The sequence below is a fragment of the Astatotilapia calliptera genome, chromosome 2 (assembly GCF_900246225.1).
Source record: "Astatotilapia calliptera chromosome 2, fAstCal1.2, whole genome shotgun sequence".
NCBI lineage: Eukaryota > Metazoa > Chordata > Actinopteri > Cichliformes > Cichlidae > Astatotilapia > Astatotilapia calliptera.
Genome location: NC_039303.1, coordinates 25,555,288 through 25,839,669, shown reverse-complemented (window position 1 = coordinate 25,839,669; position 284,382 = coordinate 25,555,288). Strand labels below are relative to the sequence as shown.

Here is a 284,382-nt window from a genome sequence, read left to right as displayed (position 1 = left end):
TGGAAACCATGACCATGAGCCTCCAACGTGTTTTACAGATGAATCTAGACCCTCATGTTGTGTCTCTTTTCTGACCTCCTTTGGATTCCATAAGACTCGTTGATACTGATTTTCCCAGTCCAGTTCTTGTGTAATTTGGCATACCTCAACCTTTTCTCCTTGCTTTCCTTCATTATGAATGGCTTCTTGACAGCCACCCTTCCACTGAGACCAATTCTGATGAGATTTTGGTGAACAGCAGTTGGATCACCTTAATGGTCAGAGGCATTCTTAGTCTTGTGTCAGGGTTTTGCTGGATTTTTCCTTTTCTTAAATATATGTTTTATAGATCATTTATATAGTTTTATAGTGCTGATAATTCTTCATTTGGTCCAGTCAATTGGTCCAGTTTCCTTTTTAAAGATAGTTTTTAGTTCTTCGAGCATCACCTTGTTGGTGCAAAAATACTATTTTATACCTGTGAAACTGGTATTTTTCATGGATTCAACTAAAGAAATTTGTACAAAAACAATAATATTTTGAGAAAGGCTGCTAGTTAGAAAGTATCTAAAGATACCATTTAACCTCCTAAGACCCGAACTCTTCCACGACATGCATTTTTAATTTCTCTTTATATTTGGGCATATTGGGGCCCGATGAATGTAAAAACAAAGAATTACCTGATTTTTTTTTTTTTACCTTATTTTGTTTTTAAGAAAAATAAGAGCCACATATGAGGATATTCGTTTGAAATTTTGATAGAACAGTGGCAGTATAATGTCCTCGTAAGTGGATATCAGGCCCATGTAGAACAAAATTGAGTATTTTAGTCTAAATAACCCAAAATGTGATGTCCACATATGTGGACGTCAGGTCCTAGGAGGTTAAAATTGGTTATTTGATAAGTTTTCTGGCAAGGTTAGACACACCACTGGCTCATTCCTTACGTTATGTGCCTCTTTTATGCTTAATGATTCATGATTCTGTGTTATGTAGTTTAAAAAACATTTATCTGAAAATGGTCAGATACAAGGACTGGACTAAAAATGAGTGGAAATGTCAAAAAAAGACAAAACAAACTTTTGCCACTGAACTATTCCTCAATACCACTAAAGATTAAAAATCCTCTGAAGCAAAATATAAAGAAACGGGGGGTGACTCAATACTTTTGCACAGTAGTGTACATAGATTATATGAAGTATTTTTTAAATAGTTTCTTTTTATGCTGTTCTCATCTTCTTTTTCAAAAATACTGTTTAAGATCATGTTTGATATCAAACAGCATATAAAACTACATCATGAATTGCTATAAAAAGACTAATCAACCAATGATGATTGGTTAATGTATAAGAATTTCTAATAATTTAATATTCTAGGAGAGTTGGATTGCATATCCTAATCTTCATTTTTTATTTGTAAAAGTCTATTTTTAGGGAGAGTGCAGCATTTTTAGAATGTTTTTAGATTTTAATGTGATATCTTTTACTGTACAGTTTATGGGTTTTTTTGTTGTTGTTGTTGTTGTCTGGATTACTTCATATGTAATAAATATCTATTAAAAGAGTTAGTGAATTTCTGTTAATACTACTACTTTGCTGTATATGTCCTTTGTTGCATGCCATACTCTCCTTTCTCAGTCTGTGTTTCCTGTCTTTATCTACTCTGTCCACATTTAATAAAGGTGAAATGCTACGAAACAATAAAAAAACAAGTCCTGTTAATGAATAAGTCCAAATAGCATTGTTTCCCCTGAACACCATTGCCTTCAGAAAAGACACAAAACAGCATTTTGCATGCTAAAAAGGCAACTAAACTCAAGCGATTCTTTGTGGAATAAAAAAAAAAATCAATTAAGTTACTCACACCGGATTGGTACTGAACTGCACACAGCAGTCAGCAAACAGAAAGAAAAGGAAAAAGAGAGAAAGGTAAAGGAACAAAAGCAGCACAGTACAAAAAGACCAGAGAGCAGGAGAGAGAGAGAGAGCTCCAATCTTGATAAGGACTCTTAAGATAGACACCCACAATGCGAGTGGATGAATCATTGTCCGGGGAAATGGCAGAGATGGTCCAATTTACTGGAGATTTATAGGTAGGAAATCAAATGTCACAGTATATCAATTAGTCAAGGTTACACCTCTCCAATTCAATGTGCAGAAACAGCAAGTCCTTCCTGAGAAGGTGATGTACGTGGTGCAGAGGTCCAAAACAATTTACGCGTGTAGTGGCATTATACTGCTGGGTTTGAATCGTTTTAGCTCAAATTTGAGTCCTCCTAATAGCAAATGAAAGTTGATTTGAATTTGCGTTCTTATCAGAGGACTAGAGAGGAACTCTTCAGCCAAGAGCATCTTCCAGCAGCCTCCCAGAGCCACAGCCCAACTGCTCAACTCTCCGTGGCAAAATATAAGAGCGCCTATTCCTTCTGTAAAACTCTATCATCTGGCAGGGAAAGCCTCTAAATCTTGTTATAAGCTCAGAGAGGATAGAGTGGCACACCATTTATGAATGCCGCATTGAAGCCCGGGGGACGTTATACGAATTACTCCTGCTCTTTTCAATGCCAAAAAACCCAATCACGATAAAACTGGTTTCATTTGTCACAGGCTTTAATGTTGAGTTGTGTTGTCTGAAACAAGGCAGGGGATAGAAGATAGGCGCATTGAGTTGAGTTTGACCTTTAGCTAAGGCCTCCTCAAAAGCAAATAAGTTTTTTTGTTTAGTTTTTAAATAATGCAATAAATAACCTAGGGGAATCCTTCATATACATTTATATAGAATAAAAAAACATTTTAAAATGTGACCATTTGTCTGAAAATACAGGAAGTGCGTGCCCTTAACTATTCCAGTCCTAAATCATCTGCTTCTAAAAGTCATTGTGCGTGCTGCTTGGATGAGAAGCGTGGCAAACGTGCTTAGGCTGAGCCCTCAGTCACAGCTCCTATGAGGGTTACTTTGAAAATCTTTCTCTCTTCAATTTCACTATCGTATGCTAACAATGAGGAAATGACTTCTCAGGAGAGAAAGGGGATGATGCTGAGGACACAATCTCAGAGATGCTATATGAGGCTATGCAAGATGTATTTACATGTTAATATGCAACTTGCATGGCGCTGGGTTTTTTTTGTTTGTTTGTTTCTTGTTTTGTTTTTTTTAGTTCAACTTTATGAGGGCACTGGAATGCAGCGTTATTGATTTATGGCTTGGCAATGCTGCCCTTCAGTGGCAGCTGACTAGAATCACTTTTTTTTCTCCTCTAGATGAGCTGGTGAAAGGAAACTAATTGTGCATGGGGGGGAAAACGTGATGATATAGTGGCAGTGGGAATTGGCTGAACCAAAAGAAATACAATAACAGATTCTTATATTTGTACAGTGGTAAACTTCACAGTAATATATATAGAGAGAGTACACAGTGATGAAATACCATTCATTGAAATTCCAAAAGCCACTTTTCATCATTATTTAGCCTGTAATATCGAGTGAGACCTAGTATGAGTCTCCCAGCCTGAAAATGTTTACCTCCATATAGGTCAAGTGCACACAAATGTCAGGGTTTGCCCCAGTGAAATAAAGACAGATGTTTGGCAGCAGTTGCCCGGAAAACTAATCTAACGAGGTGATCTATCAGCCCTCCGAGTCTCTGCCCTGCTTAGGTTTCATCATCCTGGGGCCCGAAGACGGCCAGATTCACAGGCTACCTCTGGTTCTTGGAGATCAAAGTGTCGAGTTTGGATTTTGAAAATGTGCAAACCACAAAGCCCACATTCAGCCTAGTTAAAGCATTGTTCTCAGCGGGCATTTTTGTAACACAAATGTCAAACCGTTCCCTGGATCCAGCCGAATGACACATGTTTAGATTATTTGATGGTGTTGTACACAAAGTGACGCTGACCTCACCGTGACACCGACTCCCTTCCAGGCCCACTATCATAATGTTGAGCCTGACAGAGTTCAGATGCACTAACCTATAATCAGATAATTTGTAGAATGTTTAAGAACATAATTTGTACTACTTTTCCACTCTTTGATGATTGCAGTGTAACCATCAACCGCTTGTTCTCTTTCAATAACAATACCGGGCAGTATTTTCTGAATCAGTTCTTCACACAGGACCACCACTTCATGTGCCACCCACATAACAAAACCAAGTGCCAAACAAAGCAGGCCAGTGAAAAATTGCATGTCCAAACCCCTAAAACACATTTTTAAAAAAGCACACATATAAACATTATACATTACACCGGTGACAACCCCCCTTTTCCTATTCACACTCGGGTAAGATATAATAAATCACTGAAAGAAGTCCATGAAATAATCACACAACACTGAACAACAAACATAAGAAAAGAGCGGGGGAAGAAATTCTCACATCTTTGTCTCAGAGGCGTTGCAGTAGCTCCTTCTCTCCATCGGGTGTCGCTCAACCACTGCACCTACTGCATCCACCCCCCCCCAACCTCTGGGCTGCTAATTGCGCCGGACCAATCACAGGAGAGGTGGGCGGGTTTCCATTGTTACTACAGATACTCCGAGAAGTTTGCACCGACCTGCTGCAGCTGCACCTATGAGTCTCCATGTAAATGAATAGCCGCGGCCCGCGCGAGACAGACGAGCCGATTATGCCGAGATAAGGAGCATATGACTCGCCCCTCCGTCCGATAATGGCACGCGATGGTTCATCCGCGGAGGATTTCCCGGACAAAGTGATGCCCATAGCGGCTCCGTGCACGTGCAGCAAGAAGTGCAGGAGTCGGAGCAGCAGCGTTGTGTTCCTGGGATTATTCCTGCTGTCGCTGACCCTTCACGCTGTCACCCTCGTCTGCTATTTGGACCTTCGGTCCCAGGTCAAAAGGGAAATTATTCACCAGAAGCGGGACTCAGTGATGACACTGGCGGGGAGTGACCTGGCTGACCCGGCGGAGGTGCTCTCGCTCAGCCACCCAGTCCGACTGGACTCCGGCAGCAGCCGCGGAGGAGAGAGTCGTGAGGTAAAAAAAAAACAAAGACTTAATGAAGAGACACCGGAGCTTCTTTAAGGCGACATTGTTGTCATTCCTCACGCGGAGGCTGTTCGTGTTCATTCACCTCCGCTCGGTCCTCCTGTTCCCGGTATCACGGTGTCAGGTTTTGTGTCTGCGCTGTTACGGCATGTTTCTGGGCAACTTCTTTTACAGTAGCCTGTCACGGCGTTTTATCAGCTCAGTTTCCAGACAAGTATGTTTTTTGGGGGTTTTGTTTTTGAAAGGATGGATTTGCGCCCCCGTGTGCGTCATTCCGCCTTTCTGGACTGAGACGCGCTGAAAGGTGTAGGCTTTAAATCTTGTCACCTAGCCAGTGTCTCTGGTTCAGGTAAACACATCCAGGGTGGGCATAAGTTGAACAAGAATTAGGGCAGTTGTGGTTCCGATTTTTGCCTTTGTTGAGTAAAGAAAATCCGTTCTTTCATTTATTTATTTTTTGTGGGGGGAAAATAACTTTCAGTAAACTCATTGATTAATATAATGGGCGAATTATTTATTAAGTAAAACCACATTTTAACCCACTTTGACTCGGTCCCAGAGCAGACAGAAGTCCAGTACTCAGAACTTAGGCAACCTGCCCAGCTGGAATCGCAGAGGCAGGTCAGGCTATGTGCTGGAGCAGGTGGACAGAAAATTAACTGGATCACCAGCAGGTGCAAAGCCCAAGGGCTGATGTAAATTCATCAGGACTTTAGATGAGGGTACTTGGTACTTGGAGCAAAGCCAGCCCCACTTCTTGTGTGTTTTCTTCCTTGGCAGCAGGGCTGACTGAACGGTCATTTGTGTTGTCTGTGGCTTTTGGCAACAACCCACTAACCACTAAGACCACCACAACACCACAACACCACCACACACACACACACACACTACCTCCCTAATTTCATCAGCACAAAAGGCCCGAGTGCACCTCTCAACTTTGCATTGCTTGCTCAATTAGCTCATATGTCAGCAGTTGTGTAACCTTTTAACAGAGAAAATTATATTCTGTGTGTGGGGGGGGCATTGGCTGGACATTTAGTTGTGCAGAGCTGTCAGCTGGATAACCACCCAGAGGAATTCAAGTTATCCAGGATGGGCGCATTTATTCCTCAGTAGGAAAGATTAATGAGATCCATTGCTCATATTTGGATTTGCTCCGTTAACATTTTCCTTTCATGAGCTCAGCCTATTAATTTAGTCCTCTGTGTGTCCTCTTTGCTAAGCTTATTTTAGATAGTAGTGGTTTCCTCCAGTTAAAGCCGAGTGAGATGGGCCTGGTATTTGGCCCAGATGGTGACGCTTCATGAGGTGAAAGACTGTGGCCCAGCTGTAAATATTTAACAGTGCTGTGATGCTGTCCTTGCCAGATGTCTGCATTAAACAACTCTGATTACACATCCCACAGTTTACATAGTTGGAGAAACAGGAGCATGTGGCATTTAGACGCAGCAGCCACACTTGTTAGCTTTTCTGGCATTTCCTTTGAAGGATCTTTCTTCTTCTTCTTTTTTTTTGGGGGGGGGGTTAAAATTGTTTATTGGATTTTTCACACAGCTCTTCATCAAAGGCACTTCAGGAGCATTGGGGAAATTTCACGTGATGGCCAGGTATATACAGACAAGTATAACCAAAAACATGAGATGCCTTGAGAAAGCTAAAGCAAAGTACAGTAACGTCAGGTCCATACCAACACAGGCCAGCTTTCCAACAGCATATATGATACAGCGAGGCTCTGTTGTCACGTAAGTGCAGTGCTGCAGCCTCCGTTCAGATGGACCTGTTTTGTGGTCGAATTGTGTCTTGAAAAACCCAAGCGGTGTGGTCTGTCGGCATGTAAAAGCAACCTTAACATCCGGCCATTCAGCAGGGCTGGTCAGTGTCAAACAAAACTAGAGAGCGCCAACGCATTGGCATCACACCAACCGTGACGCCCAGGTACAGAGTGGTTGCGGCGTTAGTACGTAATACTTCATACATATGAGCATAACCACACCTGTCTTTGAAGTCAGCCTTAATGTTGATGTCAGCTACACACCTGTGGGATAGCGACAGAGAGTCTTTCTGATAGGTCCCACTGCAGTTGTTGTGTCAGGAGCAAATTTTGCCACAATGAATTAATGAAAAGATGATTTTATTTTTTACATTTTTTTTGGTTAGTTGAAGTCATGATATCAAGGAAGAATAAAGTTGTTTGAAGTGAAAATCAGCTGTCTTAGCACTAAACTAGTTTTAAATGATATAAATATATTTATTCTTTTCTTTTTCCTTCTACTCTTAAGTTAGTTTTTTTTTTCTTGAATGTTTAATCTTGCCAACACTTGTCATTTTTTCCACTGAAAGAAAACACAAGTAGAGTTATTACTGAGGCTTGGCCTTCTCTTTGCAGTTTCTTTTTGCAGATGCACACCTGATCTGAAGGTCATGATCGTGGCTAAAACTTCCAGATAAGAATCTTGGCTGTACAAGCCGTGATACTACAAGTGTGTAATCGGTTTCCAGAATCTCTCCCTGAACAGGGGAGGAAAGGCCCGTGAGGTGATGCGAGGCGAAAAAAGAAAATAACCAAAAGCTATCAAACTGAGTTCAGACTCTGTGTGGGACCATTTGTGTCTCCTTGGATGTTTTACAAAAAAAAACATTTTATAATCTTCATTTTCTCAGATGTAAGCACAGTATTGGAAACAATATTGTTTTGCAGACAAAGCTGGCACTGTTTATAGGTCTTAAGAGATCTAAACTATGCAGTCAAACCACAAGTGGAAATATGAAATGTTTGGTAACAGAAATTCATTTAGTTTCTTTGGAAACAGTTAAATTTTGAGCACTAATTTAAAAGCTCTCACTTTTTTCAGATCTTTCTAGCTGCTTCTTAATGAGTCGATGATCTGTTCATTTATGATCTGGGCCCACAAAGTGAACAAACAGTCGTCACCTCACCAGTCGCAGTGGGTATGCCCGTGAGCAAGGCAGTAAATCCCAGCTGTCCAGCAGACCCCGCATAGTTCCCAACAGTAAAAAATCCCCTTCCCAGGTGTGTGTGTGTGTGTGTGTGGGGGGGGGGGGGGGGGGGCTAAAATCTGTGCCACAAATGTGATGTAAGGCGAGCGAGAGCAAGTGTCTCCCTCAGTCAGCCTGACCCTCGTTCACCTTACAGCAGCGAGTGAAATGTAATAAACGTCCACAGAAACATTTCAAAATGTAAGCTCAGAGAGCGTTTTACTCTTGAGCCTAACACTTTTCTTATAGCTATTATATGAAATAATTTTCCTCTCTGATGTATGCCTTTAAAGTCCCCCCGAAGAACAGATGCTAAAACATCTGGAGTCTAGTTAACGGCTATTAAAAAAGTCAGTTTGATGGGACGCAAAGTCCTCAGCAGCGTACAAGCTCTGGGGCGCCCGGGTGGGCTGTCACCCACATCTACTTTAATTGTGACCGCTGCATAATTGGTTAAAACAGCAGTATCGTACATGCGCTGAGAGCAGGTCGACATATCAGGGATCAATCAGCGCAGACATAAAAGCACAAGTCGTGAGAGCAGAAACATCAGAAATGGCGAGGCTGCGAGCGTTTGCTCCGTATAAGCTTGAATCGTCTTGACAGACAGATGGCGTAGACGCCCAGTAAAGATTGAGTCCAGAGTTGCAAACATCCACCATAATAATAAATTCTCAAGGCCTTCTCAGCACTCAACAAGGAGTAGGTTTGCCAGCGAGTGTTGCAACAATTTGAAAAGTGATTGGCTGCTGACAGGCTACATTTCCCTTAGGTTGAGCTCCACAGATTTTTCAGATGACAATCTATGCATAGCGTTATTAAATTACCCAAGTTATGGTTAAAAACACATGGCCTTTCAAAGAGCGGGCTCTGATACGGGCTATGGGGAGGATCCTTTTCTTTAAGTGATATTTAAGAAGAAAACGCAAAGTCGCTGTCGGACCCAGGAGTGCACATCACAGGAATATTAGGTGTAATCAGCTCTCAGGAGTATGCATGCCACTGAACTTGGTAATGCCCATTCAGCCAGTGATGGGCATGTAAATCGCAACCACACCCAAACAGCCCTCAGTTTCACCGTCTCAAGCTTTGCAACATCAAATTTTCAACTACAACTTAGCGGCCACTAACTGTTATTGACTTTGCAAGATTTACAGACAACGCTGCAGCCAGAAAGTCTGTATTTGTGGAAAACTGTGAGTAAAAAATGCTACTGGAGACCTGCAGCATTTTATTTCTTGCATTACACTTGAAATGCTGCAAATGTCAAGGACCTTTTGAGGCTAACTGGTAAGAATATATGCAGTTTGTAATAGTAAGTGTTAATAAGGCAAAAAAAGGAGTCTTGTTATCCCAAAATTACACATCCCTGGGGTGATTGAATTTTAGTCATATCCTCACGAAGCAACAGGGAATCTGCGCGCAACAGCAACCCCCACTCTTTGAAGATTTGAAAGCCCTCTAATTAATAGCATTTTTTTCTCCCCATGCGCTGAAAAAGAATGGTTTACTCAATAGTTGGCACTTGGCATACATACCAACACATTGTCATCCTGATTTACTGTAACTCTGCGTGCCTTTGAAGGGTACGAAGGCTGTAAATGTTGTAATGAAGTGAAATGAAGCAAAAAAGGGCGAAAAACCATTTCTCATAGTCATATAATGGAAGGAGAAGAAGAAAAAAAAATCACTTTGTTGCCTTCATCTAAAGTACGATGCGCACCAGTTTGGTAGTAGCCCCGTAGACTGCTTGTTTGTCTTCTGTCGTTCTGCAGGGGCTTAATCTCGGGCCAGAAATTGGCTGTTGAATCGTGTTTGGCTGTCAGAACAGAAGAAAGTGTAACGCCATATGGCTGAATATACACCACAAATCCTTTGAGAGGTAAAAGCTAGCCCCCCCCCCCCCCCCCCCCCCGGGTATGCCAACAGCTGGAGAGGAGATGTGGAGGCACCTGCGCACCAAATGAACAGCAAACGTTGCCGCTCGCAGGAACATCTGGAGGTCTGCGCGCCGATAATCTGTTCCAACACACAGTCCTCCATCAAGCTGGAATTCCCGTGCTCGTAAGGTCAGACACAGCTGGCAGCTGGTCAGGGATGTAGACGCTAACTGCGTCGAACTTGCCTAACACAGTCGGCGTCAGGTGTTTGACATGATACATCTCATCCCCCATCCAGAGGGGGGGAAAAAAGGAGGGTTCCCACATCTGAGACGAGGTATAGAAGAAATTCGAACCATAACTTCTTTTCGTGTTTTGCAGCGGCTCCGCCTTGTAAAGGCCCACAAAAAGACCCTGGGAGTTCACGCTGCTTTCAGGAGAAGGAGCTTACTTGTCATCGCGACTTAATAACGATGTTTACTCGAGTGTCACAGATGGAAACAGGGAATATATCATCCTGGGCACTACTGGGGTAGGCCCCCCAAGGAAGGCCAAAGTGTCTGTCGGTAAGCTTGTCTGCTTTGTTTCTAAGCAGTAAGGCGAGCCGATACGTGGTTATTTATTATCTTTTGATCCGTGCTAAGGTGCCGCATGCGTCACTGCTTTGGTAGATGTCAGTTATCCAAACACCGAGCAGATGTCCAGCTCTCTACAAGCTGTCTGGTTGTCAGCAATGGAGGGCCTTAATGTCTCGGGCTATTACCTTTTATTTATGCTGACACCCCAAAGTGTGACCAAAAAGCTGTCTCGTTTACTGCGAGGCCTGATGAAAAGAGTTGGCTTTGGGTGGTCTCGTTTGTGTTTTCAGTGCCAGTTTTTGAGTTTTTTTTTTTTGGGGGGTTTTTTTTGGTTTTTTTGTTGTTGTTTTTTGTTTTCTGGGAATCCTCCAAAGATGTGATCACAAACTGGCTGTTCAAACAGAAAGCGACTTGGAGCAATCCATATTTTAAACTCTAAATCCTTAGCACGAAACATTGCCTTGTCAGCACCAGACACGTCTCGAATGTCTTACAGTCGGGTCAGTGCGTCCTACCGAGTTCATGTGAATGTAGGTCGACCAGAACCAGTCCCAGATGAACAAACGTGCGGTTTGTCCCGCCGCTCACTTGCCCATGGGAACAATCCGCCGCTGTAGTGCAACTTCCCCTGTTTTTAGGGATGAGCTCAGACCAGACCAGCTACATCAGATCCTTTTCCTTTGACAATTTATTTTGTAGCTTATTCATGCCAACACTGAATGGGGCTGGGACCAGGTGCCATATGAATGGGTATTGCTCTCAGATTAACCGCAGTTCATGTCCTCCTTTTGTATAAAAAGGTGAATTTTAGAAGCAGTCGTGTCCAGGTGACTGTCTCAAACGTCAGAAACTCAGACAAAAGTGACTTGGGTTACAGGATGCGTTACAGCCCAAATGGGACAGACAATGACTTGGCCGCATGTGAATGTGCTGGCTGACAGTCTCGCATCTTTTCAACTGCCCCAAGTTGTGTCTGTGCAAACATTATACCCCCCAAGAATAGAAAAGGCCACTTGTAGCAAGAGTTTCGCTCTCAAAAACTTTGTAGCATTCAGCCCTTTTGTGTTGGGTTCACCGAATTCATCTAAGGTGGCAGCAGCTGGTAACAATAGGCGCAGCGTGCTCAAAAGATGTGGCACCTTTTTCCATGCGTAATTTTCCGTCTTTAATGATATTTTCCTTTGTGTCCCACCAGGAGAAGTTACTGTACAGAAAAGCTGACTTCCACGGCACAGAGGATAACAGGGGCATAACTCAGCGAGCGAAAAGAAGCCCCGGCAAGGAGCCAGAAACAGGTGCAGCCCTTTTTTTGCGTGTGTTATGAGCATTTGACATCCTTTAATACTATTGTCTCTTTGATCTTTACGCCTTGATACACAAGACTGTTTTTTGCCTCCTAAGTTGGTCTTCTGTTTTGTTTTTTGTTTTTGTTGGGGGGGTTTTCAAGCACATCATCTATTTTCCATTAATCATTAAAAAAAGAAACTAACTTTAGCTCTCTGGTTGCACCTGCATCAGTTTGTTTTCTGGATATGTACTTGGCAACTAGCGAGTCAACTGTTGAGCAATGTTTTCTGTAACACGCATTTGCTTGAACAGGACTCAATTAAGTGTAATTAACTGGCTTATGAGGTCTTAAATTTTGCAAACTGTTTGCTGATGGTTTCTCACTTTCTTTCTTTGTGTGTGTGTGTGTGTGTGTGTGTGTGTGGAATTGATGTTTTATTGATTTGTGCTTACTTAACAAAGCAGCGCCACCGCATAATGTTGCCGTGTTTATAGAGCGAGAGATTCAATGGAATGGGATTGATTATTACTTGGATGGCAAACAAGGACAACAAGGAGTTTGGGAGGGCTGCACCAATTTGAAACAGACAACGAAGCCCGGGTCCCCCCCAATCCCCTGCCCCTCCACTAAAAATAACATTACGTCCACCAATTTTTTTTTTTTTTTATTTAAAGTAATTATTTTTTATTTTTCTTATTGTTTGAAGCTGTCAGCAAAGCAGTTATGTACTTTGGAGTCCAGCTGTGTTATCAGTGACATTAATATCGCAGAAGATGACAAAAAGCATACTGACTTTGTGAGTCATTTTCGAGAACCCGGCAACCATGCGTGAGCATAGCTTTCATTAATTCTGCTGAATTGATTTATGCTAATCAATAGCTCCGTGGTAAACCATGTGGCCGGTATGTCTGAATTTGCTTTTGTAGTTTGTTTTTTTTTTTCTTTTTGTTTAGAATCTGCACTATGCAAATAAAAAAAAAGGAGAAAGAAAAGGGAGGGAAGCCTTTGAAGTTTCACGTCTGAGTGCAACAAGTGCAGCACGATCACAAGGCATTCCAATGTCTGTCTCGTGACACTGAATACTTGGGGGCAAGTTTAGTGATTGTGTTTAAATTAGAAGAAAAAAACTCACCTTCGAGACTTTATACATAAATCAGTAAAGTCCTGAGCCTCTAAACACTAATCATTCCCAGGTCTCTCCTCTGCTCTTAGCGCACAGACAAAGGCTTTTGTAATCTCAGCCTTAGATGTGTGTGTGTGTGTGTGTGTGTCCTGTGTTTGCACATGTGCGCACGTGTGTGCGTCCTCGGCACTCCTAACGGGCACCAGATTCCAGATAGGGCTGCTCGTTAAGAGAAATCTATGCGGATGCATCCAGTCATTTAGCCAGAGGAGAAACACTGGCCATATGTTTGAGGGGGGACTCAAACTGTGAGGGTTTAAGGTTAAATGGCCTTTGTAGTTATAATGACATGGTAAACACAAGAGCAACCGAGACAGCTTTTTGAAAAGGATTCTTCAGCTGTGCGCGGCACATATACGTGCGCGCGCACACACACCCTCTTGCAGATGCAAACACTGAGAGTGCTTTCAAGCACTGACATAGATGCCCCACCAACATCCGTGCATGCACATCCATACACATGGTTGTAAAGGAGGAGACACGCACACACACAAACACACATGCACACACACACACTTTCATCTGCATTCTCCATCTGGGCTTAATTCAAAGAAAAGGATTTTGGCAGGATAAAGTATCTCTCTAATGATCTTCTCCAGTTCCACTGCCTGTGAATGCTTAAGGCACTTGTTCATACAGAGGAGGTGAAACCACACTTACAAATTACTACACTACAAGATACCACAGACTGACATACCTCCACTCTAGTGTTCAGTGCACACCATCTCAATCTGTTATTTCAGCCTATTTAGGATACCTACATGGAATGATCTGGATGCTCGATGTGTCATTTGAGATGATAATTGTTGAAGAGGGCATTTGAAGCTTAATCACGCTGCTTCGGTTTCTTTCAGAATCAACTGGAAAGGAAAAAAGGAAAGAGAAAAAAAGAGGTATGACAAAATCCGGCATACGTTTCTGTTATTATGGTCATTCATTTGACTGTTATCTGCTGCACGTTTCTACAAATGCACTTGAGAAGTCATCCAAAAACCGCCTTAACTCAAAGTGGGCGACAAGCTTTCAGTATCTATGTAAATGTAATACTTGCCGGCAAATTAGTGATTTGTGGTGATTTATAATTAAAACTAACTTGAGTGCTAACCGTTTATTCCATCTTTCTCCACAGTGAAAAAAAGGCCTGTGCCAGGACCACCTGGCCCTCCTGGTCCCCCAGGTCCACAGGGGCCACCGGGTATCCCTGGAATCCCAGGTATTCCAGGAAGCAATGTTGTGGGACCTGCAGGGCCTCCAGGACCTCCTGGGCCACAAGGACCACCAGGCGCTCAAGGTCCAGCAGGTATATAACTTGCATCGAATCCTCCTCAATAAGCAATACTCGAGCCAGAGAGCTTGAAAACGAGTTATTTCCTGTATCCAGACACTTTCCCACAGCAGAATGGGGCTCAAGTTGTCAAAATTGATTCACTCATTGCTCGCACTGTGAGAGTTTCTGGTGCAGGATGTCAAACATTGTGTGGAGCAGAAATGATCTATCTTTAAACTATGCCAGAGTTTGTTTTCTTTTAATCATCCTCTCACCTCGGCAGTGCAGAGGCCAGAATTTGAACACGTCTCCCTCTTGCTCTTGCAGGGGTTCCTGACAAGGGCAAAACAAAGGAATTCCAGGTAAGAGTATGTCACCGTTTTAAAATTTTGCATACAATTTTCTCCCAGTCGCAGCTTCTGGTGAAACAGCTGTTCTCCTGTTTTACGTGAATTTGGATTAGTCACCAGAGATCTTTTGTCTTCCAGCCAGCAGTGGTTCACTTGCAGGGGCAGGAAACTACGATCCAAGTCAGAGAAGGTGGGTGCTCAGTCTACGCTCATTTAGTCACAAAGAACAAAAAAGCATGCATAATCCCTGCCATTGGTTAAACACAGTTCTGGATGTGTGCTAATAGACGTGCCTGCTAAACCTCAGAATTACAAGAGAAAAAATATAAACACAGTAGATTGTTGACATGCAGTGAATGTTTATACTTGAGATCCAGCATGCCAGATTTGGTCATTTTTAAGTATTTCTGTGCTCACCAAGGATTTTCTATCCAGGGTAAATGTTACTGCCAGTTTTTACCCATAGCACTGTGTAGGATTATAGACATCCTAAAGTTATCCTATAGCCGTTTTACAATCTGGAATGGTAACTCATACTCATGTTGCATGCTAACTGATTCTGATTATCCTTCATCACATCACAGGTAAGCATCATTAGCAGGTTTATACTGTGTGTCAATGCTGAGCTCTGGTTGCAGTTAAGCTCTGCTGAAAGCTGTTTATGTTGACCCTCTTTGTGTGTTTGTTGTGACATGTTTAGATCTGTCTCAAGGCATCCTTAAGAATTGGAAGATGGTGTCCATCCATCACCGCGTGTTTAAAATGCACTCTCGCACTGGGCAGCTAGAGGTGCTGTTGGACGGTGTCTACTTCATATATAGTCAGGTAGAAGTGAGTACGGTCCTTGACGTAACTCTTTAAATTTACAGTTGATAGTCAAAAGAGCTGGCAGTCGTTCTAAAGCTAAGCTCAAGAATGACAGAGTTGACCTGTCTGCTTTGTTTAAGCATATACATGTTACCTTTTTAATGTAAGATGTATTTCTTTTGCCCTTTCCCTGTGGCTAAATGTGAAGCTTCATAACTCATATTCATGCTGGCTTCTTTAATATTGCAGCTGTTTCAGCTTTAAATAACCCCTGAAATTATCATGTGGAGTCGTACACACTTTAAAGTCTTGTGATTTGTATGCCCCCCTCCTCCGCCCCCTCCCCGCCCCATTTACCAGGTGTACTACCTCAACTTCACTGACATTGCCAGCTATGATGTGATGGTGGACTCCAGCCCATTCCTCCGCTGTACTTGCAGCATTGAGACGGGCCAGCGCAAATTCAACACCTGCTACACGGCTGGTGTGAGCCCACTCCGCGCTGGCCAAAAGATCTATATACGCATAGCTCATGAGTACACACTCATCAATATGACCAACCACACCACTTTCCTGGGAAGTGTCAGACTTGGAGAGGCTCCATCTGCTGGACAGAACGGATAACTGCACAGTCACCAGCACCCACCCCCAACCCCCCCCCGATGCGTAACCAAAAAGCAGCAGTCACGTTAGCCCAGAATCACACTGCCTGTTCATCCTGCCTGACGTGGGATTGACACAGTAATTTAAAAGCCTATGTTTTGCCTCTGTTTAGAGGGCTGGTAAAAATTGAGGACGCCCCTTTAGTGACTTTTGTTCACTTTCACAGATGTCTGTATTCAAATGAACCAAATAAGACAACTTCTGCTGCCCTTTACTTTAATTCTGCGCAGAGATCGATGAACCAAATGTTCTCATCAGAGAAGAGTTTCTATTTGTAGTCGCCATTTTGTACCGGCAAAGACGGGATCTCTCTTTAAAGTGAGGAAGGACACTGTGTTGATGTATACTAAGTGCTGTTGAATGATAATCTTGTATCTCCAAAAAAACAAAAAACGCTAAAAATAGCTAAAATAGCTATTTGAAATGTTTTGTTCTGGGGCTTTGTTGGCCTTTTTTAATTCATTTGAATATATTAACATTTTTAAGAAAATGAAAGATGATGCAAATGTTCAACACAAGTATAAAAGTATCTATGCAAAGTAAAGAAAATCCACTAAAACTGGAGTTATAAGGTGTTCACAGAGCAACAGCACTATATATTTTGCGCGCATTTGCACTACAACATCCCTGCAGAATATCAGTGATATGTTTTGTTACAGTGCTATTGTTTAGTTACCTTATGAATGAATCCATGTAGAGAAATGATAGTTGTTAATACATGTCTGTACATACTGTATATAAAATGGGATATACTTTTGTAAATGGAGTTGATTGATGGATTAAAATGTTTCATTTTCTGTCTAAACCATTCGTCTCTTGTGTTTGTGCAGCCAGTGGTATTAATTTAAAAGGTTACAACTTCTCTTTCATATCGGACTGAGCTGGCACGAGTACTGACAAGAACAAATGATGCTCTGCGAGCGAGGCCTTTGTCTTTATTAAAATGTGGCTTTTTACTTCAACTGCGAGTTTCACAATACATCTCAGAGTTTGGCTGTAATTTTCATGCAGTCCAAATGAGTTCCATCTTGAGAGGCAGGGCAAAGATAGTTCCTCATTTTAAAAACTAATTTTGAAACTGAACGTTTAGGTTTCCGGAGTGTACTGATGTGTGACTTCACTCGTTTGAGTAACTTGGGGACTGGGGGGGGACAGCTTGTTAGTCTCAAAATGCTCTATAATGCGTTATTATCACTCACAGCGTTCATGTTTTGTCTCAGTCTTTTCCTGGTGCACAGAGCCAGGGTTTTAGAAAATGATTTTCGCAAACTCCAAGGAGACATAATTCTACAATTAAATCAACCATGTTCTGAGGGAGTCGATGGGAAATTGGCCAAGATGCTTAAAACAAGCGAGGTATGTCACTGATTATACAGGATGGAGTCATCTTGGACATTGTACTACTGAGATTTATACCATTAGTGAGTTGTTCAGATAGCGCTGCAATAATAAATTTTATCGCAAGGCTTTGTTTTTCTCATAGGACATTAAGTCAAGAGTCTTCCAGGAAGCTCACAGTTCTCTGAAGATATCTTCTAGGAGAGTCAAAAGGGACCCAGGCAGTTCTAGAGGTGGGTCAGAGCTGAGAACTGAAAATATCTTGTTAGTTCCAGTCTAATCTGGTAATGACAGCACAAACAGTATATGCTAAGTTAATAAAAAAATGAAAGTCGAGTGTTTATTTCCTTCTCTTGCCAGCTTCAACAGCATTTCTGCAGTTAAGGGCTGACACTAACAAACGGCCAGACATAAGAGGTAAAACTAAATCCAAGTCGTTGGCTGTACCGTCTGCCATTATTTTGATGAAGCGTATCTTGCCTTTTTCTCACAGGAAATATAACTGTGATCTCTTGGATTGTTTCTGCACAGCGAGGAAATGCAATTTCACAAAAGGAAAACAGAATTGTTGTCCAAGAAGACGGTTATTACTTGGTGTTTGGACAAGTATTGTGTCACTCTAACTCGAGCAGAACTAAATTGATCATGCATATGATTTGTTCCAACCAGTTAGGTAATGTTCTGCTTAATTTGCAGGTTTTGTTTGAAAGCCCAAGCATAGTTATGGGTCATGTCGTTCGAAGTAGGGCCTCAGCTGAAGCCGAGCTGTTGCGCTGCCTGCAAGCGATGCCCGATAGATATCCTGCCAACACATGCTACACTGCAGGTCAGTGAGAGACTGCTGCTGTGGAGGTTTTTTTGCTTTTGGATACAGGCGCTCTCTGTAATACACAGCGCTGTTCCTTCCTCTACTTATCGAGGTCAAATAGGCATATTTTTGAAAATGTTACACTGTTCCTTGAAAGTGGATCTCTCGTGCTGATTTCTAGTTCCACATTTTTATTCTTAGACACTATACTAAAGTAGCTTTGCAATAATTTACAGTTCAAAATAATCCCTGTTCATCTTATATCGGGGCCTTTGTGCAGCTACACAGTTTATTCCAGGTTTTAAGCCTGTGTCGGCCAATAGTTTGAAGCATTTTGAGAGCTGCTATTTTGCACTTTTGGAACCAGACATAACCATAACTGGAGCTTGCTTAGCTTTCTGCAAAGGGTATCTACTTACTGGTGGTAAATAAGAGGCTAATGAATCTCAGGAACTGTAGTAATTCAAACAAGTCAGCAAATTATACTTTTTCATATAATTCAGTTTATAAACGCTCCAAAAGGCCCTAACACCGCAAGTGCAGTCAACTGTAACTTCCTGTGTTGGGACACCTGTCAAGCTGGGCACACCCTGAGTTTTAAATATCACCAGCCTCCATTTAAAAAAGAAAATTCAGCTACCATGCACTAGCTTATCGATAAATTCCCAAATCTTTCTTTTGTGCCAGGCTATAAACATGCTTGTTAATGCTGCACAGGCCTTTTAACTGTAGTACTATACTGTACTATAGAGTATTTGACCTGGTTTTGGTGCCAGCCTCAAGCATCCATTAGACAAACTGCAGTTTTTGGTATTTCTGCACTGGCTCCATTTTTCTGCCCTGGGCAGTGCCCCTCATCTGAAACAAACCCATCAAGCCAACTTCCTAGTGGGGGGGCCACCCCTCATAAAAACCATGAGATGGCCATAATATCCAGGATATCCGACAACATACAAGTCCATTAGCAGAAAAAACAATCCAAAAGTAGCACCAATAGTAAAAAGGCTTTTGTGTATAGCAAACATGTACTGTACGTTTAAATACATTTACACTTTCTGACAGCGTTTGTCCTCTGTTGCAGGCACAGTGCAGTTGCTTCAGGATGACGAGCTAGAACTGGTGATCCCAGACAGGCCCACAGCCCTGATATCTACAGATGAAGACTCAACCTTCTTTGGTGTCATACAGCTGAACTGAGACAAGACAGTAGGAGGATGATAAGGATGCAGCTGACTGTTGCTGGAAGTGGGAAACTGACACTGAGCAGCGTGAGGGCTGTGCAGATATAAAGCAGAGTGGCAGCAGCAGGAAAACTATTTTTCCTGCCAGGCAAATACATTTTTTTCAAATATATATTAGCTTTAAAATGTAGAATTTGGGTGCATGTCCTGGGCTGACTCCCAAAAGTTTGTACTCATGTGCCAGCACCTCCTTTCATCAGTCTATTTTAGGCATGTTCCTTTATACCTTGCTGGGGGCTTCCCTCCTGTTCCACCTACGCGCTGTCTGCTTATTTGTTCCTCTTGTCTATTTTAAAACGCTTTCCGTTTCCAGAGACTTTGTCAGGAACAAACAAATGTATAAATTTATCTCCCAGGAAGTTTCTTGAATACCACAATAAATAATGTATCATCATCTAATTAAAGTTGTTATAAATGGGATAATGTGTCGGTGCAAATTATTTCTCAACTTGTATTTAAAGTGCTAGCAAATTCTAAATGCATTTATCTCTAAAAGTGGCTTCACTTAGCACTAAAAACACAATATGTTAGTCTACAAACCTTTTTTTTTGTTTGTTTTTTTACAAATTATAAGGTTTTCGCTTACATGTGACCTAAGCTTGACAGAAAGAGGCGGTCTACGTGGTCATGTCTTTATTGTCTAAATATAGTATCCACCTTCCCTATCTGGTGGCCACAGCTGTTTTCTCTCTCCCTTTTTTTTTGATGAAGCATGGCTATAAGAGGGTGTTGGTGTGTGTGTGTGTGTGTGAGTGCATACGAGCTCTGACAACAGCAGTGGTACAGTTTAGCAGCAGCAGCAGCAGAGGGAGAATGGTCAGACATATGTTCTCCAACTTCCTACTACTCTGGTCACTCAGCCATGACCTTTGCGTAACAGGACTGACGTATTATGCTTCGAGGGTAGGTTCAACATGATCAATATAAATGCTAAATGTTTTTAAATTTGCACTATTTATTTATTTCTTAAGCCTACAGAATTGCTGGTTTTGATATTTTTTAAAAGTGCCCCATCTCTGAGGCTCACACTGTGTTCCTTTAATTTCAAGGAGCAGTCCTGGAACAATCGGAATCTCTCTTCTATCCCTGTGGATTTGGATATAAGGATCAGAAGACTGGACCTGTCCAATAACTTCATCAGACAGCTGCACAAGCTTGAGCTGCCTTGCTTGGAGCAGCTGGACTTGAGCAACAACCAGCTGGATCTCATCTCCGAGGGGCTGTTTGAAAACCTGGTTCGACTTGAGCAGTTGAATTTGTCCAGAAACGAACTAAACAACAACCTTGGCAATAACAGCAAAGCCCTCCAATCCCTCAGCGGGCTGAAGGATTTGGACATATCAATGAACGGCCTGAGTGACTTTGCAGCCGAGCACTACCTTAGAAACAAATCCGCCCTCGATCAGCTCAAGATGACCGGTAATGCTTTAACAAGACTTTCACACAAATTATTCACAGAGAGTAAAAGCCTGAGGGCCATTGCTATTGACGACAATCTGATATCTGAGATCGAAGAAGGGACGTTCGAATCACTGATCCAATTAGAGGTGTTAAACTTGGCTAAAAACAATCTTGCGCACATTTGTGATTTTAAATTGCGTCAAGTGAAATTTCTAAATCTGAGCAGAAACTCTGTAGAGTTTTTTGTCACACATGAGGACAGCAGGCTGTACAGGCTTGAAGTTCTTGATCTCAGCCACAACAAACTTCTTTATTTTCCAATCGTTCCGAAAACGAACCGTTTGCGGTATCTTTATTTACAGAATAACATGATCGGTTCCTATTCAGAGGCTGCTTTGGTGTCAGAGACAAATTCTCTTTATAGTGAGATTGTAGGTGAAAAAATTGCAATAAAAAACAACCTACACTCAAACTGGAGGCCCATGCCACTGATTTATATTGACCTGAGCTACAACCACTTCAGGTCTTTCCCAATCGAGACTTTAAGCCTATTGCTGTCTTTAGAAACTCTGAATCTCAGCTATAACTGTCTACAAAGCATCATCTGGGATGTGAGAAATGACTCTGACTCAGGACCCCTTCGCCAGCTTTTCTTCCGCTCCCTAAAGCACCTTGACCTGCAAAGCAACAGGCTGGTATATATTTCCCCACCTTTTCTCAGTGCACTCGCACAAATAGAAAGACTAAATCTGCAAGACAACTCAGTCCAACCTTGCACTTCTGCTGATCACTTAGGAAGCATTAACTCAACACAGCAAACAAATCTTGATGACCTTTGTGTTGAATTCGCCTACTTAGGGACTCTAAAACACCTCAATCTTAAAGGAAATGGCATAAAAATGCTTCAGCCTAACACATTTCAGGGGACTTCTTTGGTTTCCCTCAGCCTTGCAAAAAATCCATCACTGGTCATGCAAGAGGGGGCGCTAGAAGGTGTGCAAACAACTCTTCAGTCCTTAATTATCAGTGAGATCAACTTAAACAGCTCTCGTCTGTTGTCTCTACCGTGCATGCCGGCATTAACCCACCTGAACGTATCGAACAACCTGCTGGATACAATTCCCAGAAGTTTAAGTTGTTCTCCCCTGAGAGAAATTGACATAAGACATAATGTTTTTATAACTTTAAACCCTTCGTTGATTCGTGCTTTATCCACAAACCTTACCGTCATGCATATAAGCGGGAATCCTTTCAACTGCTGTGACAACAGATGGTTGATGGTCTTAAATGAGACGGAGATTACAGTGCCCGATATCAGTGAGGCAGAATGCTTTACGAGAGTTAGAAACCTTACGGTGACAGAATATCTGATGAACCCTTCATTGTACTGTTCATTGCGCACAAAGGCACAGGAAGTTCATTTTGGACAAATGATGATAATTGTCTTATTTGCAATTGTTTTGTTAGCACTTTTCATCATGTTCAGCAGGAAGCTGTGCTGCACACAGAGATCTGTTATGGTGTGAAGTCTCAAATCAGTCTTTTACAGTTTTTTTTTAGATAATTTTAGACATGCACATGGGCTATGTAAAGTAAGCATACCATAAACTTGGTGGAAAAGTGAAGATTGTGGTTATTGCACATTACAGTCTTACAGGACATACCTGCAAACTTTTCGTGACCTCTGAAGCTAAAATCTTAAACTGGAAATTGGCATTACTGATTCCCAAGTGGTTTGGTTACAGTGCACGTCAAATCAAGAATCACAAGAGTTCGTATCCATTCTTCATCGTGAATGTTTGTTTTGAAACTAAAAGCTTTAGCCAATGGATTACATTTTTATGACGTCTATGAAGCCTTGCAGAACATTCCAAGAGTCACGACTGGACTCCTGAATAATTCAACACAATTGCCATATAGACCCTTGTAAGAGAGCTTTTGTTTAAACATATTGATTTGTATATATTTTTAAATAAGAATGGCTTATTTTGTCTTTATACAAGAAATGTCATTATACCAGCCTGTTCTGTAATATATAATGTGTGGCTCTGACCCTGGAGACTGTGGTCAGATGTTGCAACGGTGTATGGTTTACATAATAAACATGTCGCACTGAATAACCACGATATCGTGCAGTTCTTTATTTAAGAATACCATTCCCCGCATTTCAGTATCTACAAAATAAATCAATGAGGTGGGAAGGTGAACAATTATAGTTGAAATGCCACCAAGTCATAGAATCCTAACTGTAAGGTCATGATCAGAGAAGGTCATCCATTAAGATTGTGAAACTAAGCAACACAACATTAAACTTTGACTTGCATCCTACAATTCTGATCCACTGGCAATGGCATGAAAAGATATTTGAAATTGTAAGCAAGTACCTCTGGATGTACACCAAAAGAAAAAAAAGATATGCCATTGAGCAATCTTTCTTGCTGTCTTCCTATTGGCAAATCCCTCTTCTTGAAACTGATGCAAAGTGCCGTTTTGCAACTGGAACCAGTATATGTGATGTCAGCATTATCACGGGTACAGCAAAACTGCCTATCAATCTAACTCTTGAGCAATATTAACTTTAGTAAAATGTCTGTATTGCCCCACCCACACGTTTCAGCTTCTAGATCAAGTAGCAGCTTGACAAGTTCAAGCAAAGAGCACTTGAAGAAAAGAACACTGTGTGGATAGCATTAGGTGTCAAACCATAGGAATGCAACAAGTAAATTGTATTCATTCTTCTTCTTGGTGTTGATAGTTACTGGCATTTAGACATTAGCAACAGCTTGCATGCAAAGTTGCACGACTTTCTGTTTCTACCTCTACACCAGGGGTGCCAAAGACATGGCCCCTGGGCCAGAATCAGACCGCCAAAGACTCCATTCTGTCCAACTAGACAGACTTGGAAAAAAATTGAGAAAAAGGGCATAAATTTGGGACTTTTAACTGTATTTTCTATAAGGTTGACAGCTTTTTCTACTGATAAGGACCTCCTTCGTAACCATTCATAACACACCAAAGTAACTAAATAATAGATAAACAGTTAAATGCAATATCTACAACTGAAACTTCTATCTTTTTAAAGAGGGTCCACAGTTAGAAAGTCATAGTCTGTTACATCCAGTACTTACAATATGGACAGATTTCTTCCATTTAATACAGCAGCATTTCTTTATCGTGTAGAAAAACTGAGACATTCTGCTTAAAATGTACTTCTTTTTTGTTATATGAAGATATCTGAGAAATTCAATGGATGGTTAAACTTCTTATGGATCAAAGTGGGCTCTATGCAGCCCACTATGTCAAATGAGCTTGACATCCTTGCTCTAGACTGTCAAATGCTGTCTGATAAAAAAAAAAAAAAAGAAGTTCTAAATTCTTTTAATTGTTAATTTAATTGGAAATGAAAATAAAAATCAAACATGCACTATGAAAGATGTCTGAAATCTATTTTTTTTAAAAATCATTTTAAAAACAGATGTAGACGCAAAGTACTTTAGAGACAGGCACATTTAGCAAAAAAAAAAAAAAAATCAACATTCACATTTCCCTCATTCACAGTAATGCTGTTCCATACTACAAATATTGGTATCGATCCAATACCAAGTAAATGCAGGGCCAGGATTGGTTACTATTTGTTATTCGGGTAGCTAATTGGGGGAGAGTAGTATGCCATGAATTATCGTTTTAATCACTACTATATCAATGATTACTTTCCACAATAATCAGTTAACGCAACAAAACACCACTTTCAGCTTTTCAGGTCTTTTGAAACGGAGTCTTTGGAGACCTGGAATGCAAGTTTTTCTGTCTCTAAACCACACAAAAAGGTTTGGACTTTCTTCATAGTGCAGGTTAGTGAGGTTTATTTTTCGATCCATTCCGCCCACCTCTACTGGCTCGGGCCTCTTCTCAAGATGGCGGCCTGGCATTGGTGGAAAAAGGAGTGGGATACATTTTTATGACAACCGGGTTTTTAAAGAAGAAACCGAGGTCAAAAAGTAGACTAAAAGGAATCGTTCCACTATGGTAATTTGCGGAACCCCCAAGAAAATCTATGAAAAGAAAAGGACCGTCAAAGTCAGGAATAATAACGCTAATTGGCTAGCTAACTAGCCGCTAACTAGCCACCAGTCATACTGGCAGGGGTCACGCACGCCATGGCTCCTCACCAGCTGGCTGTCACCCTCCAGTCGGCGCCCTCCATGATTTCCCAGAAAGTGCAGTTAACTTACCAGCTGTTCTTGCTGGAAAATGCCCGGAATAAACTTGAACAAGACCTTCGCAACTTCACCATCAAGGTAAAGCTAGCTGGCAAGCGAGCGACTAATTAATGCATTTACTTACATTAGCTGATATTGCTAAGACCAATGGAAAAAGGTACAGTGTGTTCGTCATTACAAAAACGTGAAATATCAGCTGACTGCCAAAATTGGTTTCCTCTGAACTAATAAACACAATGTATGTGTATTTTTAAATAAACCACACAAATTTCCCCCTTTTTTACAACCAGGCCTATAAAGATGTCCAAGGTTACCTGAATTCATCTTGTCCCAGGAACTTGTTCAGCGATCTCTCAAAAGCTTTAGATGTGAAATGTCAAACAGTCGCAAAGCTTTCAGCTTCATTAAAGGACCTCACAGCTGGTAAGTTATAAATTAATCGTATAGCTACAGATGGATAAGTAACTGTATTAATAAACCTCTGCTGCCTGCTTTCCCTGTCAGACCCGCAGGTTTGTCTTCTTCCTAAGGTTAAAAATGGAGTCAGCGGAAATCAGATACAGCAGCTTGGCATCAAAGAGATTCAGATTACAGATGTTTTTAAGTTTGGGCCCATGTTAAAGAACTCGCTGATGGCGAGCTCAATAGCAAAAGCAATCCAGGTACTGGGAGCCACGGTGTCTCTTCAGCAGCTACAACGCTTCCTCACCTCGAAGCCTGCGGCAGGCTATCAGGACAACATGATATGCAGGCGTTCTTCAAGCCTCACCAGCACTGTTTTGACTTCAAGTTGTGATTTTAAGGTTGAAGAAAAGCAGGTTGATTTTGAGGAGAAGAGCCAAGTGGATGCTGGGATTTTTCCACCTGTCACTGATGAGAGCCGTGACAGAAGTGCAGAGAGGCCTCAAATACTTTTACCTCCCTTAAAAGCTGTTTTCCCCGAGCTCAGTAACCCAAAACCCATGAACACCACACCACTATTACACTGGGGATGTGAAGATGATGTCAAGGTGCAACACCAAAAACAAACATCCTCCCAGCTGCTGCACTTCCTCAGAGCAAAAGTTAAAAACATGGGTTCACTGGAGGTCACGGCCATGGAGTGGGCTAAACGTGCATACAGTTCAGATTTACAGCAGCCTGTGTCACCTACCATTACACCACAAAAAGACCAGTTTAGTCACGTTGTCACCGATCTGGTAGAAGTTCTTGCTCCAAAAACTTTGAATGCAAAGTTTGAAACCCGAGCCCCAGTCTTCAGAGTGAAAAAAGCCGAGTCAAGTGGCTCTCTCATCTATAGTTGCGTGATTGCAACACAAACTGAACTCTGGGATATTGGAGACATCTTCGCAGAGGTAGTGGAGAGGGTCTCTGATCCTGGTCCCTTGGGAAGTGAAGACTGCCAAAATATAACTACTCAGCCAGAGATCGTGGGTGTGAATATCCCCTGGAAACCCAAAAGTCCCAAGTGCGCAGAGCCTGAACGTGATAACAGTTCTGATGGTGCGAAAATGGCAACAACCAACAGTTTAAAGATTCCCGATTTCCAAATCCGAAGATTTGAAGAGACTGAGGTTGTGGTGTCTCACATTGTGAGTCCGAGCAACTTCTACATCCAGCAGGCAGACTCCCATGAGAAGCTACAGGCCTTTGCCACAGAGTAAGTCATTCATTGCTGAGGCTAAACTTAAGTCTGCTTTTTCTCAGATTTTCCCGCTGATTCACTGATGACATTTTCAGAACTTAAAGAGCCATTTATGCCTTTTATTCATAACCGTTTTCTTTGTAGATTTTTTTTTTCTTTTTTAATAACCCACATGTTTCTGGTCATCATCATTATTATTTTCATTTGGCACAGCTGGAAAGCCAGTAGTTCAAATGCTGAGCAGAACTGCATTCCAGATATTGGAACCGTAGTAATGGGTTGGGTCGCCGAGCGAGAACAATGGTGCAGGAGCCAGGTGATAAAGATATGTGGCGTGAGCAGAGGTGGGTTCTGTCCTTGTGTTGAAATGTTTTTGCAGATGTATGCCTCTAGATGGTAGCAGTGTCACTTTGTTTTCCTGGTAGCCACTTGGGAATATCACACTGGATTTTTAGTCTTGCTTTGTATGCTCTCTGTCTTTTGGATGTAAGATGGTGCTGGGACAGAGACATCCATCAAGGTGGAAGTGAAAAGGTTGGACTATGGTGACACTGCCTGTCTGTCACTGTCAAATATAAAGGAGCTGACCCCTGAAATGGCTACTATACCACTTCAGGCTGTGCAGGTTTCACTGACTAATGTAAGTGGATTTACAGTACACCTGCATGGACATGTAAAAATATTCAGAGAGAGTCATATGGACTGTCCCTGCCAGAGTTTGCATACATGGAAATGTTAAAAAGCTGTGCTGTGAGAGTGTGGGCTTAATTATTTGCATTTGTCCACTATTAGTCACAGCGTTATCTGTTACTTGGTGAGAAAAGGAAATGAATTATCTCAGTTCATGGTATTTTGTGTGTATTTCCTACCCCTTAGGTGATGCCTCTGAATGGGAGAGATTGGTCTGAGGAGGCAGTCGGCTGGTTCAAAGCGACTGTACACAACAGGACCCTCTATGCTAGGCTGTACCCACAGGAAGGCAAAGTTACAGTCGAGCTGTTCATGGAGAAGGGAAAGCTCGGAGCCATGAGGTATCGAAACATAAAACACAGTCAATTAATTGTGGCGTAAAAAGTTTCAGTGGACAGAATTTTAACAGTAAAAAAATTATTACGTCACCATTAAACAATGTAAATTGTTAAATTAAGAAGTAGCATGGTGACTGTATAGTAATGTGAAAAAGTCTTGAGCCACAACCCATTTCTTTTTCCTTTCCTTTCATGTATTTTGCTAGGAAAACAAGTGCAGCAGTTTGTTGAAACATATGCAAACATACCTGGAAATGCAGGAAATAAGGCAAAAACAGAGTTCGCACAATTCTTACAAATTTCAAAATCAATATTTGGAAAGACCACTTATTTTGAATGCAGCGTGAACTCTTAGGCAGCTTCCTTGTCACTTCTTTAAATGGTCTTCAGGAATAGTTCTCCGGGCTTCTTGAAGGTCATTCAGCACTCTTCTTGGGAAGTTTGCTGTCCTTTTGTTCTGTCGAGATGATCCCACACTGCTTCAGTAATCTGCTTTGAGGCAGCCAGTTCATTACTGACTGCGGTTTTCTATCCAGGTATCCTTTTACTGTATTAGCAGTGACATTGGGATTATTGTCATGCTGATTGGCCATCTTCAGTTGGATGCCTTGCAGATGGCATTGCATGGTGGTGGATCAAAATCTTAACAGTACTCATCAGTCATGACAAGATCCCCAGTACCTCTGGCTGAAACTCATTTTTCCGTTTCCTCTGTTAAGCTTTGTTTATTTATTTATTTATTTATTTTTAATATAAGTTGGCTTGGCTTGAAATGGAACCTCAAACCATGACGGCACCAGAAGTTTCATCCTCATAAGACCTTGTCGCCACAGATTTTGCCTGCTACTTCTTTTGTACTCTTCTTGTCCAGTTTGCCCAAAGTCTTTTGAGGACACACTGCACTCCATGCTGAAATATGCTAAGTGTTAAGTTCATAGCTCTTTAGGAATCACCTTGTTGATGCAAAAATATTATTATGCCTGTTAAACTGTTATCTTTGGCATTTTTCATAGATTCAGCAAAAGAAATGGGAAAACATAAACAGGCAACAGGCTGTAGTTTACTTTTTCTTTTCTTAATGCTCAAATCATTTAAAGGCCACAGTGTTGGGTGGCTTAACAAATGTTCCTCTTAAAATGAGCAAAAAAGCAGCAAGGGTTCAAAGCAACACTTTGTTGTCCAGGCTTTCAGAAAGACTTTTGCACAGCACTGTTTCTGTTTGTGCCACAAATAGGCAAAATACAATCATCTACTCTACATTCAAAAAGGACCAATAAGTAATGAACACACTTAACACATCATTTCAGGAGGGGTGCTTCATTGTCTTTGAGACTGGCCCAGAATGGACACGCCATCCACAGCAAACTTAAGAAGACCAGTCTCATCAAAAGAAGTAAGTTACATTATATTTTAAAAATGCATTTTCTCTAAGAGTCCACACTACACTAATATACTTCAATGCGATGTGTTTATTCCTCATTGTCACCGCTCTATGTTGATATTCACAATTTTCCGTTTTGTTTTGTAGACAGTGTTCAGCTTAAAGCCCAGAAACAGGACTCTGACTGGGAGAAGTATCTCATATCATGCTACACTCAAAGGAAGTAGTTCGTGTGTGTGTGTGTGTGTGTGTGTGAGAAAGAAATTAAAAGTAGATTTATAAAGGATTAACTGGACTAGTACACATTAAGTCATGTTTTTCTTTTGTATCTCGAGCTTTTATTCTTTATGTACAGGGAAAGCATACAAAGCTAGTTTTGCTTGTTTTATTTTGACTGTATAATTTAAAGATATTGGTTAACCTGTTCCATTTTGCTGTGTTTAAGAACAGAACTGTATTTCAAGTCCTGATTATTTTTAGCCACTAGACAGTGCCTGCTCAGTCTGATTACCCGCTTTCTATTAAGTTGTATTCATATCTATATTATTACCTTATCTGCATGGTACAACAGGTCTTTTTTGGTTTTGTTTTTTAAATGTATAATTTTTCTTTGATCACAGAAAAGCTTTGCTGACTTAATAATATTGTTCTTATGCAATGGCAAACCTATCATTATTTGTGCAGATTTGACTTTGAAATAAAGATGTGTTTGCTACAATTGCACATTTGTGTCTCTTCCTTGTGTAGAGAGAATGTAAATGAGGTGCAGTTCATTCAGATTATTAGCAGGCCACCCAAACCCTCCCACTACGGCCTGCGAGTGATGCAGGAAAACCCATGGCACAGTGAGCCACTGTGTGTCATCTGATTGTACATGACAAACGACCACGTTGTGTTGCCGTAAATCATGGTTTCTACTGTTACGTGGAAGGGGGTGTGACCACAACTAACCTGTTGACGGTGCTATGTAAATAATAACTTTTAATATGAACCATTTGGTAACATGTTATATTGGACCTAACTGGACTAACCTGTGTGACTGGGTTAATATATTCTTGTGCTAGTATTGTTGGAATTAAAAAGTCTAGGTAACATCAAAAATTAAAGCTGTATTTTATTTTTAAAGTGCAAATGACAATTTAATCAAATCAATCTTTTAAAGTGCTGTAGCATTCAAATTAGCCACTCCATTAGACTATGCAGTAGTTCCCTAGTTCATATATAATCTGTGTGAATTCGTAAACCTGTTAATGTCGCAGCAGCAGTGACTCGGGTCAACAGCGTCCTTCACTTCCCTGCCCTGCCAAGCACAATAAATAATGTGGCAGGCTGAGGCCTTTTGTGTCCACACAGATTCTTTCTTTTGCCCCGGGGTAGGCGGAAATCGAGGCGTTTGATCTGAATTCTGAAAGAGTCTTGTTGCAGCCCCATAAAGGGTGCCATTGTATGTAAATAGTTTATATAAGAGCATATGACCGCTACGGTGCAGGGCAGTGGCTAGTGGCGGAGGAATGATTAGCATTTTCCAAACGCATGGTGTTCTCAATCCAGCCTTTTGGCTCGCTAAAAAACACAAATTTGAATTTATTTCTTCCCATTTTGTACACATTTTTGTGTACCACCAGCAGCTGAAGGTAAAAATTCATGTTATCTCCTTTCTAATTGTTTTATACTAACATTCAGTGAGAGGTTGGATTTGGGGTGAGTGATGACTGACATGCCCCAGTGACTTGACTTGGCAAATACTTGGCATGCTTACGGTCTCATCATCATTCCCTTTATGGTAGCAATGTTTTACTGAATATGCTTTAAAAGTCACATAATTTTAAGATCTGTTAAAGGAAAACCTTAAAGAACATAGCTATTCTCAAACAATAGAGATCTCTCAAGGGGAAAAAAAAAAGGAAAGCCTCAATGAGATGCATGTCTTGCTGCTCCCTTGGAGAAATTTGCTGGCAGTCTGTCAGTCTGTCTGCAGTTGGGCTGTAAGCCAGCCTGGGAGTAGAGTATTAATACGGGATGAGCATATCACGTGGTTCTGCAAATGTTTTGCAATTGGTTTCAACCTGTTGCGTCTTCTGACGGTGCATGATGGCAGGCCATCGCCCCTGTTTTTATACAGCCGGCAGGCTACTTGGCAATTCTTGTCTGTTGTTCCTGACTGCCAAATCCGGCTTGATGCTCAGGTCATACTTCAAGATGGTCATCTTTGGACCCGGTGCTGCTTACGCCGCTTGCACCGCCGGCTGAGCCTGGTAAACCTCTAACTACTCATGTTACACCGGTTCGATTTTTTCTGAAATGCTAAGTTTTGTGTGCAGTTATAGTCTAAAGACCTTATTTAACTGGCAAGCCATTGTGACTTCATGCCAGTAATAAAAAAGGGAGTAAATTTTCTTAGTAATTAGAATTTTGGGTGATTTTTAGATGCAAAGCATCCCACACATGTAACTGCCTACACCTGTAAAAACTTATATTAATCCCCTTTTCCCCAGACCTGGAGTCGAAAATGAACTGGGGGTCCTTTTATGCCGTGATCAGCGGTGTAAACAGGCACTCTACTGGCATCGGACGCGTCTGGCTGTCTGTCATCTTCATCTTCCGCATCCTGGTCCTGGTGGTTGCTGCGGAGAGCGTCTGGGGCGATGAAAAGTCCGGCTTCACCTGCAACACCCAGCAGCCCGGCTGCAATAGCGTCTGCTACGACCAGTTCTTCCCAATTTCACACATCCGTCTGTGGGCACTCCAGCTCATCCTGGTCTCCACCCCTGCACTCTTAGTGGCCATGCACGTAGCCCACCGAAGGCACATCGACAAGAAGATCCTGAAGAGGGCAGGCCGCAGTAGTCCCAAAGAGCTGGAACACATCAAGAACCAGAAGTTTCAGATCACGGGCGCTCTGTGGTGGACATACATGATCAGTATCATCTTTAGAATAATTTTCGAAGTGGCTTTTCTCTACATCTTTTACTTGATCTATCCTGACTTTAAGATGGTGCGTTTGGTGAAATGTGACTCATTCCCTTGCCCCAATACGGTGGACTGCTTTGTCTCCAGACCGACAGAAAAGACCATATTCACTGTGTTCATGCTGGCAGTGTCTGCGGTGTGTGTGCTGCTCAACCTGGCAGAGGTGGTGTACCTCATAGGCAGGGCCTGCAAACGGTCCTTCCGCAGCTCTGAAGACGAGTCAAAGTTACCATGGATAAGCCAAAGATTGTCCACTTACAAGCAAAATGAAATCAATCAGCTGATAGCAGATCATTCTCTCAAGTCTAAGTTCACTGTGACCAAAAAGAGCCCAGCCGAGAGGGGTGAGAGGTGTTCTGCTTTCTGAGACTCTCTTGAACTAATAAGCAGTAACCTCACCTGACCACGTAGTATCTCATGCATTAAAGTCACATATATACTGTGTATTAGGTCAATTTCAGCTTTTTGGCTATTTATTTATACATAATTCAGTCAGTGGATCTTAGATACTTGTTTTTATCTGTTCATTTTTACTCACAAATATTGGCTGCCGTTCTCGCCTAAACTAGAGTCTGTAGTGAAGGTTTAAAGACCAAACTGGTGCTTAAGAACATTTTAACTCAAATCCAAGGTGGCTGTTGTTACAGTAAAACCAAGCTTACCTTGATTAGATCTTTAGGGTTTTTTTTCTTTGTTTTTCTTTTTTCTGGATTCCACAATGCTTCTGAAGGCTTCCATTATATTATTATTTTTTTAGTGTAAATAGCAGTTTGTCAAGTTGTTGACAAGCTTAGGCTGACTATTAGTGTGATGCCTTGTTTTTGTAACAGCCGTATTGTTGTTGCAGCTCAGTATTCTTAGAAGAATAAAACAGGTGTACAGAATTGTTGTTGAATATGAGCAATTTAAAACATACCAGTTATAATTGGTGCAAAAAGTCTGTAAAGATTGCTGTTTGGAAAAGGGTTTGTAATCTGTACATAAGTCCACACCATAGCAGATCATTCGATACTGAAATTTAAGAAAATTGTGGACGCCACGATTCCAAACTAAACAAACGAAAACACGTAATGGTAAAAGTCAACCGAAATGCTCTGAAACATCACTTTGGTCCTTTAAAAATCAGAGGTTATTGAAGGAGTTGAAATGCTGGATGAGAAATTCAAAAAATGAAACCATTAGAAGCTAGTGGATGTATAGGAAAGCACATATAAATGGGTAAAATGACTTGAACAGCTGTTAACAGTATGGTGGTTAGATTTTATTTGATGGTCACTGATTTTTTCTGAACTTAATGTAGACCGCTTGTTGCTACAGTTGGTGCTAGAAAATAAATTTTCAATTCAAAACAAAACAATGTAATACTGTCCAAACATGATTGCCATGTCATCACCGGTGCCTGTAAGCCACAGTGTTGAAACCAGCTGCCTAATATCATGCCATCAAAAGAGCTCAAATGCACTGAAGCATGAAACTTCGACTTTTTGAAGTTGTGTGTCTGGAGAGTTTGGAGGCCAGGTTACTACCTTGATCTGTTGTGTTCAGATGGTAGCACTCTCACGCATGGAAAGAAGTTTCCACAGAGAACACTGTTTTGTAAGGATGTTCAACCATCAGCGGTTTTAATATTGTGGCTTCTACATGTGTGTTCACTTTGACTTGTCGGTAAACCTTCATCAATTTTCAGCTCATAATCCCCAAAAAGTTAAAAATGTCGGTGTTAGTCTTTTCCGCTTGTCTGCAGAGGTACCTCAGCTTAGAACTTGTCCAGTCTCATTACTGCAGATATATCCTTGAGTTAGAATACCTTTCCTTACTTTTCATCTTTGTAAAATTTTCTTCCAGTGGGCTTAAATAAATGTTTGCAGCTGACGTACTGTTTAACAGACCCTAGTATTAACCATGACGATATATTAGTGAACATCTCACTTGTCCTGTAAATGTAAATAAAATGTAAAGTAGCTGTTTATACAAATCGTTTGCCATGTGTGCGTGTAACATACAAAAAACCCTTTCTAAATGCACATGTAGCATTTTACATCCAGGTAATCAATCCAGATAAACTATACAATGGGTTGAAACAGTGTACATTGTGGATTATGAAGAAATAAACTGGCAGATAATATGAGATTATTTAGCAAACATGCAGTGTGTTGTTTCTTTGAGTACCTGATGAAATAATGAAATATGTCTGAAGTGAGTTGTTGTGTTTAGTAGCTAGGATTTTAACTCATTGAAACTCAGCTTTTTTAATAAATAAATACATTTACCCCTTTCCTGTCACTGTGATTTGGAACTTCAGGATGCCAGTAGTTGTTCATCTCCAAATCATTCCTGCACCACCACCATCCCATCTCCACCCCCATGATAGGAAAAGAGACCCTTGTGATATATTTAGATCTCGGGAACACTTGTGGCCAGACAGACTTAGCAGACAAGATCATTGGCCAGCTGCCCTGTCACTCGCCGTAGCATGCGAGCAGGGGTTTGTTTAATAGTTTACACTGGACAGTGCACACCGTGCCAAATTTAACCGAGGGGGGAGGGAGGGTCAAGGGAGAGCAGGTTTGTTGGTTGGTTCTTTGGTTGAGTGTGTGTGCATATGTGTGCTGTGGCCGGCTAAAGACCCCTGGGCCTGGATTCTGATTTCTGCGAGAGTTGTATTTGAAGACAGAAGACTGAGTCACTGAGCTTGTCGGCGTGGAACTAAGTTTGTGGCTCGCAAGAGTCTGCTTTTCCTGTCCATTCAAGGGCATTGTTGGGGGTCCTAAGATTAGTGTTGCACTGAGGCCAGTCGGTAAAGCAGTGAGGCCTCATGGACCCTGCCAGACGTGGGAAGCTTTGCCACAGAGGATGTATGAGCTGACACGGTGACTTTCTCCAGTAAATGTAAGTTTTCTGTGATTTTTTTTTTTAACTTTATGCTTTATAGACTGAAATATTTGTTTCTTCAGGAGTTTAAATTATAGTCCTAAACCTAAAGTTAACTTATTAATGGTTCATGCTGTGGCCAAATGCTGTAAGTGCAGGTTAACAGCTGTCTTATGTGAGAACAGAAGTTGAAGTTGTTTCACTTCTTTTTCCTCGAATGATGGCATTATTCTTCATTGTAATGTGGGATCTCACACCGTGGAGTGCGGGTCCCATATTTAAATTGCTGTCCAATCTGCGATAGCTGGTGCTGGCTCCCTCAGCGTCAGCCCACCTGCCACATTTCAACACTTGAATTCATCCTCCAGAGCAGCATACCTTCTACTTCCACTCTTACTACTGTATAGACCATTCATCAGAAGCAGAATCTATTTAAAACCTAATGTGTCACAGGAGCTGACAGCTCTAACATTACTCAACTGTTTCTAATTCACACTCCCACCACATCTGCCCAGTGTTTGATTTCACTTCGTGTGGCTCGTGTTGCCATGGCGTGGGTCATGAAGGCCAGGAGCCGCAGAATCATGTCTGAAACCTGCTTTCCTCCTGTCCACACTTGCCAAATATATACCCTCCCAAAGTAAATATAATCCTGTTTGCACCCACGCGGATAAGACCACTACCTGCTCAGTGGCGGCCGCCCAGTTGGACGCTCAGTTAGCAGCTTGGCTCCCAAAAGACTTGGTTGTTCTGATCTCTGCTGAACTTGGTAAGAGAATTTTTAGTCGTCAGGAAGGATGAGGCGTACGCTCAGGATTAGTTTTACTGTAGTCATTTAATCTCTGTTGCTGTGTACAACAGTCTATAGATGAAATAACTTTTTCTATTTTCAAATCCTCTGTAGTCCTAGATCTGACCTCTCACAGCCATGGGGGATTGGAACCTGCTGGGAAAGCTCCTGGAAAAAGCCCAGGAGCACTCCACCGTCGTGGGGAAGGTGTGGCTCACTGTCCTGTTCATCTTCCGCATCCTGATCCTGAGTGCTGCGACAGAGAAGGTGTGGGGCGACGAGCAGTCGGGCTTCACCTGCGACACCAAGCAGCCCGGTTGCGAGAACGTATGCTATGACATCACTTTCCCCATATCTCACGTCCGGTTCTGGGTGCTGCAGATAATCTTTGTATCCACACCGACTCTGATATACCTGGGGCACATTCTCCATCTAGTCCGGATGGAGGAAAAGCAGAAGGAGAAAGAAAAGGAGAGAGAAAAGGAGCACAGTCATCAATCAGACAAACAGACTCTCATTGTGGATGTGAAGCACAAGAAGGCTCTGATAAGAGACAATAAGGGACGAGTCCGCCTGCAGGGGGAGCTTTTGCGGACATATGTCTTCAATGTGATCTTCAAGACGCTGTTTGAGGTGGGCTTCATCGTGGCCCAGTACTTTTTGTACGGCTTTGAGCTCAAACCCATGTACACATGTGACAGACCCCCCTGCCCCAATGTGGTTAACTGCTACATATCCCGCCCCACAGAGAAAACCATCTTCATCATCTTTATGCTTGGAGTGGCCTCTGTGTCTCTGTTCCTCAACCTCATAGAGATCTACCATCTGGGTTTCACCAAGTGCAGCCAGGGCATCACCTTCAGGAGGCGCAACCAGTCCAATGGGAGTATCTCCAAGGAGCCTGGCGAGACTGCAGTGCCATTTGCCCCAAGTTACGATGACTACTTCCACGAGCACCGCCAAGTCCAGCCAGCTTACCCACCAGTGCCGTGCTACACCGCGGCCACAGACTCGTCCTTCCACCCCTACCACAGCAAGGCAGCCTACAAACAGAACAAGGACAACTTGGCGGTGGAGAGGAGCAGCACCAGCAAGCCAGAGGAATGTGACCTGAAAGGAAAGAAGGGAGCAGGATCTGCCCCTGGGTCACCTACGCAGGCCAGGCCTGGCCACAGTGCCAAACACAGCAACAACAAGACTAGAATAGACGATCTGAAGATATGAGGAGGTTTATGTTTCTCTGAGGGGTCTTAAAATGTGCAAGGGGATCATATGTTGCTTGGAAGTGTTCATACATGCCAAACTGACTCCCCTCTTCAAGATGGCACTGCTTTGACTCATTCCAGCTTAGAGGGGAGTAGTATTTACAGGGCACAGAGAGAAGCCTGAAATGGAACCACAAAAAAACAGCAACAACATTTCTGATAAACTTTCACAATAAAAGAAATTCTGCTTCTTTATATGTGGAGAAACAAAGTTGGATCTCACTTCAGACTGTAGCATTAAATGTTAGATACTAGTCTGTCGCTGCGGCAACAGACTAGTATTTGTATCTGTGTTTTCTAAGTTGTGTTGACTGGTATGAATCTTTCCACCATTCAGAGAGGGTCTGCTCAGGTTTACAGTGAGCTCGTCTTTATTTTTCTCAATGTGTGAAACATCTAGAATTCAGGGCTGGAACTTGCACAGCACTGACCTGACCTCATTCGTGGAAATCAGATAGGGAGAAAAGTTAAATTTAACTCCCTTTAAATGTTTTGAGGTCATCATCTAGCATAGTTCACTTGCTTAGACTTGAAGTAAAGAGTTGTGCAATACCTGACAATTTATTGGAGGCTTGAACTGCTGTTACTAATTCCACAGTGCGCCTCAAAAACAGATATTGCACGGGTCTCAGGAGTTCCCACATTTTTACTGTCTCTTTCCTTTTTTTTTTTTATTGAGGCAGCCAGAAAGTAGGTAATGAAAAGCATGTCGATTGGTTTATTCTTGTTCATGTCTGGATTTGTGGCGTTTGTTTGCTTTGAAGCACTTGATGACAACCTTGTTTGCAAATCTGCTTGAAATAAATTGTCTTAAATTTGCACTTCAATTTGTGATTTTGAGTCTTTATCACACTGCAACTATTCATATGTCATAACCCTGGTGATAATACATGAAAACCAGCTGTAATATTGGCCCACACAGAAGCTGAAATGCAGCGCAGCTCTGAAGGCTTCTCTTTTGAAAACGATCACACTGTTAACGAACACGGGGTCTCTGAAATGAGGACATGCCACGTGATGTTTGACTCATCATTTTAACGTGTTTAAAACAGACATGTTGAAGCGAGAATAAACACGTGGAAAGTCTTTGCTGTCTGCGTGTCCCTCGCATGCATATCTTATACTCATCTGTGCCAAGAAGGCACACATCGCTGGCATGGAAACCTTGAAACTCATAGCATGTACATCATGAGGAAGCACCCTTGTGACTCTATGCTTGATGCCTCAAGGGGTTCATCCATCCATTTTCTTAGCTTATCCATCCGGGTGTCATTGTAGTATTTTCTAGATTCATCTAAATATCGATAGTACTGATACCAATACTGATATCGGTATGAGATCAATACGAGCATGATAGGATCTTTACTGTGTTTCTATCCTCAAAGTTCAGTATGTAGCCCACTAAAGTGTGTTGAATAATTATCTTTTTTTATACCTCAAACATGCGCTATAAAAAATATCTGAACCTTTTTTGTCTTGACTGTCACGTCTGTTTCATTTATAGCCTACACCACGTTTAAACAAAAGTCAACCCAAAGGGCACATTTACATTTTAGGTGTCCATAGAAAAAATTTAAAATCTTTTCAAAATAAAATAAAAGTTGAAAGGTGTGATTTGTTGTGTCAAATAACTTTTGTGGAAATTAAATCATTAAAATATGTTCCGAATTTGCAAATTAATGATGATTCATGATGGAGTCATGACATATTATTCTCCTCTACATAACCTGCCATTATATCATATATATATATATATATATATATATATATATATATATATATATATATATATATATATATATATATATATATCAGAGGGCTACAGTTTCTCAGTTTCTATCTGCAATGAGCAAAAACTGGACGTACTAGACTATTCTTGCGTCTGTTGTGGTGCCAAGCACAATATGCTTTACATCCCTCGTGTGTTACTTGTGAAAACACATAATAGCGCAACAGACTAAAGAGTCAGCTTCATCAATCAATAAGTCAGTCTTTAAAAAACATTCCACCCATCTTTGGAAATGAAGATAAAAAATGGAGGCGATATTGAAATAAAAATGTGACCATATTTGAGAGAGAAGAAAAAAGATGACAGATGAAGAGAAATGAGTGCGCTTTGAAATGAAATCCTTCTGCAGGGCTTCACTTTCACCATCAGATTGTTGGACTGTGATAGAAGATGTCCAGCGTAGCACATTTTTGGACATATTCAGCACATTCTGATAAATTATCTACAGCCATAAAAAGTTCCGTCTGTTACATAAAGCATAAATAACCTAAGAGTGGCGCTTTTATCTGTTTCCTGCTTCACAAAAATAAAAGCATCCATGAAACACATTTCTTGGACAAAACTGCGTTTTTTCTAATGTCCCGGGAGGTTTTGATAAATGTAGCATGACCACCAAGGACGACAAAAAATATTGTTATTTTAATTGGGGTGATGGACCAAAAATATTATGCTACTGATGCCTCATGTCTGTCATTATATGTGTGTTATTAATACTTTCTTTGCTTCACATGATCTCTGTTTAATATAACAAAAAAAAATTAATGACTAAAAGTATACAGAGGTGTGCTGTGATTGTAAATTGAAAGAATTGCTATATATGACAGCTGGGATAGGCTCCAGCTCAACTCCTTTCCCTGAATTAGAGATGGATGGATGGATGGATGGATGGATGGATGGATGGATGGACAACTGACTGACTGACTTATTTCACTTGAAGGTTTAGCCATTTTCAAATCCCCCAAACACTACAGCAGGATCTTGTTTTTGACTCAGTTCCAGGTTTCAGAGACATCCATTGATAGATTTCCTTGTGCACTTAGCATTATCATCCTTTTTAAAGGTGCACTTCCTGTTAAGATTTGGCTCATGGACAAATGGCTTTGCATTATATTCAAGCACTCTTTAATGTGATGCAGAATGTACACAGGTGAATCAGTAAATGCTCTATGTCCTGTCCCTGAGTTAGCAAAGCCACCCTGAATCACATTTTCACCGCCATTTTTCACAGCTGGTTTGCAGTTCCGCTACTGCAAAGACAACTTTGGCCTTTGTCAAGGATACTGTTACAGTTAGAGAGCATAATAGTTATTATACCTCTATGTTAGCTGTAAAAGTGGCTCTGTTTGAGTTTTCCTGAAAGACTTCATATTCTGGTCATCTATTTCTGATTGTAGCTACATGCACTATGACACTACAGCTTGCAAGAGTTACCTACATGAATTTTATGGCTTCATGGAGTCTTCTTGGGGTGTATTTAGTGGAAAAATCAATTGTTGTTATTTTCCTTACTATGCAATATTTTATTTGAAGATCTTTGTGGTTTCTCTCTGACCTTAAAGGTATCTAAAATAATAATGATAATGATAAATAATAGAAACTCGTTCTGAAGGACTTTAGGCAGGTCTTTGGATCTTACCCTGATGTCACAACACGTGTCACATCAGAGAGGACACCAGAGCATAAACAGGATAGGTTTTTCACTCCTTGATGAGCGTCTGGTCATTAGCACCTAATCTAAAAGCGCCTGATGATGAAACTTTAGTCAGTGATTTGAAAGTATGATAGATGTAGAAATCTATGTGACATATCAGTTGTTTCTGGTAAACCTAACATGTAGCTCTATGTACTGAGAATTAAATTGTCTTGAATTCTAAGTTTTAAACACCTACACAGATGAAACTGTGAAATAAAACCTTCTAAAGTGTTGAAACATATCCTGCTGTCTTCTCAAAAGCGCCTGAGCTGAATTTCATGGGAAATAACAACGCAGACTAACACAATAAAGTGCCTCCTTCGTTGTGTTTAATGGTGGATATGATCTCAAGTGTCCAGATGAGTTATTCTCCTGTCTTACTCTGTTTGCTCCCCGAGGTTTCAGTGTGGTGGACTTTATTTTCCACCAGCTGTAGCGTGGTACTCTACTGCCCTCTTTCTTTACTTTCACTTAAACACCAACACAGCTGCTTGTTTGAGCTTTGCATCTGTTGGGCACGCCATCTGCTGGGCAGGGAAATCTAAGTGAGGGAGGCATCTGATACACTCAGCAGCCACTTCATTAGGTACATGTTCCTGGTATTGGGCTGAACTCCCCTTTTTGCCTTCAGAGCTGCCTTAATTCTTTGTGACAGAGATTCAACAAGGTGCTGGAAACAGCCCTCAGAGATTGTGGTCCATATTGACACAACAGCATCAGACAAGCTGCGTCCATGATGTGAATCTCCCGCTCCACCACATCACAAAGGCGCTCTACAGTGGGGCCATTCTCCTCTGACCTCCGGCCACAACAGAGCTGCCGCTCACTGGGCATTTTCTCTTTTTCAGACTGTTGTCCGTAAACCCTAGAGATGGTTGTGTGGAAAATATTCAGATCAGCCCATCTGATGCCCACAACTGTGCAAGGGTCAAATGAGCTAAATCGCTTTCTTTCCCCATCCTGATGCTCGGTTTGAACCTATGCTTGGCTAACATTTGTGTTAATGAGCAGCTGAACAGGTGTGCTTAATGAAGGCTGGTGAGTGTATGTTCTACTACATGCAGTATGAGCCGATGTAAAGTGCACCAAGAACATTTGTGCTATACATGAGTTATCTGAACTCTGTTACAGGACAGAGTATACAAAAGAAAATCATCAAGGAGTGCTGACGTGTATCGCTTGTAACCCTTCATTTAGGTAGACGCTCAGCTCTCTCTGGCCTGCTTTTCATGTCACTGACACTATGCATTCAACCTGCTAATGTGTGCTAAATGACAAAGAGCCAAAAGCAAAGCCTGCCCTTGCCCCATCTTTCTGTTGTTGCAAGGGTAAGCGTATGAAATATCAGCCAAAGGAAGGGGGGGAGACATCTGATGTTTGCTGACTGAATCAGTCTGATTGCTCGCAGGCCTGTCACCTCATCACCAACACCAGCCTGTTAAACTCACTGCAGGCAGGCTGCACAGCTCCGACTCTGGAGTACAGTGTGGGAGCTACACACACATAAAGCGGTGCTGGTGAGAAGAGGCTCTCATAGTGTGAAGGGAAAAAACGAAGAGAAATCAGCTGCTGACATGGTTTCCGAGGCAGAAAACGTTGTTACGGCCAGGCAGCTGCCGGGTCTTATCCCTGCTTCTTTTACCGCGCTGTCTGTGGGAACTGGCTGACCATTTACTGCCACCATGTGACAATTCAGACTCCCTGCAGAGGTCAATAAGGTATCTTCCCAGACATGTGAGACAAAGCTTGTTTTATTTTGGCAACCAAATTCTAATGGTTTTCACTACAGTCTTTATCAGGCCTGGGAAAAATCTGGGTCATGTTAATGAGGTTTGCAAATGTTTTCTTTATTTCATTAAGATATTTTTATGAATTAAATAATCAGTTTTGACAGTTTTCCACACTGAATGTTAGGATCGGAACTGTTGTGACAATGTGTAAATGTGCTTCTGGGGTGGACTATTAAAAATAAGTTTGTTTACGAGGATGTTTGATCTCTGTGCGCACATTTTTTGGTTAGTTATGGCAACAAATAGTAGGGGAAGTCATGACCTCTTGTGTTATAAGGCTCACTCATCACATGCAGGCCTTATTCATAAAAATACAACAAAAAACAAACAGTTCATCCAAGATTTAATCAGAGGATTGCAAAAGATAATACTTTAAATGTGTTTTTTAATATCACATTTATAGTAGTCGGTTTGTTGTTCTGGTATTAGACCATGTAAAAAAACAGGACGCACACTAGAAACCTGAAAACAAAACTCTGCACTTTATTAAAAATAAAAGATGATTTTGTAGAGAATCAGTTTAATTCTTTAACCAAGCACAAATCGTTTCCTTTCATCTTTGTATTTTTAGAAAATACCACTAGAAACAACAAAAATGTACACTTTCCAGTTTATTTGAACAAGTCGGCACTCACATCTGCATGACGACCAACGTCACTGGCTACATCATCGACACAAAACACACAAATTTAAATACAGTGTGAATTAGGAACTCACTGCAACACCAAAGTTTCATAATGTCGCCACGCTACGGCACACAAACGCACATCAACTGAAAGAAAACCAAATTTAAACACTATTTAAAAGGGTTAACAGATGACTCGAATGATATGGTTTGCGTGAGATTTAAGCACATTATGGGTTTATAATGATGCTGAGAGACATCCTCAAATGTACAACAACTGAAATGTGATTAAAATAACATGACTTCGAGCTAATTGAAGCATTTTGGAAGCAAATCTTTCATATGCATTAAACATGAGGCAAAGTGTGTGTGCGTGCACACCTGCACACATCAGTCAAAACCCAAGATGCTTTCCTACAAGACAAACTCTTTGCTGAGAAGGGACTTAGAGCACTTAGCCAAATGGCAGCTTATGACAAAGCCTCTTAAAAACCACGGCTGTCCTCTGTTGACAAAAGTAATATTTTCAGAGAAAAAAAGAAAGTCAAGAAGGCGGGCCCGCTGAGGCTGGTGAGCAAGCACACTCAGCAAGCTCCACTCCCCCCCGCCATTGCCGGGGAACACAGAGTAGTTTCAGGCTTTAACCTCGGAGCTCTAATGCAGCTCATTGTAGATGGTCTTACAATGCCCATGACCTGGGAGGGGGTGTGAGGGGAGGGGGGTGGGCTTGGATCCCTCCCCACGTCGGTCGGTCTGTCTCCTCTGGTCTTCTAAGCTGATAAGGATATGCCTTAATCATGTTTGCCCTTGCCTTTAGGCGCGCCTTCGTTCCAGGCCACATAAACAAACAAAGCCAGAACCACATGCACAGCGAGCACCGCAACAATGGCTGCGTAGAAATAACTGTCAGAGCTTGACATCTTCATCGAACCTACGAAACAGAAGCAGAGCGTTAATGGCGACGACCAGCAGCTGCATCACGGAGTTTAAAGTGTCACAAGTCAGGTTTATATTGAGGTGCTAAACACAACTTTCTCTGGCACAGAATGAAACCCAGAAAAATAAAAGCTGCAGTGGCTTGTTATGTCTTTCCATATAAACCTACAGCATCTCTGGTTGTATTCGATTATTGTGGGTGATATAAACCAGTATATTTGTCATTGTGGGTACTGAGGAGGTCGTCAAATGTGATAATTATGGGGGAAAGAGTTCCGATAAATCCCTAGATCCAGAATAAATGCACATTCTCATCTGGATTAGCTTTATTATATCATCTAAAATGGAAATGTTGGTATGGAATGACAAATACTATGCTAAAAGACTCTTACTATTAGAGCTTAAAGATAAACTGACTGCTCTATTAACCTGTCAGCAGATGACCACTGATCAATAGATTTTAAAATCTGGATGATGTGCTACGTTTACAAAATAAAGTAAAAACCCCAAGAAAATGTGAAAGCAGGAACAGAGTGGAGGTAAGTCCACAATCATCCGGACACACTTCACCTTCAAAGATGTACGCCTTTGATGCGAAATACAGTCCAATGGGCACCGTGACCATGAGGATGGTGAAGAACAGCAGAGTCTTGAGGGCTGAAACCAGGGAGCTTTCATTTCTGCAAAGGAGCACAAGTTCATGAGTCAGCCGGGATCAAACCACACAGCGACGGGGGCTCTGACACGCTGACTACGGATGTGGATGTGTACCCTGGTGAAAATTACATCTATGTTCCCGGATTGTGCCACATAAAAGATATGTCTCTATGGCAATGAACGGCACCGCAGAGCTCGGGTTTTCAGGTCACTAGGTATACAAGCTAGCCGTTAGCTTAGCTAGTTCGTTATACTATTTTCTCACCCTCTGAAATACTGCGGCGGTGGGGCGGAAGCGTCCAGAGATGCTTTCATAGATCCGTCCATTGCTGTACTGTAAATGAAGCGACACAACGACGAAACTTGTGCGCGAATATTCTCGCGTTTATTCTCTGTAAGCGTTGTGTTGACAGCGCTAAAATCGCTTCTTCCGGGATGGTCACGAGACTGGTCACATGATGAGATTAGACGCCAGATAGTCTCGCGATGACAGAATGTATTTGCCCGAGTAATCTGAGGATATAAAGGCTGGCTTTATCTTTCAGCAACATAAAGCATCGGACTGTTGACTGCTGTAGAATCATGAGGGTAATTTGCAGCCCAGATGTTGGTAAAAGTAGACTATTCACCACTTTCTGTTTGGGAAAGCCTTAAAAGATTCAAGTTCATGACAGTACAAGTATGACTTGTTTTTCCCAGAGCTATTGGTGGTGGTGGAAGGTGATGATTTGAGCTTGTTTTGCATCCACAGGACCTGGGCACCAGTCATGAACTCCTCTGTATACCAAAGTATTCTACAGTTTAATGTGAGGACAGCTATGTGAGGGCAGGGATAGCTCAGTAGGTAGAGTGGTGGCCCCATGATCGGAAGGTCGGGGGTTCGATTCCTCTGAACAGCTACCCTGAGGTACCCCTGAGCAAGGTACCGTCCCTACACACTGCTCCCCGGGCGCCCAATGGCTGCCCACTGCTTCACTGAGTGAATGGGTTAAATGCAGAGAGGGATTTTCCCCACGGGGACCAATAAAGTACACTTTCTAAAACTTGGTCAAAATTGTAATATACAGCAGAACAATGAGCCAAAACACAGCATTGAATCTACTGCTGCATGGCTTGAAAAGAATCAAGGTGTTGCCCACTCAAAGTCCAGACCCAACTATAATGCTGTGGAAGCATCTTTAGAGAGCTGTGCATATGTATAGAAGAGTGGGCCAAAATTCCTCCACAATAATGTGAGAGACTTATATAGTCGTACAGAAAATGATTCATTCAAGTTATTGCCAATAAAAGTGGTTCTGCAAGCTGTTATGTGAAATCTTAAAATTGCTAATTAAAATGGTTATTGCAATTGGATTAGTTTTAAAAAATAAATGTTTTCCTAGCAGGGAGCTAGATAAATACAGTCATATAAACAGCACTTCACTGCCCTTCCATTCCCAAAGATATTCTCTGAAAATAAAAGTGGGTGGATTTTAATACGTCAACTATCATTACTTCATTCTTAAATGGAAAAAAATAACATGACATAACATAGCCTCAGTGTCCTCAGTGGCTGTGCATGCACAGTTCACATGGTCGGCATGTGTTTGTACACACACTCCTGAATAACACTGCTACACTGTTATCTCCTGTTTAATTGCTGATGTAACAGAAAGCCATTTAGTCCATTATGAGCAATTTGTGTGGATTTAGTATTGGTGCATTACCTACGTTTCTGGTCAAAGCGTTCCTCTCTGAGTCTCAGGGAGTGGCACTTTCTGCTCCAGTTGGCTTTTGTTGTTACCAGTTTCACGCTCAGCAGGCTCCCGAAAAACACATTCAGTTTGAAAAGACTCAAAAGAGACGAAAGAGAAGCTCTAAGAAGAATCTAGGGACCCATGTTCTAAATAATCGTTTCGCTTTCAGTGGCAATTTCACTCTCAAGTAGTTATCCGAGGGGAGGAAAAAGAAAAGAAAAAAAAAACTCGCTAAAGACGTCAGTGAGTGTGAAGATGCAGCCGATTGTCATGGTGATTCATATTAATTTCAAATCTTCTTGCAGATGAACCAACATGAGCAATTTTAAAAACTGTTTTCTGCCTCTTTTGTTTTATTAGATTTTGCCCTTTGGGAGACAGAGAGGAAGCACAGGAGAGCGGTTTCTGAATCGATCGTGCGTTCTTGTGTGTAAACTTGTGAAACCAAGTGTATTTCTCGTGAGGTGAACGGGTAAGCCTTGACCTTTATATGTGGAGGAAGGAGGGCGGAGGAATTAGCAGTTTGATGAGATGGCACTGAGGTGTGGCCCTTTTCCCTGTGTGGCATGAATATTACTGCTCACCTGTGTGGGATGATGATCTCCTGCTGTCTCTCTGTTAATGTCCTGTGTAGTTTATACATCGCTTGCTTATATATAGCGCTTCACCAATTCACCTTTATTCCTTCAGTATCTTATATGATGAGCTTAATTATGATTCTGGTGATTGTAGCGATGACTCACATGGATCAGGTGGCTCGGTTTCGTTCTCATTTTAAAAGCTGTCAATCAACAGCCATCATCCCCAATGTTGAACCGTGCAATAAACCTGTCAGTGTAGTTCGTTCACCTCCTGTGCCTTTATTGTGTGTCTAACCATACATCCGGTTTTTATCTTCACCTAAAAAACTACTACAAATCAGCCACTTAATATTTTTTCATTCAGTTTTTCATGTCATTCAGCCTGAAATGTAATTTCACCTCACAAATAATAAACTCTTGCTAAAGATTCTGCTTTTCTTTTCTTCCTTTCTTCCTTTTTCAGCAAAATGGATTCAGTCTGTTGCTTATTTTCAAGAGACTTCACATTTTCTGCAATCTTTTAAGAGTGCTTTTTTTACGTTTAAATTTCTTCACTTTTCACTTCCATAATGTGTGTTTCGTCCTTGTCTCTCTGTATTTTCTTGGTTCCTCTTCTACTTCCCTTCAACCATTTGAGGTAGAAGGCTGCCCGTCCCTGAGCTTGGTTTTCCCAGAGATTTCTTCCTGTTAAAAGGGAGTTCTTCCTTCCCACTGTTGCTAAGTGTCTGTTTGCTCTGTAATATTTTATGATATTTATCTTATGATAGAAAAGTGCCTGTTTAAAGCAGTTGCTGTTGCAAATTTGCACTGTATAAAAAATTGAATGATTGCATTAAAAATTCAGTATCAGTATTTGTACACGTTATTGATGTAGGGGTTTGAATAAAAGCATTTGAAAGGGGCTTCTCTGGTGTCGTGGCTCAAAGAGTCGGCAGTTCGTCTTGTAACCAGAAGGTTGCCGGTTCAAGCCCCAGCTCGGACAGTCTCGGTCATTGTGTCCTTGGGCAAGACACTTCGCCTACTGGTGATGGCCAGAGGGGCCGATGGTGCGATATGGCAGCCTCGCTTCTGTCAGTCTGCCCCAGGGCAGCTGTGGCTACAACTGTAGCTGCCTCCACCAGTGTGTGAGAGTGAATGAATAGTGGAATTGTAAAGCACTTTGAGGGCCTCGAAAAGCGTTATATAAATGCAATCCATTATTATTTTAATCACATGTCATTCAAATATTTATTCTATTATTTTTTAATTTACAGTTTTTCATTAATTATTTTAAATGTGAAAAACTGGCGACATGTCTGCTCTATCATGGCTGGGATAAAGTCCAGCTGTGATGACCCTGAGTGGTGGATGGATGGATGGATTTTTTACCCACAGTCTGAGCCCACTCCAAAGGGGTAGAAGATAAATCTGAAGGGTTATGAGGCAACTGATTAAAAAAGAATAGAATAAAAGCCCTTAGTTTTTTTTCTCTATTCTTTCCATTGTAATTTTATACTTTCGTGCTTTTTATTATGACACATTCTGAGAAGCTGAGATGATACATCCCGTATTGATGGAACGGCAGGACATCACATGCTAATCATTACAGTTAGGACCAACTATAAAATAAACAGTGACCTCTTCTGATAAACAATAATCCACATCAAAATTCCTTCATCTAAACATGTTGGACTTATATTTTCCCTGGAAGCACATGAAAAACTGGAAATTAATTAGATGGTTTATTGCAGTGAGCTTTGGGAATAGACCATAAACCACACAAGACGGAGTCAGTACAGTCACTAGACGCACATGTTCACCCCGTCATGGTGGGATTACGAATTTTAATAAAACAACCAGCTCTAAAATAGAAGTCTGACAAAACTCGTGTTCTCAGTGGAATGCGAGCCTGTAGATTTGGTCTGTAGGCGTCTTTAATTGGAAGTTCATTTGAAGGTTGCCCTTCAAATGAATCTTGACCTCCGACCTTCTGGAAGTATTTCTCATGGACCCCTGTGTCTGGACTCCCCAGGCTTTTTGGAGTTCACATCTCACCGACAGTCAATGCCAAACATGAGGTCCCGTAAATTCCACACCTGTTGTTTAGACCAAGCTACTCAGTCTCCTTAACAACAAGTAAGAATGAAACAGCTTTCCTGTTTGTGCAGCTCCTGATGTGGTTTAGGATTGTTGTTGGAACACAGTCATGTCAGCAAGCACTAGGAATTTATTTCACTTATTATTTCACATGATGTGCCAAACAGTGGAATCCTGGTTACTTTATAACTGAATATTTTACATAAAAAATAAATGACAGTGTGTTTTATTAAATATAGTAGCTTCTTTTTTCTGGCTTGGAACCACTTAAAAAACAAACAGATAACCTTTAAAGGAAATGATCAGGCTCTTTTAAAACAAAGGAAAATGTAAACAAAGACTTTTAGAACAGTTTCACCCAGACTCAGCTCTATATAGATCTGCTCTATATGGACAAAAGTATTGGGTCACCTACACATTACACCTGCAGGACCTTTTATGGTGTCCAATCCCTCAACCATATGCATAAACATGGAGTCTGCAGAGTCTCAGTTTTTACCCAGTGCATCTGAAGGGATGGCTCAGATGAAGGTTCACACCGAACGCGATGGACGCGAATAGAACGTCAGGTTTACATGTAAAGTCAATGGAAAGGCACGATGACGCGCGATTGCGGGTCCCGCGAAAATTCGGAAGCAGATTTGCGTCGCGAAAACGCCAAAACGCGTGAAACGCGCGTCAGTGTAGCGCGTCTGGCGCGTTTGACTCGCGAATAAAACCACGCGCGTGAGTTTTTGTGTTGCATTTTGTGCATACGCGCGTTTCGCGTCTACCGCTCGAGTTGGAAAAATCTGAACTCCAGCGTCAAATCGCGCCGCGACAACCAATCAGGAGCCTGGTGACGTGGCTGTTACCTAGGTCAAAGGGGCAGATCCAGCCAAAGCCTTTCATACTTCAATGGAGGGGAAGGCTAATCAATGCGGTAGCAAACAACTCGGAGCTGTACAACACCAGCTGCTTTCAGTACCGAGACAGGAATAAAAAGGACCGAGCTTGGAGGAAGATATGTGAAGAGATCGGGCAACCTGGTAAGTTCATTCATTTCTCTTTTGAAAGTTTTCACTGACCCGGGGAAGCCGCACAAAAGCTAGCAAGCCACCGCTATTTTCCCACTGACGTACAAATACCGTTCTGCTTTTATGCATGTTGTCATTTAGGAATATATTTTATTGTTTATTAATAAACAGCACACAGTGGTCCCGCTGTTCATCCGTCACTGCTTTGCTTTTTCGCTGATTTTTTATTGCACAGTACAGCATTGCATTCTGCAGCCTGATTGACAAATCTCCTGCGCTTGCCAAATTTATCACGTTTGGTTTTGATAACCATCGCGTCCAATAGAAAAAACAGCACAAAAACACCCATAACTATGAGCCTCATTCGGAAATAGACACCTGCACCGTGAGGGAAAAAGGCGCACGAAAGTGGCGGGCAGATGAAGACAAACCGCGGCATAATAATACTTTTACGTTTTGCAATCTACAAAGGTTTGCACTTTGAGAATCAATTGTGAGAACTGTGACCAGGGGCTAGTTATTCTGAGAACCCCTGCAATAAATGAGGGACCACTGTCTACTCTACGATTATTATATCCAACCTGTTAACATTTAATACTGTATTGATAGAACCAACTGATTCTGCAGCAGAGCATCCCCAGTCCCTGAGCTCCTGCTGCTGCACCCACAGATATGTACAGCAAGCACTGATACCTTTTTAGTCGGTGGGATCACCTTTACTAAATATCTACAACCAATCTGATTATATCCTGTTATTGTTTTTTTTTTTTTCAATGTTGAAATTAAAATCTAGTAGCAGCCTTCTCATTTCTTTGTGTTTTGTGCTGTTTTACAGGCCCACAGAGGAGGACGGCTCCGAGGCAGATGAGGGACGGGTCCCAGGACGGTCCATCGGTGGTGGAGCTGGCCATCCTGGAGTCCCTGAAGAGGCCACACCAGTCTCCAATGGAGCATTTCCTCCTCAGCCTTGTTCCTGCTCTGGAGAGCAGCTGGTCCTTTTTATTCCTGTCTCTCTGTAAATTCTTATATTTTATATATTTATGTTTAATGTTTTTCTGTTTGAGACTTTTAATATTATTTCAAATAAATGTTTATAATGACTAATGTCTCAGTTCTACTACACAGCAAATGTTGGCACACGACTTGACACATGTAGAATTTATTTCATATTATACTAATGACAAAATATACTGATACAGTGGGATGCAGAAGTTTGGGCAACCTTGTTAATAGACATTATTTTCCTGTATAAATCGTTGGTTGTTACAATAAAAAATGTCAGTTAAATATCATACAGGAGACACACACAGTGATATTTGAGAAGTGAAAAGAAGTTTACTGGATTTACAGAAAGTGTGCAATAATTGTTTAAACAAAATCAAGCAGGTGCATCAATTTGGGCACCACAAAAAAGAAATGAAATGAATATTTAGTGTATATCAATGTGTGTGTCTCCTATATGATATATGGGGTGCCTTTGTCTGGATGTGCTTCCCATCCAGAGCTGCACAGCACAGAGGAAAGTTCCAGCGCTCCTGGAATCCCTCTGTGATGGACCGCCAGTCTCCAGGTGAAGGCACAGCCATGAAGTCGTCCACTAGACAGTCCCAGATGGACGTCGCTGCCTGGGGGGTGATCTGGCTCACCGTGGACACACCGACTCTGAAACTGAACGCGATGGTCCTGAAGGAGTCCCCGGTGACAAGGAACCTGGACAAAATTGTTCAAAATCAGTATTATGTGTACTGCAGTTACAAAATACATTATTCAAATTCCAAAATACTTTTGTGATGTCAGATTTAAATCACAAAACATGAATCTTACATAAAACATTTTGTAATTATAAGGATAATGCTCTGCTCTCCACAGTACATAGAGAAGGGAGACTCCCTTCTCTATGTACTGTGGAGAGCAAAGCAGCAGCGGGAGTCTCCCTTCTCTATGTACTGTGGAGAGCAGAGCAGCAGCGTAAAAGACGTCCTCGCCGTACCTGGGTCCATCAGGTCCTCCAGAGGCGTGAGCAGTTTGGTGAGTTTCACCACTTGCTCCAGGAGCTGCGCCTGGATGACGGCCGATTCCAGCGCTATCACCGTCGGCCAGTTTGAGGACCTGCTTTCCCTCGTCGGTCCCAGCATCGCCCGCCTAGACACCAACTACAGACGCTCAATCCCACCTGCAGAGCGCCTGTCCGTCTGCCTGAGGTTAGTAAAAGTATTTAATACGGTAGTCCTTTATTGATATCTGTGCTAATATGCTAATCCATCCAGTTATACACTGCTAACATGGATGTGCTATGCTAACAGTGAATGCTGTCGGTGTTTACTGAAAGCAAACTGTGGTACAGAGACGACTCTATAATATTTCTAGTGATACTCAGAAGGTTTCATCAAGTCCCGATTTAATTCGATTTATGCTGTTATCAGTGTTTGCATGATAGCATGGCTGTGGTGTCACATCAATGTATGCGCTCGGTGTTTGCTGATATCAAACTGTAGCATTAGGACCACTGAGTTAACCTTTGTAGTGATACTCACTCCTTTTTATTTAGACCTGGTTTAATTCTGGGATAGTTGAATATTTGTATATAATCCCTGCAGCTGTCAGACTCTATAGCAGGGGTCACAGCCTTTATTAAAACAGAGTTAGATAAAACTGTGAACAGTTTGGTTCATCTCTAGTTACATGGTTCTATCTTGATAAGCTGTCTTATCACAGATTAATTTTTCAAAAATATTAATGATTTAAGCAAGGAAAGGGCTACATGTCAACATACAACTCTTTTTCTATTAATGTCTCACTTCATTCCTACCTGATTGACATGTTTAGGAATTATGAGTGATTGGCTCACTGTAGTTGTGAAAGTTGCTACCAATCAAATTATGATATGTTAAAGTTAAAACAAAACACAACTGTTTTAGATATTATCTAATATACATTTTGTAATTATCCTTATAATTACAAAATGTTTTATGTAAGATTCATGTTTTGTGATTTAAATCTGACATCACAAAAGTATTTTGGAATTTGAATAATGTATTTTGTAACTGCAGTACACATAATACTGATTTTGAACAATTTTGTCCAGGTTCCTTGTCAGCGGGGACTCCTTCAGGACCATCGCGTTCAGTTTCAGAGTCGGTGTGTCCACAGTGAGCCAGATCACCCCCCAGGCAGCGACGTCCATCTGGGACTGTCTAGTGGACGACTTCATGGCTGTGCCTTCACCTGGAGACTGGCGGTCCATCACAGAGGGATTCCAGGAGCGCTGGAACTTTCCTCTGTGCTGTGCAGCTCTGGATGGGAAGCACATCCAGACAAAGGCACCCCATATATCATATAGGAGACACACACATTGATATACACTAAATATTCATTTCATTTCTTTTTTGTGGTGCCCAAATTGATGCACCTGCTTGATTTTGTTTAAACAATTATTGCACACTTTCTGTAAATCCAGTAAACTTCTTTTCACTTCTCAAATATCACTGTGTGTGTCTCCTGTATGATATTTAACTGACATTTTTTATTGTAACAACCAACGATTTATACAGGAAAATAATGTCTATTAACAAGGTTGCCCAAACTTCTGCATCCCACTGTATCAGTATATTTTGTCATTAGTATAATATGAAATAAATTCTACATGTGTCAAGTCGTGTGCCAACATTTGCTGTGTAGTAGAACTGAGACATTAGTCATTATAAACATTTATTTGAAATAATATTAAAAGTCTCAAACAGAAAAACATTAAACATAAATATATAAAATATAAGAATTTACAGAGAGACAGGAATAAAAAGGACCAGCTGCTCTCCAGAGCAGGAACAAGGCTGAGGAGAAAATGCTCCATTGGAGACTGGTGTGGCCTCTTCAGGGACTCCAGGATGGCCAGCTCCACCGCCGATGGACCGTCCTGGGACCCGTCCCTCATCTGCCTCGGAGCCGTCCTCCTCTGTGGGCCTGTAAAACAGCACAAAACACAAAGAAATGAGAAGGCTGCTACTAGATTTTAATTTCAATATTGAAAAACAAAAAACAATAACAGGATATAATCAGATTGGTTGTAGATATTTAGTAAAGGTGATCACAAGGGAATCCCACCGACTAAAAAGGTATCAGTGCTTGCTGTACATATCTGTGGGTGCAGCAGCAGGAGCTCAGGGACTGGGGATGCTCTGCTGCAGAATCAGTTGGTTCTATCAATACAGTATTAAATGTTAACAGGTTGGATATAATAATCGTAGAGTAGACAGTGGTCCCTCATTTATTGCAGGGGTTCTCAGAATAACTAGCCCCTGGTCACAGTTCTCACAATTGATTCTCAAAGTGCAAACCTTTGTAGATTGCAAAACGTAAAAGTATTATTATGCCGCGGTTTGTCTTCATCTGCCCGCCACTTTCGTGCGCCTTTTTCCCTCACGGTGCAGGTGTCTATTTCCGAATGAGGCTCATAGTTATGGGTGTTTTTGTGCTGTTTTTTCTATTGGACGCGATGGTTATCAAAACCAAACGTGATAAATTTGGCAAGCGCAGGAGATTTGTCAATCAGGCTGCAGAATGCAATGCTGTACTGTGCAATAAAAAATCAGCGAAAAAGCAAAGCAGTGACGGATGAACAGCGGGACCACTGTGTGCTGTTTATTAATAAACAATAAAATATATTCCTAAATGACAACATGCATAAAAGCAGAACGGTATTTGTACGTCAGTGGGAAAATAGCGGTGGCTTGCTAGCTTTTGTGCGGCTTCCCCGGGTCAGTGAAAACTTTCAAAAGAGAAATGAATGAACTTACCAGGTTGCCCGATCTCTTCACATATCTTCCTCCAAGCTCGGTCCTTTTTATTCCTGTCTCGGTACTGAAAGCAGCTGGTGTTGTACAGCTCCGAGTTGTTTGCTACCGCATTGATTAGCCTTCCCCTCCATTGAAGTATGAAAGGCTTTGGCTGGATCTGCCCCTTTGACCTAGGTAACAGCCACGTCACCAGGCTCCTGATTGGTTGTCGCGGCGCGATTTGATGCTGGAGTTCAGATTTTTCCAACTCGAGCGGTAGACGCGAAACGCGCGTATGCACAAAATGCAACACAAAAACTCACGCGCGTGGTTTTATTCGCGAGTCAAACGCGCCAGACGCGCTACACTGACGCGCGTTTCACGCGTTTTGGCGTTTTCGCGACGCAAATCTGCTTCCGAATTTTCGCGGGACCCGCAATCGCGCGTCATCGCGCCTTTCCATTGACTTTACATGTAAACCTGACGCTCTATTCGCGTCCATCACGTTCGGTGTGAACACACCGTAATTCCCATCAGCAAAAGCTACAAGGTACCAAAAAGTCACAAGCTTTGATTATGATGAAAATTACCAAAAAAAAGTGAAGTGGCCAAAAAAACCCTGAGAAATCAGTTTTTATTTCTCTATTCTCTTTTTTTGTTTTAATTTTGCATGGGAGTCAACAGTATGTCAGTGTTATAACTGGCTAAAAGTTGGTAAAACTGTCAGACAGAGATGGGCGTTACTGTAATCTGATTACTTTTTTCAGGTAACGAGTCAAGTAAGGGATTACTATTGCAAAAACGGGAATTAGATTACCGTTACTTTCCCGTAGGAACGCTGCGTTACTGCGTTACTAAAACCGTGATTTTTTTGCCAGAATGTCTCATGACAGTGACGTAAGCAAGTGCGACGTTCGTGACAAAAGCTGTGTGCAGATCAACAGTGGATCATATATGAATGCAGGAGAGAGTGTTTAAAGCGTGGAAGTACTGACCTTATTTTGAGTTTAATTCCATAAAAAGTGACAAAAACATTAGTGTCCGTTGTGCCTGGGAAGAAAACTTCTTTTTACAGCGAAAAAAAACCCCTAAACTTCCAAGCAAGCACCAAGTGCGCTGAGAAACTCGCGGATTCTTCAACTGACCGCCGCGGCACACCTGCACCAGGGCAAACCTCCGCCTACGCTACTCCTGCTTTACAGGTGAAAATAGAGCAACAGGACCGCTAGTCTTTGATGTTATTTATTTTCTGTGTTTTACTTGCATCTATTTGAAAGACTGAGTGAAACACACAAAAAAAAAATTGTATGTGCTGGAATGTGCAGAAAATAAGTTTAAATGTTAAGCAAATTTCTTCAAGTCAGAGAATGTTGCATATAATTAAATTTTTGCTTGATGCATAAAGTTAAAAGATTAAAACTAATAAAACAAGTTTTAAAAAGAGAGACTTTTCCATTTGATTACATTTTGTATGATGGATTATACAGAAAAAGTAGAATTGGGCTGAAAGATCTATCGGTTTATCACCTATTCAGGTTGTAAATTGTGTTTTTAAAAAGTAACTAAGTAATTAATTACTTTTGAAAATAAGTAATCAGTAAAGTAACGGGATTACTTTTTTGGGGAAGTAATCAGTAATTAGTTACTGATTACTTTTTTCAAGTAACTTGACCAACACTGCTGTCAGATGTAGTTGAAAAAGGTATTCCAGTCTATAGATGCATCAATACTGAACTAGAAAATAGCTCTTAAATAACAGAAAATAAAGGAGTATATAAAGACTGCATAAGCCCATAAGAACATTCCTTTTATCCTTTTTGTATTACGGTTGGAAAAGTTCCAAGATTTTGTCCTGGTCAAAAGCTGTGTTTGTACCACATTTACTTTATTAGGATCTGGTCACCACATGATTGGAAAGAAAAGGGCCTTTCCCAAACTGTTCCCACAGAGCTCAAAAGATTAAGATTTCCTTTCACCGGAACTAAGGTCAATCCCAAAAAAGCAATATACTACTGTCATTGAATTCAGTCATTAAAAGGTGTGGCTCAGTAGTTTTTACCATGTAGGGTACTTCCCAAACACGACATTTATGATTGACATAAATGTCAATCAAGTTGTAATCTTCTACTTTAAAAATGTATTAAATTTTGGTAATTTAATTAAATATTAAGTATGACGAGCTACATATATTTTCGGCACAATGGTCTAATAGACCTGCTGTCAATAGTGAGCATGGGAACATTTTCTCAACCAGAAATAACTGAATTAAATTAAGTTAAGTCCAATCCCCAGTGTAGACTAATAAAGTCACATCAAATCATTGTCATCTTCCCCATTTCTTGCTCTCGTTGGCCTCTTTGGATGTACGACACCTAAAACCTCCTGATACTACTGTGACCCACAGCCCATCGGGATATGTAGGAACACATCATATGCATGATAAGGCAGGCAGCGCTAAACCCGATGGACAAATGCATTAGGAGAATTGCCATTGTAGCAGCAGGCCCAAAGTGAGACTCCCCCGCTGTAAAAGGCAATGATGCGCAAGCGCTGTAGAAATTCCTCTGTGCAGAGAGCGACGTTACGTGCGGCTTCATCCAGCGGGCCAAAAAACCATCCTGTCACGCAAGAGCTGTGCCATATAATGCCTCATTGCTCATCCATTTTGTGTCAGCCGTGTTTGCGACAGAGTTCTGCTGCCGTAGAAATAATCGCCCACAAACGATTTGTTTCTTTAACACTTCTCATGTGCACGTTAAACTGAAGAGGGAAGAAAATAGGTAAGTAAATGAACAGCTGTTTCATGTCAGCAGATGAATTTGAGTTTATGCCTTGCTCCACTTGGTGCAGTTGCACAGAGCTCTGAGAGATCCGCTAAAAACAAGGCAAGAAAACCGGTAAAAAAAACAAAAAAAACAAGTTATTTACATATTATCTCAATATTTTACGCTGTAACTTAGCTCTAAGCTTACCAGACCGCTGATATCGAGCTGAAACTGAGCGCTGCTCAGAAAGCCCACGTGACTCATGCGGGACAGAATCACATACGTATGTGAAATTGACAAAATAGAGTCATGAGTTATGATGGATCGTGTAGCATAAAGCGGGGTGGGTAGACCATGCTGTCCTTGAACATAACAGAAAGAAAAATGTCTTCAAGCTTTTGCCCTTCATATTAAATCACAAAGTGACAGGCACAGCGGGGGGATCACTTCAGCCATTCATCCCAGATTCTGGATTCTATTACGGACGTTTCTGCTGAGTAACATGAGTTATGACACAGTCTTTTCAATCAGTCCACTTAGTTTAAGCACAATTATTATTTTACAAAGACGCTCTATTTTAAAATGATCTAAGATGGTTAGACATATTAAAGTAGTAAATCAAATATCAAAGAGACTGTGTAAGTGATTGATATGATATGATTATTACCAGCAGTGACATACAGAATTGATAGCTGTACATGGTGTATATAGATGAATAAATCCATATGTATTTATAAATGACTTACTAAGGAGGATTAATGATATATAAAGGATTATTTAAGCACTCGCTACCTTACTAATGCTTAATAGTGTTACATTATTATAAAGTCATACCATTATTTTTATTATTAGCGGAAGCTCGACCTGCATGCAGTTTTTGCCAGATTTGCGTCAGATTCGTTACAGTTGAGAATTCTAAAGAAAACATGTAATTGCTAATAATTTGGAACCATTCAAAATGTAGGATTTTTAACTTGTAAAGTGTAAAGTGTAAAATGTAACAGTAACAGTCCATCAGCCGTTGTACAGCGATTTACCTTGACCATTGTAGACATCCTTTCTGTTATTTATAACTTGATTTAGCTGTAAATCATAAGCCTACATCGCTAAATTACTGCTAAATTTGATTTTGAGAACTGTTTAAAGCTGTGCATTTCATATGTGCAGCTATATATATACATATTATAGTCATTATAGTATGATTTAGAAATAATATTTAAATGGTGCTTTAACCCTCTGGATTCAACGAACACACCAGTGCATCCAAATCACATCACTGATTTAAGACAAGCGTGTTGAAAGCGTAGGCTTCAAACTATATATGTCACAAACAAGGATGCGGTGGACTCAAAAGCAGACTCAATTGCTCGAACTATGTATAATTTATTAGAAGGAACAAAAACGTGAACAGAACTGGGTTTAACAGAAACCATTCGCAGAAACTAAGGGAAATCCGTGGGCGGGGAAACAGGCGTAGAGCACAGGGAGAACTCGAACGGGAACTTTCTGTAAACACAGGAGAAAGGTGTTACTGAGTGACAAACGAGTAAGGGACAGAGGTATGGAGTGCCAGTGGATAGTCTTGGGCTTACTTGGAGACCCTGGTTATTAAGCGGGGGAAAAGGCTGCCATGGGAGCATTCCAGAGAGGATCGAGAGTGGGGAGAGTCCGGTCCAGATTCCAAGGAGGTGGAGAGTATGGACTGAAGGGCAGGCAGAAGAAGTTGTGTATGTGGTCCTTGGGTTCCGAGCAGACGGAAAAACAGGATGGAGACGGAACCAGCACTACTGGTGAGTGCGACGGGTGATGAATCACAGATGGTAGCAGGACGAACTGGCGAGGAGTGGCAGGCAGTGCTGGCTTAAAAACCCTCTAGGTGGAGCCCCGGAGATTGAAAACAGGTGATGAGCTGGCCAACTCCACCCCAAAGGACGGATGACAGGAACCTGGACCATGCCCAACCAGACACTCCCACAGCATATGACAATATATCAATGTCTATGCATATTGATATATGCATAGACATTGATATATGTATATTTTGTGTGACGGTGGTACTGTTAAACTATAAAATAATCTATACAAAAGCAAAAATATTCAGAATCACATTCTGTGTGTGTACATATTAAAGAACATGCCACTAGATATTTAGGATTGAGGTATTCATTTTAGTTTGATATTGCAAAGCCCCATTTGCTGACAACGGTTGGTGTAGGTCCCCCACAGTGCGGAGTAGGATTAGGATTAATCATCAGAATCAGAACCAGAATACTTTCATAATCCCTAAGGAAATTATGTGGGTTACAGTTGCTCCAAAACAGTAACGGTAACAGACTAAACTAATTAAATAATACAATATATTACAAAGTTTACAAATGTAAGAAAAAGCAGTAATGTATACAAATTGCTTAATTATAAATCTCAAGAATATTACAGAGGAGAAATATATATATATATATATGCCATTTAACTCTAACCTGTGAAACATTTGTTATTTTACTGTTGGGCGAGTGCAAAAGGGTGTAACAATTGCAGTGGATTGGCATGTGGACCTCAGAGGGTTAAAACGAAACCAAATTAGAATAGATGTAACTCACTAGATGAGTGATTTTTTCAAAATAATTTCCATGCATGCTTGCACACCTGTAAACAGATCGCATTGTTTGGTCAAAAGGAAACCACAGGTTTGGTTGCTTATGGAAACCGTTAGGTTTTTCTTTCTTTGTTTAGAAAACTGCTAAGCTGGGTTATGTTAGAGCAGTACCTGCAGCATCGCTCCTCATGTAAAGAAGAAGCTATAGCGATGGGGAAAGATTACCCATAAAAGAAGGACAACAGGTAAATAGGATCTATAGCTTAAATGTTTTGGCTAATGTCTTTTTGACTGATAAGAGCTAATCAGCAAGCAAACATGTTTCCAGAGTGTCAGCAGCATTTTGCGTCATATTTGTGGATGTACCCAGTGTACTCTCTGCTCCACTCAGTATGTGTCACAATAAAACAGATGCAGACACGTGGACTGTAGGAGAAAAGAGACAGGTAAAATGAATATAACTCGACTTGACAATCAATTGTGACATTGCTGTAAGTGTAATAAAAACTTACTGAAAGAGTGTTAGTGTGCGTTGATGCTTGGCTTATAAAGACAGGTTTCTTTTTTAGGTTTTTTTTACAACTATCATCTTGCTGGCCAGTGCACACCAGGCACTGAGGTTTTAATGTCCACTGACTTTTTTTCTCTTGTGATCTGCTGCAATAGGACTCTCTCTGTTTGAGACCTGCATTATAGTTTAAGTACTTTCCTCAGCACTGTGGATGAGTGCTGTGTCGCTACATGTAACAATAAAACTTAAAGGGGAACAGTAGAGTGGGCTGAGAAAGAATTGGTAAAGCAGGGGAAGCTTGGCATAATTATGCATATATAATCATAAAGTGAGGTAAATGTGCAATGGGAGTGCAAACTTTTAGCTTTATTTCAAGGCGTTTAACAAAAGCTTTGCCTAAATGGTTAGGAGTTACACCCATTTTCATGTTTAGTCCTCAAAGACTCAAAAGTAACTGGACAACTGACTGACAAGCATTTTCCTGGCTGGCCAAAGCTTGTTACCTCATTATTCCAGAATAAATTGAGTAGATAAAAGATCTGGAGGAGATTCCAAGTGGTGAACTTACCTTTAGTAGCTGTTCCTGGAGCTCTCAATGCTATCAATGCCAAGTCCAGAGGGATGTCAAAACAACTAGTGCATGATACTAGAATTGTTTCTCTGGTTAAGAAAAACAACTTCACTGCATCTAGCCAAGTGAAGAACACACTCTAGGAAATGGTAAGAAGAGAAAAGTATGGGGAAAAAGAAACAGCTCATACTTATCTGCCAATCATGCCGGAGTCAGTTTTATGGCATGGACATGTATGGCTTCCTGTGGAAGTGGGCCACTGGTGTTTATCGATGCTGTGATTGCTGATAGAAGCATCAGGATGAATTGTGAAGTGTACAGAGCTGTACTCTCTGCTCAGATTCAGCCAAATGCTCCAAATCAAATCAGACAGCACTTCACAGTGAAAATTGATAATGACCCAAAGCATACTGCAAAAGTAACCCAAGGGTTTCTTAAGGCAAAGAAATGGGAAAGTTTTTTAATAGGCCAGCCAGTCACCTGATCTCAACCCAACAGAGCATGTTTTCAGTTATTGAAAACAAAAATGACGTCATAGTGACTCACAAACAGCCGCAACTGACGGCAGCTCCATAAAGGTCTGGCAGACTCCAGACAGTCATTGACTGGAAAAGACTTTTTTCAAGTATCCAAGTATCAAAAAACATCCTTAGATTTTAAATTATCTTAGTTTGTCAAATTAGTTTTGAGTCTCTGGAAATCAAATCTTGATAGATTGGAAATCCACCGTGGTTGTGTACCAGTGTTGTGTCCGCACGCAACAGACAACTTAGAGAAGAGCAAAATTCATTTTGTATAATAAATTACATTTTGTATCTTTGTTACTAGCAGCCTTTTGGAAGAATGCATCATTTGTCCCAATTTCTTTACTTGAATCTATGAAAAGTCTCAAAGATAACCCAGCTTGACAGTAACAAAACAATGTTTTTGCACCAACAAGGTGATTCCCAAAGAGCTATTAGCCAAAAACTGTGGCATATCTCAGCATGTGTGAAGTGTGTGCTTAAAAGATTTGAGGAAACTGGACAAGTGGAGGATGAAAGAAGTGTCAGGAAAAAAAAACCTACATCCAGCAGATGAGCAGTATCTGAAAGTCATGTCTTTCACAAATACGAAAAATCCTGCAAAGGACCCTTCAGCTGATCCACCTACTGTTCGCTGAAGCCTCATCAGAAATGGTCTCAAGGGAAAGGCGTCTGTCCAGATGCCAGTCTTCAATAAGAGGGGCAGGGAGAAAAGGCTGAGGCATGCCAAATTACACAAGAACTGGACTGAAAATCAGTGATAAGAGGCCATGGATTGGCCTCCCCAGAGCCTGGACCTCAACATTAATGAAGCAGTGTAGGATCATCCTGACAGAGAACAGAACAAAGGTCAGCCAACACCCAAAGAAGAGCTTTGAATGTCCTTCAAGAAGCCTGGAGAACTATTCCTGGAGACTATTTCAAGAAATTACAAGAGAGATTGCCTAAGAGAGTTCAGGCGGTGTTGAAGAATAAAGATGGTCATACCAGTACTGACTTTCAAGTTTGTTAAATTGTATAAACGCTACTTTTGTCTTATGTACTGTATTTCCATGTACCTGTTTCACATGTTTCTCATAAAATGAAAACAAATGACTCAAGACTGTGTCTCATTTTGATGGACAGAGATTGCCTGGTGATGCACTTTGTTTATGTCACAGTGAGCAAAATCTGCAAATTGATTTAAACAAAAAAATCTTGGGTATTTGCCTTGCTCTTTAACAGTGATGTGATGCATAATTGGCTAACCAGTGTGACGCAGTGATCAACCTTTCTTCTTTAAGCTCTCTCTCTTTATTAACCTTTTGTTTCAAACAAAATGTGACACTATTATAAGACGCCTTAGGGGACAAGAAGAGAAAATAAACAGCACAGGTTCAAAGGAGCAGAAAAAGCAGAGAATGAAAAGTAGAAGGTGAAAGCAGAGGGAAGAAGGGTGACCAAGCCATCCGTCTGTGACTCTTTGGTTCCGTAGTGAATGCTGTCATTTCCCCTCAAGCCCCTTTAATCACTCATCTGTGGCCGACCTTGCGCTGCCATGTGGCCTGCTTCTTTTCTTCCACATCACACACACTGATTTGTTAGAAGCAGAATTGAACGAGTTGACGCCGCCTGGCTCTGTCATAAGACAGCTTGAGTGCTGAGCCAACATCCCTCGTGAATTCAGATTCCTATTTCTGCATCTGTAATCCTCCACTGACGATTTAAATTAGTCAGACATCAGGAAAACTATTCAAGGTTAGCTGCCTCAAAGCACAGCAGAATGCAAAAGCTGGACAGTCGACCTGTAGATAAATGTGAAACATGCCGGTGATATTTACAAATACCGAGCTACACATGTGTAATTTCTTTAATATTCCAGTAACAGTGCATCATATCAAAAATGTGTCACATTGACATCTCGGAGCCTCCCTGTGAGGTGAACTGCTCAGAGTTTGTTTGCTGGGTGGAAGTTGTGCTGGGAGGCTGTCAGAGCTCATCTTGGCTGGGGTGACATGTGCTCAGGCACCCTTGCACTATCACGAACTACATCTCCTCTTTCCTGATGCTTATCAGGTCCCCCAGGCGTTTTATAAAGAAGAAGCCTAGCTTTGTTTACCATTTGTTCTTCCTCATTGCACAGTCTCCCCAATCTTTAAATCATTTAGGGTCTAAAGGGCGATGCCCAGAGCTTTAAATGTCCTAGTCTGAGAGGCATATGAATGCAATGGTTAGAAATAGTTAATAAACAGTCGTGTTTGACAAAGATCTGCCAAAAAGCTATGAGAGAATGTTTTTCAAACAACAAGACATGCTTTGTTGCATTAACAAATAAAAACCCATTGTGATATACTTGCTTTCCCCCCTCATTTCTTCAATTATAACCGGAAGAAAAGCTTCCAAAATTTGTTCCACCGCGTCATTGCTCAGAAGATGAACCCAAGGGTGAAACAGCATCACGGTGAATTAATAAGCCAGTGAAACTGAGGCTGAGATGCTCACTCAGGCTGAAGAAGAAATACGAGGTTTGAGTTAGACTGAAACTGAAATGTGTTTTGGAATTGGCACCTGCCCCAGTTTTAATACTCTTGAGTCACTACCATCCAAATAAGAGCATTAAGTCTTTGGTAATTGATCCATAAAACAGCTTCTGTTTAAACCTAAAATTAGATTAAGGATTCTATTGAATGAAAATAAAACCTTGAGGCTTTTCTATAATTATTACTGTATTTAAGACCCCAAAGACACTGTGGCCATAGAAAATACATTTATTTCATTATCACCATGGTGCTGACATACTCGTAATTGTTCTGTGCAAATAGGCAGTGAGTCATTCTCGTACACGTGATATACACATGCTGGGACTTGGCTTTAAAAGTAGGTCCCTCACCCAAAGAGTATCGGACCTTAAGTGTTCGTGAAAGATTTTGAGAATTTAAGAAAATAATTTTCACAGCTGGCCACTATATACAATCTGAATGTTCCCAGTAATTTGTTCTTTCTGCACTTTTTCCTCCCAGTTTGTTAATCTGTCTTGAAACTCACTATTGAACACAAAATACTTATAATTATACAATCGATGTTTGTTCTCAACAGGAGTGCAAAGTGTCCAGCAAGCTGGAAGGAATATGATGGCAGCAGTGTCCTCACCAAACACAAATGCATCTTTACAACATGAAAAAGAAACAGATCCTGAAAAGGCACTCTGTGAATCACAGGACACACCCACGTTCCCGGTAAAAGTTCATACATCTATCTCCGCCACATTATTGTTTGTTATAGCTGGTGAAGGCTTGCTCTTCAGTCCCTCTGTGGCACATCTTGAAGTTTCCGTGAGGAGCAAACGAGGAACGCAAAGAGCGAGGAGAATGGTCTTGTACTCTTTGCGGAAATTTTGGTTGAGCAGTCCATATATGATGGCATTGAGGCAGCTGTTGAAGTACGCCATAAAGTAGCTTGTGACAAAAAGCCACTCGGGTATGTTGGGTGCAACCTTCGGAGGATTTATGGCTACAGCCAGGCCTATGAGGTTCAGGGGGGCCCAGCACACGGCAAACAAGACAAACACCATAAACATAGTCAGGAAGTTCCTCACATCACTAGGTTTCAGTTTGGTCCTTTGCTCCGGTTTAACTCGGTGTTTCACCTGAATGACGAGCACCCATATCCTCATGTAGCAGTAGGACACCACCAGCAGAGGGATCAGAAAATGAATAATCACCACGGAGATAGTATAGTATGAGCTAACGGTCTGAGCAAAGGTGCAGGAGTAGATGCGAGGGTCGTACTGCAGTGAGCCGACGAAGAAGTTGGGAATAGTGGCAATGGCGGTGAGTAGCCAAGTAAGACCCAGGTAGCAGAGCGTGTTCCTCAGGCTATACAGACGATCGTAGTGGAGACTGTGGCAGATGTAGCAGTAGCGATTGATGGCGATAGCCGTGATGTTGAAAATGGAGCCGATAACACTGAGGCCCATGATGAAGCCGCTGACCTGGCAGTGCAGGTCACCCATAGTCCAGTCATTGTGAAAGATGGCTGTCAGGACCAGTGGATAGGGGTACAGCGCCACCACCAGGTCTGCCACAGACAAACTCACCACAAAGATGTTGCCTAAAGAAAAAGAAAAAAAAGGAGGTTATGAAAACTGACAAAATGTGACCAAAAGAGAAGGTAAAATATGCAGGATCATGTTTGTAACTTTGCTTATTGGGACAGTGGAGGCTTGACTGTGACTTTCCCTTGATTAATAATGTGTTTCATCAGTAAACAGGGTTTTTCTCCTTAATCTAACCATGTAGTTTTAGCATTTTAGCCAAACAAAGAGTGATAGAAAAGGTCAAATTCACAACCAAAGTCAAATAAAAGTGCATAAAAGCAGCGATACATGCATCTGGTTTTTGCACATTCCCCATGTTAGGAAACCTAGCTGGAGAGGTATCCAGGTGCACTGGGAGTTAATGCTTAAGGGGTATAACCCTTCATGCATGAAAACATGATCCTGATGTTAGTATTTCATGAGCTGGGAGCAAGAATCTCTACATCCTTTTCATACTACATTATTTTTTATTGCCCCAATCTGGATCCAGGCCCATACTGAATTCTCTGTGTATGCTAATGCTGCTAGGTGTAGACGAGCGGTCTAAATGGGTCCAGCTGGAAAAATATTTTAACTACTAGGAAGCTGATTGCTGTGAAATTTGTCACACTGCAATATTTCCTAATTGGCACTTATTGGTCATTATATTAGGCACACCTGTTCATATGCTCATAAATATAAATATATGGTCAATGGCAGCAACTACATCTACACATTTAGACATGGTCAAGAAAGCTGCTGACGTTCAAGCATCAGAATGGTAAAGATAGGCAATTTTAATGATTTTGATGGTGTTGGTGTAGTGGTGTGGGGAATTATTTCTTGACACACTTAGTGCCCTTTAGTGCCAACTGAAAATCATCAAAATACCACAGCCTACCTGATTATCGTTGCTAGCCATGTCTTTCTCGTTATGAGCACAGTGTGCCATCTTCCAAAGGCTGCTCCCAGCCGCAACGTTCCATGTCACAAAGCTCAAGTCATCTCAACTGGTCACTAGAGCTCAATCCAGCAAAGCACCTTTGTGGAACAGGGGATTTCTATCCTGAATCTGTGGCGCTATCATGTCAATATGAACTAAAATCTCTAAAACTAAAATGTTCCAGAACCTTGTTGAATCTATGCCACAAAGCATTAAAACAATTCTTAAGACAAAATAGGGTCCAAAGCTGTACTAGCAAGACATTCCCTAGTATATATAGTTTTTATTTTAACAAATATTCGGTGAATTCTCTGGATACTCATGTCCCTTGCAAAGACAAATTATAACTGACTTTTCATGGAGCCCCATCATCAGCTCAACCTATTTTGTCCTGTACTTTGATTAAGCCCAGATTTAGTCAATTTAGCTAGTGTGAGCAAAATTATCTCCCTATGGGCAGGTCCATCCCAATAATATGCTCTTCGCAGTATAATAATGCTTCCTCGCTCCTGGGAAAATGCAGTCACATACTTAGAACGCAGTTAAAGTACATATCAACAAGGACGCGGGTGGTTTCGGGGTCCGATTACATCCAAACAAGCCCCCATCCTCCCGAGGTCAGAGCTGATTCTGGTGTGACACTGGATCTCCTCAGATGACATGAGTTATAGAAAATGACATGTGATGTTGTTACAGTGCAGCTGTTCTGGGTGGGGAAGAATAAAACAATAAATCAAATTGTAAAGTCAGATAAGAAGACAGATAAGAACAAGATACGCTGGCGCCATAACGCAATTGTGTTGGTTTTGCAAAATAGGGATTAACCTTGTGTGAGGTTAGAGTAAATGTGCAATATGTTAAGGACAACATAAAGCTGTTGTTTTGCAGCCAATAGATCGAGTTGGTCCATCTTTTTTAGAGATTAAGCGCTTTAGTGTATGTTAAAATGCTGAGTGACAACTTATGAAGCCAGAATGTAAAAGGAGCAAAGCTCTTGCTTGCTCAGGCAACAGCTGAAACAACAGCGCTGGAAGTGGATTTGAAACATATGTGGCCATCAATCCGCATTCAGGTCCTGTTGTAATCTCTGCACGCCAACATGGCTGCGTTATGTTGTTTAGCAACCGGTCTAATTTCATTTCACTCCTGGAACTTTATTCAAACGGTGTGCTAACGAAGCAGACAAAACAAACAGGGGCACAGAATATTTAAAGTTTCATGAAGAAGAAAATCAGATGGTTGATTTCACCATTTCCCGCCGATCTGGAGTTTTTACAGACAAGTCAATTTTCCAAGTCACTAAAACGGCACCAGCCGTCGCTCAAGCCTGCTGGGACAAAAATAAAACGCATTTGTTCTTCATCCTTGAGTCAGCTCAGTGGGCAAATCTGTCAGATTGCATTTGTGATGCTCCCAGTGCTCGCTCTGTGCTCTTGTCATTGTGCAGAGGTTTGATTCCTCGTTGACGTGTGTGTGTGTGTGTGTGTGTGTGTGTGTGTGTGTGTGTGTGTGTGTGTGTGTGTGTGTGGGTGTGTGTGTGTGCGCGCCGGCTGGACGGGGCACGGTCCGGCCAGCTCACTCTGGCTGAACCCTCTTACTCGCTTATCATCAGGAGGATGAGGTAAGTGCTAAAACACCGCTGAGAGGATCGCTGTGGAGCGGCCAGATGACTGTCTCTGTTTTGTTGGCATCGATTATTCAAACCCTGGACGAACCATTACCTCTCTACCTCGGTTTAATTAACCGACTTGGCCGGCGATGATGCTCATGACACCCAAACTCACAGCACTCAAGACCGCTCTGTCAAACAGAGATGTTCACACACGGATACGAGAACGGAGTCGACGTCTTTGGGAGCTATAATTACCAAGTGTTGAATAGACCTTAACCTGAATGCTGATTGGTTACAGGCCATTAGGGACAGCTGACACGCAGCCTTCGACTTGTCCTACACCGCTCGCTCTGCAGTGATCTGATTTTGCACTATGCGCGCACAAAAAACTTGTGAAACAAGCGAAATGTTGCATCAGATTAACTGAGACTTCTGTCCCGAGAAAGCCGCGCAACCGCCCAGTGAATTTCCCCAGTGTGAGACTCTGTCATATTTTTCTGGTGAATGAAACATAAATTGAAACAGCGCATCACAGGGCACAGTGTCAGAGAGAAACTGGATATTTGTCATCGCTTCGTTCCAACCTGGCGGTTCAGAGTAGTAAAACAACGTGGGAAATAAAACAAAATATATATATATTTTTATTTTTTTTTAAAAAGAGAGTGTGTGTATGTGTCTGGGGGGGGGGGGGGGGGGGGGGTGAAGCTGGAGCAATACAGAGTTACATTATGAAGATGCGGGCAAACGCAAGCAAACAAACCCCAAGACAAAACAAAAAAGGGCTGCCGGTGTTGTGCCAAAAAGTGATTGTCTGCCAAAAACTGATTTCCAGTGTTTCTGTGTATTTTTTATGTGTAATATCTTTACGTATGTTCGTAAATAGACTTCGGTGAACAGGGGATACAAAGGGGTTACATAAAGAATTAAAAAATTATCTGTTTTTTAAGTATCTTTACAACTTGTACTTACATTATAACCAATCCGGTCCTTTATCCCCACTTAAAATATTTTTACAGAACTATTGTAATATTTGCTGCCATTTCTGCTGTCCTGTTGGGCAACTTACTCTTACAAAATACATTTTTAATGTTAATGAGATTTTTTTTACTGCATAAATAAAGGTTATATAAAAGTCGCTGCCAAAAACTGATTGCGGCTTGTATCTTGTTACACGAATGTTGTTTGTGGCTCAAGATGACTTTATGTCATCCATAAGGGATGCATTTGACATATGTTTAACATATTATAGCCCAACAAGTTACTTATAGCACTTTAAATATGAGCAATCGCTTTTTGGCAAATACCGGAAATCAGTTTTTGGCAGACAATCACTTTTTGGCACAACACCGGTCGATTTGGTTTTCAATCTCACTGCTACGCATGTGAATCTCTGGGGTGCGTGTTCCTATTTCAAATCCACCATCTGTACCCCATCACTCTCACTGCTCATACTGGAAACTTGATTTACTAAGCTTTAATTCACCCGACTATATTTATACACCTTCTGAGGAATTCACCAAGACATGCAGAAGGGTTTGGCAGTGCCTGAATCCATCTGAACGTCAGCAACGCAAGGCTTATTACTGCCAGAGCATACCCCGAATATAATTGCATTCAACTTAGTAAGTCGTAATCATAAATAAGCAAGAATAACCTTTTGGCAAGGACACGGGCGCTGATGAATTAGTAGTGGCGACTTCGTGACCTCGTTTTCGTGAGGCTTTTCTGGCCAGAGAGGCCCCAGAATGAAACTTAACATTAAACTGACATGAGCTGCCTTTTGGTGATACAGCCCGCTATGAGCCTGGTCAAAACCATCATCATCATCATCATCATCATCATCATCGCCAGAGCCCATCTACCAATCACAGGCCGTATGTCTGAGATAGGAAAAAACGCAGCAGCCTGGAGTTGAAAAGGGCATAAAAGAGGATCACTGGTACACAAACATCGTCCAGTGCAACAGGATTTCAAGGTAGGGTGAAAAGTGGTCATTTTAAAGAAGCCTCTTCCTGTCCGAGATGGATGAGCTGCAAATATGAGATTACATTTCCAGGTGTGGCTTAGCAAGATGATTAAAATAATCTAACAATGCCCCACGACCATGCTGGAAAACTTAATATCATCTGCTCGGGGGGCATGTTTAATGGAGCGTGCTAAGTGATATTCTCCGTGGATCTGTGCTGTCAATTTGAATTGGGTTCTGGTTTGAGTCACTCAAGTCCACTGACTCAATTAAACCCACCCACCCCTACTCCTGTGGACGCTGAAGTGTCTAGGTTTTATTCATGACTGTGGAGCAGCTGAGGAGGGTGCAATGCATGATTTAACAAAAACTCAAGTCCATCTTCAACTCTCACTACCCCCCCCCCCCCACACACACACACACACACGACCTAGAGTTCGCACGGCACGGCAGGGCGCAAACTACACGCGCATGCGCAGCGTGGGATCTCTTCCTCCATCTACTTCCCTCTCATCCTTTTCTTTTTCCAACCCTCTTTCTCTCTCGCTCTCGCTCTCTCTCTTTCTGTCTGTGCCGCACTACTCTTTCTCTCTCCCGAAAGCATTTTGTGAGTGTATTTTTAGTATGGTTAACCCCCAGTGGAGAAGCGTAGTGTTAACACCCCATTGGCAGTCCTATAAGTGCCATGCTGTACACTTTGAGGATCTGGTGGATACGCCCTGTTACATTTGCGCACTTTGAAAGACCCCCTGGAAACCTGATACAAATGAAACATAAGGTACCAGATCTCGCCCCCAAGATGTTTCAGCACTTAGAATGTGAACCTCGTGCTTCCATGTACATGACTGTTTGTTTTTTGTTTTTGGGTGTGTGTTGAGGGGTTAAATGGTGGAGTGTGTGTGTGTGTGTGGGGGGGGGGGGGTATATCGAGGAAGCGTGCAAAGCGAGTGTGTTGAAATGAAACAGAGCGGAAAGGTCCTGCTGCTGCTGTGTGAGGAAGCGAACCAGCTGTCTGAATAATGTGTAATGGAGAGATAGGATGTTTTCAGCACCCCGCCTGACACATCTATATCTGAGTGCGTGCTTTTATATATGTATGTAAACCTTAAACTTAGACTCCTTGCGAGGCCTAAAGAGTGACGCTGCATGAAATCGTATATGCAGGCCCTGCGCAAACAAGCAAACAAGAAGGGGCCCGTGTATAAAGCTACAGCTGTTCTTTAGCTGTATCCATGCTTCCCTTTTGGAAACTGTACAATTAAACATTCATACAAAGCGAGCCAAACCTATAAATAGCTTGTTAAGAACAGAGAGGAGATTGTTGATAGGCTAACGGCAGCAACAATTTCAGTCACTTAAGGACACACGTGGAAAAAAAAAAAGCAAAGCGATAGCAGGATGGGCTCTGAGCTTCCACTGGAGTTTCAGGTTTCTATTCATACATGCGAACAAACCGAGCAGCACAACTGTGGGGAGGACTCGCGTGTGACTAGATATGTCAGCAAGCCCAATTAGAGCAGGGGAACACCGGCGCGAGGTCTGTAATCAGTGCAGTGCGCATGGTCCACCAGCCCAAGGTGGACTCTTGAACAGGCCATTTAGTCCTGGCCTGTTGTTTGAGATCAGTGGACTGTGCCATTATTTATTTATTTGTCTTTGCCAAGCAGATAATCAAATTATTCTCTGGGATCCTCAACTTCTTGCCAAAATGGCTTTGGGCTGCTGTAAAACGGGTATGTTATGTAATGTATTTGAAATTGTAATTAAAGCCTTGTTATCCCCAACACTGACCTAATCCCGCTGCCTCATTAGCATGCTCCATTAGCATTTTGTTGTGATCGCAAGGTTTACTGTGTTTTTTCGCTCGGGCTCAGAGGGCGTCCTTCGCTTTACTTTGAGCCGCGGAGCTGCTGGGTATAATTGCCTGGGTGCACGCTGCTTTCTCCTCCAGACCTTTAAGTTCAAAAACAGCAGAGTATCAGATGCACCGCGTGCGTTGCTCTCTGATATGTAGTCAGCCTCTGCAGGACATCTCGATGTTCTATTCTGCACTTTTTTTTAATTTTTAGTAGGGAAAAAAATCACGAGATCCGGTCAATCAAAGCAAAATAGGCTCCTTTGTCCACGCATCTGTTGCACAGCTGCCTCTCATGCCATAAACTCTGTAGGGTTTCAGGATCTTTACTGCTCAGTCTGTCCTGTGGCTGAGGAGGTGGGTCGATTACTGCTCATGTGTTTCTATGCCACACAATATTGGCTACTATACAGCTTTTACAAGTTTATTTACAGAGAGACACGACAAACTAGTAATGACTGCCAACATTTACTAACAAGAGACTATTATTTGTCATCCAAGAAAAAAGTGGGAGCAAATCATGAGAATATCTCTGCATATCATCTTTTCCTTTCCAAGAAGAAGGATGTACTAGTTTTTTGAAAAGTTTCTTATTCTGGCTGATTAATGACGGGGGAACTAAACCCTGCTCCTCCAGTGCTTAGATGAAAAGGCACCTTGAAGAATATTGGTGCGCAAAACATAAAATGCAACTCATTTATGAAAACAGATAGTAGGAGACAAACAGCACCAGTCACTGGAAATGACAGTGGCTTCTCAGTGGCCATTAGAAACTGCAGGCTACAAGATAAAAGGGACAGCTGAAAGATAATGCTACTATTGCCAATGAGGAGAAGGGACACAAAGGTAGCCATGATAAATGTTAGCTTTACCTTCTCTCTGCTGTCTGAACATTTCAAATGTAGCCCACAAAGGATGAGGAGGAGGGTTGTGTGTGGCATGAACTGTGTGCAAAGCAACAAAGAAACCATACAACGGCGTCTCTCACCTTGGCTGCTCATCGACACCTGATATAAGGAGGGATGTGATTTATCAGGGATGGAGAAACCAGCAAGGTTACAGCCAAATGGAGGGGAGAGTGTGTGCCATTATTTATGAAGAGATATGAAGGCAGGCAGGCAGGCATGCAAGGCTGTGGAAACTCTGTCACAGTGAGGCTGGAGGTCCACTTCAGATAGCAGTTTGATTGTCATACAAGAGGGAGGGGGTGTCACAGGCCACACAGTGCATTACATAATTTTAGTTATGAGTGAAGGCAGGAAAGAAAGCTCACTGAGAGAGAAGTTGTTTTGCCTTGCTTGATAAATTCAGCTGGTAAAGAATTCACACGGGTTCTTTTATTTTGAATAGTTAGCATCAATATAAGGAATAACTTCCTGCAATCCTCTGTGCGTCTCACCTGGGTTCCGTAGCTTTTTGTTCCTGTACACGGACAGGATGACGAGGACGTTTCCCAGGATGTCTACCACGATGGTGAAGATCAGCACGCTGGCCAGCGCAGTGGACACTCCAGCCGAGGTAGCGCTCAGCCCGCAGTCGCTCTCATTCCGCAAACAGCTCGAACCGTTCACATCCTTCTCCTCTACATCCATCTCCTCCACCACCTCCTCAGGATGCAGCTGCCATGGTGGGCTTACAAGTGTTCAGATGAAAATTTGAAATTAAGAAGAAGAAGAAGAAGCACAAACCAAAAAGGCAAAATGACTTCACGGGAGGGAGTCTTGAACTTATTTGCGCATGAAACCACACTCCTCTGACTGTGGAATACTAGGAGGCTCAGAGGACGCGAGTCCTGACATGATCTTTAGAATAGTCACACGCTTTGCCCATCCTAGGGGAAGTATGAGGTGAGAAAGGTTGGGAAAGCTCGAGTTTCACGGCGGCTCTGAGTGCGGTCAGTCACACAGGCTCCTGCTGCGCGCCGCTCCAATCTGACAGGGTAGCTCTTCCAGGAGGCATGTGAGCGCTGTCCTGTGCGTAATGGAAATCCGAGGATGCAAAAGCGTGCGCGCACAGAGCAACACGGAGTCTGATGGCTCTGAGAGCACTGTGAGCAACACAACCTGCGTTCAACTTAAATACTGAAGCTCACCACTTAAAAAAAATAAAAATAAAAAAGCTGCCAGAATAAAGACTGGGGTCTGTTTCAAAATCTATAAATATACTCTGCCTCCTTAACCGCTGTGGTGTGCCATTCTTGCTGAATAACAACTCGTGTGATCCAAATGGAGACGCGGGCTGTGGAGAATCGTGGCCAGGGAAGTGCTGCTTATTTTCTAATCTGAAAACACGAGGAACTGTGACTAGCATATTCATCGTGGAGCCAATGTGACACATGATTTGTAAGAGCCTTTATTTTGAGAGCATCCAGAGGATCGAGAGAACATCCATGTGCATGGAAATGGCGCCTTCATGTGTCCAGAAGACATTCTTACAGTCAGATGCATACAGAGAAACAGAAGCTAATGATTTCATTATATATATATATATATATATATATATATATATATATATATATATATATATATATATATATATATATATATATATATATATATATATGCATGCAGCCCTTAGTTGCCCAAATCGATTTGTGACATCCATTTGTGCATTGACGTAGCCTACCTATGTTATAGTCTAAGAGCTCTATAGAATGTTCTGAAGAGTATCATAAAAGTGGAATGAATATATATAATGTATACAAAGTCTCACATTTGGTCACATTTCCCCTGCAGTGCACTTGAATTTGTGTCCCTTTAGATGTGGAGAGAACGGGTGCAGTTTGCGATCAGTGTGTCTGTACGCATGAGGTGATCACAGGATGCCAGAGGGTGCAGAGTGGAGGTTTGAGCAGCTGAGGCTGAGCTCTGTCCTGACCATACGCTGACCACACAATGGCAACTCTTCTTGTTTTTTCCAGCTAAGGAAATATACATGATGTCATGTTTTTCATATTTGCATTGTATTATTTTGCTTTTAAACCTGTGTTATTGTTTACGCTGATGCATTTTACTGCCTAACTAAGCACTGGAAGCCCCCTTACAAATTCTGTCACCGCTATTGGTCCTCTACAAAACCAGTAGCAGAGGCATTTAGTTCATGCACACACAGAGACCTGCAGCACCAAATGTTTTTATCACAGAACAGTCTGTCCCACCTCAAGATTATAATTAAACTAATCAGTAGCTTTTGGCTGTGGAGCTCCCCTCACTCTCCTCAGCTCATTCTTATTCAAGGTGTGTCGCTTCCTTCTCAAAACCATATCGAAAAAAAGACCTCAGATATGTCATTGCTGCGTGACTGGCCTGGGGAAAACCGTATAGCTCATATAAAATGCTGTGTGACTCGCCGCACATGTCCCCAATCTGCTGCCAGATGCGAATCAGAGTTCAAAGTGATGGATTTATGAGCAATGCCCAAAACAGCACAAAAGTTCACTCAGCAGCTACAAACCTACTGAACAGTAAAAGGACAACAAACAAACAAAAAAACTTTATAAGCCAAGTTCCTCAACCAAAAAAAACTTCTCACCTCTGCTAAACCACTATGAGATGCTCCGTATTTACAGTGTACTGCTACACAAAGCTAAAGTCTCGACTACCAATCAAATCCACATTTTGCATAGTTTCCCTGCTCGTGACAGAAAATCTCTCATGACAGTGAACTCAACTAACTGCTGGCTTAATGGTGGGAGTGGCAGGGATGAGGAGAGGGGCTGCGGTGGAAGTCAGCTTGAGTTAAAAAGGCTGCTGTCCTACATTTCTTCAATCCACAGGCAGCTAGCTCTTCAAAATGGAACAATCACAGCGCCCCACCTGCTTCAGCATCAGACACACAAACACCCACACACTCTCAGCGAGAAGGCGAGAGAGATCTACGCAGATATAAAATCACAGCATCTCCACACCTGAGAAATGTCAGTCAGTAAGGGTTGAACAGATTGTCAGTCTTTTTTAAACCCTTTCCTATAAGTGAAATTCCTGAAGCGACAAGCAGATGAGGTGTTCAGCATCTGAGTCAGTAACACAAAAGGAGTTTCCACTTGGGGTGGATGGGGACAAGATTGGACCCAAGGTGCACTTGGAAACATTGCAATCTCAGTAAGGCCGAGGCCTCTTTCTCAGTCCAACTGGAGCGTATATCCAATATCCACTACTGAACCATCAACCTTCTGTGCAATGCCTGTACTGGCTAGTTTTGCACTGAACTGAATGTGTCAGCTTGATGCAGCGGCAGACTGAAAGTACTTCTGAACTGACAGTTTGCATCAGCGTGAATGTTGCGGGTATGAATGGTGATGCTTTTAAGCCAACTGTGAAGCATTTACTTAAAAGAAACAGACCAAAAATGCAGACTCAGTGGAGGGATTTATACTACCCACTTTTATGACAACATTTTAATAATGCTTTATATCCATAGATGTGAATAAATCTAGGATTCATAGCTGAAAGTATTTCAAATTCCTAAACATAGAGGCTTTGTGTCTCACTTGCACTGACGTGAGAAGCTCCCAATATGATGCTGCTGAAATTAACAATGATGTCTCAGTATGGAGACTCTGAGTTATAAGCCTGAACTATATCTGCGTGACTGCAGAAAAAATTGCCCTAAAAGTGAAAGAAAGAAAAACATGTTCTCCAGTGGTCACTTAAATATTTGCTGCACTTAGAGACAGTGCACAAGAGAGGTGAAGAAGAGAGTGTAGGCAGGGTGGAGTAGGTGGAAACAAGTGTCAGGGGTGATCTGGAACAGCAAGAGCGATAGGGAAGGTTTACAAGACTTTACTGAGACCTGCTGTGATGAAAAAGAGGAGCTGGAGGTGGCAGAGTTGATGATGTTAAGGTTTTTATTGGAAGGGGTTATTAGTGCTGTGCCATACTGCAAATTATGATATCAATCAGATAGCAAGTAAATACAGGGCCAGTATTGCTCATAACACTACAGATTCTTTTGACTTATAAAGGCAGCTCATGTAGGGGACAGCATGTGTCATGACTTAAGAGATGAATAATCATTTTTTATTTGCAAATTAATGACGATTCATCAATTCTGAACACATTTTAATGACCACTAAATAACTGTAATGTTACTTTCCACAATAATTAGCTAACACAACAAAACACACCGTTCTGCTTTTTGTGTATTTTTAAACTGTCTTTTTTGGACTTTTTTTTGAGACCTGGAAATGTACCTGTCTCTAAAGGACTTTGGATACCAAACCTAGAGGATAGAAAGAAACTATCAAGTCTATCATGCCAGTACCAGCTTTGGTATTGATACTATCAATCCGCCCTCCTCTAATGGACAAGATTAGAAATGAGTACATCATAGGGACAGGTCAGGTCTAGGGCAGTTGGAGGCAAAGTTTGAGAGACATAATATTGACATCAAATATGGAGCTTCCAGCCAGGAGGACATGAAGGCCAAAGAGAAGACTCCTGTATGTAGAGAAGGAAGACATCCGGAGTGTTGATGAGTCAGAGGAGGATGCTGGAAATAGGATGAGATTAAGGCAGATGATCTATGATGACCCCTAAAAAAGCAGCTGAAAGTGGAAGAATAAGAGAGTGGCTGTAGGGTCAGGTAAAATGTAATAAAAATGTCAGGTCTGCGGGGGGTAAAGAGAGGGAATGTGACTATAATATGCACCATGGAGCCAATGTGACACACAAAATAATATTGGCATCAACTCCCCAAATAAAAGTCAGAGAAGCTGACACTGTGGACTTTCAGGAGTCAGACTTGTTTTCATCCCCAAAAACGCTTCAGGCTCTGCAGCAGGTCTGATCAAAGCAAGTTTTTGGTAGTCTGTTTTGCTTGACTGTAAAAGTCATCACATATTTTAATATTCTACAGTGTCATTCATTATAGAGGAGGAAGCCAAAATTCAGCCTGGAATAAAAGGCTCCCACTACCATTAAGAGAGGCCAGGCTTTAAAAAGACAAATACCTCTTTACAGTCTCTCTTTCTCTCCACACACACACACACACACACACACACACACACACACACACACACACACACACACACACACACACACACACACACACACACACACACACACACGTTGGGGGGTCATTGTCCTGATGAAAAATAAATGATGGTCCAAGTATATGAGATGGGATGGCATGTCGCTGCAGCATGATGTGGTAGCCATGCTGGTTCACTGTGCCTTCAATTTTGAATAAATCCCCAACAGTGTCGCCAGCAAAGCACCCCCACACCCTTACACCTCCTCCTCCACGCTTCACTGTGGGAACCATGCATGTAGAGACCATCCGTTCACCTTTTCTGCGTCACACAAAGATACGCCAGGAGGAACCAAAGATCTCAAATCTGGGTTCATCAGACCAAAGCTCAGATTTCCACTGGTTTAATATCCATTCTTTGTGTTTCTTGGCCCAAACAAATCTCTTCTGCTTGTTGCTTTTCCTTAGTAGTGGTTTCTTAGTAGCTATTTGACCATAAAGGCCAAATAGATGTGTCTGCTACTGGAACTCTGTGTGACATTTATCTGGGCTCTAATCTGAGGTGCTGTTAACTTGCGATTTCTGAGGTTGGTGATGAATTAATCCTTAGCAGCAGAGGTGACTCCTTAGCCTCTTTTCCATTAGTACCGACTCAGGTCGACTTGGCACCATTCACCACAGTTTTTAGGGTTTTCCTTTAGGTTATAGTACCTAGAACTTAGGGTGACCAAATTTGATTTCCAAAAAAAGAGGACACTTGGCCCAGTCATGAAGAACTTAAAGTTTTCTTTAAACAAACAGTTAAACACATTTAAACGACATCTTCTCTGTGCGGTTAATGAATGGTGAAATAAAAAATGTCATATAGGCTTTTACAAGTCAAGAAGTGCAAAAAAAAAAAAGAGGACCGTTAGTCACCCTACTAGTACCAAGAAAGTTTTTTAGTACCTGCTCACCGCTGCTCGGTTCTAAGTGATATGGGCAGGTACTAAAGTGTGACATCATCAGACTGCATGCCACCGATTGGCTGATCAGTGGCATCACTCGATGAGTCATGAGAAGGTCTTGTTCACAAAAATTAAAACCCCCACTTTTTAAAACCCAGCAACAGGAGAAATGGCTACAAAAACAAAACAAAAGAGTGTCTTGGTCTTCCTTTCCTGGGCCGTCCTCATGTGAGCACATTTCAGCATAGTTCTTGATGGTTTTTTCAACTGCACTTGTGGACACAGTCAAAGTTTTAGCAATTTTCCAGGCTGACCAACCTTCACTTCTTAAAGTAATGATGGACTGTCGTTTCTCTTTACTTAGCTGTTTGGTTCATGCCATAAAATAAATCCTACAATTGTCAAATAGGGCTGTGAGCTGTGTACCAACCTGACTTCTGCACAACACAGCTGATGGTCCCAACCCCATTAAGGAGAAATTCCACAAATGAACCCTGACAAGGCACACCTGTGAAGTGAAAACCATTTCAGGTGACTACATAATGAAGCTCATTGAGAGAAGGCCGAGGGTTTCCACCACTGTCAACAAAGCAAAGGGTGGCTACTTTGAGGAATCTAATATATAAATATATTTAAAGTTATTGTTATTTCCATATATCTTGTTTCATATTATCTATCTATCTATAAATGTAGATATTTTGTGTATTCTAAAATGCCTTTATACTTTGAATATACCCTAACCATAGCTTCTCTGTCTGGTTTGATCACTGGTTAACATATAGTTGCAGCAACATTAGCTTTTATTTGATGTGAGCTGCTTGACTGTAACTACATTCTCTGGCAACTTCTGAGAAAATCATGAACATTTGGCCCAACTTACAGCATTTGATTTTCAGCCACTCCAAAACAAACCCACAACCATAAACCCATAAACTTGTGATTTTTAAACTATGAGCTTCTGGCTAACCACTTACCAACAAGGTTCATATTTATATACCCATGACAGAGCTGGAGAGTAATTAGCATCTCACTGATGTCATGTCCACAGTATAACCACAGCATTACACATGTGCTGTTCTCCAGGCTTTCTGAAGTTTTTCAAAGTTTTTCTTTGGTTCCTTTTTCGCTCGTTTTCTGTCCAGTCCTTCTACCTGACCATTTCAGAGGAATGTTTGGTTTGGTTTCTTAAGGCACCACACACTGACCTGTGGATCAGTCATGAAAAAAGATGCAATAAACTCAATGGATGAACCAGTGTTGTGTCACTCAAAGAACCAATTTTAAATAATATAATTTGGCCTTTGGCAGCACGGTAGAGCAGTGGTTAGCACTATTGCTTCGTAGCAAGAATGTCCTGGGTTCATATCCACCATCTGGCCTGGGCCTTTCTGTGTGGAGTGTGCATGCTTTTGCGTTTACGTGGGTTCTGGCTTCCTACCAAGACATGCGGTGAGCGCGGTTAGGTTAATTCTAAATTGTTTATAAGTGTGAATGGTTGGCCCTAGCGATCTGTTCAGGGTGTACCCTAGATGGGACAGGATAGATAGATAGATAGCTTTACAGGCACTTTGTTGTTAACAGTCTGTCGCAAAAAACACAGTTTGTTCCAATTTGTTTAGTTGAAGGTACAAAAACTGCCAAAGACAGTTTGACAGACATAAAACTGTACTTTTACACCAACAAGGTGTTTCCCAAATCTCTGCATTGTGTCCAGTATGTCATTAAAAAAAACTTGGAGGAAACTGTACAAGTAGAAGTGACGGACATAAAAACTACGCAGATGAACAGTATCTGAAAGTCATGACTTTAAGAAAACAGCAAAATCCAGCAAAGGCCTGGATTTGCTGGACCTGCGAGATCCAGCTGACCCATCCAAGTAATCCATCTACTGTTCACGAAGCCTCATCAGAAATGGTCACAGTGGAAGGGTGGCTGTCAAGAAACCATTCACAAGGAAGAGAAACAGGGAGAAAGGGGTGAGGTATGCCAAGTTTACAAGAACTGGACTGATATCGGTGGCAACAGGTCTGATGGAATGAAGACTACTCAGAGAAATTACAAGAAAGCTTGTCTAAGAGTTTAGACTGGGTTAAAGAATAAAGGTTGTCACACCAAATAATAACTTTCAAGCCTGTTAGAACTGTACAAGCTCTGTTTTTGCCTTCTGTACTGTGTTGCCATGCATGTTTAAATCAATAGATTTATAGCAATAAATGACTGCACCTACTTCCCATTTTCCTAGCAAAATATAAAGAAATTAGGGGTGTCTCAAGACCTTTTGTACAACAATTTGTAAAATCATAAAAATTTCTATATACTATAAACGTTTCTGCAATATTAAACAATAAAAAGTATAATGTAATGCTATACGAAACTACATTTCTACAAACTGAACTCTGATTACACAACCTCATCAGATGATGGGTGCTTTTTAAAGTTCTGTATAAGTGTTAATAAGAAAGGCGACACACTTAAACACACTTAAATCATTTTATTAATCTCACGTTGTGCAAAGCCGGGTCCTTTCTATTACACTTTTCAAACATTCAAATCCAACACACTCATATATACTAGAACCTTCTTTCTAGCTACTACTACAACTTTTATTGCATAAATTCTGTGCCCTTTCCCACCACAAACTTTTAGTACTGTACATTGGAAATATGGCTAGGATTGTTAGTATAATTACTTGGACACATTATGTGACAAAAATCTAAGGCACTAGAAGTCATAGACGATGGTCCGCATATTCTGCTAAAGCACACATAATTCTAGGACGATGACGATGACAAACGAGAAATTCAGGAGAGGCTTTTTCTGCTCAACGAATAGATGTGACATCACATGGGAAATACAAAACGGGAGCACGGGTTTCATCTCTTCTTTCATAGCCAGAACCCAGGTGCTCATGTATGGATACTGTGTATTAAAAATGAGCCTCAACACAGTTCAGTCTGTCTCAAGATATAAAATCTGATAGGCACAGTTATGTCCTAGTGTGGCTAATCTCCAGTTGAGATCAAGATCCATGTACACGTGTACAGCAAAGCCTGAGAAGGAGCAACAGGTGGTATCCCACAGCGGAAGTCACCTCACCTGTTTGAACTTTTGAGCCATCACGGCCGATATGTTTTGATAACATCTTTGATAGGCCTCCGGCATATCGGACAGCAGGCATTAATCTGTCTTTTCAACTTGAGCCCGCAGTCGTTGCACAGGCACATATGTCCGCAGGTGTAGATAACTGTGTCGACCTCTTGGTCAAAGCAAACGGTGCATTCTCCGTTTTTTCCTGCAGAGGGCAGTTCTGAGGCAGTGAGAGCCGGAGAGGTGGGAGGACTGAGAGGCGAGCTGGGAGCAGTCACTGGAGAAAAAAGCAAGAAAACATATGTGGGTATTTTAAAAAAGAGCAGACATGGGTGCATGCAGACAGATACCTTTAGGTCATGTTGTTATAGGAAGAAAATTCCAGGTTCAGATCAGCACTACTACTACTTTTATTCATTTGTGAATGAGTTAGTTTTATGTCTACTTTTACATGCCTTTTTAATTTATGAGCCAGTCTTAATCTGAGACCAAAATATTTGCTAAATTATCAATGCTTAATACAGCAGCAGAGTTTACTGGGGCTTAATCAACTGATTGTTGGTCATACATAATACAAGAACCCACACAAACCCTTATTACAGTGATCTTGAGAGGGTTTCTATATACATTGTAGCCTTGGGTATGTTGTCAACATTTGGCAACTTACCCAGAGAGGATTCAGAGGCAGAGGAGGATCTGTTGACACTGAATGCCAGGTCTGAGTCACTGTCATCTGGGCTGCTGCTCTGTGAAGTGGTGGGGGATGTAGAAGGAGGACTGGACTGCAATGTTCCTGTGTCGCAAATATAAATACACATGAACAAACTCCATATAATGTAGTGGCTTTTAAAGGTGAGCTGTGTAGCTGGTATGTTCTGGGGCAATGTGCCCTTGAAATGTTTGACAGTAACACTAGAGATTTGGGATTTATTCTGACCATGTCTAACCAGTCAGATTAGATATGCACGTGTCCTTTGTGGACTGATTTTACTTTTTCTTTTAGGAGAAAATCGGGGGATCAGAAACCGTTAAAAATGAGACTAGGAAAGAGAGGTCACAGCTCAAGGCTGAACAAGCTCACATAGACGTAAACTATTCAAATGCCTTCAAATTCCTTCAGCCTGGGAAAAAATGAATTGTAGGGGGTAGAATAGACTTTCATTATTTTAGTACTAGAGGAAAACATTTTACGGAAATATGCTCATTTGTTTTGTGTCAAAGAGATGAATATGAAGATTGATGTCACTCTTGTTCTGTACATTACATAAGCTTGTCTCCACATATACAGAACTGCATGCCACAGACAGTATCACTGTGCACAGAAGAAGGTATCACATAGTTTGTTTTTTTTTACTCTCCCACACTCATTTTGTTTGGAGATTATAGGGCAGGAACTATAGACTTAGATTCACTTCCCTCTCTGCATGGATTTGTTCATTAGTCTGCTTGTTTCAAGAGACATGTGACTTTAAAAGTTGTTTCCTTTTTAAACTTTAAACATTGAGAGTCAGTGAAACAAGTAAGGGCATGCTGTTGGGGGATTAGCTGGAAATCCACTCAGGCCAAATGAATACGCTTACAAAAAAACAAAACACGGGAAATGACACATGCCCAGGCTAAAGGCGTAACCTATTTACTGAGTGGGAAAACAACAGGCAACTTCTCAGTCATGACTGAACAAGAGGAATTTTGATCACATGATATCTCAGTTATTTTTGTGCCTTCTCTTTAATGCAGTTTTTTTAAACACAATGTAAACAAGTTTATAAAAGAATCAAACCAAAAATTCTTAGGTAAAGTAATTCAAAGCTAGAGTGTACCAAAGAGTCTTCTTGTCTTTGATTACAATAGATGTGTCTTTTGCTAGTAGCAGCTAATATAAAACTGACAAGCTTAGCAGGTGGCTATCTGCTACACTGCACTTGTAAATGGAGGCCTTAACCATTTTTTGGAGTTGCTGTTGATGTTTTGTGACACAGTTTTAATGCAAATTCCTCACTGACAATATGCCCAGCTGTGGAGTTATTTGTGCATGTGAACAAGACTTCAAAGGTAATTATGGAGTTCCACAGGGTTGTGTGCTGGGACCACTACTTTTTATGTTATGAGTGCTTCCTTGAGGCAATATTATTAGAATATATGGTATATATTTTCTTTGCTTAATGGACGATACCTGGTTTTATTTATGTGTGACGTCAGATGACGAATCAAAGAAATTAGTTAATCAACAGGCGCATTTTAAATACGTAAAGGGCTGGATGTCATGTAATTTTCTTCTCCTAGATTCAGACAAAATTAAGTCCATCTTTGTCCTTCTGCGTGCGCATTAAACAAATAAAATGACTGCTTTCATTCAAATGCACAATATCTCTAAAATTAGAAACACCGTCTCTTAGAGTGATGCTGAAAAACCTAATTCTTGCACTCATTACTTCAAGGCTGAATTGTTATATTTCATTATAAGAGAGATCATATTTCTCCAATATTGGTTTCTCTTCGCTTGCTAAACTGAGAACTGAAGTTAAAACTCATCCCCTTACATACAAAACTTTTAAAAATCAGGCCTCATCATATGTTGAAGACCTCATGATACCCTAATAGACCAGTTCATTCTCAGAGGGAAGGCTTATTTATGGTTCCTAGAGCTTCTAAAAGTATTTTCAGCTATCAGGCCCCTGTCCTGTGGTACCAGCTCCTAATTTGGACTCAGGCAACAGGCAGTTTTAAGATTAGGCTTAAAGCTTTCGTTTATAATAAAGCTTTGAGTTTGGGCTGAATCAGGTGACTCTGAATCATCCCTTAGTTATGCTGCTATAAGCTCAGGATGTTGGAGCTATTCTCCTCCACTTCCCATGTGTTTATACACCAGTGCTGTATGTCATTAAATCTTGTCTTCTCTCTCCAAAGTGTGTTTTTAGTCCTGTCTCCCTATGCTGTCTTTTTTTTTTTCAACTCAACCCCAACGAGGCATGGCAGATAGCTGCCACTGCCTAAGCTTGGTTCTTCCTGTCAAAAGAGAGTTTTTTCCTTCCCACTGTTGCCAACAGCCGACTGATTATTAGAATTCTGCCTCTAATATTGTAGGGTCTTTACCTTACAATAGTGCCTTAAGGTGACTGTTGTTAAGATCCATAGACATATGGATACCATAGACGTATACCTTGCTCACCAAGCTTGCTAATATTAGCTGATAACTTCTAACTTAAAATAATGTATTTCGTCTAACCCTGGGTACTGCTAAAGTCAGGGCTGCAAATGCATGCTGGCAAACAAACTGGTAAAGTTGTGGTGGGCAAGTCCCTACAGTCTATGGTAATGTAGTCTGAAACTGGCAGCCTCAAAGAGATGAGGAGTAAGCTACAGAGGTCTGGCAACTTCTTTCAAACTCCTTACCCTTAGATATTTATTTCATCTGCATGCTAGTAGTCCTTAGCCTTGAATGACACTGACTCAAGTGACATCAATTGAGGCACATTACGAAACACTGCAATCTGTTTTATGTAATGCAGTGATATTACCTAAGACCTGTAACTTTTTTATTTAGTACTTTTTGTTTTTCTTTCTGGTTTTCCTTCTGATCTAATTGGACTAATTACCTTAATAAAATTCAAGGACATTGGGAATTACAGTGAAAAAGGAATAATAAATATCGGGGTTTGATTCTTGATATTGATTGTGTGCTGCTTTAAATACACGTACCAAGTATCCTGAGTCTGTTAACAGCCCCATGCAGGGTGAAAAAGGCCCACAGGACCTGAGAGGAGTCCACACAGATCAGCCTGCCACGTCCCACTCCGTTCACCCCGTGGTGCACCTCTCCACTGGGCAGCAGACTGAAGCTGAGCACGTCTCCAGAGCAAGGCATCGGGAAGACCCGGTGCACCACCCAATACTCTTTGCGGTCCAGAAGAACTTCAGGGTCTGCTGGAAGGTCCCCAGCATGTAGATTAGCTGGGTCGCAGGATGTTAAACCAAATGACAACGCCCCAAAGTATGGCAGGCCCAGGTGGCCAACCTCCACGTACAAAGTCTCACCCACGTGAAAGGGCCTGTCAGTGAACACCAGAGTCCGACTGCTGTCCAGAAAATGAATGCAAGCAGCTGAACGGTCTGCAGAGAGTATTACATCAGAGCCACGGATGAGGTGAAAGTGCAAATCATTGTCCAGAGGAGAAGAGAGACCCCGGACCACCCTTGGGACAATGAATCCAGTGGAAGCAGATGAGGATGATGTGGAGGAGGAAGAGGTGGAGGAGCAGCAGGGGATGAGCTGAGTGTAGTTATTGAGCTGGAGGTTGGCCATCTTGGCAGCAGCCGCCTGGTTGTTTTCCAACTGATTGTTGCTGTAATTGGCTGAGTCGTGGCTACTCTGGGGGAGATAGGCACTCAGACGGGCCGCACTCAGGCAGCTGGATCCCACACTCTCAGCAAACGTGCTGTCTGTGGTGGAAAATATGGAAAAGCAAGTACGTGACTTGGACATAGAATTACATGATTCTTCCCAGATAAGCTCAGGTCACTTCCTTTCTTGGTGTTCCTTTTCTCTTTGTTCTAGGAATGCCTTTTCATAGTAAAACTATGACATGAAAGCAGTAAGCCCTGGGATCCTATTTGTGTTGCTGCAGACTTTTGGTGAGGTAAGCACCCAATAATTGATCTGATTATCACATACTGTGGGAATTCTTATAGGAAAACAATGGTAACAAGGCCCTTAATACAAGTTTGACTTTTTCAGTTGTTTTCTTTCAAGCAATAAATGCTTCAAAATAAAACAACAGAAAATAATTAGATTTAAGATTTCGAAATCATGCTATAATTGGTATTTTTTAGCTATAAAGAGAACAAACAAAAAATAATAACAAATAAATGGACCTGTTTCAGACACATTGCTCATTAATAAACAACTATGAAAAGTAGTACATTAAGGTTTTTGAGGATTTCCTGTATTTTTTAGCAGTGCAAAGCAATTCTCGCCTTGAGCATTGTGTTAAAAAAAGACAGAGAAAAAAAGACATGTTGGCATCTATGACATTTCTGCAAAAGCACTTCTGTCTATCCGTGTTGGTATTTAATGCTTATTCTTACCGTTGCTGACAGCAAGCAGCTTTGAAATAAGAAATCAAACATGACTTTCACACAGTAAGCAACAACAGTTTGCTGACATCCTTTCTGATAAATCCTCTTGACGGACACTCCAAAGAGAGCTAGACTAAGCATCTGTGCTTAGAGCCCTTCATACGCCGCTCTTGTTATGATGTTTGTTGTGCTGTTAAATAAACCTTCCCTCTCAGAACAAATAAGCTCTGTTGGTCCTGAGCTCGTGTGTCATTCAATATTTTATTTGCCTCCCTATTTCATTTCCTTTCTTTGCCATTGTGTGCTCTCTAAACGGCCGTAGTCCATGCAGAGAATCCACAGCACAGCTGAAATTGTCTGTTTTAGAGACTGATATAAACAAGTCTGCCGCTAGTAGTCCTCCTTTGACTTATGATGCATTCCTTTATTACTATTTCTAGTGATGCAGGAACAGTTGAGCACACTGGCCCCTTACCAAAGCTCCTGGGATCTGCCGACTTGACCAAACAAGGCCAGAGCTCCTGTCAGACTGAAGATAAACACACCCAGTACATATGAGAGGGAAGCGCAGGGGAAAGGGTGATGGGAATGATGGCAGAGTCAAGGGAGAATGTAATAAAGTGCAGGAAACTGATAGTAAGAAAGTTTGAAAGGAGGAGAAGAAGAGTGGTTTGAAGTGCTCAGGCTGAACCGACTACTCACTACAAACTGACTACTCCTACAAACTCATCCTGTGGTGCTGCAGGGCTTTGTAGAACTCCCAAGAAGCTGCTTGAATTTGCTGTGAATGTGTTAAAACCATAAAAATATGTCACTGCAGTTAAAGCGTTCTAGCTGACTGATGAAGCTGAGTAAAGTTATTTTCATCCTTTTCCAAAAAGTTCGCGGCTCGCCTCACTCAGCTGCAGTCCCAACAGAAAACATAAGCATTTGATTAGGGTGAGAATACAACAACATAAGAAGATGCTTACCAAGCAGTGTGACCTCCTGAGTGATGCCGTAGATATCTATGATGGCCCACAGTGGACAGCCGATGCTGAGTCCACAGTGAAAGAGGATGGGCTCGCCTTCGTTGATGCTATAGAAAACTCTTCCATGGCGATCAGCCCAGAAAGCCAAAATGTTGTCCTTCAGGGCCAGTCTCTCGGGCAGAGCCTTGGCCCAGTAACCGGGCCGAGTCACCAGGTCTGGGCAAGCATACTTGGGGATATCAGCAGCAGCTAATTCACTGGGATCCAAGCTAGTAAAACCAAAACGTAAAGCTCCACTCCATCCAGTGTGCACACCAGTCAAGCGAAGACGCACCTGAATGACACAGTGAAATAACCTTTTACTTTGATTCTTTAAATGAATACCTCCTTAAAAAGTCTCAAAACTAATTAAGGAAAGTAAACAAACCTTTTCATAAAGGTGCACAGGCCGATGGCTGAAAGTGATGCCGTTGCAGAAACTGTTCTTACGGGTGGCACGCCGAAGCTGCCCATCCAGCCTGATGTTCTTGCCTTTAGCATGTGGGTGAAAGCGAGGTGACTCCATGTTGATACTGACTGGGGGAGCAGACGTTCTTCTCTCAACAGCTGCCCCATTGTTAGGCAGGGTGTAGTACTGCCGAGTAGCCACCGGGCGGGGTTGCAGAGTTGTATCTACTAGTAGAGAAAAGAGGTACAATAGAGAAAAAAGGCAATAAAGAGCCTGCTAATTATATGTATATAGCTGGTTTAGAGGTCAGAGGTAAGCCCAAAGTTGCATACTTTATTCCCCATAATAAGTTTTTTAAAACTCTGCTCTTCCCAACAAGGAGTTTCTTTTAGCATGTAGTCCATATTTACAGTATAAAAAGGCAAACTGTCCCAAATCAGTCATCTCACCACATCCGTAAGGGGTATTTATATCTCAAAATGAAATACTGTAAATTTAGTCAAAACCATGTCCACGCAACACCGGGAAACATAAAAAGTAGTGGGCTTGGCTAAAAGTAACATAAACACACACACACACACACATATCTATATCGATATCTATATATATATATATATATATATATATATATATATATATATATATATATATATATATATATATATATGTATGTATGTAGAGAGAGAGAGAGAGAGAGAGAGAGAGAGAGAGAGAGAGAATAATAATAATCATTTTAACATTTCCTCCTATTTATGAGATACACACATCCGTGGCCTAAAATCCCTGAATAACGCATTTGATTCTTCCACAGTTATCTTCAGAAGTGGTGGATGAATCACACAGTGCCTAGTCAGTATAGAAATACCCAAATAAAAAAAGCTTAATCTTTGATCTCATCTTCATAGGAGTCAATGCCCTTCTGGGGAAAGGAATTTCTTTATGAGCAAAACAAATTAACAATGTTCAGGAATCAAACAGGACAAACCATAAAGTATCTCAAGAGAGAGCTGGGGTGGGGGGGCTTGGGTTAACTATTAAATGGCATTAAAGCTTTAGACTATTGTTTAAGGTATAGATTGGCTCAGATTCAATTTTCAAAGGGATGCTGGGTTTCTACACTCCACCGGGGCCGCAGAGTGATTACATTTGTTTAAAATTCACAGCGAAAAAGACAATAACTCAGTGAAATGTTCCACAGTACATTTCCTAAATTAGACATTATCACTGATTATATTCTAAACTATGAAGCAGCAGCAAGAACATCTGTAACATCTCAAATGATGTGCTGGTGCCCCTTCCCTTTCCACTCTAGGAATTTAGCTTTTGAAAGAGTAAAATATACTTTGGTCAAATGGAGTTGGCCAGACTATGTTGGGGCTTAGCCTATAGGCCTTCAGCTCATCTGCCTTGCTGACAGAGTGACATAGTGGGAGTCTGCAGTTAAAGGACCAAGCCTGATATAGACACTTGTTTGCCATTATTAGATGAAAGGCATAGCACAACAGGTCATGCAGCAAGGGACAGCTCACAGCAAGGTCTGTGTTAGCCCTAGCTGGTTTCTCTCATGAATACACATTACATTGGCGCCACAGAGATCACTGGGTACTTATTTCTGAAAAATAAGTACCCAGTGATCTTTCAAAATGTCCGTATGCCATTTAGTAAACCTGCCACCATTTGGCAGAGTCATCTTTGAAACATCTTTTAACAAGCGAATCCTCTGCTGAGCATTCACTCTAGTTGTTCATTCCTACCATCTGAAACAATCCACACCAAAACTACTTTGCTAGTGTGAGAATGAGGTCATAGCTTTGAGCCATTGGATCAGTGTTTGAGCCATTGGATCAGTGCATGGTATTCTATGGCCTTCATAGTCGCCAGATTTCAACCCAACTGAGCAGCTGTAAGACCTTTTGGACCAGGATGTTAAATAACGCAGTCCACTGTCCTAATCACGACACCATGTGGGGGAATATATTTAAAAAATGGTCATCAGTCCCTCTAGAAGACAGGCACAATGGGTCACTGCGAGGTATTCTATGGCCTTCATAGCTGCCAGAAATAAACCCAAGAGAACAGCTATAGGACCTTTTGGACCAGCGCATTAAAAAATGCCATCCACTTTCCTGTTCTGACTGATTCTGTCCACTGGTTATTCCTTCAATCTGTCACTCATTTCTAAGTCATCTGCAGCTTTCTGGAAAGAAGCTTAAATTAAGATTCAAAATCAGAAATCTGTGCAATCTAATCTGAGCTGGAGCCATTTTACAGTGAACAAAGTCCAGGCAGCTGATCAGAAATTGTTTGTTTTTTTTAGTTCAGCTAATGTGGTGGTGGAGGTTATTGCCGTCAGACAAATTCCTTGCATACAGCATATTCAGTATCTGCTACCGTACATGAATCAGTTGGCTTTGGAGAAGAGTTGGGGCATGGGAACGTTGTCTTGCTCTTGATGAATAGAAAAAAGCGCAAATAAATGCAATCATAAGACTTCACAAGACAAACTGCCGTGCCAAAGAGAGCTTTTTGATAGTAAATTTGATTATGTGCATTCATCAGAGTTATCTTTGGCCACGAGATGATCAGGCTCTTTAGTCACTCATATGTCTCAGACGTATGTGTTCATCACATTGTAAATGATTCAGTGAGCAAGACAATGTGGATTTTAAGGGAATTTCCTGGTAATCACCTCTAAAGCCAACAAAATAACTCTGTGCGATGAGAAGATATACTCTGTGATATGGATTGCATAAATGCAGATATTTGATTAAAACATTAATAGGATCCAGGCTGCTCCTGTTTTTCTATGACTAAACATTCTCAGGCCAAACCCCACTTCAGCTGCTCTGGCAGCAACCACATCGTTTAGCCAGTGAGTGGGTCTGTTGGGGGCGTGAGAGGGTGACAGACATTAAATCAAAGTGATATGTGGAACTGATTATCAAGTAATGTGCTCTAGGTGTCACCATAAAGTGGCTCAGAAGGAGGCATTCTGAGAGCTCATTACAGCAGCTTTATTCAAAAACTAGGGGCTGACAATCAACCCACATGCAAATCACTGGCAATCACTTGAGACTGTACTTTACATAAAACACCTCTGATACTCGGAGATACTGGAAGCGATCAGCAGCAAATATAGTTGCATATATTAAGAATGTGGCCTAGTTTCATATTTGTTCAGTTACTGTTTGTGGTGATTTTTCTTGTTTTGCTTCTTGATGTGTCCTTGTAGTGCGTGCCCTTGGTGATTTAGTCTGTAATCATACCAGAATCTAAGGCAAATAAACAGCCAGATATTTGCTGTTAGTGCCACACATAAAGAGAAAAAAAGGAAGCGGGAAGTAAAAAGGGGGGGAAAAAGCTAAATCCTTGTTTATCATAGCAATGATGACACTAAAAAAATGAAAATAAATAAATAAAATGCTTAAAATTTAAATCAATTTAATGTAAGTGTTGTATGTTCAACTAATTTGCAAACAGAAATATAACTGAGGGCAGGTTACCCACTTCCTCACTGTATGTTCTGTAGTTATTTATGAGCTAAATAACTGCCATATTATTTATGTAGCTACAGTTTATTAATGCCCAAGCATCAGATCCCCAGCATTAGCTTAAATAGTCACTTTTCTGACTATTTTCGATGCTAATGCTCTCAAAATTTTGAGGCCACATCCCTTTGTATAAACCTCGTAAATGATGCTTTCAAAGTGATTATGAGGAGAAACGCGACTGCTGCTGCTGCTGGAGCGCTCGCTTGGACTCGCTCCCTGAGAATCACGCTCTGCGCCCCCGTGATGGGAAGCGCGTCTGTACGCAGAGCGAACACAAGTAGGACAAGCCATGTGTATCACTGGGTATCAAACCGTTCCGCACAGACACCCTATCTTGTGTAAACATTACCAGCCTCGTTAATGATAAATCAGTAATGAGCCTCACCTATCAAAGGTTTAGGTGTTGAATTTCCCATTATATCCAGAAATTTCTCGCGCCGGCTGACAACTTAATCCCGATTGCAGTGCTTCTCTGTCCATCCATGTATCACGGGTCTGCTGAATATTTGCCTGGACCTGCTTCAGTCTTTAGTATCAGTGCCTTCCGATCGCTCTGTACCTCCCCGCTGGACCACCGACACGCTCTTCTTAATGTCAACAGCAAGCGCTGCGACAGGCAGATACCTCCAACTGGCGCACAGCAGCCCCCTCCTTTCTTTAGTACGGGCTCCCCTCTGCACGACTTTAAAGACACAGCGAGCATAGACACCCCCCCCCCCCCCACCCCCACCTCTTCAAAAACATCTCAGAGCCTCTTAATAATTAATCGTGATTTAATCACCGCTATAATGAAGCCCCGTGGGCGTGTAGCCTTTAAGACAAACAGTATGTTTGATAGAGATGCAAAAGGAGAGTCTGTTGAGATATTTGCATATAATAACTGCATGCTGGAAAGTTTGGCAACAATAAAATGACTCCATCATGGCTGTTTAACGGATGTGGCGGTAGTAGTGGCAGGGGGTGGGGGTGAATTAATCTACATAAAGTTAACAGATAGATTGATAGATAGCAAAACTGTAAATCACAGAACCCTAAAGCAATATACACACCAATGGCAAGGGGAGCGACCCAGATTTTATCACTCACTCATAGAGTGCACGGCAGATAAGGATTCCACACTTTTGATAAAAGTCCAAGCATTGTATGAGGAAATCCCCTTTTTCCCCACCCTATCCTCTGTCCTCCCACAGCCTTGACTGCTGTGCTTCTCTCAAGCTGTTTCCTGTCTTCTGGACCGCACTGCTCTCTGAGGAGCCATGGCCTGCAGGGCTTGTAGGAGTCAGAACATCAGTGAAGGGGGAGCTAGGAAAGCATGAGCATTACAGAAGCCCGAGGTGCAGCAGCAGCAGCAGCAGCAGTGTGACAAATATCATGAACAGAATCTGTTCTTGAAGAAATGGAAATGCATGAATATTTATGCTCGCAAATGATACGTCCTAGACGTCACCATCATGGCAGTGACTAATTGGAAAGCATGGCAGAATTAGGTGGTTCGTGTGTGCGGGTTGACTGTCAGCACAGTCAACCCGCCAATTTGCAAAGGGATGGGGGGGAGAAGTGCCGCTGGTTTCTGGTAGATGACAACATGGTCATATTTGATCTAACTCAATCTGAGGGCAAGCAAGCCTTGTGTGAGATGGTGTTTGGGTGAAGGCAGACTGTAACTAAATATAACTCAAAGACAAAAGCGTTTGTTTCTTGCTCCTCAATGCTGTTTGTTTTAGCAGGATATGGTGGCTCCTTATAAGCGCCTTGGTGAATGGTGTAGGGGGTGAAGCGAAGCAGAAGCGAAATTCCCCCTGCCCTCACCCTTGCCTCCAAAAAAAGAGTTGCTACTGCAAAGGGATTAACAAAGGAAGTGAATATGAGGCTGCAATGAGTTCTGCAATCAAGTTTAACTGTAAACACAACAGAGCTGCAGGAACAAGTGCTGCTACTTCCCCCTGATGCTTGATGTACTGTGTGAGTGCAGACTACAGGGTGTTAATGAAACCATCATGATTACTAGGCTCACTTTGCTCCAAAGAAAAAGAACTGTACTTTTTAGGATCGTTTTTTGCACAATCATTGCAGAAACAGTGGGGCATCTGCACAAATATCCACTGTGCGATACTTGGGGAAATACACTTTCTAGAAACTGCCTTCCTAAAAAATGACATCATCAATCTTTCCACACAGGGCCCTAATACAAATGGATGATAAATTACAGGGAAAAAACAACAAAGTGTCTTAGTAGGTGCTGAGCCACCACATCCTGCCAGGATAACTTCAATGAGCCTTGGCACCGACTCTCAACTGGAGGGATTAAACACCGCTCTTGCAAAAGATATTTCCTCATTTGGTGTTTGGATGAGAACGTCATCTGACACATCAGTCTAAAATCTGCCACAGGTGTCCAATTTTGGGTTGACATCTGGTAATTTTGAAGGCCATAAGAGATAATTTACATAACTTTAATGCTCATTAAGTCATGCAGCGACTCCTCGTGTCCTTTTAATGGAAGCATTGTCATCCTCAAAGAGACCACTGGCACTGGATAATTAGCCACTGAATAACTGAGAAATGGACCCAAAGCATATCAGCAAACTGCTTCCCAGAGTATAACAGAGCCATCAGGTCACTGTTTTAACTTGTCACATGCCCCTTCTCAATGTCATATACACCAATGAGGCATAATATAAGGATGTAAATTAGTTAGCTGTAGACCAGTCAGGGTTCCCATGCTGATCTCCATCCAATTATGATGCATGTGAGCATCATAATTGGACCATGGAGCAATCGAAGGTGGCCTGGTCTGATGGATGACTGTTTCTTTTACATCATGTGGATGGATGGGTGTTTGTACTTACCTGGGGAACACCTGGCACCAGGATGCATTATGGGAAGAAGACAAGCCAGCAGAGGCAGTGTGATGCCTTGGGTCCTGCCATCCATGTGGATGTTACTTATGTCATATGGCAGGATGAATGTTATTTCTCGGTTCAACCCACCTTCGGCCTGACGCATTAGGGGGGCGCTACTATAAATAGCGGCCATTTGAGCGTTCCTGGATCGCTTACCTGTGATCTCCTTTTTGGTCACCTGACTTCCCTTGGTGTTGCAGAGATCATTTGCGGGTTACCCTTCTGAAGCCTCCATCGCGGCTGGAAGGTGTTTTGTCATTGTAGTGCGTACATTACCTTACTTGGTGGTAAACAGGTATTGTTTTTAGGTCGTAGCTGTAGAAGCCTCCTATGAGCCACTCTGCTCATGATTCGTGACGCTGTTTACTCAGTTTTGTTACGATCTCTGCCTTTTATTGTTCTTTTATAGTAAATACTTACTATGCTTTGCAGGAAGTGTGGGCCTTAGTTTTACAGAACGCTAAGCTAACTGAAGTGCTGCTGCTTTGCTTTTACTGTCTGTTCCTGTCGCGAGGTTTCTTTTCCTGCTGCTGCCAGCCTTTTAAAGTGGAAGTCAGCGTGGACAGCGGCCATATGCATGCTGCTTATTAATAAATTGTCAAACTGTTTTTATCATCGAACCTCGTCTCTGTGCTGAGTATAACAAACCTAAGTGCCTTCTTGGTGATCAGTATTACTTCCAGTATTCTTCTGGGTGAAATTCCCAGGGTGGCGTTGTCTTTTAAACTGTGAAGAGTATTTACTTTATTCCCACCTCGTGCTGCTACACTTATATACTATGTACCTAATCATTGTTTCAGACCATGTACACCCTTTCATGGATGGCTGTGGCCTCTTTCAGCAGAAATGGTTCAGCAAAGGTTCGAAAAGCACAGGGATGAGTTTGAGGTGCTGAATTGTTCTCTAAATTCCCCAGATCTCAATCCAATCCTTCATCTCTCTAGGATGACAAACAAGTCCAATCAACGGAGGCCCAACCTCGCAAGTTGCAGGACTTGCAGGATCTATTGCTAACATGTTGGTGACAGATACCCCAGCACACCTTCAGGAGTCTAGTGGAGTTCATGTCTCAATGGGTCAGGGCGGTAAATCAAAAGTGAGACCAGGACCATATCAGGCGGGATGTCATAATTTTATGCCCGAGTGGTGTATTTGTATTTAGCGATATACATATTACTTGATTTTGCATACAAGTAAACACACTGTGTATTCCCACAGTGTAGTTTTTAGTGTACCAGTTACACTCTAACTAAACTATGACCTTCTCCTAATTCTAAAAAAAAAAAGATGTGGCTTCTAAAATCAATGAAGCAACATATTTTTGTTAAAGAGCTAAAAAAAAATAATCTAAACCAAATCAATGTAGTGAAAAAACTGTGGTCCCAAAAGGGGCATAAATCACATTCTCCTTGGTAACAGTGTTAGAATTTGACAAAACAGCACTATTGCATTTGAAAATGGTTTGGTTTAACTATAAGTGACAAAGTCCTCTAAGGGGTGTAATAATTATAACATGGGGCAAAGAAGGAACTGAGGTGGCATTAACCGAACATCAGATATTAACACGTAAGACTGTTGTTCATTTCCCTATTAACTCAAAGACCACTGTCTAACCTTAATCACGCACACCTGGCATAAACCACAATTTGGCCCATCAAACAGAAGTGCTTTAACTGGGGGGAGGTGATGTGCTGTTTCACATCAAATTTATTTTAAGCTCTGACTTTCAATTTACACTTTCCTGTGGCACTAAGGAGCCATGTACACTGGCAAGCTTTTGAGATTTTGGTGTGATTAGTGAGTGCGAGGTGCGAACGTGGATTAATCCAGAGCGGAAAACACCAGCAAAGCCAGCTGAAGCGACATACAGTCCAGAGGAAAAGCTGCATCTTTAGAGCAACGGTGTGCTCTAAAATACATAATAATGCATACGGTCCCCCTTTGGGATATTAAGCATGTGTAATGCAGTGATATCAATGGCTCCTACAGCGAATCAAGTTGTTTCCAGAGGAGGAGGGCAGACATGCCTCGTTTGCTCAAGGAAACTTGGCCCGCGGCAGCGCGACTGCTGCCATGCAGAGCAGCGCAGTGACTGGTCCTTGGACAGCAAAGTGTTACGTTTGCAGTATTTTAAATCTCTTTAAAGATTCAAAGGCATGTGTAGAAATGCTGAGCAGATGGCTGTTTGGGAAGGTTTGTGTGTGGTGGTCTCAGTATCAGGGGGAGGGCTGCTGTCCAAACCCCAGCCACTGATCTAATGGATGAAGTGAGTCATACCCACCTTCAATGTGAACACAACCATCTCCATCAAACACACATGGGCCAGCACAATAAGCCGCATTCATACAACAATGTTTTTCTGGTCACCTTTTTTGTTTTTGTGCACTGTTTTCTACTACGGTGCATTCACATCTGTTTCCAATGTGTCCTCCTGTCTTTTCATTAGGTCGACTCTTAACGGGCCACTGGAGTCAAGCACCTGCTTTTCAAAAAACGCAGTAAGAGTTCAACTATTGCCAAGGCCATTGTGTCAGTAAAAAGCCTCTCACGTAGATGATGAAACACTCAACGTTTAAAAAAAAAAGAAAGATACAGTTTTTTGTTTTGTTTTATAAATCAAAGCAACTGTGCAGCATTTGCCTTTAATTGGAGCCATTTTAGGAGGAGTTCTTGCCATGTGCTTGGTGCCCTCACAGACTGTTTTAATTTGCAAAATCCTCAGATCATAGGACTGAATGCTGTGGTAGTTTCAAGAAGACAAAATGCTTGGTTTCACTTTTGCAATTTCACATTTCAGTAAATTAAAAACACCACTGGTAGTGAATCACTGACGAGTGGTGTAAATTGAGAAGATGATGCAGTGTAATGCAGTCGTTTGACAATCTGAGCTTTTTAAAAATGATGTTATCTATACATAATTTAAAAAAACTAAAACCTAATTATACATATATATGAAGAAAGGGGTGAAAGATGACAGTTAAAGGAATGCAAATCTTGAAAGGTGGGCTACACATGGCTGAAATCCACAGCTGGAAGCGAAGAGTGGATGACACAGTAATGTTAATAATGGTAAAGGACATAGTAACTGTGGTATGGGGGGGATTTCCTGATTCAATTTCCATTGAGGGAGTCTAAATCATGACATTATGTAACATGTCAGGCCCTAGCTTTAAATGACCTCTGCTACTCTGACAATGGAAGCAGAAGCAAGGCGGCACTGAGAGAAAAACAAAATCTGATGTTATTCAGCATTTTAGATGCACAAAAATTTGCTACATCTTACTAAATTTTAATTTCTGGTAGTGAAACATGAAGCTGTGTCATGGCTCCTCCATGTTGTTTCAGGCCTCACTGTCAGTGGGAGGCTTGCTAAAAATGTCCTTTCAATGCATTTAACCAGATGCACAGACAGTCTTCTTCCTCCATCTGTTCTATTGTCTCGATGTTCTCTGGGATGAGGAGCGGATGCACCACCAGAGGAGATGCAGGAAATACTCTTGGCCGAGAACGTCTTCTAGCCTCTCGCACACTGTCTTCAGATTCAGGTGTGGCTCAAGACGGTGGTCGAATTAAGGTATTGCCTAATGCGAAATTCATACCCTTACAAAAAATTTCCATTACGGTATGAGTTGGAGAAGTCTTCAAAAGCACACACACTGTGTTGCGTAGACATATAATCTTAATGTGTTCCTTATGCATTCATCTTTTAATCTACTAGACTGTAGCTTATTTGATGTAGTGGAAAACTACAGTTGTCAGAGGGCTCATCGGATCTCAGACTGGTCTCCAGTCTAAAGAGGAATAGGAAGGCTTATTGATGCCCGGGTCAAGGTCTTTGTCATCTTTAACATGACTCCACACAAACAGCCACAGGCTCACTCCACACAGTCTGTCAGGCATGCTCCAGAAAGAGATGTTTTTGTCGAGCACTAAAATTTACGAGCTAAAGCCATATATTTTTAATCATCATTGAAGAACAGTGAAAAATAAAAGGGGATCTCGTGAAGATTAAAAGTAAATAATGCCCCAATAAACAGAGGTCTGTGTAAATATGTGCGTTTATAACCAACCCGGTCTCACCGCAGTGTAAATATATTTTTAAGGGATCATATTTTGAAAGGCCGGGTAGATGTTGTCAACCCGCAGCCTTCCACTGCTGCACCGCAGTTGTGTAAAGTCCCGTGCCATATTCACATTAATCCTGTGAGGGCTACAAAAGTGAGGCAGTGAATTCTTGTGGTCTGTATTAAACAACAAAGCTATATTTAAGAAAATTCCAATTAAGCCTCTTAACATCATTAGAGTTTATGACACCGTTCAAAAGCAAACTACCTCCCAAGCAATTTAAGGCTTGTCAGAATTTGCCTTCCGGGTCCCAAATTCGAACCTCTAAATTGATTCACTCTCAACTATTCAGCGGAAAAGAATTCACAATCTCATTAGAGAAACTCAAGTGGTTTGAGGGGAACTAAACTGCTGAGCAGCCAAGTTTAGGGACTTTTCAGCTACAACCATTTTGCCATTTTAATCCATGCCTTTATGTAGTTTCCCTTTCATGTGTTCATCACGTAATATAATGTCTCGCTAAAGCCGGAGCAGCATTTTATTAAAGTTAATGTTCCTGAAAAGTGGAGCGTTCAGTTTGTGAAGCATTGAAGTGTGCTGGTAAGCTTTAAATGACATGACAGAATAATGTGGACTTTATAGGAGACATACAGGCTTGTGTGTTACAGTTAGAGCTGGATATTTCCTTTCATTTGTTTGCAAACCGCTCCCCCAGTAACCTTGACCACAAAGGGCTCGATGACCGAGGGCAGACCCTGAGGTTATGACACAAAATACTTTTGCTATTATTACCATGTCGGTCACAGTGTACATGAGATCTAAGCCCAGGTTCAGCAACAAACCTGGCTAAGCTCTCAGTTCGAGAAAAAAAGTTTCTATGAAGTCAAAAACAAAACAAAAGACACAGGAACAACAGCCAGCAGCCGTCAAACCCAATCCTGAAAATGGTGGGATACTGGGTAAGACGCAAATAAAAACAGAATGCAATGATCTGCAAACCTCATAAACTCTCAATTTATTCATAACAGAAAATAGAAAAGATATCAAATGTTAAAACTGATAAAAAGATGAAGGGGCTAAGGTTGTGGACATGAGGTCGACCAGAGCACCAGTGACCCCTATATCCATCCATGGAGTCTCTACAAGAAAGGCCAAAGCTGCCTCTACTTTCTGAGACGACTGAGGTCCTTTGCCATCTGCTCAGGATTTCTTGTGGTGTCCAGTGCCATCCTATGTGCTTTGGTGCGCTGGGGCAGCAGATTGACAGTAGTGCATATCAACAGACTCAATAAACTGATCTGCAAGGCCAGTAACGTTGTGGCTGTGAAGTCTGACTCTCTGGTAGAGGTTACTGTCGATACTGGAACATCTCACGCTGGACAGCCACAGGAGGACATTCACCAGAAGCTACGTCCAAACTGTGGCTGGACTATTTTCACTTACATTATCTTGTTTATACTGTTGTACATTGTATTCTTTAACTTTGGAATATCTAATCTAAAACTATGCTTTGAGTGCCTTAGTTGGACTTATGAGTCTGCATTTTCTATCTTTTGTGTTTACATTTTTATGCCTGCAACAAAACAATTTACCCCCGGTGGGATTAATAAACTGCTATGCTATTTCGTTTTAAGAAAAATAAGAAAAATTTCATGTCTGGTAGAATCTGATGCCAGCAACACGTCTCAGAAAACTTGGGACAAGGCAACGAAAGGCTGTAAAAGTAAGTGGTACTAAAAACAAACAGCTGGAGAACATTTTTACAACTAATTAGGTTAATTGGCAACAGGTCAGTGACACAATTAGGTATAAAAAAGAGTGTTAGTGAGGCAGATGTGCAGATGTTCACCAATTTGCAAAGAACAAAATGTCCAACAGTTTCAGAATAATGTCCCAGAACATAAAATTGCAAAGAATATTTCATCGTGTATTGTCAAATATCTTCAAAAGATTCAGAAAATCTGGAGAAATCTCTGTGCGGAATGGACAAGACTGAAAATCGGTACTGGGTGCCCGTGATCTTCGGGACCTCAGATGGCACTGCATTGAAAAGAGCGATGAAAGCACTCCGTCATGGAAGTCACTGCCTGTGAACCCAGTTTTCCAGGCAATGCAAAGAAATACATACGAAGCCGTACGTAAACGAAGTCAAAATGGACTGAGGCAAACTGGAAAACCGATCCGTGGTTAGAAGACTCGAATTTGAAATTGTTGTTATCAGTGCTCAGTTCAAACGCCTGTATCTCTGCTATAAAGGGAAATCAGTGCCTATGGAATTGGCAGCTGGCACATCTGGAAAGGCACCATCAATGCTGAAAGGCACAAGTACAAGTCATAGAGCAACATATGCTTCCATCTTTTTCAGGGAAGTCCTTACATATTTCAGCAAGACAATGCCATACCTCACACTGCCCCTATTCCAACAGCATGGCTTTGTAGTAGAAGAGTCCGGGTACTGAAGTGGCCTGCCAACAGTCCAGACCTTTCACCAGCTGAAAACATTTGACCCATCATGAAACAAAAAATACGACCAACAAGACCCAGGAGCAGCGAGCAGCTAGAATCCTATGTTAGACAAGAATGGGACAACATTCCTCTCACAAAAGTCGAGCAGCTGATCTCCTCACTTCCCAGATGACAGACAGTTATTAAAAGAAGAGGAGATCCTATACAGTTGTAAACATGGCCCTCTCCCAACTTGTTTGAGACATATTGCTGCCATGAATAGAAAATGACCTTGTTGTTTTCTTAAAATAGTAACTGTTCTAAGTTTAAACATTTTATAAGTGTTTTATTGTGAATTTTAAAAGTGGGCTTATGTTTTTTTTCCCTTGGAAATCACTGCATTCTTTTTTTATTGACATTTGGCACTGCATCTCAGCTTACTGGAATTGCGTTTCTTTGACCATTAAGGTCCACCTGATTTGTCTCACAGTCCAAAAGGAGAGGGGCATATGGAGGAGCAGACAGCTACTGCATTACATAAATGCATATTTCCATTCAGCACTCATCTCTTTCCATTGCTCTGCAGTTTGTAGCCAGAGACAGTATGACAGACATAAGCTGCATGTAGGGTAACCTCCCTGTAACTCTAGCTTTCCTGTTTTTCTACTAATTGCCCCTTCTCTGGCCCTCTCTTGGGGGTTAGGAGTGATACGCAGGACTGTTCTGCTGAAAATTTCCCATACAAGGCAGAAAAAATACAGTGTTCTGCACATGTCAAAAGTCGTAGAAGCTACTTTGTTGCTCCGGTCAATGCCTAATTTATCGGCGCCTGAGCTTTAAATGTTATCAAAATAGTAAAACTCCCTCTGGGTTCACCTTATGGCTGATGATAGATGCCTATTATTTTTGTGATTTCACCACAGTTTGTGTATTCTAACCACCTCCCAAAAAAAATTATCCCCCGATCAAAAACATCTGAGCAAACTAAAACAGAGGCTCTAACACAAAGCAGTTTTTGTTCTCCACTGGACTGTGCACCATGAAGGACATATAAATGAAACTCCAGGGGGCACATAAGTCAGGCCTCTCCTTCCCTAGTTCTGGGTGCATGAGTCACTTGTGTCAACTGTCATAAAAGAAATTCAAGCCACTAGCAGCACCAGAGGTTCAGTAATAACGTGCTGTTCTTTTTGGTATCTAGGCCAGTTTGAAGGCCCGCAGCTCTGCTCACTGACCCTTAAATGAAGAGGCTCGAGTTTGTCTTATAACACATATCATGCCAACTAGCACATCTTTACTTTAACGGTAAAGTTTAATTAGCAAATTTAATATCATTAAAATGTTTAGCGGATGGCAGCATCAAGCAGAGACCTCTGGTGAGGAAAACTGGAAACCAGTGCCAAAAATTGCAGTTCCTGAAATTGCCACTTGAGGCTTACTCCAAAACTGAGTCAATCTCCATAAAGTATAAATAAACATGCTTACAGTTACAAGACCAAAGCATGATTTAAAGGAATCATCTGATAAGATGAACAGAGAGTCCAATTTTATTTTCATTTTACTTGTATGTTACTTATCTAGCACATCTCTTTGTCTATGTGAGGCTAATGCTATCAGGCTAATACTTTTGCTAGCATTAAAGAGCAAATAACTTAGAAGTCCACATTCCTGTCCAAATATGGTCACATTTGGCTCTATAACAACAAAATATTGACAGTCTTCAAATGACTCATGATAAAGTCTTCAAACTACGACATTGCAACCATTTGGTCACATTGCAGTTGCTGTGTTTAACGTCTATATACAGTCCATGACAAGTCTTTGTTTAAAGTCCAACGGAGAATCACATCATTCTGCTTTCAATAAAAGTAACAATTTTAGTACATTTTTATATATTTTACCTGTAATCTTAGCTGCCCATTTTGCTTCCTTTCCTGCTGCTATGTCCTTGTCTTTTACCCTATTGCCTCGTTGCATGTTTTTTTCCCCCCCACTATTTTAAAACAAAGCAGCAACATGTAGTCAGAGAAACATCTTGAGCTGAGGCATGCTCCCTGCCTCGCTGCTGACTCGGGTGGGTGTAGCTAATTACAGAGCAGGTCCCGTATTGTCCAGGTCTCCAGGGAAACAGCTTTCATCCATCCCTAGTTCCCATGGTGCAGCTTGAAGCTAAGGTGTGCGTACTGACTCTTCTGCTAGCGACCATGCTGTTTGGGACGGATGCACTTCACTGAGCACATTTAGGCTGTTTTCTTTCCTGCTGCTTGAGATATAACTTCAAGATCAACGAGTGAGATGCACAGCATAACAGATCAGTGATGGTGAGTCCATAAAAAATGATCAAATCAGTCAGCAAACGACACAAAAATCATGGCACCCCTCTTGTTATGTGATTCAGGTGTTTATACAGAGGTTTCTCTTACAACTATATATTTGATACTCTACAAACAGAGAGAATTTTTCAGGAAATATGAAGACAGAAAATTATACTGGCTAGCCGGGTATCTGCATCTTATCACTGTCTCTCCAGACAAAGCAGAAGAAAAATAAACGATGTATGTGGTGAAACATTGCTCCTCGACAGATTTGCAAAACTGTGACTGTAGTTCAAACATGACGCTAAGACAAATAGGCAGCCAAAGTTTTCCTGCGATTCAGATCATTTTGTTTTGGTTGACCCAATCAGACTTCAATGCCAAAATAAACACCTTTCTCACATAGAAGTGCAAGAATGATTATTTTTTTTGTGAGAATTACTTTTTTGTTTGTTTCTAATCGCAAAATAAGACAGATGAATGATGAACTTTCTAAACTTCAGAGTGAAAGCAAAGGACCGCTTTGATTTATTCAAAGTAAACTCATGGTTTTGAACAAAAATATTTGGAGAAACTGATGAAATCTTGATATATACAATTTAGCTACTCATATCTTGTGTTTTTGTAGATTTCATGACTAACATGTTGATTTTTTTTCCCCTGTACAAAATATTTTCGATTTTCTTTTCTCTAAATCATATAAAGGTGGCCAGCATCTGACATTCAAATGTAGCTGTTAATTCAACTGTCATAAAAATCTAGCAAAGCTGGAATGTGCTGAACTGGACACAAGCTGCTATCCGCAAGCCCAACTCCAAAGACAAACTGCATGTCGGACATCAAAGACAACTGCCGTGGAAAGGCACGCACCAGCGGGAACTCTGTAAGAGGATATCATGTCCAGGACCTTGTGAGATGTTACAATGTACAGTATGCAGTTAAAATTTTCAGGTAAACAACAGGGCCCAGTAACAGGTAAAGACTGCAGCTCTGGAATTTGTTCTTATTTTATCCAGGAGAGGAAAGACGAAGTTGTGGGTGCCAGAAAACCCCAATGCGTAAACTTTTATTTGAAGCAGGAAAACCGAGTCAATTTCACAGACGCTCTGTTCCCCTATAACACTTCTACACTGCTGAGTGCTTCCGCCCATCTGTTCCCCTTTTCCTGTTCTCTCTCTGCAGCCAATGGGTCAATCACCAGCCACACCCTTTATCGTAACCCCCCTCCCCTTCTAGCATCATTTGGTGGGCTTTTTTGGACTTGTTATTTTTCTTATCTCTCCTTAAAGCAACCCCTCTTTCCTTTCCTACTCCATGACCCTCTTTTTCTCTCCCTCGCTCTCTCGTCATGACATCGTTCATGTGACACGTGTGGGAAACTTCTGCAGGGCCCCTGCTTCAGACAGGACACTGATATACTGAGAGTGCTGGATGACAGGGCTATTTTTGGAGCTTGTAAATATGAGAACTTCCTTTCCTAAAGTATATCTAATATCCCAGGGGATTAGCAACAACAAGAGACATAATTACTGTGTGTCTGTTATCAATTAGAGTGCAGCTTCTTCTGCTTTTCTCTATGTTTTATTGATAAGACAGAGATCCACAGTACCAGCCCTTTTCCAAGGCTAGCCTACAAGTTGCACAACAAAATCCTTTTGTCTGTATGATAGCATTTTCAGGCACTTCCACGTATTATGCAGTGTTACACTTAGGTCATAGAGAGACATAGAGTCCATCATCACAGTGTGAAAGTGAGGCTCAAGTCCTGTTGATGTTTTTGTGACTGCCAAGACTCATCCATGAGACATTACACTACAATGCACCAACAACAAATGCATACTTCAGGGTGAAAGGCAGAATTATAGCGTGCTGGTGGGCAGACAGCTGTGGACATCAAGGACAAGCAATCCTTATTATACTTTTTTTTAAGTCTGCTTGGACTCCGCCTCGACGAGGTATGCATCCATGTTGGTGCATTGTTGTGTAGCGCTTTGCAAAAAAAGCAGATCTATGATGTTTTTCTCCTTTCTGCAGCTCTCACAATCCAAGTTTAGACTCAATCATTTTTTACGTTTTGCCAACACCTTGACTCATAAGCGTGCAAGTATAAATGCAAACCCCTTCTACAGTGTAGGCCCTTTAACGCAGTACTTGAAATTAGGCTTTCACCCCAAGATTTATGGAGCCATCCCAGCACACGGTTCAGAAGGTAGTCAAACCTTCTCCCCTGTTTGGAAGTGAAGAGACAAGACAAGGAGCAAAATAAAGTGGAAAGATAATTGAATTTGACCTTTGGAGGAGGAAGCTGAGGCTGCGATAAGGGAGATCTGGGGTTTGTTGCCAGTGTTTTAACAGAAAACAGACCACACAGCATGAGAGCCGGGAACTGCTCTGAACAGCCGCAAACGGATTAGCTTTAACCAACTGACTGGACCTATTTATAAAATTGAAATCAGTATTAAAAATGTATGGCGACTGCTTACAGCGTGACTTCCCATCAATGAAGATGATTAATAGGTGATATATATGCACCGAATATTACTGCCGAAATGATAATGTCTTTCATATTCTTTCTTCTTTTGCCTCTCTCTGTCACAGGCGCACGCACAGCCGAGTGGTCATAAATAAAGTCAGCGCTGCTTAATGTTTAACTGAATCCCTCTTTGCCACCCAAGAGCTTTGTTATGAATGAGGGAAATGAACAAGTTCACACAAAGGACATTCTTATTTTGATATTCATATAAAATGCAGGCAATCTGTAACACATACAGCATGCAACCTAAACATGCATGAGATCTGAAGACAACAAATCAAATTCTGCTCTTTTTTTTCTACAACCACTTCTCTCCTCCGCCTCATTGTAATTTGAAACACCAGCCTGGCAGATGCTATCAGGTCTTCTGCTGATTTAAATGCTTTAAAAGTACCATTAGTCCTATAAAGAGAAACCCTCTTGTTCTGTGAAGCTTTTAAATATAGGAAAAACCCAATGAGCGGTCACTAGACAGTCACATTTGTTGCCTGAAGCAAAAAGACATAAGGATCTACTTGCACTTCATTGCAGAATAAGCATGCAGCTGCTTCACAGAATGAACAATGGATGCTTAAATAGAAACAAGTGTTTCTGTCCAGTGCTGCGACTTAATCCAGGGAAAGACTCCGATGAAAGATGTAGTTCAGCTTGTCCACAAAAGTCCAATGAAGTCATACTTCGCCTTGCCAGTTCAATCCTGAAGTGCTGATCCCTCTAATAGGGTCCCTCCATAGAGCGATATCAATATGATACAATGGCACCACCTAGCGGCGCATATGCGCATTTCTAAAACGCATTCCTCTGCGATCATAGCAAGTACAGAATGTTTATATGTACGTGATTAAAGAGAAAAAAGATGCCAATGTCTATTGAAAATAAAATAAATAAAAAAACTGTGTAGATGTATAGAGGCATAAATAAATACAGGAAAAAGAAAGAAACAATAGTGGGACCAAAAATTTGAAAACACAGTCAGTTTGTATATTTTCCTTGCTTCGAGATTACATTAGTTCTCCACCAGTCACTTCCTTGTCTGTTCTCACAAGCTTTTTTGTGTGTTTCTCATCAGCCCCTCGGGGGTGTTGGGGAAGCTATGAAGTGGCCTCTTTTAACCTCTCTCAGCCCACATGGACCTCAATATAGCAACAATATGAGCAACAGGCATTTCCTGTCTGTCTGAAAAAGCAAATACAGAAGTTTAGTTTGATTAGGGTGTGGGGAAAACGTGAAGACACTGGAGAAGGGTTTCAGCTACAAAATGTGTTGTTTTTTTGTTTTATGTGAAAGTACAAAGTTTAATGTTAAAAGTATATGAAAAAGAGCCAGAAAACATGACTGGAATTCATATTATTGTGGGACAATTGCGTGTGGTGCTATGAATAACCCTGCATTCATTAAGGCTCCATTGTACGGTGGCTTATACATTCACCTAACACATGAAACATTCCTAGTACGATCCCAGTAGGAGACACAAATGGTTGTGTCAGGAAGGTCATGTGGTCTAAAGACCTGCCAAATCAAAACATGCTGGTGAACAGAGGCGTGTCCAAAAGAGAGGCGTGGGGAGGACCAGTGCCACCTAACCCATAACTGATGCCCCCCACTAAAGATATGATATATGAACTAAAGCACTACTTATATCTAAAGTACTGCTATTATATCTTACAATTAAACACCATTAGATGAGCACATGGATAGGGCTAGTAGGGATGTAACTGAGTGCATTTATTCAGGTTGAATATTCTTCTACTTTAACTAAGTAGTTCCATGTTATTCTGCTTTCTGCTTTTACTCCATTATATTTCAGATGCAGTTTTTACTCATTGTACTCAATATTGTTTAGTTTAACATTTTAGTTGCCTATTATTTTGTAAAGTAATTGTATTATTATAGCTAAAGCTACAACAATTATATAATAACAGCAATAATAACGATCCAGTTATATCATGAATAAGATTATGAAAAGTATTTCAACATAAGGAGTACTTAGGCCCACCTAAAAACTCTAATCAAAATTCAAGAGAAAGTGATACATTTCCTTGAAATTTTTGTTGAATATACATATAAAACAACAGGTTTTTGAATGCAAATTTTTAATGCTATCCAGTCATACACAAACAGATAAGGCCAACGTGTGACCCACCTTCCACTGGGACACAAACTTCATTATGGTTCAGTAAATTTAGGTCAGAGTACTATCACAACCTTACTTCCTCCTATTATGGGTTTAAATTTACTTTTTTATATAAATAAATGTATATAAATATGCAACTGTACAAACTTGTCAGTAACTTCAAACTGAATTTTTGTTACTACTGTTGCCCACCTGCAGTACCCACACAACCCACCAGGGGGCACTGGCCCACACTTTGGCAGTACTAATAATAATCATCACATTGTCACATAATAACCACTTTGTCCTGGTTCTGTAACAAGAACCAGAGCCATAGATGAGTCTGTAAGTCATGTCTTTTTAAGCCAGTTTCTACATCAAATTCCTTTGCAGTACCTCTGCTGTGCTCTTGATCTCCCCTGTGACACCCCATTCCAAAAATCCTGAAAACGCCCCTACTCATGGCTAAGGGAGCAGCCACAGATGTTTTTTGTTTTTGTTTTGTTTTTTTAACTAAGATTTAACAGATTGAAATGATACACACAGAGAAATAAAGTGTAAGGCTTACCCTCTGTGCTGCAGCTCAGCTTCTTTTCTCTGCTGGAGAGGGGCAAACCAAACAAGCCAGAGGGAATGCTCAAGTTTGAAGAGTGGTTATTTCCCATGTTGTCTCCCCCAGAAAACAACACTTCACATTTATCACTACAGAGCTTCTCTTGTCGTGTACAGTCTCTGCAGACTGGCGGGATAGTGAAAGTCTGCTTCTTTTATTGCTAAAACCATCCCGCCAGAAATTTGAAGGGAGTAAACACAGCCACGTGGCTTTAGCTGTCTCTTTATTTGGTCCAATAAAATCCCAGCCGGGAAGGGAAGGACGTTAGCACGTGCGGAAGGTGTGTGAGTATGCGCGCGCGGACCGTTAGCTATACACACGTGGTAGGGAGGCTTTTTTTTCTTCTTCTGTTTTTTTTTTTTCTTTTGCAGCCCAAACGGCAGTTTCTAAAAGAGGGAAGTGGGCGTGCGCAGTAACCCCGACCTTGAAAGGTGGGAAATTATTTGTTTTCAAAAGCAGCTCTGCCAAAGGGCAAATAATGGAAAACTAGATTCAGTGGATTTATAACATGTTAGAAGTGTTCTCTGGTTTTGCTATGATACTGGACTTCAAGTTTGTTTAATACTTTGTTAAACACAGCTGCCATGGTGAGGGATTTTTAAATATGTAAAAGCAGAAGAAATGAGGAGTAAATGCTAAAATTTGAGCTTAATTGTCAATGTTGTCTGGAACTCCTGCCAAGGTAAAGAAGGCCTAGTAAGTAGGTAAAGGCTACAAGAACCCCAGCAGCATTTATCGTCAAACCTGAAAGCCATGTATGAAAGCTGAAAGCTCAAGGGTTTCTGTTAGCTAAGCGAACTGTTTTTCCTGTATTACATTTTTTTTGGGGGGGGGGGGGGGGGGGGGGGCTTTCCACTAACTGGAAGGTTGGTGGTTTTATTCCTGGCTGCTGCAGTCTGCATGCCAAAGTATCCTTGGGCAAGATACTGACTAACTGAGTGAAGGAGGCATGTTTTATAAAAGGCTTTAAGTGCTCAAGTAAAAAGTGCTATATAAGAATAAGTCAATTTACAATTTACTTTTTTCATCAATAAATCAGTGAGCCGATAGTCAATACATTATTTTTTCCATCAAACTTTGTTTATATATCATACGAACAAGCTGCTGAGCTCCAGTAATGTCACTGCTGACCTCTCACTTTGAAGAACACCAGCTGACCTACTTCTTCTCCAAAGAGTCCTTACATAGTTTGAAGTTGTGCTTTGGGCTGGTGTCCTGCTATGGAAATAAACTGGGTCCTATCAAGCGACAGACACATGGTATGACACTGTGCCGCGAAATGGACTGACTGCCTTCTGTTGTGTATCATTCTGCATCCTGTTATTGTTTTGCCAGTGTGTTTTTCTTTTCTTTCTATTAGGGGAAGTTCACTGACATCTGGGTGAGGTCATCTGTGTGAAGTTGTGGGTCTAAATAAGTGGGGCTCTATTTGGTCCAAACTTCCTTATTCCTATCTTAACTGTTTCCATTTTTTTGTTGGTTTTATATTGATTTTGTTTTTATAATATATAGTATTTTATTAGAGTTAAAAATTATTTTTAATTATTTTTGTTAAACTGTTAGCAAAACAGAAAATGATGACTTTAAGTCAGGGTGGTAAAACACAAGGCCCGGGGGCCAGAATAGACCCAGCATAGACAGCTTTGGAAAACGTGAATGAGTGCACAGATGTTTTACCTTTAACTGTATTTCCATGGGTTTTACAGCTTTTCCTATTGAGAACGATCTTGTCATTCATACTACACCAAAGTACCCAATAGATAAACAACAGTTTACTTATTTGCTATAGCAGTATTTATCTATCCTGTAGAAAAACTGAAAAGTAGGGGAGAGCGGGGTAAGTTGTCACACTTTTCACACTGACTAACTTTTACTGAGCACCATACATTACAACGTAATAAATGTTTCACCAAATGAAAGAAGGAAGTCTCGGGCACATATGATGTATTCATTACATTTTCATATCTTATCTCATTACGGAGTTGTAGACTGTTGAATGGAGAATGTGCACTTGTGACAATTTGCCCCATCGGCAGGGAAGTTGTCACACTAGATTATCTTAAAATAAGAACACAAATACTTAATTGTGATCATTGATTTTAATTGTTAAATTCAAACCAAAACTGGAAATTTGAACAATTATGCCAAGAGAATTTGGAAAAAAAACAATTATTTCAATCCAATACACATTTTAATCAAAACATTAAGTAGAAAGAAAACTTTAGTTTGAACTTTAAACTCAAATGTTCTCTGGCTTGCACATAAATCCATCATAACTGAATGGAATGCTGCAAATAACTTGCTTTACTTAACATGTTTATCCTCTGAACAAAACAGATGCCCTATTTCTGATTAATCAGACTCAACTTCAGAGTCACAATTCTGGCACACATAAATTGCCTGGCCTGAGGTGCAAGCATCATGGGCCCATTTGTTGCATTTTACGCATTTTACCCAGGTCTCTTTTGGACGACTGTTTGAAAATGGCTCCACACAGACAAGGCAGAAGCACTCTTCATCATCTGATGATGACTCTTGAATTATTTTTCTTCTTTTAGCTGCGTTGTGTCGGTTAGAATTGCTGATTTGCGTCGTTTTCTTCCTTTGCTGGATGGTTTTCGGCGGCCAGCTTTTGGATATGACCGGATGTCCTCTGGAGTTGGTAGTCCCCTGTCAGTAATTGCAGTGCTGGGTAAGGGTGAGCTCGTGATAGAGATGGTGCTGGAGCTTGGCAGTTCAGAGTTGGTGCTGGGGCCTAGCAGTGCAGAGTTGGTGCTGGGGCCTGGCAGGGCAGGGTCCGGAATAGGGCGATCTGTGACGTAGGATGGTGCAAACTCGGCTTCCAGAAATACATTTCTGTTGTAAGGTTGAATCCCAGCCACCCTAAAACCAGCCTGAATGTTCAATGGGGTTGTAGCCAGAGGATATGCAATTGCCACAATCCCAGGAATGTCATAAATAGACATTGTCTTCCCAGGGTTGTTCCTCATCCAGGCATCACATGTGCTGTTGATGTGCCTCTTTAGTGGCCCGTAGACAGACCTGTCTAATGGTTGGAGCCGATGTGAGCAGTGGGATGGGAATGACAGCATGATTATGCCATTTGCTTTGGCATAATTGAGTCCATCAATGGACAGATGAAACTCGTGGTTGTCCAAAAGGAGTAAACAGGGCTTCTCCTTTGAAGACTTTGTATGTTCATTGAAATGTTGCAGGAATTCAACAAAGTGTGTGTCTTTCATCCATCCAGAGGAATTTGCCAGTCCTTTGCTGCCGGGTGGCCCGTTGATCAGGAAATGGTCACGGAAGTGGACACGCGGGAAAATAAAGTATGGAGGTAAACTATTCCCTATGGCTGAGACAGCACAGGCCAGTGTGACAAGGGTTCCCCTTTCAGCAGAGGTCAATGACCCTACTTGTTTGAATCCACGTCTGGCCAACACTTTGTCTGGTTTATGTACAGTGGTGACCCCAGTTTCATCAACATTCCAAATGTCTCCTGGTCCAAACTCATATTTGCATAACACTTTCTCTAAGTTGTCAAAGAAAGCATTGACATTCTCTCTGTTGAAGCTACTTGCCCTGGCAAGGCTAGTTGCTTCTGGCTTTCTCAGTGACAATGTTGTATGCCGCTTTAAAAAGCCTGTAAACCACTCATTGCTGGCCTTTTCTTTTTCTGCCCACAAAGGCACAAATTTCAGTTCGTGTGCCACAGCAAACTGGTAGGCAAGCTTTCTGACCTCACTTGGTGACAGACCAAAATAAATGTCAGCTGACCTAGTAATATACTCAACAAGCTGCTTTTCCAAATCAGGGGAAAAAATCTTCCTTGGCGTTGTATAACCAACCATTGTTGTTGGCATGGCTGTCTGACTTTCAATTTCTTCTCTGGTAATCTTTTGACAATACCGAGTTAGAGTACAGTAATTTATGTCAAAATCCTTTGCTGTACTTCTGATTGATTTGTTCTGCATCTTTACCTGCCTGACTGCCTTTAACATAATGTCAGGTGGTGTTCTGCCACGCTCTGTCTTTCGTTGATAATTTCGAACCATCTTACTTTCTTCCTTCCTTCCTTAATTCCTGCATCTCCTTCCTTTCTTCAAAAACCTTATTACAAATACAAATGAATTACAATATCACAATTTTTTGGAGCATTTATTTGTACTGGGGCAAGTTGTCACATGTGACGACTTGCCCCAAAGTTAATGAGACAACTTGCCCCAAACTGACATTTATGCTAATTTTGGCTAAATGTCAGGGTTAGCTCAACATAGCACATCAGCTGAAGTATCAAAAGACACGTTAATGTCTCCTCTATTTTGTGTAAAATAATAATTTGTAACATCTATACCTAACAAAGTTGTACTGAAGAAAATTTAAAGTGATTTATTTTTCCTTTTAGGTCAAAAAAATAAAAAAGATGTGCTCACCTCAGATTAGAGCAGTCTTGACCACATGTGAACAGGAGGTTGACTATAGAAGAAGAAGTCACACAAAGTGGCTATTTCATTTTTGAGATAGAGCCTCTAGTGTTGGAGTTATGAACAGTGTGACAACTTACCCGTGTGACAACTTACCCCGCTCTCCCCTACTATTAAAACTAATTTTTTATATAATAAAGAGGAATAAATGTGTAATTAAACAACTTTACACTGACAGAAAGAGGATTTTTGCTGGTTTGGCCCACTCAAGATTAAAGTGGGCTGTATGCAGCTCACAATGTAACATTACACCCCTGATGTTACTGAAAAACATCAAAAACTTAGCTTTGCCTTTCTGCCTTTCAATTCAGTTCAGTTCAGTCCAATTCAGTGTTATTTATAATGCCCCATCACAACTGCAGTAGCCTCAAGGCGCTTTGTATTGTAAGGTAACGTTCCTACAATAATACAGAGAAAACCCCAACAATCAGACAATCCCCTAAAGTGTGAGAGTGGTGAAGAAAAACTTTCCTTTAACAGGAAGAAATCTCCCGCAGAACCAGGCTCGTGGAGGGGCAGCCATCTGCCGTATCTGGTTGGTAGTGAGGGCAGGAAGACGGGACAAAATCTATCATTAAGGTAGGGTTATCACTTGAGTTAGACTTCCAAGGGCTTATGAATGTGCCAGCTGTTCCACATCTCATGTGGCAAATATCATTTCTCAAACTAAAGATTCTGATATATTTTTCCTATTAATCAGTTTTCCACCAGACTCTCTGATATTTTTTTCTATTGTAGTTAAACAAAGATTTCTCCGTTCTATTTCCCGTTATAAAGTATTATACATCACTCTGTTATATCTTTATATTTTGGTAGATTTTTGTATTGGATTGCCTATAGTAATACTTATAACAAACATATAACTTGCTAAACTTGCCATTAGGACACAGGAGTGATTCCTACTAAAAGTATATACATGTGTAAATGATACCAATTATAAATAATCCATGTTTTCAAAATTCCTAATCAATTTGGTGTGTTTTTTATTTAAAAAATGTTACTATTCCAAACATTGGAATAGTAGCATATTAGGCTTCTGTTTAATCTTCTGTGTTGTTACCCTTTCCTATTTTAACCTTAAGATATCAATGTTTCATTTCTAGTTGATCATTAACTCTACCCAATACAGATTACTGAAGTGGTCACATTGCCCTTCATCAGCAGCCTTACAGCACAGTTACTCATTAACTGCTCAAAAGTCTACAGTTTGAACGGAAATGTCTTGAGTTGGACCTATAGCAGTTCAGTCTGTCTCTTGCTTTATCCAGCTTACTTCAACACTTTCTGTCTGTGGGGCTCAGGGGTATTTTCCGAATTTTAACTTCAATTTGAATAATGAAAGTAAAAATTAAAAAAATTGCATAATGACAATGATGTCATGTTAGTGTGAATCCCCAGGTTAGACTCATGAATGCCACATCTGTGTTAGACAGTGGGTTATTGATTTTCTACACCCACACTGATCATTTTAAAACCTCTGTGGTCCCTTGGAAACCTCAACCTTTCAGATCATGTGGGATGATTAAGTCAAAATGAAAATATGACTTTTATGCTGAAGGCAAAAACTCGTACGCTCCTACGTTCTGTTTAGTCCAGTTACAGGTTGCGTGTCTTAGTGGTGAAACATGCAGTGTTTTCCTCAAGATGGCGCTCACACCCAATGAGCACACACTCAGTGAGAATCAGAACTCCTTTTGAGTATCCTTTCATTTCATTTGTGTGACAAGCCCCTCTGCATCTTCTCTGGACTTGTGTTTTAACATACTTTTTGTTCACTTCCTTTAGTCAACTATCACAGACTAATTCCTGAATACACAAATTCACGAACGTCGTTGAACAGACGATCCCACCGATGACAAAAGACAGCTTTTAACAGGTCATCAGTGAATAAGAGGACATGTTAATACAACGCAAAGATCATGTGTCCATCTGCAACCACTTTCAAACATGCTCGTGTGATGTGGGAACACGTGATTGGGAAAAAAAAGCTTAACAATGACTGGAAAGCATAACTGTAACTGCAAATAATGTATAGGAAGAAAGCTGATATTTGGATTTATAGGAATTGCTGTACTGCTCCTACACAATACCGTCACACACAGGTTGCCTTTAAAGTTGGGATGCTTCTTGTTGTGTCTGAACTTTTAGGTTGCTCATTAAAAGACTAAGATCAACTATTAGGACAAAACTGAACACATTTTGACCCATTTACAGCACTCTGTATGACCTCACATGAAGTATTGTCACTTGACTTGGAACTGAAAATCAGTTTCTTATTCCTCCACCAAACTGCATCATCAGTTAAGTTTTCATAGTTCAGTCACGTGGGACCTTCTACAGCTTTTGTATGCATGAGAGGGCCACGGTTTAGATTCAGTGAGTACCATATTCTGCCCAAATGCTCAAAGCTTTATTTATCTTTCCAATACTTGCACACGTTTTTAAGCAAAGACTTGTTTTCATCAGATTTCTCATTGTTCGCAAATGGGCAAAGACTCAACCGGCCTCAAAATTCTCTTAAGTCTCATCTGAAATATGGGCATACTTTTAACAGGCAAACACATCTGCGTGCACCTCTGAGATCCTTATCTACACCTACATGTTCTTTGGGTGTGACATCATCCACCCAGAGTGCAGTCAGCGTAGAAGACAGGATGCCGAGCATTCCTTGAATAACCAACACAGGATCTCATTTCTGCTTGTGAACACAGACCTGACGACGCTTCAGTGAGTGGAAAAATACAGCCTCTGTTCAGTGCCTGTGGGGTGAATGAGGGTGGAATGATGGGTGCCTTCCTCCTGCCTGCGTTTGATGAGTTTTTGTGCTAATAAGTGCTTAAAAGTTGGCAGATATGCAGATTTGGTTTTCTTTATTTATTTTTCTGGATGGGGGACTTTAAAATGAGGCAATGTTTTGACCCTCGTTTATTCCATATAATTGTTTTATTATAATAAAAAATCCCGCATACATCTTTTACTTCTCTTATCTGACATTCTAGGAGGGGCAGTTAAAGGAAGGGGAGTCCTGCTGGCTTCAGTGCAGCTATACATAATGTCCTTAAATTCTTTGAGTTAGTGTTTGGTTATCATGCCAGGAATCTGACCTTATCTCCTCTCCTGTCACGCAACAGCCGCTTGTCTGACCTCTATGATGTGGAATGTCACGGATGCTGGAAGTTTAAAAAAGCATAGCAGCTTTTACAACATAAATCTCCCTCTTGCTGGGTCTTTCTGTCCATTAAGTGGCTATTGAAGCAGTTTCTTATTTTTTTTAATGTTTGGCACATTGGCCTCTTTTATGCGGCCTTTCCTCGACAGTGTCTCGGTAAAAGATTTGACCCAGCAGATGGGGCCTGTGGGCGCTGACGTAAAGATTAGAGCAAGGCATTACAATGCCTCAGACACAGGATGTTTCAGAGGCCGCCCCGTCATAGTCGCAATCCTCTTACTGATTTACTGCAGGTGCATACTATGCAGTGACATCAATGTGTGGAGTAAATCTTCTCACTTGGGATTTTGTGAGCGTGCCGGCTGTTACAAAGACACACAAACCCAGTTTAAAGGTGTGATGAAGAGTGAGAAGTGTAATTACTCTGTAATTACTCACGTTACAGACTCCTGACACACTAAAAGTCACTTCTAAAGATGTGGGTAAGGTTGTGGTTTCCAGTATCTTCACTCTGTGGCATGTCTGTGTCCCCAAACATGAAAAATGGTGATTAGATGAATAATATTATTTTTGTCATAGCAGTTTGATTGGTCTTAATACATGTATTTACTTCCTTTTAACACAAGTTACAATGTTCTTTACAAAGCACTAAAAAACAGCAGGGTAGCTGGTGGACTCCAAAGAGAAGTGCTCTAATGGATATCTCAAAGTCCCCCTAATGTTCCAGCATTTCTCTGTTCCTCCTTTTGCTCTTGGGCTTCCTCTGTGGTCACCTTCTCTTCAACAAAGCACGTCACAGCAATATTCAATCCAGTTCAGTTCAGTATTATTAATGACACAACAAATCTCAAATCACAACAACAGTCACCTCAAGGCGTTTTATATTGTAAGGGAAAGGCCGAACAATAATACAGAGAAAACACCAACAATCAGACAACCCCATATGAGCAAACATTTGGTGAGAGTGGGAAGGGAAAACTTCCCTTTAACAGGAAAAAGCTCTCTGAAATCTGCTGTGACTGGTGGGGGGTGAGGGGAGGAAGAAAGGACAAAAGACACACTGTGGAAGAGAGCCACGGTTTAATAATAGCTAATGACTCAATGCAGAGTGGTGTATAAACGCAGAGAGTGAAAAAAGGTGAGTGAAGAAGAAACGCTTGGCGGAAAGCCCCTAGCAGTTTAGAGCTATTGCAGTGTAACTAAGGCAGGGTTCAGGATCACCTGACCCAGCCCTAACTATAAGCGTTATCAGAAAGGGAAGTTGTAAGCCTGATCTTAGAAGTAGAGAGTGTCTGTCTGCTGAATCCAAACTAGCTGGTTCCAAAGAAAGGGGTCCTGAGGGTTGAAGGCTCTGCCTCGTATTTTACTTTTAAATATCCTAAGAACCACAAAATAAGTCTTAAATAAGTCTGAGAACAATGTGCTCTATGTGGGAGATATGGTACTATGAGGTCTCTAAAATGGTTTAATATATTCAGCACAAATTTGGTATATATTCAGATTTAATGGGTAGCAAATGAAGAGAAGCTAATATCAAGAACCTTAATTTTCTTTTATATGTCTTCAACACAAGATCGGTGATTGGGACGTCTGAGTTATTTAGTTACCTTATGGATTATTCTTGAAATTACAAGACAAATGTGTGCTTTGTGGTCAAGCAAAACCTTATGTAGAGCAAATGGTAAACCTTCTCATTCTCCAGTACCAGCTATCAATGAACAACATTTCCCAGTGACATTAACATGACAGTTAACCTGTATGTCACCAAAATAAACTTTAATTTCTTCGGTTGGCTTCTATAGAAGCAGCCCAGCAAACCAGCAAATGATGCTGTGAGGGTAGAGGGTACTACTTGACTGAATCTCTAAAAGTTGATTCTGTTCATCTGGACGTAGCGTTTTGTGGGAGAAACGTTTCATCACTCATCCAAGTGACTTCTTCAGTCTCAGCTCACTGCAGGTTTCCCCAGTCTTACAGCAGCACATCAAGAAGGCCCAGTTGGACTTTTGTCAAAGCTGGGAAGGCACCTAAAGAAAGCTCCAGCCGATCCAAAAGAGAAGGAAACCTGTAGTGATCCCGTATGTGTCAGGAGTATCGGAGCAGTTGAGACGCATTTTTTCTAAACACCGGGTCTCTGTGGCTTTTAAACCCCAAAACATGCTGTGCCAAAAATTGGTCCACCCCAAGGATCGGGTCCCCCGACACAAACAGAGTAAGATTGTGTACGCCGTTAAGTGCCAGGAGGATTGCCAGGATTTATACATCGGGGAAACCAAACAATCCTGGGCGAAGTGGATGGCACATCACAGAAAAGCCACCTCGTCAGGCCAGGACTCTGCAGTCTATTTACACCTACAGGCCAGTGGACACTCTTTCAAGGATGAGGATGTCCACATCCTGGACAGGGAGGAACGCTGGTTTGAGCGAAGAGTCAAGGAGGCCATTTACATGAAAAGGGAAAGACCGTCTCTGAATCGAGGAGGGGGCCTAAGGTACATCTGTCACCATTTTACAATGCTGTGATTGCAGAACTGACCTCCCAGCCCATTGTTTCTTCAGTGGGCTGGTTTCAGTCATTATGCAAATGTACTGTTTATAAGATTTGGGGAAACCTGCAGTCAGCGGAGACTGAAGAAGTCACTTGGATAAGTGACGAAACGTTTCTCCCACAAAACGTTACGTCCAGATGAACAGAATCAACTTTTGGAGATTTACTTACCTGCATGATTGAGCATGCATCAAGACGATACTTGACTGAATTTAAAGGTTTGTATGATAAGACATTAACCAATAGGTTACTCACTCGGATAGGCTTTCTGCAAAGACTTCACTGTCATTTATTAAAGGTATGAATACACTCATACGCTCTCAAGTGGTGTGGAAGCAACAGTCAAGTCTCACTGATGTGATCTGCTCTGACTGATGTAATAGGGAGGGCTGGGATTCTGTGTCTTCTTGAACATGGCAGCTGTGTCTGACAAATTACATAACTACTTTTTTCTCTTTTTTTCTTGGGATTGTGATCATTAAAACGACTTTGAAGGTGAGTCAGAGCCCAGCTGCTAAATGGGAGAGTCAACTGGCAAGTTAGTGGAAATGGCAAATGACGTTATGGCCGGTTCTGTCCGACTGATGCCGAGCTAAAACCAGAGGGTGTGAAAAGACAATGAAGACGATAGTCAAGGTGGCGCTTTCTATTCTTATACGAATTGTGTCGTTTTGAAAGCTCTTTTAAATTGTCTCGCTCTCACATTTGAATCATCGCTCTCACCCACACTCAAAAGTCACAGCGCTTTAATGTCCCTGACCTTGCAGTTGACTGGGGCCTTGCTTCCCCCACTCTCCAGAGATCTGCATCAGATCACACACAACGACTCACACACATGCAAAAATACACGCTCCTGCCTTCCTCCCACATTACAATGGCAACTCTAACGATGCAAAAGCGGGGGGTGGGGGGCTTGTTGGAGGAGATGTGCGTGTGTGTGTGTGGTGTGGAGGTGATTGTGGGAATGGGGGGAGAGGGCAGGGGGCTCACATATGTCTCCCCCCTCTCAAAAAAAACCCCAACGCTTTCCTGATGGTGGTGGTGTGGTAATGAATGAGCCTTTGATCGCAGAGCCATCACGTCACTGGTAATGGTTGTTGTCAGAGACTACATTTGCATTGCTGTTAGATAAGACATCAGTGCACACTCCCCCGAAACCTGGGCTTCAATGAATACAGACAGTGAGTTTGTATCGAAGGCTTCAGGGGGCTCGTCGTTATCGTCATCATCACCATCACCATCACCATCACCATCATCACCTCCACAGGAAGTTTGTCTCCTTTTTCTCACACCCCAGCCGTGGGTTACAGCCAATGTTTTGGCTAATTTGCAAACCAAACATATTCCTTTCTCTTTCATGGCTATCTTAGTCCCCACCTCCTCATTTGAGTTTGAGGCAGGGGATACAAGGGCTGTGCTTGACTGAGCCCTGAATGCTCTTTAGTTGTCACACTTTTCCCAAACGCCTTGCAGCTGCTCCTATTGTGGCAGCAGAGGGAGGTGCTCCTTAGCTGATTCTTTGAGCCTCCTGCTGTTGCCCCGGCCTCAGAGGGGTTCATAGACGGGGAGCGTGGCCTGAACAATGGCTGACGCCATGACATCATGCTTCTTATTTTGGTCGAATCCTTATGCAGATATAAGATAGAGGATTCCATCATATGGAACAAAACAGGGAAGGGTGGTAGAAAAATAATTTGAACACGGCAGTTGACCACTTCCCATCAGCTTTGTTTAGGTGGAATATAAATGTTCCTCTTCTACTGTTCTTTTCATCCAAAATAAAGTAGTTTCACACTATGAAAAACAAACTTATGTACAGCTAAAAAAGTCACTTTATAATGACACTTTTTATTTTAGGTTAGGTTTATTAACGCAAAGATATTTAACTCTTGATTTGTTGAAATTTTAATGGACTAAATGATTTGAGAGAAATAAATGAAAACGATAACACACAAACGCACGTGTAGAGTTTGATTTTCTAGAATGGGAAACTGGCTCTTTCATACATAAGCAAACATGTTTATAAATGAGTTATAGAGTCATTGGATACTTTATGAGGTACACACTGCTAGTAGTGGGTTTGACATCCTTTTTGTCTTCAGAACTGCCTTCATTTTTCTTGGCATAGATTTATCAAAGTGCAGGAAGCATTCCTCTGAGATTTTGCTCCATACAGGCATGATAGCATCACACAGTTTGTATCTATGATACAAATCTCTTGTTCCACCATCATTCCAAAGGTGCTTTATTGGACTCTGTGAATGTGGAGGGCATTTGAGTGCAGTAAACTCTGTGTCATGAGTTGAACTTGTTTACATGGCTGTAGAAGCCATCAGAAGATGTGTGGATGGCTCCCTGTATAGATAGTCATAACCCGTTGCCTACTGGTGGTGGTCAGAGGGCCCGGTGGCGCCAGTGTCCGGCAGCCTCGCCTCTGTCAGTGCGCCCCAGGGTGGCTGTGGCTACAATGTAGCTTGCCATCACCAGTGTGTGAATGTGTGTGTGAATGGGTGGATGACAGGTTGTGTAAAGCGCTTTGGGGTCCTTAGGGACTAGAAAAGCGCTATACAAATACAGGCCATTTATAACCATAAATAACTAAAAAAAATAGGGATTTTAAATAATATGATGAAAAGGTTTTGTCAGAGGGCCAAAGATGAGTGCACTGTGATCATTATGGGATGGGGATGGTCAGTACTTAGGTAGGCTGGGAGCCCAAAGTGGGCCGAGAAAATCTCTGCAACACCCCGAAACCACCAAGGCAGGATGGATCCATGTCTTCATGTTGTTTACTACCAACTGAGTTGCTGCCATGTGTTTAGCTGATGAGATATTTGCATTAGGCAGTTCAGGTGTACATAACATAGAGGCCGGGGAGTGTGTATTTTTCTGTTGAATTGATATTCCCTGCGTTAGTGACCTGGAAATCTTTGATTATTGTTATGATTCACATTATGGAAGAGATGAGTGTTAAATGGTGGTGTGGGGGGGGGGGGGGGGGGGAGAAAATGCAACACTGCAACCATGTTTAAAAAAAGTCAAATGAGATTTATTCATTTGTATAAAAACAACATTAAAACAAACATTTCCAAAAATAGATAGAGATATATTACTTTAGTTAATAAATACGTCATAATGCAGTCAAAGAGGACTATGTGGCCCCATTTTAGTAGTCTTACGGGGCTCCGTCCATCTTCGTGCTGCAGCACACAGTACACATACATGAGGTATTTCACGGTCAGCTTCCCCAAAATGTCAGGATCGCCATGGCTTCATGATGTCTCGTGAGGCAAGTATTTGCATTTGAAACGGCCCCCTGTTCAACTCTAAATCTAACTATGAAGATTTCTGGCACATCTACTCCTAGAAAGAAGGGGATACATTCATTGTTCAAAGGAAGGAGAGACTTCCATGCCATGTTGGGGAGTAGATCAATATTGCTTTCTTTGACCAGTATAGAAAGCAAATGAACATATGAGAGGGTAAATGAACATTCCTGAGACAACTGTTACAGCCCTCTGTCTCTTAATGATTATGATTATCAGAAGCAGTTGCCTCATGGAGGAGAAAAAAAAAGGATTTCCCATATAAGACTAAACACAACTATCCTGTCAGTTGTTTCCCCAAGTAATTCAGGTTAAAAAGTGTGGTTAATTTTCACATTTCTCAGTTTAAACATCAATACTCAAATGGTGGTTCTCAAACATCCCTTTGAAATGATGAAAAGCCAGGCTACAGAGATTTGACCAGCAGATCACATAGCCAAATGATCTGACCCTGAAAACAATAGGTGCCCATTCTGTAAGGCGATACCAGCATCACCATAAATGGATAATAATCAGAAGCGCAGTTTTGTGAAGTCACGCTCGAGTTGCCGTTCAAGTCCAAACAAAGTGTCTGCTGACAAACCCTTTCTTCAGCAGCTGGGAGACGTGGTGATGGGACTGTGGAGGAATGAGAGCTGACCGGCAGAAGTGTGCACGGGGATGGAGACGGGGAAGTTGAATACTGTGCTGCTGCCGCCGATAGCTGGACTGCCAGCCTCTGACGAGCACGTCGACGAGGCCAGGACCTGGGACTCGAACTGCAGGAGCTGACCCATGAAGCTGAAGTTTGGGGAGATGATGCTGCGGCGCTGCTTGACAAACTCAAAGGCCTCGTCCAGCTTCACGCGGTTGGTCCGCATGAGGTAGGCGAGGCAAATGGTGGCGGAGCGGGAGATGCCGGCTTGACAGTGAACAAACACCCGGCCTCCTTTGTTTCTCACAGAGTCTGAAGATGAGAAAGAGAAAGGGAAAGAAAAGTTAGTGGAGTGTAAACACCTGCGAGGTTGTATCAGGGCTGAACTCCTGGCTGTGACAGGAAACCACAAGCACCAAAGTCTTTGCAACACTTTGATATTCTATTAAAATTTGCCAGTGCTCATTACGACACAGGAACACAATAAATGGCGGAGCAGGGTGCGAGCCAGTGGGGGCCGCTACCAAAGGAGGCAGACTGAATGCACAAAAGAAGGGGGATAAACCCCTGCTGGCTGTATTGATCTGGGAGGAAAACTGACATTGAGTGAGGAGAAACTGCCTTTTGTTTGGCCAGAACAAAGAGCAGTGTGGAGGGAGCTATTCAAGCAGCCAGTCTACCCACCACAAACTAGCTTGGAGCTGCTGCTTCGCAATTGATCAAAAAAAAAAAAAAAAAAAAAAAGGAGGGGGGGCATCCTATTTTCTATGGCTGGGAGGTGGCAATGATGTAACCGCATTGTGCCTGAGCAGGGAGCCTGTGCCGAGCCAGCTGGTCGATTTTGGAGGGAACTTTTTTTTTTTAAAATCTGGGGGAAGGGGTTTGGTGTTTGTGTTTCTCCTCATCAACAACTATGCTAGGTGCTTTGATTTAGCAGAAAGGGCGTGCGAAGAGAATAAACGTGATGATGTACTCACCGATAAATTCGATCGCCTCATTGAAAAAGGAGCTGATATCAGCTTTGTGGTTGTCCTCGACAGGGATGCTCTTGTAGAGGAAGGAGTCCTCAAAGTGGTTGGGGCAGTTGGCAGACACATTGATTAGAGCGGTGATGCCAAGCATGTCCAGCATGTCTTTTCTAGAGGCATGGTAAGCACTACCAAGGTAAAGGAAAGGCAAGATCTCCACTGGACCGCCCTAGACAACCACAACAAAAACAAAAAAATCAGTCATAAATATAAAAGTCCAACAGACAGAAAGTGACAGAAACTGGGATTATTTTTGCTTTTTAATCTTTGACTACAATAAAATACCAACCTGGTCATATAGCGGTGTATTGCAAGGGCTACTGTTGGTACCAGCACTGTCAGGATGGTTGGAGCTTAGAGGCAAACTAAGTCCCTGTGGAGGGGAGGGTTTGGTACACATTTCTGGATACTCTGTAGAAAATGTTTCAAATCCGCCTAAAAAGGACAGAAAAGAAACCACCAAGGTTAGATCACACATCTCAACAAAGACGTTTTTAAATACAGCTCTCCAAAAAGGTGACAGCTGCTCATGGTGCTATTTTGGAACATCGTTTACTCCAAGCACCAGCTGTTATGGTGACAGGTGTAATCGTCATTTATTGACCTCGTTGTCAGGAAACAGTAAAACAACTCTTTAAACTACTTAAAACTCGGAGTTTTCTTACCTTTCAGAATAAAAACACTGGCACCGCAGGCGTGACGACACAGGGCTGTAGCAGCAAGCATCATTGTGCCGTCTTTCTTCACTTGGCTTAAGTCCAAACTGCGATCGTCGAGCAGTACCACGGACTGGTACTCCCCGGAAAGGAGCCGGTTCCTGATATCCTCGTTGGGGACGATGTGTTCAAGTCCCAGACCGCCCCTGGCCCTCCTGCGCACTATGGTGCTGAAGCGCACGTTGGTGGAGCCCGAAATGTGAGAGGAGTTGAAGGATAGAAAAGAGCGACAGTCCAGCACTAGGCAGCCCAGGACTTCACCCTCCAGCAAACCACGGAGGGAAGCGCAGTCGATAGTGGGAACCTCCATTATGACCATAGTAGTACGGCGGGGGAGAAATGTTAAATCCAAAAACATAAAGTTACGACGGAAGACAAAACTTAGGTTTGAGCCGACTTGACAAACGTTGTTCGTCCAAGTGTTATTTGAAGCGCGGAGTCCTTTGTTCCGGTTAGCTTGTTTAAAAAGAAAAAATCAAAAACATAAAAAAGTTTTAAGACGATCTTAAAACTGGTCCTTTCTTCTTCTTTAGAGTAGCCTATTCGGCAGCCCCAGACTTTTATTTGTCTTCTTAAGTTAAAAAAAAAAATTAAATGTTATAGTGAGCGCGTCTGCTTGCGAGTGCCTTTCAGCCCGCTTTTATAAACCCGTGGTTGTGAATGAGAGCTCAATGACGTCAAGGGGACCGCCCTCTTGGATGTCTGCCAATTCTGCGAACGTCATCGCCGACCGTACCGCGTGCACGAGAGCAAAAGAAGGCTCGCGCACAAGCAGGACATTTCTGTACATGCGTCCTGCACGTACGCGGGCACGCGATGTTGACCAACTTTAATCATTAGCGGCTAATGTGTTTTCTTTCTTCAGTGTGTCAACGTTAAACTGTTATAAAGCTATTCTACTTTAATACATTAGGCTGCTAATTCACCAAATTAAAAGTACAATCAACACCAATTTACAGCCTTCTAAGTGTTTACACATCTATTTGTCCTATGCAGTAATTTATAATAGGTGCTTTATGATTGTTTATTTCAGTGCACGCTGCCAGTGTCTTAAAGGTTTTTAATTGTTTAATTCTGGTTCATGTAAAGTCCTAATTTGAAGATCTGCATGTCAGGAAAAAGAGGAATTTGCCAAACCTTTCCATGATGTTAGTGCTTAATTAGATTTTAAATTCGCCTCTTCATCTGAGAGTTGACAAATAACAAGATAATAAATAGATATCTGCCACGGGTGCCATAAAAGTTTACACATTGTTTTTATTAGTCAGCGGTACATAGTGTTCAATGCCCCGAGAGCAACGGCTAACCATAAAAGTTAATCACTATATAGAAATCTGAAGTCCAGTAAATTTCCACATGCTTAGAAACAAAACAGTGGATTGCCAGGAAGGCAACAGCAGATGGAGATCTCTTGACCAGCTACTTTTGTTTCATCCGTGATCTAACTGGAAAAGATGGGTGACATGATGAACTGTTTAAGTCAAAATGAGAGTATGTTTTTAAAAAAACAAAACAAACAAAAAGCTCTGGGAAACCCTTTTCATTTGTTGTTGTGGTTTGCTGACTCAGTACGGACAACACTTCTCTTTCATAATAAGGAAGCTGGAAGATCACTGTTGTTAGAGACCGTGTGTCTGTTGACTAGCCCTACTGTCTTGAAACTGAACAGCAGACACACGTCACGGTTGTTTGGTTGTGAAACAAACATTTACCAAGCAGAGGTGAACGTGTGATATTACAACACTGGACTTTAGGATACCATAACAGTCGCTTATTAAAAAAATTAGGTCACCTAACATATTTACATTTTTTCTTTAATTGTCACACTGTTTTATCAAATAGGTCATGATGTCATTATGACTTTAACCTGACTGAGTGTGGACTTTCAGGCTTGGTGAGTTTACACCTGTCCTGTTCCTGAGCGTCTCTTTGACTTCAAGCAAGGAGGGGTGAAAAAATGAATTTGTTATCTAAGAACGGAAGGAGGCAGAGGAAGGTAACCAGTCACGGTTGAGTGCAGAAAAACTCTCCAGCCGGTTTAACCTCACACTCATGTGAGATGAGTCACATCTCACACGAGTGTGAGCCTGTGAGGAGCTTGCAACAAAGCAGGAATGTTACACACAACACAAGGACGTAGGGTCAAACAGTCTCCAAAAACAGTCTGTACCCAAACATTTTGTCCTTGCAGCAAATCCGCCTTCCTTCCACTTATGAAGCAACAGGCGTTATAGTTAAGGCAGAAACGGGACACCTGACTAAGAGGTTAAGACAGACAGCCAGAACAAAACAAAAGCAACCCTGTGAATCAGTTTTGTACTTTCTTGAAGTAAGAGGTGCCCCCCCCCCCCCCCCCCCCCCAAAAAAAAAACCAACAACCAAAAACCCCCCAAAAAACAAAACACACCATCACTTATATCTGGTGTGATACTGGCTTACAAAATATTCTCGGATATTAATTCAAGTTTTACTGGCAAAAGCCAAGTATCATATTTCACCATCTGCAACAGTGAAGCTGGTATAGTTTTCTCCTTTTGAAGCTGCATGAGTGGCTGTATTATGCGTCATCACTGCAAAACGAGACCCAAAGGATACAGTGGGAAATACTACAAAGTCAGGTGTTTTTTTTATGTATGTCAGGATGTGAATGTTTTTCTTTTTTTGCCTTTTGTGTTGCAGCCATGCTAGATCAGGAAATGAAGCGTGGGTGTGGTTGTCACTTGGGTACAAAGTAAAGATATTCAGTTAGGGGATGAATAAGAGCCCATGACTCAGGGGACCTTTGAACAAGTAGCTGAGATTGAAACAGAAACCAGGAGATGATGGGTTTAGGACTGGTGTGAATATGCCTAATTTCTCTGCGGTCATCATGACCAGAAAGCTGGACTTTGCTGTGAGCACGGCTTGATGTATGTGTGAAACTGAATATTAAAAGTGAGCACTGTAAGTAGTTGAAACCATTGCTTTGTTTTCATTCCCATAATAACAGCCTGTAACCAACCAGCGTTCCCATGCAGAAAGGGAAGTGAAACAGAGGATGACAAAGTGGCATTTCCTGTGGTCAGACCGCTCTGTCACTTGCTGACATCTGTGCCTGATTACTGTCATTGTCACTACGGGCTGCACTGAGACATCACTGGGAAAACACAGGGCCTATCCTGTCTTCTAGTGTCTCAACAACAGACCACTTTTCTTTGAGCCAAAAATATTCTGTTTCTTGATATGAGAGTATATGTGTGTGTGTTAAGGAAAGAAAACGAAAATACCTACAGTGGAAAAAACGTTAACTGATAGATTTGATGGATTTTTGGTAGGAGAGCAGCAGATGCATTTCTCAACCATACCAGCCTGACGTATAGGTCTCAGTTTCAGTTTTGTGGTGTTATTTTAGTCCCCTAGAAATTTGTACATGATCGCAATGGATGTGAACCAAACTCATAAGTAATGTTACTGTAAAAACTCACATATTCTCCATTCATTTGTCAGACTTGGAAAAGCTTAGCCGAGGGCTGTTTTGCTTGAAAAATCTATTTTTACTACACATCAGCTGATTTTCTTTCATGGTGACCTTTTTTTCATTTTTGCACGTGAAGGGTAATCTGTGTTGGTCAGATAATGTGCAGGCTTTTGTTTACTTGCCAAAAGGCACAGCTGATGTACTTGGAGTCAACGTGGGAGATTAGATGTTAGCACAGTAATACCTCTATTAGTTTTATTAGAATGGCAATATGATTTATATCACATAGACGCCTCGAGCAAAGTAGTAGTTAACACATGCTGCTTGGCAAGCGTAAAGGTTGTTGATTTGATTCCAGCTAAAGACATAAAACCCTCTCTGGATTGCGTCAAGAAGAGCATCTGATGTAAAACTGCCAGATCAAATGTGCGTAGTTACTCGCCATGGCGGGAGGGGGGGGGGGAGAAGGGCAAAGTGTCTTACTTACTTTTAGAAGTAAGAACAACATGAATAACAGTAATGATAAAAACCCATGTTCTTTTATTAAATAACACCTTTCTTTAAAACAATCTATTGTTTGGACTCCTAAAAAGTTACTCAAAACTACCTTTACCTGTCATATGTACAATTGTATAATAGTTTTCTATTCATAATTTATGGACTGGTACTTTTAAAACACTTTTCTACTCAAGTTTAGCACTACAAGCACTTCCTAGTCTCACTCACCAAATCACATTCATACAGCTGTTGTTTCAGCATTCACACACACACACACACACACACACACACACACACACACACACACACACACACACACACACACACACACACACACACACACACACACACACACACACAAATGCATTGGGGGCGTCTTGGTGTTGTGGATCTTGCCCAAGGATTCTTTCATAAGGATACTTTGAGAATGTAGGGATTCATCCACCAACCTTCTGATAGAGTCCTCCTTAGATACAGCCACTGAGGTGGCAGAGTTTTATGTTTATAAATTTTCATTTCTTGGTAAGAAGGAGTTGTTAGCATTATTTTAAAAAAAGGGGAAGAGAACCTTTTCCTCTATGGCAATTTGGCAAAGGTGGTAGAGCTGGTTGGCCACTAATCAGAAGGTTGGTGGGTTAATTCCTGGCTTGCTATGTTCTCATGATGACATAATGCTTGTATGAATTTGTATATTGAGGCATGTTGTAAGAAAATGAGCAGAAAAGTGCTACACAAGTATCAGTGCAGACCAACTGGGAAAATCAAAGAATGAACTAAAGTTTTATTGGGCAAGATGCTGAACCCTGAGTTACCCACAATTCATCCATCACTGCAGTGAGGGTGTATGTGAATGTCAGCTAAATATTTACTTTTAAAATGTGTAGGTGAATGAGACTTGGAGTAGTACATACTTTTTTTTTTAAACATTTTTAAAATATTTTTGTTCTCTTGCTGCACATATTAAAAAAGAAAGCGAAAAATAAGAGTAAGAGCATAACACATGGATAATACTGGATTAAATTTGAGTTTTGAGCAGTTTGTATTGCCCATTTTTGTCATAAAATTCATAATTCCTTTTCCTCTTAAAATTCACGTTACTAAATAAATAAAAAAAACACTATAGTTTTCAGTCAATAAAATTATTTTTAAAAATGTGATCGTATTGCACAAGTTCATCTTTTGTTAATCTTAATGTTAATTTTTAATTATTTCTTAATTTAAAAAACGTTTTCCCATTCATGTTTCGGCCCATTATAATACGGCTGCATCACTCGGAGGAAGAAGAATCATAGTGAACAGGAAGTACATCTTAGCCAATCAGCTTCTGCAAAGCGTCCTAAGCTGACGTCAGCCCGGTACCCATGAACAACCGGTAGCGTTGAAGATAGTATGGTCTCCTGTTGTTTGTAGTTTTCTTCTTTTTAACGCCCCTGTCCAACGTGCAAACATCATGACTTTCGATGTTAGGAGGTGAGTACGGGGGGCTTCCGGTTCTTTGTGGCGGGATATGAAGTGGAAAGTGGTGGTCTGCTGTCTGTGAGCTCTAGATGAATTAACAGTTGGCTCAGCATCACATGCTACTGAGGCAGCCAAAGTTATCACAATGATGTGTTGCGTTTGACATGAGCGAGCTCAGTTTTTTTTTTAAAAAGAAACATTTTTTTTATGCACGGGTTTTTCGTTAAGTCGCCGCAGTGATGCTCGGGTTTTTGTGTGGGTTCGTTTTTTTGCGCATGTGCAAATGTCCTCGACCAGCTTTGCCAGACGTGAGCCCGATTACAATCAGCAGGGTTGGTTTGGTTTACAAAAGAAACTGTGTAGCACGTTCAGTACACAAACATCAAAACATTCAGTCATTAGCCACCAATAAACAGTGAAACCGGAACACAGCCATTGCAGAGCCATTCAAGCTATTAATCTGCAACTTAAACTTGTTTGCCACACTTTCTCTACAGGGCTGTTAAACCTATCAATAGAGTACGGCCAGTTAGAATAAAAAACAGGATGTTTGCATTGCCCATTTGCATAATGCTCACTTCATCCTGTTTGCCAGTGCCAAGACAAATTTAGTAAGAACACATTTTGAGCCAGCCTTTAGATTTTGAATGGAAATCTGCCATATCCACAGTCACAACTGTTAAGTTCACAGAGATGAAACTTCACACATTTATACAGAGTCTAAAATGGTATCTGATAAACTCAACTGCAGCGTGTTCTGGAAACTAATTAAACACATACAAAACGTATCTCTTCAGAGGCTCTGAATAAGTAATGTATTACTTTTGCAGTTATCCTGTTGCTCACCAGACCCAACAAAAGTCATTTCCTAACAGTATTTTAACAACGCAGCTGCTATATTGAAGAAAAACATTTAGCAAAGTCATAAACAAAATATCTTCTATGCATTTTATTTTGACAGCAAATTAAGTTGTAAAGTGCTTGTACTTGTTAATAATATTTATGTTTCCTGCCTGTGGATTGCATTGTTACATTTTGGGCTTATTCAAGTGCCTTTTAGTTGTTTGTCTGTTGGTTTCTTACCATCTAAATTTAAAAAAAATTCTCAAAACACTATCTTTGACACACACAATTAATGTAGCACAATATTTGAGTATGGACTGGTTCTAACCGAGCACTCAAAGTGCCTTTTATTGTAAATGGTAAATGGCCTGTATTTGTATATAGCTTTACTTAGTCCCTATGGACCCCAAAGCGCTTTACACTACATTCAGTCATCCACCCATTCACACACTGGTGATGGCAAGCTACATTGTAGCCACAGCTGCCCTGGGGCGCACTGACAGAGGCGAGGCTCCCAGACACTCTGACCACCACCAGTCTCTTGAGCCACGATCGTCCCTTACTACAAGCTTTAGTCACCCATTCACACAGTGCTTTGTTCTATACCATCTGGAGGAGTATGGGGTTCACTCCCTTGCCCAAGGACGTTTTCGCAACTTTACCATGACCTTCCGAATAGCAGATGACCCGCTCTGTCTCTTGTGCAGAGCTTGTGCAGTTAATCTTACCAGGGAGTCACATTTAGGGCCTAATTGTAACATTAATTCTTACTGGTAGCAGTTTATAAAGAGAGAAAGTTCATATTGAGCAGAATTGAGTTTGGCTTACTAGCGCAACAGTTACAGTTTCTCACATGGACCCTAGGAAAAATCAATTGCCCATCCCAGGTCCTGAGCCACAGCTTCCATTAGTAAATGTGATGTCATTTGCTGATAGGTCAATAGGAACCAACAAGGCTCATATGTGACAATGTTTCAGATAATCCTCCAGCTCTATTTAATGTGAAGTAATCACAGTTTTCAGATAGCTGTATAGCTGTGCTGAATGTTAACGCAGAAAAATCGGACAGATTGATGAAAATGATCAACAGCACGGTCAAACTGGAAATCAGTGTCTGTCATCTTTTTCCAAAGATTACAGCTGTGTTGTGCTGACAGAATGATTTTACTACAGAAGAAAAAACACTCTGGATGAACTGTGTGTCACAAGAGGTCAGATTCTCATCGTTGGATGCTTTGCTTGATGCCTCGATCATACAAAACCCGCATTGCAACAGCTAGAAAAGGCTTGAGTAACTGTTTCGAGGTGTTGTCCTTTCAAAAATACTGCAGGGTTAGTCACCAGCGTGAGGGTGTGTAACACTTTTTGGCTACCATAGATTGCACCATCCACAAAAGTAGGATGTATTCCCAGAATGTGCATGTTATTTATTTCAAAGCGCACAACAAATAAGCTAAAGTGCGAAGCTGGTGTTTTTCTGCCTTTATGTTCATAAATCTGATGAGCAAAAATAATAAGGTGCTAATTTAAAATTTAAAACCTAATTGCATGTACACATTTTCATTTCTTTAAAAAAAAAAGACACACAGCTTTCCTCAAAGAGTTACTTGTGTATTTGTTAGGGACTATTTTAAGCTCTGGATTAATGTACAGTTGGTGTTCTAGGTTTTGTTTTTTTTGTTTTTTCCCCAGCAGCAGGATGGTGTACACATATACGGTCTTGTGTTCCCCTTCTAATATGTGGTAGTAAATTTCTAGGTTTGGTCTTTTCTAGAAATGCGTATCTTTCTCAGCTGCTGTAGATTGACATTTCAACAGTAATAAAGTTCTTCCACAAATGCCAACTTCCAACAATGAGGATCATCTCATTCAGGATGACCGAACAGCGTCACTGAAGGAACGAGTGAATCACCGAAAGGCTTTTATGCCCAAGTTTAATGTCCTTTAGATTATGTCATTTATTGGCACAAGGACATTTTGTGTTAGCCAACCCGATGATCTGCTGTGTTTATTACATGGTCACTTTAGAGGCTTAATATGGATTCTCCCTGTTTTTTCAATAATTGCAGTAATGACTTTATCGTAACAGCAGTTGGGTTACCTACGTAAAGAGAGAAGTATTGCTTATATTCTGTGGTGTAAGGTGTGAAAAGAAGAACCTTGATCGTCTGTAATGTGGGTTTACTCGGCTATACATGGAACAAACTACTGACTCACCGTGAGTCATTGCCGAGATTCGGCTTATTTATTTAAGACCCTTGAAAAGTAGGCTTGTGTTTCCGTGTCATGGTGTTAACAGCTAGATGCTGGTACATCATGTCCTCCCTAATCACATAACATCTGAGCAGTGAGATGTGACGGAAGGAGATGTGTTGACTGTAATTCAGGAAATTACGAATGTAAGTGGTACACTGAGATGTGAACCCTTGAACCTCATCATAAATATTCATGAAGTGTTCTGAGTAGAGATAGTTTGATAAAACCACAGTGTCGCACAGGTTAAAAATACATATAGTGAAAGTTTATGTCAGTCTTTTTTTTTTTTTTTTTTTTTTTTTTACACTTCAGTAGGTGTATAGTCATGTTTTTCTTTAAAGTATATTTTCTTTAATTTAAATAACTCCTGGATCTTTTAAATATTTTTTTTAAATTGCTGACTTTAAAAGGTTTAACTTTATAAATTGTACTTTATTATAATAAAGTTACTGACTACATTTTGAAGCTGCGATCAAGGAAATAAGAAACTTTTTAACCAGTTACTTTAAAAGTCGAAAAGCCTGCAGCTCTGCTCTGCTCTGGATTCCACTCTTTATGTTCTCGGATTAGTTCTCCACACTCTGGACTCTCTACTCAGTTCAGCTACGGTTCCCCCGCTGCTCTGCGCAGCAGGCGACCCACCTGTTTCCATGTGTCCACAACCTGCTCTGTCACTACTCAATATTCCATCCAGTCAGCCGGCAGTAATTACTTCTGCTAGCCACTACGATGATGATAACAGACGGCTAGTGTAGCTAATTACAAATCATTAAACTGCTTAAGTTAACATGTGTGACAACCAGGTTAACATTTATGCTAACTATTTAATACTTGTTGAAGCTTTACTAGTGTCTGACATTTCTCCTAAACTGTTGTTTAGTGTAATGAACATATTAATTTTACTAATGAATTCATTAACCTTTGTCACCTCAGAGTGAACACATTGTAGGACTGTTTAAAAATGTTACAATAAGTCTCTTTAAAAAAAAAAAAAAGGAAATAGTTTAGCTGTGAGGCAGTAAACACAACTCATTTTGGTTACTGTCAAGTGAAAGTTGTGTGTTGTGGCCTTGTCTATTATTGTCCTTTTGTGGTATAATCTTAAATCAGACCTTTATTTACCTACCCCTGGTTTGAAGTGCGGGACACTGTTTGTGAAACAGCGGTGTTATTCCAGTAGGATGACATGATCACAGTATGTTTTTACTTTAATGTCAAAGCAAAATGACGTATGTGAGCGAGGAAGCGTGTCTGCATGCAGCTCATTGCTTTTAACTAGTGAATAGTGTGGTTACATGGGTCACCTTTTAAAATCAGATGATGTGTAATTCGAAATACTTGAGCCAATATTGTATGTGGAGTCAGTGATAGTGATGTCATATTGTTCTTTTTTCTTTTTTTTTTCCAACACCTTCAACTGTTAAAAACAAAGATGTGTGTGTGTGTGTGTGTGTGTGTGTGTGTGTGTGTGTGTGTGTGTGTGTGTGTGTGTGTGTGTGTGTGTGTGTGTGTATATATGTATATGTCTGTCTGTCTCTATGTGTGTATCTATGTATATGTATAGATCCACAGATACACATGTAGTTTTTATAAGGGGAATTTATAGCTTTTGTTTAAAAAAAAAAAAAAAAATCCTGTCCACGTAAGCAATGCTATGGAAACTATCTCAGGCCTTATGAAAATACAAGAACTAATGTCATGCATTGTCAGGAGCACACAAGTAGTGATAAAACACTAGTTGTATGGAAATGCTAGCCAATCAGAAGCCTGACTTTAAAAAAAAAAAAAAAAAAAGATGGTAAAGGCTCACACATTTGACACTGAAAGACAACAAGGAGTATTTTAAAAGCTCAGTTTACATGTGTACAGAAGGCAAAAATGCACAGAAAAAGGTCAATTTTCTAAAATACATGTGCATGTAGCTGAACTGTTTCTCTAATTAAGCTGAAAAAAAAAAACCTGTATTTGTTTAACCAAGAATAATCCAAATATATTCCAGATGAACTTCCTTTATGTAAAATGATCCTTTCCTGCCATAATGCTGAACTTGACAAACTGCACAACTCGCATATTCATAAAATGAGCTCAGTTGTTTTACGTTCTTAACAGTGGCTGAATACATATCTCGAACATCTCTGTTCCAAATAATACCACTATGACCACAATCTGCCTTCAGCCTTAGTCTACTCATACCATCTACACCGCAGAATGCGTAAGTAATACTTGAATAAACTCCAAAGACGTGGAAAAGACTAGAACTTGACTTACAAGGCCTTCACATGGTGGGGATGTATATCATTTTGCTCCACCTGTCAGGTTGTTTTATGTGAGGAAAGGCAGTGCACATTATCTATCTACATTAGTATGGATGTATACTGTGATGATATACACATAGAGGAATGCTGAATGAGAGTTTTGGGATCTAGGAGTGCTTCACATTAAAACAAAGGCGTTAAAGCAGGAGGTTATGCAACATCGAGAGAAGAAACAGAGGTGGATTACAGGAAGCCCACCCTCATACTTCCTCCCGGCCCTGCATTGCATTAGCTGTGATTATTTTTCTGGACGCTCTAAGTGGAAGAAATGTAGACAGATGTGATTGTTTTGGTAGGAGACTGCTAAGGAGAGTTGAGTGGGGAGATCGGGGTGTGGGAGGAGTTTGCACAGTCAGCCAAAAGATTTTTCACTGCCCAAAAAGGACAAGCGCAAGAAGTCCTGAACCGAAATAGTTTTGGTGTTGAGTAGCAGATTTTTTCTCCTTCCTTTTTCTAGCTCCCAAAATTGGCAAGAACAGTATTTCACAAGCAGAGTCGATTGTGTCAGGTGGAAATGATCTTCCCATCTCTTAAACGCTGATTTACGAGCAGTTTAAGAAAGGTATTTTTAGAAATATCCAAAAATGTTAAACTGAGGATTTTACCGAGAGTAAATCAGCAGTTCTTATATCCACTTACTGCCAAGAAGATGAAACCATATGATTTAAAGTTGTCGGTGAACTTGTGTTTATGTTTCTGTGTGTGTTTTTGTTGGCTTTGTGTATGTGTGGAGTGTTAGACCTTTGTTGGGGTCAGTTCATAATTACAGAGCAGACATTCAAAGGAAGAGGTTGTAACCCTGTAAAAGTGCGTGTGTGTGTGTTTGTATGTGTTGCGGTTGGCCGTCTGGATCTGTTATATATAATGGCGGACGTCCAAAGCTAACATTCCACCGCGCTTCTGTAATATCGCAAGGCATGATGGGTACAGAATGTGCAACGTTTTTCAGCACATAATATTTACATTTGCTATATATTTCTTTTTGTCTCTCCTCAGATTTGATATCTACAGGAAAGTGCCAAAGGATCTCACCCAGCCAACATACACAGGAGCTTTCAGTGAGTAGTCCTTCACTCACAGGCCAAAGTTATGAGCATCTACTTTAAGGTTTTCATTTTTTTGTAATTTTTTTGGGGGGGATTTTGTTCCACATATGTGAAAGGAATTCCTGAATCTTGCTTCTATAAATGGAAGATGCAAAATGTGGCAAAATAAGATGTGAGACGTAATCACTTTTTCCAGTGAAAGTTAACTGAAAAGGTCATCCTTCGTGACTGTACAGCTGCTTGCAGTAGTTTGACATCAGCCAAAACACTCGTTCTGACTGCTCTGGCTGCTGGTAGCAAAATCTGCCTCTGCAGTACTTAGAGTGAGAATTAACACAAACCAAAGTGTAAAGGCGATAAACCATATTTTGAACAAGTAAGATGGCATGTGTTAATGTTTGTGCCATAGCCCATACACACAAATCTAAGCACCTATCTTTGTGCTGATTAAGGCTACGTCTACACTAATGCGTTTTCGTTTTCTCTCCGTTTTAGCCTCCCATCCACACTGAGACGGCTTTTTGAAAATGAATACATTTGAAGACTGTGCGTTTGCGTCGCAGTGTGGACAGTGAAAACGTAGACTTTCTAAAAATGATGATCCATTTTAGTCATGTGATGCAGTCATGTGACCAACTAAACAAAGATAGCAGAGGGCATTATACAGCGGTTGTTTTGTTTGCTCTCAATTTTCACAGCCCTATTAAAGATTAATATCAGTTTGTACCAAGGTTATTATCGTTAACAAAAACTAACGAAATAACAAAAACTAGAAGTGAAAAAATATTTTCGTTAACGGAAATAAAAATTAAAACAAGACTTTGCAAAAAAAGGAAAACGAACTAAAACTGTAATGAGTGTTCACAAAACTAACTAAAATTAACTGAATTTATAGCAAAAATGTGTTTAGTTTTCATTGATGTGTGTGTGTCATACAATAGTCTAGGGTGAAAATGAAGTGTAGTTTCCAGGTTTTTTTTCTTGCTGTGTCTCATTATGCCAGCAGGTGGCAAGTACGTTAGTCGAGTCGTCTGTGTTGCTGCTCCGTCCCACGCAGAATCGTGTCAGCAAAAGTCGGGAGAAATCGCTACAGTCCAATTTCAGATTACTTTGAATATGATTGTGTTTTAGATAAAAGCAAGTGTCTTGTAATGGAATGAGACAAATTATGTGGTGCATTTCTAAAGGGAAAAAAAAAATCCCACAAACCTTAAAGTGCACTTGAAAAGCTCGCACAAGAAGGCTAACCAGGCTTACCTTGAGAAGGTAAAGGAGCACGCCCAATCCTCATCCCCAGAAACAGAAGCTTGCCCCAGGCAAGGCAGCGTGATGCATCCCAAGTGAACTCCACAAAAAACATTAATGCAGTGCTTCCAACAGCGACCCAATGGCTGCTAGTTGGTCAATTCGCAGGAACATCACAAGCGAGAGGAAGCGTTGGTGAATATGTTTATTGAGCCTGGGATATCTACACAACTGTGTGAGTCAGTTGCCTTCCAAAAGTTTATGAAATCACTTGAACCAAAATTACGAAGACCCAGTGCTGCAAGAGTTAATAGTCTCATTGGGGCCAAGATAAATCTTTTATAGTTGCCTGGTATCAATGGTTGTTCATCTGCCCTAATTTTATTTATTTTTTAATAACCCATAGGTTCCCTATAGGTGGGAATGCGAGTTGTCTGTCACTGCGTGTTAGCCCTGTGACAGACTGGCGACCTTTCCAGTGTGCAGGGTATGGTAGCTGGAATAGCAACATACCCAAGGATAAGCAGAAGATAAAAATAAAAACTAAACTAGCAAACAAATGGTAAAAACTAATTAAAACTGATATAAAATTGAAAATCTGAAGTCAAAACTAAATAAAAATAAAAACTAATGAAGATTGCAAAACTATTAGCTTTTCTTCAAATTATTTAATTCTCACTCGCTCTTGCTACTTTGTACTTCTGTGTTACTCGCAGCAACAACTTCACCTCATTGTCAGTCCATTTAAAAATTTTTCCTCAAACTTTTGCTGCGACGTTTCAAAGAGCCGGAAAGTAAATAAACGGCTGACAGAAATGAGGCAGGCCGAATCATCTGGCGCTTCACGCATGTGCAGGACTGGAACGTAAGCGTTTTCGGCCGTTTCAAAGTGGACGCACAACTCTGTGAAAATGACTGAAAACGCTAGTGTGGACGCGGAGTGTTTTCAGTAGAAAACGCCATTTTCAAATCTATCCGGGCTAGTGTGGACGTAGTCTAAAGGCCTCAGCTTATTTCCATAGTAGAGTCAATCAGTTCACTTTAGTGTAAATGTCAGTGTTTAATTTCAGTGTAGCTTTTAGTAACTTTAGTATTAATATTTTAGTAGTTCAGAATGGGTGTTGCAAAATGAACACAGCACTTTTTGATTATAGTTGACTCACAATTATAGACATCTCAAATGAAATAAAGGTATGCAACAAAGTAGAACTACAACATACTATTTTTGTTCACTATAATAAAAAGAACTTGCTCAACTTTACATTAAAAAAAAAAAAGTAGAAACATACTAATTATTGAATATCAGAGCTGCTAAAAACTATTTTTTTAAGCTAAGCTTTGTAAGCAGGGCTAACCTAGCATCATTTATCCTCTTGGCTTGTTCACCTGTTTAGTGATTCACTTTTTTAGCAATAGTTAATTGAAGTATATTAACAGGAACATTTGCTTGTCATTAATCAACCAGACTGAATCAACCAGAAATTAAAAAAAAAAAAACTTTCATCTATAGCTAGCCCATCTTTATGCTAATTACATTCTAGCTCTGGCATACAATACACCAGCTAGTCAAAACACACACACACTTTAATCCAAAGTTTGTTTTTGGAGGCATAATGGACTTTGTATTTTTTTTTAACATAGAGCACTGTACAAAGCTCTGAATCCACCACACATTGCTTTATATTTTGCATGGAAAGTGGGTGCAGTAATTCTAACGAGACACTCACTGTTGTACCTCTCTCCAAACGGTCGGGTGCGAGAAGTAGACTGAAAATATGTGACAAATGTGCAGCCAATGTCCAGTGAAAAGCATAGAAAGACCTTCAGAAAGCCTGAGGAACTATTGTTCTCTTACAATAAAGTCTGGCTCCTTGGAGTTAAAATACAAAGAAATTAACGGTGACTCGAGACTGTTGCACAGTACTTTATTTTGATTACTCTGATGTCTTTAAACCGCCTCATTCTTAACTCAAAATGACATTTGAGTCCTAGCAGGGCTTCACAGTCTGTAACCTTCTTCTTCAGCTTGAACATAAAAAGTAAATAGAATCAGCTGCCAGTCCCTGCTCTGGGAGGCAGATGTTTAGGAAAACGATGACAAGTAATTGTGATTGTCAGCACAGAGGTATGCTCTTATGTAAAAAGCAAACAGCTTGGAGCAGTACCTGTTTTAGCACATCTGGTATGACAAAAATGCTAATAATCATGCTGTCTCATAGTCACTGGCACCTCAGGAGTCCTCAGTGGAAATCTGACTGCTTTTTCCTGTCAGGTCATGAGTTTTCCTACTTGTCATCAATAAGTCATTGTGTAATCAGGGGCTATATTGATTATTCACTGCTTGATAGAAGACAAGAGCTCTGATGACACATTTTTGGCAGCAGTCGTATTCATTAGTCAGCTGACAAAGACACATAGTAGGAAAACTCATGACACAGTGGATAAACTAAAAGTGTTATTTCAGTATTGGACCCTTTTAAGGCAGAGAAAAATAATTTTCTGTATGGACAGCAGAAAGAAGTTACTAAAGTTATACACTAACGTTTCCACCCAAGAGGAAATGGATATAAGTTTTTCCTGCACTCAGTTAACTCCCTTCCTGTCTCCATCCGCTGTCTAGGGATGACGCCACTGGTTAGATTGGGATATTAGAAACCTGTTAATGCTTCATCCACAGCAGGCCGAATAACATTCAGGCCACGGTGGCAAAAAAGAATCAGAGCCTGCCTTTTCACAAAAGGCCAAATATTTGACCCTCATCTGCTTTTGTTGCCCCCAGGGCACATTCTGCAGGGCTCAGTTTACCCTAAACAAAAGCTCTGTTTGGCCACTGTGGTTTCTGGAACTACTCATGGTTTGGATTTAATGTAACAGTCTCTTGTTTGTCAGATTTTTCTCTCTTAGTATTTGTGTGGGTTTTTTTGCCCGGGCTGATGTGGAAAAAAATAAAATAAAAAATCAAATTTGCCTGTGCTATGTGGGGAAAATGAGCCTTAGAAGGAACAAAGATGTAACAAAAAAGCCACATCTGATTGCATAAATAGGGCTAGTTTCAAATGTCAGTGACTGATTCATGGTGTTATTGTAGCCGATTCCTTTGTGTCACAGTCCAAAGAATGTCCGAGCTGTCCGGATAAGCTGGAGCGTAAATAGAAGACAGTCATGTCATGTCTTTGTAAATCATTTCGGGGTGTCAGTATTTCCATTGTGAGACTATTAAAAATCACTCATCTTTAGTAATCATCATCCTATATTGCATCCTTTGAAGGCAGGGAAAACTTACTGTACAAGTTTTTTAATGAACCTGAATTCGTAATCTGTGTCACAGTGACACTCCCTTGTTTGTTGGTTAAATATTACCTTATGTAAAGCTTCCTCTAGCCGCAGGTCCGCCTGTGACGCCCTGCTAAACCACAAGGTCACGTGACTGTGCGAACCTAGGAGACGGTTGCCACGTAAACATGCCTCACCTGCTGAGCGAGAGCTTTCTAACCAAGGCTCTCACCATACCAGATAGACCACAGACACAGATCAGTTCCTTCCACATTTATCTTAGTAAACACATGGCCACTCTTTTATTTGACTCTTCGGCTGATTAGTTTGGCACATGGAGGGAAGCGGACGACCTGGCTGCTTCTCCTTTAGTGTGTTTTTAAGCTTAGGCTTTATGTCGGCACAAAGACACTGAACAGTTAAAGTTAATTTTTCCTACTTTGGTGTCTGCTCAGCCTCTTTTGTGGAAGCCATTTTTGGTCTGGGTGACTGTCAGTGTGTGAGTTTAAGGAAGCCTAAAATGTTGTTTGTAGGGCTTACTAAGGCGTAGCATGAGATCACCTCTCTCAAAGAAGAAATGCTGTAATGGCCGCCTGCTGTGCTGGTATTTAATGTGTAATTACTGTAGGAGGTTCTTTTAAAAGAAAGAAAAAACAACATAATGGGAGGGCTAACACTGTCAGTAAAACTGCTATTTAGGGATTTATTTTTTTTAGCTGCTGTGATTTCATTAATACCAATAGCTTACGTCAGCCGTTCCTTAAGACCCAGTCAGTCCAGATCATTTGACTTGCATCATTCTGTGTAAAGCTTGTGTAACTTCTATGTGAAAGAAGTGATATATGAGACATCACCAGTGACCTAGGTTTGAACAGTGTCTTCATTCTGACTTTCTTCCTCTTTGCCCACAGTTTCCATCCTCTGCTGTGTCTTCATACTCTTCCTCTTCCTGTCTGAGCTGACGGGATTCATAGCCACTGAAATGTAGGTACTGCCGCTCGTCTGTAATATCCTCCGGCTGAAACGCACAGTTCCCTGGTTACCACGCAGGCACAAATAGGGACTTAATTATGAATGTCAATGCCCTCATTATGATGTATTCTGCCCAGCCAGTGTTGTAACCAATGAATGGAGTCAAATTTGTGACAGGAAATTGGCTTTGTGCATGCGTCAGCCTCTTGGCAATGTGTAATAAGCAATGACTTGGTAAGGGTGTGACAGAAAGGAAATTACACCGGCAGAGATACACAAATGCTCTCTCCTTGCAATTTGGCAGAAGATGAGTCCCCTACTATTAAAGTGGCGCACAATAGCATGACGTCGAGGGAGAAAAGTGTATTTTTCTAATGAAAATACCACATTTCTTTAAATTAAAAGTTGATTTTCTGTTCTAACCATTTCTAACCTTTTTTTTTCTTTTCTCCATCCATTGCAGTGTAAATGAACTGTATGTGGATGATCCCGATAAAGACAGTGGTGGGAAGATAGAAGTGAGTTTAAACATCAGTTTGCCAAACTTACACTGTGATTGTGAGTATATACATATATACAAATATCTATTTCTTTGCATTACATCTTCTGTTTCTGTATTTTTTCTTCCACACTTTGTAAGGCCTCTTTTAACAGTTTGTTTTCCCCTTTATCTGACTCATGCTTACTGTGTGCCCTGTCATTTAACCTGTCATATTAGCAAAGGATAAACTATCCCTTAGATAAAGAAACAGACTCTCAAAACTACAGTGATGTGCAAATGTCTTGAGCAAGCCCTCAGTTCTTTATTAGTTCATATGATTTTTTTTTTTTAAAACCACTTAGCGCTGACCTATGAATCATTCAAGTATAGAAAAGGCACAATTTAACAATTCAAGGGACAAATCAGCTATTTTGTGTCCAGGCATAACAGAAACTTAAATTTTTAGCTTTAAAAATAGCGGTTAATCAGCATCAAAGACCTGACACAGCATGCGTCTGGACCTTCAGTTGATCCATTTACTCTTCACTGAAACTTCAACGGGCTCGGTGAAAGGGTGTGCTCTCAAGAAGCCATTATTAATGATGATAAAGAGGGAGAAAAGCCTGAGGTATACCAAATTGCACAAGAATTGGACTGAAAATCAATGGCAACGAGTCTTATAGAGTGATGAATCCAAATTTGAATTATTTTGAGGATATTGTGAAAATTGATGGAATTATAAATGCAGAAAAGTCTCATAAGATTTTGATTTACTATACAGTATCATCTGCAAAGTGTTGTTTGGCAACAGCTTTATATTTCAGCATGTCAGTGATCCCAAACACACTGTCGGTGCAGTAAAGGTGTAGGTGGAAAGAAAAAAACACAATGAAACAGCTTCAGTCAAGGATTGCCCACCACAGAGCCTGGACTTCAGCATTTTTGAAGCAGCGTGGGATCATTTTGACAGAGAACAGAACAAAAGGTAGAAACATCCAAAAAAGAGAACTATTAGACGATCTGTCTAAGAGAGTTCAGGCTGTGTGAATGAATGGGGGCCTTACTAAATATTGACTTCCCACCTCATTAGAACTGTTTTTGCCATATAATACTGTATTTCCATATATGTTTTAGTAACCTGCTGCATCTATTTTCCATTTTCCTAGCAAAATGTAAAGAAATGAGGCATGCTTTAGAACATTTCACAATACTGCATTGGCAGTTTTGGTCTGGCATGCTCATAGATAAGACGAGAGCATCCTCTGTATCTCCTGTTGAATCTCGTGCTGCCACACAGATGTGATCTGTGTTTCACATTAAGTCGCCTCTACTGGCTCGTACCCTGCGCTCAGATGTCTGTGTAACGTGCGATTGAAGGGTACTAGGTCACTTTTGTGCTCCTCGTGCCTTCCCCCAGCCCCTCCTCTAAAACTATGCCAAATGACAAATCGCTTGCACAAATACACCGGCAGGTCTCGGGACAGCGCAGAAAACTCACACATCGATTCAGCTCGGGCGATATCCAAAAATGGAAAAGCTTATAACTTGCTTGTGTGAAAATTAAGTCCAGATTTGTGCGATAGAGGCTTTGGCACGCAGACACACAGCTGCTGGCCATGTGTTCAGACGAGCTCACTCACTCATGGCATGCCTAAACAAAGGCCGTCCCCCTGCCGTTACTAATGAAAGCTCTTGATGATTGTATGTATAGGTCGTTTTGTTTAATTGCAAAATTGAAGCCCTTTCCCTTCCCCCCTCAAGTTTGGGTCCCATTTAAATACCAGCTCAAACACGTCGGTTTGACCACACAGTGCAGCTGCACGTAATGAGCAGAAATGTTCCTCTCCTCACGAGTTAATATTCTACACAAGTCAATTTTCCAAAGAGCTTGTCATCCGCTGCAAATTTACTTCAAGGAAGAGGCTCTTTCATCATGGAAAACCTGACATTTCCATCCCCTGGTTTTAGCGTTTATCTGCTCTGCTGCTCCAGAGTTAAACATCATCTCTCTTCGGTGACCTTTACCGGTTGCCCCGCCTTGATTTGTGACTTCATGGAAAAGCACATCCGCGTGTAAATAACCTTATACTAACCTCCACTTTCTTTCAACCTGCTTCCAGTCCGAAATGTCTTAAAAAGGAGAAACAACCATCTCTCACTGGCGCATACACACACACACACACACACACACACACACGTCACTTATATTTATGCACTGTATTTTGAGATCTGGATAGAGATGGAGAGGGGGGAGAATCCCGTCTTGAATGTCAAAGGTCAGACAGACGGCATGTGGAGGTTTTTAGCACAGATCAAGCAGACATCCCTCTCTCTCTCTCTGTGCACTCGTGGGTGACATAAAATGCAGGCAGGCTCTGAAAATAGGCCACTGCCAATGTGTGCCACCGCCGCCTAAAAGAAAGGGGTGAAGTCTAGATGGAAAAACACCGACACGGGGAGACGGGGGTGATTGGGTATCGTAAATGGTCTGATTGTGTGTTTACTCTGTGGGTCACTTTGTGCAGTGATAATCAGATATTCTCTTTTTCTTTTTGAATAAAAAGTGCTTGTTTGGTTTTTCAAAATAAAATAAATAAAACAGCAACAACAAACAGCTGCTCATATTTAACCAGAAGGTGGTGATGCTCCCAGATTGCTGATTTTTGCTGAAACTCATCAATAAAATAGGCAAATATTTGTTATAGAGTTAAAAAAATCACTTGAGTTCATCATTGTTTTCCGGATATCTTAGAGATTAAAGTAATCACTAAAACAAGTCTCAGAAAAACTGTCAATGTTTTTTTTTTTTTTGTTTTGTTTGTTTGTTTTTTTTCTTTTTGTTGATTCCTTTCTGTTGTTTAACGAAACGATTTATTGGCCGATCGTCCTCGCACTCGTCTGAGTTTGTTTCTTTGCTTTCAGTGGTGGGTTTGGACATCCAAGATGAGATGGGACGCCACGAGGTCGGTCACATAGAGAACTCCATGAAGATTCCCCTCAACCAGGGTGATGGTTGTCGCTTTGAGGGAGAGTTCAGCATCAACAAAGTAAGATCTCACCTGAGAGTGCGAGAAGCCTAATCCATACATGCTGTGTGAATCACTTATACTACTGCTTCCCTTCAGGAAATTGCAAAACTCTGCTTTTCTGTGCCCAGTAGTTACACTGTGATGGACTGGGTCGGGCTGATATTTGTATTTTACTGACAAGCAAGCTTGGATTGAATGTCAGTTTGTATATTTGAGTTGGACTCGAGTTAAAAATGGAGATTGCCCCCACCAACCTCTTGGGTCTAAATTGAGTTACGCTAAATTGAGGCTGCTCTTGGATTTAGTTACACCTATCCGTATAATCTAGGCTCCATGAAGCTGTGTTTGTCTCACGTCTGCATCTTGTGCGTCAGTCTTTCCACTGCATTTACAGTGATTAACCCTGCAGTTGAACAATTGACACTCATGCTTGGGGGAGTAGTTGGAAATATGTAAAACACGCGCGGTTGGGAGGCAAGGAACATTTAGTTTCCAACCAAATGCATTCAGGCTCCCTCATTAGCTAACTAAATGTCTTGCAGGTGCTTGTGGTGTTACGCACAAACCCACCTCAATGTGTTTATTTGTGTTCAGGTACCGGGAAACTTCCACGTGTCGACACATAGTGCCACAGCACAGCCTCAAAGCCCTGACATGACCCACACCATCCACAAGCTTGCCTTTGGAGAAAAGCTCCAGGTGGGACACATTTTTTATTTATTTATTTTTTTTAGATGGAGAAAGTGGAGAAGAATAACTGCCATATTAACACAGATCTTTTCTCTCTTCATTGTCACACAGGTACAGAAAGTCCAAGGAGCCTTTAATGCTTTAGGAGGGGCAGACAAGATGTCATCTAATCGTATGTATCTAGACAGCAAATGTAATAATTATGACCAACTTATGACAGTGCTTACGTACACCATATTGCCAGAAGTATTCCCTTGTCTGCCTTCACACACACATGAAGTTGAGTGTCATCATATTCTTAATCCATCGGGTTTTATATGCTGCCCCACCGTTTACAGCTTTAAATCTTCTGGGAAGTTTCCACGAAGTTTAGAAGTGTGTTTATGGGAGTTTTTGACCAGAAGCACATTTGTGAGGTCAGACACGGATGTTGGACAAGAAGGCCTGGCTCACAGTCTCCGCTCTTAATTCATCCTGTTCTGTTAGATTGAGTTCAGGACTCTGTGCAGGCCAGTCAAGTTCTTCACACATCAAACTTGCTCATCCATTTCTTTATGGACCTTGTTTTGCACACTGATACGCAGTCTTATTGGAACAGGAAGGGGCCCTTAGTTCTTAATAGAACTTAAGGGGCTGAGCCCAACTACTGAAAAACAACCCCGAGCCATAATCCCCTCTTCATTAGACTTTACGCTTGGCATGGTGCTGTCAGACAAGTACTGTTCTCCTGGCACAAAAACCCAGACTCGTCCATCAGATTGCCAGAGTCGTCACTCCAGAAAACAAGTCTTCACTGCTCTAGAGTCCAGTGGTGACGTGCTTTACATTACTGCATCCAATGCTTTGCATTGAGCTTGGTGATGTAAGACTTTCATGTGGTTTCTTTGCCATGCAAACCCATTCTATGAAGCTCCCTACACACTGCTGTTGAGCTAATCTGAAGTCCACATGAAGTTTGGGGGTTTGCAGCGATTGACTCTGCAGAAAGTTGGCGACCTTACAAGGTGCTTCATGGTTGATTGCTTATGACTTCCGCTTTGTTATAATACCACTAACAGCTGACTCTGGACTATTTAGTAGTGAGGGAGTTTCACGATTGGACCTATTGCAAAGGCAACATCCTATCAAGGTACCACACTTGAATTCACTGAGCGACCGATTTTTAAAATATGTTTGTAGAACATTAAAGGTGATTGATTTTATACAACTATGACTGTGGGAGTGATTGGAACACCTGGATTCAATGGTTGGTAGGTGAGTGAATACCTTTGGCAATGTAGCTTAGGATGATGTAATGTCACAAGACACTCACTGGACAGAACTACATGGGAACTTGTTTTACAAAGACAGCATTCATCTTGAATACTGAAGATGCTTTGTTTGTCTTATTTAATTAATGTTATGTCTCTTGCAGCTCTTGCTTCACATGACTACATATTGAAGATTGTACCAACAGTGTATGAAGACCTCTCAGGCAGACAGAGGTTCTCTTATCAGTACACAGTAGCCAATAAGGTACCGCATCCCTGCACTCATTAGCTGATGACCTTTTCTCATCATAGAGGCAGCGCGTCCATGTCGGCATACGGCCGGAGCACGTATAGCTCGTGTTAACATTGCACTCATCTGAAAGTGAAAGCTCAATCCTAGTGACTGGAAAAACTCTCAAGATGTCAACAAACCATAAAGGAAAAAAAGAAAAAACACTTCCTGGAACTGTGTAGGAAGACAGCTGGGAGTGGAGTGTGGAATAATAACACTGCAGGTCAGCTGTGAAGAAGGGACAATAAGGGCCTGAGCAAAATATTTCCAAAACCTAATTTCCAAAGCGTAAATAGTGGTCCAGCTGAGGCCCGCATCCGAGCTTGGACTGCGACATTCTTCTGCGTTGTGTTAAATGTGTTTAATGTGGTCAACATTATTGTGTCGGGCAGTTACTGCAGCACTGATTTTGGAGAAATGGATTTATATATAGCGCCTGATAACGTTGTCAGCTCGTAACAATAATTCAATTTACATTGTAGCCTCCTCGAGATTGCTTCATTGGAATAATATTCAGCTGAGATTCATTTTTATTGAATCATTTATGACTGTGGAGTGACTTATTCCGAAACTGATTCTGTAGTGACTCACAAACACCACTGCCACCGCTGTAGATGAGAATATGTGCCGATTTATTTTATAAACGTAATGGGATTAAGTTCCTCACTTGTAATCTTTTTTTTTTTTTTTCCCCCCCACACACAGGAATATGTTGCTTACAGCCACACGGGAAGAATTATCCCAGCGATCTGGTTCAGGTACGATCTCAGTCCGATCACAGTGAAGTACACGGAGCGGAGACAGCCCCTCTACCGCTTCATCACAACAGTGAGTAAACACAAAGCCCGCGGCCCCAAAGCTGTTTACAAAAGCCGCTTTTATTTGAATTGCAGGTCTTTCAAGTTCAAGTCCAAAGATCAACTTTTTACTATCCTGTGCAAAAGTCTTGAACCACACCTTATTTCATTATATTTTGCTTTCAATGAGCCAGATATTCTTGAATTGTTTTTAAAGGGCTTAAGTAATAATTTTCCAGCTTTTCTGAAAGTCTTTCACAGTTTTTCTCTGGACTTCGGCTGCTTTTTCACTCATTTTCAGTCGTGTACGTGACCTTTTCTGTTTGTTTGTTATGCCACCTATGAATCATTCAAGGATAGAAAAGGCACCTGACTCAGTGAATGAACTAGTGTTGTGTTTACACATAACAGACAACTCGGCAAATAACATATTTTAAATCGTATCTTTAGGCACTTTGTTTTTATCACAAAAGCACCTTTATTCCAGTTTCTTTAGTTAAGTCTATGAAAAATGTCAAAGATAACAGTTTTTATGCCGTGTGGCATAAAATAGGATTTGCGCAACAACAAAGTGATTCCCAAAGAGCTGGAGACTTAAAAAAAATGAGAAAACTGTAGAAATAGATGACAGCAGAAGACGTGTCAGGCATGTTCTGAAGAAATTGACCTGAGAGATGCATCTGGCCCTTCAGTTGATTCATCTGCTGTTCGCTAAAGTTGAATTAAAATTTGATCTCAGTGTAAGGGTAGCGGTCAAGAAGCTGTTCTTAAGGAAGGGAAATGAGGAGACAAATTCGTGCATTTTAGCTAAATATCTCAGCTTTGTGATTGAACATCTTCACTGCCCAGTAACAGATAGAAAATAAGCCGTTCAAATGTTTGCGAACATGGTTAAGAATAATGCTGCTGGGTTGATCTCTGATCAAAGCCTGGCTAGCCGTTCCCTCCTTTTTCTAGTTTTTGTGCTAACCAAAGTCTAACCATCTTCTGAATGAAGCTTTCGTGGTGTTGGTATGAAACTTAATGACCATTTCCTAACTCACTGAACTCCCTTTGTCTTCCTCAACTCCCTTTGTCATCGGTGGAATTTTGGCGTAGCCTGTAGCACCTGATCAGAAAGTTTCCTGTTGACTGATAATGCGGTCAGGCTTGAGTTGGCAGCCTGCCTGATGAGCTACACCATTATTCGTCTTGTGTGTTGTTTAGGTTTATCATGACTTAAGGCATGGGTAGGAGATGACTGTGTTTTTAATGTGATCATGAGTCACGGCTCAAGATTGTGAGTCAGCCTACAGCAGGGCTTTTTGTTGGATTCCTATAAATTCCGTGGCGTTGGCGCAGAGCATTGTTTTGATAAATAGGATTAGGCCCAGCTGATATTGAGACTTAAGAAGAAGACATCAAAGCTCTGAAATATGAAGCCTGACAGGATCGTTTTTTCATTTTCTTTCTTTTTTTTGTAGATTTGTGCCATCGTCGGAGGGACGTTCACAGTCGCGGGGATCATCGACTCCTGTATTTTCACTGCTTCTGAGGCCTGGAAGAAGATACAGATTGGCAAAATGTCATGATGACTGTTTCCAACCCTCTCCTCACATCTTATTTATAAGTGCAAAGTTGCTAGCCTGTTAGCTAAATCCAGTCCGAAACGACCTCCTTCAGGAGATTGTATCACCTTGTCCATATAAGAGTCTCGGGCACTTGATTTAACTACCAGGCTGCAGGGATGCGTCTGTTTTATTAAAGATCCTCTCGGGCTCCTTCTGCTCCAGTGACGTGAGAATGCTGACTATCACATGTCGGCTTCCTCCATCTTCAGTGTCAGGAGGGGAAAGGAGAGGAGATGATATCTTTTGTTACTGAGTGTGCCAGGGATTCATTCTGTATTTTTTTTTTCTTTAAACGTTGCAGCTGATATATTTAGAATGACACGAAAGAATAATAATAGACATCCACATATATTAAATCAAAGGAACATTTTTTTAATCATGGGTATAGGAAATGATATAATTCAGGGAGTAAATGGCATCAAAACAGGATCATCTCAGCCAGATGTGTTGTAAATTAGGAGACCAATTTAGATTTTTGGTCCTCGTGTGAAGGAAGTATTGTCAGGGTTCATAAAACGTGCAGAGGATGGGATGAAATCTAAAGCGTAGTGTGTACAAATAGCATTTTGTGTCATGTAGCGTGGTCTGTCGTTTTTATCTCCCGTATTCCACCTGTGTGCCTTTTGGCTTACTGTTAAACCGTACAGGATCATCACCAGCTCTCTTTGTGCCACTGAAAGCTTTTCAGTTTCTCCTGCTTGTTTCAGTATCGGTGCAGCATTTATCATTGTTTACTTTACAGTCTCTAGTTTCCACTTTATTTCTACTCAGTCTCAGTGATGGCAAAAATATAGTGAATGTCTGTGTTTGTTTGTTTTTCTATTCTTTTTTGTTTGTTTGTTTGTTTATTTACATGGTACATGATTTTTTTTCAAAAAAGAATTTTGGTGTGGTTTCAATAAAGGTTTGTTTTTAAAAGGGACAAACCTGTTCATCAGGGCCTCTGCTTCCTTTTATTCTGTTGTCATTACAACACTCCCTGTTATGTCAGTGATCATCGCTGAGTTAAAAGCACCTTAAAACCTGTTTTTCTACTCTGAGTACCATCCTTTTCTCTTTAACGCTCAAATTACTGTAATCCCTGCGCTGTCCTCAGAGGTTACGATAAAGGTTACTCTGGTATGATTCGTGTTTCCAAAAAAACCTCAGAAAGTGATCTGTGAACGAGTTTTGGCTTTAAAAATTTTAGGTGTCTTTTTATTTCTTTTAGCTTCTTTAAACTGCAAGAAATGTATTTGTAATAAAAAGTCAAATTATGAAGGCCATATTATGACTTTTTACCTGAACAACATGGTAACGATTATTCTTAGAAGCTGAAAGTGGCACCTTTGTGTCTCTGACTTTGTATACGCTCACTCTCCTAGCTGTAAATGTCACAAAGTGGACTTTGCACCAAGCCGGTTCTCATTTCCCTCAGCTGGCAGCCTGGGACAACACCCTGCAGGCTGTCATTTGTGATGTGAGCTTGTAAGAGGGCGTTAAGCTGTTACAGCTATCATCGTGCAAGCGTCCAGCTCTGATAAAGGTGCTTACCGTGAGTCACTCCTTTTATTCCCCCTCCATCCCTCTGTTTACTTCCATCACTTATTAGCAATGTTGTGAGTCTAAGTGTGTCCACCTCCACTGAATGACACAGATGCCACAAATATCTGTTTACTTCACTGACTAAATCACAGATCTTGTGGCTCTTTCTCATTGTGGGCCAAAACACAAATTGACACTTTACTCCACTGAAGTACAGCTTTTACGACAGATCCAACTCTAAATTCATATTCATCATTGGGGAAAAAACAAGCAGAAGGAGATAAAATTCTTTATTTCCTCTTGTATGAGTCATAATTTGCACAAATAAAGAAAGAATTCTCTGCATATAAAAGATAAAAATATATATATGTGTGTGACTAGAAAATACTTGTGGTTTGTTTTTGTCATAATGCTGCCACGCAGTGGCTGGTTAGAGGAACTTCAGGCACATGTAGCTCAGTCCATTTGTTGAGGCAACAGTCTGAGAGAAGAAGGATTTCGAGATGAAAGTAATCATGAGAATCTAAAACCTGATCTTCAATATATAAAAAAAAGACTAGTTACATGTCAATACTGAGATGTTACTGCAAACCATCCTCAACCTCAGCTGTCTGTGTTAAACCCCTTTTTTATGCATCTTTGGTAAAATTACACATTCGAAGAGGCCGGGGAGGTGGTGTTCGGTGAGGAGTAGAAGTCACAGAAGCCCTCCTCGGACAGGTGTCCGTACTCGTTGTTGTAGAAGGTCTGACCTGACAGCTGGCTGAAGAAGTTGGGCCGGAGCCTGGAGCTGCCTGTGGCATGGCTTTGATCTGGGGAACTGTGGGAGGCTGTCAGAGGCTCCGTGCTGCTGCTACTGTTTATACGACTGAGGAAAGAAGGAAAAAAATTACAGACTCCCAACTCAGGCTAAACAACTTTCTGTGAATTTTGATTGATACAATTCTCTATAACCTAGATAATCATTGTTGAACTCCCCTGTTTATTACCATGAGCTTATTATTGCAAGACAGTCCCGAATACACCAATCCCCAGCATGTACACTTACGAAATATTTGTGCAAAATGATGGAGCCCAGCTGCTTGAAGACATTATTAAGCAAAAGACTTTCAGAGGCACCAAAGATACTGACACACTGATTTAATATACGTACTATATTATATATTATGTAATATATCCTCTAAAGAATGGGATAGTTTATTTATTTTTGACTCCTTTTTGATCAGAGCATCTGCTCACATAGGCTCCTCCTACACTTTACTGTAGGAGTAAGTTCTCCATAAAAACATGCTTTTTTCACTTTTAGTTTATGTTGGCTTTTTACAACATTGCAACTCTCAAAATGTTGCTAATACCCAGGTTTGAATGACTCAGACAGTTGTTTACTCCCACTTACCCATGCATAGATCGAGACTGCACTGATGCTTACTTCCTTTGCAAATCTAGTTTCGTTCCACATAAAGCAGCGGGTGACTATTCTGCAGTTTCCGAGCAAAAGAAAGCAAATGTTTTCTCGTATTGACTCTGAAACATGTGGAGCATAAAGGCATTCATTTCTAAAGTTTTTCTTTAACTCGACAGTCATTGTGCTGTTTCATGGTGAGAAATTAGTGTGTAGCGGTCCAAATGTCAGATGGTGTGACTAAACAGCTGGCTGCGTACGTCTAGTGCTTCGATTCCAGTTTTCACAGATATTCAGATTTTTGCTTTCATATCATTTAACCTTTTCAAGACAACACCCCCGTGGTTGTGCTCAATTCTCTCAAATTCTTCGGAGGCCAGAACCATCCCGCTGTCCGTCTGGTTGTCCTAGAGGAAAAAAGACACAGGTTGACGCAGGTGCTACATCTGTCTCGACCAAGAACGACCATTTTTAGTAATAAACATAGGTGATAATGTCTAAGTCTGAAAAAGCTTTCAGAAAATGTCACCAGTCAGTTCACATTTTCCGATAGCTGATAAGAGGATAAGAAGCTTACTTGAGGAGGTTTCTGTGGATGCATCTCAAGAGGCAACTCTTCAAAGGTCTTCACTCTGGGCTGGCATATTTTGGACGGCCCCACGAACACACAGCCAGCAAAGGGCACACAATTATAATACCTGACCGAAAGACAGAGAAAAGGCAATGATCGCAAACAAACTTGAGCTGCATATTGCATTTCTATTTTTAATAATTGAAACACAAATTTCAGTTTACCAGCATTTTTTGGACATTAATTGGAATCTTTACACAGCTATTGGAATCATTATATGTTGTATTTATGATGCATTATGTTCATGACAAAAAGTGACAGTTTGATAAATCCAACAATAACAATCTGCTGTATCATTCATATCGTTTTATGGGGTCTGGTGGATAAAAGGGGATTGCTCTCTTGTACCTTGTGGGCATAGTGTTGCAAGCGAGTCTCAGTTCTTCCTCAGATGGCGGGCGCGAAGAGGCTTGAGAGAAACCATCGTCTTCAGAGTTCTGTGAGTGGTTCAGGGGGATGTAGTCCTTCCCATCCTGAAGGAAATAAGAACAAGATCCAGACCCCAAGAAAGAAAAACTACAGAAGAAAGTTGGAGACATTATCTCTCCAGCAGAACTTACAGGTAGACTGTTGTCCTGCAGCAGGTCTCCCAGGATCTGGACCAAGGCGGGGAAGGTGGGCCTCTCTTTTGGCTCGCCCTGCCAGCAGGCCAGCATGATGCCATATCTACCAGCAGAGGGCAGCGCAGTCTTAACAAGCATAACAGCCTCAAATGCATCTACAAATGCCATCCTACATTGTTCCCTAGATGTGCAAATCAACTTAATGACATTAAAACAGAAGTCATTCTTCTAACTGGTTTACCCAGTTAAAGACATTAAGAGCAATATTTTCTTCCTGAAAGCAGAAGCATTTTTTTTCTCGAAGATGCGGAAAGAAAGAGAGAAACTAAATGCTTACATTTCAGGAGAGGCAGTCTCCGGTGCTCTCATCCTGACGCCCTCTTTCAATCGCTTGCAAAACTCTTCGTCAATCTGTACCCCCGGATACGGAGATGCACCTAAGAAAAGACCAACATCAACCACCACATTAGGAACAGGAAGACAAATGACTGAGTACTTGTATAATAGGGATGCTGATTCGTTCTGCTAGTAAAAGTTCATTGCTTTTGGCACCGGCTGACATTTATAGATATTTTCAATCACAAGAGACTGAGTTCTGCACAGATGACATAAAAGATGCGTGTGCATGTGTTATGATTCCGACTTCTTACCGAGTGAAAAGATTTCCCAAAGGAGAACTCCAAAGGACCACACGTCACTCTGGCTGGTGTACACTTTGTCAAAGATGCTCTCTGGGGCCATCCACTTCAAAGGGAGGCGAGCCTGAGAGAACATTAAAACAGATATGACAGGCAGATAAAACACAGCTGAGACTCGCCATTAAAAGTAATCTTTATGTGGGTGGATAAAAAGAAATAATAACAATTAAAAAGTGTATTCTTTCCCGGGAAGCTAAAGTGGTGACATACGTTGCCTTTCCTGACGTAGTCGGGGTCTTTGTAAATGTCTCGGGCCAGCCCAAAATCACAGATCTTCACAATGTTGTTCTCTGACAGGAGGATGTTACGGGCGGCCAGGTCTCTGTGGATACACTGTGGATACACACAGGACCACGCATACATCATAACTCCGCAGACAGGTGTTTGAGTATGTGCGTGATTTTTAAGTGGTTGCATGCGCGGTGTCCGCCTTGTTTCCTCTGCGTAAGTGTTATTTGGGAGAGTGTACCATTGACCATTTTTTAAAACCAGGGAGTGTGTTTGTGTCTGCGTGTGCCAGTTTGTAACTGGGGCTGAACTGTATCTCTTCCAGCACCCTTCACAAACCTGGCAAGCAAACACAGCTTTGAGTGGTTTGGGGGAGTCAAATAAAGCCAGCCAGTCTGCTGTTGTAAGTCTCAGTATCACATTCATTACAAGTTGCAGCTGCTCCCTTTTTTCCGATTTAATCGTTTATCCAGTTACAGTGCAATGAACCATAGCAATGCGTATCAGTGTTTTGGTAAAACACAATTTTTAAAAGCTTATTTTGACAGTGTTTTGAGTTCATGGGGATCAAATCAGCTCACCGTCAAACTGAAACAATCCAATAACACACCTCTCTAACGCCTGGAAAATGTGAGAATTCAGTTTGCATCGAAGTGCTTTGAAACATCTCTGCTGTTTGCGAGGAGTATTCCTCAAAATTAAAACACAATCTTAATTTTATTGCTTTACTTGTACCTGAATGCTTTTAATGTCATTTTATGTGCAGACAAAACTTCAATTCTAAGTTGATTTCATGTTTTTTTAATATTCATGAATTTTAAAAAAGTCATATAATTTTAAATCAGTTTAGTCCTATCTCTTGGACTTCAATAAAAACTGCTCTGAGAAAAGCTCACCTCTTATCTCTTAAGTCAAAAGATTTTGCTCGTTAGACAGTATAACTCAGGAGGCCTAGATACTTTGTGATAACACTCCTGATGCACTTCCAGTGTCAAGGTCAGGTGGCAGAGTCGCTATAAGAAATGACAAGTACTTAGGAATTGTGCTTAATATTTAAATTGAGTAGTCCCAGTTTATACTACTGTGTATTTTCTCCACATTACCAGAGCAACAAATGCAGTTGCTGCAGAACAGATTGAATGATCGCTTCATTAATCATAATACACTACTGTTTTTAACCTGCTCACATGTATTTCGAGTATCTAAAATAAATTTGAACATAAAAGGCACTATAATAATATAACAATACCGGTAATAATAAAATAGTGATCATACAGGGTAACAGAATATATAAAATACCATAACACGTCAAGCGCCTCTACAAACTGTGCTATTTCTAAGCTGGGATTTAGTTTCTTTTTCATGTTGTCTATGCAGTTAGTACACAACGATTGTCTACTTTAAACACGCACCAGTAATTGCTCTCATAAAGAGAACAAATCTTAGTTACGGTGTATAAAGTCTCACCACTAGATGTCAGTAGATTGAAGCTAAATGAAATGCACAAGCCTAGCTACGGTGGCCACTGTAGGACAAGTAATCTGTAGCGAGTCTAGGCTTTAGTCCAGCTGTCGAGATTTACATTGGTGTAACTAACATTGCTGAACAGTGACGCTTAGCAAGTAAACTCTTGTACGATGTGAGAATTTAATCAAAGTGTTTGTCGGATGGAACGTGTGATATTTAGGACAATTTTTTGAACAGCCTAACATTAGCTGGCATACTGTTAGCTTATAGCGTTGTGCGCTGTCTGGAGATGGGAGGGTTGTATCCAATCTGCTTCGATGAGTTCAGTTCATCGACGAGGTTTGAGGTAAGGATGAACAGGATTACATTTTATTCTGATGCCGGTTGCATTGTCTGTATTTTTAATGGTTTCAATATTTTAAACTCAAAAGAAAACAACGGATAATGGTACCTTTAAATGACATTTAATGTATTGATGCTGTGTTGATGCTGGTGACTTTATTGTTCTTGTATACAATGTATTGGTATTTATGGTAGTACTTCCCAGGTTCAAGTCTTTTTCCATCAGCAATGGTAACTACACTCTTCTTTTGTGGTGTATCTCAAGGTTCCATTCTGGGTCCAGTTTCCTTTGTTATGCTATCACTGGGGCTATATTTGTAACATAAACCCTTGCCAATTCTGGTAAGCAATGCCTCTGTCAATTCCTTAACCTGTTCTTTAGTTGATGTTAAAACCTTAAGAGTAATTAGTGATTCAGCAGGCAGTTACACCATCCCCTAACGTCTTCATATTTTGTGTCCTCGGCATCATATTTTAAACCTCAGGAAAAGAATCAGTGTTATTTCTGTTTCTTTTCTTAAGTTTGATTTCCAGATTATATCAGCTGTTAAAGACAACTTTTTTCTTTTTAATTAATAAATTTCTTTCTGTTATTGACTCTGAAATGGTAATTTGTGCTTTCATCACAGTTGGTCTGAGTTGTTGTATGTTGGACTGAGAAAACCACTAATATCGTAACTGCAATCAATTCAAAATGCCAATGTTAAACCTTTTTTTTTTTTCTTCATTAAAAATCTTTCTAATTTAATTTGTGTATTGCACTGTGGCATCAATGCAAAAACATCCATATTCTTCTGCTAGTTTTAAACTGGGGATCATTGTTAGGCACAAAGGACTGAAAAGTTGATGGTAAATGAAATGCACTCACATAGTGTCCTTCCACCTTAGTGCACAAAACACTTAACCGCTCAATTACCCATTCAGATGCATACTCTATGCCAGTGGAGCTGTCACAGGAAGCATGGCAGAACATGACACTCTGAGCCAAGGGATCGGAGATGCCAAGCATTAGCGGTTGACCCTGCTCTACCACCTGAGCCACTGTGGACCCCTCATAAATGCCCCAAACTACAAGCCGCTGCCTCTGAAGCTAACCTCCGGTGACAATTCATCACAGCTTAATCATTAATTGTCCACACTGTAATGCTGAGAATTAACCTTTCTGGAAGCCAGGAACTCCATCCCACGAGCCACCTGGAAACTGTAGCAAATCAAATCTTCTATCGTCAGAGGAGTTTTCCACAAGTCCTCCACTGGAGAGAGAGAAGGAGAGGATGAGGGCAGTCACGGCGAGAAAAGAAAACAGCGCGGTGCGGGATGAGGAGTTCAATCACATAAAATGACTCACTTTTCTCTACAGCGGGAGTCTGACTGGACGTATTGGATGATGGACTCTGAGAAGCGGTGAGCGGGGAGGAGGATGGAGAGGGCGGTTGACGAGTCCTCTGGGCAATCTGACCCGCTTCAATCATCCGCCTCACCTGGCTCTGGGTTTTTGGAGAGCGATCCTAAGTGGGGAAGCGTTTCAATGAATCATCTCAAAAATCAATATCGGGCTTAAGACTTACAGAACATGGCAGATAACTGAGTTTGTGAACAGAAACTACATAAAGGGGACAAAGCAGAGGTAGAAAAATGAGACAGACTAAAAGGTTAAAATGAAAACATGATTACAGATAGTCTTTCTGAGCTTTGAGCTGCCATCAGAGAACAAATGTGAAAGTGTTTGAATAAATTGCTTGAGTTCTGCAGCGCTGTGTTACCCTGTAAGGGAGGAAGAACTCTCTCTTGGCTCGTAGGAAGTTGGAGAGATTCCCATACTTGCAGTATTCCACAATCACCATCAGCGGGCCTGGTAACAGAGATGTTTCAAATGTTTCAGCACATGTTCACTGCTCGTCTACAAGCTCTTTTTTTGTCTTTTCTCGCACCGTATCTGAAATAGAGACGCTGCAGCTTGAGCTGGACCATTTCCCGCCTGAGATTAGCTGCCTGGCTGCTTTTTGTTTAGGATAAACACTTTCAGATGTCCGTGACTCAAAAATATTCTCTATAGGTCAAAATCATGCATGGGTGAAAGGGAAAAGAATGAAGGCATCTGTTTTACCTCTCATTTGGTTACAGGCTATAAGGGAAAGGGGGGTGGACAAAATGATGTAAGGACTTTTACACTGAACAGGACAAAAGAGCAGAGCCGGAACATGAAGCTTTCCCAAAAATACTGACAGAGGAAAATAGATGATCAAAGGCTGAAACAGTGACAACATTACCAAAACAATCCCACCTTCATTTATCTTGTTAGGTGACTGTGTGCAAATGTATTTAATACACTATATGGACACGAGTACTGGGCCACCTCCAGATCACACCTACAGGTGCTCTTCGGCCATGGAAACCCAAGCTACGAAGCTATTGGTACACAGTATTTGTGCTGATGTTAATGCCAAAGCAGATTTGGAACTGTCACTCTATATGGTCTGCTACTTTGAAGTTCAATCAATGTGGTTTCTAAACACTTGTACTAATATTACTAATACCACTTATTACATTCTAAAAATAGGATTTTGCAAACATAATCCATGTAATTCTTTGGCCTCACCATTTGGTTTGGTGCAGGCTCCCAGGAGGTTTACTACATTCAGATGGTTGCCAATGTGAATCAGTATCTTTAACTCTGACATCAAGGCTTTGTGTTCACTGGCCGTGGCTCCGTCTGCAATACAAAGTGAAATGTTCCAAATAAAACACATCACATTGTGTATTTTGACGTGTGCATATCTTGTACAAACATGAACTGCGTGGGCTGCACTGCACTGCAATTTCTCCTAACTTTGATTACTCTGACTGCATCAAATCTGTTTAGCATTTGCTTCACTTTGGGTAACCTTCCAAGAACATAAACACACAAAGCCAAATCTCACCCTTCAGCATCTTGACAGCCACCGTGTCCAAACCTTTGCTCTTGCTAATGCCGTAGATTGATGCTTCAATTACTTTTCCAAAGGCACCGTGCCCTAAAACTTTTCCTGTGTCAAGAGAAAGAGCAGAAAATCAACAAGATATTCATGCTTATTGATTGATGCGTGCTTGATTTTAGCCTCACTGGAATACATAAACAGTTCCATCTGCAATGGGAAAAAAATTGCAGATGGCATCCATGGAGACAAGGAGGAGCAACGGGACATTAGACAACATGCTCCCATAAGTTGCTGTCGTGGAACAGATGCTTTTCTTCTGGGCATTTTTAAAAAGCTGTTCTGGGAATGAGCACATATTTAACATTAGCACTATTGCTGGCAGCGCTCTATCCAGTTGGCAGCAATCCAGAATCATGCCATTATGGATTGTGGAAATGGAAAAGTAATTCAGTTTCACCCATCTATTTGCCTCTCATCCACTCCTGCTCATGTCCTCACACATACCTCAGGCTCCTATGCTACTTTAGCAACCATCCCTTTTTTCTGACTGTTCCTTGTTACCCACCTAGCCGGAGTCTGTCTCTGGAGATCTCCCACTGCGATGAGTCGTAGGGCAGGTATTCGCACTGCTCATCCAGTGGCACCTCCCCCGGGTCCATAATGATTGACAGATAACCTGTCTTTATGTCTGCTGGGTTAACCTGAAGTTCAAGGTGAGACGAGAGGTGGGCTGAATAACAGGGAATCTTGGAAAGGAAGCGCTTGGACACGCAGCGCAAATGTGAAACGTAAATAACACGAGGACAGAAAGAAGGAAAGGTCGATGGTATACTGCAAACGAGTGAAATTACCTTTAGTCATGCTCTTATTAGAGTTAGAAATATGTCAGCATGCTCTTTTAAAGCACATTTAGTGTTTTTCTTTTATTGCTGAAAGCAAAGAAAATGATTTGTATTGAAATATTAAATAAAGTGGCCCATCTGCGCTTGACTGACAGCAGCCACTGAAAGCCACCGAAGGATGAGGCATTGTTAGCAGGAGTCTTCATGACCTCATCACTAACTAAATGCTGCAGCTGATAAGCTTAGTAGCTACTTAGCATGCAAAGTGACATTAGTAATGCACTTTTAGGGAGTGAATGTTTGTCTGGTGGCTTAAGCACAGGCCGTGTGCATTTGCGGTGCTGTGTACAAAGCATTAAAAGCACACTTTTAAAAAGTAAATGCTTTTGTGCTCTGTGTTTGTCTCTGGATGTGTATTTAGTTAAAGGACACCTGTTTTTTTTTTTGTTTGTTTGTTTGGCAGCCTTCAAAGCCCAACATGCAACAGCAGCCATGTTGACTTGAAACAGAAGGTAAACACGGGTGTTGCTGATGTCATTAACTGAGCTTCTTTTCTATTCAGGAGTGAGAGCAACACCTTTGTTTACTGCCTATTACTGTAGTTACATGTGGTATGTTCATGTTGTGTTTACATATGTTTTATAGCCTCCTGTCATGACCTGGCATTTGTTAGTGTTAGTGTGATGCTACGGTTGCAGTTAAGTTGCAATGCAATCTAACTAGCTAAGATGAAGACCTTAAAGTATTCTGTTCAATTGTTACTATTAAAAGTGCGGATCCAAATAAAATATGTCAAATATGTCCTGTACAAAGTACAGCCTTCTTCAATTTTAAGGTTTTATATAACAGGACATCATAAAAAAATAATTTGGTCTTTAGCAGGTCATAACATTAGGCAAATACAATCTGAGATGAACATTTACACCTGACAGGTGACACTGCGTCATTATTTATTTAACAAAAATCGAACCACTAATGCAGAAGCAAAGAGTAAACAACTAAGTGCATCCTTTTTGCTTCCACATGAATTAAGAGGTAGACAAGTGCTGCTAATGGTAAAATGGACTGGTACTTCTATAATGCCTTCACCCAGTCATACACATTCATAAAGCACTAAATTTCATGCCTAAGCAATTTTATCTAACATTCAAACACACACTCACACTCAAATGCATACATTTGAGTGTGAGATTCAGTACTTTGCCCAAGGATACTTCGACAGACTGGATGATCAATCAATCCACCCACCTACCTATTGATTGAGGACCCAGTCTACCACCTGAACCACAGCTGAAATCAAATGTACTCGAGTAACTGATTATCAGCAAGTTAAGTGCATCGGCACATCAGTGAGCACCTTGTAAAAGCAGAAGTTTGTTGGTCTGGAGAATTCCGGTGTGTGTTAACATAATGACAATCTTCCCAGGATTGGGCACCTTAGCACATCCACCCCAGTGTTAGATCGTGCAATACTCTGAGAGGCTGCAAAAAAACCCAAGAGCTACACCAAAGACTCTATAGGCCTCAGTGAGGAGATTAAATGTTACAGTTAAGTAGAAAACCCTCATCTCTCTATAAAACCAACATGGCAGCACAGCTTAGGTTTGAAAAGTTAGGTTTAGGTTTGAAAGGTTGCATTTGGAACAATGTGCTCTGGACAGACAAGACTAAATTGGAGATGTCTGACCATAATACACATCATTAGAAAGGTATTTGAGAAAAATGGAGCATAGAGGAGCAGAGCTAGAGACAGACGAAAGGTGGAGAGACAAACATTGAGACGCTGCAAGCAAGACGGAGAGAAAAAAAAGGAAAGCCATCTCTAATTAAAAGAGAGACTCACCCTACCAAGTGTGCAAATAAAGAGCAAATGGATTCTCATTATGACCACGTTTGCGATTCGCTCTATGCGCTCCAAGAAAATATCACTAACTGTCTCTGGATGTAAATGACAGACTTATCTCTAACAAACAGATTGTGCTCAAAGATAGACAAAACAGGAGTCAGGGGTCAAAGTGCCTCCGTCACAGCCTGTCGGCTCCTCTCGAAACACACACAGACACAAACTCAGACACAGTGATAAGTGGCGCCCTCTGACCCGCTTCACATTGCAGAAGATGAGAATGAGCAAGGCCCAGAAGAAAACGGCGATGACTCCAGTCCCGATAAGAATTACAATCTCCACGTTGGCCCGGTCACTTGATCCTTATCGGAAAGAAAGAAAGGAAGAAAGTCAGTGTTAGATGCAAAGGGTTTAAAAACACACACACACACACACTGCTGAAAATTACTCAGCCCTGTCACATGGACTGGTCTTTTACCAACTATAGGGGGCACTAAATTACAAAGTATTTGCCCCACAGCTTTCTAGTAAACTCCTTAAATAAAATCGTTAGAGTTAAATAAATGTGCTGGGCTGACTTTCAGCCATTGGCCATAAAACCTCTTCCAGCAAACTCATTCACCAGCTGGATGAGAAAACACAGTGTTTCACTGGCTGATGACTATGATTTGAGAGCCGCACATAACAAAAGCACAAAAACTAGAGTTACGGTGAGAGTGTGAGAGGTGAAGATGTGAGCTCAAGGACAACTGCGATTTCAGGCCTGAGTGCACTCGAAAAAGCACACGGAGAGAGCCGGGAGAGCGTATGGTGAATAGATTCAGGTGTCTCTGTGACTGTGTGTGCGTGCGGCTGTCTCACCGATGACGCTGACGGCGGCTGAGGAGTTGACACAACCGCGCTGGTTGCAGGCGGTGCAGGTGTAAAGACCGGCGTCCTCCTCTCTGACCCGCTGGATACTCAGCGTGCGGTTTGAATCCTGCAGCTGGATCCCTGCGAAGGAGGCACCGGGGGATGGGGTGGAGATGGGGGGGACTTGTTAGTGACACGCAGTCAAACCCATATTCGAAGCCTGTGCTGTGTGCTGTGACTTTAGTGCCACTTTTTCACCCTTTCGCATTGTGAATTCAGCACCATTTTCCACAGCGCCTTTTTGAATTCTTGTCACACCTCTGGACCTCCATTTGTAGCATTCATTTATTATTCCATCATCCCGCCGCGCACCCCAAACAGTCCCCTCTGAGTGATCCCAGGGCATCAGCTGTTATTCAGACTTGCATTGACCCACCCTACAGGCTCATCACCTTCAGATATTAAGAAGAGACTAAAAAGCTAATGAGCTGTGTCGGCCTGAGAGGGTTTTATGTGTGTGGGTGTGTGTGGATGTGTGAGGAGCTCTACAGCAAAAACATCATGACAGGAACTCCTGATACAAGTTCTATTTGACCCACTTGTTCCACAGTGTGAGTGTGTGGGATTGATGTGCGCTTGTAAAGGAAAGCAATGGTATCCTAGAACCAGACCTTTCCTTTTTATTTGGTTTCTGGATTGATAGCTAGGACAAAAACATTCTGAAGTGGTCCAATGTTTAGCAAAAACACTGCAATCTAATCCCAAAGACCATTTATCCATGACAGTGGAATGCTTGATCTGCATTTGACTAATCTCCTAAATCTGAACACTCGCAGGAGGTGAATTTTTCCAAGAAGACAACGGTGTAATCTTGAGAAATGGCAATGTCACAGACTCGACAAGGGGGCCGTGATAAAGTTGCAGCCGGTTGTGCCAAAAATGACTGAATACCACTGAAAAACACTTTGTTGTGCACACACAGCAACCTGCAGTGCATCGTGTTTGCACTGACTGTGCTGACCAGGAAGAAAGTGTAGAAGAAATCCTACACCGAGGCACAATTTACATGAGGAAAAATATTGTTCCAAGAGTGCAGGCTTGCTGGAGAGAATGTGTGACAGCAACGTTATTAGCATGTTGTTGACCAGGTTTGCAAAAACATGAGAGGGTAATGTCAAAAGCAATCGCACACACTGAGAAAAAACAATCCGAGGCTGTCACTCACAAAAAGAGCTACTTATGTTTCCACTTGGAAAACTGCACTGCAGTATTATAGCTATAGATTTCAGCTATTTTTGCGCCTATCAATCATTCAGAGGCAGAAAAGACAGAAAATAAAGCACAACATTAAACATACAAGAAGTTTACCTGAATAGCTGGACTGACATTTGATCACACTGAGTCGATGTATCTGTGTAAACATTAACAAAGCCTACTGGGATGTAAAGTGGATAATACGAGTCCCATCAAATAAAGCCTCACAGGGGCAGGCTTTCTGACTTCTTGTCGGCGTGCGTGTGTGAATGCGAAAGCCCCGTCCTACAAACACGTGTATGAGCTGCTGTGATTTATTCATGCACCTGACATTTGGTGGAGAGGCTGGTTGTCTTTGAACCAGAAGAATCGGGGCAGAGGTCTGCCCTCCACGTCGCACTCCATCGTGAGAGACTCGGTCACATTCACTGTTTGGTTGGTGAGGCTGCGCTTATAGCGTGGTGCCTCCAGGGCTGCGATGGGAGAGAGAAGGGAGAGCAAAAGCCAGAGACAGATCAGCAATGGAGAAGGTGAAATCAAAATTATTTCACTATATCGACACTATATCAACTCAAAGAGGGCAAATGTACAAGATGCACTATTGTGGGTTTGAAAATCAGGGCAAAAGGAAGAAGATCCCATTAAAGCGTACATATGTCCTCCAGGCACTGACGCAAGCTTACACAGCAAACAGCACGAGCGAGGCAGGAATTTGTTTGTGCTTTTCAGCCCTGCTGCATCTCAGCTCTGTTTTCATGTCCCTACATATTGATGCTGTGCAGGCATCAAGTATTTTCTCCATTATGTGTGGATGTGGGTATCGAGCTGCGTGGGATCTTTTGAGTGTGGGTATTTTTAAGCCTCTAGCATCTCAGCGCCAGTTCCGCTGCGACCCATGTGTGTTGCCACTGCCAAGGGTTGAGTTTTTCTCTATAATTAGTGGTGCAGCCTAGTGCGCTGGAGTTAGAGTGACTCTGCTTTCTGCATTCAGCGGTGTGTGTGTTTGCATCTCTGTGTCTGGAGCTTTAATTCCCCCTTATTGCTCACCTTTGACAGAGATGTATCTGAAAAGGCACTGTTTCTCCCCACTGCGTCTGCTCTGAGCCTCACATACGTAATGCCCTTCATCCTGCAGCTGGATGGAGTTAATAGTGAAGTCCAAGACCCAGCTGTTGGAGGGCTCCTGGAAGGAGAGCCCACCACGGAGAGCCTCAGCATATAGGTGCACGCTCTTGCAGTCCAGCTCCTGGGGCTTACCCTCCTCGTCCTGCAGGGCCCGAGGGTCAAGACGGTACCAGTGGAGCTGCTCATAGGTGTAATTATCAGCACTGCAAAGGAGAGACACTTTCTCCTGCTCCAGGGGATACTCAGACTGCTGGACATCTACATTGAAGCCCTCGGGGATGGCTTTAAAGATGAGAGAAGAACAGGCAGGCTGGTATGTTACCCTTACACAGAAAGGCTTTGAATTACACATCAATAAATACTCCTCAAAAAATGCCATTTATATAAAATATAAACCAACAAATGCATGTAGGACGGCCTTGTTATGAGGATCCCAGCAAAAATGAAAGAGAAGTTTTGTTTGTGCTTGCTCACAGGATTAAGAAATTCTGCAGCAACATTAGGCCTTGTTACACTGCCACTAGGCCCTTAATGGCAGGGCAACCTCAGTGTGAGTTATTTTCACAAGGACTATTTCTTTGGCATGGAAGCGTAAAGAGGCAACAGGGTGTTGGGCACAGACTTCTAATAGTTCTAAAAGAACAACCACAAGTTGCTTTGAGTGTTTTGAGTTGGGCTGCTATCACAAAGGAGCTCTACTTTTTTTTTTTTTGGTTGCGCCCTGATGTCCTGTTCTGGCCACCGGTGCACGGATGCCAGCGATTTCAGCCCGAACATAGCCTGCTGCGTCAAACCAAACCAACTTTCACATGGAAGATCATCACTTTTAAAGTGAGCAGTGCCCAAGTCAAAAGAAGGCACATTAAGTCATGTGTGCAGCCAGAAACCCTTCCCCCTGGCTTTTTTGTGGGGAGTGTACCCTATACTCCTCCTCCAGAGTTGGGCCAGAATTGGACAGAAAGTTCTACTGTGGCATGTGCCATCATGGAGCTCTTTTGTCCCCACAAACAAAACTGCAGCTCACCATCCACCCCCATTTGCTCCCCTGCGTCTCATGTTCTCAAAGGGGAATTCGAGTTGAAGTGTTGTCATTTTGACTCGCTGGATGTGATCCAGCACACGCTGCAAACGGGCACCTGCAAGTGGTCAGACCGTGACTTCCAGAGCGCAATCCAAGCTTAGCTGGGGTGCTGGAAGCGGCGCAGCAACCTTGATGTGCCAAATTGAAATCAGACATGCTTTTTGTTTTTTATTGGATTACTGGAACATTTGAGCACAGATCATACTACATACTGCAGCGCGCATTCTGTGTAGGCTTATCATACATTGAGTAGCTTTGTTATTCCTGCAGAGGATCAGAGCTGACTGAGTCCTGTGACAGAACAGAATGACCCATTGGCTCTTGTGCCCGGGAAATCAATTTGAAAATCTTTCCACCTTTTTTTCTTTTCGAGGTAATTAATTTTTCAAATCTAATTTTCCACCACAAACTCTGCTCAGCTTTATTGTAATAGAGTGCAGCAAAACTTGGATCATCATTGATCAACCTTTGGCTTTAAAACCAACCAAGCTCCTATTTTTTTCTCCCAGCTGAGGAAAGGCAGTTTGTTTGTTTGTCTTCTTTATGGATCGTCTTCAAGCTTCAGAACAATATACTAGGCCTCGGGGGACATGAGCGCTTGGGTTGGCTAAGCATTTGACCTTGACCTTCATTGTTAGTGCTCAAGGTCAAAGTTTATCTTGAAAAACATTTAAAGAAACCATGTCAAGTAATATATCATATGATAGATCTGTGCAACACACTTTTTGTCTTTTCAATATGACACCCTATGATGTCACAATGACGCTATAAAGTTTTGCAGAATCACACACTGGATGAATATGTCTTAAAGCTCGAGTTTTTATAGCTTATAGAAGCCAAAAATGCTCCAATCATATACTAAAGATAATAAAATACACAATTTTAGTATGTAATACTTCAAGGTCAAAGGTCAGGGTCACAAAAATAAGGAAAAAAGCTTTAGTTTCCATTCAATCCTCTCCAAACTTTGAAGCAACATAGTCATCATTCTTTGTTTAAGCTCTTCAAAACCGTATTTTTTTCAATACAACATAATATGACTTCACAATGACACAAAATATAATATAATATAGCACACTCGATTATGACCTTACCAATGCTAACATGAGCAAAGAATATCAAAGTTTTAGTATAGCCCTTGGCCTTTGGGGGGAGTTGCGCTCTGTGAGTGCTCCTGTTTCGCATTGTGTTTGAGAGATATCTAACCACACATACTCACTGGTTACATAGAAGTAGATAAGCCGCTCATCTTTGCCCACTTTGTTTTTAGCAGAACACTTGTACATGACGGACACGCTGGCATTGCGAATCAGAAGTCTGCTCACTCTCTGCGAGGCGAGGAAAGGAGGACGAGACTTTAATTCATGTCGTGGAGACGCACATTTTAAAAGAAAGTGCAATCTGCTGTCGTGTAAAAATCAGGTTTTCTGCTGACAGACCAACGACACACAAACTCGCTCAGGTGTGAGTGAAAAAAATAGGGCGTTTGCAGCGTGAGCGTGTGTATGTATAATTTCCTCTTACGGCTGTGGTTTATAAATGTGCAGGCGTGGGTACGCGTACATGTGTGCCTGGATGTGTTTATAACTAGAACTTGCAGGAAGTCTGCAGAGGAAGACTGTTCTAAATATTTCTACTGTGGAAATGGCTCTTGATTGACAAATTTTGTTATGGAGCTTAGAATTTGGGACACTTACATAAAAACATCACAGGTCACAGATAGGTCCACTTACAGAAAGGCCTTCTTATGGGTTAGGCCGTAATTATATTCTGTAATCCTTTACCCCAGAGAATCAATTTATAAGCAGAGCATGTCTGTCCACAGAAAACCAGTAACAATCGCAATGAGGCCTGACGAACCTTCTCTCGTCCATCCACAACTTCGAGAGACGACTCGATCGGCTCAATTTCATTCATCGCATTCTCCGAGTTAATGTCCTGCCAGTTCTGACATTCTGCAATCCTGTCACTCCTGCTCTTCCGGTCTTGTCGGGCCCTGGAGGGAAGCAGAAACACATTCATGACACCTCGCCTCATTGACATGTGCAGCACAGAGTGGGCAGTGGGTGAGAATTAAGGAGCACGTTGAACGATATCCTGATGTTTTATGAGAAGTCTTTTCCCGCAGACTGTATAGCATTTCACATCAGCTTGAAGCCCTGAGCCAATGCAATTATGTCCTAAGTGTCCTAGCAGTTAATGGACAAATTACTCTATCAATTATGACTATCCGCAGTGCGAACATCACAGGAAAACTAATGAAATTTCTATTTAGTATTTTCACCCATCTGCACTACTCTGCATTAGCAGAAGGCCACAGTTTTATTTTACTCTCTACATAATTTACTGATGGTAAATGTGCATACGAAAAAATGATAACTTGTAAATACCAATTTACAGTATTGTACTTTGCACATTGGATGCTTGCCCAGCCCTTGTACTTAACACATTTCAGCCAGTGGTGTTGGGGATTATAAACACAGAAATCAAATACCATCAGATTTTCATTTGAGCCGTCTGAAGAGTGTCTGATTGACAGCAGCTTCATCTTTCAGCATGAAAAGCATACCTGTGGAACACTATCAGCCCTCCCAGAGCACGGACCTCAACATTATTTTGACAGGCAACAGAACAAAAGGCAGCCAACCCATATGGAAAAGAAATAGTAAAAACTTATATGATTTACTCATGAAAGTGGCCATTTTCTCATTACTTTCATATATTGTTTTAGTAAGTATCCAAAACATACAAGTTTCATTATATAATTTTTCAAGGGATCTTATATCTGTTTTCACTCTTGTATGCTTTTCATACAAGTTTCACACAAGACAGATACAAACTTTATAAGATTTATATATATCTTTTCCATATGGGAACATCCAAACAAGTGCTTTGAATGTCCTTCAAGATGCATGGAGAACCTTTCCTGAAGACTACTTAAAGAAATGTCAAGAAAGCTGCCTGACAGAGTTCAGCCTGTGTTGAAGAATAAAGGTACAAACTCTGTGTTTGCCTTAGATACCATATTTATTTCAATAAATAGGTACACCTATTTCCCTTTATCCTAGCAGTATACAAAAAGCTGAGGTGCAATTCAAAACGACTGTAGATAGGCAGAAATTTACTAATTTATAAAACACAATATCCTTTTACTGACCGTAAAGAGATCGCATGCAGCATTTGGACCATAGGCAGAGTAATTTTAGCCTTTTCTCTTACTCCTAAATTACTTATCAAACTCCTCTTATTGGCACGTCTATGGCTCAGTAATTAGGATATTACACCTCCTTTGTCTAATCCATACTGTTTAAGAAGTGATGTGCCGCCTTAAAACCACCTACTTGTGAGCCAGGGGATTATTTGCTTTTCCTAGTTCTAGTCTCGATGCTAAGCTACGTTGATGAGGCTTCATATTTCGCATAGAAGTCTAGCAGCACTTTTAACAAGTCACTGAGCTCAGATATCGATAGCAGACCGTTCCTTTTAACTAAAAACAATCGTAAAACTGTGTGAGGGCCTGCTTTTTGTGTTCACTTGTTTTCTGTTGCCACATGAATGAGAGAGCTCCACAATGTGCTTTATGAGCAGATTTGTATATGCAACAAACAAGCACACACATACAGAGATAACATCAGACAAGACATTGCTCTCCTGAAAGTAATTTCTCAGGCTCTGAAGAAAAAGACCAGCACCACCGAGATTACAAAAGCAAACGCCTGATATTGTAAAATTACTTTCTTTCATCAAGCACACTTCATCAGGAACACACTGTGCTGCTACACTTAACAGGAGCCTGTGAGGAAGGACAGGTTTAGCTGGAAGTCCTTTGCTGTATTTTGGACCGTCACAATGGACAAGGAATTTCAAAATATTCAAAGAAAATTGAAAAAAAAAATAGAGGCAGAATTCACTGTCCATGAAATGGCATACTAGATCCACAGTGGCTAAAACAAAATAAAAACTGAGCACTTTCAGCCAAAATTAAACCAAAGCTGCCACTGCTGTGAGTTTCAGACTGCCTCTTAGACCAGGATCGAAACCTTGCAGCTGCACTCATGTTGCATGTTGACATGGAAAGGTCAGAACAGCAATATCTTCCAAAATTAAGCCTAGGAGGAAGACGGTAGAGGCAGGTGGATATTAGAGCAATATTCAGTGGAAGCGCACAAAACACAGGGGCTAAAGAAATAGGAAACAAGTGAGTATGATTGCATGTTTTATGTGTGTATTTGTATTGTGTAGCACTCTAGTTAGCTTCAATCACACCTGAGAGATTTATGTGCATTTCATGTGTGTTGTGTCTGTATGTGTGTCTTTGCTTATGCACAAAGCTGGACCATAGCACAGGAGAGTGACAGGCACATTATTACTGTGTGGGGGAGGAAGCTGGCTGGACATCGAGCAGACACTTTCCTTTAGTCTCCTCTTTCCTCCTTCCTTACCTCCCCTCTACCTTCCTCTATATATTAGCTCTTTTCATCCACAGCCACCCGCCCCGCTGCCCCCTTCTCTCTCTTCTTATCATCTCCTCCCTCTCTTGTTCACTCAGAGCCAGTGGATAATTTCACACTGACCTCTTCTTGTTATTTGGTCTCACATAACGCTTCATGCACAGCTCTTCCCGCCTTTCCTGTCTTGTCTGATGAAACCTTATCTTCACACACACACACACACACACACACACACACACACACACACACACACACACACACACACACACACACACACACACACACACACACACACACACACACACACACACACACACACACAGTTGCAAAACTACCAGTGCTATATAAGAATGAGTCTGGGGCTGAGGTTTTTCTTACACTCTGCTTTGGGTGCTGTTGAGGACACAGGGGCCCCAGGCCCTCCACTGCCAGCTGATGTTGGGAATAGGGACACCGTAGGCGGTGCATGTCAGCGTTTGGCTGCTGCCGCTGGGGTAAGGGCTGGATGGATCTGCCACCTCTTTTTCATGAATCTGAGGAGGAACTGGGGGAAGAAGAGAGCTAATAAATCAATTTTTCCAGGAAGTCATAACTTTTTTATGCTAGATACAAGTCTCTTTATAATTGATTCATGCAACGTTTTTACTCTTTTGCTCCTTTCTTTTGTAAGATTTTCAAATTAAATCTACAAAAATTCGACTTTCCTCACTTGGGAAGGCAGGGAATCTCTATAACTTTACACTGCTGCTTTGTTCCTAAAATATCTGGAGGGATTTTAACTGGAGGTTCACAGAGCAACACACACATACCGTTGACGACAAGCGTTATGTTGAGCTTCCTCTCTAGCCCAGCATCGCTGTTTTTCAGGACCACCGTGTACAGCCCGGAGTCCTCCTGACAAACATCCTTAATCTCCAAAACATGTTTAGGGTGCATCCTCATCCTTTTCATCTTGAATTCTGGGCGCTGGTTTATTAGCTTTCCGTCTTTATACCTGGTGGCACACACAAATACACAAAATGTGCTCCTACTGAGATGTCCTGCTCTTTAATTGAGCTACAAATCTCAGATTTGCGAGGCCTAATTATGCTTTTGGACATTTCCAATTACATTTAATGAGACTCCTCTTACCATTGCGTTTCGGGTGCCGGTAAGGCAGAGACATTTACTTGTAATTTGTATGACTTCTGGCCAGCAGTTATCTCCACAATCGGTCCAATTCTGTAGTCGAGGTGGATAAATGGTCCTTCTGGAATCAGAGGCATTCAGTTGTTTACATAAAAGGCTTTAAAATCTTAAGGTCAGAGTACGAAACACTCGCCTTCTCTCAGCTTAAAACATGGCAATCAAAAGCGTTATACGTGTCTCCACTGTAGTCAGCTTGGATTCAGTGAATAAATCCTCTGGTTCTGACTTTAAGTCACTTTTTAAGCCTTCAGCAGTAAATATTCGATTGATTTTTGGTAAAAGGAAAAATAATACATTAATTATTTTGCCTCATCTGAAAAAACCCTTTAATCCATAAACACTGCTCAATTCCAAATTCTAAGGTATTTTTCTAGCGCTTGTCCACGAGGTAAGGATGGTGCGCTGGGTTGCACGTGTCGTGGTTTTGGAGTTAGACACTGCTCAAGCAGATCTCTGGGCAGACTCGAGCAAGCCCTTAAAGCCCTTTTCCTTCTGGAAAAAATCTGAAAGTGAAGTTTTTCAAAAACATCAAAGAGAGAGCATACGACACCTTTGGTGCACCTTTAGATGTCAGAGTTCGCCTTTCATGTTTTCTGTGTTTAGTTATGCTCCTTTTACTTTGGTCTGTTTCACGTCACACATAATATCACAAACCAAAATGTTTGAAAATAAAGCTTTACAGTGATAAAGACCATGTGTGGCAGGAAAAATTTATGAATGTAATATGTTTCATTTTGATTTTTAAAAAATCGACACCAAATCGATACCAAATATCGATTTAATATTTTATGAAATAAAATGTTGATATTTTATTAAATAAATCCAACTACTCTGGTAAATGCAAGTGCAAGATGGCTCATCTCATGCACAGAAATCCTGAGGCAGCGTTAGAGCCAAACTCGAGGGGACTCGACTCAACTGGCTGCCAGCTGCCTGTGTTCTGGTTATACTCCTACAGACCTGGGAGGTTGCAGAGTACAAATATAATAGTTAAATGTGAATTTCTGTGTGAAGTGTAAATGTTTCTGTCTGTGTAGAGAGCAACAGATGATTTACCACAGTTAACCAATGCATTATCAGGAGTAGATTGCATGTAATTGCCAGCTAAGTGGCAACATTTATGGCAGTTTTTTTGTGCTGATGTTGGCATGTTATACAATCTCATTTGCAGCAAAAATAACAGATGAAACGAGATAACTTCAGCTTATTGGATAAAACAGATATTATAACAGAAAGCAATATATGTTATTGGAATACTCGGCATGTTGCAAAAAGTTAAAAATCACAATAATATCATAGTGTGAGTAAAGTATTATGATAATTGTAAATATCAACACTTCACTTTTGATTCCACAGAGGCATCCGATGGAAGACATAACACTTATTAATAAAAAGCATAGCATTATTGAGGCACTGCAAATTATTTAATCCCAACATAATATGGTATCGTGGGGTGATTCTTACCTCTATTAAATATGTGACTTCATTAATAACTTAAAACTATAACTTAACTATAAACTACAATTGTCATGAAGGTAGCATCAAACACAATCTAATGCAACTGATTGGCGTGACAGAGGAGGATGCTGAGGACAGGGTGAGATGGAGGCAGATGTTTGGTCAAGTTTTTCATTACAGGGATTATTGTGGAGACTGACCATAACTGCACATAGAGCTGGATTATTTGCTATGTTTGCCAGCATAACTGTAGATTTGGATGATTAATGCAAACTTTAAGAAGACTAATGTATGGACAAAAAAATAGAAAGTCTTACCATAAACTACGACCTGAGTTTGTTGGGTGTAAGTCCCGTCCATGCTGGTAACATTGCAGGTGTATCGGCCGGTGTCTGTGACATTGACACTGTGGATGGTCAGGGCGCTAGAAGCCGTTGTGGCTTGAGACAGAGATTCACGGAGGGTGGTAACTTGCACCAAGTCATTCGCCTGGTGAGGAGAAACAAACTGTGATTGTAAATTCAGGTTTGCTTCTTACTAACACAACATGCGATGCACTGCTAGTACCTGTTTGCTTGGGTAAGACCACTGGATGTCCACCCCTGCGTTGAACTCCACCATCGCTGTGCAGTTCAGGGTGAGGGCCTCCCCCACTAACAGCTGTACTGGCTCCTCAGGAAACAGCTTGACATCGTAAACCTGACTTCCTGTCCGTGAAAATAAAAGGGCGAGGTAGACCCAGACAGAGGTAGGGAGACAGTGAGAGAGGTCAGAGTGACATTGTCAGCAGTTTTTCCTGAGGAAATGACTTTCCTTTGGACCTGAGAAGCCATCCCAGGCTACTCTAAAACTTTATATATACATACACACACACACACAATTTTATATATATCTAGATGTGTGTGTGTGTTTGTTTATATATGTGAATAAAACTGAAGTGAAGCATCAATCCCGTTTTGCACACTGGACAGTGTATCTGATGTTTAGGTCATTCTCTCTGCATGGAAATGACTTTGCACGTAAAAGAAAAAAGGCAGACTGTGATTACTGATTGTTTATGCAGTCCATTAGTGTGAAGAGTGAAGCCTCTCCGAGTTTCTCCTCTGACTGATGTGGCTATTACATTTGGCTGGGAGCGGTGAATATGAGTTTCCATTTGCCCTCTGAAGACAGAGGTGAATGAGCTCATACAACAGAGCGTAGAGCATCTGGATCACCCTGAGTTCACGCGCTATGAGAGGGAAACTCAACATAAAGTCTCTCGCCTTTTCAGCTTAGTTTTTCAAAATGTGATTATGCCTTCCTTTTCCATCTGCTTCTCTTTTCTTCTTTTCTTTTAGTGCTTGTGACATAATGACTCCATCCTTACATAAAAATGGAGTTGTTTTAGAGGAAATTACATAATTAAATAAAAGCCTCAAAATTGTCAGCATTAAGGCTTAATTGGCTCGTCGACTGCCATGGAAAATTATGGGGACAGGGCAGTCAGTCTAGCACCACCTTTGATTTTCTAGCTAATTTCTCTTTCAACAAGAGCAGAGAGTCAAATCTAATTCAAATATTTGTCCTGGGTCGGGAGTGTTTTTGTAACTCTGTTCACCCATCCATCCAATTTTCTGCTGCTTTATCCGGGTTTGGGTCGCAGGGGCAGCAGTCTAATCAGAGATGCCCAGACCTCCTTTGCCCCAAGTCACCTTTTCCAGCTCTTCTGGGGAGGGGGAGCGGACGCCAAGGTGTTCCCAAGATCACATAGAAATAATCTTTCAGTTTGAGCCACAGCAGAGATAGCGTGAGCTCCTCATTTCTACTCCTTGCATCTTATTCTTAATTTAGCATACCAACATACTGATACACCATCAACATCAGTGCAGACGCTTCTCCAATCTTTTCGTCAGTCTCCTGCTCCACTCTTCCCTACTTGTAAACAAGACCATGAGATAACAGCACTTCTCCTGAGGCAGAAAATCATTCCCAGCACAGAATGTGCAATCCACCCTTTTCCAGCTGAGAGCCGTGGCCTTGGACTTGGAGGTGCTAATTGTTATCCCTACTGCTGAAAAACTGCCCCAGTGCAAGTTTGCAATCATCCCTCAGTGAAGTCAAAAAAGCACAGACATGATCCTGAAACCACTGAACCTGAAACCTTTTGCCCCTTGGCTGCACCTAGAAATTCAGCAAGAAACAGATATGGTAACAAAGGCAGCACTGCCACAGTCCAGTACCCACCGGGAATAAGTCTGATGTCCTGCCAGCAATGTGAACCAACCATGTCAATTGTACAGGGACTGAAAAGCTCTTGAAGCACCCTACAGAACATCCCAAGGGATGTGGTTGAATGCTTTCTCCAAGTCTATAAAAATTGACTGGTTGGGCAAACTCCCAAATATTTCTACTGGAAAAGCAAGAAAAGAGCTGGGCCATTGCTCCATAACCAGGAAGTAAACTGTGTTATCTTTCCTAAATCCTAGCACTCCCCTGGGATAAACGTTCCCAGCGAGGATAAGCAGTGTGATCCCTCCCGAAGTTGGACCACCACCCTAGTTTGCAAATCCAAAGGTAATAACTTGCACTTGGTGTTGCAGAACTGTGTCATACAGGAAAGTTGCTCAATACCGCCCAGCCAATATTATCAGTCAATATTAGCTATTTGCAGATACATTATATGAGCAAATAATTTACATTTATTTTACAACAATGAGAATTAAAACAGGAAAAAAAAAACACTGGAGAAACACCCCTGAGCTATGTTACAAGTGTTGCATAGTCTGTCCACCACAGCATACTCTGCGACTTCCCTGTTGGCAATGCAGGTGTTTAGAGTTCCATTAACACAACAACCGATTGATCTAAACAAGTAATCCACAACTTCGTGTGACAAAAAAACAAGATTGTTTTTACCCTGCATTGTTATATTATCTTAGCAGGGACACATTATCTTGTTTCGTGTACTTGAAAGAAAAAAAGATATTGGCTGATATATCAGATTTTTATGTTAACAAATATTAGTGTCAGTCTTAGAAGTCCTATATCGTTCAGGCTCGAATCCAGACCTATGAGAAACTCAGAGCGGATCTCATCCACCTCAAGGGATCTGCCCAAGATTTTTAACTAGCTTAATGTTCTCAGTTACAGTAATGACCCAGTCTTCTCTGTGTCCCAAAGCTCTGTGGTGTGTCATTTAATGCTTGAAGTTAAAAGTTCAGCTAAGAGTTCAGCTGTTGCCTTTTGGTAGGACTTTGTGATAAATACCTAAGGATACTTTTGAAACCTTTGGAGGAAACATACTGTTTTACCTGTAGTGTGGAACACGTAGCTGTCCGAACTGTACCAATTGCCTCCCAGCATAGCAGCACAAGAAAGCATCAGGAGAGGTTCCTTGTCTATGATGTTTTTGGGAATGGACCAGCCCCGCTTGTTGTCCCATCTCAGCCTCTCCTTCTCCAGTGGCCAGGGATTGTACCACATCTAAATGCACAAAAATGATTGCTGCTGTTAAAATCATCAATTTAAGCACCAGCTGAAAACTTTAACTGGAGGAACAGAGTGTGAGAAATATGTTTTGGGCACAAACCGTTTTCAGGGTGACATTCAGATCAGGCACTGTGACCAGGCATGGCACTATTACATCCGTGGAATGGCTCTTGATGAAAATGGTCTGCACGCTGCCGCTGTTGAGGAAGGGCTGCTCTGGGTCTGGATGCAGACAGAGAGAGACAGGGAGCAGGGAGGTTAACCCCGATAGCAGCTGGGGTAATGGCAGCTATTACTGAGTTAACTTCATGTATGGCCAGCCAGATCTCCCCCATCCTGATAATGACCCCCAAGGACACACCTCATGTGTAGTTTATCATGATTACCAACAGCTCAGTCTGTCCCCGCCTAGCAAATAGCGGTAAGGACCTCTATTACACATCAACTGAGAGACAGACAGCCAAGAGGTTTAATCATCCTCTAAACAGTGTTACAATTTCACCTCAGGCTCTCTGGTGATGGAAAATATCTCTCCACTGTGTTTCATTCTTAACACCTTGATACTTCCCTTTTTTGTTGCTGCAGCTACCGATGCTCAGGACTTTGGGAGGCATCGCAGCAATTGTTTTGGCAATTTACACTGCAGCTCTTATCACCATAAAAGCTAATATTCCCTCAGCAAGAGATTATGTTATTATAAAAACCTTTATCTCTCCCGCTTTGCTGTCAGTACCGGCGATGTTTGAGCAGCAGCAAATATGTTATATGACATCCGAGCTTTTCTTCTTACGTCTTGTTTTGCATGATAAGCCTTCAGTTATTTCCATACTTCTTGTTTTTTCTGCACAACTCAAACCTATCACTTTAAGCTTCTGCAAGGCCAAACAAAAAGTCATATCAAGAGGCTTATATTTCTGCCCTGCAGTGGACTGAACACACACACACAAGCAACAGAAATAATAGACAGCGTTTCGCACTTTAACGTCTTCTCAATAAATCACCCGTAGGTATCAGACTGCAGGAAGAGATCTGCTACTTGAGGCGAGGACAGGTTGCAGAGCAGGCTGAGCAGGTGTTTGTGTGCTTTGCATTATTCTACACATGTAAAAATACAGTATATTCATGTATTCAGATCAACGTCTGCACTCATATGCGCGTTTAGAGCATAGCGTTAGAGCCCTGAAGGAGTAAAAGGCTGACATCTGCCCGTCTAATTGAATCCACATGTGTCCCCTTTATCCTTCAACACACTGGGTCTAATTTATGGCTGCAATTCCATCTGCTTATGATCAGCCCCCCGGATAGATCTGTGGAAACTGTTTTGGCACCTTGTCTGAGGGGATAAACAGGCGTTTCACATGAGTGGACTGGTCAGCAGGATTCCCCGCCATGACAATCATCTGTCTCTCCATGTGCCTCCTCTCCCTCAGCACACGGAGCGAGGAAAAGTAAAGAGACAACCCTTAGGGACAAGTCCTGAGTTCTAAAGTTCAAACTATGAGCTAGTCTGAAACTTGTATATGGCAAAAAAATACTGATAGCGAAACACATTTCATTGGTGTTCTTTGATATGTTATTCATTTCGATATTACGAAAAACAAATAGCGCATTAATGCTTTAATTAGCTTCCCATTCCTGTCTTTATCAAAAGCTTTGCATGGCTAATATCTGAATCCTGCCAACTTCCAGGGTGTGACCGAGGCAAACTCAACAATTTCCACTTCTAGTAACAGAGCGTCTGCTTTGATATTAGAGTAATATTCAAAACAGGAGATCTGCTTCCACAGGATGGCTACCAAAGAAAACAGAAATAAGGACTAAAGGTTCCACATAGCCAAGCCAAAGAGCTGCGGACCAGATCAAGCAAGGGGATGAAATTTTAGCACATTTGCAGGCTTGTGTGACTCACCCATGACAAAGACATAAATGCTGGTGGCAGTGGTGCCTTCAATGATGGCCTTGGCATCCTTATATGAGCAGCGGTAGTACCCCGTGTCTTTGGCCTGTGCCCCATTCAGGACAAGCTTCTTGCAGTACGGCAATTCCAACTTCCCCGGACACTCGCTGACTAAGGCCACCCTCTGCCCGGGGGCTGAGGTGGTCTCCAGCTGGGAGTGACGCTGGGTTAGGTCTCGTCCAACCAGAGTCTGATCAGGCCAGGCCCAGGCCAGAGTATTAGATCCCCTGAAGAGATGTGAAAAGTCAAAGGACACAGAACAGATTTAATCTTAGTACTTAAAATGAAAAGTTGTATTATTGGAATTAACACTCAGATTGTCACATTACTTGTGGTGTACCACAAGGTACACTCCTAGGTCCTTTAGTTTTTTCTTTTTTTTACATGATTCCATTTTACCAAAGTATCCAATGTCATAAAGTCTCTCTTCATTTCCAAGCAGACAATATGCAGATATGCATTAGCTGACATCTACCTGTTCTTAGATTGTTTATTAGTGATGTTAATTATTCGATTGCATAAAACTTTCTTTCTGCTTATCAGTCAAAATACTCTGTGCTAAATAAAGACATTATTATTACATTTTTGTTACATGTTAAGTAAAAAAACGACAGTGTTTGTGTGACTGTGAGTGTGCATTTTGCACTTGTAGTGCTATAAATTTTCCAGAGCATCTGTACATCCTTGTTTGCTTTGAGCTTTGTCACATAAATTCAGTTATGTTAACCCAGAGGCATTACGATTGCAACCATAATTGCTGCCTGAAAACCGATAGCTATGCTTTCATCACCTTGCTCCACTAAACAGCAATGACAGAAATGTGCACATGGTGCCAAAATGTGATGGCTGGAAATGACACAAACATGACAGATGATAATTTAAGTATTTTACAGCCTCAGTGAATAATTTTCCCTTATGGGAGGTTTATTTTTTTTAAAGATGAAAACATTTATCTGAGAAATAATCTGGAAAAGACCAAAAATAATATCAGCTTTAGCAAAGACAGCTTTTCTTCTTCTTTTTTTTTGTTCACCACAAAAACAAAATGGTTAAAGGAGGGACTGCTTGGGGCAGCAGACAGCACAGCTGAGATTTTATAGGGATATAGGATCATTATCATGAGTTGATTCATATATGACAGAGGCTCAGTTTAAATCGGATCTGGCTTTGCTTTAGAACAAAAAAAATCTCTTTCTTATAAGACATGGCCCATTGTTTATATGGTTTAGAAAAAGCAGAGTAAAACAAGTGCAGACTTTTCTTATTTAAACTGACAGTTTGCATCACAAATGTAAGACGTATAAAATGCTATGAAAACTATTAGCAATGCATGAGTGTCCAAATCCTTTGTTCACGAAAGATGCAATAAAACTGGTAACTTTTTCTGAAAAATGAACTGTAGCAGAGTCGAAATGTATTTTTCTCATTTGTTGATTGCAAGTAACACATTTTTTTTAATCTATCAATGATGATTTTTTGTAATTTCCTGAAAAAACACACAGTTTGTCATGCACAAGTGCATGTAGTCAGTCCAAAACGAGAAGACACACATACCTGCATGTAAGAGTGAGTGTTGTGTGGGCTGCAATCACTAGTTCGTCTTTGGGGCTGTCGAGGACGGGTGGAGTCATAGAATAGCCTATCACCAGACCTGCGGGAATGAACAAGCCAACTGCATTAGAATCATGTTACACAGGTCAGTCAAGACCTAGTGTTTTTGACAGAGCTGCTGGTAAGCTGTCAAATCTCTGAAACACATCGGGAATCTGAAATCTGACACAGTGGTTATTACATTTACAAGCTGTAAGGCAATCTGCGGCTAAAGGAACTGGTCCCTGATGCTGAAAAACACCCAGATAGAGAAATTACGGCTCGCTCGTGAGGCAATGCTGGTGTGATCTCTTTACCTCCGCCTCTGAAACAGCCACACAAACCATTTGCCCTTGATTTATTACAAATGCATTCACTTCACTCATCGGTGCTTGGTTAATATAGCTGGCCTAGAATGTCATTACCATAGTAGAGTCCCCTCAGGGTGCTATTAGCGCTTAGTCAGACTCTGCACCTACAGTCGATCATATATAAAAGTGTCACCATGACTTATGCTCCACCTGGATATCATTAGAGATGAAAACACACACTGTGCTATTGCAGGGACTGAGTGGCTGTGCGGTAGTGGAGAGGCTTTCTGAGCATTTACAAAACAAATCATGACCATTTTCCCACATCAGACTGAATAAATAAATACATAGTGTGCTTCAAGGCACTTTGTTACAAAGCGATGCACAAACATCAAAACAAACTGAGAAAATATGCATGGATAAGCATCATAAACAGTAGACTACAATATAAAAACCCCTGCACTCCATATGTAAAATGTAAATAAAAACAAAGCAATGATTTTTATTCTCAAAATTTCCTCTGCACAAGAGACGAGGCTGAAAATCAGTATTGAAATCTAAGATCTTCACACCCTCAGGTGCCACTGCCTTGAAAACAGACATGTCTCTGTTGTGGAAGTCATTGCATAGGCTGAAGGACACTTCCAGAAACCACTATCTGTGAAAACTGTTGACCGTGCCATCCATAAAAGCAGGTAAAAGCTCCATCATCCAAAGACAAGCTATATGCGAACACAATCCTGAAACACTTTCTAAGGGGTTAAGCTCATTTAAAATGGACTGAGGACATTTGAAATTAGCTTGTGGAAAACTGATCTGTGTTCAGAAAAATTTAAATGTGGAATTCTTTTTGGAAAACATGGATATGGCATCTATGATGGTATGAGGGTGCATTAGTGCCAATGTATCTTACACATCTGGAAAGGGACCATCAATTCTGAAAGGTAATACAAGTTTCAGAGCAACATGTGCTCCCATCCATCGTGTCTTTTTTAAGAAAGGCCTTGCATGAAACAATACTTAACTGCATATTGCAGCTATTACAACAACTTGGCTTTATAGCAAAAGAGTCCAGTTTCTGAACTGATCTGCCTGAAGGCCAGATCTTTCACCATCTCAAAATATTTTGTCCCATTATGAAACAAACGATACAACACTGAAGACCCAGGACTGTTGAACAGCAAGAATCGTATATTATCCCCTATTGGATTTGTAAGTTTCCTCACTTCCAAAGAAATGAACTACCTCCAATTTTTATGGTAGTTTCATTTTAATGAAGAGAAACAGAATATCATCTAAAAATCCAGAAAAACACCTTACTTGAAAGTTAGAAAGTGATTTGCAAGGCATTGAGTGAAATTGGTATTTGATCTTTAAGCAAAACATGAAGTGGTACTTGGTGAAGAAACTTCTGTTGGCAACCACAGTGGTAATATGCTTCTTGTGGTTGGGATTTTGGGCCACTTCTCTCACCCAAGACTTGAGTAGGGAGACCTGCAAAATTTCAGTCCATTACGGCATATTATGTTACCAGTAGTGTCCTTGGCCACTGTGGTCCCAACTGCCCTCAGATCATTAACTAGTTCCTCCCGTATAGTTTTGGACTGACCCACAGCTTTTCTCCTGATCATCTTCAATGCCATGAGGCACTGTCACCTTCTCACCAAGCTTACTGCTGATGGTCTTGTAGCCCATTCCAGCCTTGTGCAGGTCTACAGATTGTCCCTGACGTCTTTTGACAGTTCTTTGGTCTCACCCTTGGTGGTGGAGAGGTTTGAATGGAAGAAATGGATTCTGTGGACATGTAGCACACATGTCCACATGATGAGTTGCGATCAGGAGTATTTGTAATTGATTGATTCATTGACTGGTTTTAATCTGCGTGTCACATGGGCACACAACCAATCTGTGGGAGCCAGAGTTTTGGCTGGGTTGTAGGGGGTAAAATGCTTATTTCACTCAATAATAAGCAAATCAATTTACAATTTTCAGGTATGTGTTTTTTTTTTCTGAATTTTTTAGTTGATATTGTGCCTTTTTCCATTAAAATGAAAAAGTCGTAAAAACTAGAGACTGATCATTTTTTGTTAGATGTGAACAAAGCTACAAATTCAGCAGGACAAATGCACAAATAGAGTTATGCAAGCAGCTGAAAGGCTATACAAATACCTTTCATATATTGGATCAGTATACTTTCTTTTATAAGCACACAAATCTATCTGGGGTCAAAACATTTGTACAATGGAGCTGCATATGCGCATTTTATATTACTGACTCACACATCTTCTAGGTCTAGGCAACAGCAGCTGAAGTGCCCAGCAATGGTTTCACAGCAGCCAGTCATGACCTGCTGCCAATCAAAAGTCAGAGATCTGTACAGCTGCGAATCTTAAACACCAGCCTCGTTCCTCCTACATGTCCCGCCGCCCAGGGAGCATCACAGAGCCAATTTATTCATATGTAAATTTTTCATTTTTACAATGTAAGCCCAGCTTCCTTTCAAAACTGCAAAGATTTAAAAACTTCAAATGATAATTTCTTAAAGAAATCATAAGCGATTTCGAAAAATATGCTGATTTGCTTTCTTGCTGTGACTTAGATAAGAAAATCCACGCCAGTCTCACATCTACATGCAGCTGCAATCAACAGGCGGTTAACTGAGCTTATCACAAAGGCGAAAACTGAGGCTGCCTAGCGAGCTGCAAATACACAAAATACAATAAAGCTCAGAAACAAAGTGGACTAACGGAAGAAATCTGCAATAATAGCTGAAACATCTGATGCTTGACTAACAGGCAGAAGTATGCTGTAACTTCCTGTGTCGCAAAGCACGGTAAAAATAGGCAAAAATTACAATAAAACAATGCCCCAGATGTGTCCAGGTTTTTATTATAGCCTGTCTTATTTGCAGTGTTTCTATTTTTGGTTATGTTTTGTATATTTGCAGTGAGCTGCTTTTGACATGTAGGTGGCAGATTACTCAGAGCCAAGCTAGCTGTTTCCCACCGGTTCCAGTCTTTATGCTAACTTTAGATAAACGGCTACCTCAGCCTCAGCAGTTATCTGTAGTTTGGCCAAGAAAGCAAAGAAACATCTCCCCTATAAATTTGAAAGTTGTATTATGTTATTATTCCACTAAAAAAAGAGAGCTAAAATAATCCCCTTTAACTTATCCTGATTTATTGCTGCAGGAGATAATAACTGTTAACAGTAAAACTGTCACTGACATCTTCTCACAGATGTTAAAACTGACATTAGTGAATTATTCAGAGCTAATATTGGCATTCTCAACAAAAACAAACATGCTGAAGGCTGCAGTGGGAGTCGGTGGCAGTCCATAAATCATTCCCAGTTTGGTGCCCAGCAGGATCTTCCTTCCTTCCTTTTTTCCGAGATCTTTACTTTGCCTCGGAGGAATAGCAGAGACTCCCCCAACGTATTGTCTCTGCTGTCATGTGAACTTGCCACCAGATTCAGTCCCATCACCGTTTGAGATGCTGCAAAGCCAAACAGCGGGCTGTGAAAATTGCACACACAGAGGCCAGGGGAAAGTGAGAAAGGAAATTCCTGTCAGGACAAGTCCAAATTTCTATTTTAAGATGCGTGGATTTCCTTCCCACAGGAACCAGGAGAAAAAGATCATCTCGAAGATTCTTTGCTCATTTTTTAAGGACGGCAGATAGCTCCAGCAAAGCTCTGGACCACCCACACCTTTCCATTCACAGACCTGGATGCAGAGTGTAATGGGAGACCTACAATATTTCATCAAGTTCATGAATTTTTACATTCAAATGACTGAAAAAATAATGAGGTAGCTTTAGAATAGAAATAAACTTTATTTTCTTTATTGATCACCTTAATGTTCGCATCAGCATTTTATGTCAACAGTAGATTAAATGATGTGTGCTAGTAAAATGTGCACAAAGATATGAATCATTTATTGTGACGAATTTGCGAAAATTGCCAACTGTGCCTTTCAGCACTTTGGATCACTTTTATGTTTGTCAGCTCTTTGTTATCTTTCCTGCCACAAACTTTCATTCACTGTCTTTTGTCCTCAAATACATAATTTTGAAGAATTGGGCCATATCGCCATTCCTAACAGAGCACTTTTCTTTCAGACGTCAGGCTTACTTGTGGTTCCTAGAGTTTATAAAAGTAGAATGGGAGGCAGAGCTTTACCCTCACTCCCAGCTCCACCCCTAAACTAGCCTGTTTCTGCAGGAGGTTTCTTCCTGTTTAAAGTGAGGTTTTCCTTCCCACTGTCTCCAAGTTCTTACTCATAGGGGGTCATCTGATTGTTGGGGTTTCTATCTAATATTGTTCAGTCTTTACCTTAGAATATAAACCACCTTAAGCTGACTGTTGTTGTGAATTGGTGCTAATCAGAGCGGCATAAAAAAAAATGCTAATTTCTGATACCAAAAATTGTTACCACCACTTAGAAAAAAATGCTTTATAGACGTGCATTTTTCTGAACATGGCCTCTCATGCCTCTGTGAGTAGTAGCTGTTCTAAAAAAATTAAAGGTAGAGGTGGTGTTATGTCCAGAAGGAGGTCAGTATGGATGACCGGGTGCACAAAATGTCACACTTGGACAATGAAGTCTACTGTTTACATCCCTTTAAGCACCACTTAGGTGCATAAACTTTTTTAAAGAGCTATTGTTAAAAACAATAAAAGAAAGTACAAATGACAAATTAATTCACTAAGCAGATCCGCCACAGAAATAATATCAAAGAGGTGGCAGTGAACAGCGCACACTCTGCCACCCACACATCTGACTTTATTCATTTCTGCCATTTTTTAATTATTCCCCACAAATTGAACCACCTTCATTACAGCAATCTGTACAATAGTGTTGGACTAAAATGATATCGATCTCTGACTCTAGAGATACAGTTGACATACAAACAATATATAATATGTAAGAATCCTGCACGCAGGCTGACATATGGTGACAGCTGTTAGACGTGCAGACTGAGTGATGAACTGGGTCCTAAATCCCCTTTGTAGATGAGTCTCGGTGATGGATGCTTCCCTGAGAAAAATCTGTTGGGAGATCACACACTGGCAAGCCACACGCAGATTTTACATCACTTTTGAAATGTCATTAATGACTGGCATGCCTGAGAGATAAAATGCCAAGCTGTTGGAGGTGTAGGTTGTTGAAGGAGGGGAAGCTACAACACAAACATTTACCATTACCGTGAACACCTCAGCGTGCAGTAGATGTGTGTGTGTCACAGGAAAGGGAAAAGCAGCATCACACCCACACGGAGTTGAGCTAAAAGCTCCCAGAAATCACAGATCATTCAAACTGACAGAATTAATGTCATATACGCCGATGTTTGCTGAGCTCAGCACCTCTGAAGCGGCAGTCTGAAAATAACGTGCACCAACTCGATAATTTGGATTTCTTGTGTATCACTCGTCATCCTAAGTGGCTATCTCGCATCTGCTGAAGGAGTCGGAACTCATTTTGTGCTGGGTTTCGCATGACTGCAGGTCGAAGCACCGCTGACCTCTCTGCTGATTGATGAGTGGCGGAAGGGAGTATATACTGTAGGTGACTCTCATCCATGTTAGTGCAGAGGCTGCTGTTTCTTTCACCCCGTGTTTAACAGCGATGGCAAATTTTTGTGCCAGATGTCAATATCTTCCATATGGATGTGCTTCAAAATGTATACGCTCTCTTTCCAAACCGCGAAACCCCAGATATGGAGACCTGTCACTCCATCAGCTGCACAAAGCGTTTCAGCACATATATATAATCCCATTAGTGTTTGCTTGCACTCTGTCAAATACAATTAAAAACACACGAGGCGAATGCCAAAGTAAACCGAACACATCGGATCCTGAAAGTTTGGGGCTGATAACGTGTCTTGTCATGATAATAAACACTTTTTCCTGGTTTGAGCTTACATGCTGCTTTTCATGGCAGACTGCAATGACAATCACTCATTTATCTGGGTATGCCTTAAACTGTGAAGAACAGAAAGGTTAATGGTCACCGTGTATTGCAAGAGCTGTGTTCCTGAACAAGAGCTTCAGCTGGAGGACAGTCAGTGGGTGGACAGTGAGTAATCTGAGTTATCCTTCAGTACACAAGGCTTCAAGCTTCCTAAAGAAAAATGAGTGTCTCAGTTATGTCTAGTTTGTCTTTAATTTGCTTTTATTTAACTGGTGTTAGCACCTGGGCGACAGTTTAAATTAGTTTTAAATTGTTTCTGGCCACTTCTTTTTTAAGTCATGGCTTATGTATAATGCATTTGCTGACATTAAATGCAGCCATTTGTGTGAGACACACAGTCTTTTATGTCCTGTGTCATTGCGTTGTAATACAGCAACTAATACAGGGCACATTGCATTGCTTGATAATGTCAGTGTAACTGACAAAAAAAAGGTCAGGCAAATGTGGTGTTCAAGTTACAGATCAGCTAACTCATCTCCAAATTTAACATGAAGTCACATTAGCTGATGAACACCTGGAGCTTCATAAAGTCCAACTACTTGTACACAAGTTCAGCTGCTCGTTAATGCAATTATCAAATTAGCCAATCAGTTGGCAGCAACGAAATACATTTATGCATGCAGACATGGACCTGATTAACTTCAAACTGAGCATCCGAATGGAGAAGAAAGGCCATTTAAGTGAGATGTGGGGCTGGTCTGAGTATTTAAGAAACTACTGACCTACTGGGATTTTCCCAGCAACCATCTTAAGGGTTTACGGAGTCTGAAAAAAAAGAAAATACAGAGAGAGAGAGGCAGTTTTCTCTGCAAAAATTCTTTGTTGATATCAGAGGTCAAAGGAGAATAACCAGACTGCTTCAAGCTGATAGGATGGCAACAGGAACTCATTATAGCCAAATTATGCAGAAGAGCATCTCTGAATGCACAGCACGTTGTACTTTAAAGCAGATGGGCTAGAAGACCACACCATGCGCCCACTCCTGTCAACTAAAAATAAGCAGCTGAGGCTACTATTCACACAGGCTCACCAAAATTAGACAGTAGAAGATTTGAAAAACATTGCCTGGTCTGATTTGGGGTCAGAATTTGGAATAAACAACATGAAAGCGTGGATCCAACCTGCCCTGACAGTTAGTTCAGTGTACTCGAGTGGCCTCCACAGTCAGCAGATCTCAATCCAACAGACCACCTTTGGGATGTGTTGGAGCAGAAGATTCACTTCATGGATGTGCAGCTGACAAATCTGCATCGACTGTGTGATGCTTTCAAAAATCTCCGAGGAATGTTTCCAGCACCTTCTTGAATTCAGGGAACACTCGAGACCAACCAGCACTAACACATCGTAACTGATGAAGAGGCCAGTGCGTGTATATTTTAAATGTAAAACACAATAACACACATGTTAACACTTTTTTTCTAACTGCTACAGAAACTGGAGATTGAACCGCTGACCTTCCAATTAGTGAACAATGTGCACTCCCTCCCAAACCGCAGCCGCCCACACAGGCATACAAAATTAAATACAGACATATAGAGAATGGTTAACAGCGATGTACACTTTAGTAGGTTTGCTGGAAAATGTGTTGGATCGTGCCAAATCATTGGTATAAATCATTTTCGCAGATGATTGTATGTCGAAACCCTATTCGGAATGACTCCCTGGCCTGAAACAGCAAAATGAGTGGTGATTGGCCCATTTACAAGCACCTTACAAATGTGAACACGGACAGAGAGCCAGAAAAATATTTCAAGCCTGGTTCCCCTCTTTCCCATGCATTCCAGCTGGTGGTGCAGAGATAAGCAGCAGCTTCGGGAGATTAGCCTCGACCAACAAATATCACAGTAATTTCATGCTGGATTCTGTTATCTAATGATTACACATGATATAAACACATAACATTAGATTTATAAATGACTTCAGGCACTTAAGTGTTGTGTTTACATGCTCTCATAGAGACAGGCTAATTCCGAGCCTCCTTTATGTCTGAAGCAGCTGAAGTGACAGCGACTCGATGACTTTAGAAACCTTGTGATTCGGCTCACCGACTTCTCGGTATCTGACACTCTGATCACCAGGGCTTGTCAAAAATAATTAAATTCTGTCTTCAAGACTTGCAGAAGATTTAACCTCCTCACTGACAGTCATTTGACATGGCTTTGTAACAGAGAAGCAGCTCACTCAACATGTCCTTGTAAAGAAACCTAACATTTCTCTTGAGAAAATAGAATTTCTCTCTTGTTTTGTGAAAACCCATTCTTAGATTAGTTTAAAAGATTTGTAAAAGAGAAGAAATAATAGGCATAAAAAAAATATTAAAAAAGCAAAAAAAGTTCCATCCATGTTTGACATCAGCCATATAAAGGGATATGGTTACACCGGCCGGATGACTTCCCAAAGCAGGCCCCTCTGATTTTCTACAAGATGGAAGTCCCAGATGTATATATGTGAGCTCTGCGCCAGAAGTCAAACACTTGCAAGGACAACTGTGTCTGTTTACTCCACAAGTGCCATTGGGCCTCGCTTTGATGTGCCAGCCTCCTAACTGGTTGACAGGGAGGAAAGAAGTGCAACTGGTTTCCTGTCAAATAAAATCTGTAAACAGCATTTTATTAATTCGAAAGACTCAGAATGCCTAACGGGCCATAAAACGTCTGCATCCCAGTGTTTTGCAGCAATTTCCAGCTTTGAATACAAAGAAAAAGGATCTTAATAATGCTGGAAAAGTTTAATTTATTTGGGACACTTGCAGATGCACAGCAAAGCTTATTAGGCTTGGTTTACATTAGAACAGCAAAATCATATGCATGCTTGATTGCACAGCATGCTAGAGCCAGCCAGGTCCAATTGTTTCCTGCCTTCGCATTTCCAGCCTGATTTTCACCCATATCATTCAGCTCAATGTAATCTTATTTGCATTATGCCAAATCACAACAGATGTCATTTCAGGGGGCACTTGACATAATAAGGTCAAGCTCTCTCACAATATTTCAGAGAGAAGCCTACTGCACGGCTTCCTTTGATTATAGCAACAACGGGGGGAAAAATTCCCTTTTATTAAGAGGAAACCTGTGCGCACAGCAGAAATCCATAAATCAAAAAAATGTGTGTTTCAAATCTCTTGTTCCCATTTGTGTTTCCCCTACTGATGGCTGAGAGCTCAACAGAAGCAGTACATCAGTGTGATTTCTCTTTCTCGTGCAGAAAACAAGAAGAATTTCCAGATAATCAAAGTTCCAGGGGCAACATTACATCCAAATGTACTACGTTTGCAAGATGAACTGCAGAACTGCTGAAGTTAGTGGACCTACGGTAATTCATACACACTGGATTTTTAACCCATTTAAAAGCCTCTTGATATGCGCACTCACATTTTATTTGCTGACCTCTCTGCAGGCTCACATTGGGAGTTTTTGTCACATTTACGCAATACTGAATGTGGGCTTCCTATAGTCTGTGAAGGACACCTGCTGACTAGATAAATCACACACAGAGAGAAAGCTTCAGTGCCATAGGGCACTTTAAGCCAGTTAAAAATGTAAAGCTTCTCTGAGAATCAGGCGGATGCAAGGCAGGCGGGATTCGTGGGCATTAAAGGCGAGTAGGCGTGAAGATGAGCCCTTCTCTCTTTCGCTCTCTCTCCTCAGGAGCGACACAGGGCGCTCGTGTGAAAAGCAAAGCGGTGTTTTTCACTGCGAGCAAATTTCCTGTTTTCTTTATCATATTCACGCGTCTCCCGCTTCCCGTTTTCATGGACACTAAAGATGATTTTGCCGTCAGCGTTTTCCTCTCCCCTCTGTAGTTTTGTTTCTGATCAGTCACATGACAGGAACAGGAAAAGAGGAACCATTTGCAAACAAATAACTTGTCAGACTCTTAGTTTTAGCACACAGGAGTGACTCAAGGGAATTTAAAAATAAAGTCTTTCACAGATATAATGATTATGGTAAGGCGTGTGCGGAGTCGCTGTGTGGTTATATAAAATATCCATGAGCAAAGTTCCAATGGAAATTCAGTTTAGATTTAATTACAGTAATAAAAAAAGGAAAGCGAAACACACATGAAAAGAATGTACAAAATGTTTCAACTTTTTTTGGTGGCGAGGGTTAAAATTAAGAGCAGCTTGAGGATGCAGCTACACTGTTACTGTGTTACTGGCTGAGGTCCAAGGCTAGAGGGCTCTGAAATAGCACCATATATCTGCCGAAGGACGGGAGGCCAAGCAGGCCACGGAGCAGACCTGCACTTTGGATGTGAAGTCAGTCAGCCACGGGCTCTGACACGCTTCCCTCTCTCCCTCTCTCTCCCAGCTTCCTCTGTCATCTGGACACAAGGCCGGGCCAAATCCAGGCGACTGGCTGACTGGCAGCCTGGCTTTGATTTCATTGTTACTACATAGGTGGATGACATCCACCACATCCCTGTCCTCTCCACTGCTGGGGGAGAAAAAGCCTTTCCAACATCCTGCCAGAGGAGGGCTGCAAACATAAGGATGCCACGGCAAGCCATCTGGGCCAGCTTCCTATGTTTAAAACCTCTGACCCTGACTAAACCTTCCTGTACCTGCCACACAGGCACACCGGACAGCTCAACTCTTCCTTTGCAGCAGTGACTCTTTTTTTTTTTTTTTTTTTTTGGCTTGTCATCATTATTATAACTGAGATATTGCTTCCTCCACTGAGAAGGGAAGCAAGTACATTCTGGTAAATGCTCTGCCCCTGTTTCTGGCAATGATGATTTTGTGTGGAAGAATCTAAAATGTTCCTTTTACAACTAGCTGTACAAAAAGAAAGAATGCCAACATTAGTGCCAAAGATTAGCACAATCCAGCCCTGCTGTGATGGCTTGCATGCTCATAAAAATCACGCTGTGCCTCTTTAGAAGCCAAATGTTAAGGAGCTTCATTGCTGTGCTCGTTACCTGATTCGTGCAGACTCGGGCCATAAACAAGTCTCTGCTGCTGTCGTGTCAGATCTCCCGGCAAACTAAATCACCGCGGCAGCTTAAGATGCCGGAGAAAAGAAGGGCAAAGTAGGGAGTACTGGGTCAGCAATTATGGTGCTGAGTGCCTAAAGGGAGGGAAGCTGGCAATTTCCTCAGGCTTTGCCAATAGACCCTTTCCCATGAACCTCAAGTGACCTCCAATGCACAGCAAGTACTCTGAGTGACCAATAATATGCTACACGGACAAGTCACAACCCTAAACCCGCACAGCTGCCCGAGCCTGAGCAGCAGTTTGAAAGTAATAGCGATGGCGACTCTAGCTAGAATTACGAGGGCTCCAAATTATGTTTGTCTCTAAGCAACAGAGGCACTTTGGAGTGCTGTAATATAACTGCGATACAGGCACTGCGTCCGAGGAGCCGGTCTCTGCCTTTAGAGGTATCAGGCCACGGATGCCACAAAGGAAGAATTTTCCTCCTGCGCCTCACAACATAACTTACAATAAATGTCGTCACTGCCTCGTATGGCTGTTGGATCCCATGCAATTACTTTTGCATTAGCGTGTCATGACAATTTGTGAAGTCAACACATTTGTAGCTGTGAACTGAAACCCCCTGATTATTCTGGACTCTCTCATTTGATCATCAACCTGTCGCCCCGTAGAATGACACCCAGCTGACACGACAGATTGTGCACGACTCCTCACAATTGTTTTTATTTTTAATGTCGATTAACAACGGCAGTGACACAGCACTCACTCGTGCAGTTGTATAAGCTCTTCACCCTCCATGGGTGGCTCTGTACACTCAGAGACTCACAGTTCAAGTATTCAGCCATCAAAGCGTCGCTAAAATGCTGTCCTTGTGATGGACTGCAACATGAAACTCAGGCCTGGGTGAACATGAGAGACAGGAGGAAAATCAATAGGTGAAACCTCCTCTGCACAGTAATTATTCAAAGTGTGGTGAGATTTTTTTTTTTAAAGAGTGCAAAGAAAATAGAGCCCACTGAAACATTTCATTTGCACAGCAGGGGCACTGAAATGACCATGGAGATATGGTTCTGAAAAATCCCTTCATGGCCATTTGTATAACTTCTCTTTTTCATACGACAACTCTATTGATTTTGAAAAGGTGCTACAATAAGGGCCGAATAACCAAGAATAACCATTATTTTCTTGTGGTGGGTCAATGGAACCATTCATACAACAAGACAAAGGCTGATTTTTCTCTTTTTTGATTGTTAACACACAATTATCTGTCAGTTTATACATCACCAACTGAGTGCAACATGATGAAAGTACTGATTAATTTTCTTTTTGAACTGTTTTGACATCACCTGTGGCTTTGTAGCAATTATTTAGCTACGAAGTGGGTCACAACCTCCCTCTTATCAAGGCAATCTGTTAACCCATCAGCTAGCTGACTCTGGGAGCAACAGCCAATATTTTTGGGCTTCCAATGTATCAGGATGTCCGGACGGTGGACACCGGATGGCTGATTCATATTCCTGTTCCATCTGTCGGTCTCTGCATGCACATGTGACGATTACAGCTACATGTAGAAATGACAAGTACTTTAAAACCAGAGAAAGCTTCTGGTACCAAAAATCTCGTCCCTTGCCTACAGACTGCAGACTGAATGCTGTAGACTGCTCCTTAGATTGTCCGTGTGGGCCTATTTGTGTATGTATTTGGGTTTGTTGTTTGTTTAAATACATTTTAATATGTTAATGACCTTTTTTTATGCCTGCAAACAACTGAACTAAAACTCTATTGGCAATTTGGAAGTTGGAATGGCAAAGTCTTTTCCCATCTCGTAAATGGATTGACATTTAAGTGTTTTTATAGTATTATTAACATCTCCATGCCACATTTACACATTCACAGACATTCATGTAGTGCTTTATACAACATATGAAGCATGCTTATCTCTCAAACATACACACTGATAAACGCTTTTGGGCATTTTGGGGTTCAATATTTTGCCCAAACACACTCACAGCCAAGACTGTAGGCAGCAGGGGTGCTGCGGATGCTAGGGCGCCCCCTGTTGCAAAAGGCAGACATCACCAGAGCCACTGAATGGAAGAGTCCGTACCACAAAGATGAAAAAGGTCCAATGGGCCTTTCTCTTTCTTACAGCAATGGCGGATCATGGAGTCTCACGATAGTTCCAAAAGTTAGCAACACACGCTAGTCGCACCATAGAGATATAGCAGCACAGACGTTTTTTAAAACGTAAGAAACAAGTTAAAAAACTAGTCTGCTTGTTATCAGAACACATTCCAACTGTCCACTAAACCTTTGTGAACTTTGACCCCCTGCTAACATGACTCTGACTTACTCAGAGGCTTTGCCCATAACCAGCTAAATATGCTCAGACTCTGAACAGGAGTGTGCCTCAAGAGTAAAATTAATTTCTGAGTGTAAATTTGGAGGTTTATAACCTGCACCCAGATGAAGGCAACTTTTGGCTTATTATGAGCTGCTGATGAGCAGTTTAATATTATAATTAAGCAATAATTGCAATATATATAATATAATATAATTTTATACCTTAGACTCTAGTACCCCGTCGCCTGCCTGCCTGCCTAATTCAGCACCCCCACCTTCAAGGCCCTTCCCACGGCTGATTTAGACTTGTGCAGTGAATCTTTGGACAGCCTACGACATAACCTACGTAAATGGCCAATGCTGTTGCCAGCACTCATCCTTGTGCGTGTGTGATATGTTAGTTTCCTTGTGATTGTGTTCCGGTGTTTTATATGCCAGCCACAATAGAAACAAATAAAATACTGGGATGTTTTATTCCTCCCGGGCCCCCGCTCTTTGTTGTGGTTAGTTTTGGTTTTTGATGGGTTTTAAAATTGTTTTTATTTTATTTTTTTTGGAGGCAAACATATTTGTCTCTCAACTTTTTTCCACTTCCTTGTCATTTTCCTCACGTCCGTTCCAATTTTTGATTTCCGTTCTGCAATCTCCCTCCAGGAATTTGATGAAACGTGAGTCCTTATGTTAAGGCAGCGATTATGATTCCCTTAGTTCCCTCAGTTACTCTTCCATTGAGCTGGACATCAGGTTGTGGCATAAGTAGTGCTGTAGGGTTTCAGAGGGGTCTACGATTATGACCCACCTGTGGTGTAAATTTAAAATAGAGGTATAAATCCCCCAATAATCCCCTGTCACATTGGAGGACAGGCGATCAAACTACTTCATGAGCCACGTGGGAGTGGGCTATTCATTTTCCCAACTGGGCTTCATGAGAAACTGGTATTGTTGTGGAGGGCTACACCAATAAACTTGTAAAAAGATAACATTAACACTGAGCTAAACTGAGTTCAGCTTATTGGCCCAGGTTTTCATGTGGGCCCTTAAGAAAATCATTTTTGCCACCCCCGATAGTCGCCCCCATGTGTGCAAATGTCCAATTAATAATGAAGATGTGCACCACATACAGAGTAAAAGGGAAAAATTCAAAAGTGGCTAATAACATTCAAAATGGGTGGTGAGGCTGGTCATTGTATTATCTCACAGCAGCATTACTATACTATATTTTTACATGAAAAGCATGTGCGGATCGTTGAAGTGACTAAAGCTCATCTTCACAGAGACGGAGCTTTTATCAAATCTCATGGCATCCCGATCGGTTGTGATCGGTTGTTAGTGAGATGTTGCCTCCAAAACCACTAACGTCACTCTTAAGGTGGTATTAGAAATGTCGGGGTATCACCAGAGCTCTTGGGATTTTGTGCTATGACAGCTGATCCAAGAGAAGATAACGAATGAAATTCAAAAATATCAACAAAGAGACAAAATAGTTGAATAGAAAAGTGGCGCCTCTCCAAAAGTTAATGGTTCTCTTTAGTTATTTAGATGTTTACATCGGGACCAGAATGGTGGCCACTGGATACTGCAAAGCAATGCAACTAGCATGACTAGAAACTGGGCATTGAAAACATGCAGGGGTCAGATATTTGAAAACAAAAATACCACAGATGGTTTCCATCAACTGTCTAACACCAACTTGGACACATATTTGGCCTCTGATTCAGATTCCTGGTGTTGAAAGAGCTTATCTCTCAGTTCTAGCTGTATTTGGGGTATTTGCGCTTTAGCATAATGAGAAAGTGAGTGACCAGAGCCCCAAATGCCCAGGGGGCCTCACTGCTCCATGCCAGCGATGAGTGAGCCACTGGACTCCTTATTTATTTGGACTTTACTGCAGCAGCAGCATTCCTCTCAGAGGAGGCTCTGTAGCTGACAGAACAAGATATTCAAGAACGGACACCATGGACCGCAGAGTCCTGAGGTTGAATCCTGAGATCAGCACTGAGAACCAGGAGGGGGTATTGTTAGCTAAAACAACTCAACCTCTATAAGGGTACAACTAGAATAATACCCAAAGTTGAGAGTCAGATTTCTGGGATGATCTGATCAAGCAGAGGTATGCGTACAGAAAACACTCTGCTAAAAGCAATATCAACACTGTGCACCCAAGACAGAGAGCAAGCCAAAGATCATTTGGCTCAGGAGCTCAGGTTTTCTTTTTTTGTTTTCTCTCTTTTTTCTCATATGTGGCTCATTTTGACTGGAAAGGGTTTAAAAAGCCACTTACGGCGCAACAAAATGAAGGAAATTATGAGGGGAGAATGAAGGAATCAGTGACTCGCTATTCATTCCAACGCTGTCAAACAGCAGCAGAAGTTTCCCCCGTGATGTCGTTCTTAAATAAGACAGAATTTCTTTGATGAATGTCTTTGCACTGCTGTAATTCAAACTAGAGGCAGAGCGTGAAAGCAAGATGGGACAAAATGACTCGGGCAGGAGCTTTTTTAAATGCAGCTGCTGCGTAGATTATCTGCTCTCCCCATCTTATGACAATGACTTCTGGGCTGGCGGGTCTACAATGGACTCACCTTTAATCTCTCCCTCTGATCATAATAAGGGCAAGTCTGTGATCTAGTTACAGTTACATCAAACTCAGAAATGGCTTTTTAATGTCACGCATTTGAGAAAGAAAGAAATCTGGGAAGTGTGGGGTTAGGAGGGTTAAGAAAATCCCTCAGGCCAAAGACGTGCATAATCTTTAAACACAAGACTTTGTTTTGTTGAATTTATTTGATGAGAGATTTTATAAGTGAGGCAGACACAGACAAAGATCTCTGATGTTTCTGTCTTGGATGCTGTTTCACGAGTGGGAAAAAAAGACAAGAAACACTTTGCTTTAACTCCACATCTCCAACACCTCAAGACCATATTTAGCCCTCAGCAAGTCTGGATCCTATATAAAGCAGCTGAGCATAACATGACGCTTGACTTGATTCCAGTCTGAAGTGATTTCAAAAAGCAGCAATTCTGAGCTTCAAACTGCCATCTTTCTCCCACCTCTCCGCTTCAGAGTGTCAATCAATCCCGTAAGTTCCCACTGTGAGACTTGAAAAATGCCTCCAGGTTAGTTCTTCGACATTCTGTTTCATTTTTATGCTTTCTGTACCAGTTGAGAAGCAGAGGGCCTCTGTATGGATGAACACCCTGCAGAGTAGGCTCGTAAGATGAGAAAAACATTATACAGAGCTTTAAAAATTCAAAGGTCACATTTTTTTTGATGGGAATGAAAACTCGGGTTTGGTTCTTGTTCTCAGTGGATTCATGTGACCCAACCGGCACAGCTCATCCACATCCACATGCAGTCATTTATGGAAAGCTGCGAGCATTCTCGGCTGTAGATGTTTCATACATCTAATTTAAACCGTGCATAGAGGACCAGCGTGCTTTAGATTATTTAGACACAGCCTGGCTGAACTTGTTTGACTTTAAGACACACAATTGACAATGGAAGACATGTGCAGGCAGAGCTTTTTGCTTGCCACAAAAAAAAAACCAAAAACCAGAAGATTGCAGAGAAAAGCTCTGGACCCTCACCGACATATGGGAGCCCAGTGAGCTCTACACACACAACTGATGCAAAGTCACTAAAAGTCAGCTCAGCTGAATCCTCTGGTGTTTTTGTATCTCCTGAGATTAAGGCACCATCGATTAACAGCTACATCTTCATCAAACAGAACAACAACATGCCTCCCCCTAGTGCCTATCTGCATGTAGACTTGTTGAGTCTTACACCCTACCAAAAGATGTGCACTCTTAGTGTTTGTCAAAAGGACTGATTAAAAGTGGGTTAAAGTTTTTACGCATAAACTTTGCAGCTAATAACACGCTGATAACACGGGAAGTAGCCCCTACGCACAAATGCGCACAATTAACATCCACCTGGCTTCGTTCAAACCTCGAGTAAAACTTAAAGCAACTTAAATTAAAAACTCAATCCACCTCACAGCAGAGGAAAGCCGGTGTAAACCTAGAGTGCAACACCTCACTTTGTTTTTCCGTTTAAATAAAGTTGCGCTCAAAACTTCCACCGTGACTCATTGCGTTATGAGATGTCTCCTCACCTGAGGCGTATGCTAGTCCAATCCAAGTCCGACAGAACAGCATAAAGTCTGTCTTCATCTCCAGATCTCCGGTCCAGAAGTGCACAAGCTTGAGCTGAGTTTCTCTCTCTTTAAATTTTTTTTTTTTAGAAGAATAAAAGAAAAAGGACAGGTTGGTTTTAACAGGCTCTTAGTGGAGAAGCTGGTTTCAATGAAGGTCCTTGGGTGGGGTTAAGGGGGGGAAACTCAGGTGAACGCTGTCTGTCTGTGGGCTGCTTTGCGCAGAGAGGACATAGCCGAAGTGCTGAGGAAAAGGAAAAGCACACACACACCACACACACAATTTCCCCCCTCGTTTAGTTTAAAAGGATGCATAAGGCACTGAATGGGATTTTCAACGATTTCCCTTTCCTTTGCTCGTGACGGGAGCGCATCCACATCCACCCACCCAGTTCATAAAACAAGCTGGAGAGGGGTGTGAGCGTGTGAGGTGGTGTGTACGGGCTAGGGAGGTGGGGTGTGGAGGGTCAGCCAAACATCCATGACAAAGTTCCTTCCTGCAAAGTCTTGCGTTTCATCCCGCTGTATTAAAGACTTTTAGAACTGCGGATAATAACTGTGGAGGATAATAAAAACGTGCAATAAGAGCACTGCAATATTGGAGCTGTGGGTTTTCCCATTTGTTGCGTTGCTGCAGAACCGTTTGGCATTGATTTTCTGTCATGGATTTTTCCCAAAGCATTTAAAGTCGTCCTGACACCTAAATAGCTTAGCAGGTAATCCTAATACCATCAGAAATTCTTACAAAGCCACCACGGGAGCACTGCAGTCACCACAGGAAGGAAACAAATGCCACTGCGAGATAAAGCAACAGAGGCAGCCTGCAGACAAATATAAGAATGTAAGAAGGAATGGTATTTTTGATGTATCAAAAATAGGCTCAAATTTCAAAAATGTTTTTAAATCCTTCTGACACCAAACTGTCAATGCAGTTTTATGTGTTTAGGTCAAATGCTGGTTGTTAATTTGATGTAAAGGAAAGATCTCTTCTGGCATGCTTCTGGACACAAATTCTTCCTCACGTTAAACAAACATAAGCTGAGGGAGTGCCTCTCTATTAAGTCTCCGTAATAACTCATCCAACGGGTCAGATGTAAGTAATGATGCCTCCAAGACTAAACTGCACAGAGTTTCTTCCAGACTTGACCAAATCCTGTTAACCCCCACCACCCACTCATCCATCCTCCTCGGGGAGTCCTCAGAGTGTGAATAAAAGTCATGTACTAGGAGCACAACATGCCCGTAGCGAGCCGCTATCAGTCCCGTTTTATCGTACAGGGAGGGATTTGGAAAATTGAAAACCTGTGTACCATAAGTCAGAGAGGGCAGAAGGGGGTGTGCGCTTGTGTAATCATGCGCACGCACAGAGATGGGCCTTCGGGTGCAGGTGTGTGCTTTATCTGTGAACTGTCAGGGTCACCTTTGCGGTGGTCAGACAAACATCGTATGGAAAGTGCAGAATAATCAGCGCAAGTCCAGTGAGATATATATAATAATGTGCTGCTTCGCCACTTGGAAATCCATTACAGCATTAAAGTGTCTCCGGACTCCTCCCTTGCTGTGCCTTTAGAACAGTCCACACATTAAGCAGCAGCTGTTGATGAGACATATGAGAAATAATATTTTTCCTTGATATGAACATGGTGTGATTCCTCAGCTATGAAGAGCCTGACCTCAGGGAGAGAGCTGAATAACAGGGAGTCAAAAGATTATTGTTTGTTATTGTGGGCATGCGTTTCCACTCCGGAGCCCTTACGGCAATCCACCTCTCTGACCTTAAAACACAATGTTGTGATTGAATGGTTGTAATTAAAATGTTCCCTCGGTTTCAGGCCGGCAGAGCCTTCGGCTTCACAGAAAAATAAACACACTAAATTGTGATGATAGCCTAACAAAGCGCTGTCCAGGGAGTTACTAAATCTCATTACGAATATAAAACAGATAATGTCATAAACAAACGAAAAACACTTGAACAGCCAATTCAATAAGAAATCCGCACACATAAGCCATTCAGGCAACAGCGATAGCAAACAATAGGCTTTACGCAGGATGGCACAATCGCCTCTGCTGTGTCAGATGAAAAGGTTTCAGTTTATAATTCGTCCGACCCCTGAGAGACAACCGAGGGCTCAAGGACTCGTCCTTGAAGTGCCAGCACTCCATCCGGCCCATCCTCAGGTCAGGAAACAGATTACAGCTCTACAACTACTATCATAGGAAGGATGTGGAGCAAGCGTGAAACCCTCTCGTTCTTTCGCCGAAGTTCATGCCCATGGGCCTCCACGCTACACTGCACTTTTGCCAAGCTACTTTGAAGAAGCTGTTACAGTTCAGCAGAGTTCCTTTGGGTTTCTTTTGATTGTGGTAGCCACCATTCTTAGCATTTGTAGATCATGCCGAGTTACGGTGCCCTCCTGACTGTAGGAGCAGCGCGGTTTGCATGTAAGTTATTTGCTATGTAATCAGGATAGCAGTGGGACAAGACAACTCTCACAGCTCAAGGCAGATCCAAACTTAAGTTTGAATCTCAATCTCAGATTTGTTTATTTGCAGCTTTTATCCTTCTTTGCTGAAACTTCTTGTAGACAACTTGATACAAATCACACAGGCTCATGCATAGACCTCCCCAAATCATTCAATTTAGTTTCATCTTATCAATACTTGTGATTTGGCGCTTATATTAAGCAACGATCAGACAAGCCCTTATGACAAAGAACTTGGCGACAGTGAGAAGGAAAAACTGCCTTTCAACAGGAAGAACGGTCCAGCAGAACCAGGCTCAGGGAGGGGCAGCAATCTGCCACGGCCTATCTACACTTTCTCTTGACTTAGCCACTCCATAATCATTCCCGTTCTTTATGAGGAGACATGGAAGGTATGCAGCTAATGTTGGGTATATTTATTTAAGATGGCACTGTGGTGCAATGGCTGTGTGGAGTTTGCATGTTCTCCCACCTGTGTCTATTATGTGTCTTCCTCCCACAGTCCAAAATTGGCCGTAGGTGTGGTGGTCTGAGTCTCTGTGTCACCTCTGTAGCCTTCTCCAGCGTATACTTTGCTTCTTGCCCTGTGACACCCAACCTAAATCCGGTAAATAAAGGAAAACAGCTGATAGATGTGCTCTAATAGAAATTTGACTTTAGTGTTTAGTATTTATACCACTTTCTACTTCTCCACTCTTTACTTGACTACATGTATCACAACCATATATCACATACAACCAGCAGATTAATCATTGAAAACTAAGAAAATAGTTTTTAATACAGCAGTATAATCCTGCTTGAGGGAGATTATTTATATTTAGGGGTCTGCTCTCATTAACTAACAATACTTAAGTGAGATTTTAAATTCAGACTTTTATTTGTAACAGATTGATTTCATCATGTGGTTTTAGTGCTTCTCCATCCATCCATTCGCTTCCGCTTATCCTTTTCAGGGTCGCGGGGGGCGCTGGAGCCTATCCCAGCTGTCATAGGGCGAGAGGCAGGGTACACCCTGGACAGATCGCCAGTCTGTCGCAGGGCTAACACACAGGGACAGACAATCATTCACACTCACATTCATTCACACCTAGTGGCAATTTGGATTATCCAATTAACCTATCCCCACAAGTTGCATGTCTTTGGACGGTGGGAGGAAGCCGGAGTACCCGGAGGGAACCCACGCAAACACGGGGAGAACATGCAAACTCCACACAGAAAGACCCCGGCCTGATGTTGGAATTGAACTCAGGACCTTCTTGCTGTGCGGCAACAGTGCTAACCACCGTGCCACCGTGCTGCCCAATGTTTTAGTGCTTCTATTTAAGTAAATATAAGAAGTAGGCGTAAACGTTTCCACCATGATGGGGATAAAGTTCTTCTTTGGTCTGCGCCAAACATCCCTGTTGTTACTGTGACTGAGCACTTCTTATCTTTGATTTGAGTGTCCAGGTCACATCTTTCTTTCCCTTTGTCTCCCTTTATCAAATTGTCGCTTTGGTTTAATCTTCCTTTTAGACAGTAAATCCAAGGTCAAATTTCTGTAGTCTTTCTCGTGAATGCCCTTTGACACCAAACAACTAGAAAGAGTTACAGTACTTTCAGATTCTGCTTTACTTCCCATCAATGTCGGTGTTCCCTTTTTTTTTCTCCTGTCCTTTTTCCTTTTTTGGAGTGGTCATTGACGCAGAAACTGGCAGCTATTTGAAAGCTACGCCACTTGTGGAAGATTTTTCTTACAGTGGAATGATTTATTTCAAATTATTTTTGAATCCCTCGCTGCTCGAGGGCATTCACAATCGAATTTTTTCCCTGAAGATCTTGGAGAGCTCTTTAGATGTTGGCATGTCGATATGAACAGATTTGAACAGCTAAGAGAACAGCAGAGGTTAGATAGTTCAAGTTGTTATGAAAAGGACTTATTAATATTAATATGTTTTGACTTTTTCCACCACTGTTATTCAGTTGCAACTGAATATGTTAAAAAGGTCAATAATTTCCAGAGGGTGTACTTCCTTTTTCACAAAACTAAAACTGAAGCAGATTTAAGAGGAAATGGCGAGGAAAGCTAGAAGTAATGACTTTTTGCATAATTGCATTTCTCAAGTTTTAATAATAAAATATTAAATAGTGTCGCTTTGAGCTACATAGGATACCCAAAGGCTCTGTAGAGCTGAGCGTCCCATTAAACAGACTGGCCACTGTTTAGCTCTATTACCATTACATTGCTTAACATGTTTTAATTACAATAAGAAACATCTTGTAGTATATAGATGTATATCACACCCAAAAGGCACAAATGTGTTCCACAGAGTCAAACAGAATGACCTGTAAAGAAGAGAAAAACAAGAATGTAAAAGGTTTACTTCATAATTTACGGCAATTTTGCTAAATCTGAACACATACATAAAAGAAAGTGTGTGATAAAAGCATGATGAATGCATATTCCGTGTAGCTGCTGTGCAGAAAAACAGTTCCCCCACCGGTCTAGTTTATTGTGCCACTTTCCCAATCAGGAGGCGCAGGCAGCAGCATCCTGCTTCAGCAGCCCCCTGAGGCCTGTCCAGGAGACCCACAGGCAACCCCACTGTCACTCTGTTTATCTGACCTTTCACCTGGCGGGAGGAAACAGGACGTCGGTGCTGTCGTGTGTTTGCAAAGATAACCAAAAGCCCGCCTGTTTTCGCTGTGGAAGTGTCAGCGATGGCTCACGCGTTTAAAGAAAAAAAATTAAAATAAAAAATTCCGGTGCAGGCGAGTCAGCAACCCTCCACCGTGTCTCCTGTTAGGATAGCTTTGGATTCACATCAGTTGCAGTGTGCAGTTGCGAACTTTGCTTTGATGATGTTTAATAGCATCCTTGATCGTTTCAAGTTGTGTTGGGTTTGCACTTCCACAGCGTGTGGCGTTGTAGAAAAGAATCAAAGGCAGTGTTTGAGGAAGAAAAAGTGATTCGGTTTATTTGCGTAAGCACTTTATACACGACGAAAGGAAATTACTAAGAAAATTAAACTCATGATACATGGCTTCAAAATTAGACACATACATAATGAATAGAAACGAATAAACAGATTGAGTCCTTTCTATTTCCTACACAATCACATACAAAATCTTGTAATAAAGTGCATAATAACCTCACCCTGACTGAATTTGGTGATTTTACAAGTCAGTCTAAAGAGTCTAACCTGGCAATTATTCCAATTATCATAGCAAAAGTCATTTATCTACATCTATTAAACATTATGTGTTGAAGACTGAGTATGCCATTAATGTAATTTGATGCATCTAAGCTAGAGCACAGCGTTTTAATACTGCATTTAAGCTAATTGGTGCATAAGCCTTGGCACGATGATTACTACAAAGTGGATTTTTTTTTTTACTTTGATGAGTAAGACAATTTTCTGAACATTTTAAAGCTTTTAAGATAGAAAACAGCATCTGGCAAAATCAAGTCAGAATTTGTGAAAAGAATGTTTACGTCACGCTCATTCAAATAATGGCTGATAACCGTGTTGTGTGAGAAAGCATTGATTGATTGCAGCGATATCAGCCGGACAGAGCGGCAGGAGGGTAGTGGAGGAGCTTTATGGGCTGAGGTTTGTGGCGGCTGTCTGTAATGCACGGGCTAAAGAAGGGGAACACCTTGCCCCTCGGCCCGTTGGCGAACGAGTAGAGCAGACTCATGTCGTCGGCGTTGTAGAAGGAGACCCTCCTCTCGTCGCAGTCCAAGAAAACCCCGAGCCTCTGCGGGGAAGATCTGACCCGCAGCCTCTCCCACGGCTGCTTCCCCACCGAGTACTCGTTCCCGTTGCGCAGCCGCAAGGTCCAGTAGCCGCTTTCCGGGCTCAGCTTGATCCGAGCGTGCCTGTTGACATTCTCCAAGGCCACTCCCAGGTCCCACTTAGGGCTGGTGCCCACTTCTACCTCCCAGTAGTGTCGACCCGATTGGAAGCCCTGGGCAGCCAGAATGTTGACGCACTGAAGGAAGCGCTTGTTGTGGTTCACGTGGTGGGTCATGACGTTAGATTCGACCGCTACGGTTTTGTCTCTCGAGACTTGAATGCTCGGGTGTGCTGTATCGACGTCAAACGTTAACAGGGAGGGACCTATGGGGTGAAACAATTCATTGGGAGATAAAATGACAGATTTTTAACGCACAAAACTCCAAAACAACCCTTTTACAGCATGATAATGGTGCCACTCCTGTTTCCACCTCAATAGCTTATCATAACACTACACTCATTTTCCCTTAATTACTCCCATTATTGACTCAGAACCAGTTTTCAGCTCCAGTCATTTTGTGTGTAATGAAGCATCGGGGGGAAATTACCTGGTTTCAAAGATTTGAACATCCTCCTCCATGTGATGTATTGTAAGGGAGCCAGGTATTTGTTACTGAAAGCATTTATATCAAACTCCGGGGCGATATCCACCTGCGCACATGGTCTGTGCAAACAAAAAGAACACAGAGTTCGGATCATTTGCTCTCAGCGTAAATTACTGTAAATGTCACATGAGCACAATGTGCGCAAAAACTGTCACGAGCAATTAATTGGTCACAACACGGAAATGCACGCTCACCTCAGTGCTGGGAGCTAATGAGAAGGAAAAAAAAAAGTCACGTTAACAGCTTGTTTGAAACGGGTTCGTGAAAAATAATTAATTCCCAATTAGATGATTTTATAATATCAGACAATAATATAAATAGGGTCACATCATTTTCAATTCCCACCTCAGTCAGTACGATGTCCTGGGTGGCAGTGCTGGCCTCCTGCAGCGCTTTTATATTGTCCTCCAGCTCCTTCGCTGCCTGCTCCGTGACCTCCAGGTGGTGCTGGACTTTCACCAGCTCCTCCTCCTGCTCCCTCCTCAGCTGCTCCAGCGTACAGGCTTCCTCATCGTGCAGGATCTGATGGAGAGCTTGGAACTCACTTTTGACACGCGCCTGGAGATCTGCCGCGACACTCTACGAGGGAGAGGGATGATTAACGTTATAAGAGCGGGACTCTCCGTGTCGTGCCACGCGTTTACCGAACACGTGGCTTGCTTGCTTAAAGCTCTAAAAAGCTTGCGGAACAACACACATCTCCAGAGATACAAACAGATGGGAATGAAGTCCTAATTAGCATAAAAGCTCCATGTGTCTGACAAGTACTGCATAAAGAAGGAAACGATTTCCTTTTCATCATCTCAGCCCAGCGTGTGCGGCTAAAATTTAAGCTCTTATCCCACATCTGTCTGCCTTACTTTGTCATTTTGTTTCCGTCGCTCCTGCTTTTGCACAGTTTGTCATGTTCTGCACCACTAAATATGCACATTAACATGCTGTAAACAGCCATTAGAGACGGCCGTGCTTGTTCTTATTTCTTAAGTGTTGCCATTCCTTTGGATTCCCACATGAGCGTACCTTTATAATATTCATCTTTTCTTTGTCTCTGTGAATGCTGTTGATGAAGTCCTGCTTCCTCAGGCGGTGGCTCTCCAAAGCCTCCTTCAGTTGTTTCTGCAAAGTGGTATGCAAATCTAATCAGCGTGGGGGATAGGAACACTAAAGAAAAGAGACTATGCAGAGAATGAAGGAACTCGATAACAGTAAAGGGGGGAATAATTAACGACAAGAAGTAAACGCTATTCAAGACACAGGCCCATCTGAGAACTTTGCTTTTGTGCTGTTGTTGAGTTGATCTGCATCACATTCAGAGGTTTTTCTTATATTCTGCATGTATTGAGGAGGAAACATCATAATACATTACAATCTAACGGAATCTAGTACAACTACAGCACAAAACACAGCCTAGGAAGAACACAACATTTTAAAAGGTCCCACATTATGGAAAAGCATTTTGATTGTGTTTTATTATGTTCTTAATCCACTTGCATATGTAACATAAAAGCTGCGAAAATACACCTGTCTAAAGTTTGGACTAGTGATGTCATCAGAAGAAGAAAAAAAAACTTTACACAAAAAACCCCAATAGCAAAATCTGGAATACTACTCATTTTTTGCAGAGTATGTACCAACATGGGGATGCATAACTACAAACTACAACACCAAAGATGGCGGCTAGTGCAGTTGCAGTAATAGTGCCAGCCCGACTTGCGAAGAAAAGTAGTAAGAGTCGAGTACGGAAGCACTTGAGGTAGATGACCAAGGGTTGGAACTACATTTTTAAAAGATGATATGCAAACGTCCCCCACAGCTTGTGGGGATAGGTTAATTGATTGATTAATCTAAATTGTCACTAGGTGTGAATGTGCGAGTGAATGTGAGTGTGAATGGTTGTCTGTCCCTATGTGTTGGCCCTGCGACAGACTGGCGACCTGTCCAGGGTGTACCCCGCCTTTCGCCCTATGACAGCTGGGATAGGCTCCAGCGCCCCCCGCGACCCTGAAAAGGACAAGCGGAAGCGAATGGATGGATGGATATGCAAACGATGCTATCTTGACTTTCACACCAAGTGTGGAAATGCTTCAGAGAAGAGGCTAAAAGATAGACATCTACATATGCTTACATTCATATTTCACAACAGCATTGCTGTTGTGAAATCAACTGTGTCTAAAGTTAAATGCTTGAGCTTGTGACGTTAGCAGGATACTTAGCAACCATGCTAACACTTCTGGTAACCAAATATATTGGTAACATTTTCGTGTCATTCTGAAATGACACTGAGTCAAAGGATTAGGGTAACGTCTGTGTTTTTCTTTTTTAATTTGAATTGAATTGAGTTTTAAGAATCAGGTAATTATGCTGGTACTGGTACCGACTACTAGACTTCCAGGAAAGCTAAAGAATGTACAGCCAAGGATGAAGACAGTAGCAACATACACTGAAGCCAAAATGTCCTTTTTTGTTAAATATAAGCTACATTATAAATTTTTTGACTGCTCTGCTTCAGACTGAACTGACAAATACAGGTATTTTTACTGCAAACATGACTGTGCCATCTTAATTAGAGCCAACCCAATATAGGTTTTTAAGACCAATACTGATATTTTGTGATTTAAAAATCAGATAAATCAGCTGTTATTAATGCTGATAGTCATCAATCAGCAAATAGCTGACATTGGCTAATAATAGTGATAAAGCTTAGATTAAGCTGAAGTTCAAACTAATATGAAATGGGATCATTATTATGGAAAAAAACTGGCTTAAATGTTTATAGCCTGAAACACATGTTAAGGTATGTAAAGTCAGAATTATAAAGGGTGTGAGCCGCATTACCTAATTGGAATCACTGAGCTGGAGTTCTCAACCATGTTTGTGTTATGTTATCTTACCAATATTATGGGTTATTATGCTGTTAGCTGGTGTAACAGCTCAAGGGAGGCCTGCGCTCCATTTGCACGCATCTATGCGCACGCAATGGACCTACGCAGCCGACACAGGCACACAGCCGATAATTTAGTAATCAAGTAGTTTGTTCACATGTGGTGTCTTTTGGCCTAAAAAAATAATTAAATAAATACATTCTAAAATTCAGGTGACTTTACAAACCAGTGGCTGATGCTGCCGTGGTCTGTGGTTTGTTACTTTAGCTTTTTATGTTTTGTATGGTTTCCAAAAAACAAAAGCAACAAAAAAAAAAAAAAAAAAAAAAAAAAAAAAAAAGGGGACAAGTTGACAAGTTAATTTGTCAATCGGGAATCCTTAGAAGTACCTGTACTTTTTATGTTAAGTGAAAGAAACCAGCTGAGGCCTCGAGCCTTATATTTGCTCGACAGATCAATTTCTTATCTGTTCTCTTAGGAAAAGTGGAAAAGGATTTTTTTGTCTGTGCTAAAACCAGCAAAACAAACAAACAAAAAACCTTACAAGTGTTTTTATTATTCTGTCAGTGTATATTAATGCCTCTGCTGTGCTTAAGTTGCATAACCTGTTATACAAAGTATCATAAGGGTGAGTGAAGAGTGAACTTTGGTCTGAGAAATTCAAATAAGGTAGGCTGAGGGCAGAACAACAATAAAACAAACGTGGACGCGGACTGAAGCATGAATTATAACTGTATTGAACCCAGATGTTACTTGCTGGTCAATTACTATTGATCGGTCTACTTAAGAGCACAAGGTTATTTGTATAACATCGCAGAAGACTTTATTTCTTGCTGACCCAAAGAAACTGTCTGGAAAACCGCCAGCACGACAGTTAAACATGAAGTGAGACTGAAATACAAACCTCTAGGTTCTTGGTGTAAGCATCCGAGGTAGTGGCACGGACCTTCTCCACCATGGCTGCCACAAGGTAGTTAGTTTGAAACTGCTTGGAGCTGAACTCCTTGCGGCATTGTGGGCAGGTGACAGGCCCCTGCGTTCCTCTCCAGTACCTGGATATGCAAGATTTGCAGAAATGGTGCATGCAGGCCAACATGACAGGCTCTCGGAACAGATCACAGCATATGGCACATGTCAGGTCCTCTCTCAGACTGCCTCTGGTGGACTGAACAGCAGCAGCAGCAGCAGCAGCCATGATGAAGGGTGCTGTCCTCTTTGAGATCCCTTCACAGGAAGTGAAAGCAAAACGTCTGAAGGCAAACAGAAAAGATTACCAATCCACTTCTGCAAATACTTTACAAGGAGATAGCTTCGATTTTTCTGTCAGCTGCCAACAAATGAAAGGAAAAACAAATAGTTCACCTTCAAACACAGCAGAGTGTGCAGCTACAGTCTGAAGTCCATCACTGATAACAAAGCAGTGCAAACATCTTAATACTAGCACTAAGCACCTACTTGATGGTGCTCAGCAGTAGAAATCAGGTGCTATATCACGGGGCTTGCGAGCTAGCTTGTGATTTGTATTGTGAAGGCAGTGTTTACTCAGGTAGCGTGTTTGCTCTTAACTGCCTGGAGCCAGTTAGCGTTTAGCTACGTGTAGCAGCCTCTACAAAACAATAAGAAACAAAAGACATTTCGGAACTTCAATAAAGTGACTATAATCGTCACATAATGAATACTTTGATGAACTTACGTGGTCTGTTGTTCGGAGAAATTCAAAACCGAATACGTCAAAGTTCGCCCCTCTGCTCTCTACTCCCTGCTGCTGCTGCTGTTTGGGAACAAATAGTCTTATATTCTGCGCATGCGCGCGCCACAAGCCTGCGTTTGATTGGTCAGTGTGTTTGACGGTGAACAGCAGATGGCAACGAGTTTTGTCAGCAATTTTCGATATACACTAACTGGTCATTTTATTAGGTACACACGTTCAACTGCTCATTAATACAAATATCTAATCAGCCAATCACGTGGCAGCAATTCAGTGCATTTATAGGCATACAGACAAGGTCAAGGCGACCTGCTGAAGTTCAAAGTAAGCATCAGAATGGGGAAGAAAGGGGATTTCATTGAGAAATGGGTATTGGTGCCAGACAGATCTGCTGATTGACTGGGAATTTCCTACAAAACCATGTCTAGGGTTTACAGAAAATGGTCTGAAAAACTGAAAATATGCAGTGAGTTGCAGTTTTCTGGGTTTTGTCGATACTAAAGGTCGGAGAAGAATAACCACACTGCATAAAGCTGATAGGAAAGTAATATTAACTCAAATGACCACTTAACAGGAAATTCAGGCTAGAATTCACACAGACGCCCCAGAAATGGGCAATAAAAGATCAGAAAGATTCTGATGAGTCTTGATTTTGCTGGTACATTAGGCAAGCATGGTTAGAATATGGAAAACCACATAAAAGCATGGCTCCATCCTTGCTTGTATCAAATGTTCAGGGTACTGTTGGTGATATTTTCTCGGCAAACATTGGGCCCTTTAAGTACCAGATCATGATTTATACACCACACCTGCTTGATTGTTGTTGATAACCATATCCATCATTTTATGATCACAGTGTACCCATCTTCTGAAAGCCGTTTCCAGTGAAACTCTCAAATTAGCTCAAAGTGGTTTCTTGAATGGGGTCTCTGTATTCAAATGGCTTCCACATTCAGCACATCTCAGTCCGACAGCTCACCTTTGGGTTGGGGTGGAAAGAGAGATTTACGTCATGGATGTGTACCAGACAAATCTGCAGCAATTGGGATGCTATCATGTCAATATTGACCAAAATCTCAGAGGAATGTCTCCAGCACCTTTGCCAGTCGACCAATATTTATTTTCAATCTACCTTTTTCACTTCCTCCAATGTCTGTTGCAAACGCAGGGAAGGACTAAGACTAAGACTAAGAATACTGGATCTAATATTGATTCCGAAAAGACAGTCAAGTTGCATCTTTTTACTTTTACTGTAAAAAATAGATTAAAGTGTGTTATTTCTAGGTCATTTGCACAGATATATCTGTCCATTCATCCTCCATCAGATATAATTCTGATGGAACAAATCCCTTATAAATGACTATTAAATCTCCATGAATAGTAGTAAAGCAAACATCTAATAAAATAGGATTGGACTCTAGTCTCATGTAAAGGTCAGGCCCCCATAACAGTTTTGCCCACGTTTCACCCTAGTGGGAGTTGTGCCTTAAGAGGGTCCTCTTAAGAGACAACTTCCACTAGGGCTTAAACACCTGGGACTCTCCATCAGTTGGTGTTAGAACTGAAAAAGCTTCTTGCATGAGAGGTGAAACGTCTTCAAGAAAGTTATAGAAGTCCGGTCGCTTTTCTTTCCAAGCTCCTTAGATTCCGTAGATAGCTATTTGTTTAGATTTCTGAAAGGTTCCTCCGGAGCCACAAAAGACGTTATACAAAAGATTTTACATTACTCGCTGCGATAAGTGAACTGAACTCAGTGTGTAAAATGAGTGGATGGTTTGTGGAATTATAATGAAATTTGCTTGATATCCACTATTGCAAAAATCTACAGTCTGTCACAAGTTGCTAAAAACCTCCAAACTCTCTGAAACATTACCAAGGATACGACCTCGGTGTCATTAATGTTAGCTCCAGGCGTGCTTGCAAGGAATGTGGCTATTAAATTTCAGTTTAATAGGGGAGATACAGGACCACTTCTGCCTTCTTGGACATGTTGACCAAGTCCTTTATAAAAGAAAAGTTCACCAGCAGGAACGACTGGAACATCCCACACAAATATTTCTCTGAGGAATCCAATCTGCAAGCTTCAAAAGGAAAGTATCCTTTAAAATCAATATCTAAAATCAAATGACTAAATGGTCTAATCCGCATTGTACGGTTACCATCTGTCAAGTGTGTATCCCCGGTAGGAAATAACAAAAGGAAAAGGGGGAAAAAAGCACAAAAGGGATTTCTTAGCTTGGGTTAATTACACAGAAAGACAGACAAACAAGTTGCGAGGACACCCACAGTTTGTGAGCTAGAGACAAGAAGTGAATCTCAACCATTCTCAGTCCCAAATAGCTCACTAACCACTTTTATGAAGATTAATTTGAGCCCTTCCAGGTGAATCAATGACACAGCAGCCTGAGAAAACTCTCAACACTGGCTGAGTGACCCAGGCATGGGGAGGCTGGTGGATGGCTCTTTTAATTGGAAGCAAAAGAAGTGGAAGAGAGAAAGAGAAAGAGCCAATCAAGTATAATCTCCGGTGCTGAGATAATTGGTGCATCAAATTATTCTGCCACAAACTAAAACCAAAGAGGTTCAAGGATCCTATTAAGATTCTGATCAGGTGAATTCCTTTCAAACAATCATGTAGGTTGAAAGTACAGTAAAAAAAATAAATTCAGGGCATTTTTAAAGTCTTTTAATCCCATTTATTTCTAGGGACCTTGTGATCTTTGTTGCTTTTTGCGTTTCACTTTGCTTTTGAAGTTCCTCAAAAACTGGCCAAATCAAAACAAAAAGTAATTTTTGTCCCAGATGACTATTTACTGTCATCTTGTTACAGAGGGAATTGCTCCAGGCACAATAAAGTCACCATCCCCCCCCCCCCCCCCCCCCCCCCCCCCCCGCGCCCCTCCCAATAGAAAATAATCCAGGTAAATGACACACTCTGAATACTAAAATATTGACTGACATCTCCCACGACACTGCAGGGTCAAAGGGACTACAGTTTAGTGACTTTCTGTGCCATCAGCATGAACTTTTATCTATTTTAGGTATCGTGGGAGCTCACAGGGGAAAAAAGCCCACGAGAGGCTCCTTGTTGTCTTGTATTGTTTTCCGGGCTAATCAACTCAATATGACAGTTAGCTTAACAATGGCTCTCTGCAAAGCAACACGAAAATTGCGTTAAGCTGCACTTTAAATGTTTTTCATTAAAGAAATTAGATCAGTTGAGACAGTGATCCCGAGAATCAAATATACAGCCATTTAAATTATCTGCTTTAAAGCCATGTTTTGTTCCAAAGTTCATCAAATATTGTACACATGAACAAGGGCAAAGCTTCGAGGAGGGGAAAAACGGAATACTTGGCAGGAAATAAATGAAATAACAAATGGAGATGAATTTGGAAAACCCAGTGACGTAGACTGAGTGTGCTTTGGCACTTTAAAGGATGCTTTATGGTGTTTTATTTGATTTCTTTGCCTGGTGAAAGTAAATAAAATAAATGAAAACATTACCAAAAAAAGTGTGATTTGCAAAGCGCAAACCCTGCGCAGATCTCCAGTCTCTGTCTCTGGCAGGCTGGCACAGATGTGGAGGCTTACACTGCACCCTGTAAACCTGACAGGAACACACAAAACAGTACTGGAGCCACAAGATGCGCACCAGGCGCTGCACGCTGGGAGGAGCTTCGAGATTTTTTCCCACTTGTTTCATGACACTCTCCGGTGAAGACACGTTTGCACAAAGGAGATATAGGGGGACAGGTGAGTCGATTAATGTGTGGATAGACTTAAAATGGATATTGCGAAGCTATAGTTGTGGGACATACATGGACTCCCCCTTTGAGGTGCAAGACATGATTTCTCTGCTCTTTTGTGACAGCGTAACCTGTAGCTGATAGAACTATGAAATGTGCGTAATTTGGATAAAAGAAAACGTGCTGGATGAAAAGAGTCCAGACTGCGTACCTGAGACTCTTTGCGTTGGAGAGAGACGTTTTGCACCTGTCAAGTCGGTTAACTAATCTCTCAGAGCTCAGTTGGAGATGTTTGAATGCGCACTGCTGAGTAAGTTGAACAAATTGGCACAAATTACGCACCGATGCACACTCAATTAGAAATAAATCGCCTCGTTATTATTTGGTAGTAATATGTAGAGTTAGCTTGAATTGAATCAGGTTGTGCTGAGGATGTTTGATCGAGCAGGTGTAGTGGCACAAGGTTCCTATCATTGAACAAAAAAGGGTAAATAATGGTTTATAAAGTGCATGGCTTAACCTGCCTGGTGCAGCGGTGTGTACCAGGCAGGTTAAGGCAGGGTTTTCATGTTCCTCGGGTTACTGGCACTGCAACACCTGTTGTAGCACCATGATCACATCTTCGGTGATCCCTACATATGGATTTCGAGGCATCTTACAAATCAGTCAACTATAGATTATTTTGTCCGATGTCCGAAGAGTCTCTGTTTTCTCTTCACCGCTAATATTTCAAGGAACCGACACGTATGAATGGTTTCAAATATCAGGGAATTGTGCAGGAGCTTGGAGACACGACACATCTGCAATGCAATACCTTTAGTTTAACCGTAACATTATGGGCGAGAACACAATACTTCCAAATGCCATTGGCTTCACTGTTTTACTGTTTTAGTAAAATCGTGGAAAAAGCGATGATGTCAGTGAAAGATAGTCTTTCTAGTGGTTCTCAGGAAATAGGCTGGATCCCCCGAGAAATCAAGGAGTGTCTGTCACCAAAGACATGACCTCTCACTAAAGGGTGACCTGGTTTGTCTCAGAAAACTTTAAGCATTAAGTGATGGCCACAAAAAAAAAAATAAAAATAAAAATCAATAAAAATTGCAAAGCTTAATCAGGCCCATAAGGGCAGGTCCAGGTTTTATGATTGAGAATCCCTAGGAAATGGATTTCCTCAAAGCATCTTACTGTGGTTAACATAACATAATGCAATTTACATGCATTTGCCTAATAAGGATGAGACTTGGCTTTTATCCTTTAAGAGCCAAGCTGCAGCTGTAGTTATACATGTCATTACAACATGCACTGTCTGCACTCAGCAGCGGCTCTTGGCTGTACACAGGTAAACTGCCATAAATGACTAGATGATGAACTACAGAATATTTTTACTTATGAAAGGTTGTTTAATGTTAAGCACAAAAACACAATGTTCCCTTTATAAGATTCAGACTATGCATGCAACCTGCCTGCAACTCTAATGATGCAGCTTTGAACTGGCTCACTCTTGATCTCACTGCTTCCTCCATCATGTTTTCTTTATTCTTTCTAATAGTACAGGTTTTCATGTCTCTTAGAGGGTTTTTTTGTGTTTTCTTTTGCACAGCCCAGACAATATTCCACAGTAAATAGCTCGTGATATCTGGTTCTATTTTTGCATAGGGCTTTCAAGAAGCTGCTACAAAGCAAGCTGTTCTTCAGTTGATTCTAACTGTCGATCTATTCATTAAAATTCATGTTTAATTTTCTTACTTTTTCAGAACATCTACCTCCTCAACACAGTCGTGGACAAGTGTTCTAATAATGAGGCCGTACGAATTAGAGGCGTCTCATATCTACTAAATTGTTTCATTATCTTTTGGTTAAACACTACATCTCTTTAATATCAGAGTGGTATTTGCAGGTGATGTAAAGGGAACAAAGAAATAACTGTGGAGCCATGTTTTTTAAGAAAGTTGGATTTTAGCTCTCTTGCAGTGCAGAGCATGGAAAACACCCTGAAAATAAAAAACATGGTTTGAAGTACAATGCATCACTAATAATGCCACTTGTCTGTCCTAATACACTGACAGGAATGTCTGCAGTTCACTTCTGTGAGTGACAGAAGGTATTACAGCGTATAAAAGACACGAAACAAATGGATAGAAGAGTAACACACCTCGACACTTGATCAAAGAGCTCTAATGTTCAGATTCCCATAGTTGTACTGCCAGTATCCAATTCAATTTGACTTATTTTATTTAGAAAATTCTTAGCATTGTAAGGTAAAGAGTCTACAATAATACAGAAAAACCCCAGCAGCCAGACAACCCCCTCTGAGAAAGCACTTTTTGACAGTGGGAAGGAAAAACTCCCTTATAAGAGGACAATATCTCAGCAGAACCAGACTCAGGGAGCCGTTACCGCTTTGTGGTGAGGGGAGAAAGACAGGGCAAAAAACATGCCTTGGAAGAGAGACAGAGATGAATAATAACTAATATTTAAATACAGAGTGGTGTGTAAACGCCAGTGTGCATGAGAAGTCTGTGAGGGCTTAATTGATGTACATCCTGGAGGTAAGAGTTCAAGAAATGTTGATCAGGCGTGATGAGAAACCTCTGATGGGATATTCTCTTAAACAGTTATTTTCTATTTTCTCTGCTCAGGTGTAAAGTCAGCCTTGATCTAGCATCTTCCAAAATGAGCCCACCGGACATATCCAACAGCACGGGAGAAGACGAGGCTGGAGAAACCGATCCCTTGTTTCTGCTTAACGACAGCATGGGCTTGCACCAGCCTGGATACCACACTGACATCATCAAGCACCTTGGAGTCCAGATCAGCCTGATCACAGCTTACTCGCTTATCATCCTGCTGGGGCTGCTGGGCAATGCTCTCGTCATCTACATGATAGTTCGCTACAGAAACATGCGAACAGTCACCAACTTCTTCATAGCTAACCTGGCCCTGGCAGACCTTCTCGTGAACACCTTCTGTTTGCCCTTCACGCTGGTTTACACTCTTCTAGAAGAGTGGACATTTGGGGCTGTGTTGTGCCACATGGTGCCCTTTGCCCAGGCTCTGAGTGTGCACGTATCCATCCTCACCATGACTGTCATAGCTCTGGAGCGCTATCGCTGCATCGTGTTCCACCTCGGAATGCGGCTCACGTGGCACTCGAGCTTCCTCATCATGGCATTCACCTGGACTGTGTCTGCTGTCCTGGCAGCACCCCTCGCCATCTTCAGAGAGTTCCGCTACGAAGAGATCCCGTCGATCAACCAGCGCTTTCCCGTCTGCACTGAAAAGTGGCCCCAAGTGACCAGCAGGGATGGGCTCATCTTCAGCCTCTCAATGCTCCTCCTGCAGTATATCATTCCTCTAGCCATCATCAGTTACGCCTACATCTGCATCTGGGTCAAACTGAGAAATCACATCAGCCCATCAAGCCGCAATGACAGCGTCAACCGCCGCAAAAAGACCACAAAGATGCTGGCGCTTGTGGTGGTGGTGTTTGCCATCTGCTGGCTGCCCTTCCATGCCTTTCAGCTGGCCATCGACCTGGACCTGGTGCTCAGGCTCGAGGAGTATAAACTAATATACACCGTGTTCCACATTGTGGCTATGTGTTCAACTTTTACCAACCCTCTCCTGTACGGATGGATGAATAAAAACTACAGGAATGGCTTCCTCATGGTGTTCCGGTGCGAAGACAAGCCGGATACTTTCCACCTGGAAGGCTCATTCAGGACTCGCTCCTTGAGGAGGATGACTCTGAACGGCCGTAACGGCGGACACCCTCCCACTGCTGTGTGACTTGATTTGCACGTTTCAAGGCATCTGTAGTATATGAACGTATGCGCGCCCCTCTGCTCCGTTGGAGTTTGTCTTTCAAAAAGTAGCCTTTTTTTTTACTTTAATGGTTTGATCTTGAGTATCTGTGTCACTGGAGAAGACCCAAAGCTTTGCATGCAAATTGCTTCATGTGAAGTTCTTTTTCCTTTGCTAACAGCACTAGTAAAAACAACTATTAAGAAATGTGTTTAAGGTGTTTACTTAGGTGTTATTTAACTAGGTACAGTGTATAATGTGTTCTCGTGTAAAATGAGGAGCTCTCTTTCGTTTGTCATGTCCAAATTTATGACAGTCTTAAGGGAAGACTGTTATTACTGTGACAGTGAGAGTTTCATTTTTCACACCTGTTTTGTTTTTTCTACTTGATGTCTGCTCAAAAAATATCTGGATGGTTTTCAGCTAATTAATCCAACTGCTACATTCTGGATTAATTATAAGTGTTCTGGCAGCGTAACATTCAACCCTAGTTCAAGGAATCCAGAGGAGGCGATCGATATATTACTGTCCAAACAGGAAGTTAATTGTCCTCACCTGGCAACCAGCTGTTCCTGATTGGATGAAGCAGCAGGACCCTGTTTCCAGAGGAATGGGACTCTGTAGAGCGAGAGCGAGAGCAGCGTATTATTGATGTCTTTAGCACAAAATGCAGCCAGCTGCTTCGCAGATTTCTTAGAAATAAGAAACGCTTTTGGAAGAAGTCAGAATGTGTGATTCTACATTTATTGCAGTGCTGATAAAGTGCCCTTTGTTGACTGTTTAATGAACAGGAATATTAATCAACCGCAGCACCTCTTGGTAGACATAATGAGCCCCTATTACACATGCAAATCCTGGACCTGATCTGACTATGGGGAGAAACTATGTTTTGCATGTCCTTGTCAAATAAAGAGATCCAGGTTTGGATAAATATAAGTAAGTCAAGTAAATGGCTGTTATATTCTTCTGTGACATAGTTTGAAAATGTACTGAACATTGGCAGCATGCAGGGACTCCACACATGTATGGTAAGCCCGACTGATGAAATATCCATGTGAAAATTAAAAGAGGTGAATAGGAGATCTTTTTTAGTACAAGTCACACGTTTATGAGTCTTTCACATATTTTTTTGTTTATTTTAAAAAAGAAAAAAAAATAAGTGGGTCAAGTGATTCCAGTGAAGCATTTGTATATGGCCTACACATTGTGATTCATTATACAGCAGAGAAAATGCCTATTGCTCTGGCATTACTGGCTCCTGACACCCACATTGCTGTTTTATTCCCTTGTTTGACCTATATCCCTTTTTAGTCCTCTAAATTATTATGAGAGCTGTGAGTGCTATCAGTGCAACCAGCAGAACAGCACTCAGCTTGTATCCATTGCATCACACACCATTACGGTGGACGTGTGGACACTTCTTTTTTAAACAGGAACACATTATTTGGGATTCTGGGATGCATATTTGTTCAGGGAGTCCTAAAGATGCCAGTTCCAGTTGTTGAGAGCTGACAGGGTTACATTAAAATTCCCCCTCACACGTCATTATAAAGTTCAGACAGAAAGTTTTGAGACTCTTCTGTAGTGTCTTGCGCGGTCACCTGCTGCCCTCTAGTGTCCCAAGCAGGCCTTGCACACGCCCCACCTAACCGGATATAGCGTCTCGTTTGACCTTCCTTTTTTGCTCCAGTTACGTTTGACATGATTTTCGGACTTTATCCGCGGTGAAATTCTTCCCGATGGGAGCGTAAAATGCAAATTCTCATTTTGTAAATGGTATCGCCGTGCAGGTAATCGCCTTTTCATCTGAGCTGACCCTAAAAAATGTGTTTATTGAATGTCAGTAGTAGAATTTTCTGGGGTACGCTGTGCCATTCATTCATGTGGCTTGCCTCATGCTAGGCTATGCTAAAGGGGAAGCTAAAGAGTGCGGACGTGATAAAACAGGATAGCAGTGTTTTATCTCACGTTAGGCCTCTCGTTGTTGAAATATGTCACAGTCTGCGGTCTTAATGAGGCTTACATTGTTTGTTGTCAGTCACGCGACGAGACACAGTTGGACACAGCTGGAGTTGTGAGGTAAAAAGGTGTTAAAGGTAACGCTATAGTGTTTACCTTCAGGTGTTTATTGAACTTGACACCTGTTGTTGTAGCTGAAAATACCAATGGCTTGGATTTATTTTGGAACATAAGGGTTGTCATCGCTGAGTTGTTTTATCACATTGACACCGCTATTTACGGCTTCGTCCTGATGTGGCATCTGAAAATTATCTGAACACATCTGGCTAACTATCACTCTGTTTGTTCTGTGTGTTTGCAGGGTAAACCAAGGGAACAATGGTGAAATATTTCTGCTGTGCAGGTCTGCTAAAAAACACCTGGGACCAAGTCTGTGTTGCTTTCTGGCAACGATATCCCAACCCTTACAGGTGAGGTGAGGGGTTTATGTGTGGATACGCATTCGTATCAAACATCTTTCTTATAGCCTGTAATATTTTTTTAATGGACTGTAAACTGCACCCAATAAGGCAACAAAAAGTCACCTTGCAATGTGAAGAGCCTACAATTTTAGAGTCAACGTCCCAAACCCAGCTGATCGCCTCTTTCTGTAAGCACTAGATGACTGTGGGGTGGAAGAACTCCATTTTAACAGGAAGAGACTAACAGGTCCAGACTCCACTGCCATGCTAGTTGGGGGAAGGGAGAAAAAAGGAGACAAAGACACAGGGATGGAATATAGTCTGCATTATCATAGTTTTCCTAATCTTTACGCTTAAATGCCAAGTGTTTTAAGAATGCGACATCATCAGTGTGATTTTTTTTTTTTTTTTTTTTAAACTTCCCCTTCATATGTTTTTGTTTAAGATAAACAAACCGATATAGCGATATAGAAAAAAAAAAGATAAAATTAAAAACACATTTTATGTATCCAAATGTTCAGTAAACACTCCAGTTTAAACATTTTTTTTAGCATAAATATGAGACTGTGTCATGGTGTGATGATCAATGAATTGTGTTTCACTTTAGTTTCTTATGAGACAACTTTTGAGACATTATGTTTTACAAACGCAACGCTCAGAGAAGTCATGTGACTTACAGTCAGGTATATCTCCCAGACTCGGTAAGAGTATTCACCAACACTTCCTCGTGCTTGTTCTGCTGATTCATAGGACGGTTTGTGTATTCCCACGGCATTTTTTCCACTTGGTTCATTTTTGTTTTTATCTAAAGTCTATTTATTTTTATTATTAAGAACATTTTTGTTGTTGTTACTTCAGTGAACAAGATTCTTTTTACATCTCTTTTTAGTTTTACATTACAAGAACAACATGATTAGATTACATTTTAGCATTCACCTACTGAGATGGTTAAGTGGAAGATCCTGGAAAATCATTTTCAGGAAACGCATAGTTTTGACTTTATTTTGCCAATTTTCTGCTGAAGATTGTTCGCATAAAAAATTTAATGGAGATAAAAATAATAATAATAATACTTTAGGGGACCAAGCAGTTTCTAAATAGCTCAGTTTCTTCATCATTCTGCCATTTTTACCAGCCGAACTACCATTCGGGTAATAAAGGGGGAAAAAAATCACCGTAATCAAGTCACAATGAGTGTGAAAGCAAATGTTAGTTGTGCTTTTAATTGAATCATCAGTTTGTCCATTTAATTGAAGCTTAATAGTTCTTGTCAAGCTAAAAATACAGTGTCTACTTTAGTATTTCTGTGTTTGTCACTGTTTCATAGAATGTTTAAATGTAATATATTTCGATTTTGAACTGTTGTGTGGATTAAAAACGGTAAATTCTTATTGAACTGAAGCAAAAATAGAGATTTTTCAGGATCATAAACCTAAATAATCCAGGTTTCACGTCATCATAATCCATCCGTCCTTCTTCTTCTTCTTCTTCTTTCACAGTAACCATGTCTTGACTGAAGATATAATTTTCCGAGAGGTTACCCCAACCAACTGCCTCATTTCCAGGCGTCTTTTGACCAAAACTAGCCGTGCCCCTCGCTGGATGGAGCGCTACCTTCCAAAGCACATGGCCAGCTCGGCGTACATCATCGAGGACTCCATCGTGGACCCTCAGAAAAGGACCATGACCACGCTCACGTGGAACATCAGCCACGCTCGCCTAATGGTACATTGGCGTTTGTGTGCCTTAAGCAGCATTCATCAGCAGTGCACAAAGTGGCACCTTTGGCTCATTTTGCTTTTGTTTTTTCTCGCTGACAGTCTGTAGAAGAGCGGTGTCACTACAGAATTAACCCTGAGAATGGCAGCTGGACCGAGATTAAGAGAGAAGCTTGGGTCTCCTCCAATGTCTACGGGCTCTCTAGAGCTATTCAGGTCAGTGGAGTAAAGCAGAGTGCTGCGCTACATAACAGCTGAGGGAAAGTAGCCGGGGGTGACCGAGAGTAACACTCGCCCACCTTGCATTTGTTCTGTATTTAGAAACATAATACAGTGTTAAGATGCAACAGCTGAGCAGCTGAAGCTGTCGGCCAGGACCTGAAGTAGTAAATGACTTATGACAGAGAATTACAGTAGTTGTTGACAGCCCATATATGAGGATGTGAGTCATGTGTTGTTATGCCTCATGCATCTTTTATAACTTTGTTTTTCACCTTCCAGGAATTTGGGCTCGCAAGATTCAAGACCGGTGTGACAAAAACCATGAAAGGCTTCGAGTATGTGCTTGCCAAAATGCAAGGTAAATTATTCTTGGTTCTTATTCCCATTTTATTCCTATTGTAAGTTTGTGGCTGATGCTAATATGGGTTTTCCAAATCGGTTCAAACTGCTCAAAAAAATTAAGGGAACACTTGATCGCCTCAGTGTAACACATGAGGATTGGAGCCCAACGTCCTTTAGCAGGATTTGTGCTCACACACCAACACTGTGCTGCTGGAGTGGCATTTCCTGGAGAACACTAGAATTGTGAGCGGCAGGCGACATAGTGCTTCCCAGCATCTCCAGACACCTTTATGCTTGTCACATGGACTCCGTGTCAGTTTGCGTCCTTTGAAGAGAATTGGCACTATCGGAGGCTGTATAGCATTGTTCTGCTGGCACAGGTCCCACTTAAAGACACTGGGACTTTATGCCATTTTCATGGAGTCTGTTTCTGATGGAAGCATCGAGGTTAACACGTGTAGCCCTCTGGAGCTCATTCTTTAGGGCTCTGGCAGCCCTCCACATGTTCCCCCTCACACAGAGTCACATAGTGGGGCTGCTACTGGGGTGGATGGCCCTGGGAGACACAGCAACCCTTCTTGCAATGGCATGTATGGCTGGAATACTGGAGGAACTGAACTACCTGTATATGCTGAATGGATTGCAGCTATTGTATCAGTAGTGACTAGTGACACAAAGAAAACGTAAAGTTAGAGAAAAATCAGTTGGGGGAAAGGTGAGAACAATGGTCTGTGGTCATCGTCTTGCAGAAGTATTCTCTTTTTGATGGTTGCCTTCTCTTTGCCTCCCACTTTACCTGTTGTCGCTTTTATTTATCCCAAAGCAGGTTAAATGGAGTCAGTGGTTGATGCTTCCTAATAGGACAGATGGATATCTCTTAAGTTTAACTGACTCTGTGTTAAACTGTGGTGATCAAGTGTCTCCCTTTTTATTTATTCATTTTTTTCTGAGCAGCATAATATAATAACATCAGTAATTCGTGCATGGAACTGCATATTCTTCTAAAATAAGGTGACTGTTGCTTTTTTCATGAATGTGGAAAACTGATTATAGTAATAATTGGAAGTGTTAGCTGCTTAGGCACGAAAACCTGGATGAATCCAATGAAGAGCTGTGTTTTGTCCCCGTGTAGGTGAAACTCCATCGAGAACTTTAGCGGAGACGGCTACAGAGAGGGCGAGAGAGACGGCGCTGGCTGCTAAAGAGAAAGCCAAAGACCTCGCCTCGCATGCCCAGAAGAAGCAATACGTGTGACAAGCTACACAAATAAAGTGATTCTGCAGCAGAACTCACCGATCCCAGTCATGGTTAGACACCTCTGTGAGGGCGCATCCAACTGAAATGGTGGGTGGACCATAAAAGACCTGAGCTGGGTTAAACAGCCTGTTCCTGCCTCCCTCTACATGCCGCACTATAAATATATTGCCGAGCGTATCTACGCCACATCACCTCAGTATTTACCAGAGATGCAGGTCTTAGACAGGAATGGTTGGTTATTACTGGCGCTGCCATAAAATGATTGAAGCTGTTGTTCGACCTTTGCTCCAGTCGTGCCCATTGTCTTGTTTTTTGTTTGTTTTTTTTAAACTCCGTTCCTTTGAGTATGCCTCGTCTAAAGCAAGTCACGTTGTCTTTAAAGCTCCAGTAGATAAGGTCACACCGAATTTGTGATTAAGGCATTCTCGTTTATGATTGGTTTTATTTAATCTTGCATACAGTTGCTGGTTTAGTTCGCTCTACAACACTTAAATCGCATTACTGCAGCTGATCATCTCCTTGCCTCAAGTTGGACTGAAGAGTTTGGTACAGTTGGTGTCATTGCTCAAGAAGAAACCTCTGAAAACTTGAATTGTGATTGTGCATTTAAAAAAAAAAAAAAAAGGCACAAAAGCTACCTTGAACTGTACATTCATCTAAGCTCTGGTGATGCAACCCATGCAAAAATGTGTCCTTTATCAGCTTGTCAATAAATTGACTTTGTCTTTCTAATCACTTTGCTGTCTGTCAAGTGTATGTCTGTGCGCCAGCCCTGCTCGAGTTAGGGGTGAATGGATTTTTACCTCTAAAATGACTAATAACAAACACAACAGCAAATAAATACAGAAAATATTTATTCATTTAAAAAAAGGAAGCTTACATCAGTAAAAAAATGCTACATAATATTACTGGGTGGAGAGACAGAAAGTAATAAGGCCTCTTGCATATACAAAAGTGAATTGAGGGGGTAGAAAGCACCTTAAGTTATTAAATACTAGGGGTCGACCAGTGTTCAGAGTTTCAAGGCCTTTGAAGATAAACTGTAAATGAGCCGCGCCGGCTCTGATGCAGTCTTCTGTTTGAACACGGCTCATAAATAACAGCCCATCAACACCAATGTTATACAGTAGTGCAGCTGCAAGCTTGGAGCAGCTCCCGGCACCTGCTGCAAAGCTGTGTTTCCATGCTGAAGCGGCAGAAGTTGCAATAAACACTGCGATGTTATGTGTTTCTATGACTACAAGCACGGCGATTTTTCCCAATTACACTGAAAAATCGAACAATGCACCTTTTTTTTTGTTTTTTTACATTGATGCAATTTACTAAAACAAATTAACAGTTTATGTAGCCATAGCTTGCCCAGAGGCATTTCAGCAAAGTGTTAGGTTTATCTAAAAGTTTCAAATATCTGTTATCGGTGTCTTTGAAACTAAAAAAATATAGGTCGACCCCTATTGAATACACAGAAATGAATATGTAATACAGCATTAACTACATAATCATTAAAAGTACAAACTGCCTACCTGACTGGTGAATTTGTTATGTGTATAATTAACAATTTAATTGATAAATGCACAAGTGAAGGTAGGAAAGACTTCTAGGAAACATTAGCAGTGAATAAAACTGCCATTAGGCCTCGGTGAGCAGCTCCCAAGTGCTCCTCTCACAGTTTTAAGTTCTTAAATTGTGAACTAATTCATATTTGGCAATGTTACTGAATTTTCCTGATGTCGATGTGCAAATATGACCTGCTTCTGTTTGCTGCTTTCAAATCTTTTTGAGACAAAACAAGTGCAACATTTGGAAATTATGTGCAATAGAATAAAAAGGAGCAAAGTATATGACTGCACTTAGATATACAATAGGACACAAACACAAAAAACCCCGACATAGCAAGATTAATGTTTAAGTGCATGCTAAACGTGGCATACTGAGATATAAGCTTAGTGCTAGGTAAAAGCTGAATAGCATACTAAACCAGATCTGATTTAAGGCAGAATTCAGTACAGACATTCTGTAGTAAAGAATAAGTTAAAAGTTTAGAATAAAAGCCCTTATCTGAATTTTAAAAGCCCTTAAAAAAATGAATTATTAGAGCTGCATGAATGATACGAAGTTTGACACCTCATGGCTTTGGGGGAAAATAGCATTAATGACTGATGCTAGAACACACACGAGTATGTGTTTGGTGACGACACGGCCCAGTGAATTTTACTGCTATTCAGTGCAAATGGACACTTCTCTTTCATAACCAAAGGTTGGCTTTTAGCTTTTTGTCCGACGTGTGCTGACAAGAGAATGCCAAAAAAATGTTCAGTTGTACAGTAACATCTTCTTCCATTCTCCCCCATCCTTTGTTTTTGGAATGTTTTTCCTCCTCTTCCTGTCCGTCCGGTGACAATAAACCAGTTACCACTCGTGTACTGCCGTCATAGCCAGGCCTTTTCCAGGCTGGAGTAACAGTGGTCCGCGCCGGTGTGCGTAATGCTCAGTCCATCAGAGTCCACAAACACAATGCTCTCCACATCAACCTCAACGTCCTCTGCAACAAACCCGAGCACAGATCCGATCCGTCAGCAGAAATATGGCAAACTTCGCTCGTCACATTAAGCTTGAACTTGCAATTTGCCTTTGAGGAGACAGCCAGCTCCTAATAGGACTGAAATAATTTGAACGTGAAATAAAAAAAACCCGAGGGGCTTACCTCTGTCTGAGTCCGACCTCTCGGAGGACATGGTTGACCCCTGGCTGTCGTTCCTCATCCTCTCCGTGCCCCTCTGCAGCTGCTCCAGCCGAACCCGCAGCTCTTGCTGCTCCCAGCGCAGACGATCCTTCAGCTGCTCTGCACGCTCATCCTGCTCCTGCAGCTTCTGAACGGGAAAAAGGTGCAGGAGCAGAGCAATGAAGAAAGGATAAACAGTACAGGCAAAAGCAAAAATTGAGATTGCTAAAAGCTCTGTAAAATGCACAAAACAAGCCACTTTCTATACACACAGTATTCATATATATTCAGAATATTTAATGTTCTTGACTAATTTAAATGCTTAACTTTAGAAACACCAATTACATGCATGTCTTTGGACTTTGGGAGTAAATCGAACTACCCGCAGAGAGCACATAGACAGAGGGAGAACATGCAAACTGCACACAGAGAGGCTGGATTTAAACACAGGATATTCTTGCTGTGAGGCAGCAGTGCTAACCACCACACCACAGTGTTACCCCACTTCATGATTCAGCATTGTTCTCTGTTTTGTCTTGTGCGGTCTCCCTTTAACACGTATTGTGTCCCTGAGAAAAGCACCACATTTTAAACATGGCTGGGATGACAAGTAAACCAAACTCGAGTCAGATTCAATGCAAATTCAGACATCTCGCACCTTTATGTGAAGCTGGGCTCGTCTCAGCAGGTTCAGAGTGGTGTTCCTCATCGAGTCCGATGACAGTGGGACCTGCTTCTTCAGCTGCTCCAGGCAGTGCCTCAGCTGTGCCCGTCTGCAAAGCACAATGAGAAAGAAGTGAAGCTGCAAATCCACACTTCCCTCTTTTTGGGGTTTTTTTAATCTCTTGATCTGACACACATGAACTTTTACTGTAGCATTACGAAGAAAAGCCCATTACCTGTTTTTCTCCAGCTCATTATGAACAGACCTGCAAACAAAGTAAACAAACAGACAGTTTGGTCAAACATTCACAACAGTGCACTCCTACTCAGCAGCTACTGCGTGAGAGGTATTCAAGGTTGAAAGGGTGCCTTATCAAAACTGAAAGTCAGACCGAGCCACACCCTGTCGTCAGTTATTTGTTATGTAATGCATTCACCTATTGCCACCAGCAGATATCTTCTTGCTCTTCTGCTTGCTTCTCCTGTCGAACTGAGCTGGACTGAGAGGCAAGACGGAAGCATACCCATGTTCTGCCTCTGCGCAGGGAGACGCATCACAGCTGTGTTACACAACAATCGCCGGCAAAATCACAGTGCACACTGGCTGCGACGTTAAAGGTGCCCTCATATTAACATGTGCGAATGCCGGTGGGACAAATCAACTTTTATTACGGCGTAATTAAAGTGTGATATACTATCCGTGCTGTAGGGGAGGTGGGAGAAAAGGAGGCTGAACGCAGTCTACCGTTGTCATCAGCTGGACGTTTTGCTTTTGGCGCCATCATCCACTATCTGTTCGCTTTTATCCAACCAGCCTTACAACCTCACGCGTAAAAAAGGAGTCGGGATAGCGTCTACAGCTAGTAAGCAATGAATAAAAGTTATACTTTATAGGCTTTCCTCATCCCCCCCCTTTCATTCACCGGAGCGAACGCTCAGCGGCGCCCGGATTCATTTTCAAACTGGTCCAGATTGGCGCCTTTGAGTACAAAGATGCGACCGATATGTAGGTCAGAGTCAAATGGCAAAACACCGCCCAAAAATAACCTTGCACCTAGAATCCAGGTTAAATCTTAAACAGCTGCACGGTATGATGTTTCTACGTTATGTGTAGGTGCATACTTGCCGCCGGTTTATTGTGGATTCATCGTTGTTTTAACAATAACCAATCAACTCCCCTCTCTAGGCTGACAGTTGACATAAAGCACTTACCCCGCTCTCTTCTCTCCAGAAACTCGGCAGCCCGAAGAAGCACCTGGATGTTGCACACTTGTCCTTCCATTGTTTTGGTTTTTTTTGCTCAAATGAAACGGCAGCAGGTAAACAAGCTACTGTGGTACAAGCGTCAAGAGCCCGAAGTGGATGAAGCAGTGTCTGAGCTACGTCCTCAATCCACACAACGCTAAACCGGTGGTGCGTTCAGGAGCCCCACGCAAACTCGGAAATTTTCAATAAATTGTGTATAAACATTCCAGGTTATACCGTTCTACGTAATATTTTGACTAAATGCTCTAACCACTCGGATATTATCATTAAACTTATCACGCCACATGCCCCACACTATCTATCGATTCATCCAAATCAATATGCTTTTCTTCTGAAAAGTCTTTTTATTAGGGTCAAAGTTGAACTTCAGAAAAATAATGGTCAGCAGGATAGCGTCAGCGCTTTTTGTTCTGTTCAAATTATTTTTCATATTTCCCTTCATGTTCAACTTGCATTGCTAAGTAGTGGTGTTTTTGTCTGTTTGTTTTTCTAAAAGTCGTTTATGGCAAATTTGCTCATTTAATCCAGGGAATTCTGGGTTTTGGTGGAATCTGTACAATCGTTGTTTGCAACCTAGAATGCGCCATATGTCTAATGTTATGTTAGCATTTATGTAAAATCCTATGCTATGCAAATGATAAACCAAGAAATAATGCTATAATTGTACTCTTTATATATAACAAACAATATCTGTGTTATACCTCCATCAAAATATTTCCGAAAGCACTGAAAGCACCTAACACTGATTGGTCCCTGTCCTTCCATAAAGTTTATTGAAAAAAAAGTCTTTCACACGGCACTATTTTTCTAATTGTGTTTATCGACATTGTCAATGATAACATTTCACAACAAGATGATTGTTTGTGAGGTAGCTCCCGTTACCAAACCAACTCTTACACATTTATTTCAGTTCATATATTTCAGTTTCACTGTCTCCCTCAACGTCTAAAAACAGCTCAAGTCTAAACATTTTATTTCGATAACAAAATGTTTAAGGATAGAAAACACTCAAACGTGTTACAGTTTGCTCAATAAAGACAATAAATAATAAAAAATTCAATAAACATTATATATACCAATGGAAAGTGGGAGGAGACGTTTGCCTAACTAAATATGGCGGCCCCTGGCTTCACCGCGAGAATATGCTTGCAGCCGCATACTCCATGCGGGAGTGAAGCCTCTTTGCCAGCAGTATGTTTAACCTTTGAACTCCTGAGTGTGCGAGTCCTCCGCCATATTGACTGTTGTCTTGACTGGAGGAGATAGAGAACATTTTGAGGTCCGAGAAGAAACGAAAGTGTGCTCTTAAAATCACCGAAACTGGTGCAAACTTGGTCAAAGCGTACTATAAACAAGGTCGTAATGGCAAGGAAGAAAAGCAAGCAGCAAGGGGTCGCCCAGAAGGAGCTTGTGCCTGGACAGCAGACCGCTCCGAAGAGCCCCGTCTCTCCCGGCGATGCAGCTGGCGGTGGCGGCGGAGATGCTGGGCTGGATAGGCTTCCCACTACCAAGGCGAACCAGGTAGCTAGCTGCGAGCCAAACGCTGCCTTTAAAATAGGCTAGCTAGCCTAGCTAGCACTACTCAGCTAATCCAAGCATCCTCCATTGTGCTTCTATTCTATCAGCTCAATCATGGAGAGGTGCAATTATATGCACCCGCTTCTTGGTGGGAAGCTATTTTAGTTGTAATTTAGCAGCGATGTATGTATACCTTTATGTCGTGTGAATTGTAATTAAATAAATATTAAGCTCAACTTACCGAGTAGAATAGTTCCCACCAGACGCATTTTTAGGCACTGTGATCACCATTGCAGCCAGTCCCTTATACCGGACAGGTGACATTGTACCTCGGGCAGGGTCGTCCCATTTCCATCGCTTACAAGACTTCATCCGCCCAGCTAACGTTAGCCAAGCTATCATCTTCAGCTAGCGTGCTGCAAACGTGCTTGCTGCCTGCACTTGATCCCCTCCACAGGACCTACTCAGCCAGCAGAGGCTAACCAGCTACTAGCTAATCAACCAGTTAATTAGCTTAAAAACTTGAAACATAACGGGTTATCAATTAGGGGAGCTGTCAGACTAGTTCCTATTAGTTTTTTGTCGTACCAGAATCAAGTATCAATCTGTAACAGGAGCTAATGTAAAAAAGTTTCAGTATAAGCAGTTAACTTGTGAGCTAATGATGCTTAGCTGAATCAGAAGTGTCTTTGATGTTGAGGGTAACCGCTTAAAATAAATAAATAAAATTTATCCATCTGCAGGCTGGAAAACTGTCTTATTAACAACCAGCTGATATTACACCTGGCCTGAGCTTTATAACCTGCAACCTGTCCGCTGCAGCTGGGACCTGTTAATTACATTTTTATAACGCAAACTTAAGCCCCTAAACGGATCGATCAGCTTTTTTCCATAGAGCTTTTTAGTACTGTACCAAAAATAATCGAACTAAGTCCTAGCATAACAGTGAATGTTCATTTTTATGTAAACTGTTATGGAGAAGCTCTATTCATGATTTCTTAAGGTACCACACTATATAGGATATAGCCAACTGTACCTTCAAACTGGCAACACAGCACTTCTACAGTCATATAAGCACATGTTTTGATGTCTCTTGAAAGTTGCTTAGCTCTGGCTTATATTTCTAATATGTTTGTAATCTGGTATTCTAGATGTTTGTCCCTTTTGCAAAAGACATATTATTCCAATTGATCTTTAGTTTTTTCTCACCTGCTTTTTCCTGTTAAGGAGAACTTTTCCCTCATCTAAATCAAAGTCTAGGGACTGTGGGTGCAAGAGTATTGAATGAAATATCCCCCTACTGTGACGGTGAGAGAATGGTTGTGAATGTTATACACAAGGGTTAAAGATAGGTAATCCACCCTCATTGAACATTTAAACATTTATCTAGAAAAATCACCAAAACACCAAAGTTTCTTGACATTGATCGTTAAGGATGCAGTTTAATTTTGAGCTGACTGTGAATGTGTTTTGAATCGTTTCCCCCTAAACCATGAATTACAAGCATAATCAGTTTGCTTTTCAGGCTTTGATCTAGGGCACAAACCTTGATTGATTAAGCGTGGAGCATTGCAGAGAGTGAATCTACTACATAATTTTACTATGTGTTAAAGTTAACATGATGGTTAAATTACATTTATTTGTTATTGTTATTTTTATTTGTTTTTGTGGTGTTACTTTTTGCTTTTTGTTTGTTTTGTTTTTTCTTATGATGGTTCTGTCACACAATGCTTGCAAAAGGTCCAGCGAGGAAATAATTTGATCTTTGTCATTGCTTTTTAGCACTTTGGTATGTATTGCGTGCACAGTATTATGAGCTTAATTAATATATGTTTTAGTCTGTGATATCTGTTGCGATTATATGCATCAATCAGTCAACACATCTTATATATGGAACGCTTTCTTCTCTCTTTTTCTGCCTAGCCTATGCACACCTGCTGTCTCCTGTGCCATCGTGAATTTAAGGACTGGGGAGCGAGTTCTGTGAACGGGCTTCCCGGGGGCCATGGAACGAAGCTGGCCAACGCTGTGCCTGCGCTCTCCCAAGCTTTATTGCGGGAGGCGCCAGGGCGTAAGCTCGCTGATGCTGTGCCCTCACTATCTCAGTCCCTGCTGGGAGAGGTGCCTCTGTGGATCTGTCAGAGCTGCTGCAGGAGTGTAGAAGAGGAGGAGAAGCGGAGCACACAGGAGCAGCCAACACCGGTAAATAAAACAGGACTGATCTGGGTCACATGTCTGAGTACTTTTCAAAGCCTCTGTTTACTAATGTTTAGTTAAACTATGTTTCTTTATCCTACTGAGGTTACCTCATTATTAGTCATCAACACTGTTTCTGCAAAATAAATCTCTCTAAATCTCACCTTTGCTGTTAGGGCTGTCAAAAGGTGCCAGAGGTCACTTATTTGTTCAAAAGAGCCACACAGGTTGGAACTATTTAAATATTACATCATGACCACAAGAGGGCAAACCAATACCACAAATAAACCTGTTACTAAAGATCTAAATACCTACAACTGACAAAATAAGCAAGTATAATTATTAGATTAAGTTTTACTGAATGAACCTTTGAGGTTCTGAGAGAGCTCTGCTTTCAGTAACATGGAACAACAAGGATCTTTTCCTCAGAATGAGTTGTGAAGATAATAAAACCATTAGGAAACTATGACGTGAAGCTTTTATCTCTGGATTATTTGTTAATCAGTCAGGACAGTTAAGGTTCCACAGTCTTGGTCTTCTACAGACCAAAATCCCAAGTATTCCCAAATGGGACACCAAGTGTTAAATCGATCTTTCTGACTTGCGTTTGGTTGTCACCTTTATGGCATCCTTACTGTTGATCTGTTCCAAAACAAAACAGACCTAACCTAACTTGCCTGCTGTTACTGTTAACAGTTTTGTACACATATAAAACAGTCTGAAACTCCAGGTAGAACTAAACAACCTTTAACAAGTAAAAAAAAAAAAAAAAACAAGAAATTTTTATGGCTTGAGACCATTTAGCTGATATCCACCCACTTATATTCCCTCATTATGTAGGCTAAACCAGTCACTTTTATCCTTTCTTGCACCTGCAGCAGTGTGAAGCACGCATCTACACCACACAGCTGTTCCAGCTTTGTCAACCAATATGCAGTTTTGCAGGTGGATTATGCTCCGTTAACCCTGCAGCAGCAGTTGGTCTAACAACTTCTTTGCTGGAAACCCAGCTTTGCACTCTGCAGTTCAGGAGACAGATACTAAGGGTGCTCCCCCCCCCCCCCCCCATTCATATTTAAAAAATTTTTGTTCATATCTGCTAGATATATAAATTGTGATTAGAATTTTACGTACACTCATCATGGGCATGAGGTGTAAATCTAAAATTGTCTGTTTTAGATTTTCATTGAGTTCTTTGGACTTTCCCATTGTTCTGAGTTTTGTTGAACAAATCCTTCTTATTCTGACAAAGGTAAAGTTGTAGTCAACTGTGATTAGTGATTACTAACGAGAAATTAATAAGCCATGGCCTTGTCAAGCTAAAACACATTGTAGAAGCTTCAGCATTCACTCCTTAAAAGATTTAAGTGACTGTATGTATAATTTGACCATGTGTGGATTAGAGAAAATTTCAAAATAAATTAAAGCTGTGCACGAAGTTATTGTTTATGCACCCAATTACATCCTGGCAAAAGAACAGTTCAAATAAGTCATTAAAAACCCCAGAATTACCATGTAATTCATGTCTAGGATGAGTTTATATGAACCTCTAACCATAACTGTGATCAGAAAGGCACTTTGAGAGCACAAGGTCTACCAAGGTCAATGATTCTTCTGGTGTTTTTTTCCTAATGTGACAGAAACAAGCCTGCAATGAAGGAAAGTAATTGTCTGCTTTGGTTTTTCTGTAATCTCTGCTGCATATGTAAGACAGAAGCAGCCAATAAGCTTTCTTTGTTAGTTATTTTTGTAAATAATTTACATGGAAAGCATTTTTTTAAACTTAATATATCACAATACTTCAGCTGGACTGCTGATGAGTGTCGTGGTCATGACGTTTTGCTGACATGTGGGTTAAATGTTAAAAGTTTCAAAATGAGAACAGCAGGCAGAGTTGCAAAAAAGTGACTTATGGTGACTTAAAGCATTCTTTAATATGTGTTTTTTTTTTCTTAAGTATTAAAGCAAACCACGCAAGTAAAATGATTTTCATTGCTTATCTGCAAGTTAGTTGCAGCTGCTACCAAACTGCAAGACACTGTTTGCAGCCACATGATTTATACTGGGGTGTTTTCTTTTTGTTTGTTTATTTATTTAGGTACCGTTGTCACACTCTTCCTCCTGTAAGTCCCAGAGCTGTGGGAACGGTTACCCAGAGCAAAGTACTGTGGACTGGGACCCGAGTTCTTTCCTGTCGGCTCACAAACTGTCGGGTCTCTGGAACTCTGCCCACACCAACGGAGGGGAACACTGCAACCACAGCACTTCTTCACACTCACAACAAGGTCTGTCGTCACAGAGTAAAAGAAAAGCATGCAGCGACTGACAATAAACGCTGAAAACATCACCATCCTGAATTTCAGGCTGTGTTGCAAGCTTCAGTTTTGGCAAATGGACAGAATTTTGGTTAGATTTAGTTCCTTGGCTGTTTTAGCAGTACTGTGTGTGAGGTTCATTTTAGGTCACTTTGTTCAGCTGTTAATCGAAATGATCATAGAAGAACTTAAATGCACGATGTAAAAGATTACACTCATTAAAAGTCAGCATTATAGGACGTGCAGTAATGTTTTAATGTTAAAAAATGTAAAGACTGTGAAATTGTTTTTAAAATACAGTTGCCTGTGAAGGTCATCATTTATACAATGTTGAGAAGGAAATCATGGGTACTATTTAGTTTGTGTAACAACAAGAGAGAGGAAAGATGTACGGAATGAAAACAGGGTTATACAGCTCGATGGCTCAGCAGTAGGAAAGACTGATGGTGGGATTAACAACAGCTAAAGCAAAGTAAATGAATAGAAAGTTATAAATACGTTTGTAAAAAAAGCAGTTGGAAGACACACTTCATCGATACATGTGCAGGTATTCAGGCCACATGTCAGAGGAATGGCTCATTCTTAGGGATTTCATCTATTATGTGCAAAGTATATAGTTTTCTTTTTAAGGAATTACTTACATCTTTTGGTTGTAATATTATAGTAATGTTATATCAGCATCAGTCACAAATCCAAAGTGAAAGAGTTATGCTGGCAAAACTCGAGTTCAGTTTAATCATATTGATTAGTCAGAAAGAAGCATTTATTATTAGACCTCACAGTCCAAAACTCAAGTGTTAATCCTGGAACATGTCGTCATGGGTTAATGCATCATCGCGCATCAGCGAAACATGACAGGTAGACCACGCTGCTTGGCTCCCATAACATTTTTTATTTTGCTTTTAATGGAAAGCAAACATCCATCATAGCTCATTTTTACTTCATTTCATTAGCACTTACACACTTGCAAGCACCTTGCCTGTTTTATTTCAAAGTAGAAATATGCATTGTATAGCATTTTAACTCAAGTGTATAAACAGAATGAAACACAAGTTATTAATCAGGCTTTATACAGTTTTTACATTTCTGTTCCCGAGAAGAATGCAAAATATTTAGTTAGGAAATATTGCATTTATATTTTTACACAAAAAAATCCCCAAATCTGAATATAAGAAATCAAGAGAGGAAGGTGCATGGCGATTTTTGATTGGATAAATCTTACTTAATTGTAAGAAACTGTTTAATGATACTAATTTTCAAACACAGTACAAGTGTGTTAACTAAATTGTTTAAACAGCAGGATAAATAAAAGAGTTTCATACTGTGAACTGGGTTTATGATGATTAGCAGGAACAAATATTTCATTCATTTCAGTTTATTTATTTATTTATTTTTAATTCCTTAGTAAGGGCAAGACTTCAGAATAACAGACAGAAACTCCACAATTCCCCATTGCGCAAGAGCTTGGTGAAGTGTAACGTCACAGTAATGCAACAGTGAACAGCGCTGAACAGCAAGTTTCTCATGTATAACCATGTATAAAAATCCAAGGAGGCACGTGCAGAGACTTGTGCACGTGACACAAGCCACAGACTTTAATGTTTATTCAGTTATATTGACATTAACAAACTTTGAGAGTCAGCCTCGCTTCCGAACTGGATTAATCCTCAATTTTAAAGTTCTAACGCTGCGAGTTATGCACAATTCACAGGAAGTCTCATTAACTGTTTTTAAAGTTCCCATTTCACATGATGAATGATGCATTCAGTGGGAATGGATCATTAGGCTGTGATTTATTACTTAGACCTGACAAACAACTAAGATGACTTTGTTTTTGTCTGATTTCTCACTTTTCTTTGCTCCCTTCAAAACCCTTTCCCTGCTGCGTAAATGTGATTGAATTTCTAGTTAAATATTTGGATGGTTCATGGCACCAAATGGCATTTAAAGAGGAGTAAGTGAAAGACTAGTTAAATGATCCATGCCCTTTGTGAAGGCGGCTGTTTCCTTCTAAAATAGACTGGTATGTTTTTCTTAAATTAATTAAGAAAGAATGAAGCTGTAGGTGTTTAGCTGTGAAATACACTACCCGCATCCTAATTGGCATCCCAATTATATTTCGCTGTATATAGCAAAAAATGTTTAGGCAGGCATTATGTTACGCGGATTTGTAACTTCTCCTGGCAAGTGTGTGTGATTACCAGTAATAGGTGCAGTCAGTTTTGCACAGCAGAAATAAGCATGTTAAATAAATTATTAAAATTTAGTGCTGTCTTGATGTTATTTTAGCTAGCAGAAAGGGATTTATGCTTCGGGACTGAAAATGTTTTACATAGCTGTTTTCCTTTTTAATGTCAAAACATGTCTCCAAAGAAAAGAGAGTTATTTTTTTAAAACACAAACTGCTCATAGGCGGTAAATTCATATTTACCCATGGTGAAAGTTAAAAGCACTGTTCCCCTTTATTTGTAACGGTCTTTTTTAAATGTCTGCAGGTATAACAGGAGTTTCAACCTGTCATGAGAAAAGAGGACTTAATGAAGCGCCAGGGAAATCGGCTAAAACGTCAGGGAACAAAGTATGTCCCTACAGTCACCCATCAGCCCAGAATTCCAGTGGATCCTCTGCTGGGAACGCACTCTCTACCTCAGCAGACCTTTGTAAGACCACTCCCAAGCACTTCAAGACCATGTGCCGTCGACCAACGCCACCAGGTAATTTTATTCTTCAATGAGTTCAGGAGCTTTTATTAAAGCCAGCAAAGAAGAAAACTCAAGTTTCAAATCAAAATGTGCAGCATTAAAGTTAAGAGTGTATAATAGGCGAATGATTTAGGTTTAACAAGATATTTTTATTTTAATTGTTTCTTTATTTTTGTCCTTTAATAGAAACACCTAATTATATATTACTGTAGAAAACACAGTAACTGTTCTTTCAGACTTTGCAAGCCTGTAGTTGTATTTTGCTCTGAGCTCATCTTTGAAGTGAACTTTAATAGGATACTTTAGCTTACAGTCAAAAGATTAGTGGACCTGAAAATTAACTGATGTACTTTAGAAAGAGATGATTCTGTATGTGTGACCTGTGACTCATTCATATTCATGGTTTGTTATTGTCCAGGTGAAGCCTTCCACCCCAGTGACCACCATCAACATACAGACTTATCGGTACCCCCCAACAGTCCCACCGGCCTGTCTTCCCAGCATTCCTCTCTCCTACCCGCAAAGCCGAACTCTGGGCAGCACGGCCACGTGACCTCCTCCTGTGGCACTGGCGTCGCAGCGCACGCGCCATTCTCCCCTCTGGTACCAAACCTCCACGGCCCCGCAGCCAAAATCAATTCTCTGAGCCCAGATAGCCCAACATCTGTCCATAAACCCAGCCCGTGCAAAAACTCCCACATTCCCGCTGTGAACGCACAACACAGCAAACTGGGCACGTCTGTCGTGGGTTGTAACCACTCCTGTAATGGGCACAATCCGGGAACAGTAGCCACCTCCAATGTAGGTCATGTAACACCTGGGGCATGCAGGTGAGTTTTAATAATCAGCCTTGTTTTTTGTCACTTATTTAGCTGTGTTTATTCAGAGAACAATTATATCCTAAGGGTTTATCATTCTTTTTTGTAGGGATCAAGCATGTAAGGGGCACAAGGTGACTAATGGGACGTTATGCCACCCTTCGTCTGAGCTGGAGGAGGGTGAGGATGAAGACAGCAGCTCTGAGAGGAGCTCCTGCGCCTCTTCTTCCACAAATCAGAAAGACGGGAAGTACTGCGACTGCTGCTACTGCGAGTTCTTTGGACACAATGCGGTACGGTTTGATCGACCACTTTAAAAGTTTTACTAACAAAGAGGTATGCTTTTTCATTCATCAAATGTGACTCTGTGAGAAGAGCTCAGTATTGTGAAATATTATTTGCTCACAGCCTCCAGCTGCACCGACCAGCCGAAACTACGCCGAGATCCGAGAGAAGCTTCGCTCACGACTGACACGGCGTAAAGAGGAGCAGCGCCAAGATTCAGAACTGACAGTGGCTGGTGCCATCGACAACCGGGACGTAGACGAGCTGCTAGACTTTATAAACAGTTCTGAGCCCAAACCTGTCAACAGTGCCAAGGCTGCCAAAAGGGCTCGACACAAACAAAAGAAAAAGGTGTGGTAATTTTATTGAATGTGTGTTGTTTTCTGTTTTTCAGTTATAGTTCAGTCATGTTTATTTACGTCTAAAGCTGAGATTATTTGGCGAACTTTAATATTTAACATGGAATCTATTAGACCCATGTCAATAACATTTCCTCTTATTGAATAGGAAAGGTTAACTAGACACTAGCAGTTCAATAATAGACTTCAGATGAGATTTCAGTGCAAACAGCAGGAGAAATCTGCAAACACTTACTCTGGATTAGTTACATGCTAATCCTGTGTAATCTCATGGGTAGGTGGGCCTCATTAATTATATGTGGGAGGAAGAAGTGATGAAAAGCGCATTGCAAAGAAGTAAGTGCAAATTGATGGAGAAGCAAATGATGGAAAATTTCCTCTTAGATAGCATCAAAGACAGTTTGATTTATTGAAAATATTTTAAATTTAGATGAGACACTGCAGCTAAAAATTTTGAAATGACCAGGATCTTTGCATATTCATAAAATGTGGTCTGATCCTTCTCTCAGTCAATAGACAAAATCAGTTTGATTAAACTAAATCCACACAATGTACTTGTTTTGTGGAGCAGGGAATGATGAGGTAGATTTTGGACTGTCCCTTGCTACCAAACTTTCATTATTTCTGGGACATATTAATTGAACATGCACCATCTCAGCAGGGTTCATTTGAGGACTCTGATTTCTTCCAAAAAACTGTCTTCTTTTTCAACCATTCGTTGGTTTATATAAATATGCACAATGTTTCATTGTCTTGTTGTATTGCTTAACCTCTCCTAAATGTCAGAGAATGGTCTGCTTTTCCTCTGTTTGTTGCCCTTACTGTTGATTGAGTAACTCCAGCAAAACTCTAGATATAGTTTTTAGCCTTTTCTAGCATTGTACATTACTGTAATTCTTCCTTTTCCCTCCTAAGGCCCGAACTCTTCCACAGCATGCATTTTTAATTTCTCTTTGATATTTGGGCTGATTGGGACCTGATGAATGTAAAAACAAAGAATTACCAGATTTTTTTAACCTGATTTTTGTTTCTAAGAAAAATGAGAGCCACATATGAGGATATTTGTTTAAAATTTCGATAGAACAGTGGCAGTATAATGTTCTCGTAAGTGGATATCAGGCCCTTGTAGAGCAAAATTGAGTATTTGGGTCTACATAACCCAAAATGTGATGTCCACATATGTGGACGCCAGGTCCTAGGAGGTTAAGGTCTTGTTAAAAGGTCACTGTGGTTGATAACCAGACTTTGTATGCCTTTATTTACCATTAGTGGCACTTGTACAACCCATGCTTACAATCTCCCCTCCTTAATTAGAACCGTTGAGTCTTATCTTTTCAAGAACTCATTAGCACAAAGGTCCATTGACTTTTTTTCAGACTGAACTGAGAATTACTCAGCGTCTTCTATGAAGACATACTGCTTTTTGTGTGGTTAGTTTTGTCAGAATATGTTTTTCTGTTGTTGTGACTTGGGTGAGATAAGACCGCCTCTGAGTAATTAAGTATTCTTGCAACTGTAAGTGACAATATAATAACAGATTACAGATATTTGATTTCAGGCTTGGGTATTTTCTAATACTCAGTCCTTTAGATACATTTTGGTCAGTATCAACAAAGTCCTTTAGGGTATATATTTTAACTTTATGCAAGTGTTCAGTACAGAGTCCTAGTGTCTATGTGGGTACCGTTTTCACTTTCTTACCTGTACCATGTCTGTTGTAGGAAAAAGCTCAGCAGGGCAACACGGGCGCTGCAGGCAGTGACCCCCACTCCAATCCATCTGAGCCTATCGACGAGCCCATCCCTGATGGTTCTGAAGCCAGTCGGTTGCTAGACTGGCCTCAGCTGGAACTTGAACGCGTTAATAGTTTTCTCACAAGTCGGCTAGAAGAGATTAAAAACACCATCAAAGACTCAATCCGGGCATCGTTTAGTATGTACGACCTCAATCTGGATGTCAATGACTTCCCAAAGAAAGCAGCCACGTTGGAGGGAAACCATTTACTGTCCCATCTGAATGGTTCCTCTGACTTGCAGCAGATAGACCTTGACCTCTCTCCTCTTTCGCTGGGAACCTTTAAAAGCCACCTGGACCTGGTTAACGGATGGGAGGACACAAACATTGTCTCATCTTCTAATAGCACCACCAGCACCACCACTGCATCAGGGGTTAGTGCAACTACAAAGGACATCCAGCGGTTGCACAGTACCCCTAGTCTCTCTAAGCTCATAAGAGTTCGCTCACCAGAAAGATGCACTTCCACTGGATCTGACAATTTACCACAGGTGCCAGCTCAAGCGACAGCTAAATCAAAAGAGGACGCCTCTGATCTTAAGAACACAACTGTTGGGAGCAATGGTGCAAAGTCAAAAAAGAATAAAAAGCAGAGACAGGAACAGTCTGCGTCAGAGCAAAATTCCAACAAACCAACCAAAGCCGGCTCTGGTAACGAGGCACAGAAAACCAATGAGTCTAAAGAAACGGCATCTAGTGGCTCAAAGTCTGGAAACAAACAGCCCCAGCTTATCGCAGACCACCAGAAAAATGGGCCTAAGAAATCTGAAGAGGGCAGACCATCCAAATATGCAACAAATGGAGCAAACGGTGGCCCCTTGAGTGCACAAAGGGGGAAAAGCGACCCAGAGACACGAGGAGGCCGGTGTGAGCAGGATTCAGAGAGCAAAACACAACCCGCTATTCCAGCGAATGGACAACAGCAACAGTCCAAGGGGAAAAATAAGAAGAGCAAGAACAAGGGTGAAAAATCCAACAGTGCAATTGGTATGGAAAAGTAACTGTAATTGCATGCTTAATCACTACTGTTTTTTTAAATTATCTTGATGTTCAATTCTTTATGTTTATACTGTAGATGATGTATTTCTCCCTAAAGATGTGGATCCAACAGAAATGGATGAGATCGATCGGGAAGTGGAATATTTCAAACGGTAAGCTCATCACAATAAATGTCCAGATACGTGGAGTTTTTTGGGGGAGGGGGGGGTTTATATATTTTAGCTCAGCTGTTATATTTACATGACCTTTTCCCCTCTCTTGTTTGTCTTTTGTTCCCTGTAGGTTTTGCCTGGATTCTGCAAAGCAAACTCGCCAGAAGGTCGCAGTGAATTGGTCCAACTTTAGCCTCAAAAAGGTTTCTTCCAATGCAGCTCAATAACTTGAACGAGTGCCAGAAAAAAAAACTTCCCACCACAAACTCTTTCGGTAGAGCCCTATTTGGCCCAAGGCCATCTCTCATTCCCAGTTTTCTTCTCTTCCATACTAAGCCAAGGGACCCTGGTTCAAAATCATACTCTCCATTCAGAAGACTGAAACGTGTGGCTAACAAAGCCAGGGATCATACTCAAAGCCAACTCTACCCTCTGCTACTATTTGCAATGTTCACTAAGTAAGAGATGCAAAAGTGGAAAAAAAAAAAGTCTGTTGAATCAACTGCATCCATGTGCTTAAGTATGTAGTATGTAATCAGCAACCGTACATTAAATAAATGTTTTTTTATCACAAATCTGAGACATTTTAACGTCGTTAAACGTCTGAATTCCACTTGATTGAATTTGGTGCTCATCCATTACGTCCTACATTTCTATTTTCCAATCCACTCCACCAGTCGAAATAGACACTAGAGGCCATGTGTCTTATAAACACTCGTACCAGTCTTCTCTTCTTGGAGCAGAGGAGACAGTTACATTATATTACTTGCAGAGAAGCCGCAGTACCTCTGCTGGTTGCTCACAGTTTTGAATTGGAATAATGTTTAATGTTCATTTTAAAGAAAATCAATTACCGAAAAGTGACAATGCATGATTTTTCTGCCAACCTGTTTTATTATGAAATGAATGTTTGGCAGTTGGTACACCAGCAACACTAAAATGTTTTAAAATACATTTCTGTTAAATGTATTATTTGGCCAACAGAATGCATCCAAAAAACAAATCCAGTTAAGTATCCCTGCAGATACATCCCCATGCATGACGTGCATGAAAGAAAAATCTAAACACTGTCCCAAAATTCAGTGTCTGTCGCTTCAGTGTCAGTCCTCCTGTGATGTTAGTCTTGAACAATTATCTCTTATAAGTGATATCCAGTATACATTCTGTATGTGTATATCTTTAAAAGGACACCCTTGAACACGGTTTCTCAAACACTTTTTTACCCTTCTGAATCCCAGCAGTAACAGTACACCAGTGTGAAATGTTCATTCTGCCACTGGAACAAAAAACCTTGTTTGTTGTACATACTGAATGAATAATTTTTGCCCACTTGAGCCCTAGTCATGGGCTCTGTCTGGGATGCATTTTCCAACCATATTACTCACTTTCCCTTTACTGTGACCTCGATGGCACCCTCCACCTCAGCTAACCCAGTGAGACCCCAATCTTGATCTATGTTACAATGGCAAATATCACAAAGGAGACCTTTGGTTTTGACACCGGCCTTGAGTTTCACATCAGTATCAATGTTTTAGCTGATGGCTTTCATTGAAATGAATGATGTTTTGTTTTTTTCCTGAATCTGTGCTGAGATTTTGTTTTAATATAATATCTCTGATGCTTTCCAGGTTATATTCAATTAGAGAAGATTATCTTAATGTTTCGAATGTAGATTTATACTATACCAGTAATAGCCAAGTGTATGTTGGCTTGTTTCTTCTTTTTTTTAAGAAAAAAAATCACTTTTGATACTGTGAAAAATCTTTCGTTCGGAAAGATTAAAAACAATACAGTTTTGACAAAAAGTGTGGTGTTTGCTTTTTACATTTCTCTTTTACTGCATTTACTTGAAGCGCTTCGTGATTGGGAAATTGCTCGCTAAGTTTTGACCCTTCCAGCCCTCCGTCCGGTATCAAGGCTTCCTCTCCTCTGCGTACTGTGTAAACATGCGGATTAGATACTTTTGTTAAATTGTATGCTTTCGTATTTTCCCGAAAAACTTCGAAGCAAAGGCATTTAAAGGGACGTTAGGTTATTCTTAAATAAAATGGAGACCGAAAACCGACCTCAAAAGGTAAGTTAAACAGCCATACTTTAAAGATGCTACGCTAACCAGGGTTAGCTAACGGTAACATTAGCTAGCTTTAACCTAATCTTCGAGTCGTTTTGCTATCTGTTGGAGTCGAGCTCACTTGGCAACCTTAATAGAAGCAAATTAAAGTGGTTGAATAACAGACGGTTCATATTAATTCTGTACAATCGTTTTTATTAAATCGCTACTATTAGCATTAGCCATGATGCAGTGCTAAAACATTTACTATAAAGACGTAAAGTTGACGTATGCGATATCAAGCGGTTATAGTAAGAGACAGCATAAATGTGGCCCTGTGGATGTAAAATTAGGATAAAACTTGAAAATATTTTAAAAATTAGATTTCATTCTTTAATAATTATGATTAGTAACGAGCTTTTGGGGCAAGAAAACAAGAAATGCATCATGCTATGATGTAGAGAAAGTCACTGACGTCCAACAGTCTGAAAAGGGTTACTAGAGCCAGCCGCAGTGAGAGGCATTATAGTGAAACGGAGAAAGCTTGGTGGAGAACCTTCCTAGGTGTGGCTGAACTGTAGGCCTCGCTTCAGTTAAGTTCAGTCTTCATGATTCAACAATAAGAAAGAGACTTCTACTGTAGATGCATGTAGAAATGGATGCTACAAAGCATGACTGCTCATCACTGCCTTTGTTACCTGTTGACGATCAGGTTCTGGCTGCTGAGCTGGGATCAGCTGACACTCCACTTTAACATAACTCTGAGTTGCCAGAAAGTTTATTCTGTTCATCTGAATCATCTTTCTGGGATTCCTGGATGACTTAGCATGCATCAAGACATCACTCTGGGTTCTCTTCTAGCTTCATGTTAGCATGCTAGCTGTGCAGATGTTTGCAAGTGTTGTGATAGCAGTATAATGCAGTTGATGCAAGATTACCATCGTGCTCCTGTCCTTTTGTGAAATAAAATAAAAACAATGTTCACATTTCCACTTCTGTAAAGTTGTAGACTTCTACACCTTTTTCCTTCTCCCTACGGGAAGTGAAATCGGTCTATTGTAGGGAAGAAAAAGATGTTAAATTGTTCCCACATCCTGACTTTTATCTCTGTGGCTTAACGAGAGTGTAATATGGATTAGTGACCACTTGCTTTGATTATAGTAATGCACTTTATGTTTTTATCGACCAGGTTTCACCGTCACGTTTACAAGTGGCTCAGAATGCTGCCGCTCATCTGCTTACAGAGACACGCAAACACAAGCACATTAATGTGTTGTTGTTGTTTAAAAAGTTGTTAGTAGGTTAGTATAGTAGTGTGATACAATATGCTTACAATAATGCCTTGTACCCAACACCGCTGACATACATGTACTAGTCGCAAGCATATGATTTGAGTGTCTATTGATGTTCAGTAAATATAATTTTATGAAATAAGAGCGTGGTTGTTATTTGGATGCTATCAATAGTCTACCATCATCAGACTGCTTTTATATCATCAGGTTTGTGCTCCATAATGTTCTGTGTGGCAGAAGTTTTATTCAAAGGTCCTGGTTGTATCTGTGGAGAGCCAATATCTCTTAGAGAATAACAGAGACACACTAAGGCAGCTGTGTAGCTGATAACATGTAAATTAGCATATGTATATATATTTTCACAGAGATCCCATGACGAGGATGAAAGGACTGGCTCAGAAGGATCGGAGGATGACGACTACGTTCCATATGTTCCAGTCAAAATCAGAAAACAGCAAATGGTGAGTTACTGAACATTGTTCTGATTGAGTTTTATGCAGGTAGTAACTGCCAACTCTTGTTTTCATAGTGGGAAAACATTGACCTTATTGAGTAGATTGGAGAAATTGACTAGATCTGGTTGATCCACATTGACTGCAGTTTTTTTTCTAATAAATGAAACTTCTAAAAATGTGACATGTATCAAAATTAAATACATTTATAACTTTTCTGACTTATAGCTACAAAAGATGTTGCGCTTGCGAGGGAAAGCGGTGGATGAAGAACAGAAGGACAGTGGGGAGGAACAGAGGGATGAAGATGAGGCTCTTGGTCCACGCTCCCATATTAGTCTCCTCGACCAGCATCAACACCTCAAGGAAAAGGCAGAAGGTATCTAGTTCAAAGTAGACCCATTCTGTGGTCTGATACTTCTGTGTTTAACTATTCAGTTTTTAAGTTTTTTATGACCTTAACTTGTTTTTATTTTTATACCTACAGCTCGGAAGGAGTCAGCCAAAGAGAAGCAGCTGAAAGAGGAGGAGAAGATCCTGGAGAGTGTTGCAGAGGGCAGAGGTAAACTAATGGTTTCTGTTTAGCCTTCTTGAATTAGATGTTGGTAGGCATGAGAAAAGTGTGGTAAACTATCTGAATTTGCACAAGTTCTTTTGGCAACGTTCATCTCTCTTCTTCTGTCAGCTCTGATGTCTGTGAAGGAAATGGCCAAAGGTATCATATATGATGATCCTATAAAAACAAGGTAAGCTCCTTATCACAGAATTCCATGTAGTCAGTTTCTCTTTGTAGTTTCTTTTTTAATATTCTTTCGTCCCAAATATATTGTATAGCTGGAAAGCACCACGCTACATCCTGAATATGCCAGACACCAGACATGAGCGCGTCAGGAAGAAATTTCACATCCTGGTTGATGGCGACGGCATTCCAGCTCCTATCAAAAGCTTCAGAGAGATGAAGCTTCCACCAGGTGACAGCGGACTCTGCCCAGTACATCAAAAACACTGACTCATGGTTCACAGTGATCATCAACTGACAACAAATCTGTGTTTGTTTTTCCTGCAGCAATTCTGAAAGGTTTGAAAAAGAAGGGAATCATCCACCCAACACCAATTCAAATACAAGGAATCCCAACAGTGTATGTATAAATAGAATACAAAGGCTGTAATGTAAATTCTATTTTTTAAGTACATTTAAAGGAACCCTGTTTGTCTGTAGTCTTTCAGGTAGAGACATGATTGGAATCGCCTTCACTGGATCAGGAAAGACTTTGGTCTTCACTCTGCCGATCATCATGTTCGCGCTGGAGCAAGAGAAAAGACTGCCTTTCTTTAAGAGAGAGGGACCGTATGGACTTATCATCTGTCCTTCAGTAAGAAAAACATAATCAGCACATTTATATCGGTCATTTCACATAAATTTAAATATCTGATAAATGTATTCCTTCGTTTCTTAAAATGTACCACTGATGCACATTCATGGTTTTTAGACCAAAACTATTACTTTTACTAAAATTACCTACTAATAATATATATTTTTAAAAATAGAGTTCAAGATGTTGATTAATGGACATTAAAAAATGTTCACCTTCATTGTGCTGTTCTGGGCTTCAGGGTGAAATCTCAGAGAAAATGGCCTCATGTGGGGCCACTTTCATGTTTGTACTCTAGGAGTGCTATCTCCTCAAAATCAAATACTCAAAGTGTATATTTCAGCACTAAAGTCTCTTTCCAGAGGCCTTGCTACTAAAAAGAAACCTTAGCTAAACTATAGCTGAAGATAGTGCTTACTGTCGTAGGCAGGTGTAATTCAATACAAATAAAACAGTGCCTGCAAATAACTCCCAAAGATGACAGTTTGACATTCATAAAAATTATATTTTTGCACCAATGAGGTGATTCCGAAAGAGCTATTAGCGAAAAACCTGACATATCTCGGCATGATGTAAAATACATCCTTGAAAAATTTGAGAAACTGGACGAAGAAAAACATTGAACCACAAAATTAATTTTTCTGTGCAGGAATGTAAGAAAACACTACAATTGGCATCTCAATTTAAAAAAACAAAACAAGTAGTTTACTAATGTTTCTGCTTTTTTGTAAAACTTAAAATTTGGAAATTGATCATTAACAATAATTATATATTAGCTGTATAAATATCATTTTGATTAATGAACTTGTGCATACTGCCAAATTAATAAATGATACAGTGGAACCCCGACTTGCGAAATTAATTCGTTCCCGAGGGTCTTTCGTAAGTCAAAAATTTTCGTAAGTCGAAGCACCCATCGCGCCTCTTGAGTGAACGATGGGCTATAGGCTAATTGCTAACTGCAACAACAATACATCGTTCAAGTGGAACAGCGAAGCGCAAGTACGAAAGCCAAGGGGGTTGTCACATGATTCGGAAGGCATTGTGGGTATTCTGGGCTCAGCCAATTAGAGCCAACGGATTTTGTTACACAGGCATTTTGCCGTAACACGGGCAGAAATATTGCCGTTAAGTGCCTTTGTAACTTGAATTTTTCGTTAAATGAGGTATTCGTAAGTCGGGGTTCCACTGTAACATAAAATGTAACATAAAAAAATAATATAGGTAATTACCAATACTGTTAATTATGGGCAGTTGTAGCATACTATGATCTAAATAGAGGAAACAAAGCCTTTTCAAATATTCATGCACTGTGAATTTTTCGTGCCCTTTGGAAAAGATGACATTAGCTTTGAGAACCTCTGTTTTTCTCATCCCTCTGACTCCTGAATCCTGTATGTGTGTTTTATAACCCGGTGTGTTATTGCAGCGAGAGCTGGCGAGGCAGACACATGGCATCATAGAGTATTACTGCAAGCTGCTGGAGGAGGAGGGAGCTCCTCAGCTGCGCACAGCCCTCTGCATCGGAGGAATGTCTGTCAAGGAGCAGATGGAGGTAGTAAAACAGTAAGTACAGCTGAAGGTGTTGTGAAAAAAATCTGGATTTCAACCAGAATTCCCATTTCAGTGTCAAGCAGAAAATTGCACGATTCAGCCCTAACGTTCAGCGAGGAACAAAAAAAGTGACGTGTTCCTGAATCAGTGCTTTAACGTACAGCATGCATAAAGCTCAAAAGCATTACTACCTAAACACTGATAGTACTACACTACTACACTTTAAAAAGCCAAAATGTCATGTGATGTTGTGGACTAATTTTCTCTCCAACTCTGTCTTGGTTAAAGCGGCGTCCATATGATGGTTGCTACACCTGGAAGATTGATGGACTTGCTGCAGAAGAAGATGGTGGGTCTGGACATCTGTCGCTACTTGGCTTTGGATGAAGCTGACAGGATGATAGATATGGGTTTTGAAGAAGACATCCGAACCATCTTCTCTTACTTCAAGGTGAGGCAGTCCTTCATGGCTCTAGCTTTTAAATGTTACAGCACTATTGCAGTAGTTTTTCCTCATCCATTTTTCTGTGTTGTGCTTGCTCTATCCTTCACCAGATAAGTAGCTTTACAAAGCCAGCCTACCAAGGCCAGACAGCATAATGTTTATTACACTAGAGAACTGAGATTCCTCTGCTTCTCTCAAACATAACAATAAATTCCTTTTTTCTTGTTTCACAAATCCACACCTTGGCAGAGTACAATAGGCTTTTTGTTGTTACTGCACTCACTAAAGTTCTCTATTCAGTCTGACTTTAACTGCTTTTGAGACATCAGTTTCCAGGTAGTCATAGTACTTTCAGAGGTAATACATTTCTTCATAATATAAGCTCTACTAGCAGTTGCAAAGAAATATTTCTTCCAGTTGATGCTGGATTTTTTATTTTCATGCCAATTTTTTCATGAAAACATTTGCTTTCTGTTTGTTTCCTAATCTAGGGTCAAAGACAAACCCTGCTTTTCAGTGCCACTATGCCCAAGAAAATCCAGAACTTTGCCAAGAGTGCACTGGTCAAACCCATTACTATTAACGTGGGCAGAGCAGGAGCTGCCAGCTTGGATGTCATCCAGGTGACTTTATCTTTCACTAAAATAGTCGTTTGTCTCAGTCACAGATATGGTTTGCCTTCCAAATGCATATGTAAAAATATTAATGAAATAAATATTTTTATGTGTGTGCAGGAAGTGGAGTACGTCAAAGAAGAGGCTAAGATGGTGTACCTCTTAGAGTGTCTCCAGAAAACGTCTCCTCCAGTTCGTACTTTCACGTGTTTGACACTTTTATAAAGAGTTCTTATAAAGAATTAAAGCAACACGTCACAAGTCCTTTTTCATTCTGACAGGTGCTGATATTTGCTGAGAAAAAGGCGGATGTAGATGCCATCCATGAGTATCTGCTGCTTAAAGGAGTAGAGGCAGTGGCCATACATGGTGGAAAAGGTATGCAGAGTCTAAATATTTCATTTAAATCATTGTCAGAGTGCCAGTTCATTATGTGCACCTTGCTAGTACCATGAAACCTTGGAACCTTTTTCCTTCAGAGCTGCCTTAATTCTTTATGGCAACTTCAACAAGCTACTGGAAACATCCCTCAAAGACTCTGGTCCATATTGACGTGATTGCAATAGCATCACACAATTACTGCGGATATGTCGGCTGCACATCCATGATGTGACTCCCCTGTACTACCACACCTCAAAGGTGCTCTGTTGGATTGCGATCTGGTGACTGTGGGGGCCATTTGAGTTCAGTGAACTCACTGTTATGTTCAAGAAACCAGCTTGAGATAATCTGAGCTTTGCAACCTGGAGGTTTATCCTGCTTGAAGCAGCAAGTAGAAGGTGGATATATTGTGGTCTTAAAGGGAAAGACTTGGTCAGCAGGAATATTTAGGTAGGCTGTGGTGTTTAAATAGTGTTCAGTTGGCACTAAGGGGCCCAAATTGTGTCTCTATGTGCAACCACCATTAGCCTGAATCGTTGATATAAGGCAGGATGGCAGCATTCTCTGTAAACCCTAAAGATGGTTGTGTGAGAAAATCCCAGTAAGTCAGCACTTTCGGTACCAGTAAGTATCTCATGCGGAAAGTCATTTACATAATGCTCAGTTTGAAATTCAGCAAGTAATTTTGGCCATGTCTGCATGCCTGACTGCATTGAAATTCTGCCAGGTGTACCTAATCAAGTGGCTGGTAAATGTATTTAGTATGTGCAAAGCCATATCTTTGTTGTTTTGTAGTTGCTCATCATCACCACTAGATGCCATCTTTCTTGCAAATGTCACCTTCATGGTTTCTGCTTCATGGGTTCCGGTGATGCAGAATTGTTTCTGCTTCTTAGAAAATGTTGTTTTTATTGAGATAAATTTCTGTATTTTTCCAGATCAAGAGGAAAGAACAAAAGCCATTGAAGCATTCAAAGAAGGAAAAAAAGATGTGTTAGTGGCCACTGATGTTGCCTCCAAGGGTCTGGATTTCCCAGCTATTCAGCATGTAGTGAACTATGACATGCCAGAAGAGATAGAAAACTATGGTAAGAGAATAATATGCATATGGCTTTACCTTCATCACGTATTTGTTAGTTCTTCTAAAATTTCTCAGGCTGATTTGACAAAATTTTCCCGTTTCAGTCCATAGAATAGGAAGAACTGGACGATCGGGCAAAACTGGAATTGCCACAACTTTCATCAATAAAGGCTGCGGTAAGGACACAACCTAAAGATAAAATTAGATTGATTACTAAGGAGGGAGAGTAACCTCTCTGAGAATGCTAGCCAGTGTAAGCCATGCTCTATTTATGTCGCTGACCAAAGTAAAAAAGTAACGTCGTTAAGGTTTGTCCAGTAATTACAGATACTGGATGTCTTTGAAACACCACTGTATGGTTTTAAACATGGTAATTTACTCATACAGGCATGGCATAGCTGAAGTGGTGCCGGCTTTTTAATGGGAAATAACTTATTGTAATAAATTTAGTTAGGTGGATCAGTGTTTAAGTACAGTTAAAATTTAACCAGTCTATGTGTTTGTTTATAGATGAATCCGTTCTGATGGATCTGAAAGCTCTGCTTGTTGAAGCCAAGCAGAAAGTTCCTCCAGTCCTCCAGGTACTCCAGACCGGAGACGAGACCATGCTGGACATCGGAGGCGAGTTGTCCCACCTCAATAGCTACTCCTTAATCATGTTTTTTGGTTTCTTTTTGAATATTGACTGCCTCGTGTGATATGACTGAAGCCAGTTGCATTCTTTACAATCCTTTCCTTACATCAGATTCTTCTTTCTTTCTTCAGGCGAGAGAGGATGTACATTCTGTGGTGGTCTTGGTCATCGTATTACAGACTGTCCCAAGCTGGAGGCCATGCAGACCAAGCAGGTCACCAACATTGGAAGGAAAGACTACCTGGCTCATAGCTCAATGGACTTCTAAGAGTCTTTCATTAGGGGCAAGATTCTCCAGTGCTGAACAAAACTTGAAAGCATTTCTGAGGAAACTGTACAGCAATGTGTCACATCACCGAAGAAAGGAAGTGGATATTATAACCCTCCCAACATTGTAGATGAGATGACCGATTGCTTCGCCTTTCCGTCAGTTTTCTCACTTTGTAGCATAGATTTCTGCAGCTCTGTAAATAAAACCACTATATTTGTTCTTGTTTTTCTTTTGTGTACATTTCTTTTGTCTGTGTCTTCTGGAAAAAGTGACAGGTGTGGCTTAAGTGTGGTATGGTGAGGAAGTTGCTACAAGATATAGACAAATGCAAAGGGAAGTTGACACAAGACAACAGCAGCACACAACTCATGTCCTTTCTTTTGCAACAGCTAAAACGCAGATCAGAGAGATACTTTATCACACACCAAAGTATGCAAGAAAATAAAGGCTGTTAGTGACGTAAAGGAAACATTTATTCTTGTGGCCAAAGGAACCTAATTTTAACTTCGTTGGCAGTTTCATCTTGGCCACAGAGCAGCGACTGGTGTAAGAGACTACAGGTTTTCACAGTCAGCGCTCACAAGCATGGAGGTCATCTTCAAAGAGGGAATGCTGTACCTTCAAGCTGTCAAATTTGGAAAAGTAAGTTTTATAGGCATTCATCACGTGGAATATATCGACTTGTTTCTTACCTGCTAGTTGATCAAAAGGCGTTAGTGACTCTAGTAGTAAATCTAATGGAAATGTTTAGTCCCATTTAATTTGTTAAACGCTGACATAACCAATAGCTGTATCTCAAAATCATTTTTAGTATTTCATGAAAGTCTAAAACTTTAGTGTATAACCGAACGCTCATGCACTCAGATCAGTGTGAGTATTTCATCCTTTAACCCAGTTTGGCAGCAGTAGAGTCACAGGAACATTAACCTACATGAAAATGAATAATCCTTCCGCTACATTAAGTAAGAGAAAGGCGAGTGTGAAGCGAAATCTGTTGAATGTTTAAAAAGTCATGCGTGGATATGTGGATAAAGTAGTAAAGATCTTATATTTGTTCTTTTATATACTAAACAGCGTTAAATATCAATAACCAAGACTTACTATACCTGTGTATCATAGTATTTAAGTCTTACAGCTGTTTTGTATATGTCAGGCTGTGGTTTGTGAACATCCTGGCATCACTGAACAGCGGCTCATTTGTTCTGTGAAAGTAACCTGTGATGGACAGAGGACCATTTCTACTTAAGATCTCCTACAGATAGTAAATAATGATACACACATACATATATATGTATATATACATATATATATATATATATATATATATATATATATATATATATATGTATATGTATATATACATATATATGTATATATATGTATATGTATATATACATATATATGTATATATATGTATATGTATATATACATATATATGTATATATATGTATATGTATATATATATATATATATGTATATGTATATGTATATATACATATATATATATATATATATATATGTATATGTATATATACATATATATGTATATATATATATATGTATATATATATATATGTATATATATATATATATATATATATATATGTATATATATATATATATATATATGTATATATATATATATACATATATATATATATATATATATATATGTATATATATATATATATATATATATATATATATATATATATATATATGTGTGTATGTGTATGTATGTGTGTGTGTGTGTGTGTGTGTGTGTAGCCACTTGGTAGCCACAAAGGAAAGATGCCATTCTTGCTTAATATCTTATTACCTCCCACTTATTAATAGTCACTTTTTATCATTTCATCAGAAAACATGGCGGAAAATGTGGATGGTGCTTTATAAACCCAGCTCTCAGGGGGTTGGCCGATTGGAGTTCTATGCTCTAGCTGACAGCAGCTGTGTTACCGAGCAGAAAAGGATGTGCCGGCAGAAAACACCAGAAAGAAAAGTCGTGCGTCTAATTGACTGTCTCAGTGTCACGTTTGCACCAAAGGAGTCTTGCCCGGCTGGCTGCACAGCCTTCTACCTAAACACCACACAGTCAACCTACATCTTAGCCTCCACATCAAGCCAGGACTGGGTGAATGCCCTCTGTCATCTAGCCTTCCAGGTATCACACATCTCCAATCCTGAACAGTACAAATATGACCTTTCCTTTTATGTCACTGGTTAGGTTTTAATTTTTGGGAAAGGTCAGTAAGGACAGACTCTGCCCACATCCAGAGACAAGTAGCATAATAAGGAAGTTAATGCAGTATCTGTAACTTCTGTCCCTTTTACTTCTCTAATTCTTGTGCTTGCACAAGCTATGTACCTTCTTGCATCTTACCACTTTAAAGCCATAAAACAGTGATAAGAGGTACTTGTACACTCCATGTAATGTTTACCATGCCACTGTTTACAGAAGGATCCTGGAGAATCAGACAAAGGGGATTTTGAGCAAGATAATGGCTTGACCATGGCGGACAATGATCTTTACGCATCTTGGAAAAGCGGTAATGCAAGCACGTCTACACATGATTAGGGATCAGGCACAAGAAATCGAAAACAAATAAAAATGTGCAGGTCTTATTTCTGTAGCTTGTCTATTCGTCCTACACACACCTGTTGAACTCTGTGTACTGGTTAATAAGAGAGTGCGTGAAAACTACTAGTCTTAGAAGATGAGGTAAGAAAAAGGGGAAGGTTGGTGTAATTTCCCCCCCCCCCCCCGAATATACAAGGAACTATTTTAGACTTTTCTTTATTTTACTAATTTACTATTCACACCCAGGTTGGAAGAGCCAGTGTGGCTATTTACATCCAGGAGCATGGCACAGAGAAGCAATCAGGTGTCCATAGTAATGTTATTTGCACACAGGAACACGTTGCCAGAATTTCTGATACAAGTAATATTAACTCAAGGTTATTGTTGTGAAAGGGTCTATTTTAATTAAAATAACACACCTATGCCACTTTATCACATGTTTTGAGAAACCTAGTTTCAAAGTCAGGATATAATAGCTAAAAATTACATTTGTTGCTATTACTTCCAAATTCCCCAATAATAAGCATAACTATAGAGCTAAAAGTATGGTGTTTGACTCCTTCGTCAACGCCAACCTCCTCCAGCAATCAGCTTGCATTTTACTGGTGTTTCATTTTAGCCCATTTTTGCTACACTGCTAATAGATTTGAAAAGTTACATTACAAAAATACTTCGACTTACTCCCCAGTTATAAATATGGCCAGCCGTTTCTTTATCAGGGTTTTATTGCGGTGTACTAGCTCACATTAAACTATCAAAGGCTTTAATGAGCTTACAAAACTTAACGACCTGTGCCACTTTATCGCATGTTTTGAGGAAGGTACTTGCAGGGTTGGGGGTTTTTTTTTTTGTTTGTTTTATTTTTAAGCAGGAAGTGATATAAATGAAAAGATAAACAACCCCTGCGAGGGCAGTTATGTTCTAAAAATGATGAATACGTTTGCGTCCCCCCCACCAAGCTCAGCATCACTGTACAGCCCTCAAATATACGTCAGACAGGTTAAGAAATGCACCACAAGGGTTCATCGTAAGCAAAACCACAGCTTAAGACCAACTTCCTGTTTCAAAGGCAGCCCGCTTTACCCAGTGTTTTTGCCTTCCCACAGATTTTACAAGCACTAACGATAGATCACCTTCAAACAAATCCTTTAACAGTCTGTCTGACTCTCTGATCAGTGACGTTTCTTCCGGTTTCCAACACTGTAGCAAAATTACTCAGCTGACGTCAGCAGGTAACTTGGTGACTGAAGTGCTTCCACAACCAAAGGATATAATGGGCGATAATTTGATTTATTATTATTACTTGTAAATTCCCCATTAATAAGCCTAAACCTGTGAGTATATTATAATAAAAAAGAGATATTTCAGTAGGATAAGCAGAGAAGAAAATGGATGGAAATATTTCACAGCATCATAAATTCAAGACATCAGCAGAAATCCCCTATATATATGGGAGCGGGCGCTACAGCCGCTAATTTATTCAAACATGAAAGCCAGAATGTATCAGCGTCAGCAAGCTCTGACTTATACAAATGCATTTCTCTTCATTTCCTAATGGATTACACTTCTCAACAATCCAGAAAAGCCAGCCTCACAGAGAGATTAGTAGAAGGCAAGCAATTTTAAATCAGATTTTTCAAAATTAAAAAGTATTTGGTGTGCATTTATTTCCTGTGCTGCTCAGACCTCTTGTGGGGAAAAAAAAAAAAACCCAACCCTTTGTGTGTAGTTGCGAAACACTAACCCTTGTGTGATGTCATGTGTTCCTGTCTTTAGAGCTGACGCTTCCTCCAAACCAGTACCAAGTAACCATCCAGAGCACAGAGGCGTCCAAGAGGTGCAAGCTGTCTGGGAAGTACCTGGTCTCCATAGAAGGGGAGGCAATAGAGCTGCTGGACATGAGAACTCGTTACATCATCTTCGACTGGCCATACAAGCTCCTACGCAAATTTGGTCAGATTGAGGTAAAGCACTAGATGTTGTGCAGTCCCTATGCTGATGATAAACCAGGTATTCCAGTGGGTTTATTTAGAATTTCTCAAAGGGAAAAGCTTTGTAAAACACACTCATTGACTTTTGTGCCAAGAGTTGGAAGAAAAAAATTACTACCACTCTGTTTGTACTCTAAATATGAAGCGACAGCCAGCAGCTTGTTAGCCCAGAAACGGAGGAAAACAGCTACTCTGGCTTTGTTCAAAGGCAGCAAAATCTCTAAAGCTCACTAATTAACATGCTGCTACTCGTTTGTTTATTCTGCTGCAAAAAAAAAAAAAATTAAATTCAAAGCTGAAGTATTGCATATTTTATAAAATGGCAAATGTATTTCCTAACATGAGGATCTTTGGCTGTGATTGCAGGGGGGATTCAGCATCGAAGCAGGCCGTCGCTGCAAGTCGGGACAAGGCGTGTTCATGTTTCTGACCCAGCATGGTCCCCAGATCTTTCAGACTATATCTAAGCAGTGCACAGTGGAGAGGAATACAGCAGTGCAGCCTCCCAGTGCCAACAGAAGATCACTAATTGACCCGTTTCCTGCTCCCCCGCCTGCCACAGCTCACTCTTTCGTCGACCCTTCCATCTACAGTTTTCCAGATGTTTCAGCCGACACAGAGGACAAGTTTACCGGCGATTACCCCATTTATGACGACCCTGTGCAGCAGATAAAACAGCTATCACTCAAGCCTCCTCTCTTGGGCAGCAACGAGGCTGTGGCAGAGGAATCTGAGGATGAGGATGAGCAGGAATGGTGCTATTCCCTGGAGGCTCTAAATCTGGATAACAATATTGAGGACAGCATTTACTGCAACTTACCGAGAGGCACGCCTCCTTTGATGAGAAAAGCCGAGGCAGATAATTCAGATTGCATTTATTCAGGGATAAAAAAAGTCAATTCTCTGACAAATCTTCAGCAGGAGCCTTCCTATCCCCCCTTACCATTGCCTGTACCCCCACCTCCTCCCTTATCATCCGCTTACTCCTTAGCCAAACCCCAAAACCAGCATGCGCTCCCTGTGAATAACTCCTTCCAGCCAGAATACAATACACAAGCAGACTACGATGAAGACGATTTGAATGAGACTGAGGAGGCCAATAGCTCCTCTGCTCAAGTTACCCCCTCAGAGGTGCCTGGCAGTTTTAAACACAGGCTGGCAGAAATCATTTCTAAGGACTTGGCAAAGTTCCAGCCTCCTCTTCCCTACGGAGCAAGCAGCCTCACATTTTCTCAGTAGACTATCAGTTAACAGACAGACTAGACAGGACAATTTTATCTGTGATAAATTGTCATAAAACACAATTAGTTTCTTTACTTCTATAAAATCCCCTCCACTGGGAACATGCAGTTAGGCATTCTGGCTCACAAGTGTTTGATTGTTTTTGCAGCTTGTTATATGAAAGATGCATCTGGAATACTTTTTAATCTGCAAATGCTGTTGCCAAAAAGAGAGATTTATTTTGTTTTCTTCTGCGGGAATGCTAGGCGAATACCTTTAATGTGACATTAACTGAGAAGGTGGGCGAGCATTTGCCCGCACCGTTTCATAATGGGAAAGCTGGGAGAGAAAACAAACGACCTCGCCTTGTTATGTTTGATGCGCTACACATCATCTTCATTATCATCCTCTCTGGAATCAGTTTGGTTTCTTAAGCAGAGTGAGGAGGGATTTGTCACATCAACTGTCAGTATCTGTAAAACAGAGTGGAAAAACCAATAACCCACATTGTGTTTTGCTGTAATTACTGCATGTGTTTGCTGACAATATCCATATAAAAACCACTTAAAAAGCACACTCTTATGTTAAGTATATCTTTATTGTACCAAAAGAGCCATCATAAAATACGCTATACATAAATAGAAAAATACTTGTTTATTGTTTTTGTTTGTTTTATTTGACAAATGTCACTAATGAAACTGGAAATGTGTCTAGTAATGGTTCAGAGTATAAAGTGCATAAAAAGGGCCTGCAAGAGTCCATCACATCCAAGCAGGTTTTTCTGAGTTTTACCTGTACTTTTACCTGTACAGGTAGTGCAGAATCTCAACTATTATTAAAAACAGGACTTTGAGAGCGTCTCTGCTGGTCAGCTGATATCTTCTGCCTTGTAAAGAGCTCCAAACAAGTTAAAAGTCAGTGGCACTGACTTTCTGCCACTGTTTCCCGCTTTGACCCTCCTCTGCGTCACTGAGATGTGAATATTCCCCATCGCTGCTGCTGGAACAAGTGCCTGATTTATTTGATTCCATGTCAGATGTAGGTCCAAGTAAAATCAGATGACCGATAGATGCGGAGGGGTCTCGCTGCTCTCCGGTCAGAGGTTTCGGGGACTGTGCAGCGGCTGCTGGCAGCAGAGAGTGAATCAGGCTCCTCCTGGAGGTCTTGTCTCCAGAGCCTGGACGAGGACTCCTGCACTCTGGGTGAACCACGCCGGCCAGGAGCTCAGACAGCTCTGTGATGTAAATCTGCGCCATCTGGAGGGTGTCGTATTTGGATAACTTTTTCTCGTTTTCCAGGGAGGGGATGACACTCCTGAGCTCGTCAAACGCTTTGTTCAACCCGTGCATCCTCCTCCTCTCCCTGGCGTTGGCCGCCACGCGCCTGTGTCTCTGAGGGCCGAAGTGGCTCGTCTTGCATCCATCTGGCGCCTTAGCAGGGTCTGTCTCTGTCATGCCTTTGGTGGTAACGCGGTCAGTGAATTCGGTCACTGGCACAAGTTTCTCCCGCGAGATGCCCGCTGCCTCTGCAGCCGCGTGCGCGTCCCTAATTGAGAGCGCACGGATTGAAGTGGAGGAAATCCAGGCTTTGGAGCTGATGTGGGCCAGGTTGTGCTGCTGCTGGTGATGCTGCTGCAGCAGAGTGAAGTCCTCTGGGTACTCCGACCAGCTCGAAAGTTCTGCTTTTGCAGCCATCACTGCAGTGTCCTGATGTGGTCGTGCACGGCAGGATATAAAGGTCGCACTTTCGCTTCAGCCGGTGCCAGAGTCTCTGGAGTGGTTTGCGCTGCGCCTACAATTTATACAGCCTCCCCTGTAGTCACCTTGGTGTCACTCCCAGCCCGCAAACAGCCCTGACAGCACTGTAGCCTCAGGAGGCAGCAGCCAATCGCACAATCCCCTCTGACCCTGTCTGTCAAAGAACAATTAGACAAAGCTCGACTTTTTCTCCTATTGTGCATTGTAACTCAATCACGACCTTGTTATCCCTAAAAGGAGACGAGTATTAATCATTTAAGAGCGTGCAATAGCCGACCTATGCTCTACCTAACGAAGCTCACCCTACTCATGAATGAAAATGTATAGAGAATGAATGATTATGTAATAAATTAAGTTATAGTCTATATTATGTGTCTATATTAATAAACGCGAGCTTGTATGGGAAAAAGTTTGTCTTCTTTTTAATTACACAAGTGTGTTAGTCATATTTCTATAGTAAGTATGTGTTTTTCTATAAAGTCATCATCATCCTTTCCATGGAAAATGCATTTCGGCCTCTTTCTCACGAGCGCAGTAACCGACTCGTGATTGGTTCTGACCCGCTGAGAGCTGTGGTTGTGGAAAACAAACGTCCAAGTTTGTTCTCAAACAAACAGTAAAAGGCGCCCAATCATTCATTATTTGCAGAAGAATAATAAAACTAACAGGTGTGAGACAAGGATCGAGACACACCTAGCTGAGGCGCAATAACTGATAAGTTGTCTGAAGGCGATTTATGAACCATTAAGAAAAGTTGGAAAGAAAAGAAAAACACTCCGTCATTTATTATTTATTGCTGTTATTTTTTTGTCGTTGTTGTCGTTACAAGATTAAGATTTTTCCCCTTTCAGACCCAGCCTCGAAGGAAGAAGATAAATTAGGCTACAAATTTTTGCTCAGGGTCACGTGGCCCCTGGCCTGTGCCTATCAGCTGGTGTCCCTTGGCACCGCTCACAAGCCACGCACCTCCGAGACGGTGTCACCCACGTCTCCCATATGCTGCCCACGGCGCTCACTGAGCTCTGACTCTGACATGAGAGCTAATCATTCATTAGGGCATCAATTACGGCGGAGAAACAACTTCAGCACCGGTGACGGACCTGTCCGCTGAGAGATCTGAGATGTTGTAGTGAGGAGTGACTGGGACAAATTTTGCATTCAGCGATCTCTCTCTCTCTCTCTCTCTTTCGGGGTCGAGTAGTAGTGAAGAAAATCACCGTGACCTGCCCCGCCGCCAGCAGTTTAATGAGGCCTGGTCTTACTTGAATAAATCGGCACGTTCTTCGTCCCGGGATGTCCATTCTTTTTTTTTCTTCTATTTAAAGAGGGCTGGGGGGGCTACATGAATATTTCATTCCTTTAGCCCCAGTGCCAGCGCAACAGCCCGCAACCCTGCGTGCAGGCTTTAAAAAAATGCAGCTACACTTCCCATCTGGTGCGGGGCGTGAGGGGGGGAGTGGCAGTGGAGGCCGAGGAGGTGTGAGGAACATTTCTAAGGTCAACTTGCAGCGACCTTCTGTAGGAGACAGACGAGAATGAAGGGAGGGGGGCCTTACTTTATCTTTACTTGAATGCGTTCTTCTTGAGTGGTGTTAGGCCACTGTACATCACTGTGACTAAATGATGCAATGACCCTGACTAAACTAAACAAATCAACTCTGTAACTGTTTCCTGCTGAAAATGCACAATGCAAAAAACATGAACCTCAAATTGCACAAAAGTGTTTTGCAAAAAATTCCTCAGCAATTTCACAATGCAGTTCATGGCCATTGTGGCTATTGCTGCTTTGTAGTGCTATGTTCCCATATCAAGTAAACACAGGGCCAGTATTACCCATACCGATACCAACACCATTACTTTTAACCTGTAAAGCCAGTGTATGTAGGGGAGAGCAGTGTCATGTGTTATGAGATGACCATCGTGATTTTTAAAACACATCTGACCACATTCTAATGACCACTAATTCATCGTGATTTTTACTTTCCACAATACTTGATAAAACACACCTTTCAGCTTTTCGTGGATTTTAATACTGGGGTTTTTGGAGACCTATCTCTATTCTACTAGTATCCACTTGACTCGGTTTGGTTGTTTTCCATTACAACTGAGTGTGCAATGTGACCGAAAGTTCCACAATGTCATTTTTATGTGACACAAACACAAAACAACAATGGAGAATGAGGAGGCGATGGTGCTGCTTGGTCTATGGTTTTTGTCAGAATAAGGGGATCACGGTGTTCATTTTTTGTGTAGCCATTTCCCTCGTTGCCGGGTTTCAAAAACGGTGGTTTTGTTTTTTCTGAGGCGGTTGCTCTTAACTTGTCAAGTGATGCTGTTGACTGCTCAATAGGTGGCATGCAATATGTTGATGGCACATTTTTAGATTGACTCACTTTTCTCGGAACCCAGGCTGAGCAGGTACTAAACAAGTACTTGGTACCAGGTGCTACCACATAATGGAAAACTCTACAAACTGAGTTGAGTCAAGCCAAGTAGGTACTAGGGAAAAAGAGGCATAAATGTGTTTGTCTTTAAAGCACCTTTGGTCAGCTTTTTCTATTTAAAATGTGCTATAAACTACAACTAAAATAGACATGAAAGACAATAAAGAAAAATTTCACACATTTTTTATAGGGCATGCTTCAGGTGTTGTCATCATTTCCGAGAAAAATATTTAACACATTTAAGACATCATATTGAACTTAGAGGACAGAAATAAACATTGATCATGTTGCTATCCAACATCAATAGCGGAACAGGTATCGACGCTATCGATATTTGGATCTATCTGCGCACACTTATTGCTTTGCAAACAGTGAATAACAAACAAAGTTAGGTGGTGATGTAGCCCTGGTACATATCCCAGCGATTACTCCTTATCCTTGAATCATCCACAACCTAAACTCAACCAGCCAACCAACAGCAGATTCCACTTGAGTCAGCACATCTTTCCCATAGCTGCTGTTTAATTAGCACTAACCACCTAAGTTGTTACACTTGTAGGTGATTGCAAGTGGAAGGTACAAGTGCCCTTTGACCGGTTCGTGTTTGCTGGTAACTGAACTTTGTAAAGACTGGGGATTTTTTTTTATGTGTGGGTTATTCTTATAATGCTGACAAATAAGTCAAATGCCATAGTTAAAATTATTTACACTAATGGTGATATCACTGGGGATGCCCTCATCTTCTCAGTTGTTACTGTTGGGTGACTGTGACCCCGACCGATCTTTAAAACTATTTTTAAGGCTTTTTAAATGAGGTGTGAACCATATTTATATGTGAACTAAGTTCACATATAAATATGACTCTCTACTTTAACGATGCATTTTCTTGTTTCCTGGAAACAAATACAATAATACCTGGGTAGGTGACAATAAAGGAAATTAGATCTGTCTCTCTCTCTCTCTGTGCAAAAATAAACAAACCATTTACTAAAATGACAAAGTGCACTTCACCTCCCAACTATTTGCCTAACACACCAAATTACAGTAAAATTAGTATTACAGAATACCAGCAATTATCCGGAAATTATGACCCAACAAAGATAATAAAATAATAACCACAGTTCTGATTGTAATATGTTCTTAATAAACAAATAAATAACAATCAACACATATAAATGTGCTTTTGATGCATGCCTTTGAATTCCTGTTTACTATCCAGGCGTCCCCTTTGTTTTGCTCCACCCACTGAATCGCATCTAACCCTGTGTTGAGCGTGCTTTACGGTTGCCTAGCAACATGCAAACAGCCACACTAGTAAACTGTAGCTCAGCTGTTGGATTTCCTTCCTCGTCGCCAGCATTCAGTGGGGATGAATGCTCTATAAAGTGTGCCGTCGTTTCGCCTTGTGTTTTAATTAAAGACCTGTTAATTTCTGAACAAAAGACTGTTTCATTTTTTTTTTCTCGTGCACCAGGAACAGTGAACCTCTTGATGTTCGGCGGAGTCTGGTCTGTAATTATCCTCTCACACCCCGAGCTACGGAGGTGGTTCTAGTGAGCAAAGAGAGAAACCGTAATGCCCGGGTTTCAGGCGCAAATTAGGACAATTAGTGGCCTCATTAATTTGGGAAAATGGAAGTAATATTCTAGTTAAAGTAACGGTTCATTAAGTCAGTGCTATCTGTGGCAAAAGGCTAATTGATGAACTCTGAGAAGGACAGTAATAATGAGAGAAGACTTTTTCTCCGTACAGTAGCACTATTAGGGCTTTGTGTTTAATACCTGCTAATTTAGGAACAATATACTTGAGTGGTCGCCCCTGTCATCGCGAGAAGACCTCAATTGTTCCTTATTGAATTGGAAGAAAATGTCGCGATACCTGAGACAAAGTCACTGCAGGGTGCGGTTTAAGTACGAGGTTTGGAGTCAGCCCTGCACCACTGATCACAGGTGTTACCGGATACCTTCCTGAAGACACGTGTCACGTGTTTTCTAGCCTACTTTGATTACTCATTTGCACACTTATTCTCATTCTGTAATCCTGTAGATCACACCGAAGCAGTAAAAAAATGTTTTATTTACTTCTTACACCATTAAAAGTTTTAGTTTCTAATTTGCTTTGGTACTGTCACTGAAATAGATGAGAGCAGTGACTGAAAGTAATACCAAAAAAAACCTAAAAGACTAAATTACAAGACTATTTCTATATCACACCCACCCTACTAACCTATGATTATATCTCTCTATCTATATATATAGATAGATAGATATGACTGTGTGTGACTGTAACAAGCGTTAAAGTCAGTATTTGGTATGACTTCCTTTATTATTATTATGTTAATCAAGCTTTCTTGTATTTTCTTTAGGTTGTCTTCAGGAAAAGGTTTTAGTTCACTGGCACACTGGTGTTTTAGGTTTCTGTCATGCTGAAGTTGAGGCCCAGCCTCTGGGGAAGCCAATCAATAACTGAAAATGATAATGCTGTTTTTTTCTTCCTATTTCTTAAAAACTTGACTTTTAGATCCTGTTCATTTGCTGTAGGTGTTTTGTTTTTTAGGCCCACCACTTCGATCTCCGCTTGTCTAGTTTTCTCAACCTTTGTTAAGGACACACTGCACACCGTGCTGAGCTATATCAGGATTTCTCTGGAAATCACCTTGTTGGTGCAAAAGTAGTACTTTATTTCTGTCAGACTGAGTTATTGTTGGCATTTCTTTGTAGATTCAGCTAAAGGAGGAACAAATTATGTGTTTTCACAACAGGCCTAAAGACACATTTTAAAATGAGTTCTTTGCTAAATTATCTGTTATGTGTCATCCACTGATTTATGTGCTTTTTTTTATATACTTGAATGATACAATTCAGCGTTAAGTGGCTTTAAAAAAAGCCCTTCAGAAAGCTTGGCGAACTACTGCTCACAGACCACATTAAAAATGACAAGAAACGTTGGCTTCCAAGAAGCAAAAATAAAGAAAATGAGAGACATTTAAGCAGTAAAGTATTTAAAATAAATACATTTTACTGGTAAATCTATATATTATTTAAATAAAACCTTGGTTTCTGTTTGCACAGGCCTATTTTTCCACTCTTGCCACCTTGTGATGCTGTGTGCTCTCATTAGTGATGAATCCATCTTTAAAACTTTCATTGTTTAATAAATCTTTAAAAAAAAAGGGAGAGTTGCTTTAATGGGTTCTCGTTAGTGTTTTGCTTCATGTATGATGGGTTGAAAATGCAGTGTTTGAGTGCACTCTTTTCATGTACCAGCACGCCATATGGCAGATAGGCGAACGCCGAGTGGGCTGTAAAGACCCAGTCCATCAAAAGAAGAAGAAAGGCTTCCAGACACTTGAGCATCAGGGACTCTGAAAGCTGTCAGCAGTAGATAGACACTTATAGTGTGTAATGGATGCTCAGGCTATTGTGCTTTTAATAATACCATTATATGATGTTTTGATGGGCGGACAAGCACACGAGTGAACTAAAACCTCTACTGTCCCAACTTATTTTTTTATCATTAAGGACTTTGGTGGTTGCCAAAAGTAGCACTGGGTCCTTATGAAAGTTATTGATTTTAATTAGTGCATTGAAAACATATTTAGGATTTAAAAAAACCAATGGAACCAGGAATTAGTAACCTAGTTTTCATTTTCATGATAACAATTTTTAATTTTTACCCTAGCAAAGAGTTTTCATGCCACCTTCAGATTTGAAAGCTACCAGAAAACGCACACACACTCACACACACACACAAACACACACATGCACACAGTCTAAAAAAAGTGACAGGTTTTAAGGAAAATATTATTTATTGTGTGGCTCGTGTATTGTATTGCATTACATTACATCAGATATTTTTATTTTTCAGGTCACATATGAACTTGAATTTTTCATCATGCAGTTCTTGCAGCATTTGAATTATATGTCAGATTTAATGGTACTGTGTCAAAAATGTCTCCCCTGCTTGTTTTGGTTATTTTATGGGATTTGAGGGATTCTTTTCTACCCTCTGGCCATGCTATACTGAATTCTAGGATTGCAAACATGAACAGATGGGTTATTTGACAGTTAATGTAAAAATCTTAGGTGAACAACACACATAGTTGCAATCGCTATGTGTTAATAATATAAAACATTTATGAGAGTGGAAAAAACACCCCACATTCGTGTGTTTCCACCAGTTACCACCAGATGGAGACAACACGATATACATGCCAGAGGCAGTCACGATGGCACTCAAATCAAATAAGGGCTTTTCATTGTTCAGTCTCAGAAACAAAGATGCTGATTATATAAACACCATTACACACTCCTCAAGCTAAATGAGCCTTTAAGTGCTGATAGGGTTATTTACCAGCCGCCTGCCAGACATAAATCCTGTAAGAGATAGGCAGTTGTCTGAGAAGGGGATATCTCTGGAGGCTTCAGCGATGGTTTGCAATCAGAAAGCTATTTACTGTGAGGATAGAGATGTGTATCGTGTAATAATAAAGCCCTACTCAGTTCACTTGGGATTACATCCATCATGATATAGGCTATGAAGGGATGCGATCATATCCTTAGTACATGTTACTCTAAAGCTTGGGGGGGGGGGGGGGGGAAGATCCTTCAAACCTTTCTCCAGAGTGAAACACAGAAACAGAATCATGTTTACCAGTACTCTTTTCTTTTTTATTATTTTTTTCAGGGACGTGGTAGATCTCAATAAGAAAGCATCACTCCATCAGGCAAGTGATGTGCAGCTGTCAGTAGAGAGCAGTAGCGCTCTGCGTGTAGAGCCGAGCAGAGCACAGCAGCACGAGGCTGCTAGTCAGTTAAGATGAGCAACACTTTGTCCACTGACCCCTTTGACCTTGCGGGCTGAATTAAACTCCTGGCACAAAGTGGGAGCTGTTATGAAGTCATCTGATCATCGCAGAATCAAACAAGGCTGTTTTCAATGAGTGATCCTTCAAGAGCGCACGGTGACCTTTAGTGTCTTCGGCGTCAATGCACTGTTTTGGAAATCGCATCTTCCCCGTCCCCGTGATGTGAGGAGTAAGGCACAATAAGGCACAAAACTGATGATTACGTCTGTCATGATCACCGTCAGGGGGTCAGTTCAACGAGATTATTTCATTAGACGGATAGTGACAGCCACAACCAACTTCATTTACAATCGCGCGAGATTGTTCATCAACTTTCAGTATGGATTTTCCACGGCTGATTAACGTAATTGGATCGAGAGTCACGGATGTCTCAGTCTTAACTGACATCTGAGCGGATGTCAGATTTCGCAGCAGCTGCCTTTATGTTGATGTTTGTCACTTTGACTTATGGGTGCTTGTATTTTATGAATGGCTGAAAAAAAGGAAAGGAAAGGAAGTGAGAGGAGGTGGAAAGAGAAGGAGCCTTGGACAATCAGCCTGGGTAACAAAGAAGCAGCGTGTCCACCTCTGCGAGGGGTTATGTATAAATATCCGTCATTATGAAAAGAGCAATTTTCTGCACCTGCCTGCTAATTGTTCCCATGCTGACACTCGGGGTTGGTGAGATCTCTCCCTTTAGAGCACTAACTTCAGATGGGGGTGGGTGTGATTTAAGGGTGGTAAAGAGAGTGAGCGAGAGAGAGAGAAATGAGACGGCTGAGGGCGTACGGCTTCTTAAAGCGAGTAGAGCTGATTTGCAGTCATAATCCGCCTGTGACTTCCATCTGTAATGCGAGCTGGTGGGGGTGCCAAAGGATTAGCAAAGGTGGTCATGGTTCCTGCATGGCATTCAGTGTCCATCCCTGCCCTCTTCTTGGTCATCCCTGCACTTAAAAGAAGATAAAATGTTGATGTCATAAATCTCAGGATTTACCCAGGGAATATATTTCCTGCATGCCAGAGGCTTAAAGTGAGTGGAAATCATTAGCACCTTGTCCTTCATTGTGATTCTCATTCGGCAAAAGTGCAAGTGAATGCAACATGAGGAAGTGCCATAGGTGAGTGCAGAGATGGATGAGACTGGCAAGGCAAAGGTGAGGGGTGAGCAAGAGAGAAACAGAGGGAGACTTGCAGGAGCTGGAGTTTGTAGCTGGGAGGAGGTGAGAGCTGTTATAGGGGATGAGAGGTGTAAAGCATCTGTTATTCCTCTGATAGCTTAATCATTTGAAAGCATGAACAACTTTCTCCCCCCTCCACCCCTCAAAGACTGAATAACCATCTGATATCAGCTGTGAATCAGTTTTCTGGTGTGCTGCACTGTGCTTTTAGTTTTATTTATTTATTTATTTATCGTCAGAGAGGTTGCAAAGTTGCGTGTGTGTTTTTATTAACCTTCAAAGGGGGATTTATGTGTCAGAATCTTGCTGCATCCACATTTGTGATAGATAATAAGCCAGATTTCATTTGTATGATTTACTCAGCTGGAGGCACAAGGTAAACTGATAGGCGGGGGGAGAAAACTGGTGTTAAGTGCTGACTAACATGCCTCTGTGTCGACTGAAGTCACTAACAGAAATGAAATTTGATTCTCTAAATATATTTCTCTCTGCCAGCGTGGCTGAAAACAAACCAAATGCTGAAAATGTAGCGAGAAACCAGTAAACTCACACTCTGTGCCTTATGCACAAATTCTTGCCTTGTTCTGAAGCCTATTATATTTCTTCAACACATTTCAGAGCTTTGCCTGTTTTAGAGTTGCCCTTTAAAGCAACAGTTTGGCATTTAGGAAACCCTCTTGGATATAACTTGTAAATTATGGAGCGTCTTTAAAGTACTGGTAGGTAAATTTTCTTAGAGAGCCTTGCGTGTTGCTTCTCCCCGATTGCAGTGCTGGACTAAGATAACCATCTGCTTCGTATCTTATGAACAGAGTTGAGAGGGCTATCAATCATCTCATCTAACTTGAGACAAGAGTGAATCCCCACGTGTCAAGTACTCTGACTTATTTTCCCAAAATTTGTCCCACTTGATACTGTGATGAAATCAAACAAAAAATGTGATTAATTATAACAGTCTACTGGGTGAGATGAAAAGAAAAAGTCTCAATTTTTCAAAATGGTATTTGTATAGCGCTTTACCCATTCACACACTGGTGTGGCTGCATTGTAGCCACAGCCCCCCTGGGGCGTACTGGTGCCACCGGGCCGTCTGACCACCACCAGTAGGCAACGGGTGAAGTGTCTTGCCCAAGGACACAACGACAGAGACTGTCCAAGCCAGGGCTCAAACCGGCAACCTTCCGATTACAAGTCGAACTCCCAACTCTTGAGCCACGATCGCACACGTTTTCTAGTCATGTGGCCATCCACTGTTTTGGATGTGTAATGCTGCCCCCAGGCACGCATGCCATGTTGCAGTTACCCTGGAAGCCATAACACGGGAGTTACATCACTACCAAGTTCAGTAGGAATTTCACTAGGAAGATCGGAAAAGCAAGGAAAAACAGGAGGTTTTTTTTGCTTCTTAGGAATTTGGCACCATTCATGTCTCACTAGCTGTTCAGCATTATACACGTGTACATGTGTACATACAGGTTAAATCGGCAACCATTGGTCATAAGGGAAAAACATGGTTGGTGAGTAGTGGCTAGAGATTGATTGCAGTTGCTGTGAAATCGATTGCTAAAGCCTCAGTCACACAGGTCAGTAACTTTCTGGTAACAGAGACCATTTGCCTCTGCTGTGCATTTTGAAACATGTTGGCTGCAGCACTGGGACACAAAATTTAATTTGAAGGTGAATGTTTTTCAGTTTTTAAGTTACAGCTGGGTTAGCAGTTAGCAAGTGTTTGCAGACAAGTTAACATCCAACATGCAACCTACTGGCAGTCTGCTAGCGACCAAAGCAATTACAAGAATATAATAGCAAAAATCTATGACCAAGGATGTCATAGATGCAGCCAGGGATCCTGGAGCGGGTTAATATTCTGCAAAATGCTTACCTCCAATGAAATGTTCACTGATTATCTACTGCAAACCAACATCTTCAATCCAAATCAGGACAAAAGTGATAAAAAGAAAGATTCTCTTTCTGTCCTTGATGATTTCGGCAGCCATCAGCGTAGCACAATATAGGCACTGTGAAAAGCAGCAATGCCTTTTATCTATACAATGTGTGAGTACAGTATTAAAAGGTGTGTCAATACGTTATGTTACAGCCTACATCACAGAATACTCTTGAGCAATGTGAACATGATGTCACATGGGAAACATGAATATAAAATGTGGATATAGCCCCCACCAGCTGCCCTGTTTTAAAGCTTCAGTGTTAATGTTACTGGCTCCCGCCACGCTGTTTTCTTGGAAAGAGAAGCGACCATATTTAGACAGGAGGATGGAGTACAATGTTATGAACTAACTGTTTGGCAGAGTGTAGACTTAGTAGTTGTATCACACAGACAAAGATATATTGTAATTACTGCTACGTAACTAAATAAAATACTCAAATTTTGCTCATCAGAACTAGTAACTGCTTGCATTGTCTGTATCAGAAAGATAATTGCATTTAGTATGCTTAAGACGCACTGATTGAGAAATCCAGCTCCATGACTCCAATATCACAATCACCTTTGTACAGTTGTACAGTGTACTGTTTTAACAAGGGAATATATGGGGACTTTAAAGCCAACGCCAACTGGCCACCTGAGACACCTATTTTATTCATCCTAGAGCTTGATGCTTGGTCTTAGCATGCATTTAGCCCCCAATAGTGTGCAATACACATACACTTATTCTTCTTTTTTATACTAAGTTAATATACTGTGTTGTGTTGTTTGTTGCGTTGTGATGTGTCATATCGTGTCGTGTTGTGTTATATGTAGTGCCGACGTAACACAGTTTTCCAATTTCATTGTACTACTGTACTATGTATGACTGTGCAATGACAATAAAGAGTTATCTTATCTTATCTTATCTTATCTTATCTTATCTTATCTTATCTTATTTCATCTTATCTTATCTTATCTTATCGATACAGACTTTTAAACACATGATATTTATTGTCCCTGGAGAGGTAAATTGATTTAGCACCCTGTTGTATATGCTACAAAGAAATGACCTAGCCAAGCCCATCCCTTCCACAATGGATAATGCACTAGATAGCAACACAAACACATCAAAAACACACCAGAATCCACTTTCCCACCCCCCTCTCACACTGGACTCAATACTTAAGGAAATAAAAAGTGGCTCAGGACATCTGCAGGGCATCAGTAAACCAGGAGAGTGGAAACACAGAGTGGAACCATGGCTCTTTTGTTTTCTTGCTTTGGGCAAGGCTTGTTTTCCCTCGCACTCGCTCACTCACTCATTCCCCCACACATGCTTGACTACAAGTCTACAAAAAAGTGTCCACGATGAAAAATATGAGAGAATTCTGCTCGACAGTTAATTTTCCCTTTATTTTGACAACCATTGTGGGGCCATAAGCTCATCCGGGGGTGAGCGGCGTGCCTGCAAAGCAAAAATGATGGTTGTCAAAGTAAAAAAATGCATAAGAAGGTGCTGCTGAAAGGAGGCAGGGTGCCCAATATGCCTGGCATCCCAAGGTCAGGAGCAATGACCTCTGGCATGAAGTGCTGTGAGGAATGGCAATGTCAGTCAAAAACCTCCCTCGTCTTCCTGGTCCTGTCAATTTGCTGGTGATAATTAATCTCTCTCTGGTTAAATATAAAGATTGTAAATCACAGCGTGGTCCTGCACCGTAGGGGGGCCTTCATCTGTCAGCTACAGACCTTGGCTAATGGCCCTTTGTAAGCAGAGCACTGACTGAGGCAGCACACCAACCACCTACGGCTCTCGTCATCATCTGTTTCTCATGGAGACATCCTGTCTTCAACCTCCAGAATGTGATCACCGAGCTGCAGGCTTCACTATACTCAAAATTACACTTTACTTTGCACTCACAACTGCTTGGTATCACCTGAGGGATGAAACTAAATTAACAAAGGGTTTTTAAACATTAAAGATCAGTTATTGCAGAGGACAACTGTTTGAGTTGCTGTTTTGTGTGGCCCTGCTGTTGTTTAACATAGTTTGGGACTATAGGAGGTTACAAACTTGCCATTTTACCAGTCATTTGACAAAGAGGAGTATATATACATAGCATTAATGATAACGCTATTTATAACTGAATGGATAATGGCTGTGATACAAGAACACTGAATGGGGTTTCTAACAGGTATAACACCTATATATTAGTATGCCTGTCAGTCAGTTAGAAAGCTATTGCATTCTCGTGTTCTAATCATGTATCAGTAATGCTGTTGTAAATATTGCAAAAGTTGTTAATAAGTCTAATGCCTGGACAGTCACAGCAAAGTTGCAAAGTAGGTCCTCTCTAAAGCATAACCTACTTAATGCTTTACTAAATGAGCATCATGATTTATTAACCACAGCTAACAACTAGAAACTGACACCATACACTCTGGACCAGGGGTATTCAATTAAAATGTATGGAGGACCAGTTAGACTGAATTTGCTCTGAATCACATAGCATGAGTTACCATGCACGCCATTAGTCTGTGTATGCACACTGGCTATCAGAAAGACAAAGAAATTCAAATAACCTCACCGTAGCCTTAACCTTATGAGACAAGTTGCACCGAGCATAATGGAAAGGGTCCATCAAAATCTAGTAATGGCTCCGGGTCCATAAAAAATGTCATCTGGGTCTGGATCGGTCAAAATATTGGTTACCTAGGATCTAGAACAGGAATGCCAAACTCACTGGGCCGGATTAAAGTCTTTGCCTGGCCAATTCTGGCCCCTGGGCCTTATGTTTGACACCTTGATCTCGACTACACACTCAATCACAGGAACAGAACTGAACTTACAAATCAGCTTAGAAGTATGATTTCTCTCTCTCTCTTTTTTTAAGTAACCCCCTGCTGGCAATTGGAAAGAATGCAGGTATAAGCTACGTCCATCTTTTACATACAGGATATGTACCCAGATTATTGCACACATGAAATTTTAATAAAGGAATTAGCTTAAACTTATAAAACATTTATGAAATCATTTAAAAAAAAATATTGTCAATACTTGATAGGGAGTGGTTTGAAGTTGTTCTAGTTAATAAGTGTGCAATTTCTTTTAACAGCCTTAAAACTTTAATTAATATAATCACGGCAAGACAGTAACATACCCAACTTCATTCCCTCAGGCTTCCAATCAAATTTCAATGATATCTTATTTTCAATAACATCTTGTGTAATTGAATATTACAAAAACTAAGGTAAACTAACCTGACAGTCTCTAACTTAATACTGAAGTGTTTCCTCGCCTACATTTAGACCAAAGCTGTCTATTCTACGTCTCTCTTAACCTTTGAGTAAAGAAAGCAGATGCTCAGGTGCTACGCAAACTGAAATCTGCAAAGTTAATGATATAAATCTAGTATAACCTGCTGTGGCATTAAAATACAAAATCTCAAGCTGTTACACAGGCTGCTCATGGTCAGCATTGATCAATAGTGAGTAAAAAATGTCTTCAATGAGCATAGTAAAGTGTGTGTCTTTGTGTGTCCTTCATGTTCTCACATCTAAGAATATGTACTCTCAATGTAAATTCTTTCATAAATGTCCTTGCTGTTCGGTGTACAGTGAGCATATACTTGAGTATTTAATCACTCATATTGAACTCTGTGAGCCACTTCACTTCATATGGATCAGTACATCACTTCACTGTAGCTGCACTGCACCTCTTTTAAAAAAACAAAACAAAAAAAAAACTTCCCTTACATCCCTTTGGACTCAAGCTTAAATCAGCTATAATAAAGATGTTTGTTTGTGTGCTTGTAGGGGGTAAACTCTGGCATAGTCTTTGAACGAGCTGTTAGCAGTGTGCACTGTTGTGCTTGTTAAATGCTTTGTTGGAGGTTTGACACTCAGCTTCTCAGGATGCACTCAGCGCCTCCGACGCTATCCTTAAGTCGTGAAGCTGTTTCATGCTGGGCCCCCATGGGTGAGGGAGGTATGACAGGATAGCACAAGAGGCAAACAAAAATGTGGGCACACACAGAGTCACCTTTAAAGTGTACGAGAGCTCCCTGATGCCAGCGCTGCCATGCTGCATGACTAATGCAACCCGCGAGTCACTGTTTCTCCTCGCAGAGTCCCCAAGAGCTGAATTAATTGGCTGTCATCATGCTAGCTAGCTCTCACTCTCTCTTTCTCTCTCTGTCACACACACAAACATGCATGGAATGATCAAGATATAAATAAACTGAGTCTACATGGCATTTAGGTGAAAGGCAACCATAAACATTTATGCTACAGTAAGTGACAGGCCCTAACTTTGGGGCCTACGATCCAAGTCATACAGCATAATAATAATTAGCCTGTCACGTGACAGTTTAAAACCACACTTCAATATTTTGGTGAATTTCTTGAGAGTTTATGAGAACATCAGCAGCCCAGTGCGTTTCCATTAAGGTGTTAGCAGGTTATGAAAAGTTGTTAGCTTAGTACGAAGTAGTAAGAAGCAGGAAAACAGAATTAGCATTAGCCTAGCAATTGGCACATAGTATTTTGTTTGTTTTATTCAAATAAAACATAAAATATAAAAAATTGCATAGTGTCCTTTTGGACATAGCACACTAAGAAACTGTTAAATTTCCATCTCATTACATACTGACACTCGGTCAAAACACCTTGGGAGTTAATACTCTGGCTGCTTGTTAGCATCATTTTTCAGTTTGCAGGTTACTGCTCCCCTTGACAAATATATAAAAATCACAACGTGAATTTCACCCAGAGGACAGGACTTTGGGATAGTTTTCAGTTCTTTTCTTTCATTATCTTTTTTTTTTACTTTTCACTTTATATTTTTAGCTGCTGTTTGGCAAAGTTTATATAACAAAAGTTTCAGTTTGGGTTTAGAATAGTGTGCATGCTTTGGATTAAAAATCCACCCTTTCACAATGTTAAGTCTGTCTGACAACCAAACACAATGATGCTTACAGGGGCACCGAGTGCGTGACACCAAGGACTGAGCAAACATTTTTTCGTGTTTCCTGCCAAACCATTACTTTCTTACAGACTCCTGTCAGAATGAATACTAGTGGGAAAGTTTACTTCACTTATACCTAAAAAACTATTCATGCATTTTCACAAGCTGTTTACTCCTGGCTGCTAAAGACCCAGAGTTGCATCATTATTTAGCCTAAATTAAACACATTGCAATTTGTTATATTTTGGTAAAAACTGAAATTTTCCAGAGATGTGCAAAGATCTTTAGCCACCTTTTATTTTTTTATATTTAGCTAGCAAAGTGGTAAATGTATATAGTGATTTCTCCAAAGAGATTAAGATTAAGGAACTGACCTCCCGGCCCATTGTTCCTTCAGTGGGCTGGTTTCAGTCATTATGCAAATGTACTGTTTATAAGATTGGGGAAACCTGCAGTCAGCTGAGACTGAAGAAGTCACTTGGATGAGTGACAAAACGTTTCACCCACAAAACACTACATCCAGATGAACAGAATCAACTTTTGGAGATTTACTTACCTGGATGATTGAGCATGCATCAAGACATATATAGTGATTTCTTGAAACATACAATACAGCATATAACAGAAAAAACAAATTAATACTCTATAGTATGACTACCTTTATTCTTCAACACAGCCTGCACTCACTTAGGCAAGCTCCTTTTTGTAATTTCTTTAGGTAGTCGTCAAAAATAGTTCTGCAGGCTTCTTGAAGGACATTCAAAGCACTTCTTTGCATGTTGACTGCCTCTTTTTCTCTGTCAAGATGATCCCACACTCAATATCATTGAGTTCCATGGCATGAAAGTGTTCGACTGTGTGTTTTTCTATTCAGCTATACTTTTACTGCACTGGCAATGTGTTTGAGATCAATGTCATACTGAAAAATGAAGCCTTGCCCATCAGATGCTTTACAGATAGCATTGCATGGTGGATCAAAATCTGATAGAACTTTTCTGTGTTGATAATTTCATCAATTTTAACAAGACCACTATCTGAAATGTAGCCCCAATGTGTCGACACATCACTGGTACATCCCATCCCATCTCATCACTCATAGGTGATACAAAGCAGAGCTCTCAAATGCATAGATGTAAAATATCTCAGTTGAAAAGTGAACTGAGTATACTGAATCACCACTGTCTCTTGAATTAGTAGCTTTTAGCAGCGGAGCTCTTTGCTGACGAGCGTGATTGCTGTTGTCAGCTCAGCAGTGACGTCGGTGCCTCATTCAAAGCTGTTTTAAAGACCACAAAAGCCAAATAAACAAAAGTCTGAAAATGCTGTCAAAAACAACAAGCTGGTACGCACTCGTTTTTGAGGTGAGCTGAACTGAACAGGCTATCGTACTACTAACCTGGAGCCAGTCAGACTCAGCTCTGAATGTCAGGCTGTGTGAGCGTCGAGGCGTTCGCTGACTGATGTATGCAAGGAAGTGCATTTGAACCATGATTTAAGCGGTGCATAAATTGAATCAGAAATGTAATTTGTAATTTCCACCTCTACAGTCTAGACAGATAACATATTGCTTCTTTGTATACAGCACCATGAGCAGATGATATTTTAAAGACCTATTTATTTGAACAGGTTTGAAGTCCAATTGCAGTGCACTTAAAAGACAAAGCACTCTGCCTTTCTATTTGCCTGGGCTTTGAACCATAAACATTGTTTGTGTTTCTCAACAGTTTGCTCAGAATGAAAGGAGGTGTCATAGCGGCCCCCTGTCTCTGCATAATGCTGTCTGAGTAGTCATGCAGTATAATATCTTGTCTGTCTGAAAGTGATTCTTACTAAAGGATTTCGCTTTTGCTCTGAGCACGATCGTGAGCTTAATATAGGAGCAACTGAAAACTTTCTTTTTGCACTGTGATGGTGATGTGTTGTGATGTGTGCGTTATTTCACACTGGGAGGGCTTTATCATTTAATGGCCTCGGGCGTGTTTTACCCATGTATTTGTACATGCACGTGTGTGTGTGTGTGTGGAGGAGGGTTTGTTCTGTCTTTCTCTTTGTCCTCAGAGCTTTTCCTTTCTGTAAGCCTCCAGATGTTGTCGTTTGCTCATTTGGGATAAGACGGAGCAGTCAGGTGTGAGAGAGATCCTCGACAACAGAGTTTGAACGCAAATAAAGCCCTGCCATGTGTTGCTACATGAAATATGTGTTCACACCTATTTAGGAGGTGTCGTACAATCAGTGCACTGCTCATTTTCTACCTTACTAGGCTGCAGAGGCTTAAGTGAGAATTATAGACTGCTGCATGTTTTGAATACAGCTTATGTTATAAATAAATGTAATAGGAAAGCAATGGAAAATAAAAACACAATGAGAGGGCAAAAAGTAAAACCACAATTTTGTAATCATAATAACCTCTCTCTGCAATGCAAGTGATTGGTTGACAAATAAAGCATACCTGGGGAGCACCGATGGGGTGCCTAATTTGTGCATTCTTTATATTGTAAGGTAGACCCTACAATAATACATACAGAGAAAAACCCAACAATCATCAACAATCAGATGACCTCCTATGAGCAAGCACTTTAGCAACAGTGGGAAGGAAAAACTCCACTTTAACAGGAAGAAACCTCCAGCAGAAATTGGTTCAGGATGAAATTAAGTCCATTCATTGCTGTCTGGTCATAATAATCAGCAATGTGAAAAGGCTTCTCAGATGAGAGCTGAAAACAACATCAAGGACCTTAAGAAAGTCCAGTTACTTAGCTTTCCAAGCTCCTTAGATTACCGTGACCTGGATGACTGAGAACCCACACAGACAAATAATCAGTAATGACTTTAAATGCAGGGTTTCCCAGCTAATGACAACCATGTTCATTTAAAAACTATAACACATAACTGGGGCTTCTTCACAATGAACTACTGCATCAGTATGGTGTTGTATGGAGGGGATCAGCTCGTGGCACAGCTGAGGTGAAGCCTTTTTTTTTTTTTTTGCTTTTATTGTAGCCTTCATTTCAAATTTATTTTGGGTCAGGTGTTTCTCATCTTCCTCTTGACAATACTTCACTGATTCTCTATGGTGTTCAGGTCAGGGAAGCTGGCTGGCCAATTAAGCACAGTGCTGCCATGGTCAGCATAGATTTTTAGAACAAAACTGTGGAGCAAAGTTGTGGAGAAATTGCAAAATAATGTTCCTCAGTGTAAAATAATTGTGAAGACTCATCATCCATAGCACACAATATCATCAAAAGATTTGGAAAATCTGTGAGAAATATCCTCTTGTGTACAAGAGAGAAGGCAAAAAATCAATACTGGATGCCCGTGATCATCAGACTCTCAGGTGGCACTGCATTAAATAAACAGGCCGGTTGCTGTCATGGAAATCACTGCACAGGTTTAGGAACACTTCCAGATACTTCATCTGTGTATACAGTTCACTGTGATATCCACAAATGCAGGTTAAAGCTCCATCAAAGAAGAAAAGAAGAAGACATCTGATTGTGACAGTTCAGACCTTTTGCCAACTGAACACATTTGGCCCTTAATAAAATGAAAAATATGACAAATACAGTAAACATGGGCCTGTCCCAACTTTTTGACCCCTTTTTAAAAAAAAAAAAAGTATTCTCAGTTTAAACATTTGATATGTTTCCATTTTCTGTTATGAATAAAATGTTGGTTTCTAAGATTTGGAAATCATTGCAATGCATCCCAACAAGTGATGACAGTACATCCAGATGTGCATGTGAATATCTCCAAGGTAATCCATCTACCTAATACAAAGAAAGACCAAGAGACTCTCCTTCCAGCTGACCCAATTATACTGACATCTGTGATGAAAACTTGTAAAGGCCCTTCAAACACAAAGGAAAATCTACAAGGACCTCTTAGCGAGGGTTGGTGTAATGGGTCGAAACATACAATGACAGTGTTGACACTTATTTTGTAGCTAAGTAACTGTTCACAAAAGTAGTCTCTGCATAGTTCTCAGAATTCTTTCAGTTCACTTATATTTATATCTTTCATATGCATTCATAGTTACCAGGCAACATTTTAACTTCTTCAGAGGGCATTGTGAAGTTCCTTCAGCGAAGGTGTTTTGCCGAAGGAGCTTGCAGCCACCACGTGTTGTAGCGACGGCATGCCACTCCAGCAAACCTCCACAAACTAGATAGCGACAACACTGGTAATTAGTTGGCCTCTTTACCTTTTTTTTGCCAACTCACCAGCTCTCCAGAGTCCGAATCATCTGATCCACGTATCCCTCACCGCGATCATGGAAGCGGTTGACACCACTTGAGAAAAATCTAATCATAAAGCATAATCTTGTTAGCCGGGTAGGCGACAAATGTAAATCCTTCTAACGTGCCTCACAAACAAAGACAATCATCACTCTGGTCTCTATTTTTCTGACCTAGCAGAAGATTCAAGGTGCCGAGCAGATGAAGATGATGCATCACGGTGTCGTTTAGTTGTGAGAGGCAGAGAAATATTATCACATTAACACTTGATTTCCATTTTCCATGAATAATTTCTTTTCTGTTCTGTTTTGGGGAACATAATTTATCCTTCATCTGAAATGAAGAAAACTATATATTTCCTGTGACACCGCTTTGCCACTAAATTATGATTCATAGTTGAAATTAAACAGGAAACATGTCTGAAATGTGCCCTTTGGAAATGTTCTCACCAACAGTCCGCTGTAATCACGCCGCTTGACAAGCAGCTATTTTGATTCCATTATCAGGCAAAACACAAACTGTGACAATGGTCCAAAGTGTCCGCTCAGTCTCCTTTAATATTTGTTTATCTTTATGCCATATGTTCTGTGACAACCCTGTAATATGAAAATTTGAGTTGTTATTCACGAGGTATTATGATATTTGACAACAGATTGGAGAAATTAATTCCAGGGAACAGGCTATGGGTGAGTGATAACAGCACCTTTCTATTGACAGAGCTTTCACACAGATCAAAACTTAATGGGCTTTATAATTAACAGTGATGATTCCTCTCCCCTCTGGTTGGCCTTTGTTGGGGTAAAGCGAAAAGGACGGCTGGCATTTCTCAGATTACTTCAGATTGATCTTGCCCATCCTACTGCGAGTGACAGATGAAAAGGGCTAACTAGCTTTGACTTTGAACCTGCGGACCACAGGCTTTGCCATTCAGTAAAGACAGCGCTGACAAGAAAACACCTCATTAAATGTGTTTTGCTACATAGCATGCCAGGGATAGGTGCTGTTAGTCTTGTTACTGTCAAAAAGCAAATAAACAAGAAATACTTAATCCTCGTTTCGATTTAATCTACTGCTCAGAGAGTGCAGCAGGACGCTGTTGCTGCTCTTTCAAAACTGGCAGCGAAGAGGCTTTCCGGTGATTTAGTTTCAGGATTCCACAAAATAGTGAGGACAGTTTATTGATGGTTGAACTCAAGGTTGCTTTTTGCTGTAGCGGGTATTACTGCATAATTTAAATAACCTACTTATCCCAGTGGGATTCACAGGATATGATGCATATGCGTATCACAGCTTTTAATTTTACCTCACTCAGAGCACCCTGCTTACAGTTCACTCTCTTATAGTTATAGTTATTAGAGGTATCCCATGTTATTGATGATGCCGAACAAAGTTTCCTGCTAGTGACAGCTCAAATAAAAAATGCTAAAAGCGGTGAGAACTTTATTTTGAACAAAAAAAAATCAGCTTCTGAGGCGGTTTTACCATTTTTGCCATATTATACCCATGCTTATTTATCAGAAATATGTGATTAACACAAGTATGTAGCTATCTGATTTAATTAAAAGAATTCTAATTATGAAATACTGTTAGCTGAGTCAAATGATTCATTTTAAAATTTACCATACATAATTTTACAATTTGAGAACGTAAAGACTAACTTACAGCATTATTAACCCTAGAACACTATCGCTGGGTGATTTACACCCGAGAAAATACATTTACATGATTTCTCTCTCCTGCAGCTGTTTGCGTGTCGAGGAGCCTGTGCCATCACCAGGGAAGTCTCAAATGTCCCAGGAATGGGTGGGCCAAAGACCAGCTTTCCAGAGTCATTATTTTGTTTTAGGAGTTTTATTTTTCATTTTGTTAGACATGGCACAGTTGAAAGTAAAAGAAGACCAATCTAATTTGTCATGTGTTGTCATATTTTGATATATTTGATTACTTTTCATTGGTTATATTATATCGGGTAAAAATCACCCGGCATTAGTGATCGTGTTACTATTTATAGCGATAGTGTTCTAGGGTTAAGATTTTAACTGCTACCTTATTCACAGAGGTCGACAGGGGATGGTAACAGACAAAAATCAAAGCGTCGCCTCTTGATCTTGAATTGAAATTAAAATAATAAAATTTCATTAAAGCCATAATGCTTTGAGTTGAGCAAAAGAGCTGCATGCAGTTTCAGAGCCGCCGGTTCGAGACCCATGTCTTAGAGCACGCCAAAGACAGGCGTATATGCACACACGCGCCCATCAGCCTCTCAGCAGACAGCAACGTCTGCCTGCTTTATCATTAACATTTAGAAAAGTCACCCAACAAAATGAGATGTCAGAAGAAAAGAAGAAGAAAGGAGAGAATTAAAAAATGCAAGTTTCTTTCTTTAGATGCTGATAATTATATAACTCATTCTTTTTTATATATAAAGAAGGAACAGTTCTGTGTGCCTCCCCTCTGAGGGATCGTTACATTACAGGCTACAGTGGCTAAATTTCTAAGTAGCCTTTAGTGGTTACAGCACCAACTAGGGTTAACCTACAAAATGAGCCATGTGGTAGTTTGGGTGAACATTGGGTCACCCAGGATGAAGTAAAATTCTCAGCTTGAATTATGGTTTTAATTCAGTGTGTTATACAATTCTTCAAATTAAGTCTTCTGCTATTAGCCGAGCACAATCCAATAACCTGACATCGTACATGAGAACATTTTCAGGCTTTTGCAACAAAACCTGACAAATTGTCAGTCATCATGTTTCAGCATCAGATCTGAGATCTAAGGACAAAAACATTAAACAACCCTTTGAGGTGAAATTAGGAAGAAGTCTAGAGCATGCACTACGTCTCTCCTTGTTGGCCTCATTAGCCACATGTAATCTATCACACCTCATCCATTTGAGAGTCAGCCTCTGAGCTGTGTGATCTGTAACACACTGGACTTGGAAAAAGGAGGTTTATTTAGTCCTGCTGCATTGATTTTATTTGTTTACTCTGTGCTCTCAGTATTTTTCTAATGCTTCTCCTTTGAGAAGTCTGTAAAAATACTTCCGGGCGAGAGTGCAACCCCTTTTTCACATCTCTCGTACACCTTGTCCTTCTTTTCATGCAACCTGATGCTTGTAAAATTAATGGAGATGGGCCTGAAAAACTTTTTAATAATAAAAACATACGCGTGAAGCACTGCTGTGTCTAATCACACTAGTGCTCTTTGGTGAGACCATAAAACATCCACAGTTAACTGGCAGAGGTGGGCCAAGCAAAGCATCTATTGCAAAAACTCAGTAACAAGATTAAAAAGCTTTCATTAAGTGGCTCATTCACAGAACGTCTACCAAGTTGTTTCAGCTTCTGGTCTTCATGCAGCCAACACACTGACTTGTTTTAATTAAATCAACCAAATGTACTGACTGACTAGTATTATTACTCACGTCAATTTAAAAATGTATTACAGGCTTTTCCTTGATTAAAAACCCAGACAGCCCCCTCATTTTCTTTCTTTAGCTCATTTTGTCATTTGAAAACTTCATTCTCCGTGCATCTGTCTGACTTTGAACAACGTGAATTTACCCACAAGCCTTCCAAACAGTCGCAGACCATCTTGTTATTTACCCCCACAGTGTATTAAAATGCCAAGCAAAGGAAATCATAATGAGTTTTTGAATCGTGCTCGCTAACCAAAAGTGGGAGGCTGCAAGTGCAATTTCCATTTCCATTTTCAGAGACTCAGAGAAATGCCTTCTTTGCTATACGCCAATGTGCACTGTGTCATTTGTGTGAGTGTGTGTGTGTGTGTGTGTGTGTGTGCATCTAAGATATTGTTTTACAGTAATTAGACTTTATGCTTGAGCGATTCCTTGTTTTAATTAAACGAAACTCAAACTGAACAAATGTGCCAAAAGTGTATTTTCAAAGGGGGCGAGGGCTGCTGTAGAAATATATATATATATATAAAAGGATCTTAGGTATTGATTTGTCTAGAAGTGTTGGAGACAACTCTCCTGGCTATCTATCTGAGGTGGCTTTTGACCCAAACTATGACAGGGTGCGAACCAGCACTGCACACAACAAGCACCGAGCAGCAAGTAATGAGCCGCTCTGTTTGTGTTCCTGGAAGAAGAATTTTGTTTTTGTTTTTACCACACACACACACACACACACACACACACACACACACACACACACACACACACACACACACACACACACACACACACACACACATTCCTGTTTCCCTCTTGTCCCTTTAGATGCTTCTCTTAAGAAAATTGCTCTCGTATGAAAATAGCACGCCATTCCTTTGTTCCTCCAATAAAAGATGTAACAGCTGCTTCTCAGGGAGTGAATTCTAAATGAGGCTTGGCATTGCCCTCCGCTGTCAGATCCAACAATGACCTGGACTTCTCCTGCTTCCTGCCTCCCCTCGCCCGCCTCCTCCTTGCCTCTGTCATCCTCCACCTCTCTGCTCTGCTTCCCTCTACTCCTTAAGACGAGCCCCTTGAGCTGGACGTGTTGACAGGGCTTTCTCACTCGGATGCAGCCATAGGGAAGCTGATGTGTCCCAGGCCGCCCAGGAGCATCACGGCATGTGATGGCACCTCAGCCTCTGCTCTTAACAGAAATCACCAGAGCAGCCTGATGTGCAAGAGGAAATTAGGAAAAGAAGAGGAAGCTCCTCAAAGAGTTGCCAAACAATTGTTGTTGCAGAGCTGATGAGTTATGTTGTGTTTGTGCTGCAGCGCTGGGATTAAGGCTGAGGTCCTTAGTGTGGAAGTTGCTGCTGCTGCTGCTTGTGATTGAGGCTGTCAGCCTTGAACGCCACAGATCAGCACCAGGTGACACCGGGGGGACATGGCAGAGCCCAAATCCCAAACATGCAGCCTATTGAACCTTGCTGCCTGTACGGTTTGAAAACAATTCTCATGCTGAATGAATGATTCATCCTCTAAAAACATGTGATTGTCAAAGGAGGTTGAGGAAGGGAAAAAAATGTGTTTTGTGAGGTTTATCATGCTGATAAAGCCTCGCAAGCCTCACAGCAGCGTGAGGATATGATTACCGAACGACTGCGTCACACATTTCTGAGAATGCTTTGTGAGAAAGGGAAGATATGGAGCAAAGGAGGGAAAGCGGTTGAGTAAAACAGCAAAGATGTGACAGAATCAGGAGATTTGTGAAAAGGGTAGAAATCAGGCTGTGAGGAGATATTTAGGCCATGCTGTTTTTTTTTGTTGTTTTTTTTAAAAAACTGCTTACACAATATGCAGTTT

General features: G+C 41.2%; 19 protein-coding genes, 1 long non-coding RNA gene and 1 pseudogene across 31 annotated transcripts; 12 read left to right on the top strand and 9 right to left on the bottom strand.

Moving 5' to 3' along the window:
* The first annotated feature begins 4,449 nt into the window (after positions 1-4,449).
* Positions 4,450-16,419, top strand: eda (ectodysplasin A). 2 transcript variants are annotated; one of them, XM_026190397.1, is made up of 8 exons: positions 4,450-4,969; positions 11,632-11,731; positions 13,762-13,800; positions 14,037-14,207; positions 14,502-14,536; positions 14,663-14,714; positions 15,225-15,349; positions 15,692-16,419. In XM_026190397.1, the coding sequence occupies exons 1-8, from the start codon at positions 4,643-4,645 to the stop codon at positions 15,953-15,955; spliced, it is 1,113 nt and encodes a 370-aa protein (XP_026046182.1). In that variant the 5' UTR covers positions 4,450-4,642; the 3' UTR covers positions 15,956-16,419. The 2 variants fall into 2 exon arrangements, with proteins under 2 accessions (XP_026046182.1, XP_026046173.1); XM_026190388.1 differs by having other exon boundaries at positions 4,451-4,969; positions 15,225-15,355.
* A 664-nt stretch (positions 16,420-17,083) lies between these two features.
* Positions 17,084-19,801, top strand: LOC113029265 (tumor necrosis factor ligand superfamily member 13B-like). Of its 2 annotated transcripts, XM_026180050.1 has the most exons (6): positions 17,086-17,350; positions 17,478-17,565; positions 17,693-17,749; positions 17,826-17,938; positions 18,029-18,158; positions 19,222-19,801. In XM_026180050.1, the coding sequence occupies exons 1-6, from the start codon at positions 17,102-17,104 to the stop codon at positions 19,335-19,337; spliced, it is 753 nt and encodes a 250-aa protein (XP_026035835.1). In that variant the 5' UTR covers positions 17,086-17,101; the 3' UTR covers positions 19,338-19,801. The 2 variants fall into 2 exon arrangements, with proteins under 2 accessions (XP_026035828.1, XP_026035835.1); XM_026180043.1 differs by having other exon boundaries at positions 17,084-17,350; positions 17,826-18,158.
* A 292-nt stretch (positions 19,802-20,093) lies between these two features.
* Positions 20,094-22,899, top strand: LOC113029254 (leucine-rich repeat-containing protein 32-like; annotated as a pseudogene).
* A 1,549-nt stretch (positions 22,900-24,448) lies between these two features.
* Positions 24,449-29,777, top strand: LOC113035087 (uncharacterized). The gene is made up of 8 exons (XM_026190377.1): positions 24,449-25,080; positions 25,293-25,425; positions 25,507-26,662; positions 26,861-26,991; positions 27,139-27,287; positions 27,524-27,678; positions 28,983-29,068; positions 29,204-29,777. The coding sequence occupies exons 1-8, from the start codon at positions 24,940-24,942 to the stop codon at positions 29,281-29,283; spliced, it is 2,031 nt and encodes a 676-aa protein (XP_026046162.1). The 5' UTR covers positions 24,449-24,939; the 3' UTR covers positions 29,284-29,777.
* A 789-nt stretch (positions 29,778-30,566) lies between these two features.
* On the top strand, positions 30,567-34,241 carry LOC113035080 (gap junction beta-1 protein-like). 2 transcript variants are annotated; one of them, XM_026190365.1, is made up of 3 exons: positions 30,645-30,690; positions 31,243-31,311; positions 31,552-34,241. In XM_026190365.1, exon 3 carries the CDS (start codon positions 31,566-31,568, stop codon positions 32,391-32,393), a length of 828 nt encoding a protein of 275 aa, XP_026046150.1. In that variant the 5' UTR covers positions 30,645-30,690; positions 31,243-31,311; positions 31,552-31,565; the 3' UTR covers positions 32,394-34,241. The 2 variants fall into 2 exon arrangements, with proteins under 2 accessions (XP_026046141.1, XP_026046150.1); XM_026190356.1 differs by lacking the exon at positions 31,243-31,311 and having other exon boundaries at positions 30,567-30,690.
* A 364-nt stretch (positions 34,242-34,605) lies between these two features.
* LOC113035059 (gap junction alpha-3 protein-like) lies at positions 34,606-37,936 on the top strand. 2 transcript variants are annotated; one of them, XM_026190323.1, is made up of 2 exons: positions 34,606-34,915; positions 35,802-37,936. In XM_026190323.1, the coding sequence occupies exon 2, from the start codon at positions 35,826-35,828 to the stop codon at positions 36,909-36,911; it is 1,086 nt and encodes a 361-aa protein (XP_026046108.1). In that variant the 5' UTR covers positions 34,606-34,915; positions 35,802-35,825; the 3' UTR covers positions 36,912-37,936. The 2 variants fall into 2 exon arrangements, with proteins under 2 accessions (XP_026046108.1, XP_026046118.1); XM_026190333.1 differs by lacking the exon at positions 34,606-34,915 and adding an exon at positions 35,602-35,666.
* A 4,884-nt stretch (positions 37,937-42,820) lies between these two features.
* On the bottom strand, positions 42,821-44,920 carry vma21 (vacuolar ATPase assembly factor VMA21). The gene is made up of 3 exons (XM_026190344.1): positions 44,708-44,920; positions 44,356-44,465; positions 42,821-43,780 (listed from the first exon to the last, which is right to left on the bottom strand). Exons 1-3 carry the CDS (start codon positions 44,767-44,769, stop codon positions 43,641-43,643), a joined length of 312 nt encoding a protein of 103 aa, XP_026046129.1. The 5' UTR covers positions 44,770-44,920; the 3' UTR covers positions 42,821-43,640.
* Positions 44,921-58,754: 13,834 nt separating this feature from the next.
* Positions 58,755-59,079, bottom strand: LOC113029247 (uncharacterized). The gene is made up of 2 exons (XR_003273374.1): positions 58,981-59,079; positions 58,755-58,894 (listed from the first exon to the last, which is right to left on the bottom strand). It is a non-coding gene; the product is annotated as an uncharacterized LOC113029247 (long non-coding RNA).
* Positions 59,080-64,319: 5,240 nt separating this feature from the next.
* On the bottom strand, positions 64,320-74,426 carry LOC113035051 (melatonin receptor type 1B-like). The gene is made up of 2 exons (XM_026190310.1): positions 73,417-74,426; positions 64,320-65,676 (listed from the first exon to the last, which is right to left on the bottom strand). The coding sequence occupies exons 1-2, from the start codon at positions 73,607-73,609 to the stop codon at positions 64,811-64,813; spliced, it is 1,059 nt and encodes a 352-aa protein (XP_026046095.1). The 5' UTR covers positions 73,610-74,426; the 3' UTR covers positions 64,320-64,810.
* Positions 74,427-81,405: 6,979 nt separating this feature from the next.
* Positions 81,406-109,160, bottom strand: neurl1b (neuralized E3 ubiquitin protein ligase 1B). Of its 4 annotated transcripts, none has more exons than XM_026190272.1 (6): positions 109,010-109,160; positions 88,496-88,743; positions 88,069-88,402; positions 85,721-86,461; positions 82,689-82,814; positions 81,406-82,298 (listed from the first exon to the last, which is right to left on the bottom strand). In XM_026190272.1, exons 1-6 carry the CDS (start codon positions 109,104-109,106, stop codon positions 82,051-82,053), a joined length of 1,794 nt encoding a protein of 597 aa, XP_026046057.1. In that variant the 5' UTR covers positions 109,107-109,160; the 3' UTR covers positions 81,406-82,050. The 4 variants fall into 4 exon arrangements, with proteins under 4 accessions (XP_026046057.1, XP_026046067.1, XP_026046074.1 ...); XM_026190282.1 differs by having other exon boundaries at positions 88,496-88,740; XM_026190289.1 differs by lacking the exon at positions 109,010-109,160 and adding an exon at positions 92,453-92,730.
* A 13,149-nt stretch (positions 109,161-122,309) lies between these two features.
* Positions 122,310-125,607, bottom strand: dusp1 (dual specificity phosphatase 1). Its single transcript, XM_026190261.1, has 4 exons — positions 124,909-125,607; positions 124,533-124,678; positions 124,193-124,412; positions 122,310-123,527 (listed from the first exon to the last, which is right to left on the bottom strand). The coding sequence occupies exons 1-4, from the start codon at positions 125,315-125,317 to the stop codon at positions 123,172-123,174; spliced, it is 1,131 nt and encodes a 376-aa protein (XP_026046046.1). The 5' UTR covers positions 125,318-125,607; the 3' UTR covers positions 122,310-123,171.
* A 4,600-nt stretch (positions 125,608-130,207) lies between these two features.
* ergic1 (endoplasmic reticulum-golgi intermediate compartment 1) lies at positions 130,208-151,410 on the top strand. The gene is made up of 10 exons (XM_026190197.1): positions 130,208-130,384; positions 136,783-136,844; positions 142,262-142,334; positions 142,786-142,880; positions 145,726-145,850; positions 146,427-146,531; positions 146,634-146,694; positions 147,937-148,037; positions 148,770-148,892; positions 150,325-151,410. Exons 1-10 carry the CDS (start codon positions 130,365-130,367, stop codon positions 150,430-150,432), a joined length of 873 nt encoding a protein of 290 aa, XP_026045982.1. The 5' UTR covers positions 130,208-130,364; the 3' UTR covers positions 150,433-151,410.
* An 856-nt stretch (positions 151,411-152,266) lies between these two features.
* Positions 152,267-199,451, bottom strand: flt4 (fms related receptor tyrosine kinase 4). The gene is made up of 30 exons (XM_026190106.1): positions 199,036-199,451; positions 181,321-181,417; positions 179,719-179,993; positions 177,910-178,031; positions 177,632-177,803; positions 174,906-175,045; positions 174,656-174,827; positions 172,824-172,941; positions 172,502-172,686; positions 172,071-172,236; positions 169,102-169,237; positions 168,461-168,569; positions 166,083-166,442; positions 165,362-165,508; positions 163,791-163,922; positions 163,185-163,291; positions 160,810-160,945; positions 160,248-160,352; positions 159,926-160,039; positions 159,090-159,178; positions 158,675-158,834; positions 158,485-158,579; positions 155,500-155,622; positions 155,242-155,353; positions 154,929-155,028; positions 154,589-154,694; positions 154,377-154,501; positions 153,975-154,095; positions 153,719-153,804; positions 152,267-152,863 (listed from the first exon to the last, which is right to left on the bottom strand). The coding sequence occupies exons 1-30, from the start codon at positions 199,091-199,093 to the stop codon at positions 152,644-152,646; spliced, it is 4,188 nt and encodes a 1,395-aa protein (XP_026045891.1). The 5' UTR covers positions 199,094-199,451; the 3' UTR covers positions 152,267-152,643.
* Positions 199,452-204,487: 5,036 nt separating this feature from the next.
* Positions 204,488-210,688, bottom strand: trim105 (tripartite motif containing 105). 3 transcript variants are annotated; one of them, XM_026190166.1, is made up of 8 exons: positions 210,517-210,688; positions 210,186-210,229; positions 209,728-210,073; positions 206,962-207,057; positions 206,287-206,520; positions 206,136-206,149; positions 205,885-206,000; positions 204,488-205,660 (listed from the first exon to the last, which is right to left on the bottom strand). In XM_026190166.1, exons 3-8 carry the CDS (start codon positions 210,016-210,018, stop codon positions 205,101-205,103), a joined length of 1,311 nt encoding a protein of 436 aa, XP_026045951.1. In that variant the 5' UTR covers positions 210,019-210,073; positions 210,186-210,229; positions 210,517-210,688; the 3' UTR covers positions 204,488-205,100. The 3 variants fall into 3 exon arrangements, with proteins under 3 accessions (XP_026045951.1, XP_026045941.1, XP_026045960.1); XM_026190156.1 differs by lacking the exon at positions 210,186-210,229; XM_026190175.1 differs by lacking the exon at positions 210,186-210,229 and having other exon boundaries at positions 209,728-210,047.
* Positions 210,689-214,222: 3,534 nt separating this feature from the next.
* npy7r (neuropeptide Y receptor Y7) lies at positions 214,223-219,149 on the top strand. The gene is made up of 2 exons (XM_026190186.1): positions 214,223-214,287; positions 216,920-219,149. The coding sequence occupies exon 2, from the start codon at positions 216,954-216,956 to the stop codon at positions 218,067-218,069; it is 1,116 nt and encodes a 371-aa protein (XP_026045971.1). The 5' UTR covers positions 214,223-214,287; positions 216,920-216,953; the 3' UTR covers positions 218,070-219,149.
* A 602-nt stretch (positions 219,150-219,751) lies between these two features.
* On the top strand, positions 219,752-224,668 carry prelid1a (PRELI domain containing 1a). Of its 3 annotated transcripts, none has more exons than XM_026190217.1 (6): positions 219,752-219,874; positions 220,405-220,513; positions 222,004-222,229; positions 222,325-222,438; positions 222,724-222,802; positions 223,919-224,668. In XM_026190217.1, the coding sequence occupies exons 2-6, from the start codon at positions 220,422-220,424 to the stop codon at positions 224,038-224,040; spliced, it is 633 nt and encodes a 210-aa protein (XP_026046002.1). In that variant the 5' UTR covers positions 219,752-219,874; positions 220,405-220,421; the 3' UTR covers positions 224,041-224,668. The 3 variants fall into 3 exon arrangements, with proteins under 3 accessions (XP_026046002.1, XP_026046012.1, XP_026046020.1); XM_026190227.1 differs by lacking the exon at positions 219,752-219,874 and adding an exon at positions 220,036-220,163; XM_026190235.1 differs by lacking the exon at positions 219,752-219,874 and adding an exon at positions 220,036-220,180.
* Positions 224,669-224,809: 141 nt separating this feature from the next.
* mxd3 (MAX dimerization protein 3) lies at positions 224,810-229,727 on the bottom strand. The gene is made up of 6 exons (XM_026190248.1): positions 228,641-229,727; positions 227,866-227,965; positions 227,665-227,694; positions 227,424-227,538; positions 226,748-226,913; positions 224,810-226,585 (listed from the first exon to the last, which is right to left on the bottom strand). The coding sequence occupies exons 1-6, from the start codon at positions 228,708-228,710 to the stop codon at positions 226,473-226,475; spliced, it is 594 nt and encodes a 197-aa protein (XP_026046033.1). The 5' UTR covers positions 228,711-229,727; the 3' UTR covers positions 224,810-226,472.
* A 204-nt stretch (positions 229,728-229,931) lies between these two features.
* On the top strand, positions 229,932-242,407 carry fam193b (family with sequence similarity 193 member B). Its single transcript, XM_026190119.1, has 10 exons — positions 229,932-230,215; positions 232,136-232,414; positions 234,507-234,693; positions 237,219-237,437; positions 237,844-238,255; positions 238,353-238,536; positions 238,652-238,879; positions 240,609-241,668; positions 241,757-241,832; positions 241,963-242,407. The coding sequence occupies exons 1-10, from the start codon at positions 230,057-230,059 to the stop codon at positions 242,057-242,059; spliced, it is 2,901 nt and encodes a 966-aa protein (XP_026045904.1). The 5' UTR covers positions 229,932-230,056; the 3' UTR covers positions 242,060-242,407.
* Positions 242,408-243,692: 1,285 nt separating this feature from the next.
* ddx41 (DEAD (Asp-Glu-Ala-Asp) box polypeptide 41) lies at positions 243,693-252,198 on the top strand. The gene is made up of 17 exons (XM_026190130.1): positions 243,693-243,906; positions 245,540-245,635; positions 245,855-246,005; positions 246,114-246,188; positions 246,312-246,372; positions 246,461-246,597; positions 246,693-246,765; positions 246,846-246,999; positions 248,429-248,565; positions 248,842-249,004; positions 249,490-249,621; positions 249,733-249,804; positions 249,894-249,990; positions 250,932-251,081; positions 251,179-251,250; positions 251,585-251,695; positions 251,840-252,198. The coding sequence occupies exons 1-17, from the start codon at positions 243,880-243,882 to the stop codon at positions 251,974-251,976; spliced, it is 1,845 nt and encodes a 614-aa protein (XP_026045915.1). The 5' UTR covers positions 243,693-243,879; the 3' UTR covers positions 251,977-252,198.
* Positions 252,199-252,266: 68 nt separating this feature from the next.
* dok3 (docking protein 3) lies at positions 252,267-258,313 on the top strand. Its single transcript, XM_026190142.1, has 5 exons — positions 252,267-252,621; positions 253,838-254,140; positions 254,435-254,525; positions 256,334-256,521; positions 256,915-258,313. Exons 1-5 carry the CDS (start codon positions 252,565-252,567, stop codon positions 257,785-257,787), a joined length of 1,512 nt encoding a protein of 503 aa, XP_026045927.1. The 5' UTR covers positions 252,267-252,564; the 3' UTR covers positions 257,788-258,313.
* Positions 258,314-258,353: 40 nt separating this feature from the next.
* On the bottom strand, positions 258,354-259,897 carry atoh1b (atonal bHLH transcription factor 1b). Its single transcript, XM_026190208.1, has one exon. The coding sequence runs from the start codon at positions 259,461-259,463 to the stop codon at positions 258,678-258,680; it is 786 nt and encodes a 261-aa protein (XP_026045993.1). The 5' UTR covers positions 259,464-259,897; the 3' UTR covers positions 258,354-258,677.
* Between the last annotated feature and the right edge of the window lie 24,485 nt (positions 259,898-284,382).

What these genes read in the sequence shown, in the direction of transcription:
- eda (XM_026190388.1), top strand. Translation starts at nt 4,643, where the DNA reads ATGGCACGCGATGGTTCATCCGCGGAGGATTTCCCGGACAAAGTGATG. An exon ending in AAGGAAAGAGAAAAAAAGAG is followed by an intron (nt 13,801 to 14,036) that starts GTATGACAAAAT and finishes CTTTCTCCACAG; the next exon opens with TGAAAAAAAGGCCTGTGCCA. An exon ending in TACGATCCAAGTCAGAGAAG is followed by an intron (nt 14,715 to 15,224) that starts GTGGGTGCTCAG and finishes TGACATGTTTAG; the next exon opens with ATCTGTCTCAAGGCATCCTT.
- LOC113029265 (XM_026180043.1), top strand. Translation starts at nt 17,102, where the DNA reads ATGTGTGACTTCACTCGTTTGAGTAACTTGGGGACTGGGGGGGGACAG. An exon ending in AGATGCTTAAAACAAGCGAG is followed by an intron (nt 17,351 to 17,477) that starts GTATGTCACTGA and finishes TTTTTCTCATAG; the next exon opens with GACATTAAGTCAAGAGTCTT. An exon ending in CAACACATGCTACACTGCAG is followed by an intron (nt 18,159 to 19,221) that starts GTCAGTGAGAGA and finishes CCTCTGTTGCAG; the next exon opens with GCACAGTGCAGTTGCTTCAG.
- LOC113035087 (XM_026190377.1), top strand. Translation starts at nt 24,940, where the DNA reads ATGGCTCCTCACCAGCTGGCTGTCACCCTCCAGTCGGCGCCCTCCATG. An exon ending in CTACAGGCCTTTGCCACAGA is followed by an intron (nt 26,663 to 26,860) that starts GTAAGTCATTCA and finishes CATTTGGCACAG; the next exon opens with CTGGAAAGCCAGTAGTTCAA. An exon ending in TGCAGGTTTCACTGACTAAT is followed by an intron (nt 27,288 to 27,523) that starts GTAAGTGGATTT and finishes CCTACCCCTTAG; the next exon opens with GTGATGCCTCTGAATGGGAG.
- LOC113035080 (XM_026190356.1), top strand. Translation starts at nt 31,566, where the DNA reads ATGAACTGGGGGTCCTTTTATGCCGTGATCAGCGGTGTAAACAGGCAC.
- LOC113035059 (XM_026190323.1), top strand. Translation starts at nt 35,826, where the DNA reads ATGGGGGATTGGAACCTGCTGGGAAAGCTCCTGGAAAAAGCCCAGGAG.
- vma21 (XM_026190344.1), bottom strand. Translation starts at nt 44,769, where the DNA reads ATGGACGGATCTATGAAAGCATCTCTGGACGCTTCCGCCCCACCGCCG. An exon ending in CCGCCGCAGTATTTCAGAGG is followed by an intron (nt 44,466 to 44,707) that starts GTGAGAAAATAG and finishes GCTCCTTTGCAG; the next exon opens with AAATGAAAGCTCCCTGGTTT. An exon ending in AAAGGCGTACATCTTTGAAG is followed by an intron (nt 43,781 to 44,355) that starts GTGAAGTGTGTC and finishes TCTGTTTCGTAG; the next exon opens with GTTCGATGAAGATGTCAAGC.
- LOC113035051 (XM_026190310.1), bottom strand. Translation starts at nt 73,609, where the DNA reads ATGGATGTAGAGGAGAAGGATGTGAACGGTTCGAGCTGTTTGCGGAAT. An exon ending in CAAAAAGCTACGGAACCCAG is followed by an intron (nt 65,677 to 73,416) that starts GTGAGACGCACA and finishes CTTTTTCTTTAG; the next exon opens with GCAACATCTTTGTGGTGAGT.
- neurl1b (XM_026190272.1), bottom strand. Translation starts at nt 109,106, where the DNA reads ATGGGAAATAACCACTCTTCAAACTTGAGCATTCCCTCTGGCTTGTTT. An exon ending in GCTGAGCTGCAGCACAGAGG is followed by an intron (nt 88,744 to 109,009) that starts GTAAGCCTTACA and finishes TTTCTCTACTAG; the next exon opens with TAGATACAACTCTGCAACCC. An exon ending in TGCCTCTGAATCCTCTCTGG is followed by an intron (nt 82,299 to 82,688) that starts GTAAGTTGCCAA and finishes TTTTTTCTCCAG; the next exon opens with TGACTGCTCCCAGCTCGCCT.
- dusp1 (XM_026190261.1), bottom strand. Translation starts at nt 125,317, where the DNA reads ATGTTTTTGGATTTAACATTTCTCCCCCGCCGTACTACTATGGTCATA. An exon ending in CAGTGTTTTTATTCTGAAAG is followed by an intron (nt 124,679 to 124,908) that starts GTAAGAAAACTC and finishes TGTCCTTTTTAG; the next exon opens with GCGGATTTGAAACATTTTCT. An exon ending in ATACACCGCTATATGACCAG is followed by an intron (nt 124,413 to 124,532) that starts GTTGGTATTTTA and finishes GTGGTTGTCTAG; the next exon opens with GGCGGTCCAGTGGAGATCTT.
- ergic1 (XM_026190197.1), top strand. Translation starts at nt 130,365, where the DNA reads ATGACTTTCGATGTTAGGAG. An exon ending in GGATTCATAGCCACTGAAAT is followed by an intron (nt 142,335 to 142,785) that starts GTAGGTACTGCC and finishes CATCCATTGCAG; the next exon opens with TGTAAATGAACTGTATGTGG. An exon ending in AGACAAGATGTCATCTAATC is followed by an intron (nt 146,695 to 147,936) that starts GTATGTATCTAG and finishes TGTCTCTTGCAG; the next exon opens with CTCTTGCTTCACATGACTAC.
- flt4 (XM_026190106.1), bottom strand. Translation starts at nt 199,093, where the DNA reads ATGAAGACAGACTTTATGCTGTTCTGTCGGACTTGGATTGGACTAGCA. An exon ending in TGCAACACTATGCCCACAAG is followed by an intron (nt 154,096 to 154,376) that starts GTACAAGAGAGC and finishes TCTTTCGGTCAG; the next exon opens with GTATTATAATTGTGTGCCCT. An exon ending in ATCCACAGAAACCTCCTCAA is followed by an intron (nt 153,805 to 153,974) that starts GTAAGCTTCTTA and finishes TTTTTCCTCTAG; the next exon opens with GACAACCAGACGGACAGCGG.
- trim105 (XM_026190166.1), bottom strand. Translation starts at nt 210,018, where the DNA reads ATGGCTGCTGCTGCTGCTGCTGCTGTTCAGTCCACCAGAGGCAGTCTG. An exon ending in CTTACACCAAGAACCTAGAG is followed by an intron (nt 207,058 to 209,727) that starts GTTTGTATTTCA and finishes ACCACTTTGCAG; the next exon opens with AAACAACTGAAGGAGGCTTT. An exon ending in GTTCAAATCTTTGAAACCAG is followed by an intron (nt 205,661 to 205,884) that starts GTAATTTCCCCC and finishes TTCACCCCATAG; the next exon opens with GTCCCTCCCTGTTAACGTTT.
- npy7r (XM_026190186.1), top strand. Translation starts at nt 216,954, where the DNA reads ATGAGCCCACCGGACATATCCAACAGCACGGGAGAAGACGAGGCTGGA.
- prelid1a (XM_026190217.1), top strand. Translation starts at nt 220,422, where the DNA reads ATGGTGAAATATTTCTGCTGTGCAGGTCTGCTAAAAAACACCTGGGAC. An exon ending in CGATATCCCAACCCTTACAG is followed by an intron (nt 220,514 to 222,003) that starts GTGAGGTGAGGG and finishes CTTCTTTCACAG; the next exon opens with TAACCATGTCTTGACTGAAG. An exon ending in TGTGCTTGCCAAAATGCAAG is followed by an intron (nt 222,803 to 223,918) that starts GTAAATTATTCT and finishes GTCCCCGTGTAG; the next exon opens with GTGAAACTCCATCGAGAACT.
- mxd3 (XM_026190248.1), bottom strand. Translation starts at nt 228,710, where the DNA reads ATGGAAGGACAAGTGTGCAACATCCAGGTGCTTCTTCGGGCTGCCGAG. An exon ending in ATATCTGCTGGTGGCAATAG is followed by an intron (nt 227,695 to 227,865) that starts GTGAATGCATTA and finishes CTTTGTTTGCAG; the next exon opens with GTCTGTTCATAATGAGCTGG. An exon ending in GAGGTCGGACTCAGACAGAG is followed by an intron (nt 226,586 to 226,747) that starts GTAAGCCCCTCG and finishes GGTTTGTTGCAG; the next exon opens with AGGACGTTGAGGTTGATGTG.
- fam193b (XM_026190119.1), top strand. Translation starts at nt 230,057, where the DNA reads ATGGCAAGGAAGAAAAGCAAGCAGCAAGGGGTCGCCCAGAAGGAGCTT. An exon ending in AGTTCTTTGGACACAATGCG is followed by an intron (nt 238,537 to 238,651) that starts GTACGGTTTGAT and finishes ATTTGCTCACAG; the next exon opens with CCTCCAGCTGCACCGACCAG. An exon ending in GACACAAACAAAAGAAAAAG is followed by an intron (nt 238,880 to 240,608) that starts GTGTGGTAATTT and finishes TGTCTGTTGTAG; the next exon opens with GAAAAAGCTCAGCAGGGCAA.
- ddx41 (XM_026190130.1), top strand. Translation starts at nt 243,880, where the DNA reads ATGGAGACCGAAAACCGACCTCAAAAG. An exon ending in CCTCAAGGAAAAGGCAGAAG is followed by an intron (nt 246,006 to 246,113) that starts GTATCTAGTTCA and finishes TTATACCTACAG; the next exon opens with CTCGGAAGGAGTCAGCCAAA. An exon ending in AGAGATGAAGCTTCCACCAG is followed by an intron (nt 246,598 to 246,692) that starts GTGACAGCGGAC and finishes TTTTTCCTGCAG; the next exon opens with CAATTCTGAAAGGTTTGAAA.
- dok3 (XM_026190142.1), top strand. Translation starts at nt 252,565, where the DNA reads ATGGAGGTCATCTTCAAAGAGGGAATGCTGTACCTTCAAGCTGTCAAA. An exon ending in AAGCTGTCAAATTTGGAAAA is followed by an intron (nt 252,622 to 253,837) that starts GTAAGTTTTATA and finishes TCATTTCATCAG; the next exon opens with AAAACATGGCGGAAAATGTG. An exon ending in GCAAATTTGGTCAGATTGAG is followed by an intron (nt 256,522 to 256,914) that starts GTAAAGCACTAG and finishes CTGTGATTGCAG; the next exon opens with GGGGGATTCAGCATCGAAGC.
- atoh1b (XM_026190208.1), bottom strand. Translation starts at nt 259,463, where the DNA reads ATGGCTGCAAAAGCAGAACTTTCGAGCTGGTCGGAGTACCCAGAGGAC.